General features: G+C 38.7%; 6 protein-coding genes, 1 long non-coding RNA gene and 1 other non-coding gene across 12 annotated transcripts; 5 read left to right on the top strand and 3 right to left on the bottom strand.

Moving 5' to 3' along the window:
- The first annotated feature begins 1875 nt into the window (after positions 1-1875).
- Positions 1876-31702, top strand: gns (glucosamine (N-acetyl)-6-sulfatase). The gene is made up of 14 exons (XM_003221260.4): positions 1876-2225; positions 7974-8033; positions 9898-10104; positions 11333-11398; positions 14062-14160; positions 15296-15463; positions 19176-19258; positions 20296-20414; positions 20735-20838; positions 21083-21184; positions 22204-22311; positions 22548-22658; positions 25808-25968; positions 27477-31702. The coding sequence occupies exons 1-14, from the start codon at positions 2037-2039 to the stop codon at positions 27550-27552; spliced, it is 1653 nt and encodes a 550-aa protein (XP_003221308.1). The 5' UTR covers positions 1876-2036; the 3' UTR covers positions 27553-31702.
- A 2415-nt stretch (positions 31703-34117) lies between these two features.
- On the bottom strand, positions 34118-107881 carry rassf3 (Ras association domain family member 3). 2 transcript variants are annotated; one of them, XM_062982555.1, is made up of 6 exons: positions 107746-107881; positions 91942-92066; positions 39995-40102; positions 38751-39000; positions 37466-37581; positions 34118-36949 (listed from the first exon to the last, which is right to left on the bottom strand). In XM_062982555.1, exons 1-6 carry the CDS (start codon positions 107864-107866, stop codon positions 36800-36802), a joined length of 870 nt encoding a protein of 289 aa, XP_062838625.1. In that variant the 5' UTR covers positions 107867-107881; the 3' UTR covers positions 34118-36799. The 2 variants fall into 2 exon arrangements, with proteins under 2 accessions (XP_062838625.1, XP_062838627.1); XM_062982557.1 differs by lacking the exons at positions 91942-92066; positions 107746-107881 and adding an exon at positions 63410-63696.
- An 8998-nt stretch (positions 107882-116879) lies between these two features.
- tbk1 (TANK binding kinase 1) lies at positions 116880-147624 on the bottom strand. Of its 3 annotated transcripts, none has more exons than XM_003221175.4 (21): positions 147486-147624; positions 140226-140344; positions 139449-139589; positions 137622-137751; positions 136589-136770; positions 135247-135407; positions 134807-134917; positions 132807-132986; positions 132192-132388; positions 130840-130898; positions 129973-130064; positions 129121-129222; positions 127304-127382; positions 126029-126150; positions 125866-125942; positions 125590-125629; positions 123919-124020; positions 123732-123828; positions 122408-122514; positions 121258-121329; positions 116880-119779 (listed from the first exon to the last, which is right to left on the bottom strand). In XM_003221175.4, exons 2-21 carry the CDS (start codon positions 140310-140312, stop codon positions 119728-119730), a joined length of 2190 nt encoding a protein of 729 aa, XP_003221223.1. In that variant the 5' UTR covers positions 140313-140344; positions 147486-147624; the 3' UTR covers positions 116880-119727. The 3 variants fall into 3 exon arrangements, with proteins under 3 accessions (XP_003221223.1, XP_008109286.1, XP_016849296.1); XM_008111079.3 differs by having other exon boundaries at positions 127313-127382; XM_016993807.2 differs by lacking the exon at positions 147486-147624 and adding an exon at positions 144540-144559.
- Positions 147625-147800: 176 nt separating this feature from the next.
- On the top strand, positions 147801-150705 carry LOC134299519 (uncharacterized). The gene is made up of 2 exons (XR_010006740.1): positions 147801-148002; positions 148844-150705. It is a non-coding gene; the product is annotated as an uncharacterized LOC134299519 (long non-coding RNA).
- A 691-nt stretch (positions 150706-151396) lies between these two features.
- Positions 151397-183134, bottom strand: xpot (exportin for tRNA). Of its 2 annotated transcripts, none has more exons than XM_008111080.3 (25): positions 182977-183134; positions 172673-172806; positions 171782-171864; positions 170376-170432; positions 169843-169912; positions 169458-169676; positions 168877-169061; positions 168390-168558; positions 166961-167197; positions 166784-166822; positions 165948-166010; positions 165539-165663; positions 163234-163375; positions 163012-163131; positions 162733-162827; positions 161958-162027; positions 161255-161493; positions 159580-159865; positions 158001-158190; positions 155832-155948; positions 155639-155754; positions 154759-154806; positions 153987-154058; positions 153001-153057; positions 151397-151881 (listed from the first exon to the last, which is right to left on the bottom strand). In XM_008111080.3, exons 2-25 carry the CDS (start codon positions 172730-172732, stop codon positions 151855-151857), a joined length of 2886 nt encoding a protein of 961 aa, XP_008109287.2. In that variant the 5' UTR covers positions 172733-172806; positions 182977-183134; the 3' UTR covers positions 151397-151854. The 2 variants fall into 2 exon arrangements, with proteins under 2 accessions (XP_008109287.2, XP_003221224.2); XM_003221176.4 differs by having other exon boundaries at positions 182888-183085.
- Positions 183135-183568: 434 nt separating this feature from the next.
- On the top strand, positions 183569-189754 carry rpl18a (ribosomal protein L18a). The gene is made up of 5 exons (XM_008111081.2): positions 183569-183713; positions 185558-185737; positions 186949-187078; positions 188601-188710; positions 189613-189754. The coding sequence occupies exons 1-5, from the start codon at positions 183696-183698 to the stop codon at positions 189703-189705; spliced, it is 531 nt and encodes a 176-aa protein (XP_008109288.1). The 5' UTR covers positions 183569-183695; the 3' UTR covers positions 189706-189754.
- Positions 188379-188508, top strand: LOC134299825 (small nucleolar RNA SNORA68). Its single transcript, XR_010007065.1, has one exon. It is a non-coding gene; the product is annotated as a small nucleolar RNA SNORA68 (small nucleolar RNA).
- Positions 189755-191887: 2133 nt separating the features above from the next.
- On the top strand, positions 191888-203181 carry kics2 (KICSTOR subunit 2). The gene is made up of 3 exons (XM_003221178.3): positions 191888-192270; positions 198034-198322; positions 201866-203181. The coding sequence occupies exons 1-3, from the start codon at positions 192036-192038 to the stop codon at positions 202680-202682; spliced, it is 1341 nt and encodes a 446-aa protein (XP_003221226.1). The 5' UTR covers positions 191888-192035; the 3' UTR covers positions 202683-203181.
- Positions 203182-219435: the final 16254 nt, after the last annotated feature.

The following is a 219435-nucleotide window of genomic DNA, read 5'->3' as shown; positions in this document are numbered from 1 at the left end:
CTTTGTAGCCAAGCACTTCATTTGTTGAAGCAAGTACATGTCCTAAAACAGCATGAACATGGGAGGGGGGTGTTTAGTGTATTTAAACTATTTTAATTTTTTCCCTCTCCTTAACAAAATATGTTTGTGTTAAGCTGTTTTTTGTTCATTGTCTTCATGGTGATCCCTATCATAGGTTTTCCTTGGCAAGATGTACACAGAAGGGTCGAAGGCTTTCATGGCCGGAATCACAGGGTTGTTGTGTGTTTTCCAGACTGTATGGCTATGTTCCAGAAGCATTCTCTCCTGACATTTTGCTCACATCTATGGCAGGCATCCTCAGAGGAATATGCCTCACAACCTCTGAGGATGCCTGCCATAGATGTGGGTGAAATGTCAGGAGAAAATGCTTCTAGAACATGGCCATAAAGCCCAGAAAACACACAACAACCCTACTCAGAAGGGGTTTGTTACTGCCTTCCTTTTAGGCTGTGAGAGTGTGACTCGCCCACATCCGATGAAGAATTTGAACCCTAATCTCCAAAAGTCTAAAGGCCCTTCAACACAGCCATATAACCCAGAATATCAAGAGAAATAATCCACAATATCTGTTTTGAAGTGGATTATCGGAGTCCACACTGCCATGTATTCCAGTTCAATATGGATTTTATACAGCTGTGTGGAAGGGGCCTAAGGGTGCATCTACATTGTGGAATGAATGCAATCTAATGGGAAAAGTAAAAATGAGAGAGGAACTGAGAGGAATAAATATTTCATGGCTCCACTGGACTCAATTGGAAAAATGGAATAAAAATTGGTGGGTCCAAAATAAAACCAGAAAACAAATAATGCAATTGGAGGAAATAATACTAAAGGGATTAAAAAGATAAATAACAAACAATTAAAAGAAACAACAAGTAAATACAGTAGAGTCTCGCTTATCCAACATAAACGGGCCGGCAGAATGTTGGATAAGCGAATATGTTGGATAATAAGGAGGGATTAAGGAAAAGCCTATTAAACATCAAATTAGATTATGATTTTACAAATTAAGCACCAAAACATCATGTTATACAACAAATTTGACAGAAAAAGTAGTTCAATATGCAGTAATGCTGTGTAGTAATTACTATATTTACGAATTTAGCACCAAAATATTTCAACATGCGTTGGATAATCCAGAACATTGGATAAGCGAGTGTTGGATAAGTGAGACTCTACCGTATATATAAAATATTAATTATGGATACAAGGGGAAGGCTAACATTAAGAGACTTATGGGAGGCTACAGTATTTAAAAAAAACTATAAAATCAGGACAGTAAATAAAGAACAAGATGCTGAAAGCGGGAATTCCAGGCATGCAACAATTAGGGCCAGCTAACACTTCCCAACAAAGGATTCCCCCAGGCAGGAAGCAGCCACGCTTTGAAGCTACAAAGCTTTGCAATGCTAATCACGGTGATTGATTGCAACATTCACACTTTCCTCCAACAGACAAGAGTTCTTTCCCCCACCCTGGACCTTCCACAGATATATAAACCCCACTTGCCTAGTTTCCAACAGACCTCACAACCTCTGAGGATGCCTGACATAGATGTGGGCGAAACGTCAGGAGAGAATGCTTCTGGAACATGGCCATACAGCCAGGAAAATGCACAACAACGCAGTGATTCCGGCTATGAAAGCCTTCGACAACACATTGAGACGAGTGATGTCAAACCGAGTTAGTTCTATAGTGTAGGTGCAGCCGCCAAGGGGCGCGCTTGGGAGTCATGGCGAAAGCAAAGCAGGGAGGGGAGGGCAGTTGCTGTGGGACAAAAGGGGGAGGAGCCTCTCGGAGGCAGTGGGCGGGGCGCGCAGCCCGATTCACGGTCATGTGACCCTGCCTCTAAACTTTGGCTCCTTAGCGAGAGGGCGGGGCTCGCGCTGCTCAGCGTCGCAGAGGAAAGAAAGCGGAGGGGGCGTGCGCGCATCCTTCTCTCGTGACGCGGGCGCGCGCTCTCCCTCAGGTGCTGGTCTCGTGCACTCCTGCTCTTTTCTTCCGAGGCTGGCAAGATGGGCCCTCAAGACGCCAAGGCCTCCTCCTTCTCTTCCTCTCCCTTTTCCCGGCCCCGGCTGCTGTTCCTCGCCTTCCTGGCCCTGGGAGCCATCTGCGAGGCGTCCTCCGTCAGAGCCCGCCAGGCCAGGAAGCCCAATGTGGTCCTCATCCTCACCGACGACCAGGACACCCAGCTGGGCGGAATGGTAATCTCGCCTTGAGGGGGAGGATGGAGGGAGAAAAATCGCTCTGCTACTGAGGGGGGGGGGGGGAGGATTTATAAGGCTCTGGCACCCTTTATGCTCAATTTACCTGTTCGAGGCCCCATCTACCCTGCCATATAATGCAGTTTGAAGCTGCGTTGTATGACAGTGCAGAGGAAGCCTGGGTTACCTGCCTCTTCTGGATCAACAAGCAGAACCAACAGTGTAATGCTGCAGCTAAAAGGGCCAATGCGATTCCAATCGTGCCTAGGTCTAGGGAAGTCATAGGCCCACTCTGTCCCGCCCAGACCTCAGTCAAACGGAACCTCCATAGAAAGGCAATCAAAATGATTAAAGGTTTGGAAACCAAGTCCCTGTGAGGAGTGGCTTAGGGAACTGGGTATGTTTAGTTTGGAGAAAAGAAGGCTGAGAGTGGGGACATGATAGCAATGTGTTGTCGAAGGCTTTCGTGGCCAGAATCACAAGGTTGCTGTGAGTTTTCCAGGCTGTATGGCCATATTCCAGAAGCATGCTCTCCTGACGTTTCGCTTATATCCATGGCAGGCATCCTCAGAGGTTGTGAGGTCTACTGGAAACTAGGCAAATGGGGTTTGTATATCTGTGGAAAGTCCAGGGTGGGAGAAAGAGCTCTTGTTTCTGAGGCAAGTGTGAGTGGTGCACTTGTTCACCTTGATTAGCATTGCAAAGCCTTGCAGCTTCAAAGCCTGGCTGCTTTCTGTCTTGGGGAATTTTTTGTTAAGAGGTGATTAGCTGGCCCTGATAGTTTCCTGTCTGCAATTCTCTTGTTTCTGGGTGGTGTTCTTTATTTAGAATCATAAAACCATAGAGTTGGAAGAGACTTCGTGGGCCATCCAGCCCAAACCCCTGCCAAGAAGCAGGAAAATGGCATTCAAAGCACCCCCGACAGGTGGCCATCCAGCCTCTGTTTGAAAGCCTCTAGAGAAGGAGCCTCCACCAAACTGTCCTAATTTACTGTCCTGATTTTAGAATTTTTTAAAATACTGGTAGACAGATTTTGATCACTTTCATAGTTTCTTCCTTTCCACCTGCTTGTGGATATCAATGGCTTCTCTGTGTAGCCTGACATGGTAATTGCTAGAACGGTCCAGTATTTATGTGTTCTCAAATAATATACTGTGTCCAGGTTGATTCATCAAGTGCTCTGTTATGGCTGATCTCTCTTGTTGAAGTAGTCTGCAGTGCCTTTCATGTTACTTGATTCGTATTTGGGCAGTGCTGCGTTTGGTGGTCCCTATGTAGACTTGTCCACAGCTGCATAGTATACGGTAGACTCCTGCAGAGGTGAGAGGATTCCTCTTGTCCTTTGCTGCACGTAGCATTTGTTGGATTTTCTTAGTGGGTGTGTAGATAGTTTGTAGGTTGTGTTTCTTCATCAGCTTCCCTATGTGGTCAGTGGTTCCCTTCTGGGTGGCTTGTTCTTGGCCTTGCAGCTCTTCTGATGTCTGTGGTGGAGTATCCTTTGGCCTTTAGAGCCCAATTTAGGTGTTTCCGTTCACCTTGGAGGGGGTGAGGTTTGCAGATTCTTTTTGCATGATCTGCCAGGGCTTTAATTGTGCTTCTATTTTGACTTGGGTGATAGTTGGAGTTTTTATGTAGGTGTCTATCAGTGTGTGTAGATTTTCTGTAAATTGTGTGGCCCAATTGTTGATTTAGTTTGCGGATGACTAGGACATATGGAAAAGGCAAATTTCTTTCATTTTCTTTTTCCATTGTGAATTGGATGTCTGGGTGAATGCTGTTGAGTTGGTCCAGGAACTTGTTTAGTTCTTCTTCTTCATGGCTCCAAATGGTGAAGGTGTCATCCACATATCGGAACCATATAGTAGGCATATTTGTTGCTGTTTCCAGGCCTTGTTTTTCAAAGTTTTCCATGTAGAAATTTGCTATGACCAGGTTGAGAGGGCTCCCCATGGATACTCCATCTTTCTGTTCATAAAAACATGATAGCAATGTTTATATAATTGAAAGGATGGCACATTGAGGAGAGTGCAGGCTTGTTTTCCTCTGCCCTGGATATGGAGAAATGGGTTCAAGCTGCAGAAAAATAGAGGAAGAACTTCCTGATAGTAAGAGCTGTTTGGCAGTAGAATATGCTGCCTTGGATGGTGGTGGAATCTCCTCTGGAAGTTTTAAGCAGATGCCAGATGACCATCTGTCGGGAGTGCTTTGATTGTACTTTTCCTGCACAGCAGTGGTTGGACTGGATGGCCCTTGGGGTCTCTTCCAGCTCTGTGATCCTACAACAGTTTACAATACAGCATATGCCATCAGTTAAAAGCAATATATAAGTTTAAAAGCACATATGAAATTAATACATATTAAAAAACAACCAGCATATAATTTAAATTCATAATTTAAAAAAATCATTTGGATTTAGTCAGCAGTCTTCAGAGCCAGGAGCCTAGCAGTCTGAACACACTGATCTGGACGCAAGTTCAATGCCAAGCTCCCCTTGGCTCTTGGCTGGGTGTAATTTGCAAGTGTTTCCATTCTCCATGCTGCAAAATAATCCCTTAGTTGGAAGGGAAATGAATAGACACCCCCTAAGACGATGTAACTCTATTTCTGCTTATCTAGTTTGGCACTGTTAGGTCTGTGGCTTCAGTGGATCCATGTCCTTTTCCACCACTGCCACTCCCCCCTACAACCCTGTTTGTCTTTAGGAGTTGCTGGAGCTTGGAAGGGTGATCCAGTTCTTCAGTGGGAATTACTCTCTGAAATCAGTGAAATGCATGTCGATTATCCCTTATCCAAAATGCTTGGGACCAGATTTTGGATATTTTTCCATATTTTGGAATACCTGTATTTGTATATACAGTAGAGTCTCACTTATCCAACGTTCTGGATTATCCAACGCATTTTTTTAGTCAATGTTTTCAATATATCATGATATTTTGGTGCTAAATTCGTAAATACAGTAATTACTACGTAGCATTACTGCATATTGAACTACTTTTTCTGTCAAATTTGTTGTATAACATGTTTTGGTGCTTAATTTGTAAAATCATAACCTAATTTGATGTTTAATAGGCTTCTCCTTAATCTCTCCTTATTATCCAATATATTTGCTTATCCAACGTTCTGCCGGCCCGTTTATGTTGCATAAGTGAGACTATACTGTATGTACATAATCAAGCTATCTTTGAGAGTTGGACCCAAGTCTAAACACAAAATCCATTTATGTTTTATGTACACCTCAAATACATGTTCTGAAGGTAATTTTATATTACACTTTAAAAGTCAATGTGCATTGAACCATCAAAAAGCAAATGTGTCACTGTCTCAGCCTCCCAAGTGGGCAATTTTGGTGCATTTCGGAATTCCAGATGAAGGATTCTCAACCTGTAGAACAAAATCCAACATCCACAAAAAGTTATACCATGATTGGCCTGCTGAACAAAAAGTACACCGTGCAGACTTTTGAAGGTCCAGTGGCCTATTCATCAGGCAAAAGTTATTACAAGTTATGCATGAAAAACGGTAATGATGGTAAAGTAGTCTTCAGAAGGGCAACATTCATATTTCAATGCACTTTGGTGATCTGGAGTATAGTACCTTCAATAAGGAGGATTGAAAAAAATGAAATGCACATACCTGCCATAATATGCAGGGGATAGTGATTGCTATATCCATGACACTCCACATGTAAAGAGTTCAGGTGATGATAGACTGTCGCTTATATGTTATGAAGTGAGTGGAATTGCTTACTTTCCTTTGAGAGACAACATGGATAGTTTGCCCATGGTTTTGACTGTCTTATATGCACAGGTCTTTCCTCTGAACCACATTAAGTTAATTCACATGCATTAAAAGTTGCATTATACATCTGTGTAGTGAACAGTTTGTTGGAGCTTTAAAATAACTACCTTTTTCCTTTAAGGGATTATTCTTTGCCAGTGTGATCTGTTCAACTTGACATTTGGTAAAATAGTGCAGGATGTGGGAATACTTTTGCTTGTTTGAAAAATATTGTAAGAGCATTTTTTTAAAATAGACTTTTGAACATACTCTCCCAAGGATAGTTGATTTTCGTCCAGCTGACTTTCTGTCAACCAAAGCTTCAAAAATTGCCATTTGAGAGGGTTTTTTCACCGGGTGTTTTTTAGTAGAGCTGCTATCAAGGGAGGGGGCTTTGTGTTATTGGAAATATCTGTTAGGGCCTCAGAATCGAACTTTTAAAATTAATAGATATTTTAATTTGTTACACAATTGATACTGTAGGTTTTCTTTGCAGAATTTACTGGTGGATGCATTTCATAGAATCATAGAATAGTAGAGTTGGAAGAGACCACATGGGCCATCCAGTCCAACCCCCTGCTAAGAAGCAGGAAATCGCATTCAAAGCACCCCCGACAGATGGCCATCCAGCCTCTGCTTAAAAGCCTCCAAAGAAGGAGCCTCTACCACGGCCCCGGGGAGAGAGTTCCACTGTCGAACAGCTCTCACAGTGAGGAAGTTCTTCCTGATGTTCAGGTGGAATCTCCTTTCCTGTAGTTTGAAGCCATTGTTCCGTGTCCTAGTCTGCAGGGCAGCAGAAAACAAGCTTGCTCCCTCCTCCCTATGACTTCCCTTCACGTATTTGTACATGGCTATCATGTCTCCTCTCAGCCTTCTCTTCTGCAGGCTAAACATGCCCAGCTCTTTAAGCCGCTCCTCATAGGGCTTGTTCTCCAGACCCTTAATCATTTTAGTCGCCCTCCTCTGGACGCTTTCCAGCTTGTCAACATCTCCCTTCAACTGTGGTGCCCAAAATTGGACACAGTATTCCAGGTGTGGTCTGACCAAGGCAGAATAGAGGGGGAGCATAACTTCCCTGGATCTAGACGCTATTCCCCTATTGATGCAGGCCAAAATCCCATTGGCTTTTTTAGCAGCCGCATCACATTGTTGGCTCATGTTTAACTTGTTGTCCACAAGGACTCCAAGGTCTTTTTCGCACACACTGCTGTCAAGCCAGGCGTCCCCCATTCTGTATCTTTGATTTCCATTTTTTCTGCCGAAGTGAAGTATCTTGCATTTGTCCCTGTTGAACTTCATTTTGTTAGTTTTGGCCCATCTCTCTAGTCTGTCAAGATCGTTTTGAATTCTGCTCCTGTCTTCTGGAGTGTTAGCTATCCCTCCAGAAGACAGGAGCAGAATTCAAAACGATCTTGACAGACTAGAGAGATTTTAAAAAGAGTACCCATTGTTAGGAACATGGCCCATTGAACTCAAACTTACTTCTGAAAAAAAACATAGACTATAAGGGTTATTTTAATTTGTTTATACATTTGAGTCCTAATAGTTGCTTGACATTAGTGAAATATTTGATTAACTGAATAAATCATGTCAGTTTAATATGGGAAGAGGATAACTGTGGCAATATATTAAATGACAGTGGCTCAATAATTGATTAACAGGGAATCTATTACATATGAGGTTGTTGATTTTTTTTAATGAAAAAAAATCTCCTTTTGAAATACAAGATGCAATGGTTTCTTAATTGTTAAACAAGAAAAAAAAAACAGAACGGAAAATTAGTCTAAGTTAAAGCAGTCTTTGTACATACTCAAAACCTGACCTGGAAAAATGTAGCAATATAATCCTACCTGTGTTGTCTGTAAAGCAGGGCATACCTCCTGGTATATGTAGGGCTGCAACCAAAAACACATTTTTCTAGAATTCTACTAGTGTCTCAGTAGCTCATCCTTATTTTTATTATTATTACAGACGCCACTGAAAAAGACCAATGCCCTAATTGCAGAGATGGGGATGACATTCTCAAATGCAGTAAGTACTAAATTAGATTTTTGACTATGTTTGATTTTGTAAAATATGTTACTGTTATCATAGCAAGTTGATTGTGTAGGTAGGGAGAAAGAATGGGAAAATTGCAGGAAGATCTCAGAAAGAATGGCAGATGAATATGCACATGATTTATTGAAGGCATAAAAGGAGCTGAGCAGAACTATTGCTTTGGCATTTCATTAGTTCTCCTTAAGACAGCAGTCAGATGGAAGTTTGGTTCTCATCAAGATACTGTTCTTATTTCTTCATTTTGAAACGGACATCATTTGGTAAATGGTTGGGAAATATGTAATTTAAGTGGTCAGGAAGTGAGTCTCTTTTCTATGAATAAGATATTTTCTCATAGATTAAGACATTTGCATGCTACATAGTAAAACCCCTGTAGTGTATTGTGCTGTCAAAACAGAGAAAGAATTGCTGAAACTGCCTCCTTTAGTACTGCTCTTTTATGTCCCTTATCTGTATGTGGAACAGAAAAGGTCCTGTTCTGTTTGTCAGATTGAAAATATTACACAGTCCTCTGTTAGCTACTGGTTGGAATTGGGTATTGCCGTAATAGGCTCTCTGTTTTTTTTCTGTTTGAAGGATTGCATGGAATTATCATTACTTAGATTATGGTAATCTTGTATGCATGTGATGCAGTGGTCAGTTATACTGTACACCAGGGGCAGGTAGAGTACGTGCATGGCAGCCTTTGCTCTTATACACCAATGGTAGGTTGCATTACCCAAAATTGGCTGAAAAGTCTTAGCAGTAGAGATTTCTGGTTTTCCCACTGTGTTATTTTTTATTTTTAAGTTTGAAGAGATATTTTCAAGCTGTGAATAGTTAAATCTGTGAACATAGACTATATTTAGAAGAAATGCCTCAAGATTTGATAGCGTGTTCAGAGACTTTGGGAGATCCAGACAACCGTGAAGGATAGAAAAAATTTCTGGATAACTTTTTGTGACCTGTTGGCCATATTTGGCCAACTCCTACTGTAGATGAACATTGAGTGAGAATTTGATCTTCATTCTGTGTATTGATCTGAGGTGTATGTTTGCTAGTTGCTGCTCCTGTGTGTTGATATAGGTGGACTGTGTGATGGGAATGGATTTTGTCTTGAAGATAATATTTTGTGGTAGTTTCTGCTGTTATTAGAGGAAGTATTTCACAGATTTCTATTTAACATTTTCCCATGATGTCTGTGAAGTCAGACAAGATGTGGCCTTATTTGCTATATTATTAAAAATCTACTCAAAATTGCAGGTAGGCTTGGAGCACAGTTCCATCAATATGCAAGCCTAGGCATAATCATCATGTAGAGGAGAATACTATGTCTTTCAGATATGTAATTCTGTCCTGGGAAATCCATTGCTTCCTTTTAAATATCATTTAATGGTTTTCCTTTTAAATGTTATTGAATACTTTAGTGACCCTTCAGCCTCACAATATATTTCTAAAATGCTATGATCTGTTGTACATTATTTATTTTGTGAATGTTTTGCATAGGAAGTTTTGCGCTTGTTTTATATGGTATGGTACATTGCAATTTTGAATGTTGAGCACTTTTATAAACGAAACAGAAAACTGTAATATAAATCCAAACTGTGTTCTTGTAGGTTAGCAAATACTGTAGTAATGTTTTTGCTTCAGCTTCCTCTTAGTAAACTGCCAACATTAGTAATTTTGTCCATTCTTATGTCAAGGTGACTGGAATAAGAATTTAAATTCCTTAAATCTTTTCAGTTCCAATTAATAGCTTGAATAGTCAGGAAAGTCAACAAGCTTATTGATTATGACAAGTATTGCTTACAATAAACTGGTTGTTTACTTTATGTGTTCTTTAACTCTCTTTTCCTAGTATGTGCCCAGTGCATTATGCTGTCCGAGCAGAGCCAGCATCTTGACAGGGAAGTATCCACATAATCACCATGTTGTCAATAACACTTTGGAGGGAAACTGTAGCAGCAAATCCTGGCAGAAGATTCAGGAACCATATACTTTTCCAGCTATTTTGAAGTCTGTATGTGGCTATCAGACATTCTTTGCTGGGAAGTATTTAAATGAGGTATATATAATTCTGCTCATTATTCTGTGCTGTGCTTTCCTGAATTTGTAAAATATGTTGCTGATTGTGAAAACATAACTGTAGATTGCAGGAAAAGAAAAGTGGTATTTATATGAAAAGGAGATTAAGATATAGTTGTTGTCATTAAAATTGTATAGATATAGTAAACCTGGTGTATTAAGTATGATAGATATTTGCATGTTTAAAGTTGTCAATTACTAGCTCTAAAAATCTCTTCCAATAATACAGTTGCACATGTAAGCACTATGCGGTGGCTGCTTCACATTAGCTACTGGAGAGTATTGCGAAAATAATCTTATGTCATGGGATTGTACATTCTTTGTACTTATACTTTTCAGTTACAAAGTTGCCATTACACAGCATGGTCTGTATAAGAAGAGTATTCATAACTTTTATATGGTGGTCCTTTTAGATTATGGTGACTTCTGTGGGGTTTGGGAGGACAGCATGTGGTTCAGCAGTGCAGAAGCTATACATGTTATATGGCATCAGCAGATTAATTACTTTGTTATCTAGTATAATTTAAAGCAAAGGAAAGACTAGATACATCCAACCATCTTGGTCCGTATGTATTTTAAATTGATTCCTTGACATGGCATTGTTATAGAAAAGAAAAAAGTATAGACATTATGAATAATCACATTCTTGCCACTTCTCTCAGCTAAAGATTGTGAACAAGCATATGTTGTTCTTATTGCTACCTTTTGGTAGTACAGTGAATGATAATTTTAACCTATGGAATTTAGTTGAATTTCCCTGCTGTTTTTGGCACTTTATACATCCAAAGTGCTTTCACTGTGTGTGGGCAGGTATCTAGAGAAGCGTGTTCTTGTTACAAACTAGGGGAAATTACTAAGCCGACTAGCTGCTTGAAGCATTATGTGGAATAGAAAAAAGAGCTGTTCTCAAAAAAGGAATGAATTCTGTAATGTGTAAAAGGGCAAGTTACGGAACCTATGAATTCGGGCATAGCTGAGGCATAATTTTCAAAATCCCAAAGACATAAATCATTTAATTCTGGATTATCCTTTTCAACTACTGTATATATGATATTTTCTGAACGAGCAAAACTTAAACTTTGAATTGGGTCTGGCTTTTGAGTTGGGTTGGATCCATTGGGCAATGGCTATCCATGGGTTAGACTGAACCTTTCCTACTTGGAAAACCATATTAGTGGCTGAGTTCATCTTGGATCATTTAATTTCAGTATGGAGCAGAAGATGCAGGAGGAATTGGCCATGTTCCTCCTGGGTGGAGTTTTTGGTATGCATTGGTAAGTGTCTGTTTAATAACTATATCTTGCTGTAATCCTTTTATTTAAAACCACAAAACTAAAATATGAATCAAATTGCTCTTGGTGGTTGACAATGGCCATTTAATGAGAATCATAGATAAGGCTCTCTGGACAATGAGAAATTATTAGATACTTTGAAAATAAGTGCTTTTGGAGAAGATGACTAGCTTTTTGAGAGCATTGTATGGAATAGAAAAAAACTGATATAACAAGGCTTCTTCCCTGTGTGTTCAAACTGTCAAGCAAGTTTTGGAAAAATACATATATTTTAGTATGGCATATTAGTGTCAGAGCCAGTGTAATGTAGTTGTTTGAGTGTTGAACTAGGACCTGTAAGAGCCTATGTGAAGAGTTCAACTCCCTGCTCAGTTGTGGAAGCACTCTGGGTGACCTTGGGCAAAGGCAAGCCACTGCTGAACAAGTAGGTTCATCTTAGGGCCTTAATTTGGATATAGCCAGAAGGAACACTTTTAAACAATACATTAGAGTCTCGCTTATCCAATATAAACGGTCCGGCAGAACTTTGGATAAGCGAAAATGTTGGATAATAAGGAGGGATTAAGGAAAAGCCTATTAAACATCAAATTATGTTATGATTTTACAAATTAAGTACAGTAGAGTCTCACTTATCCAAGCCTCGCTTATCCAAGCCTCTGGATAATCCAAGCCATTTTTGTAGTCAATGTTTTCAATATATCGTGATATTTTGGTGCTAAAGTCGTAAATACAGTAATTACAACATAACATTACTGCGTATTGAACTACTTTTTCCGTCAAATTTGTGGTATAACATGATGTTTTGGTGCTTAGTTTGTAAAATCATAACCTAATTTGATGTTTAATAGGCTTTTCCTTAATCCCTCCTTATTATCCAAGATATTCGCTTATCCAAGCTTCTGCTGGCCCGTTTAGCTTGGATAAGTGAGACTCTACTGTAACAAAAATCATGCTTTACAACAAATCAACAGAAAAAGCAGTTCAATACTTGGTAACGTTATGTAGCAAATACTGTATTTACAAATTTAGCACCAAAACATCGCAATGTATTGAAAACATTACTAAAATGCAGACTCTGTTGGATAATCCAGAATGTTGGATAAGTGAAGGTTGGATAAGTGAGACTCTACTTTATTTATTTACTTACTTACTTACTGCATTTATATACCGCTTTTCTCACCCCTGGGGGGACTCAAAGCGGTTTACAACATAATGGCAAAATGCCAACCACACATTAGAAAACATAATAGACTGATCACATCATAAACAATAATAATTAATAATTCTCTTGAAATGACTGGCTTAATCTTGAAGGAGCTGGGGGTGGCATGGGCTGGTCCATGAGGTCACAAAGAGTCGGAAGTGACTGAACAAATAAACAACAACATTAATAATTCTGTAGTTACCTTAGAATTTTATTTGTAGTGCTAAAAGTTGTTTACAGATTTGTGTTATGACATGTTGGTTAAACACTTGTGAGTTGGATCCAGATTTGCTGTGTTCGTGACAAAAGGATCCATCTATTCAGATAACTGAGCTGAATTCGGGGAACATTTTCACCAGCAGTAGCACTTGGCATGATTTTCTGCCTATTCCAGACGTTTAAAACAGATTTATGGGACTATAAGAGGAAGCAAGAACTGGCAAATTGCCCCCCTCAGTTATGCATTCATTATGATATCCAGTTCAGAGTTCCATTTTATTCACATCTGGGTCCAGTTCAATGTGAAATCATTAAGATTTCATGTAGATGCTGCTTGTGTGAATCATTTTTATTTCTGAAGAGCCTTAAAGGTGGTTTTCAGAATATGTTAATCTGATCCTTCTATGTAGCAAAATGATAGAAGAATAATTAATGTGATCTTCTGTGTAGCAAAATTGTAGAAGTTGCAATGTAGACATTCAGAGTGGTAGTTATTTATTTATTTATTTCCATCATTTCTATCCCGCCCTTCTCACCCAAAGGGACTCAGGGCAGCTTACAAAACTGGCAGAATTCGATGCCAATATACAACAATACAAAAGAATAAAACATAAGCAATTAAAAACAGATTTAAAATAATACAAAATACTTGAGCCATTCATCCACAAAACCTTGTACATAAACCTTAGTCCAGACCGAGTCGAAGCCAATGAAACTTATTCTTTGAACACTTGCTCGCATAGTCAGGTCTTCACTTTTTTTCTAAAACTCAAAAGGGATGGAGCCTGCCAGATATCGCTAGGGAGGGAGTTCCACAGTTAAAAGCTGATAGTTTGCACTGCAGTCCAAATATTGCATTTCCCACAAACTCACTAGGTAACTGCAGGGAGGCCTCTGTGTATAGCACAAGGATAATTAATTTGGATTTGTTAGGGGACTATCACAAAGATTTACTGATGGTCTATAAGTATTTGATGGCCTATAACTGTATCTTTTATTTATTTATTTGTATGCAAATAGCTTATGGTCTAAAAATAAACAACTAAAAACTATAACTGTTTATTATATATCCAATATTACCTATGGGTTATTACTGAGATGCTTTCTGTTTAAAATATATCATTTATAGGACCTAGTATGATTTTAAATTTGCTATACAGAGTAATATTTGTTGACAATAGCTTCACATACTCTTTCTAATACATATAGGGTTTTTTTGCAGGAAAAAAATTCAAAATATTACAATTACACACTTTCAGTAAATGGAAAACCACGAAGGCATGGTGGAAATTACAGTGTTGATTACCTGACGGATGTACTGGTAAGAATTTTTCAACAAGTATGTTGACCGAGATCTATTTTTGTTTGGCTCTAGACCTAGATTACAAATGTATTATGGTATAAGCCTTTGCAGTCTACAGTCTATAGATAACAACATGGTCTTGTACTGTCCTTTGCTCAGTTATAAGAGGACTAGAGGGGGAATTGAATGTGGTTTACATAGAAATGGAAGGGGGATGTAAGAGTGAACAGCTTAAAATGGCTTAAATCCAGTAGGTAATATGAACTATCCTAAGTGCCATTGAATCAGTGGTTTGGTATTAGCAAGTTGATTTTCATGTATTCGTTTGTTTATGTGAAAGAAGAGTTGCCAGAGTTGACATTAAGGAATATTAAATTCACATCATATATTAAAGTCAATAAGAGGTGAATACCTTTGCTTGGATTTAGCCCTGACACAATACTTATGCAATTCCCATTTGCTCTGCCTGGTGCTGAATTATATCTCAGTCCTTATTGTTAACTTTGAAAATAAGTTTTAAATAAGGAGCAATTATTATTACTCCACAGTGACTGTTAAAATGCATATCGTTACAAATGGTGGCAAGCACTAGACAGTTAATGTAATCTTAACGCAGCCTAATGATGTAACAAGCTGTGTTTTGGAAGAAAGACGTTATGAAATAACTATCATTTTTATTATGTATAAGTGCCATTTTTATTTTATTTTTAAAAAAACAGTTTAGGAGAGTTTAGATGCTGGGGTTGAAAGTAGGTTTGACATGCTTGTAGTGACCATTCCACTGCTTTGTGTTCTTGTCCTTGGTCCAAATTAAGATTGTTTATTGTTGGAAAAAATGACTGCTTATATTGGAATATAGTGGATCTTAAGTGTTTGAAGTAGTAATCGCAGATTGCTTTTCCTAGGCATCACACCTAAAGATTCTTAACTTAATTTGAGAATATAGCAATGCTTCCTAGTGCCACAGTTGTTTATTTATATTGAAAAGAAAATATAACAGGTAGGTACTGTCAAATAATTCAGCAGTTTAAATTATTAATGGCTATGTAACTTTAGAAATCTTTTTAGCAGCATCTAGCTCTTCTTACTTGGACAACTGTTCAACTGTTTGATAAACCATTATTTAGAGGTTTAAGCTAATCTTTGTTTTCAGGCCAACATGTCATTGGATTTTCTTGAGTATAAATCCAACTTTGAACCATTCTTTATGATGATAGCAACTCCAGCACCTCACTCACCTTGGGTAGCTGCACCCCAGTATAAGAAGAACTTTGCAAATATCAGTGCTCCAAGAAACAGTAATTTTAATATCCATGGAAAGGTAAATACTTTTGAACATTACAGATATATTGATTAGACATTGTTATATGCTCTTTGATTTTCTTCTGAAAAACCACAGAAATCTATAATGAGGCAAACACGCAAATATATATATATGGGTAGGAGGTTGCATGCCTGTAACAAATGAACTCAGATTCATAGAAGGCTTGTCATGGACTTGCTCAATGCATGATCTCCAATTAGAACATTCCCAGCAGATAGCTGTCTGAACTCTTTTTGAAGACATTGAGAGAAGGAGACCCCACACAACTTCTCTAGGTAATTGATTCCTTTATGGAACTTCTCTTACTGTCAAGAAGTTCTTTCTATTGGTCAATTAAAATCTACCACCACCCCTTCTCCCATAACTTAAAACCATTAGGCATGGTCCTACCCTCTGGGGCAGCAGAGAACAAATCCTCCTCTTTGTGTTAGCCCTTCAGACATTTAAAAAATGTAATCTGTCACCTTTCAGTCTTCCCTTCACCAGTCTGAACATGCTCAGCTGCTTCAATCCTTCCTCATATGTTTTGTTCTCCATACCTCGATTCATTCTTGTTGCCCTTCTTTCACTGCACTCAATCTTTATATCTTTTTTAAAATAAAGACCCCAGAACCGAATACGGTACTCCAAATCAGGCCTAGCCAGTGCAGCTGGACAATTTCTTCCCTTGATCTGAACTTGTTTTATCCAGAATTTTTTTATGCTTGTTGTTTTATCTTGTAATATATTGTATTTTCAAACTGTTTATGGGATATCAGCACCCTTTATTTATTTATTTATTTATTTCTATTCAGATTTGTTTTTGTTTCTGGTGCTTTCAGTTCTTTTACTTGTTCTGCATATGTGCTTTGTCCTCCTATAATTGGTTGTGTCTCCTTTGGGATTGGGATTGACACCTGTATGCTCAAATCTACAGGCGATGATTGTATAAAATCAATATATTGGCTTTATTTTTCTAACTTAAAACTGGAGACTCGACATCCTATACTTGCCTTTAATTTTAAAATAAAATTTTTAATGTTTTCTGGCTCTTTAATCTGCAATCCTACACACCCGTATGTGGAAAGATGTCCCAATGAACACATTTGGATAGCTTTTGAATCGACATGTATAGGATTGTATTATTAGTTAATCACAATAACTAGGTTTTTAGAACCTGATGTCAGATATTGGTGAGAAGACCGCAGGAGGAATATCTTAAAAAGTGTTTGTCCTTCCGTTGTTGTGAATAGAAGCATATCTTGGCTAGACAGAAATGTTTCACTGTATTGCAGAATGTATTGGGTCATTGTTGAGCAGGCACTGACGCACATTTCTTTTTGGAAAAAAATAGTCATTCATGGTGTTGCTCCAGATTAGATTGGAGCTATTTCTGCTGATTCTGGATGAAAATGAAGGCCATGGAATTCTCTACCTCTTGGAATGAGAATAATTTTGATTTCCACTGTTTCTAGTGTATTCTGTTTTTCTACTCTTTCCAGTTCAAGGTCTTGTTTTTGTAACCCTGAAAGTCTTGAACAGACTGATGTTTTCTCTTTCACCTTCTTGCAATCTGGTAATGTTTATATTTAGAGAAATCATTTTCCACAGAGTATTATGATCAAAGCTTTTAGAGGGGAAAGTTGTACTACTTGAGACTACTTCTAGGGAAAACCTAAGTACTGATAGCAGCAATAAAATGACCTACTGGTGAAAAACTGCTGCTCTGTTTTGTCTTAGTTCCTGACTGTTATGAAGGACACACTGTTATCCAGCCATTACATTTTATATGAGGTTCATAACATTAATTTATAGCATCAGCAGAGCTAAAGGAGAAAGCATTGAACTGTTGGAAAGTACACCCTACTGAATTCAGACGGATTTACCTCTGAGTAGACACCTATTAATTTTTGCTGTTTGTACATTATCTAAATTAAAATGATACTATTGATCAAAGCCTTTCATAGTCCATGCCAGGGGTCCCCAAACTTTTTAAACAGGGGGCCAATTCACGGTCCCTCAGACCGTTGGAGGGCCGAACTATAGTGTTTTTTTTAAACTATGAACAAATTCCTATGCACACTGCACATATCTTATTATGAAGTAAAAAAACAAACAAAAAGGGAACAAATACAGCCTCAATGTTAATCATCATCATCATCATCATCATCATCATCATCATCAAAATAATAAAGAGGGTTGGAAGAGACCCCTTGGGCCATCTAGTCCAAACCCCTTTTGCTTTTGTGCAACAAAACATAATCAAAGCACCCCTGACAGTCACTCAATAATAATAATAATAATAATAATGGGATCTGCACACATCATCCGAAAATACATGACACAGTCCTAGACACATGGGAAGTGTTCGACTTGTGATTTTGTGATACGAAATCCAACATATCTATCTTGTTTGCTGTGTCATAATATAATAATAATAATAATAATAATAATAATAATAATAATAATAATAATACATCACACAGTCCTAGACACTTGGGAAGTGTTCGACTTGTGATTTTGTGATACGAAATCCAACATATCTATCTTGTTTGCTGTGTCATACAATGATAGTAATAATGATAGTCGAGGAAGGAGTGCACGGCGGCAGCGGCGGGAAAGGAGCGCGCAGGGCGAGCGAGGAGGCAGGGAAGGTGAGTGGCTTTTTCTCCTCGCTCGCCCCGCGCACTCCTCCCTCGACAGCAGCGGCGGCGGGAAAGGAGTGCGCGGGGCGAGCAGGCAAGAAAGGCACTCGCCTTCCCTGCCTCCTCGCTCGCCCTGCGCGCTCCTTCTCCAGCGGCAGCAGCGGGAAAGGAGCGCACAGGGCGAGCGAGGAGGCAGGGAAGGTGAGTGGCTTTGTCTCCTCGCTCGCCCCGCGCACTCCTCCCTCGACAGCAGCGGCGGCGGGAAAGGAGTGCGCGGGGCGAGCGAGGCGAGAAAGGCACTCGCCTTCCCTGCCTCCTTGCTCGCCCTGCACACTCCTTCTTCAGCGGCAGCAGCGGGAAAGGAGCGCACAGGGCGAGCGAGGAGGCAGGGAAGGTGAGTGGCTTTGTCTCCTCGCTCGCCCCGCGCACTCCTCCCTCGACAGCAGCGGCGGCGGGAAAGGAGTGCGCGGGGCGAGCGAGGCGAGAAAGGCACTCGCCTTCCCTGCCTCCTTGCTCGCCCTGCGCACTCCTTCTTCAGCGGCAGCGGCGGGAAAGGAGAGCGCAGGGCGAGCGAGGAGGCAGGGAAGGTGAGTGGCTTTCTCTCCTCGCTCGCCCCGCGCACTCCTTCCTCGACAGCGGCGGCGGGAAAGGAGTGCGCGGGGCGAGCGAGGCGAGAAAGACACTCAACTTCCCTGCCTCCTCGCTCGCCCTGCATGCTCCTTCCTCGGCGGCAGTGGCAGCAGAAAAGGTGCACGTGGGGCGAGGGAGAAGGGAAAGGGCTTTTCCTCTTTCTCCTTGCCACACACACCTTAATTGGCAGAGGAGGAGGGAGCTACCGCCCCGCGGGCCGGATAAATAGCTCCGACGGGCCGCATGTGGCCCGCGGGCCGTAGTTTGGGGACCCCTGGTCCATGCTATGAGTCATACAATCCTATCTTGTTCTGTTTTACTGGAAAGTAATCTGAATAAAACAGTTTGACATGTTCCTTAGTCTGTTTCCTTTTAATGATCTTTATAATTTTTCCTCTTTGGCATGGGGGAAAGTGAGAGAGTGATCTTAAGCAGTGTTGTTGTGTGTTTTATAGGACAAACATTGGCTCATCAGGCAAGCAAAGACTCCAATGACTAACTCATCAATACAGTTTCTAGATGATGCTTTTAGGAAAAGGTAAGAAAGATAGAACTTTAAAAAAAAGAGTTTTTGCAAAACAAAGTATAAAAAATGTCCTCAAGTGCAAGCTTTTAATATGTCTTTGTGGATTGAGTAATGAAATAAACTGTAATTTAAACAGACATAAGATTCCATTTATGAAAACATACACCATTAATACTATGTAGCTAAAAGGTCAACCAAACAGCCATATGCTTTGCTTACCACCTGTATTCAAGAATGAATGATGTCTGCATTGCTGCCGAAAGGGATAAGCCAAATCCACAGTGTTGGTAGAATAATTAGGTTGTCCTGCAAATAGGTAGTGCAAATGACTCCTTTGGTGCTGATTACATTTCAGGACTGTAAAACTTGCAGACTAGAAAATGAAATAACTTTCATAACATTGCAAACATCAAAAACAGTAAGCTATCTTCACATATAACAAATAAATAAGAATCTAAGTGGGCTTCTCCTTTTCAAAGGAGCAACAAAATGTAACCATAATCTTCATACTGGGACTCAGTCTATTTTTTCCAAACAAATCAGAAACCTTGTTTTCGTTGGCTTATTAGATGAATGACAATCAAAACCTTAGGTGCTTCCTTGTTATCTATTCTCTGTTGGGGCAAACAAGCAGCAAGTGCAGCTTATTTCTTGCAAATAAGCCAAAATCCTTCAGTATTCTACCCCAGTCTTCCTTGTAAATGCAATTACTTTTAAACAAATAATGCTTTTGATACAACATGTTATTGGGCAGGAAGATCATAAATAACATTTTACATTCTAATAAGTCAGTATTACATTTAAACCTGTGTAATAATTATTTCAAAAACAATTGAGAGTTTATCCAAGTTCTGATCTCTTATATATTCCTATGTTTATATAGATAAGAATTTAGGGTAGAGCTGTGGTGGAAAAACTAAGTGGAGTTGTATTTCAGAGAGAAAAAATGGCCAAGCTTAAAAAATTAAACATAATGTTTATTTTGATATGTGATACATGTACAAATGCTGTCGGCTCTGTTCAGCTTGAGCAATCTTGTTCACATCTAGATGGCAGACGCTCCTTTCCGTGGATGATCTGATAGAAAAACTTCTGAAGAGGCTGGAATTTCATGGAGAATTGGATAATACATATATTTTTTACACATCAGATAATGGCTTTCATACAGGTAAATGGTCTAAAGTGTTTTGCATATATTTTTATGTAACAAGAATTTACATAGATATTTGGAAACATTTAAAAAAAAAATTAAGATTTCTATGCAAACAGATGGAATTAGTGCCTTGAAAATAATTTACTACCCAACTCTGCTGTCAAATTTATAAGATTTAAATTAAAACTAATAAAGGGAGACAATATTTTGGTGAGAAACAGGAGAGGTTGCATGTGACAAACTTTAAGAGGATAATGTACCAAATTATGTCTGCCCTAAGTGATGATGTTATCATATAAATTGTAAATGGTAGAATTTCTTCTTATATTTCTTAGGTCAGTTTTCTTTGCCTATTGACAAGAGACAGTTGTATGAGTTTGACATTAAAGTTCCATTGCTGGTTCGAGGACCAGGAGTCAAACCCAACCAGACAAACAAGGTATATTGACGCTTTTAAGCTGTGCATTACATGTTAAGATTTTACAGTATAATTTGGAGTAATCCACAGTAAGTGGAGAGTAGGAATTTCTTAGAAGACAAAGTGTGGGAGTATGTAGTGAGTGTGTGCGTGTCACAGAAGCAGTAGAAGACTATCATTGTAACTTGGTACTATAGATTGAACATGATTCTATTCCCTTTCATTTTAAATCGAAAACCCATATTTTGTGTTTTCTCCCTTCTAGATGCTTGTGGCAAACATTGATTTGGGCCCCACTATATTAGATATTGCAGGCTATGATCTGAATAAAACACAAATGGATGGCATGTCATTATTGCCATTGTTGGTAAGTATACATACGTTATGAATATTCAGGTGACTTTCTTTTGGAATTTGTTTTTACAGCCCCTTTTGTTGGTATTGGTTAGAGTAACCCTACATGCCCTAGTGATAAACCAAATATTTTTAGAATCTCTGTCGTTTGATCTCCAATTTAAAAAATCAAGTAGAATGTGATAGGGAACCCCTGTTCTTGAGAACCTGGGAAATTGCTGAATTTTTGGTGCAGATAGTTCTTTGACTTTTTTTTGTATCCAGAAAACTCTTTTTATTATACAATAAAACTGTTATATTAAGTTATGTTTGTCTTTATTAGTCTTCATTTACTTTTTATTGCTCTATTTCAACATTAATATCTAGTTAAGCTTATTTTGAATACTAACTCTCAAGCAAACAGAAATTGCATTTATCTGGCATCTAAGTTAAAATTATTATTGTTATGTGGATGGTACAAGTAGAATATAACATATCCACATTTCCTCATGAGGATGTTTAGAAAACATATGGGCAAATAGTCTGACATCTTATAAAGTGACTTCCTGTGTACTTTACCTGAGTAGAAGTTGTTTTTCTATTAAAACAGAATTGGGGAAACCTGAAGCTCTCAAGATGTATTGTGGCCTTTAATTCCTGAAATCCCTGACCATTAGCCATAATGATTTTGGATAGAGTTTTGACACCCAGCAACATCTGGAAGGTCACATGTAGCCTTTTTGTGAAAAAGATTATTGATGCAGTATGCCTCTGTTCCAGTCCTTGAAAGAGGAAAACATAAGAAAAGTATTTCATGTTAAATTCCGTGTGAGTTTTTAAAAAGCATAGGAAGGTGTTTGTTTTAGCATAGTGTTGTTGAGCACAAGGAATGGTGTACATATCTCCCTTGTTTTTCTTATTACAAGTTCAAGCTTAGATTCGACAACTATGATGGCTAGACAAACTTTTATCTAAGAAGTTTACATTCCACTTGGTTTATGAGCACACAAAAACACATCGCCCAAACATGTGTTAATGTTTGTTTACTTTCAGAGAGGAGATGCCAATGTGACTTGGAGATCAGATGTTTTAGTGGAGTATCAAGGAGAGGGACATAACAGTACTGATCCTACCTGTCCTGCTCTTGGGCCTGGTGTCACTGTAAGTAGTTTAATATACAGGAGTTTGGATCTCATGAGAGTGCGTGGAGAAAGATTAGATGTTGTAGTTTGAACATGGGATAGGATGAAAGAAAAGTGTTAAGGACTATAAAGGAAAGTTTGGACATGTTTTGTATTTGGACTGGGGCTAATGTAGACTGTTATTCCCTTCCAGTGTTCAACATTGTTTGTGTGTTGATGGAAACCAGTGTAATGTTCCTCTCTGTCCCCATCCAGCATTGTTTTCCAGATTGTGTTTGTGAAGATGCATATAACAACACATATGCCTGTGTAAGAACACTATCATCTTCATGGGATTTGCAGTACTGTGAATTTGATGATCGTGAGGTAATTTGCCTATAGATTTTTTATAGTACCACATTTAAATCAAATCTTGCATGTTATCTCCTCTTTCGTTTTATTGCAGTTATGTAGATATCAAGGCTTTAAAGAAAGAATGATTACTAACTTGTCAATAACAAGTTCTAAGAGTAAAAGTAAGAAAATATGAACTGGTTCTATAGGTTTTATGGGTTGTGTTGATAAAATGTAATACTAGCTGCAAATGGCCCAGCACTGCCCTTAGTCCTCTTATATGGACTCGGTTATTTCTGCCTTATGAACTTTTGTGAAATGTGGAAGTCCCAGCTTAGAAAATTTCTTCTCTCAACTTTCTCATTACAAACAATGGGTGGGCAATTGCAATGGGTCTAGGACCCATCTTTCTGCCTCTTGAGATCGTCCATGATTCACACAGACTGCCAAAACATAAAAAGGAAACTCCATGAGTTTACTTCTATATTTGTAAAAAGGATGAGTGCTTTTAATGGGCAAAATGAACCTGTAATTTTTTAAAATACTATTTACTACTCCTGAAAGGTTCTGAGAGAGGAATTCCCACTCTCTTTGTTTGATCAGTAAAATGAGACTATATAGAGGATCCAAAGGCCACAAAAACAGCTTTGTGAGGGTTGCATTATGATTTAGATGCAGTTATTTTCTGTATTGATTTCCCCTTATATTGATAGGAATTTTTGGTGCAGATTTTCAGCAGAGCAACCAGAGTTGCCACCCTAGTAGACTAGGACTAGAAATAGATATGTAGTTTTAGTATCATTTAGTTTTTACATGTATTGGCAACAAATACTTGGCAAAGAGTATCTCTTAAGGGAACTGCAATAGGCAGGTTTTGATTGTACTCCTAATGCATACAGTCACTTGTTGCAGACAAAATCAAGCCCAAAAGTATGGGAGACAAAATCAAAATGTATATCTTGTTGTAAAGTGTAGCTCACTTAGGACTATTTAATGAACTATTACCGGTTCGTTTGCAAATTGGAATAATTCTCGATTACTTGAATAATTCAAGTAACCGAGAAGACATTTCCACACACAGAGCCAAGACAATTGGCTTTAAGAGGATTTTATGACTTGCCTCTCTCTTTAGAAGCAAAACTAAAATCTCATTAGTAAGATGCTGGCTCTCTAACAACTTCCAGTTTGTTGTCAAAGGCTTTCATGCCCGGAATCACTGGGTTGCTGTGAGTTTTCCGGGCTGTATGCCCATGTTCTGGAACATGGCCATACAGTTAGAAAACTCACAGCAACCCAACCTCCAGTTTGTTCCATCGTGAGGATGATTTTCTATCCGTATGGTGAAACTGAGGACCTAAAAAGGGCAAAGTTGCTTATTTTATTCTTTTTCAGCTCTCTCTTTCTTGGTGGCCAAGGTGAATTTCAAAGAAGTGAATTTCAAAGAACTGTAATTTCTAGCATTCCTCATTCCTCTATTGGCACTGCTAACTAGGGCACTGGGATTTACAGCTTGTCTACATCTGTAGTACTGCGCGCGCACACCCCAATCTAGTCTGACAGAAGTAGGATTTTCCTATATCAGCTTACCAGCAGGTGCTCCTTTATCCCTCTGAAAATATTGCAGGGAGGCACAGGGCTAAGTTGTAAAACTCAGGTGAAAGCACATTCTGTGAATTGAATTCTTCTCTCAGGATGTTGCTATCTGATTTTCAGACACCATCTTCCAGAGTTACAGACAACCCCCTCATCCTCTGTGTAGTATTTTAAGAAAGGTGGAGGAGGGCACAGTCTACTTCCAGCGTCCCAATTGCACATGTCTAAATCTAATTTGAGTTCCAAATATTTTGTGGCTCTCTGAAGGGTCCAACATTGATCTATCAATGACCTCTGTAAGTCATGGTCTCTTCTGAAATATTCATATGTTTTATCTTGCTACTTTAGACAAAATATGCAACTGAAGATCTAGTCTGAAGTACCAAGAAAAAACATGTGATTATTTAAGACTAAATCTCCAGTTGTATGTTTATTCTATCATTTCTTGATTTCCTGGGGGGAAAACCCTCTTGAACACCGAAGTTCTTACCAATTTTATGCATACAGCTGACAGTTCATTAAGTAGGTGAAACCAGACCTCTGTTAGAACCGCTGAACTTATACGGTTGACTTGACTCAAACCTAGTAGTGTGGCTTAAGGTTGACCCAAACCATTGTCATTTTCTTTGTACTATACAGAGAGTAGTTTAAATAATTAAATCTGGTTATCAGCCTCGGAAATAATTGGGAAAGAATCTTGACACTACAACAGAAGTGGAAATCATTTAGCCCTCTAGATATCAAACTGCACCTCCCTGCATTCTTCACCATGGTTATGGAGCTCAGCTGTGCTTTTCCACCCTTATGCTAAAGGCCTTCCTAAAACTAAGCAACCTGCCTGAGTCTTATCATCTTCAGGGGAAGCCTTTCTCCCCATCAAATCACCATCCCAGGCTTGGCAAGTGAGGACACCAGAAAACCTTACTGGTGGCTGTTCCTAGGCTTTGGGAATCCTTCTTGAGGGAGAGCAGTTTGCCCCCTTTATTTCGTCTTTTCACAAGCAAACAAAGACCTTCTTATTTAAATAGGCTTTAGACCTGAGTTGGGCAGGGAGGAATGGTGTTTACAGTTTTAGGTATTAGGTATAACTTTAATATTTAAAAATATTAATAGTAATAAATAGTATTTTAATTGAATATATGTCTTAATTACTTTTAAAACTTTTGTGCTCCATATTGTTTATCTTATTATAAACTTCTTAGAGTCCCATGTGGGAAACAAATTTATCAGTGCATCAAATAAATAAACAGGTAAAAATCCAGCTAGTTCTTGGGAGACTTCTGAGAACACATACAAATTATTCTGAGTTATTAAGTTTTCAAAAGGATGAAGAATAAAATTATATAATGCCATGTCAGGACCATGGATAGTTCTCATAAAGTCATAGGCATCTCCCATGAAATCTAGTGCCCTGAAGTAACAGAACCAGGAGCTGTACTAAATTGATTTTTGTGTATGAAGAAATGTATATGATGTTTGTGAGTTGCTTCCCTCACATAGCAGAGAACAGTTCTAGTAGTTCTAGAAAATCTTCCATTTTGTCAGTGAAAACTAAATGTATCACTGGCGCTGCTTTTGATTTTCTCAAGGTGTTTGTTGAGGTTTATAACCTGACTGCCGATCCACATCAGATTACCAATATTGCAAAAACAATAGATCAAGAAATCTTAGAAAAGATGAACTATCGACTAATGATGTTGCAGTCCTGTTCGGGAACAACATGCCGAACTCCAGGAGTCTTTGATCACGGGTAAGCAATCATGCAGCTCTGACCTATTTTAGTTATTAGTTTATATTATTTTTGAATTGTTGACACATGTAGACTTTTTTCAATGTGCTTTCTACTGTAAATACTTTCAGGAAAGGTTAGCTGAAAATGCATTTTAATAAGCATTATAGCAAATTGGGAAAGTGTAATGAATATTTGCTTAAAAGACAATTACGCGGTAAATTCAAGACTCGATCTGAAGATAAATTAGCAGAAGGGAAAACTGGGAGGCTTACCATTTTCCATCCAATAGCTCAGGATACGTGTGTTTCACATCGCTCAGAATGGTTCCCACCTTTTTAGAGGGTACCGTAATTCACTGAGTCATCATTGTACTTTTTTTCTTCAGAAATAAAGGGGTGCAACCATTATGCGAAGAAAGAAAAGTGGTGTGGAGTCAATTGTGTCTGGGATTTTTCCTCTCTTATTTCCGAGGAGGCAGAAAGGAGAAGACAAAGCCCTAAACCCAGCCAACTCCACTTATATTTGTTTTTAAAAATTGTCTTACCTCCAAGGAAGAGGCTGGGTTTGGGATTCTCCAGTCTCCCTCCTGCGTCCATGGAGGTAAGGCAGTTTTTAAAAAGTAATAAAAACTGAGCCAACTGGATTTTCTCCCACCTGCCTCCTCAGATGTAAGAGAGGGAGAACCCCAGATCCAGCCTCTTCCTCAGAAGCAAGACAGTTTTTTAAAATAAATGTAAAGGGAGCTGGCTGAGTCTGGAAGATTCAGCTGGCTTACAGATAGGCAACAATTCAATGCCTTAAAAACAATATACAATTAAAATAAATTAAAATTAAGATCAACATTGAAACATATGTATGTATGTATGTATGTACATGTGTGGTTGGAGTTACACTTACAACTGTACCTATTCTGACTTATAAATAAATACAACTTAAGAACAAACCTACAGAACTTAGCTTGCTTATAAATTGGAGACTGCTTGTACCTGGGTTCTGAAAATAAGTAATTTAAGAAAATGTGTGGAAATAAAGGTTCTGTATCCTTTCTCAATTCTGGAACACCTGGGATCTCTAGAAAATACTGTAATTCACCAAATAATAGTCGCCACCACATAATAGTTGCACCACCCTTTTTGGCCTCCCTAATTGGCATTTTTCCTTTCTTCATGTGCATTAGAGCTGTCTGGGTCTAGGGCCTTCTCCCTCCTACCACTTCAGAGAGAGGATTTTTTAAAATCTTTTTTCTTTTAAAAAAATCCTCCCTCTGAGGTGAATTTTCTTTCCAAGGGGTAGATTTCTCTCACTTCCTGTTGTCAGGTGTTTGTAACTTGGGGACTGCCTGTATAATCTTTTTAAAAAGCAGTCTTAATATGTTAATATAGAAACACTTTAATATCGTGTGTTGTGTATGTACAATATATATAAATATATATATAATAGTACTGTATATATAATAATGCAGATGTGCTAAGAATGTATATGTAACCAGAGAATTTTTACTTAAATGTGTATTCCCTGCCCTACAGGTACAAATTCAACCCACACCTGATGTTCAGCAATCATGGAATTCAGACCCGCAGACTTTTTACCCGCTCATTATAGTGCTAACCTACTTGGTACATGTGTCTGTTTTTTCAAAGTGACTGCAAGAAGATCTGCCTAATCCACTCTGACTACATCTGAATGACTTGATCAGCTGGCTATGGGAGAAAATAACCTCTCAAGCTGGTTGCCACCTTGTGCAATACAAATCTGATTACCACGTTAGTCTCAAAAAGTTTCACCCTGACATGCAGTATTAATTTTTGACACGCATCGAATTCCCCGCTTGATGTAAATGAAAGACCGAGGCTTAGCTTCTTAAGAGCTTACTACATGGAGAGGTGGTCGTATGCTGGACCAGCTATCTAGGCAGAGGCTACAGACAGCCTTCTCCTAGTTACAGCCAGTACCTAATAAGCTTTTAAGAGGATTGGTTGCATTTGTATTCTGAATCTAGTATAATTAAGTTAACCAGGGAGGTTGCCATTCATTTTCTTCTCAGCTTTTCAGGGCTCAGCTGGAATCGCTGATTAGAACTCGTGTGCCTGTTACTGTCAGATGTTACATTGGTCTGTTACGTATATAATCAGCTGTAGCATTCACTTAAAAACCAAGTCAACCCCTAAAAGAGCATTTCCCTCCAAGATCAATGGTACATTAGCATCCATCATATTTTTCTACATTGCATAGAAGCTAACAGTTTTAAGTGTTACAGTTTGATTGAACAGTTTGTATTCTTAAAAGGAAGGTAATAGCAAACATCCTACTGTAGTATATTCCAGGAATGAGGTTCTATTGCCTCACCTCAGAAAGTTGGTTGAGGATTTAAAACAAGAAAAGCGAACAGGTCTCAGCCTGCATGAGGAACTCTTCATATCAAGAGTATGGGAAATCATTTCTTTGGTAGAGACTTGAAATTTGAAAAAGCAATTCATTCCTTTCCATTCTTGATTATCATATGCCTGTTTATGAATGTGATATTAGCATTGCATGGACCTTTAGACATTATCAGCATTTTAAAATCAGTATCCAGAAAATCTGGTTATTTATAATACTGCTTGATAGAAATGTGTTTGGATGCCAGGTCAGTCATCTCCTGGACGGGTATGTTTTTGTCACTTGTGCGATGGCTGTGTACAAGTAGTACACAACCAGCATAGAAGCTATTCTGCAGGTTGGGGACCATTTATTTTGTATACATATAAGCTGGTTTATCATTTAAACAGAATATATACACACAAGAATATCTGAGAACTCTTTCCTAATACAGGTTGTTGTTGTTTTTTACAGTTGTAGGCACTTAATGTGAGTCAAAAGAAGGAAGTATTAATTGACTTTATTTTCAGAATGATCTAATAATGCACGCTGTGCCTGTGAACTAGAGAAGGAAAGCTGAGGATGTATCAGTTGTGTAGGTTTCAACAGTCAGGCAAGAAATAAACTTTAGTTTTCAGTTGGACATAAGCACATGGAAGTAGGCTGCTGTTTCAAGCCAATGTATACATTTTGGTCTGTTTGACAGATCTCATTTGACTGCACCATTGGAGTATATATACGGGGCATGATTTATAGGAATGTGCTCACTGTCAACACTGCCTTGCAGCCTGAATTTTTTTTCTGCTATATAAAACTTTTCATATACGGAGCCATTTTAAGACAGATACAATATTGGTAACTGATTCTCCCAGTCATAATTTTGAGGTGAAATTCCATGGAAACCTAAATTGCCCACATACCACCCTTAATGTTTGTATTGGATTCTAAGGCTGCTTTTCAAAATATGTTTACCTAGATATGCAAAGTCATTACATCAGATGTTGCGTGTAATTCAAAGGAGCTTTTCCATTCAGAATACCTGCAAAGTATATGTTATCTGACTGATATAAATATTGAAAGGGAATTATACATGGAGCTTCCTTGTTTAATGTTATACTCAGATAAACGTACCAGTGTTTAAAATTTGAGGGGAAATGCCTGTGCAAATAGATGCGTGTCAAAAGAATTCCTCTTGAGCAAGTATCAGAATGGGCATTTGCAAATAATGTGAAAGTTTCTTCAGAAGGAGACCAACAATTTGGGAGGCTAGATACATGTTTCTCGGAAGATAATAACCACTAGTTGCTTAGGGATAAATGAACTTCTGCATTTTCTTTAGTCTGTCTCAGAAGGAAGTAATTGTTATTGTTGCTGTGTAACATTGACTAGGATTTGGTGCAAGTGAAAAGGTTCATCTTGCAAATTTACAGATTTGTTAAGACACCTTTGACAAAAGGTGTAAGACTATTTTTCCTCTTTGGAGACAGTCAATAGGACCAGGGAAGTGACAGGAGACGGTGAGGATGTGTGGTTTAAGATTTGTGAGCAAAAAAAATGCTTGAACAGGGCCTTACAGTGAATTCTGATCTTGTGCATGAAAGCACAGTATCTGCAGTCCCCTATTGATAAACATCTTTGCTAGTTTTACTCTTTTATTCAGATTTCTCAGACTTTCATTTTGTATTACAATTGCATCCCTTATGATTTACTGTTTACCCAAATAATTCATGTTCTTATAAAACTAAAAATGCATATCACTTCTACTATTCTTAGCTAGTTGAGTGTTTTTTGGGAAGGGGGCTTGATCTAGTCTTCAGGAAAAAGTAAGTTCTTTTCTTTTCTTTCTCCGTGTATCTTCCAGGGTAACTGCAAATAGGACCCTGAATAGTTTGGTAAGCCTAAGTAATGAGTGATCTAACTTCTGGTTATAGATGCAAGTGGTTCCACTCTTCCCCAAATAAGTCCATAGTATGCTGTGTTATGTGTAAACTCAAGAGAAGCATTTAAAGTTAACAAACAATGCTCCATGTCTTGTTTAAAAACATCCATCCTATAGAAAGCAATCATCCAAGTCAGCGCAAAATTGTTGACTTTTTCCATATCTGATTTAGTTTCTCTTAAATATTATTACAGCTGAAAGTCACTAATTCGTTTCTCACAAATAGCCAATGCACTTATGAACAAGGCAATGTTCAGTTCAGGGAAAGCCTAGAATTTGTAAGATGGAACTGAAGATTGCGCCGAAATACATGTCATGCTTTTCAATTTTGGTCTTAAAAGGACTTTTTACATTTTAAAACCAATTAACTTGTATCTTAGAATGGGTTGGTTAAAAATTAACTTTTAAATGTTGTTTCCAGAGAGAAAGACAAATGGATTTGGGTTTCATACTCCAATGAGACCCATCTCCAATCCGTGCTGCTGAACACTTAAACTACAATGGTCCTAATCACTTTTTTTGCAGAAACTAAGATTATAAATGGTCCTATCATATGTGCTCTAGTCGGCAAGATCTTTCATATCAGTAATTTACTTGCACTTTACCACAAAAGAGCTATCCAGTTATTGGATACCAACAGAGGCCTTACAGAGTATTAGTCTTAAAGAAAACATAGTTGTATTCACATATACATTATACACAAAGACTTGCTAGACAGTAACATGGCAACAAATCACGCCATGTCAAAATGGATAGGAATTAAAGTGTGTGACAGACAGGTGTGTACACAACTGCTCTCCACAATTGAGCAGCTGTAATGTAACAGAAGTAGCCCTGAGTTGACTTCAGTTCTAAATTTGATCTTGTTATCTGTTTGGTTTTGTCTTGTTTTGATAACCAGTAAATAAGTTTTATTAATTGAAGTGGAACATATATCTTAGTGAGTTTTTTTTAAGGGTCAAATGATGCTTAAATAATGCTTCCCTAGACTACATTAACATAAGATGTGTTTCCTATTTTTTAAAAGGCCCTTTCAATTGGTCAAAATGCAGATTCTTTTTTTTAAAAAACAGCAAAATTGTCTTGAAAGTCTACATATTTGATGAGGCACAGAGGAATAGATAGCTGTTGCACCTATTTGATGTAAGATTTTTAATGCTTCTGACAGGCACCTTACATTGGTATTTGCTTTTTCCATTTACTGTACAACAGAAAAAGAAATATCTAGTATAAGTATTGTTCCAATGCTGCCAGAAGCCATGAAACTTGTTGGTCGGTCTTCTTCAGTAGTAACTGTATTTCTGTTCCTGATGTGTTCTCTCAAATGCAGTATGACAAACTGTTCACATCTGTTTTCTAACTCATGAATCATAGTGTTTTGTTTAGGAAGTGCCCTTTGAAGAACCCTGTATTATTGCTGCACTTTTCAGTGATTAAAATTCTGTCTACAAGAAATATGGTGTGCTTGAGTATTAAAAACATTTGTTGGGATGGGAAACACATCTGAATAATTAAAATGCTATGTATTCTGGTAGGTTGCCAGTTGTTTGATAGGTAAGCATGGAAGAGAAACAATGGTAAGGGTTTGTGAAAACATGTCATATATGCACAATGCTCCAAAGTTCATATGGCTTTGTCACAAATGGCAGAACATCCAGACCACATCTTGATCAATGTTGAATCATGCAATACTTTTCAACTTCTTAAAAATGGCATAAATGAAAACAAGCTCCCCCACCTCCAGGCAATAATTCCATAGCCTGTGCAGCATAACAAAGCCCAAGTCCCATAAAGTCTGCTTGTTTTGATATTTTAACCTTTTAAAAATATGTTCACCCTAAAGATTTTTAGTAGCTGGCCTTGGAGCTTATCATTACTTGGATGCAATGATGGAAACTAATCAAAAGCCAAGTTTCAAGCAGAAAAATATATATCATTGGCCTTTCCATTCAGGAAGGAAAATATATGGATCATTGTTTCCGTTAGTATTTTAAGTTGTTGTGCAACATGGAAACATATTAAGAGTTTTCATTTTGCAGTACTTCTACAGATCCATCTATGTTTCCTCATCAAAATAAAAATGTCTCTTGTACATTAGCTACCTTTATGACATCAGTGACCTGTTCTTCAAGCTACTGTATTTACTTGAATCTAATGCTCACCTTTTTTGGCTAAATTTTCAAAATTAGGGTGCACATTAGATTTGCATAACTAATCTTAGTGTTGAGCCAAAACAAAAGGAGAAGCTGTTTCAGAGGCGGCTAGAGTTCCTATTTGAGGGATGTTACCTCTTGATTTTTAAAAAAAATTAATTGCCATGGCTCAATGCTATATGCAATCATGGGCTTTGTAGTTTTGTGAGTCACTAATATTCTTTGGAAACAAAAACTACATAATTTCATAACACTGAGTCAGGGAGTTAAGATAGATTCATTCTACAGTATAGATGCACCCCAAGGTTTTCCTTTCTATCGCCAGAAGATTTGGTATTCCAATACTTGTTTTTAAAGAAGACATTCTAAGTAGGCAGGCACTGTAATGGACAAATTACAAAAAGCACTCTTTCTGAAGCTACATATTACATTTGGCAGCAAATACTTTTTCGGGTTTCATGGTTTTGAAAACAGGTGCTCATTAGATTCTGTGGCACATTAGACTCGAGTAAATACAAGTATTACTCTTCCATTGGATTTCCCTCTATGAAACATCTTACCACGTCCTTAATGATAACATGGTTCCCATCTTTAAGTAGGTTAGATCAGGTGGGGCACAAAGGAAGATTTTCCATCTATTTTCTGTATCCCAGGAACTTTCAGGGGAATATTGAAGTGAAGGAGAGCCAAAAATGGGACTGGAATGTGTAGCTAAAAGCACTGCTACATTGCATGAAGGGTATGGGCAGTCTGGTTGCTAAATAAATCTCTTTGGGTTAGAATAAGTATTTGCATCTGGACTGTGGGAAAAGGAAATTGGTTGTTTCCTGGCTTAGCTATGGTTGTCCCATTTTTAAGTTCTTGAGAGGTACCAGAAAGACTTGTTTCAATTTAGAAAGGGGTTGCTTTGTTTTAGAAAGCTGAAGGTGCTCTAATCCACCACCCACTCCTCTTGACTTGTTCAGTGGGTATTGTTTAAACATTTTCCCTGTAAATACCCATTAGACATGTCAGTGCAAACAGATTTTGACTTCGGATGTAACCCCACTCATAGGAAATTGTCAAAATCGCAAATCTTTACATAATAATCCAGCAGATAAACTAAGATACCAAACTGTTGGATTTGCCCAGTGCTGTTATTAAGGCAACTTCGGAAACATAAACTTATTACCTCCTCTTTCAGAACATTTTGGAGACCATTTGTTCTTTTGTGTGAACTGACACTAAGAAATATTCCAGAATACTAATTGGTTGGACTTCTAGACATTAAGAGATGAGTGCCTCTGGATAGTCGAAGCTACATTATTTGAGAGAAAGTCTCATCCACTCAGTTTTGACATAGCCATTACATCTTTTTCCAGTTTCTATAACCATTTTCTTCATGACACTTTTGTCAAAACACAAAATCCCATCCCCACCTCATTTCCCAGTTCAAAGATCAAATCCCATATATAAGAAGGGAACACATACTGAACACCCAGTAATTGATCTGCACAATATATGCATGAATATTCATGTAATCAACGTGTGCATTTATCTTGGGAGGAACAGAAACTGAATTCCTGGCACTCAATCTGACCTGGAGACAGTGAATGCTGATAGATGAAACATCACATACTTGAAGGGGAAAGTGGACAGATTTTTGGATTGCTGCCGCAATCTGGGATTCAAAAATACAAGAAACTTAGCAAGTAACATAGCAATAGAAACAACCATACAAGTGTTAACTTCAGCTTTAATGATGGTAATAGGAACTTTTTAAGGGAATGAAAGCTTCCCATCCAAATATTTTCAAAATAATAAATAGTACACTTTCCCAAAAAGAAAAACAAACGTAGCTTCAGTATTCCCCATATTACCTTACTCGTACTTAATCTGGATGCTAACAAATAAAAGCTAAATTTCATAAGATCTTTGACAGATAAAGGATCTGACCTCAAAAGCAAATCACAATTAAATGTTACATTTTTTAAAAGCAACCATCAAACATTGGGTCACCAATGACCCATTATTTCAAAATGTAGCTTTACAAAACAGGTGTGTTAACCAGTGTGTGAAGTTTAAGAATGTTTGGACTCACACAAATTCTATTTTCCCACAAAGACTTCCAGCACATACAGAGACCAAAGTAAGATTTGGGAATAAAGAAACACAAAGTTCAAGTAAAAATGTAAAATTCACATACATGGCAATTGCCCTGACTAGATTCAGATACAGTATTTAAATCTAAACAGCAGAAACATGAAGTTCCAAATCTTATGTTTGTTATAACAGGACCTTAAGGTCCAGTTTAGAGTTTTAACTGTTCTCATGTGTAGTCCTAGGAGAATAAAAACCCAAGGTCTTTCACAGGTTGAGGTTGCCGATTTGGACAAAGGTTGTGTGTATGCAAGATAGGCAAGACAACAACACATGGCTGACAGTCTCTCTCTCTTAGCACCACCTCCAACAAGCAGCAGTGGTTTCTACTTCTACTTTCACTATGATGTGGCCACAGGATGTATCCCATAAGAATGAGAATATAGTACGGAAGTAGCACTTCCTTTAGAGAAAGGAAGGGAAAAAGTAGCAAGAATGCAACAACTGGCTGTGGTAACATAAATGAATGCATCACAGAGACAGCTTAAAAAGGGAAATAAGGGATGAATGCAGTCTTGCAGACTTTAAATTGAAAAGCATCCACTGACTCAGCTGAAAAGTTCCTTCATAATATTTTAAATATATCTTTCAATGGAACTGGTCAACTACATGAAAAGCATGCTCTTCATGCCACAAGATGCAGACCCTGGACATGGCTGTCACATAGTAAAAGTAATATTTGAACTGATCTAGAGATTTAACATAGTTTCTATGGGATTTTTAAAACTAATGTCATGCACACCACTAGACTCCCTGACTTTGATTATGTCTCCAATAAAATTAAGACACACAAAGTACTACAATATTATGTGAAAAACCAAACAAGATATGTCTGATTATTTGGTAACTAGTTCTACTTCTAATTTACTGTTAACACTTTACAATAAAAGAAGATTGTCTTGGCAAATCTGAATCAAGATTCCTCCTCAAAGATTAATGCAAGGGAGGTAAAGCAGCCAAATATTTAAATAAAGGCACTCTTCCTCAAGAGAACAATACATCTAATACCCACCAGGTGTCACCACATTGGCAGATATTTCTTAGAAATTTCTAAATTAATGCCCAAATAATTCAGGGGTTATGGTGGTTGCTAGATACGATTGTTGAAAGTGTGTCAATTAAAGTTATCCTAAGTCAGTAATTTCCCCCTGGATTGTTGCAAACATGAAACTAAAACCAAGTCTTGTTTATATATTGACATACAACATTTGTATTGCACACCCATTTCTTTGGTTTCATTTACCATATAGACATCTGATAAAATAGTACTAGAAAAAATAGTCAAATACAAAATCTTCCTCCTTCCATTATTTACCTTGCAGTTAGTAAAACCAGTGTAAAAAATCCAAGTCACCTTTTGAAACTTTTAAACAAACTAAAACCATAAATATCCTGTTTCATAGTAAAGAGGAAGCACTATAAGGTAATATAAACTTAAGAGAACATTGCTACTTAATTTTTTTAGTAGTGAAGGTTCGATCCAAAACTAGTTCAACTGCAGCTTTAAAGAACTGGTGAATTAAAAGATTTCTGGGTTCACTCTATAATGCTCAAGTTTTTACGCATACAAGCCCCAACTTACTGTATCAACAATATTATAAAGCACATTCAAGATTATCACCCACATGTAGCCTTTATGCAGCTCCGTTTCCTTTATATTAAAACCTATCTCAGTATCAGCACTGAATATATTAATTTCAGTAATCCCATAATATAAACGCTAAACCGTCCCTTCAATATTACTAATCAACGTTCGAGATCTCTTTTCCAAATCAGCATCCTTCTCTTCTCCATCTCTTACCTTCTTTCCAACTTTCTTTCTACCCTCTCTAGTTTAAACATCATCTACAAAGCATTTTGAACACATTCTTCATATAAAAATAATTTGTTTAGCAAAAGTACAGAGAAATAGTTGAAGAAAGGTAGTGCAAATCAACTTGGATATTAAATAGTACATTATTTCTAATTTAAAACTGAGCTTGGATTTATAATAAACTGACATTTACACATCCTTTGTTTTAAAAAACTAACAATCGGCATTAAAGCAAAGAACCTCTCCATTTCCTAATGTCTGTGAAAGGAGTTTTCACACAACCAGCTGGAATGAAGCACACATAACATATAAAGAATGTCACTTTACCAAGCCAACACATTGTAATCTGTTTTTAAAGAAACAGTCAATCTTGCTTTGGGCACTGGGTTTGGCATGCTACTTAATATTTGGTAATGCACTTTTTCCTGAGTGTTCTTTGGCTGCATTTTAACCTGGTTTCCAAACCCCACCAAGGGCGTCTTCAAGTTTGTTTCTGTATGCTGCATAGCGTCGTCTTAAGTTTTGCAACTGCTCATCTTCTTCCTTGTCCAGTATCCGTAAGAAATTCTGTAGCTCAGGAAGGCTAAAGGCTTCCCACTGCAAAAGAAAAGGAATTCAAATACAGACAGGTGAGAAAAGTACGCAGTCACCATTGGCAAGGGCAGAGTGGCAGTTCTTACTTCAGCCCGCCTTTTAAGCAAGCACAAAGAAAAGGTAATCTAATCTTCCAGTCAAAAGGATGGCATGGGTGCACTGACAACGATCTTCTGCTTCCAAAGCTATGGACACAGCTTTTTGTATAATTCTACTACTTTTACAAAGTGCTGCATGTGGCTCCTTGGGTCATATCTGTGCTTCCCAGGGTTCAAAAGGATTTCCCTAAAACCATCCTTGCCTCCCACATTCTCTCTATGGGTTGTGGGTGTAATTTTCATCACGTTTCTTCCCCCAAGACTGCTTTATGTGCACAAAATATTTTTTGAGAGAAAGTGGAACATGTCATTTCAAACAGCCTGGGCTCCCAAAATTGGGGCAAATATGCCCAAATTAAGAAGTTGGATCCAAGAAAACACTACCAACCTCCTTGATACCAGAAGCAGAGGTGCAACTTACCAAAACCTCTCCAGTTTCATGCTCACGCAGAACAAAACTCAGCATGTCTGTTCTTGGACCTGCCATCAAACGCAAGTAGAGAGGATGCTCTGTTTCTGAGAGCTTGCACATATAAACTGCAGAAATCATTGCAAAAAACAAAACAAAACAAAAACAAGTAAATACACTCATAGTATTTGTTCTGGACTAAGATTAATGTGCACTTTTGCTGGATTCTACCGTTGCATCTGCCCATTGTTTTCTTATTTAGACAAAATTGGAAAGCATAAATAGAGGCTTGCTGACAAGATTGTGGAAGAAAAGCGGAAATGGCTGCAAAAACAAGCATAAATTGTTTGTTCACGTATCTCACATAGGTGAGATACTTTGGGCTGGATCATAACTCTCTTAGAAATAAATTATGAACAGTGAAGACACAAATGACTGCTTTTCTAGGTGAGATCTAGCTATCCCTCCGAATTTGGTGTCATCTGCAAACTTGATAAGCATGATCCAAATCATTAATAAAGATGTTGAACAATACTGGGCTCAGGATCGAACCCTGCAGCACTCCACTAGTCACTTCTTTCCAGGATGAAGAGGAACCATATTCCCAAAATTCAGCTTGCAAATTCTCTTGTAGCAAAAGTATGTCCAAGATGAAGGTATCAGTAGGCTTGTTTGCAAAAATACCTCTCTTAAAAAAAACCTAAAGAAAAACTCTACAATATCCTAATGAGAGCAAAGCATGCTCAGGTGTTGAGGTAGGAACAGAATGGAATCTTGTGTCGGCAGCATCTCAGATTGCAATGTTTTGTTTCAGATCTTCCTTGTGAAACCTGCTGCCAAGTGCACAGGACAACAATCTGAAATCTCCAAGAAACGTGGTCCTGCTCAATTTGCATATTTACAGTGAGTTCCAAAGAATAACTACCTTTTTTTCTCTAAACAGATAAAACTTTGCACATGGGTTGTATTGCCTTATGTTTTAGATATGACACTTAACTTGTACAAGTGTTTATATAGTTGCATGCCAATGTTTCTAAACTGTTAGAGCTGCCATTTTGTGGGAACTAATTTTCTAAACTTGACCAGAAAACTATAACTACATACACTTCTTCTGTAATCACATAAAATCAGCACAATTTCCTCATTAAATTGAATCTTTCTCAAGATGCTCAAAGGGAAAAACATCACCCAAGTTAGGCTTGCAAAGGATAGGTATATTAAATAGGGCCTCTTTTTTCATCCATGTACCCTGCTCATGTCTTTAGCATTTCTCAAGTACTGACATAGAAGAGTATACCTTGATCTTCCTTGTGGCAACGTTTATAAAGAGCAAATTTGGCAGGGTTGTCAACCACCAGAAACTTTTTGAGCAAGGCCTCAATGACTTCACGAACAGTGTTAGTGCTGCTGATATGAAGAGTATTCATGTTGCCATTAGTTTCATTGTTGCTGTTTCGATGCTTTCCTGAATTTGTGTCCCGTACTGTGCTAAGTCTGCCAAGTTCCATCTGAACTTTGATGAAGCCAGTGTATATCCCACTGGAGTTCTGCAATGGAATCAAACACACAGCACATTATATCAAATTACATTCAATCATAAAACAGTGTTATACAAAATGGTGGTCCATGATCCATCAGCTTCTGATTCCTGGAGAATTCCTAGGAAAGCAAGGGAACACATGTAGACAATAGGAACAAATAAGGCACTAGTCCCCGGTGTCCCCTTAACTGCTAGATCTCATATCGTAGGAACCTCAGATCTAGATGGTTTATTTGCAGAATGTTTATTTACAGCTGAGTACAAGATAGTAAATAAGGTTTCCCTTAAAAGGAGATAGAAAACCATTATTCGGTATTTCACAAATGTCCTGCAATGATCACTCTTATCACTATAATCTGTTACCTGAGTTCGCTTACTTTCATCTTCACCATATCCCTTGCCTACTACCTTTTTGTTACATGTTTATTAGACAAGGACATCTCAAGATATTTGCTGAGAGGGATAAGCATTTTTTCTCAATGTGCCAGGAACTAATACAATATTTGTGTCCACTGACTACAACTGTTTCTTTCTCACTTGAAAACTCCAGGTAGCACCATCTGATGGCTCAAGGACCAACATCAGTCCATGGACCATCACTTTGAGTAGCAACGTAATAAGACTTCAAATGGATCTTGTAGCAACTCTGAGACTGAGAAAAAGGCATTGGTAGCATAAGTGTTCACTACATCAGATGTAATACATTATAGCTGAATCTACTATTGCGTAGTATTTGGCAGTGGGAGCTATTGGATCAAGAATGTGAATGAGAGGGACACCTCATCCAGAATGGTAAAGAGAACAGTCCCTGCCTTTTGATCCATGAGCTGACCATGATACTCAAGAATATTTGAAGTACAAATGCACTTGCGGTTAAGTTATAAACACTGATGGTACACTGTGTGGCATAAATGTATTCTCTAACTTCGTTGCAAGCGTAAATAAAGAGGCCTCTATGTGAATCCCTTGCAGTTACTTAAAATAATATACAAAAGTCTTACCAATGTCATCTTTAGCTTGTCCACAACATCTGAATTATACATTTGGACTTTTTCCTTGATTGCTTCTTTAGTGAGGTAATTGTGGGATTCTCTCTCTTTCTGGACATCCTAAATTAAAACAGGTTGAAAAATGTAAAGATACAGAAAAACCATACTGTATTACGAGATAATAACAAGATGTATTCTATAAACAGTAAGTACAATACAGTACAATCCCTGTTTCTATGGGGCATACATTTCAAAAACTCCTCCTCAATATCTGAAATCATGAATAGTAGTAAATCATATATCAAAACTGTGGGAAATTGTACTGTACAGAAAACTTGTCAAAAATGGAGAGGCATGTACAAGGATGCAATGTGAAAATATGTGTTCCAGTTTACATTCCACACTACAGACACTTACAGTGGAATCAACATTTACCTCAGGAAAGATACTGGGGGAGGAAAAGCAAGACATTCACTCTTTCCTACTTACATTTCCCTATCATCTGAAAAATATTACACTTTCTCTATACACATTAGTGTGTATTCACTAATCTACCTTGAAGGTTATAGTGTTAGATGACAACTCACCAGCAGGCTTTCAAATACAAAGTCAGTATAGTATTTGTCATGTCAAAGTTCAGGAAACCATGTTCAAATCCCTGCTTAGCTACTCCAGAGGACAGGATGAGAACTCAAAATGACATCAACAGATTAGAGAGATGGGCCAAAACTAACAAAATGAATTTCAACAAGGACAAATGTAAGATACTACACTTTGGCAGAAAAAAATGAAATACAAATATACAGGATGGATGATGTCTGGCTTGACAACACTGCATGTAAAAGAGATCTTGGGAGTCTTTGTGGATAACAATTTGAGCATGAGCCAACGGTGTGGTGAAGCAGCTAAAAAAGCCAATGGGATTTTGAGCTGCATCAAAAGGAGTGTAGTGTCCAGTGAAGGGCGATTAAATGAGAAGTGGCTTAAGGCACTGGGTCTCTTTAGCCTGCCAAAGAGAAGGTTGAGAGGAGACATGATAGCCAAGTATAAAGATATGAAAGGATGTCATAAGGAAGAGGGAGTCAGCTTGTTTTCTGCTGCCCTAGAGACTAGGACTCAGAGCAATGGGTTCAAATTACAGCAAAGGAGATTCCACCTGAACATTAGGAATAACTTCCTGACTGTAAGAGCTGTTCAACAGTGGAACTCTCTGCCTCAGTGTTGGAGGCTGCTTCCTTGAAGGCTTTTAAACAGAGGCTGGATGGCCATCTGTCAGGGGTGCTCTGATTGTGCTTTTCCTGCATAGCAGGGAGTTGGCCCATGTGGCCTCTTCCAACTTTATTATTCTATGACTCTATCCCTCTGAAGTCTTTAGAAGTACAAGGTACAAATAATCATTTTTAAAAGATGGCATGAAAAGAACGGACAAGGAACACAATTCCTTCTGTGACCTCATTTTAATATTTGGAAATAAAACTAATCTACAGTCTAGCCATCCTTAATATATCCACCAACAAAGAGCTGTCAATTGTATGAGGCAACATGCATATACTGTAGTACTTATTGGATTTTCCATAATGGGCCACAGATTTGGTGCAAAACTAAATTCATAGAATCATAGAATAGTAGAGTTGGAAGAGACCACATGGGCCATCTAGTCCAACCCCCTGCTAAGAAGCAGGAAATCGCATTCAAAGCACCCCCGACATATGGCCATCCAGCCTCTGCTTAAAAGCCTCCAAGGAAGGAGCCTCCACCACACTCTGAGGCAGAGAGTTCCACTGCTGAACAGCTTTCACAGTGAGGAAGTTCTTCCTGATGTTCAAGTGGAATCTCCTTTCCTGTAGTTTGAAGCCATTGTTCCGTGTCCTAGTCTGCAGGGCAGCAGAAAACAAGCTTGCTCCCTCTTCCCTATGACTTCCCTTCACGTATTTGTACATGGCTATCATATCTCCTCTCAGCCTTCTCTTCTGCAGGCTAAACATGCCCAGCTCTTTAAGCCGCTCCTCATAGGGCTTGTTCTCCAGACCCTTAATCATTTTAGTCGCCCTCCTCTGGACGCTTTCCAGTTTGTCAACATCTCCCTTGTCACTTCCCTTTACTTTTTGCTCCAAATAGTAGACTGACATTTTAACAGTGCATTGTAAATTCATTTGCTAAGCACTGGATATATTTGGAGGAAAGCCATTCTTTCTAGCCCACATTGAAAACTAACATTGTAAATACAATTTCTCCATTTGTACAAGCACCATATATAGTATCAAACTGTCTCAACTCTTAACATTAGTGAACTGAAACATCCATTTAATTGCCCTAACACTTAAATTATCCTCCCAGTCGCATGCAATTGAAGATGAAACTATTGAAAACATGACACACAGTGGTTGCTTCAATGAAATGGCTTTCATTTCTTCAAATTAGTTTTGAAGACATTAAGAGACTAGAATAAGAAGCACATATATCCTCAAAACCCTCACCAGTATAAGCATAGCCTGATCTGTTCATATCATTGGTAGCCTGTTGGCCTTGAAGTTATGGAAATAAAGCTAAGAGAACTTCTAAAAGCATATATCAATGCCCATGTTTACAGTCAACGGGACATACATGCATATAACCTGTCAGTAAACAAATGCTATTCATATAGGCCAGGGAAGACCATGCAAGGATCCTCTTTCTACTGTGAAAGTCTCTACCACAGAATATCAAAATATAAAGAGAACTAAAAATACAGCATAATTTATTTGTGTCTGACTCTGTGTGAGAGTGAATGAGAGAGACTTATATGTACTTGTGATACTAAAGTAACTGATCAAGTTTATCATGATCTCATACCAAAACTACCAGTTCTGCCATACCCTATAAGGCTTTGCTTTAACTGCTGGCATGCAACCCAGTTCTAAACAGAGCTAGTTGTTTAAAATCTTCAGGCTAAATTGGAAGAATAGCATTTAGACTCCTGGCACTTGGTTTACAGCAGGAACACCAAGGTTACACACATTTAAAACAAAACAGGAGAATACGGGTATATTGCTGGGAACAAAAGCTTTTCTAAATCATTTAAGCTAATTTGGAACTTAATATGCACATAAATAACTTCTATAACACACCTCTCTGATTAGTATTCTTTCACATGAATTCTACCCAAAATCTCTTTGGGATGGGATACAGAAGAGTAAATAAGTACAGGCAGTCCCCGAATTACAAATATCCAACTTACAAATTACTCACAGTTAAGAAGGGGGGCGAGATAATAGGAAGTGAGAGAAATCTACTCCTAGGAAAGGAAATTTCACTCCTGAAAGAGTTGTCATGGAGAAAAGGGGTGTCAACTGAAGCTTTATCCCCAATCCTTGTTTCCACAACAAACCAAACTTTTCAAACTCCCATAATGAATAGGGGCACAGACAGCAAAACAAACACCACAGGGGTGCTAATCCCCCATACACTATCCAATGCTTGTGTGTGTGTGTGTGTGTGTGTGTGTGGCTCGAGTGACACTTAAAACGTACCCATTCTGACTTACATACAAATTCAATTTAAGAACAAACCTACAGAACCTATCTTGTTCACAACTTGGAAACTGCTTGTATGGGTAAGTGGGGAAGAGTCTTTGAAATCTAGACATCACATCCGGGAGGCCACCTTTCCTCTAAGCTCAGAATGACACACAGTGGACCTATTCACATGATAAAGGGAAATCCGAAAGAGACTTGACGAAGACCAACTAATGAACTAAACTATCCTGGCTGAACACAATCTTTCACAAAGAAGGTATCCTCTTATACTTCCATGTCAAGAAAACATAATGGCTGTAGAACCATCCACTAGTAGTTGCTAAGAAGAACTGAGAACAAGAAGCTTGCATTGCAAGTAGACATTGCACAAAGTTGCAATTACAGTTGCCCTTCCACATTTCCCATTTTGACTTTTGTGAATTGATTACTTGTGGATTTGATTAAAAGTTATTGATAGGAATCTCTAGATCCTCCAACATTAGTCAACTTTCTTCAGTCATGCTGGGTTACCTTGAGATTTCTAGACAGGTGTTTTCTCAGGTAAAGATTTCTTTGTTCATGATTGTCCTCTTTCACAAAGCCCCTGTGTCCCTAACAAATGTGGAGGACTGACTGTGTTTTTTTAACTAAATACCATTCAGCTTCACCATTTAGGCTACAACTTGGATCACTGCTTATACTGAGAATGAAGTAGCTTCTCAGGAAAAAAAAAGTATTATATATAGCTCGGAGCCCCTGGTGGCTCAGCTGGTTAAACTGCTGAGCTGCTGAACTTGGTGACTGAAAGATCGACTATTCGAATACGGGGAGTGGGTGAGCTCCCGCTGTTAGCCCTAGCTTCTGCCAACCTAGCAGTTCAAAAACATGCAAATGTGAGTAGATCAATAGGTACTGCTTCAGCAGGAAGGTAACAGCGCACCATGCAGTCATGTTGGCCACATGACCTTGGAGGTGTCTACGGACAACGCCGGTTCTTCGGCTTAGAAATGGATATGAGCACCAACCCCCAGAGTTGGACACGATTAGACTTAATGTCAGCGGAAAACCTTTACTTATAGCTTGGTATGGAAGTATGGTTAGCATCTTTGCCTTACTATCTTTGCATCAGCATTGGTACTAATACAATATAGGCTAAAATACACTTTGTAAAGAAGTAAATTGAAAGGAGAATTGATGTGGCCAACAGAGAGAAGGATGTACTGAGACAGGAATAGCATGTATGGTAACCATGAAGACAGAGTAGACATGGCAAATTCTTCAAACTGTGTAACAGACAAAGGAAAGACCCCATATTAGAGAAGCAATCCCACAACACAAAAAGAGCTGAGTAAATTATTTTCTTTTCTTCCCTTACAGCATTTACCATGACCTAACAAAAAGTGATAGGAAAGGGGAAGCAGAAAAAGTAAGGGAACTGTAACACTTCTCTCCCAACGCTGCTTGGGTTTCTTGTTTAGGTTCCGAGAATTAAACATAAAGGGGACACAGAATGTACACTAGGCTTAGAATCAACACACTAAGCGAATCTTATACCATCTATGTGACTTAGTGAGCAACTTCTAAAACCCCTACACAGCCAGTACATGCTTCATGAGGAATGGGAAAAATCACCAAAACATTTGACTAAGTCCCCAGAGCCAGAGGTTAAATTATTACAGTAATGCTGGGACCTTTGGTAGAGATCAGTGCTTATGTCATCATTTTGGGTGTGAGGATGCAACCAGATGCCTCTGACATCTTGCCTGCTCATTATGAAGCATGGCCATGTGAGGGGGAGGGCGGGACTTCAAGGTACTGTTCAATACAATACTAAACTTCACAACATCCAAAAAAGGACAAAATATACCTGAAGGGAAACTTGTGAACGTCTCCTAAAGAGGTCTCCTATAAGTAGTAACAAACATTCCCTGAATTTGTTCATCTGCTTCAATAAATGACAAATAAGAGTTATGATTCTAAAGGACCACTACATGCCCTGTCAGTTAAAAGAAAGCTTAGCAGAGCATTCTATTTAGATACAAATCATTTTGTAGGTAAAAATTCACAATATGACATACCCTTCTGAAACTGAAGCTAACTATTACCGTTTGCAAAGGACCTTATACTTGATCCTATATTTCCTAGGTTTTTTCGATATGATCAGTATACTTCTGTACTTCATTTTTCAAGTGTACCCACTATGATGGAGTCTTCTCAACAGAATTCAAATCACCCACTTTCTCTCTCACACACACCACCAATAGCTATTCCCAAATCCGAGAAGGAGAACACTGTAGTCCACTCACAGATCTCAGATCACAATTCCCAAGTAAGACTGTCTTCCTCCTGACTCAACATTTTTTCAAACTGCTTTTATTATGACCAATCTTTACTGATTAGAATCCTCAAGTAAATACAAGAGGCATTCCTTTTCTGTGTATTTTGCTTAAAACTCTGCAGACAAAACTGAAAATATTTCTGGAAAATACAAGAGATCTGAATACTCTGTCCCTGCTCTAACTAGATTTACTGAACTGGCCAAAATGGAGGTAAGGAAACTGATCTTGAGTTTTAAAAACAGTGTGTGCCATCTTTCTAGGGTTCTGATCCACAAAAGGAGCCTCGTTTTATCTTTTCTGGCACCAACTACATGGTGGGAGGGTAACAGGTTGTATTAATTACTGAGCACAGAATATCTCTAAGGACTTTAAATGCTATCTACATACATTAGCAAGGAAACTGTCATACGTAAAGCTTAAAAAGAATCAACTGTTAAGGGGCAAGAAACTACATTTGACCTTTAAATGGAAAAGGATTTTCTAAAACTGCAGTGGAAGCAAAACAAAACCCACCTCACACACATGATACTGACTTTGGCAATAAACTCGCAAATCAGGTTGTAAATAAGCAAGTTATTTTATTAACCCCGGATAGAGGCCAAGAGGAAACACAGAGAGAGTGGCTTTGTTCTTAAGGGTACATGGGATAATGAGTGTTGATTCAGTAATTCAAGGTTCAAACACTTTCTTCTTTTTTAAACAGCAGTTTCCCTACTTGCATGCTCAGGAAATCAGTCACAAGGAAATGCTGCTGCTCCACCTTTCCTTCAAGTCAGTTAAGATTTCATAGTAGATCATTGTTACCAAGCTCACATCAAGATATGTCTTTTATCTATTGCGACGAGTGGAAAAAGTGATAGAAGTTTACAAAACATGTGAAATATAAACAGAGGATTCCAGTTCTTAAAAATAACCAGATCCCAGCAGTATTGTATATACGACTGATTCAAGTCAGTGTATTGTGGATTTTAAAAGGTTTATAAGATATGTCTTATGTCATTATTGTTCTGTGCTCCTTTTTGAAGTCATGAAGACTGTAAGTCAGCATTTTGCAAATAATTTTAAATGAGGTGTCAACAACCAATCTCTCCAATAGGCAGAAGTAGTATCTGGCTAGGTAAATGCAAAACCTCTACTTTAACATCACAATTTTCTGCTCACTTCAAAGGGAGCAGGCTGATGTGATTCAGAGACAAATAACATGGACAAGAAACTGATGTCGAGGCAGGATCTGCCTTTCTGGGAATGCATTAAAAATAAACTGCTCAACTGCAACTGCATACCATTTTAATGTTATTTATTTATTTTATTTATTTATTACAACATTTGTATCCCACCCTTCTCACCCGAAAGGGGACTCAGGGCGGCTTACAATAAAACACACGTATATAAAAATATAAAATACAATACAAATCAATTAAAATAGTTAATAATTACAGCAACATTCATAAAATACAATAATAAATAGCAGATAGGCGCAATCGGATCTATTACAATGGTAAGGATAGGGGCAAGCAAGAAACGTAAAAGACTTTTATTGGAAACAACATGAATTGGTGTGTACTGGTATGTAATCCTGAAATATAATAGTGTTTGAGTTAATTTTTTCCTTTAAAAAACAAGACAGTTGTTTCCAGGTACACTTGTACTAATGGGAACCACAGAGTTAGAATTTGAATCGGGGTGAAAATCATCAAGCCTCCAGATGGTTGCTGTTGGACCAACCCACTGGATTTCTCATCTATGCTAGCTAGGGTTGCTGGGATTTGGGTGGAACGGTTTGTAGTAATATTTTTAACACCCACATACAAGAGTCTGATTATACCTGATTAGTACAATCAATCTGGTTTCAGACCTGGTTACAGAACTGAAATAGCATTGGTTGCCTTGGTAGATGATCTACGAAGAGAGCTAGACTCGGGGAACCTGTCTCTGTTGGTTCTCCTGGGCCTCTCAGCAGCATTTGATACCATTGACCATGTCAATGTGTCAAAGATATGAATGTTTAAAGATCCGACTTTATGAAATAAGGAATGGAATTTGGACATGGCTTTTAACCTGTTTTAATCTTGTTTTTATTAATATTGTGTATCTTGTCATTATTGTTTTTATGTGATTTGCTTTTTGTCAAATGTTCTGTACTGTGTACTTGAATTGTTTAGCTTATTGCTGTATTTTAAGGCATTGAATGTTTGTCTTTTATGTTGTGAGCCAACCTGATAGGGCAGGATAGAAATAAAGTTTTACTAACTTACTTACTAGTACTGTACTGTCTACATTGACAAGATCCGAAGCAAATATCTTTCTCATAATTTGTACCATATTTTGACTAGAGATGTCCACAATTCAGCCTTCTGCATACAAGTTTCTACTCCATATTGTAGAAAAAAACTAATCTCTCCCATACCACATACAGTGTGTTTCCACATACAAGTCAAGACCATCAAATTGATTATTTCTGATACTCTTCAGGCTTTATTTTTCTACATACAGAAAAACTATTTCTGTGAATTTTATCAGTACTGAGATCTTTTATTTCTTTTGGGGACTATCCAAGTAATATTTATTTCTCCAGAATTTTATTGGGAACCTAGCCTGGGGACTTGCTTACTTCATTTGATGGCAAATACAGAGCCAGTATTTGCACTCATACAATAGCCTTGTCTTTTCTGTTTTGTCAACATGCAAATTCTCTTTATTTTCCGTTATTTCACTAATGTTGCTCTCTACCTGCGTCCTTCATACAAGTATTGCAGAATTGATATCTGACCTATCAATGAATCGCCTTCTACCAATATCACATTTTCCTACTCTTTGTCTTTTCATATTTATTTTGAAAATAAGTAAGGCAGGTTTCTTGGATTTCACAATTATCTATGTTCATATACCACTACTTTGTAATTTCAAATCTATCCTTTCTTCATTTTGAGCTCTTCACGCTTGACAGCAAAACACTGCAAGTTACATAACACATATGAAGACTCAGAATGTAAATTGGGGGCTCTACAAGGTAAGAATAGGACTATTCCACTTTTCCCTCAATTATTTTCCCTATAAAGCCACTACAGATGCAGGACGCACATGCTATCCCTCCTCATACCACCAAATAATGTCCTGGTTCATGCCAGTAGTACAAACATACAAGAATTTGTAAGTATATGAAGCCTCCCCATCTCATCCACCAAGAAGGAGGGTCCCATGGAGGTGTGAATAGGAAAAATCCTTCAAAGTCTAGGCAAGTGGATCTCAACCTGGGGTCCCCAAATGTTTTAGGCCTTAACTCCCAGAAATCCTAACAGCTAGTAAATTGGCTGGGATTTCTGGGAGTTGTAGGCCAAAAATATCTGGGACCCACAGGTTGAGAACCACTGGTCTAGACCTTGCCTCCCTGCAACTCAAAAGGTGATGAGATGAGCAAAAGTCAACAGAGGAAAAGAAAAGAAGATTTCCCAAATTGGCACATACATTCTTGTTTCATGCACATTAAATCTATGTAACAAAAAGGCTTTATAAGTTTCCTATAAAGAATAGCATGAAATAGTTCAAGAGAAATGATACTAACAAGTAAATAGAGCTTGAAACAAAGCTCTTAAACATGCTATATTATTGCTGTTACATATATCTTCATTTTGAAGATATAAATTGGTTTTCTCACTGAAAGCACTTTATATGACTGGTTGGTTGTTATTCATTTTATGTCTATAATTACCATAACATTTTATTGATGTGTATTTTAGGATTGATTGATTTTACTGTGGTATTGTTATGTATTTATGGTGTGAATTATGTTTCCCTTTGATATTTATGTACAGTATCTGTATTTTTTACACCATATGTATTGTTACATTATGAGTGCTTTGTAAGCTGCCCCGAGTCCCTTTTGGGAGATGGTGATGGAGTAGAAATAAAGTTTTTATTATTATTATTATTACTACTACTACCACTACTATTATTTGACCCCAATGTATGGCAGCTCAGAGTTGTGTCAATGCCAAATTGGCACGATTTCTTTACACAAGATTTGCCATTGCATTCCTTTTAGACTGAGAGAGTATGATATGCTAAAGTCACTTAGTGAGCTTCTATGGCAAACTCGTATCTCCCAAAGTTCCAATCTAACAACAATGCAATATACCACAATGACTCCCATTTTAAAACTGAGTGGGACAAAATTCATTTACTTACTGTACTTTTACCCTGCTCTATCTCAACCCCAAAGGGGGCTCAGAACGGCTTCCAGATTGGCAATAATTCAATGCCACAAAAAAACAACATACAAATACAATGTACACCATACATTGATATCAGCAAAAAAAAATAATCATAAAAATCATAGCATATCAGAGCATTAAAATAAACACTGGATCCGAAGTCATATTCCAGGATCTGTTGCAATCGTGTTACAATCACTTCATACTGCCTATTGCACTGTACTACTCTCCAAATGCTTGGTTTCACAGCCAGGTTTTTAGTTTCTTTCTAAAGGTCAGGAGGGAGAGAGCTGATCTAATTTCACTGGGAAAGGAGTTCCACAGCCGAGGGGCCACCACTGAGAAGGCCTTGTCCCTCGTCCCCACCAGCCACACCTGCCAAGGAAGTGGGACCGAGAGCAGGGCCTCCCCAGAAGATCTTAGTTTCCAAAATGCTTTTTGTACACAGCATTTGAAGCCTAAGACAAGAGATATTTACTAAAAAGGCCCCTAGGATTTTAGGGGGATTCTTTTCAATCATGGTTTGGTAGAAAAGACATTACTTCAGCTATAGGTGAACCTGCAAATCTGCAAACAGAGGTTTTACCACCACTTTTAGTAAGATATATAAGCATGTGAAGTTTTTCCTAGCATACAGATGCAGTGATAGAAAAAGCTTCACCTGCTACAATATCTTAGCTGTTTTGCAGCTGTTCAATGTGTCTATCAATAGTTTCATTAATCTTGATGGCACTTACGTCTCAAACTGTAACTGGAGCGCTAGGAATCTTTGCTAAAATCAGTTTCCTCTGTTTGAGGATTTATATGGGTGTCAGTGACACACTATTTTTTAAAGAAAGAATAGGGATGAAGAAAAAAGGCAGACGCTTACAGCAGGAAAAAGAAACAAGATGGGGCAAAGAAGATGCTAAGGAAATGTTGCATTGAAAGGTTGCAATGAACCCTTATGACAGATTAAATTCAACTAGCTGGCTGGTATTTTTATTAACTTATTGTGTAGGAATATAGTCAAACAAAAATAAAGCCTCTTTAGGCATTTTCTAGGTCTTCCAGTTCATTATTTCAATAGGCTTTACTATTATCTGCAGTTACACATATCCATACGAAGTCCAGGAACATATCCCCCATGGAAATGGGGATGATACTGTAAGGATATAAAAGCCTTTACACCAGTGATTCCCAACCTATGGGCCTCCAGGTGTTTGGACTTCAGCTCCCACAATTCCTAATAGCATGTAAGCTGGCTGGGATTTCTGGGAGTTGAAGTCCAAAATACCAGGAGGCGCAAAAGTTGCTAACCACTGCTTTACACATTCAACAGATCTTTGAACCTATAGTCTTTCTCCAAGTTCTGGAAAACATCATTAAAGAAGTGGTCTGCAAGGACTTAGAAAGGAATGCAGTCATCGCTAATAGTCAACACGGATTTATCAAAAACAAGTCATGCCAGACTAATCTGATCTCTTTTTTCGATAGTTACAAGTTGGGTAGTTGCAGGGAATGCTGTGGATGTAGCGTACGTGCCTTTCAGTAAGGCCTTTGGCAAGGTCCCCCATGATCAAGGGTCTGAAGAACAAGTCCTATGAGGAACAGCTGAAAGAACTGGGTATGTTTAGCCTGCAGAAGAGAAGGCTGAGAGGAAATATGATGGCCAAGGATAAATATGTGAGGGAAGTCACAGGGAGGAGGTAGAAAGCTTGTTTTCTGCTGCCCTGGAGACTAGGACGAGGAACAATGGCTTTAAACTACAGGAAAGGAGATTCCACCTGAACATTAGGAAGAACTTCTTCACTGTGAAAGCTGTTCAGCAGTGGAACTCTCTGCCTCAGAGTGTGGTGGAGGCTCCTTCTTTGCAGGCTTTTAAGCAGAGGCTGGATGGCCATGTCGGGGGTGCTTTGAATGTGATTTCCTGCTTCTGGGCAGGGGGTTGGACTGGATGGCCCTGAGTTCTCTTCCAACTCTAGGATCCTATGATTCTAAGTTTTCAAACGTTGACACAAATATTTTGATACAGTGTTGCCTTTTTCATGTACAAAACCAGGGTGCATGGCCCAGCAATACAAAGCAAGGTGTTAATCCAATACTAGTCACTAATATACTTAACCAGATAAAATGAGCCAATGCTAGTAACAAAACTTTTTTAGAATAAGTTTGTACATGTAGATGTCCTTTAGGATTTTTTTTCTGAAACAATCCAGGATATGATTACCTTGTATTCTGCCTTTATAACTGCAGGCTATTTGAGTTTTATATATAGAAAGGGAATTAAGCATGTTAAGCCAATCAGATCACACAACTGGCTGAACATCCTAATACTTGATTTTACCAGTGAGGGAAGCACTTGTTCTCACGGCAGCTCCTAGTGCAAGCAAAAGGACCCATCACCAATTCTACTTTCAACAGTGTACAGTCAAGTGACTCTTTGAAATCTAGAAGTACATATTGATTTGAAAGTCAGTTTTAAGATCTCAGCAGTTTAACATCCAGTGAAAATGAACGTGTCCTCAGCCAAAGAAGTTTGAGGAATATAGTACTTGCCTTACTATACAGAACAAATCTTCAAATTGCCTATACTTTGTTTGAAAATGTTAATGATACCAAAAAGGAGACTGAATAATAAATGGATAGGTGGATTGTTTCTTATGTCCCTAACAAACCACTCTAGGGGATTCATTTAGCAAGTGTTACCTCTCCAATGGGAATGCAGGAGCTTGTGAATAAACACCTAATTTCTATGTGACTTAAGGTGGACTTGTGGGATAATTCCATGCTCTGAAGAGTATCATCAAGTATTTTTTTTTTTTACATTTTAGTGCAGTTGAGAAACTGCAAGTCGCTTCTAGTGTGAGAGAATTGGCCGTCTACAAAGACATTGCCCAGGGGACGCCCGGATGTTTTACTATCCTGTGGGAGGCTTCTCTCATGTCCCCACATGGGAAGCTGGAGCTGACAGACAAGAGCTCACCCCGCTCCACGGATTCAAATTGCCAACCTTTCCATCAGCAGTCCTGCCAGCACAAGAGTTGTGCCACCAGTATGTTATCTTGTTTGTTATGAAACAATTTAGCTTTAGATTCATTACTCCCAATTATCAAAGCATGATTGACTGCTATGTACATGTAAATCTCACTGAGTTCAATGGGACTTATTTGCAGATAAGTATACAAGATTACAGCCTCACTCTATCTAAACAATTTCAGGAAGATGAAACATGGCACTTACAGAGAAATTAACACTTTTAAAAAGCCACTGGAAAGTATGTTTAAAGAAGAACCCTTAGTATGCCACTATTTTATTATCTGCAAGTAATAGTCATAAGACTGTTTAATAAAATTAATCACAATGTTTATCTAACATTATATTTTGTACAAAGTGCCATCCTGTCAAATATCTGAATGCATTTCTTACTTCTGTCCCACTGTTTTCTATTACTTTACTAGTTGGTTTTGTCAAGACTGTAGTCAATATTATTCACACAGGCCTTCTGCTGCACAGAAACATAGGAGCCAGTAGTGCCAACTCCACAAATATAAAATGGGCAGGGCAATGGAAGTAAAGTGCAAGCAGATGGGTGGAGTATTTGCTGCTTCCTCTGACCTCAATGTCAACATGCTCCTTGCACACAGACGGTACCAGGAACACGTAGTGAGTTAGGATTTGTATTTCTCTATGCAAAAGGCATAATCTGCTGTATTAAATTAAGAAGCATTGTTCATGCAATCATCCATAATGCAAATTTGTTTCTCGTCAACTCAAAAGGAAGAAGGGGTGGGGTAGAGGTAAATGACTCGCTCATTTTTCACCTGGTGACACAGAATGATTGTGCTGTATTTCAGCTAATGGTAGTCATGACTGCGGCCAAGTTAAAACTAACTACACAGGCCACTGCCAGGTTTTTTTTACAGACTTTGAATTCTTTTTAAAAAATTCTGGTGACCAGCTATGTGACTGGTTTGTTTGCCAACCACCAGACCTGTTGAATGTGGATCTCACATGTGAGACCAGCTGAACAACAGTGCAATTAAAAACTCGAGTCAAGCAACAAAAAGAAAGTGTGTGTGCTTTTGTAAGCAATTTTCCAATTTAATGAGAGAGACGCAGAGAAAGTACACTTTGCCCTGGTTCACAATTCAACAATGGAGGGAAACATTTTACGTGCTTCCTCACTATCCTCTTACACACAACATTTAAATAAACTTCCAATTCTTACGTTTAGTCTATTGAAAGAAAAACAATGGATTCAATCCAGTTTTTTTAATTTATTCAAATAGACATACATTTGTAAGTATTTATTGCATATAGTGCAATACTTGTCAGCTATTAGTGTTCCATAATCATTTCTCAGATAATATATTTTATTTAAGGGGTCACAATCTTCTATTTAAATAATGCATATAAAGTTATCATAGGCTCTAAATTAATATCCGTTTCCTCCTTGTCTACATTCTTATAGGTTCCCCTATGTACATTTTTAGATTAATTTTACATTGAGATGTTGGATCATTGGTTGCCATTCATCAACAAAGTTATCTAAAAGTTCTCCTCTTAAGAGTACAGTTAGTTTATCCATTATCAGGAAATCTGTAATGTATTTTTCCCATAGAGAGAGAAGGGGAGAGAGTCTACAGAGTATAAACAATAAATAGGGGTTTCCTGTAAACACTAAAGTAAATCTCATGTATTTCAGGTGACCCAATCATTGAACGTGGATTTAGTGTAAAGGTCTATTTGACAGTTGAAGATTAACACATTTATTACAGCATAGGTCTATGAAGGCTGATTAAATTACAAGAATGTCAGTCTCGGCAGGGGGTGGGTGTCTATTTAGAAAAAAAAATGTTGTGACAACCGAAGGAATCAATTGGGTTTGTGTTCTTATTCCCCTAGCCATCATGATCTGGAAGGATTATGCAAACAGGTTTGCCAAATTTACCCTGTGGATTCTGTGGAAGTACCTAAATGAAAAAGTCTGCCTGGGAAGAAAGAAACACATAAGAATAATGCTCATTCATGCAATGCCAACCAGTATGGTTACATGAGAACCATCTCTACGAATCACTGAGGGTACACCTACATTGTAGAATTAATACAGTTTGACACCACTTTAATTCCCAAGGCTCAAGGTATGAAATCATGGAAGTTGTAGTTTCACATAGCATTGAGTCATGGTAATTACAGTGATGTCAAACTGCACTAATTCTACAGTGCAGGTGCACTATGAGTAAGGAAATCAGAGGAAGTGTACCCCAATCGCTCTTAGTATAGCCCGGTAGGCTGTTAGGAATTGTGGGAGTTGAAGTCCAAAACACCTGGAGAGCCTAAATTTGCCCATGCCTGGTCTAAACCATGTTGGGTTACAGCTCCCAGTGTTCCCTGTCATTGGCTCTGCTGGTCTAGATTTTTTGGGATCTACAGTCCAACACAACTTATCCATGCTTCCAGGCATTTAGACTATAACAAAACTCCCAACCCTGTTCTAGAAACTGCCACTTCATTTCAACATATGTACTTAAAAACTTCTGAATTTCAGCCTAGTACTTCAGTAGATCCCAGCTCCCACATAGTCCATTTGTGCAAATGTTTTGGACCAACTTTAAGACACCTTCATAAATACAGTACAATCCCCTAATTCCACAAATTCAGTGTTTATTTCGGGTCTCCAAAGAAAAGTTTTAGAACATAGGCCAAGTCTAGCTTTAATTTGCAGCCAGGAGTTTAGGATAAGATGTCAGTATAGCTGATTTGTTCAGAATAATACATGTTAAAGGATAAATGCTTATGTATAAAGTTGAACTGTATTATTATTTTTGCTACTACCATTTCATATTTTATATTATTCAGTTATGTTATTGTTTTGAAGCATTTGCCCATACCAGAGCAAAATTTAAGTGAGGCGTCCAATAAAAGTAACCAAAATGCTCAAAAAACTGTAGGGTTATTTTTATCATGTCAGAAGTGACTTGAGAACATACTACAAGTTGCTTCTGGTGTGAGAGAATTGTCTACAGGGCTGTCTACAGAGATATTGCCCAGGGGACACCCGGATGCGTTACCATCCTGCTATGAAGCTTCTCTCATGTTCTCACAAGTTAGAATTGACAGACGGGAGCTCACCCCGTCTCGTGGATTCGAACCGGCAACCTTCTGGTCAGCAACTCAACCTTCAAGTCAGCAGTCCAGCTTCTAAAAAACTACAGTGAAGTACAGTAGAGTCTCACTTATCCAACGTTCTGGATTATCCAATGCATTTTTGTAGTCAATGTTTTCAATATATCGTGATATTTTGGTGCTAAATTCGTAAATACAGTAATTACTACTTAGCATTACCATGTACTGACCTACTTTTTCTGTCAAATTTATTGTATAACATGATGTTTTGGTGCTTAATTTGTAAAATCATAACCTAATTTGAAGTTTAATAGGCTTTTCCTTAATCCCTCCTTATTATCCAACATATTCACTTATCCAACATTCTGCCGGCCCGTTTATGTTGGATAAGTGAGACTCTACTGTAATACTAAACTAGTAATACTAAACATCTTATGTGGTGGAATCTCTCCATAACACGAGTTTCAGTGGTTTGAGACATGGTCCTCTTGTTCAGACACATCTAATGACAACTCCAAAGAAACATTAAAAATGACTGAGTCTGATTCTAGGACGAAGATATAACTAATGTTGGGCAAAGCTTTTCCTCTCTCTTCCTCTCACATTACACCAAGAGTTTGAAGTGGAAACATGTGGCATCACTTCTTCTTGTGCCATTATTCTGTGTCGCTAGTAACAAAATGTTCCCCTCACTGCTCAGACACTTTGTCCTCGCTTTTCAAATTACAACCTTGTTCCTCATAGTCCTTTGCCTTTCTTGTCTCTCATATAACACAGTCCCTGATCTTTGTCCTCAAGCTGCACCATTCACAGCTACTCAAAGAAACTGTTTTAATTGGCTACGGCTATCTTCCCTTGCCTTCCCAAATCTTAGATATGCCAAGAACTTCCTCTGGAGACATCAGCATGGAGCAACAACCTTTACCCCTTTCAGGTGAGTCCCCAAGCCTTTCTCCCTGCAAAACAATATTTAGATTGTAAATCTGGGGACAGGGACTATCAAACTATCTATGTGTTGGGTTGCTGTGAGTCTTCCGGGTTGGATGGCCATGTTCCAGAAGCATTATCTCCTGACGTTTCGCCCATATCTATGGCAGGCATCCTCAGAGGTTGTGAGGTCTGTTGGAAACTAGGCAAGTGGGATTTATATATCTGTGGAAAGTATTTATCTCTTTGTAAGATGGTTTGGCCCCCATTTAGTTCAAGAACAATGAATGAATAAATCAGCAAAGCCACAACTCACATGCCTATTGCTTCTTCCTGTGAAACCATTGCCATTGGGAATATCAGGCCCTCCAACAGTTGTTGTATCACAACACCCAGCAATCCTGGTAAGCACAGATAATGGTGGCTGGCAATGGGACTTGTAGTACAGCAACTCCTTTACTTCTCTTTCACAACATGTGAGTAAATGTTTGTAGCTTTATTTGCCTTCATCCCTTGCAATTCTGGTATCTCTTTTTATTTCTCCCACACACACACACACCTTGCTCTCCAGAAGCCGCAGTGGCGCAATGGATTAAACCCTTGTGTTGCCTGGACTGCTGGCTTGAAGGTTGGGTTGCAGGCCTGAAGGTTGCCGGTTTGAATCTGCGAGACAGGGTGGGCTCCCGTCTGTCAGTTTGCGGGGACATGAGAGAAGCCTCCCAGCAGGATGGTACCACATCCAGGCGTCCACTGGGCAACGTCTCTGTAGACAGCCAATTCTCTCACACCAGAAGGAACTTGCAGTATATTCTCAAATCGCTTCTGATATGATTAAAAAACCTTGCTCTCCTGCTGCCTTTCTCCTCTTGATCCAGATTGCTTGCACAACCTCTGTTATACTATTTCTCTGTGAAATGCTATAAACACTAGTGACGTGTACTATACAAGTGAAATAAAATGTATTGCTCATGCTCCTTATCTTTCCATTCCTGCCCACTTTTATCACCAGCTACATTTCATCATCAGTGCCAAGGAGTGGAGGCCAAACTGTGGGCTGTTGAGATCATGAGGAATGCTGAAACTTGTTGCCTACAAGCCATCTCCTAGCAACTACTACAATCCATGAACATTTAAAAACACACACGCAAGGAGCAGAAGATAATCTCTGTTTCTAACTACTGCTATCACCTTGAGCCTTTTCCCCCCACACATTTAAAACTATGTCGGTTCATGAGATCCTAATTTTTATTCTGCTATATTAAAGTTGGAACACTTTATCATTTAACTCAAAAGGTGCACCTATTCGATCTAACAAGACCACGTCCAGTTATACCTGGCTACAATTACTTTAGCTGTTTTAAGAAATTCACAACCCAATAGCAAAAAGTATACTAACAGTACAGACAAATATCCAGAGTTTCTATCATAATTGATTACTGACTTTTAAATGACTGTCTTACTAACAATTAACAGTTTTAGGGAAGAGGCATGGAGGTGTTGTTGAAGACTGTCACGGCCAGAATCACAGAGTAGCTGTGAATTTTCTGAAATGTATGTTTCAGAGGCATTCTCTCCTGACATTTCACTCACATCTATCAGAGCCAGCTAACACCTCCTAACAAAGGATTCCCCTAGGCAGGAAACAGCCAGGCCTTGAAGCTGCCAGGCCATTCAATGCTAATCAAGCTGGCCAATTACAACTTTCAAACTTGCCTCCAACAGGCAAGAGTTCTTTCTCCAACCCTAGACATCATTCCACAGATATATAAACCCCACTTGCCTAGTTTCCAAAAGACCTCACAACCTTTGAGGTTGACTGCCACAGATGTGGGCAAAACGTCAGGAGATAATGCTTCTGGAACATGGCCATACAGCCCGGAAAACTCACAGCAACCCAGGTAAGGAGGTGTTTGCATATAATGAAGTGCAATTTGAATGTTAACAGAGCCATATCAGAAGCAATTATCCACATAACAAGTATTACATTTTGCAGCCCTTAAACCCCAAGTGTGTCTACACTAGCAAGCAACATGTGTGTTTGATCTCTAGGATGCAACCATTCAATTCATGAAGCATGAGGTAAAATCCTTTTGAGAACAACATCAGTTAGCTGAAAGGCCTTGGAAGACAGAATATTGTCATGAGAGACACTATACGCATAAAATATTTACAATATCCTACAAAAACGGGGTAGAGCTACTTGTGCCATGCATGCATACATACATATATTGCTTTAGTGATAGCTATATGTGCAATTTCTACCTTCTAATAGTTTGACACTGCACACACCAAAGCCATGAAAACTTCTTTTGATAGGGAGAGGGAAAAATAAGGCATTGACTTCTTCTTGATAATTAAATAGCTGCCCTGTTGCGCCCTGAAGCAAGGCACTGCATGATAGGCAATCAGTTCCAATTATGTGCTTTCCCAGAAATCCCAAAGCGTGGAAGACCATGCGCTTTCAGGAGTAACACATGAGCAACCAAATTTAGACAACCATGTGTTGGTCCCAACTTGGGGAGGTGTCTTCCACCCAACAATCCAGAACCATGGATCCAAAACCTTTGGATAACTGTAAAAGTCCAAATAACTAAATGCTGTAAAGGCACCAGATTCTATCTTGGATGCCAAGCAAAGTCATCTCTGGTTAGTAATTAGATAGGAGACTACCAAGGAATACCAGGTGTTGTAGGATATACATGCATATTTGTGTGTATGTATGTATATGTATGCATGTATATGTGTGTGTGCGAAATATATACATATTTTCACTTTTATTATGTGTATAGAAGAGATATATATATATATATATCTTCTATACACATAATAAAAGTGAAAATATGTATATGTGTATGTGGCTAGGGTGCCCACTTCCACTGACAGGCTCCCGCTTCCACAAACAAATACAACTCACAGTGCTGAGGAGCCGCCAAAAGCACTCTCCAATGACATTTCAGGTTATAGCAAGCGCCGCAAACATGTACAAGAGCCCTGCCAATGTCCTCCCCAAACACTATGGCCCACCACCCAAGGAATGCTTTCATTTGGGTACCATTTCATCCTAGATTTTACGTGTTTCCTCCACCACAGGCAGTTATCCCAGTGTTCTTTACTCTCTCAATTGGTGTAGAATTTGCATGATCCCGCCCACTGCTTCTCCCTTAACCCTTTCCTACTCTTTTCAACTCTGTCTGCATAACAAACTGAGCAGAACTGAGCAGCAAGTAAACAGTTTTGGGGATTGACTCCACATGATGGAAGTTGCAGCTCACCCTGCATCATGTCAGAGCACTGTGATCCCCACTGACAATAGACCTGGACCACATTTGGCACACACAACGCCCATGACCAACGAAAAATACTGGAGGGATTTGGGTGGAAGTCACCTAGATTCAAAGCCGTTGGTAGGTACTGGGATTTATTGTTCATCTGCAATCAAAGAGCACTCTGAACCCCACCAACGATGGCTCTGGATCTAACTTAACACACAGAACCCTCATGACCAACAAAAAATACTGGAGGACTTTGGAAGGATTTATAGGTGTTGTAGTTTACCTACACCCAGAGCGCACTATGAAGCCAAACAATGATAGATCTGGACCAAACTTGGCATGCATACCCGATATGCCCAAATTTGAATGCTGGTGGGTTTTAAGAGGAAGTGGCCTGAACATTTTGGAGTTGTGGGTACTGGGATGTATAGTTCACCTACAATCAAAGAGCACTCTGGACTCCACCAATGATGGCCCTGGCCCTAACTTAGCACATAGAACCCCCATGACTGACAAAAATGCAGAAGGGCTTTAGGGGAAATTCACCTTGATTTATAGGAATTATAGGTCACCTACATCCAGAGAACACTGTGAACACAAAAACAACAATGGATCTGCGCCAAATTTGGCATGAATACCCAATATATCCAAATTTGAATACTGGTGGATTTGTGCAGTTCCAGGAAATTTGGGAGTTGTAGGTACTGGGATGTATAATTCACCTGCAATCAATGAGCACTCTAAACTCCACCAAAGATGGAATTGGATCAAACGTGGCACACAAAGCCCCCACGACCAGCAAAAAAATACTGGAGATCTTAGGGGAAAATTAGCCATGATTTGGGGGAGTTGTAGTTCACCTACATCCAGAGAGCACTGTGAAACCAAACACAGATGCATCTGGACCAAACTTGGCACACATAACCAACATGCCCAAATTTGAATACTGGTGGATTTGGGGTGGAATTGGACTTGACATTTGTTAGTTGTAGGTACTGGGATTTATAGTTCACCTGCAATCAAAGAGCACTTTCAACCCCAACGATGATGGAAACTGGACCTAACTTGGCACACAGAACCCGTGACAAACTGGACATACTGGAGGGAATTGAGGGGGACTGACCCGCCATGGTGGGAGTTGTAGTTCATCCTGCAACTGGAGAGCATACTGAACCCCACTGATGATGCATCTAGAGCAAATTTGCCCAACATGACAAACTTTAAGTACTGATAAGAGTTTCAGGGGGGTTAATCTGGCATGACGGGAGTTGTAGTTCACCCACAACCTAGATACCTAAGCTAGTATGTGTGTACATATATACATATATATCTTCTATGTACAGTAGAGTCTCACTTATCCAAGCTAAACGGGCTGGCAGAATGTCGGATAAGCGAATATGTTGGATAATAAGGAGGGATTAAGGAAAAGCCTATTAAACATCAAATTAGGTTATGATTTTACAAATTAAGCACCAAAACATCATGTTATACAACAAATTTGACAGAAAAAGTAGTTCAATATGCAGTAATGCTATGTAGTAATTACTGTATTTACGAATTTAGCACCAAAATATCACGATGTATTGAAAACATTGACTACAAAAATGTGTTGGATAATCCAGAATGTTGGATAAGCGAATGTTGGATAAGTGAGACTCCACTGTATTTATAAAGAGTTTCAGGGTGGTTAATCTGGCATGACGGGAGTTGTAGTTCAACCACAACCTAGGTACCCATGATGCATGTAGAGCACATTTGCCCAACATGACATACTTTTAAGAGTTTCAGGGTGGTTAATCTGGCATGACGGGAGTTGTAGTTCAACCACAACCTAGGTACCCATGATGCATGTAGAGCACATTTGCCCAACATGACATACTTTTAAGAGTTTCAGGGTGGTTAATCTGGCATGACGGGAGTTGTAGTTTACCCACAACCTAGGTATCCAAGATGCATCTAGAGCACATTTGCCCAAAATGACAAACTTTAAGTACTAATAAGAGTTTCAGGGGGGTTAATCTGGCATGATGGGAGTTGTAGTTCACCCACAACCTAGGTACCCAAGATGCATCCAGAGCACATTTGCCCAAAATGACAAACTTTAAGAGTTTCAGTGGGGTTAATCTGGCATGACGGGAGTTGTAGTTCACCCACAACCTAGGTACCCATGATGCATCTAGAGCACATTTGCCCAACATGACATACTTTATGAGTTTCAGGGGGGTTAATCTGGCATGACGGGAGTTGTAGTTCACCCACAACCTAGATACCCATGATGCATCTAGAGCACATTTGCCCAACATGACATACTTTATGAGTTTCAGGGGGGTTAATCTGGCATGACGGGAGTTGTAGTTCACCCACAACCTAGATACCCATGATGCATCTAGAGCACATTTGCCCAACATGACATACTTTATGAGTTTCAGGGGGGTTAATCTGGCATGACGGGAGTTGTAGTTCACCCACAACCTAGATACCCATGATGCATCTAGAGCACATTTGCCCAACATGACATACTTTAAGAGTTTCAGGGGAGTTAATCTGGCATGACTGGAGTTGTAGTTCATCCACAACCTTGTTACCCAAGCTAGTATGTGTGTATATATAGATTTATATCTTCCATGTATACAGTAAAAGTCATAATATGCATGTAGCCATCTATCCATGTTTGTATGTATTTTTCAGGCTGGCTTCCACATTCAGAGCGCCTTGGAGCTCCCACCAATAACAGATGTTGGCGGGAGTTGTAGTTTGCCCATATCCTTAAGCATTTTCTAATGGGACCATTCATTAAACACAAAAACAAACAATGATGTTGTGCCCTCCCCCTAATAACAAATTACCTAACCTATATCAGGAAAACAAAGAAGAAGTATGCAACTTTGAATGTGGGGACCACTTTGGAGACCCCCTTTTGGGGGCCGTTTCCATTGGCCCCATGCCTTCCCTGGGGTCCCGCGTTAACGCGGGACCCCAGGGAAGGCATGGGGCCAATGGAAACGGCCCCAAAAAGGGGGTCTCCAAAGTGGTCCCCCGTGAAACTGAACCCAAAGTCTCAACACAACTCACTCACCCGGGCGCAGGGCTTGGCTTTGCTCGGGGCGGCCCTGAAGAAGGAGGTGCGGGCGGTGAAGAAGAACTCCTCCGACTCGGACTCTTCCCAGCTGCTGTAGCCGCTGCTCATGCTGCTCGTCCCGGTCATGGAGGAGGAGGAGGAGGGCTCCCTTCCCGCCTCGGGCGCCACATGGAGAAGGGCAAGGCGGCAGAGTCCCTCCCCCGCTATCCGCCGCCGCAGCCCACGCCAAGGCCGGCCTTGCCTGGCTTAGCCTCTCTCGGCCGGCCCCTGAGTGACTGGCTCCGCCTCCCAGAGGAAGCCTGGGCCGGGCCCTCTCGCTCCGCCCACGCCGGGGAAATGAATCAATGCAAGGAAGACTGGAAGTTCTTGCAAAACTACAACTCCCAGGACTCCATAGCACTGAGCCATGGCGGTTCCAGGGCTGTTGAAGCTGTACTGATTCTGTGTTGCAGTTTTACAAGATCCTTAGCCCTCTCTGTAGATTTGGTGAAGCATTCTTCAGCAAGGAAGACTTGGAGACCTTGCAAAACTACAACTCCCAGGACTCCATAGCACTGAGCCATGGCAGTTCCAGGGCTGTTAAAGCTGTATTGATTCTGAGTTGCATTTTTACAAGGTCCTTAGCCTTCTCTGTGGTTTGGTGAAACGTTATTTAGCAAGAAAGACTAGAAACCTTGTAAAACTACAACTCCCGGGACTCCATAACACTGAGCCATGGTGGTTCCAGGGCTGTTGAAACTGTAATGATTCTGAGTTGCAGTTTTACAAGGTCCTTAGCCCTCTCTGTAGATTTGTTGAAGCATTCTTCAGCAAGGAAGACTTGGAGACCTTGCAAAACTACAACTCCCAGGACTCCATAGCATTGGGCCATGGCAGTTGTAGTCTGAACAGGTCCTTGGTCCTCTCTGTAGTTGTGGTGAAGCATTCTTTAGCAAGGAAGACGAGGCCTTGTAAAACTACAACTCCCAGGACTCCATAGCATTAAGCGATGGCAGTTCCAGGGCTGTTGAAACTTGGCAGCTAAAGTGGTGCCAAAACTGCATTAACTCTACAGTGTAGATGCACCCAGAGAAGGCTAAGGATCTTGAAAAACTACAACTCCCAGGACTCCATAGCGTTGGGCCATGGCAGTTGTAGTCTGACAAGGTCCTTGGTCCTCTCTGTAGTTCTGGTGAAGCATTCTTTAGCAAGGAGGACTTGGAGACCTTGTAAAGCTACAACTCCCAGGATGCCATAGCATTGGGCCATGGGAGTTGTAGTCTGAATAGGTCCTTGGTCCTCTCTGTAGTTTTGGTGAAGCATTCTTCAGCCAGGAAGACTTGGAGACCTTGCAAAACTACAACTCCCAGGACTCCATAGCATTGGGCCATGGCAGTTGTAGTCTGAACAGGTCCTTTGTCCTCTCTGTAGTTTTGGTGAAGCATTCTTCAGCAAGGAAGACTTTGAGACCTTGCAAAACTACAACTCTCAGGATGCCATAGCACTGAGCCATGGTGGTTCCAGGGCTGCTGAAGCAGTAATGATGCTGAGTTGCAGTTTTACAAGGTTCTAAGCCATCTATGTAGTTTTGGTGAAGTATTCTTTATCAAGGAAGACTAGAAGCCTTGTAAAACTACAACTCCCAGGACTCCATAGCATTGAGCCATGGCAGTTGTAGTTTGACAAGGTCGTTATCCTTCTCTGCGGGTTGGGGAGGCATTCTTTAGCAAGGAAAATTGGGAGACCTTGTAAAAACTACAACTCCCAGGACTCTATAGCATTGGACTGTGGCAGCTGTAGTCTGACAAGGTCCTTGTCCTCTGTAGTTCTGGTGAAGCATGCTTTAGCAAGGAAGTCTAGATGCCTTGTAAACTACAACTCCCAGGACTCCATAGCATTGAACCATGGCAGTTCCAGGGCTGTTGAAACTTGGCAGCTAAAGTGGTGCCAAAACTGCATTAACTCTACAGTGTAGATGCACCCAGAAAAGGCTAAGGATCTTGAAAAACTACAACTCCCAGGACTCCATAGCATTGAGCCATGGCAGTTGTAGTTTTACAAGGTCGTTAGCCTTCTCTGTCGTTTGGTGAAGCATTCTTTTGCAAGGAAGATTAGAGACCTTGTAAAACTACATCTCTCGGGACTCCATAGCATTGAGCCGTGGCAGTTGAAAGGCTGTTGGAACTCTACAGATTCTAAGTTGTAGTGGTTCTTGTAGCTTCTCTGGCAAACCACAACTCTCAGGATTCCATAGTGTCCAGCCTTGGCCGTTCAAGTTGGTATCAAAATGCATTCATTCTACAGTGTGTATGCAACCTTCACCTTCCATGCCTTGCGGTGTGCATCAGACTGTAGTAGAGTGAACACAGTTTGACACCACTTTAGCTGCCATGGCTCACTGCTAGATGGGATCCTGGGAGCTGTAGGTCTCTAAGGTCCTTACACTTCTCTGCTCAAGAGTGATGGTGCCTTGGCAAACTACAAATCTACAAATCTCAGGATCCCATAGCCCTGAGCCATTGCAGTTGACATTTAACTGTCATGGCTCAAGGTTATGGGTTCCTGAAAGTTGTAGTCTGGTAAAGCATTCTTTAGCACAGTGGTTCTCAACCCGTGTTCTGGCCTACAGCTCCCAGAAATCCCAGCCAGTTCACCAGCTGTTAGGATTTCTGGAAGTTGAAGGCCAAAACATCTGAGGACCCACAGTCTGAGAACCACTGCTTTAGCAGGAAATAGTACAGTCCTTGCAAAACTACAACTCCCAGGTTTCCATTGCATTGAGCCAAGGTAGTAGTGTCAAACTGCATTAATTCTACAGTGTGTGTAGACCTCTGATTTGAAACTATAGTCCTCCTGGTGATTTGGACTTCCGACTGTCAGCATGCCTTTGCCAATGATTTGGGGTTTCTGGGAGCTACAGTCCCAAATATCTTTAGTTGTATGTTTTTGATGTAGATATGTGATATATTTTTATATATATGTAAGGCATTGAATTTTGCCATTTATTATGTTGTAAAACGCTTTGAGTCCCCCCCAGGGGTGAGAAAAGCAGTATAGAAATGCAGATGATGATGATGATGATGATGATGATGATGATGATGATGATGATGATGACGACGACAAAAACAACAACAACAACAACAACAACAACAACAACATAATAATAATAATAATAATAATAATAATAATAATAATAATAATAAATAACAACCATTTGGGAATAAGTGATCTACACTGTAGAATAAATGCAGTTTGACACCGCTTCACCTGCCATAACTCAGTACTATGGAATCATCGGGGCTGTAGTTTTGCAAGGTCTTTAGCCTTCTCTGTCAAAGAGTGCCAGTTGTACCAAGCTACAACTACTGTGATTCCATAGTGAAAGTGGCAGTGAAAGTGGTGTCCAGCTATATTGATTTTACAGTGCAGACACACCTTTGGTTTCTCCAACCTCCTCCCAACTGGCGTATTTCTGTCTTGGGAACACCTTGTGCTGCTTGCTCCTCGCTAGCCAAAGGGTGAGCCCAGGGCCCTGGCTGAGCGATGATCTAACATCCGCCTCAAGCGAGGTCGGGCTTTTGCAATGTAAACAAAATAGGACACACAAAAAAAGCGCTGTAGGCGACAGGACGCAGGGCTTGGCAACGGTCCCCCATTGTAAAAGGCCGCTTCCAGAATAGCTCAGGCTCATGATACAACACAGCTTGCTTTCCGAAAGAGCTTTTCTTAAGGCTTATGAATCTCAGGTCTAGCAGAACAGAAGCACACCACAGACTTCCAACTCTTAACTCCACATAAAATGGAACATGGTGTGGGTCTATGTTGGAGAAATAATGCAGTTTGGCACCACTTTCACTGCCATGGCTCAGTGCTATGGAATCGTCTGAGTTATTGTTTTACAAGGTCTTCAGATTTCTCTGCCAAAGAGTTGGTGCCTCACCAATCTAAAAATAACGTCATTCCACAGGCAATTAAAGTGGTGCCAAACTGCTTTAACTGTACAGTGTAGCTGCACCCTGGCTGCCACAATTATAGTAGGAATTTTAAATTATTCTCCCAGGTTCGGGCTCATTGAAGCAGTGCATTCCATGTGCATAAATTTTCAAAAGATCACACTATGCATAATGTTTAATTTTAGTACAGTAGACACGCACTAATCCTGACATAGTGTGGCTAGAAAAGGGTATCATCCTGAAGATTTAAAAAAAGAAAACCTTTGGATAGCTTAATATTTTGCTCAATCCATGCTGATTGTGCAGTTTTTAATTATTAGGTTCATGCCAGTGGCATCTCTACAGGGGAGGATGGCATTAGGTGACGCCATAAGAAAGGATGATGCCAAAATGACTATTTACAAAAACATGCCTGTAGTGTTTAAGCAGAAATATATTACCGTATTTTTATTAAAAGCATCACTGTGGTTAAAAATAGTCATAAAACATTTTTATAAGTCCAGCCTCAGCTTGCATGCACCATATCAATATAGATACGAGGCTAAAACTCTGATGATTAATATTTTTTTAACCTTCTAATACATATGTGCTCTGGTCAAAGCTGCAATTAATACCTCATTACAATGATGCTTCAAACCAAATGGTTTCATCTGCAATTGCTTGCTACAAGCATTTCCTTGTTTTCACTTCTGTTTGAATTTTTTTTTTAATTTTTGGGATTTATCAATTTTTCTGGTATTTCAGATACAGAGTTGTGTTTTAGTCTGCTACATGGTATGGGACACACTAAGGGGCCGGGGTGGTGCAACAGGTTAAACCACTGAGCTGCTGAACTTGATGACCAGAAGGTTGGTGGTTCGAATGCCTGGGATGGGGTGAGCTCCTGCTGTTAGCCCCAGCTTCTGCCAATATAGCAGTTTGAAAGCCTTTAAAGGTGAGTAGATCAATAGGTACTGTGTTGTCGAAGGGTTTCATGGCCAGGATCACAGGGTTGTTGTATGTCTTTCGGGCTGTGTGGCCATGTTCCAGAACGTCAGGAGAGAATGCTTCTGGAACATGGCCACACAGCCCGAAAGACATACAACAACCCTCAATAGGTACTGTTTTGGCGGGAAGGTAAACGGCGCTCCATGCAGTCATGCCGGCCACATGACGTAGGAAGTGTCTACCAACAACACAGGCTCTTCAGCCTAGAAATGGAGATGAGCACCACCTCTCAGAGCCGGAAGGGGAAGTCTTTATCTTTATCTGTGTTTCGTTGTTTCTAGGCATTGAATGTTTGCCTTTGTGTTTGTGGATGCTGGAATCCGCCCTGAGTCCCCTCGGGGAAATAGGGCGGAATATAAATAAAGTATTATTATTATATTAGTATAAGGGGTGATGCACTAAAATTACTAATGAGAAAACATAATCAGAATATTGGGCCAGCAATATTGTGAAATAAGCAAACCTCTCTTCAAATGACACTAATTCAAAATAGCTAACGTTTCAGTGTAACTTTGTTATTGTGCGATTTTAAGACATTTCTGTCTCATGCCAAACATATCACACGGGTTTCTTGGCATGGTTTGATCAAAGTGGGGGTTGCCTTTGCCTTCCTCTGGATATGAGAGAATCTGACTTAGAGTGCAGCTACACTATAGAATCAATGCAGTTTGACACCACTTTAATTGCCATGGTGCAATTCTAGAAAAGCCTGGGAGTTATAGTTTGGTGACGTACCAGCACCCTTTGGCAAAGAAGGCTAAAGACCTTATAAAACTACAACTCTCATGATTCCATAGTATTGAGCCATGACCGTTAAAGTGTGTCAAACTGCATTCATTCCGCAGTGTAGCTGCACCCTTAGGCAAGGTCATCCAGTGGGTTTCCGTGGCTGAGCAGAGACCGAAACCCTGGTCTCCAGAGTCATAGTCCAATATTCAAACATACTACGGTATGTTGGCTCTTGTTCACTATGAAGCCATTCTAGGAGTTCACTGGAATATTTGCTTTCTGTGCTTCCTCCAGCCTCAGATAAGGAGCTTGCTTCCTGTAAGTTCCAAAGTACACTCTATATTTTGACAACAATTTAAAGAAATACCACTTAAAATATGTTTATAGCAAGACATTTTAACTAGAACCTTAAAAGTGACAGCAAAGCAGAGTAGGCATTTTTGAAATCTTGTTCAGAAACATTTTTTTAAAAAAAACAATTACAGTATGTTTTTAGACGAGTGAAACTGCAAAGAGAGTTTCAAAGTCGGCACTGACGAGAGTATTTACTTTGAACACCTGATTGAAGGTTGTCAAAATGAGGAGGTAGGCGACAGAACAAAACTAGTGGTTATGTGAGCATTATGATTGGCAATGCTTAAAACCATGCTAAGATCCTTGGAATTGCTTTCATGTAGGGTCTGTACTTACATTCACTAAAGCCTCTGGAAAAAATTCTTAATTACATCAACGCAGGAAGGGTTTGTCCTATGGAAGACATTGTTCTGTAGTAGCTCTTTGCCAAGTATCACAATACAAAGGATGTGAGCCTACATGTTCTCAGGCGATCTGCTGAACCAAGGTACTTCTGCGTGATAGCATTTTTTATTTTTTCATCCCACCAGAGATTTCAGACATTTTCTCTAGAATTGTGGGCTAGACAAATATGTAGAGTTCAGCCTGTTAGATGTAAACATTAATTGAACTTTGGATTACATTCTATTTGAGGCAAACACCATTTTTGCATTAGACAGCAAGCACAACAGAACTGTTTCTTGAATGTCTGCTACAAAAGCCAATCTGTAAGATCTTTAACAAGTCAACTCTAGACAAAATTAGATTACAAAAGAAGTAAAGCTCTTTTACTTCTGAAACCTATGGTGCTTTAGATATGCTACCACTTGTTTTCTGGGTTGTAAATATCTGTTCATTTGTTCTCTGATGATAGGAATCTCCTTTAGCCGACCAGGCAGGGAGGCATCTGTGAAATGCTAGACAGTTGCATGTCTTCCTTTCAGATCTCTAATGTGCCACACATGATTGACTATTAAAGCAAATTGTAAGCATAGTATTTCCAATTTCTGTGAATGGTTGTGAAAGTGGCAGAGTAAAGAAAACTGGCAGGAAAAAAAAATCCCATTCAAAGGATTGCCATATATTGAAGTCAGCTTGATGGCAAATGGCAACAATGGGCTGTTGTGAGTTTTCTGGACTGTATGGCCATGTTCCAGAACCATGTTCCAGAACATACAGCCCGGAAAACTCACAACAACCCAGTGATTCTGGCCATGAAATCCTCGACAACATAAATAACAATAATAATAAAGCTACGGTGCTTACCTGAGGATATAATTTAATTAAATTTAATTTTCAACTTCTGTCTTTTACAACTTGTTTTTTCCCCCGAAACATCATATTATCTCTGAGGCACTTGGTACTATACACTCATATATTTATTTATACTTTCCTACAATTTTTAAAGATAACTTTTACTTTGGCTTAGGGCCCTTTCACACAGCTGGATAAAATTCCACATTTTCTGCTTTGAACTGGGATATATAGCAGTGTAGGCCCAGATAACCCATTTCAAACCAAATATTGCAGAAATTTCTGCTTTGATATTCTGAGTTATATGGCTGTGTAGAAAGGCCCTGTCTACTTTTTTAAGGGTCTAAATCTTCAAAAATACACCCAGTAGCTTACCTTAATAACCTGATATGCCTTATAGTTAACTAATCAAGTTCTTTAGATGTTTAAAAAAATAAGCAGTGAAAGATTAGGTTTGTTGCTATGTGTAAAGTTAATAAGAAGCTTGTCAAAAGTGGAAATTTAAAACACTACCTTATGAAGCCTGTAGCACCCTGTATTTAGTCCTGGTGGAACACTTTGAATTGCAAATGTAGTAAGAGGTTTTATTTAATACTATAAAAGTTGGGAGGAAGGAAGCAGAAGGATAATTTTCTGTCTAGGAAAGATCACTAACCACAGCATCTGGTGTTCGAAGAAATGAATCAGCTGTCTTGGCAAGAGTACAAGATGTCTCCGAAAATTTCAGTGATACATGGAGCCAGTATGACAAATGAGCAATAACTATGATCTGTCATAACAGGAATTGGAGGCCCCTTCAACACAGCTTTATAAAATCCCACATTTCCTGCTTTGAACTGGGTTTTATGGCAGTGTGGATTCAGATAACCTAGTTCAATGCAGATATTGTGGATTATCTGCCATGATATTCTGGGTTATATGACTGTGTGGAAGGGCCTGGAGAGGTAGATCTACTGATAGCATAGCAGGTCTGACTCTCCAGTGTTTAGATATAGTACAAACATTATGACCTGCCCCTATCAATGTGCCAAATTATACTGCTGAAATTTAAAATCCTTGGGATTATGTTTGGGATACGATTTTTGGATGGAAGGACTATGAGCTCCCTTCCGTTCTCATACTTAAAGCAAATTCCTGGGCTCAGAATTTTTTGTTTTCAGTATATGCAAATGGGATCTGCAGCACAATAAGTCCTGTTCATGGCTGTCTGGCAATTCTGTTTTGGACTTGTGGCTGACTTCTTCCTCCTAAACATTATATTTTGTCACATCTTGCTAATATTTAATTATTAAACTGGATGGTAGTGGCTGCTTAAGGACCAAAGCATGAAGAATTAAGAATTTTAGAAAAATATATTGTGCCTTACAGACGTATTACACACATAGAGTAGGGTTTCATATTCCACAAACTGGAATTGGGATAGATTTCACTGACATTTGTTCTTACCTGGTGTATGCAGGATACTCAACACTAAATTTACAGAATATTTTTATGGTGGGATAAAAGTTACAATAAAGAAAAGCACTGTTTTGTTTCTTTATTTTCAACCCTTTTGCTGTCACACGCCTAAAGATGCTCGAGTACATCCTGCTCCCTGAAGTTACATAAATCACTGAATAAAGTACCATATGATCTCAGATTAAGTACTCATATTTCTCAAAGGCCACAGAGTTTGTTCGAAAGTATATTTCAACAAATAGCATCATGAAGTCCAAGAAGTTATCCAAACAATTCTAGAATAAAGCCATATAGAAGTTTAGTTATAAAATACCCAAACTAAGAATATCACCACTGAACACCACTAAAACTATTACAGTAGAGTCTCACTTATCCAACACTCACTTATCCAACATTCTGGATTATCCAACGCCTTTTTGTAGTCAATGTTTTCAATACATCGTGATATTTTGGTGCTAATTTTGTAAATACAGTAATTACTACATAGCATTATTTCGTATTGAACTACTTTTTCTGTCAAATTTGTTGTATAACATGATGTTTTGGTGCTTAATTTGTAAAATCATTACCTAATTTGATGTTTAATATGCTTTTATTTAATCCCTCCTTATTATCCAACATATTTGCTTATCCAATGTTCTGCCAGCCCATTTAGCTTGGCTAAGTGAGACTCTACTGTATTAGAAAATGGGGAAAAAATTCAATCAGATCTCTGCCTTAAGTGGACTATCCATCAAAACTCTGAGAGTCATTCCACACACAGTCATATAACCCAGAGCATCAAGGCAGAAAATCCCACAATATCTGCTTTGAACTAGGTTATCTAAGTCCACATTGCCACATATTCCAGTTCAAAGCAGATAATCTGAGATTTTATTCAGCTGTATGGAAGGGGCCTGAAAAACACCTTAGAATCAACCAAGAGGCCCATGATAACTCTTGATGGAATTAGAGAAATTCACAACTGACATGGGAGAAACTCACCACTGGAATTTATCACCTGGACATTTCACAAAGCTGGTCTTTATGTAAGAAAGGCAAGAAAATTATTGTTGAAACAAACCCATCTCAAACCCCTTTTGGGGTTTCCAAAAAGTCATGTGGAAGACTCATCAAATGTGGAAAAGGTTTCTTTAGTCCGATGAGACCAAAATGTTGTTCATCAGGTGGTAATAATGTCAGCAATGTATAAATACAATTGCGGGGCCATGGGTCAACACAGCTGCATGAACATAAAGATGGGCAATAATAAGAGTGCTTATCCCAATATGTTTCTGCTATTGGTCACTGCAAAACTGCTACACAATAGTGGCTTCGCGTAATAAAGTCCCTAGGCAATAAATATAGCAATGAAGACAACAGTTGTTGCAAACATTTGTAGTGCAGAAAAACATCAGTGCTACTAATAATATCATTTTGAACATGGCTTGAAATTTAAAGCTGATGCATTAAAAAAACATATGCAAGTCCAAACGAGTTCAATTGGTTCATGGATACTTCTTTTCTAGTATGTTTACTTAAGATTGCAGTGCTAAGGATTCATTTTATTGAAGTTAAATTCTGGCTTCTGCCCTGCTGGTCACATGAAAACCCTTTCCCATAAAAGGGAAAAAAACCTATCTGGCCACTATGATTACATAATGTGAGCAGAGTTCTGAAATTTCAAACACCTAAGGGAAACCAATGAAACTTGATACTTCTCTTTTCATCTTAAAGATAGGCTCTCTGCATGAGTCTCATTTGCTAAACTATTCACGGCAAGATAAATAGAGATTGCTCCCAATAATCCAAGTGAGAAACCAATGTTCTTAATGTTTGGAGGTTTCAAAGCTTCTTGGTGAATGATAGCAAAACATCGCAATGTGTACTATGAGCTTTAACTTTGAATGTTTAGGCTGAAGAGTGAACAGCATGGACTTTGATGTTTCCACCTTAACAAGTATCACCTTGTTAAAGGAGAAACAATATTTACTGAAAACTGGCTAAGGTGGACCCAATTGTTCAAAGGTAAATGCATATAACCTTATTTCAAAGCATCCCAGACATTCAGAGACCCCAAGAGTTTGAAAAGCATACGAGTTTTGAATAAACTGTGTAGAAGAGTTCTAGAAGCAAGTTAATCAGAAAACCAGAAGCTTCAGGAAAGTTAATATAGTGCCAAGAAGAGTGATGCTATCAATTTCTTTACTATCCTTTTAGCACTGCCCAAAGACACCCACAGAAATTAGCTTCTTTGTGTTCTTTGCCAATAGCCCAAGGATAAATTTCAAGCTTAAGAGGACTACTTTGTTTTCATGAGAACCATGAGATGTACATACACATGTGATTCCAAACATGGTAGCCGTTCCAGTTAAGCAAAGTAGAGAAGAACTGTATTGAACCAAAGGAGGCAATTCTCTCCCACCAAAATATTTTGCTGTCTCAGTCTGAAGAATAGGAAAAAGGAATATCTAGTCCATGGATCTAATACAAGCTACTAGAGTAGAGACCATATTATTTTTGTTGAGTACCTTCAAAACAGTTCCAAATTATGGTGAGACGATCACAGGGTTTTCTGGAGCAAAGAGTATATGATTTGCTCAAGACTACCAACTGGGTTTTCATGGCTCATCAGGTAATCAAACTCTAGTCTCCAGGATCATAGTCCCTCATTCACACTACTACACTATGCTGGCTTTCCATTAATTCCTTTTTTTCTCAAGGGCACTCCTTAGACTATATCACACACAGTAAAATCAGTGTTTCTACACATTTAAGAAACAGCCATTGACGGAGCCCTTCACACAACACAAGCTTGTACTGTGGGTTTCAGGTACTGTGACCTTCCATTAATTCCCTTTTTCTCAAGGGCACTCCTTGGACTTTATCACATACAGTAAAATCAGTGTTTCTACACATTTAAGAAACGGCTACCAATGGAGTCCTTCACACAACACAAGCTCGTACTATCGGTTTCAGGTACTGTGGCCTTCCATGAATTCCCTTTTTCTCAAGGGCACTCCTTGGACTTTATCACACACAGTAAAATCAGCGTTTCTACACATTTAAGAAACGGCTACCAATGGAGTCCCTCACACAACACAAGCTCGTACTGTGGGTTTCAGGTATTCTGGCTTTACATGAATTCCCTTTTTCTCAAGGGCACTCCTTGGACTTCATCACATGCAATAAAATCAGCGTTTCAACACATTTAAGAAATGGCTACTGACTGAGCCCTTCACGCAACACAAGCTTGTACTGTAGGTTTCAGGTATTTCGCAGTTTCTAAAGTATTTTTCCCCTGACGATTCTTAAGTCGATTGGCAATTGACTTCATTTTAAATTCCCCATGTAGAGATGGGTAAAAACATCAAATTTAACGTGTGATGAGAATTCCACATTGTTTGCTTGTAAACATAACAATTATGTCATTCTGGAGGGAGAAGCCGAGATAGGCAGTATAGATTTACTTCTTCTGCCATAATCATTTTAAGACTGAGGAGGACAGAACAATAATTTATATATTTTTGTTATCAATGTAAATTCAATAGAGTTACCATTTGAATTGAGAGGTATCTGTACTTATAAAGAGAAATTGTAATATAAAATAATATAGAAGAAATCCCATTTAATGATCTCACGTCAAAAAGTACTTCCACGAGAACAAACAGAGTATTTTTTTTCAGGTAGAAAAAATGGGGAGGAGACAGTGGGAGGAGAAATATGTCTCCCATGTGATGGAAAGGCAAATTGATAATTTGAAAAGAAAGCTGAATGAAGAAAAACTTGTGATGGGGGTAGGAAAACCATATATTTAATTTCCAAATGAGGAGATACGAAACTGAAGGGAAAAACAACAATCCCCAAAGCTTTACTTATTGCGTGTGATGAAGTCCCTTATAAAGAAGAAAAAAGAGGAAATCCATGTTGTTCCTTCTGGTCTCCAATTGGAGTGAGGAGTAACTTTTTGTCATGTTTTCAGCCAACACTTGCAGGAGCTACGTTTCAGATTCAGCTGGCTTTGGCTGATGGTGAATCACTTCTCTTTTTCGGTGTGATGAATCTCAAATCTCAAGTAACAACAACAGCTTTTATTGACAACAAAATCACAGCACAGACATGTATAGCAAAAGGAAGTCACAGATAAAAAAGAGAAACATGATTTAAAATTACTAATATAAAGAATTAGCAATTTGAGCAGTTTGAAAACATGCAAATGTGAGTAGATCAACAGGTACTGCTCCAGTAGCAAGATAATGGCACTCCATGCAGTCATGCCGGCCAGATGACCTAAGAGGCATATAAGGACAACGCCAGCTCTTTGGCTTAGAAATGGAGATGAGCACCACTTCCCAGGGTCCGACACAAATAAACTTAATGTTAAGTGGAACCGTTTACCTTTACTAATCTCAAGAATATAATTTGCAACCGTTTTGTACATCTCAAGTAGTGGTCCCAGTAATCTCAGTTTCTACTATTTGACTTGAGTGTTTTATTTTCCTAGACCAAAATGGGTAGTTTAACTGCTTGCTAGAACAAACCGATTTGAAAACCAATTTAAGAGCCAACATGCTATAATGGTTTAAGCATTGGAATACACCTTTGGAGATCAGGTTTCAATTCCCTGCTCTGTTTCTACTATTCTTGGCTTGTTTTTACCTATTTGAATCAGATTTTCTTTCCTTCCAAAAACTCATATTCCAATTAACTGCTAAACATGTAAACCAAAAACTAGCTCCTTTTGTTTGTTGGTTAAGGTAACCTCAATTTAGTTAACAAGAAACTTGTTTCTCTTCCTCCTAACCTCACTGGAATATGGAAGGGCATGAGTACAAACTTGATCCCTATTTAGAGTTATAGATGCTCATCCAAGTGGCACTAAGGACCTCATCACATTGATGAGGTCCCCCGTATCAATTCGCCAGGCTCCAAGACAAATTGGTTGGGCAGCGGGGCAATCCTGGTGCTCCACACCCTGCTCGACCGGCAGCAATGCTTCCTCAACACACATGGAGAAGCGTAACCACGTGGCTTCCATTGCGGTAGCCGTATTATTCCTGCCACCCCAGTTGAGCAACTGAACCCTGCAGGAAGTGAGTCTACTTCGTATGATGGGTGGCAAAGAGTTCCATTGCTCAATTGGGGCAGAAGAGTCCTAGAACACTAAAATTTTCTTGTGTGATGAGATCCCAAGTCATGGCTTATTCTTAAGTAAGAAGAAGGTGAATTAGTTATAGATTGTTTGAAAAAGAATATCTGAATAAAGTTTTATTTTTATGGAATAATTGTTTGGGTGTATACCTAAAAGACTAAACCAAAAGGGGGTCTATGGGGCCTCTTCTTTTTCCACTTTAGGAATATTACTTGAGAGATCTCCTGCACTATTTTCACCTAAGGTATCATAGCACTAGGGGCTGCGGTGGCACAGTGGGTGAAACCGTGGAACTTGCTGACCGAAAGGTCAGTAGTATGAATCCAAGGAGAGAGATGAGCTTCCATCAATAGCCCCAGCTTCTGCCAACGTAGCAGTTCGAAAACATGCAAATGTGAGTAGAACAATAGGTACCACTCAGACAGGAAGGTAATGGCGCTCCATGCAGTCATGCCGGCTACATGATCTTGGAGGCGTCTACAGACAATACCAGAATAAAATGGGGTCTACGACACCTCCAGTTTTCCCTCCTTTTCATCTCAAGAATGCTGCCTAAACCCAATCACACACACCACATTAAGATAAGAAATTAATGCAACTGAAAAAGAAATTACCAGTATTTTATTGTTTGGTTTACGTATATTTATCTGAAATCATAAGCGTATTTGAAACACAAATATTGCTAATAAAATGATATAATAAATACACAATTATGTAACGGAGCAATCCTATTTAGCTGCTTATAAAAAGGTAAGGCTATAGCCTACAATATTTAGACACATAGGCTAAGGAAATGAATCCTATTCACTAAATCAAGTTACACCTATTGATGGCTTAACTCCTAGTGACAGCAGCTGGCAATCTCAGATAAGCAGTGTCCTTCCTCCGCCATGAGAATCTGTCACAGCAATTGCTGGCTCTTCTATGTTGGCTGTCCTGATCTAGAAATAATTCGTACAATCATCTACCCATTGGGACCACTCATACATGTGTGAAATGCTCCTCAGCTTTCCACAGAGGTTGCCCTTTGACATTTGCTACATGAAAATGATACGGAAGGAAATGATCTGCAGTGAACTTTTTGCAATAAATAGCAATTGGCTTGAAAAATCTCATTCTATGTAAATTTGCTGACTAGCAGATGCACAGGACTTATGTAGGCAGCCAAAGGTTCCCAGCTGTATCAAAAGGAAATCATAATTCTATTTTAGATAGAAATCCGTTCTATCAAAATAATTCTACTTTTAAAATGCAATGAGCTTTTTTATTTTGTCATGAGAAATAATCCAAATTGTAACCCAACAGGAGGGCAATAGACTTTGAGTTTCCTAGAGCTTCTTTCAGTTAAATACTTATACCCTATAGGACACTGGTTCTCAACCTAGGGTCCCCAGATGTTTTTGGCCTTCAACTTCCAGAAAACTGGTACACTGGCTGGGATTTCTGGGAGTTGTAGGCCAAAAACATCTGGGGACCCCAGGTTGAGAACCACTGCTATAGGACAACAGTACTGGGGAATTTTACCAACTAGCCTGCCTTTGACTATCAACATAGTATTGGGCTTGGCTTGGTGCTGCTGACTTCTTTGCCGACGCTCAACTTTCGACTCTGTTCTTCCTAGGCTTTAGTGGGGACTTTTGTTTTCAGATTTTATTTTGTATTTATTTATTTTGTGGAGATTTCTCTCAATTTTTTTGCTGGCTTATTTTTATCACTGATGACTGAGCTTAGCGAAATATACCAGCACCTTTTAACTGATGAGTCTCCACAATAATTGTAATTGGTTTTCAATGTTTTTAATGCTTAGTATCTATTTATATCTTATTTCTGGACGTTATTATGCTGTGTGTGATTTTTGCCTTGTTTTTTATGTTAAAAGTGCTTTGATTTGTATTGTGTTATATTTATACACTGTGTATTTGCAATGTGGCTCTTTAGTGGCCAAACTGTAATCTGCTCTGAGTCCCCTTCGGGGTGAGAAGAGCGGGGTAGAAATATAGTAAATAAATAAATATGAAACAAAGCAATAAGAAAAGCAGGTCATGACAAAAAAGCACCCAAGCCATCCAATGTAGCAGTCTTTAACTGGAATTGCAGTTATATTGTGTTTAGTACAGGACAGATTTTGGGTTCTATTAAGGACTACAGTCCCCGAGTAGCGCAGTGGGTTAAACCGCTGAGCTGCTGAACTTGCTGACTGAAAGGTCGGCGGTTCAAATCTGGGGAGTGGGATTAGCTCCCGCTGTTAGCCTCAGCTTCTGCCAACCCAGCAGTTCAAAAACATGCAAACGTAAGTAGATCAATAGGTACCGCTCTGGCAGGAAGGTAACGGTGTTCCATGCAGTCATGCTGGCCACATGACCTTGGAGGAGTTTACGGACAACGCCAGCTCTTCAGCTTAGAAATGGAGATAAGCAACAAACCCCAGAGTCAGACATTTACGCCATAATGTTTTGTACGATAAAGCTGTTCTAGTTAAACTTTATTGCAGTATTAACTTAACAGAAAAAAGAATGCTTTCACTTTTGTTTTCTTTTTCTAATTGCAAACATCACTTTAAGAGACTGCCAACAATAAAAATAAAACTATAGCAACTATCACGCTTTGTGGTTTAAATATAGCAGCCCAACTGTGGAAGCTCAGCATGCTTTCAAATACCAAGAGAATTCCAGCCTTCAGTGCCCTATAAATGCAACCTGATTCCCAGCATCTGTCCTGAAACCAATAACTCAGCATGAAGATAGACCTATCTGAAAGTCAGGCCAGCAATGATTTCTGTGAAACAGGAGAATGCCGTACATTTTCTTGTGTAAGAAATACTTTGAACAGAGGAGTGGAGGTTTCATGTGGCCCTCCAGATATTGCTGGACTGCAGCTCACACCATTCCTCACCCTTGCCTAGACTGCCTAGTGTTGCTAGACATTGCAGACCGACAACATCCAAAGGGTTAAATTATTCCCACTCTTACTTTAATCTGTATGGATGATAATATAGATGCCAGCAAGATTTACTTTACACTATAAGTTCATCAAATCCGCTCTCAAGAGTCAGAAAAGCTCCAGAGCCCTTTCTGGGAAGCATGTGACACTGGAAATTTGAGGTTTTTTAAAGCCCCGCAGATACCGAGGGATGTCTGGCAAGCTTCACTAACCACGGATCTTGTGACATGACCTAAGGGTAATCAATAAAATTTATTATTACAGTAGAGGCTCACTTATCCAACATAAACAGGCTGGCAGAACACTGGATAAGCGAAAAATGTTGGATAATAAGGAGGGATTAAGGAAAAGCCTATTAAACATCAAATTACGTCATGATTTTACAAATTAAGCACCAAAACATCATGTTTTGCAACAAATTGACAGAAAAAGCAATTCAATACACAATAACGTTATGTAGTAATTACTGTATTTACGGGTATAGCAGCAAAACTTTGCAATGTATTGAAAAATGGACTATAAAAACATTGACTACTAAAAGGAAAACTGCGTTGGATAATACAGAATGTTGGATAAGCAAAGATTGGATAAGCGAGACTCTATTGTATTAATAACAATGGATGTTTCGAGTCAGGAATCAGGAATCTCACCAGGTTGAAGACAAAAGACAGAAGCGTTTATTCAATCTGTACAGAAGGAATGCTCGTACAGCAATGAGTGCTCAAAGGGTACAAGTACCACTCATAAGCAAAAAGCAGGCATTTTTATACATGAACATTTCATGCATTAACATTGCTATGTTTCGAAATTCACTCCTACCCTCCTGATTGGCCAGTGCCAAGAAGCCAGCCAGCATTTTCCAGGCCTCTGATTGGTTGAGAGGTGGGGTTTAGCCAGTGCTTATGCTGATTGGAGGAGGTAGCAATGACATGGCCGGGGATCCCCTCCCAGCTGGGCAGGGAAGTCCTGGGGCTCCCAATGAGCCAAAGAAGGTGATCCCGGGGCGGAGAGATCTCCAGGGGCTGTGTCAACCCCTGGGTGTGTAACAATAATAATAATAATAATAATAATATAATAACTTTATTTTTATACCCCGCCCCATCTCCCCGAAGGAACTCGGGGCGGCTTACATGGGGCCTGGCCCGATAAAACAAACAAACAATGGAATGGAGTTCGAAAAGATGATTGATAGGATGATATAGATACCAGATCCTGGATGAAAAGACGATGGCCGCTGGATCTCCAGACATCTTCCCATGCTGGGAAGACAAAGAAAGGATCCCAGAAATGTCTATTGGCGATGGGAGTGCAATCAAAATTTCTTCCTAAACTTTTGTCCCATGGATAGCTGAGATCCCCAAAAGGGACATTTCGGGTGGCAGGAGAATGGCCTCCCGCCAGCATGCAGGAAGATTCTTTGTTCCACAGATTATGTCACATCTCTGGTTCCCACACAGAGTGTGGAAAGAGTGTCTGGAATTGCTCAAGAGGTTATTACAGTTCATACGTTCATATAGATTTTGCCTTCAACTTCATATAGTTCAATAATAATAAAAATATAAAAGTTCAGTTGGTTAATACAGGTTTCTAGGTGGAGAGAAAGGTGAAGGGAGAGGGATCTCACTGTCGCTGAGTGTCAGCTGGGAAAGGTTATTTGCCTTTTTTGTTTTAATGCATTCATCTGCCTTGATATGCACATTTGCATAAGAAAAAAATAAAATAAATATAGAAAGATCCTTTGTATACTAGACGGTCTGGAAATGAAGGTAGATGATATAGTGTAGCAATTTGGGTTGCAACTTAGTTGGGAGAGAGAGTGGGGCCATGAGGCGATCTCCAGCAGAGCCCTGCGGACCGGCTCAGGTTGAACAGCGGAGCTGGAGTGTATGTATGTAGGGACAGTTGGGGGCTATGGAGCTGGGAGTGCTGCTGGTACCGAGAGGCTTGAGGGAGGCTGCAGGGATGATGGCCATTGTAGTTCATTTGACCCTTTGTCGTTGGGGAACCATGTCTTCCATGGGGGTAGAACTATGCATTTCTTTTATTAGGGGTGGTGGTTGTGTTCGATAACACATGGATACTGAAGAGAAGGAAGAATAAGAAATGTCATACATTGCTCATCAGGGGATGAATCTGTGCTTCAGTGTTTCGCAAACCTGATTGGGCAATACAACATACTCAGAAGCTATTTCTTGATTTAAATTGAACAATGTTGCTATCCAATATTTTTTTCAGAATTGTTAATGAGCTGCGGTGGTGCAATGGGTTAATCCCTTGTACTGGATGAACAACTGAACTGAAAGTTGGGTTGCTGATCTGAAAGTTTTCGGTTCAAATCTGCAAGACAGGGTGAGCTCCCATCTGTCAGCTCTAGCTTGCGGGGACATGAGAGAAACCTCTCATCTAACACATCCACTGGGCAACGTCTCTGTAGATAGCAAATTCTTTCATACCAGAAGCAACTTGCAGTATGTTCTCAAGTCGCTTCTGACATGATAAAACTTTAAAAAATCAGTATTGCTGAAGGATGTTCTCTTGAAAAACAAATGGGTCCTTTCATTCCAGCGTTAACTATTCCATATCCCCAAACTGCCCCATTTTGACAGAGATAGGCCCAATTTACCCTCTGTTCATGCACTTGTTCAGCTGTTTTTGAAAAAGCCTAGTTTCCTTATTTTCTTCCCACTGTTCCCCCCATTTCTGTCTTATTTCAATTGCTGCAAACTGAGTTCACAGGGCAAAAGTATAGCCCCATTCATTCAGCAAAGGGAGAAAACAGACTCTTGTTCCTCCCAATAAGCTCAAGGAAAAGTACACTGCTGTAGCCTCTCCTGGCTTGTGTCATTCAAAACTTTTGGCATCCTAATCACATGTTGATGTAGCTGTCCCAATTTTGATCTGTAAAATATTGGAGGGTACATATTGGAGGGTATGCTTAAAGTTAAGAAGAAAAATCAAACAACATTAGATTTCTGCACTGGAAACTAATGCCCCAGAATAAATGTCCCTACAATGATTCTTAAGGATGTGCCTTTCAGGGGGAAAAAATCACACATGTCCCTTTCATGTTGTAAGGAAACAATAAAGAGAAAGAACAGGAATCTATAAGTGAAGCTAAGTTGTTTTATATACATGTAATTCTGCATAGTACTAAGCAGAAAACACGTTTTCCATATGAAATTAACAGAAATAGTAAAAAATATTATAAATACAGCATATACTGCTGCATAATGATGGTACATATGTGCACTGTTGGAATTTGAGAAACTCAGTTGGAATGATGCTGGATTCGCACTGGAATTTCAGATAAGCCAGCAGAGCTGCTGTGCTCCAGGAATTTTGCCATCACTCGCTGCCTTAAAAAATGTCCTAAAAATGGCAGAATATGTGGTAGGAATGTGGAAGAATTGTGATCATGATGTTGATATACCTTATACAAAGATTATTTGTTCTTGAACAGGGCATCCACAAAAACCAGATAAACCCCCCTTCACTGAATTGTATAGATGTGTCACACACCATGCTACTACCTTTTTAATATATTGGTCCATATAATGTATGCATAATTATAACACTTCTAAAATTGCTGACATAGCCTTGATGACGCAGATTTGTTGTGTCAATGTATGACGCAACAAATCTGTCATCTTCAAGGTACCAGAAGCCCCTTTGTTGTGTTTGCGTCCACGGGCTAACACCGCTACCCATATGAAATACATTAACTGTTTACCTCTGTGTTTTAACAAGCAGCACATGTTATAATCAGAGGAAGGAAACTCTTCGGAGATTTGGAGGCTCTTAATTGTTTGAGTGCAGATGGTTTGAATCAAAGTAAATCAACAAAACTCAGGGTCAATGCCTGTAGCTTTAGAAGTTGGTTGGTTTGGCTTGCTTGCACTCCATTCTGGGAAAGCCTTTTTACCCACATTTTCATCCAATTAACTTTGAAGTTGTTTGCCACAAACACAGCAGGTAGAACACAGACCCTGAGATGCCAAAACTACTTTGAACTTCCACTTCAGCACTTCCAATATTTACATTTATGAAAAACTTTCTTCCTTCTTATCACACTGTTGAATCAACAGAGTCTAATCACTAGCTCCTTGCATTCCACCTATAAAAGGGCTGGGCTAAGAATAGCCCTCCTATCCTTAGAACCAGGTGTAGCTAATCCATTGTATTTGGTTGCTTCAGCTCAGAATTGCCACCTGGTGGAGAGGTTGCTAACCTGTAACTGTAGTTCTTTCAGGACACAAGTGGGTTATCTGTATCTGCACAGTGCGTTTTTAAGAAGCTTTTGGAGCTATTCTAGAGATGTTTTGGTGGTAGTGCCTAACCCGTATGTTTCTTGTCTAAACATAACAGCCAAAGGTACAAGGCAGACAGGGCATAATGAGGGAAGAGATACTTTGGTTGTTTAGTTCACTGCTTCCCTTAGCTCAATACTGGGGTCACGAACAAATTGGCAACATTAAACAGTTTCTGAATGCCACCTAGACATTGACGAAAATCTGTTAGCAACAACGTGCAGTGTTTACAGAGGATTCTGCAGAAAATGCTTCTGCTATTTTGTTATGTCATTGCAGATAATTGTATTTTATCTTGCTTATTTTGTATGATGTATGTATTTTATCCTGTGTTTGCCTGGGCTTGGCCCCATGTTAGTCGCCCTGAGTCCCTTCGAGGAGATGGAGGTGGGGTACAAAAATAAAGTTATTATTATTATTATTATTGACACAACGACATAGTCTGACACAGTAAACAAGATAGATATGCAGGATCTCCTATCACAAAATCACAAGCCGAACACTTCCCAAGTGTCTAGGACTGTGTGATGTATTTTTGGATGATGCGCGCAGATTCCAGTAGGGTGGCCTTTTGCAGTTGGCAGATCATAATTTTGTCAATGCCTATTGTTTCCAAATGCCGGCTGTGATCTTTTGGCACGGTACCCAATGTGCCAATCACCACTGGGACCACCTGTACTGGTTTTTTATTATTATTATTATTATTATTATTATTATTATTATTATTATTATTATGCTGTACTTCATAAAAAGGAAATTCAGTCTGTTAAGCAAGATGTAAAAATTTCTTGGTGGAAAAGGGTTGTGAGTAGAAAAATGTTTAGGGAGCCCTGTTGTAGTTCATGGATGATACTCAAAGATCTTCATGATCTTCATAATTCAAAGAGAGGGGAGTTTAGCCCCTGGTGGCACAGCAGATTAAACCGCTGAGTTGCTGAACTTGCTGACTGAAAGGTTGGCGGTTTGAATACGGGGAGTGGGGTGAGCTCCCGATGTTAGCCCCAGCCTCTGCCAACCTAGCAGTTTGAAAACATGCAAATGTGAGTAGATCAATAGATACTGCTCTGGCAGGAAGGTAACGGCGTTACATGCAGTCATGCCAGTCACATGACCTTGGAGGTGTCTACGGACAACGGCGACTTAGAAATGGAGATGAGTACCAACCTCCAGAGTTGGACACGACTAGACTTAATATCAAGAGGAAACCTTTACTTTTACCTTTGCTGACTTTCAGTGCAGGAACTCTCGCAGTTATTGCTCTTGATGACAATAAAGGTTACACACCTTTACCCAGAATGTGTGGGAGACTTAGAAATATTTCAGATTTTGAAAGACTTTAAAAAAATACTTATATTTACATTTGAATATGCATACATAATAAGATACCTTCAAAATGGAGCCCAAAACAAAACATGAAATTCATTTATGTTTCATATAACTTTTACTAATTTTATGCATGAAACAAAATTTGTGTACTGTGAACCATAAAAAAACAAAGGTGGGACTATCTCAGCCACCCAAGTGATAAATTCTAAGGATTTAGAGTATTTCAGATTTCCAGATGAGGGATACTCAAGAAGGATACTGATCAGCTGGAACATGTCCAACAGAAGAAGGGTGACAAAATGGAGAAAGATCTGGATGACACATCCTATGAGGAACATAATTTCCTCCCTTGGTTATTAATAAAAACAGTCGTTTCTAAACTTCGAATCAATACAAAGAACAAATGTCATGCCCGAAATTATTTACATTTCAGTTTTTGCAAGCTGTCAATAAGAATTTTAAAATATTTTATTTTATTGGAAGGTCACTCTAGGACAGAATTATTTAGTCTAGTTTTAACTTTATATCTTGTAGACTTTTAACAATATCTTTCTAATTCCTGTAAGCTACTTTGAGTCCTGATCTAGGAGAAACAAATAAAAGTACTGCAACAACAACCAAAATATAACAGTGTGAGTATATTTTAAGCAGATAAATGCTTGTGTAAAGAAAAAGAGCATCATCCATCTCATTATTAACTTTTTGTTCATCTAAGGTGGAACTAATGTCCAACACCTGTTGCAATGGGTCAATAAACATTTACAAACTTTTCCCAATGCATTTCAACAGCTGCTGGATAGCACAGTACCCAAATAATGACCTCAGAGTCCAGCAAAACATTTGATTTTACACTCATACGTTCATAATGAAATATTTCTTCAATAATATAAGAAGTTCCATCACATTTCTTTTGTTTTTAAAAGTCAGCTTGAAATTAGATTAAAGAGATACACCCAGGTCTATAGAGGGGACATAAGTCAGTTCCTGCTTTATTCTGCAAAATATCAAACACTTGGAATTTGATTGTATTAGATTAGCATTTATTTACAAGTACAAATGGTCATTCAGAAAACTTGTTCACATATTTGATGGCTTTACATATGGAAAGTACACTTGAGTTGTTTAAGGCACACATAAATATAGGGGTCCAACAAGTTCATGCAACATGCATAAAAAGACATATTCAAAAATTATCTCACATTGGTGTTTTAGGTCACTAAACTCAATAATGTCTGCAGGAGCTAAGTTTAACTGAGGTCTAAAGCTGTCCATCAACTGAAAAAAATCATTACTCTAGAGCAGTGGTTTTCAACCTGTGGGTCCCCAGATGTTTTGGCCCTCAACTCCCAGAAATCCTAACAGCTGGTAAACTGGCTGAGATTCCTGGGAGTTGTTGGCCAAAAACATCTAGGGACCCTAGGCAGAGAAACACTGGGCTAGAAGTTCATTGAGCATGTCAGCATTCCAAGTTCAAACATTTGTCCGTACCTATCTTTACATAAGTTGTATGCCATTCAAACATAAACATCTAGTTTTATACATTCACCATGATCAGCTCAAGGTAACTGAAATTTCTGGGAGTTGTAGGCCAAAACATCTGGGAACCCACAGGTTGAGAACCACTGCCTTAGAGGAAAGCAGTGGCAAACCTCCTCTGAATCTGGCCTATGATATGGTTATGGATGGTATGTCAGTCCACTGGAAAGCACAGAACAACAGCAACGTAATGGGTCAACATCCTTATTCTTGCCAAGGGAAGGTTCTTAAACTTTAATATAATACCGAGCAAACCAATTCCTGGATACTTTCTTGTGCCATTCCTCCCATTAGGAGGCATAACCATTACTTTTGCTCAGTTTCAATTATCTAATAAAACAACTACTGTAGTTTTAATTGCAGCTTCATGCCAGAGTACATGATAAAATGAAACTAGGATGTTTTTTAAAAGCTAGCATATTTCTAAAGAAGACACATGAACACAATCCCTTTGTAGCCAGTTTTACAAGTTTTAAAAAGAAACAATTGTTATATGGTATGCTGTATTACAGCACCCCAGCCCTGCCAAAACTCAAGTCCACAAGTCTCTTCACAGCTGTTAAATGGCTCTATTGAGAGCATGCATGCAATGTTAAGGCTTGAAGAGAGAGATTGCTTTCACTCATTATGGAATAAAGCCAAACCTACATGAAATGTATCATTTATGCATTGTGTATAGCTGGGAATCTTTACCATTTCAGTGGAGGGAATACCCAGTCATAAATAAAACTTTTGACTGGTAGCAGTGAGAAGTTTAGAATGTAAATACAATCTGAATTTAAATTAATCTGTTGGAGGACTGAAACACAGAACAGACAGTAATAAGGCAGTGAATTTAGGAGACAAGACAGATGAGTTGGCATAGATTATGGACATTTCCCCGACTTTCCATTTGGTCTTACTTCAGAGCCAAACTTTTGAGTGTGTGAATATCCTTCTTGGCATATAATAAATCTTGGCTGATAATAAATCAAGATAAGCATTTTTGCCCAAATTATTAGACTACAAACAAGTATAAGAAAGCCAATTGCAGGAATGTGCATGTTTGTGTCCACTCCTCTCAAATCAGACTTAACCAACATCATACTTCATCTTGTTCAGAAATTCTCATTGCCTCAGAGCAATGGTACTCAACCTGTGGGTCCCCGGGTGTTTTGGCCTACAACCCAGATATCCCAGCCAGTTTACCAGCTGCCAGGATTTCTGGGAGTTGCAGGCCAAAACATCCATGAACCCACAGGTTAAGAACCATTGCCTTAGAGTATGTGACAAAATCACCCAGAAAACAATTAATTGTTGGATCGCAAACCAGTTTCCAAATAGTTTTCTGGATTCTCAAACAGCATCAAAACAATCAAGCTTGAATTTTTTGATACATGCAATAAGGGTTCTCAGTTGACAGGGCTGGATCCTTTCCTCCAGACCTTCAGACAAAGAGGAAAAGATCCAAAGCAAATACACCTCTTTCAAGAGATTTTTTTCCCCATGGTATTACTTGCTGGCCCTTCCTGTTGCAGGCTGCTTAGGGGTGGCATCTCTAGAAGCCAGATCTGCCAACCTGTCATTTCCTCCTTTCCTTCCTCTTGTGAAGTCTCTTCAATCATGTCCTCCATTAGGACTCAGCAGGTGCAAGCAATGACTGCCAGGAAACTAAATATTTACTGAATATGCTTGTTACTGTTAATTTTCCCATATTTTGACCCAATATTCCTCACCTTTCCCTTAATAGTTGAAAAGACAATAAAGGTCCTTTTTCTGGTGTGAGTCATACAGGTTGCACCATTGTTAAAAGAACAGCAACATACAAATGTCTTCCTTTTCCAGTTCATTCCTTTCTCCTTTAATTCCTGCTTTCACTTCTCGCTATCTTTTTCTCCCCCAATCTCCAACTCAGTGGTTCCCAACCTTTTTTTTGACCAGGGACCACTTTGAACAGGGACCACTCTCCAACATTAGTACCAACTTTAGATTCAATTTGGTTATTTAGGGTGTTGATTCAGCCAGAAGAATTGGAAGTTGGAGAGAAATAATATGCAACATTGTCTAACTCAGGGGTTCTCAGACTTTTTCAGCCGATGAGCCCTTTTTGAAGCAAAAGTTTCTTGTGGAGCCCCAATAAATGTTTATATATTATATAATCTATCATCATATATCTATATATATAAAAACATGATGGAATCCTGGCACCGAGCAAAACAACAAAACTAAACACCCCCAACCTCGAAATTTCACAACACAATCCATCATCCACGCCTCGAGGTTGAAACCACAAAATATCATGTCACGAACCTCCACAGGGCCTAAAAAAAACCCAAAAACCAGAGCTATTCAGTGCAATTCCAATGGGCCACAGCAACGCATGGCAAGGCACAGCTAGTTATGTATATATATCAGTCATGGGCAAACTTTTGCTCACAGGGGCCACACTGCGTTTTAAGATTTGACAAATGGGCTGGGCTAGAAGCAGGTGAAAGAAAGAAAGAAAGAAAGAAAGAAAGAAAGAAAGAAAGAAAGAAAAACAGAAAGAACAATACAATATTTAAAATTAAGAACAATTTTAACCAACTTAAACAGTGGAGCCCCCGGTGGCGCAGTATATTAAAGCGCTGAGCTGCTGAACTTGCAGACTGAAAGGTTACCTAAACTTAACAGTATTTCAGTGGAAGACCCCAGGGGCCATCCAGTCAAACCCCTTATGCCATGCAGGAAAAGCACAAGCACCCCTGGCAGATAGCAATCCAGCCTCTGTAACAATAGTAGTAGGAATAATAATAATAATAATAATAATAATAATAATAATAATAATAATAATCACCATCTGCCAACTGCAAAAGGCCACCCTACTGGGATCTGCACACATCATCAGAAAATACATCACACAGTCCTAGACACTTGGGAAGTGTTCGACTTGTGGTTTTGCGAAACGAAATCCAGCATATCTATCTTGTTTGCTGTGCCATACAACGTTGTTGTGTTGATAATAATAATAATAATAATAATAATAATAATAATAATAATAATAATAATAGGAGGAGGAGGAGGAGGCAGGAAGCAACATGGCACCGTGGAGCCCCTGACTACTGGAGCCCCATTGAGTCATAACAGTTAAAATTATTCATTCTATAGTGTAGATGCACCCTTGGTATTTCAAAGCAGTTAAGTCTCATTAAGCTGGACAGGGCTTGTCTCTAACCAGATATACAGTAGAGTCTCACTTATCCAACATTCGCTTATCCAATGTTCTGGATTATCCAACACATTTTTGTAGTCAATGATTTCAATACATAGAGATATTTTGGTGCTAAATTTGTAAATACAGTCATTACTATGTAGCATTACTGCATATTGAACTACTTTTTCTGTCAAATTTGTTGTATAACATGATGTTTTGGTACTTAATTTGTAAAATCATAACCTAATTTGGTGTTTAATAGGCTTCTCCTTAATCTCTCCTTATAATTCAACATATTCGCTTATCCAATGTTCTGCCGGCCCGTTTATGTTGGATAAGTGAGACTCTACTGTACTTAAATAAAATTGCCTTGTTGTTCTCTATTGTCAATCATCATCCCATTCCAAAATATTGGTGATTATTAGTAGTATTAATATGATTAAGATTTTGGAGAAGATGGAGAATAGCATAATGAAAATTGCTTCATTTAACCAGTAAGAGGACCTGATAAAATTAAAATTAAAATTGTTCCATTTGAGATTGGGATTTCTCCTGTTCTTCCATCATTCACCCTTAATTTTGCTGTGCAATTACTATACAATTGTTGCAGTGTTTTGCAAAAAAAAATTCTCCTATGTTCAGTTTCTGAAACAATCTTAACAGAAATGTATGATTATCTTTATCAAAAGCTTTGTAAACAGAAAACAAAAACAAAACAAGGTTGTCCATTACCCCCAACTCTATATGTTAACACAGAGGCTGTACATAACTTTAAAGTAGATAGTGAAGACATTGATATTGTCAAATATTTCTTTATACCTTGGCTCAGTCATTAATTAATGTGAAGATTACAGTTACAAAATTTGAGGAAAGAGAGGACTTGAAAGAGCAGCTATGAAAAAATTAGACAAGATCCTCAAGTGTAAAGATATATCATTGAATCCGAAAGTCAGCATTAGCCATGTTATTGTAGCTCTAATTTATATGTACAGTTGTGAAAGTTGGACAATGAAGAAAGCTGACCGGAAGAGAAACAACTCATTTGAACTGTGGTGCTGAAGGAAAGTTCTAAAGATATTCTGGACTTCCAAAAGGACAAATCAATGGGTTTTAGGGCAAATCAATCTCGAACTCTCCATAGAAGCCAAAGTGACTTGACTCTTATACTGTGAACAAATTATGGACCTCACTATAGAAGATAATCAGGCTTAGTAAGATAAGAAAGGCAGTAGGAAAGACCACATTACAATTGGATAGACTCAGTCCTGAAAGCCACGGCTGGCAAGATTTCAACTGTTAATGTTAATGTCAGGGTGACCTGGAAGTCTCTCATTCATAGGGTTGCAATAAATCGAAGGTGACTTGATGACAGTTAACAACAACAACAACAACAGAAATAATATGATATGCAAGGATAAACTTACTACAGTCCCAACATCAGTGTCTGCTGAACTGTCATATCTAGAGCTGTAGTCCATCAGTTTTCCCTTCTGTTGACAGTCTAGATGTACCATGTCTTGACAGTAAGAATGACAATTGTATTTACAATCTGAAAGACACAAAATAGTTTATATAATGTTCACTATGTTGCTTTGAGTGCATATAAATGTCAAAGTCCCCTTCTGAATACGTATTAGCCTTGTCTCTGATTCCAGCCCAGTAACAAGGTCCAGTCAGATGTGTTAGATTGGCAGCAACAAATACAGAGGTGATAAAAGTCCAATCCCCTAGCATTATGACTATGCCAACACTCTGGATTCAAATCCTGAGAAGTCAGCATCCTTAGAGTCTGCACCCCTCCCGAAGAACTGGCCTTTGCACACTATAGATACACATCCTCATTTATGAGTATCTGTCTATGAGTGGGCAAAGGCCTTGGAAGGAGTTGCCAAAAAGGAGGAGTATTCAGCTCCAAGCTAGAGGCTAGCTCAGGCATGGGCTAACTTTTTTGCCCTGAGGCCACATTGCGGATCCAGCTAGAAGGGCCGGGCCAGGAGGGAGGGTGAAGTGGGCCCAGGAGGAGGCAGGGGTGAGGGGGGGGGGCTGGGGGGGGGGCTGGGGTGGAGCAGGGCCATGAGGAGTGGGGCTGGGAGTTGGTCATCCTCAGGCTGTCCTCCCAGCATAAGGACTGCTCACCCTATCCATCCGGAGCCCCCGGTGGAGTAGTGGATTTAAGCCTTGTAACTTGAAGGTTGGGTTGCTGACCTGAAGGCTGCCAGGTTCGAATCCCACCCCGGGAGAGCACGGATGAGCTCCCTCTATCAGCTCCAGCTCCATGCAGAGAAACCTCCCACAAGGATGGTAAAAACATCAAAAAAACATCCGGGCGTCCCCTGGGCAACGTCCTCACAGACAGCCAATTCTCTCACACCAGAAGTGACTTGCAGTTTCTCAAGTCACTCCTGACACGAAAAAAAACCCCCATCCATATGCTGGGAGACACATGGTGGCTGAGAGTGCTCTGGAGAGCTCTCAGCCGCCGCATGTCTTCCTGAAGCAGTCCTCCCGGCGCAGCTGATTAGTAGCCAGCTGCAATAAATCACTGCTGACCAAGAGGTCATGAGTTCGAAGCCCAGGTCAGGTTAAGCCCCCAACCATTAAATAGCCCAGCTTGCTGTTTACCTAAGCAGCCCAAAAAACAGTTGCATCTGTCAACTAGGAAATTTAGGTACACTTTATGCGGGAGGCTAATTTAACTAATTTACAACACCATAAAACTGCTAGCAGCACAGGAAAAGGAATGAGGAAGTACAGTACTCGGTGTCACTAGTGGATGGTGAAGCAACAGCTCCCCCTTTGACCAGAATCAAGCATACCCTTATGTTGGTTGTCTGATGGCACTGAATGTTTGCCATATGTATGTGCATTGTAATCTGCCCTGATTCCCCTTCGGAGTGAGAAGGGTGGAATACAAATACTGTAAATAAATAAATAAAGACAGGGCCACTTGCCCAAGACAAGCAGTAGTGGAGACCACCCCAAAGCCCACTTGGCTGTTGCTGAGGGGAGGGCTGAGGCAGACGTGGGCCAGACGTGAGACCCCAAAGAGCTGCATCCGGCCCTGAACAAATGAGCTGACCCAAGAGTTGTAAGACTTCAGTGTGGTCCTTGACTTACTGTAATTAGAACCATTTACTGGCTTTCAGCTTTCCACCATATTGCATGTGTTGGAAGTTTTCACTGGTTTTTGTGTCCCATGGGTTTATTATTTATTATAGCTTACTATTACTATCAAAAAGAGCCAGCATGGTGTAGTGGTTTGAGCACTGGACTACAACTATCACAGCTGAGATCAAGGTTTAAATCCCTGTATGGACATGGAAACACAATGGGTGATCTTAGGCAAGTCACACTCCCTCGGGAAAGTAAACACAACACCACTTCTGAACAAATCTTGCAAAAAAAAAAACCATGATAGGGTTGTCTTAAATAGTAATAAGCTGGTAAAAACTTGCCACACACAACAACATACTTTTCAAATGTCTATTCAACCTTGGGGATAGACATACTGGCATACTGGAAAAGTAGCATGGAGGTATTATCAGAGCTAAACCTTAAGATAAGCATCCAGGACTCCACTTAAGAGTGAGTAAATGGCTTATCAGTTCTGATACGTTTTAGAGACAATTTACTCACTCTAAGTGGAGTCCTAGGTACTCATTCTAAAGTTTGGCTCTGATATCACCTCCATTCCAGTATGAAAGTGATAAAGTATGAAGTTGGTAAAGTAATATACATTGTCACCTACATTTTTGGACAGTAGGACAAGCTGCCTTGAATGACACTTAACCTATGTTAGCCATTTGTCAGGCAAGTTTTAGATGTAGATTCTCTGCACAGGCAAGAATTGGGCTAGATGGCCCTTGAGGAGCCTTTCAATTTAACAATTCTGTGATTCCATTATTCTAAATGACTTCCAGTCAAAAGAAGTCTAGTATCTAAAATTGCCCACATGCACCATTGCAATAATTTCTATTTTCTAAAATAAAATTGTTATTAATAATATCTTTGAGTCTGCTCATTAAACAGGTAGCGTATTCCCCTACATCTGATGTTAACTTTCCCGAACTATGATATACATTCTAGATTATTATTATTTTTCTTTTGGTTTTCAGGGCGAAACTGAGGAGGGCTGATAGAGAGTAATCTTAAAAGGACAGTTAAAAGAAGAGATCTTAAAAAGTCGATTTTAGCTTTCAACGTCCCTTTTATCAGTTCCCTAATTTTTTTTTCAATCCAGAATTAGTAACATTGTGCTTCTTTTCCAAATGGGGGGGGAGTTAATTCAGGGTTAATTAAGAAACTTGGCTAAACCCCAGCAGTCAGATAATACCTTCTAAGATCTGCTTGCAGGATCTTAGCCCTAAGCAGTTTAGCAGATCAAATTTAGTAAAGCTATCTTAATTAACATGCAAATAAGCTTTTGAAAAAGCATGCAGATAGGAACTCATCTGGAAAGCTCAGTAGTCAAGGAAATTAATTTATTTATTTCCCACATTCTCACCCCAAAGGAGACTCAGGGCGACCTTACAACAGGCAACAATTCTATGCCAACAACATATAATTCCAAAAATAAACAATTACAATCAAAATCCAAATAATTTAAAACATCCGTTATTAAAACATCAATTAAAATAATCCAAATTTAACTTAATTAATAAAAAGAACCCCTAGTCTGGATTAAATCTGACACTACTTAAAACAAATGTAAAGTCAGAGACATTTTTTTCTGTAGGATGATACAAAAATATTAAATTTTAAATTGCACGATTCTGTTCCCACAAATAATTAGGAATTGTGTAGTGGTACGTAAGAAATAAGTGGATAGTTATGTGAATATATATATAGCCAATTGGTCCACCAACAAGTATAATGAATTGTATACTTACCATTCTAAAGGATTTTCTATTGCTACTGGCTAATGATCACACCAACATTTTATTTGTATATTAGCATTGCTTTACTTTTAGTAGTTCCAACTGTGCCTCAGAGCAACCTAATATATTCAGGCAAAGTTATTTCCTGGCTCCCATCATGCCAGGAAAAGCTTTGCCAACTAAATTCCTATGTGAAAATGCTGTTAAGGAATTGGAACAATGCAAGGAAGTACATTAAAAGTTTAAAAAAAAATCTTGTAAAAATTGATACACAAGAATTGATACACAAGTTCTCTGACAAGAAGTCACAAGAAGTCAAAATAATCATTAGCTTTTTATTAATATTTATTTACAGATATTGAAGCCATTTTAGCAATCTTCAAAAAGGTTATCATATAGTAAACTACTCTTCACAACAGTTAGACATGCTCCTCCAGAATAATTTTTCTTATTTCATAAATTCTTAAAATCGAAGGGACTGTGTAACGTAATAGAAAAAAGAAAAATATAGTATGTAGTGGACCATTAAGGCCTAAATCTAATTGTTAGTACATGTAGATCAACTTCTCTTGAGTCTCTCTATCATTCCCTCCAAGTGTCCGGTTTTAGGACTGGGAAAGTCCCAATTAGTACTCAGTAGTGTTGTGTGTGATATTTGTTTCATCTGTTTCATTTGTGTATTCATTTCGTACCATCCATTCAAATGCAGGAAATGAAAGACGCCATTTTTGGACGAAACAAAAGCCGATACGAAGGAGAAAGCTGCACAAATACCGTACTTTGCTTTCGTTTTCAAGCCATGTGGCATCCAGTCCTGCAAACTTGTTCCTAGTGCGTCAGAAGAGGAGGTGGGGAGGAGGTGATCCTTGGCCAATCGGAGGCCAAGGAAACAGTGACGCGGACTGGACAGAGGGGGTATATTAGGGGGGCACTGCCCCTAAAGCAGCCAATGCGGTCGCGTCCTGTGCTGCTGCTGGTGGGTACTGGTGGGTTGGTTGGCTTGCTGTCTCTCTCCACTTGGCTTGGCTTGCTGGTTGCCTTGCCTTTTGCCTTGCCTTGCTGTTTCCTTGCCTAGCTGGTGAGGGCACTGTGCACTGGATAAAGATTTGGGTTTTCTTTTTTGCCTTGCTGCTTGGCATATTTTTAAATTTTTTTTCTTTGAAGGGAAGGAGCTGGGAGTTTTGAAGTGGTAGGGGTGGATTTGGCTGAGCACATGTGAAGCTTTTCCTCTTTATTCTTTGTGTAAAACCCCCTTCTTCCTCCCCCCATTAGTTTCTTTTTTAAAAAAGAAATATTTTTCAAAGGAAATAAATTGTTGTTTAGAAATTAAACCTGTCTCTGTCCCTATAACTGACCCTTGGAAAAACTACTATTTTATTTCTCCCTATCTCTCTATATTGGGAACCCCGGTGGCGAAGTGTGTTAAAGCGCTGAGCTGCTGAACTTGCAGACCAAAAGGTCCCAGGTTCAAATCCTGGGAGTGGAGTGAGCGCCCGCAGTTGCTCCAGCTTCTGCCAACCTAGCAGTTCGAAAACATGCCAATGTGAGTAGATCAATAGGTACCGCTCTGGCGGGAAGATAATGGCGCTCCATGCAGTCATGCCAGCCACATGACCTTGGAGGTGTCTACGGACAACACCGGCTCTTCAGCTTAGAAATGGAGATGAGCACCAACCCCCAGAGTCAGACATGACTGGACTTAACGTCAGGGGAAACCTTTACCTTTACCTATCTCTCTATACCCTTGGCTTGGTCCTCCCACTCCTTTGGGCTGTATAGAAAACAAATACCACAGGATAGTCTTATTATTTGCTATAGATTACACATATTTTTGAAAGCAAAGACATTTTTGGGCTCCTGTCTCTATTCAAACCTTCAGTCTCCCTTAGGAGAACTATAATTATTTTTTCCCAATGGTCCGAAAATTTTTGGTTTTTTCGGAAGCAGAGATGAAAGCAAAAATGAGCCAAAACGAATGAAACTAAACAAAATGAACAGCGATTCCATACAAATGCACAACAGTAGTACTCAGCTGTCCAGCATTTTGGCTGCTTTTAAAATGACCCCATATTTCTTTTTTCCTCCCACTTTCCCCTTTTGTCCTTGCTGCAAACTGTGTTAAATGCAAAAGCAGCTTGTACTTAGCTAATAGTACAGAAGGGAAAGGAGAGGAAAGGGCGCTTTCTTGCTTTTCCCAACAGGTTCAGACGAAAGGAAACTGCTGCAGCCTTTTCTAGCTTTGTGGTTTTCCTCCTTAAAAATATGCTGTATTTCAAAAGAACCCCAGTTAATACAAGCAGTTTTGCAGAAACTCATAATTTTACTATAACCAACCTTATGAACAGAAAAACCCAATTCTTGCTAAAACACTATGTTTTCGACTGCAGTCAATACAGCTGCAGAAAATTGTTTATCTGTTGTTGCCTTGGCAAGCCTGAGTCAGAGCAGGCCTGGAAAGCGTTCTTTATAAATACTGTGATATAGATTGCTAAGAGACTCTTATTAGGCATCTCATTTATTTTGTATTTATGGATTTTGATTTTTCCGATTTGAGCTCCCTTGTGTCAATTAGTCAAATTAGAGAACTGGGTTTTGGTTAAAGAGTATTCCAAGACTATATTGCTAATTGTATTAAGAATATATATATATTCTCAGCATTAATTTCAATATGAGAATTTCTGAAATCATGTATGTAGCAGGCCCCTAATTTCCTCCCAGCAGAAATGAAATAACAGAAGGAGCAACCAAAATAGATTCACTTTAATAAACTAGTAAATGCTTTGTATCATACATTTTTACTGTATTTTTCATTGTGTTTATTGGCGGGAATGACAGCATACAAAATTTCACTTTTGGAGTAATTTATATCAGCCATACAAACCTCAGGCAGAGATTTGCCACGTAATATGTAAAGGGCACAGCGGGTTCAACCGCTGAGCTGCTGAACTTGCTGACCAAAAGGTTGGTGGTTCAAATCTGTGGAGAGGGGCGAGCTCCCACTGTTAGCCCCAGCTTCTCCCAAACTAACAATTTGAGAACATGCAAATGTGAGTAGATCAATAGATACCACTCCAACAATGACAACATTGTTCCATGCAGTCATGCTGGCCACATGATCTTGGAGGTGTCTACAGACAATTCTGGTTCTTTCACTTATAAATGGAGATGAGCATCAACCCCCAGAGTCAAACATGACTAGACTTAATGTCAGGGGGAAACCTTTACCTATGCTGGGAAAACAACATCAATCCAATCATATGCCTGTGATGAGAGATAGGAGACGAAAGATTCCTATATTTATTCATATATTTTGGGGGGAAGGACGACATTATTTGGAGATTTGTTTTAATCCAACAGAGGTTTTAAGACTTTCCTTCCATAATCTCATCTCAGTGTCCTCCCCCAAAGAAGCTCTTTGGAATGGGTAGTTGGATTCTAAGGGAAAATGCAGTGTTAATAACACAGATAAGAACCAGTGTGGTATAGTTGTTTGGGTGTTGGACTATGATACTGGGGACTAAGGTTCAAATCCCCACTTGGCCATGGAGAAATCCACTGGGTGATCTTGGACAAGTCACACTCTCTCAGCACCAAAAGAAAGTAAAATAAAACCTTCTCTGGACAAAGCTTGTTAAGAAAAACCTATGATAGGATGCCACCTTAGGCTCATTATAAATTCGAATAGACTTGAAGGTCTACATCATCATCATCATCATCATCATCATCAACAACAACAACAGCACAGATATTCTCTTATCCCAAATCCAATTTTGAAACCATATTTTGTCCATTTATATGTAGTTATTCTTCTTCCGAACATTCCTACAACATGCTGATTTGCACGGTATTAACAAATCAGAAATACTGACACACACACATACATAGTATAATACTCTGCTGAAATAAAATGTTGCATCCTGATAAAATAAAGAACTGTCTCAGGTACCAAGACGATGCCAAATGACAATTCCCAAGCTGATATCTTGATTTTAGAAGTACATTTGCAAATCAGATGAGAAAAATACATGAACATAATATATTACCTTTTAACTTAAGAAGTGAAATAAGAAACCCAAAACATAACTAGCAAACACAATTCTATGCTGGGACATATTTGACTTGTTTTAGAATCTAACATCCAGGAGAAGCAGGACAAACCACTTACATTCATTACCACTCCTGTTCTATCTTCAGGAATAGTGTGAACCTAGAGCTTTCACTTTGCTAAGTTGCCACCTACCTGTGATTTGTTTTTGCTTCATCCCAAGCTTGATTTTGCTTGATAATTTGTATATAGCCATTCCCATCACAGAGCATCTGCAAAGCTATACAGGCAAGCAGATCAGCAGATGTTGTTCAAGCAGACTCAGATAATTGAGCTGTGCCGGCACCAATAAAAGCAACCAGACCGCTGCTGCCCAGGAGCACACATTCTCATATTCTGCCAGTCCTATTTCCAACCTTCATAAACATTCATAATAAAATCCTGATTTGACTTGGCTAGTTTGGTTTTCAAATATATATGCATAATGGAGGGTAACTCTGAACATTAACAAAACAATTTTCAAAAACCTGTGTTGTCGAAGGCTTTCATGGCCAGAATCACTGGGTTGCTGTGGGTTTCCTGGGCTGTATGCCCATGTCCCAGAAGCATTCTCTCCTGATGTTTTCCCCAGATCTATGGTAGGCATCTTCAGAGGTTGTGAGATCTGTTGGAAACTAGGCCAGTGAGGTTTATATACCTGTGGAATGTCTAGGATGGGAGAAAGAACTCTTGACTGACTGAGGCAAGTGTGAATGTTGCAAAAGGATCCCCCAGGCAGGAAGCAGCCAGGCTTTGAAGCTGAAAGGCCATTCAATGATAATCAAGGTGGCGATGCAGGAACTAAAAAAGGCAATGGGATTTTGGCCTGTATAAATAGGAGTCTAGTGTCTAGATCCAGGGAAGTCATGCTACCCCTCTATTCTGACTTGGTTAGGCCACATCTGGAATACCGTGTCCAATTCTGGGCACCACAATTGAAGAGCGATGTGGGCAAGCTGAAATGTGTCCAGAGAAGTGCGACTAAAATGATCAAGGGCCTGGAGAACAAGCCCTATGAGGAGCGGCTTAAAGAGCTGGGAATGTTTAGCCTGCAGAAGAGAAGGCTGAGAGGAGACATGATAGCCATGTATAAATATGTGAGGGGAAGTCATAGGGAGGAGCGGGCAAGCTTGTTTTCTGCTGCCCTGCAGATTAGGACGCGGAACAATGGATTCAAATCACAGGAAATGAGATTCCACCTGAACATTAGGAAGAAGTTCCTCACTGTGAGAGCTGTTCATCAATGGAACTCTCTGCTCCAGACTGTAGTGGAGGCTCCTTTTTTGGAGGTTTTTAAACAGAGGCTGAATGGTGGTGCTTTGAATGTGATTTTCCTGCTTCTTGGCAGGGGGTTGGACTGAATGGCCCTCGAGGTCTTTTCCAACTCTATGATTCTATTAATCTATGATATCATATTGAAGAGGGAGCAAGCTTTTTTTCTGCTGCTCTGTGTACTAGGATATGGAGCAATGGAGTCAAACTACAGGTGAAGAGGTTCCACCTAAAAATTAGGAAGAACTTCCTGATGGTAAATTGCTGTTTGTCAGTGGAATTATTTATTTATTTACAGTATTTATATTCCGCCCTTCTCACCCTGAAGGGGACTCAGGGCAGATCACATTATATACATATAGGGCAAACATTCAATGCCCATAAACACATCGAACCGAGACAGAGACAGACAGACACAGAGGCAATTTAACTTTCTCCTGAGGGGATGTTCGATTCTGGCCACTGGGGGGGAGCAGCTGCTTCATCATCCACTCTGACAGCATTTCCTCATTCCAATGTCGTAAATTAGTTAAACTTGCCTCCCCACTTTTTTAAGTGGTACCTTATTTCCTACTTGATAGATTCAACTATCTTTCGGGTTGGTAGGTCAGCAACGAGCAGGGGCTATTTTTTATTTTTTAATTGACGGGTGGTCACCCCGCCATGGGCTGGCCTCGAAGTCATAACCTCATGGTCAGAGTGAATTATTGCAGCAGGCTGCTCACCAGCCTGCGCCACAGCCCGGCCCCTGGAATATGCTGCTTTGGAGCATGATGGAGTCTCCTTCTCTGGAGGTTTTCAAACAGAGTAAATTATAAATTATTTATATAGTACATAAATAAATAAATAAATCTCCGTAAATTCAAGGTCATTTCCCTCAAATCCCACCAGTACTTAAAGTTGGGCATGCTGGGTCTGTGTGCCACGTTTGGTCTAGATCCATCGTCAGTCGGGTTCACAGTGCTTTCTGGATGTGGGTGAACTACAACTCCCAAAATTCACAGTCAGTTCCCAACAAACCCCAACAGTTTTCTAAATTGGCCATCTTGGGTCTGCGTGCCAAGTCTGGTCCAGATCCATCATTGGTTGGGTTCAGAATGTTCTCTGGATGTAGATGAACTAAATCCTGGAATCCAGGGTTAATCCCTACCCTAAACCCCTCCAGTTGGTTATTTGGGGGGGGGGGGGGCGGGTTTGTCTGTGTGCCAGGTTTCGTTTAGATCCATTGTTGTTTGGGGTCACAATGCTCTCTGGATGCAAGTGAACTACAACTCCCAAAATTCACAGTTATTTTCCGCATGCCCCTCCAGTATTTTCTGTTTGTCATGGGGGATCTGTGTGCCAAGTTTGATCCAGATCTGTCATCAGTGGGGGTCACAGGGCTTTCTGAAAGTAGGAGCCAATAGGAAATCAGCCACAAACATACATACACTGTTGCCCACATACATAATCTTTTACATTTGGGAAGTATGTCCAGTTTCAAAAATCATATCCCACTGCCTGGGAGTAGCAACAGGTTGGGATGTTGCCGGAACAGAGATCCTCTTTGTCCTTTCATATTGTACTGTCTTTTGCAATAAGTAAATATTGAATCTGGTAAATTTCAGATTAGATTATGATAATGTATTGTGGAGCTGCCACTAAAGACTTCCTGGAAAGTCCTGTTAGTTCCAAATACAACTGTTATGCTGCAGTGTGCTCTAGAGAACACATCTCAATCATTTTAAGATCACTTTCTCTTGCCCTTATGTGCTTTTTTAAAAACTCTACTTAACTTGGGACAGAGATTTGTTCCACATACTTCCCATAATATCAGACATAATGTCAGAAGATCTATTCCAAACATCTCAACCCAACAAATTTTGCTGCCTGAGTTGAACAAGATGCACATCCAGGCCCCATCTACACTGTCATATAATGAAGTTTCAGAATGCATTTTAACAGCATTGAACTAGATTACCGTATATACTCGAGTATAAGCCAGGGTTTTCAGCCCTTTTTAGGGCTGAAAATGCCCCCCTGTCTTATGCTCGACTAAGGGTCCTGGTTGGCTTATATTTGGGTCGGCTTATATACGGTAATCAGAGTTGGACAGTCTTATCTTAAATTAAAGTTTTATGTAAATATTCAAAAAACATTTAACCTACTGATGCCTCAATGTAATTTTATTGGTATCTATTTTTATTTTTATTATTGAAATTTATCAGTAGCTGCTGCATTTTCTACTCTTGTCTTATAAGGTAAAGGTAAAGGTTTTCCCCTGACATTAAGTCTAGTCGTGTCCGACTCTGGGGGTTGGTGCTCATCTCCATTTCTAAGCTGAAGAGCCAGCATTGTCCGTAGACACCTCCAAGGTCATGTAGCCAGTATGACTGCATGGAGAGCCATTACCTACCTGCAGAAGCAGTACCTATTGATTTACTCACATTTGCATGTTTTCGCACTGCTAGGTTGGCAGAAGCTGGGGCTAACAGCAGGAGCTCACTCTGATCTCCGGATTCAAACTGCCAACCTTTTGGTCAGCAAGTTCAGCAGCTCAACGGTTTAACCTGCTGCGCCACCGGGGGCTCTCTCCCTTGTCTTACACTCGAGTCAATAAGTTTTCCCAGCTTTTTGTGGTAAAATTAGGTGCCTCGGCTTATATTCGGATCGGCTGACACTCGAGTATATATGGTATATGATTCTACACTGCCATATAATGCAGTTCAGTGCAATAAAACTGCATTCTGAAACTGCAGTGTAGATGGAGCCCCAGTTTCATGTGCCAACTGAATTGCCAATTTAATCTTTTTTTCAAAATTAGTTATGCCATCTTTTAATGGAAGACATTAAATCAGTTTAGAAGAGTGGACTGTTTTGTGTGGCACACAGTTGATGTTTGCAACACCATGCTGTTGCCTTTCGGCATTTTCCAATGGAACAACTCCCTCACTTTCCCCACATATAGTGCTGGCCTTGTCTTTATCTTTTAGTAGCAATAAGGAATGAGAAAGTAAAAGCAGTTGTCTAGTCATTTGTGGAAGTTTTTCTCTTCAGAGGGTTGCCTGGAATTCCTACTCAAGAGGAAAGAATAATTTATTTTAGCACTTTTTCAGAGTCTCATCTAAACCAATTCTATTGCATCATTAACAATTACTTTCCTTCTGCTTCAACCTGATTGTTTAATTTGGATGCAATACAGAACTTGCTATAGATACTTGTTTAGTTTTTTAAAATATTTGATTACAAACTGGCCTAAGTATTATACAAACAGAACAAGATAGATGATAAATAGATTAACAGACTGATTTTTTTAGATACTTCTGTTAAAACATTTATTAAAATCAGTTCAGTAGAGTCTCGCTTATCCAATCTTCACTTATCCAACATTCTGTATTATCCAACACAGTCTGCCTTTAGATAGTCAATGTTTTTGTGGTCAATGTTTTCAATACATTACAATGTTTTGGTGCTAAATTCGTAAATACAGTAATTACTAAATAACGTTACTGTGTATTGAACTGCTTTTTCTGTTGATTTGTTGTAAAACATGATGTTTTGGTGCTTAATTTGTAAAAACATAATGTAATTTGATGTTTAATTTCCTTAATCCCTCCTTATTATCCAACATTTTCACTTATCCAACGTTCTGCCAGCCCGTTTATGTTGGATAAGAGTCTCCACTGTAGTTTATAAACCAAAAGTTATTACACACATGTCAGGTTGTTATTTTTTCAGAAACTGAAGCAAGTTTGAAATCTTCATACCTCTAACATAGATTAACTATGCTACACATTTTCTTGCTGTTGTGTGCCTTCAAGTTATTTCCAATTTATGGTGATCCTATCATAGGGTTCCAACTACAGTAGTAAAACAACGCAGATTAGCACGATTGGTTTCCCTCTAGTGCTGAACATGCAACATTACAACAACAAAACCAAACCACTTCTTTAAGTTGTGTTGTTAACTGCAGTCCACTTTGATTTATGTTTCGTTTTTTTTTCTGTGTCAGGAGCAACTTGAGAAACTGCAAGGTGCTTCTGGTGTGAGAGAATCGGCCGTCTGCAAGGACGTTGCCCAGGGGACGCCTGGATGTTTTGATCATCCATGCTCTCCCTGGATTCAAACCGGCAACCTTCAGATCAACAACTCAACCTTCAGGTCAGCAGTTTTGCCGGCACAAGGGCTTAACCCACTGTGCCACCAGGGGTACCAGTCATACCATGATGTTGTTGCAGTGTTACTGCACTATTGTTATAGTGCAGACAAGACTTTTTTCTCCAACTCTGGGCATTCCACAGATATATAAACACCACTTGCCTAGTTTCCAACAGACCTCACAACCTCTGAGGATACCTGCTATAGATGTGGGCGAAACGTCAGGAGGGAATGCTTATGGAACATGGCCATACAGCCCAGAAAACTGACCATTGTTAGGAAGAAGAAAATGGCAGAGGTAAAATACCATCTTTTCTGAAATTATTTTTTGTGACACTGACATGGGAAGGGGACCCAGTGGCATATCTACAAGGGATGCAAGTTATTATATTATTATTATTATTATTATTATTATTATTATTATTATTATTATTATTATTATTGTGGGTTTGTCGAGAGAATGCAATTCTCTGAAGTTATACACTCTTGTCTTAATTATCCTGCACCACCTTTTTATATTCCATTGCCATAATAGACTTTCCTAATCTAGTGCCATCCAGGTATTTGGGCATTATCTATTTACAGTAATCCCCAACAAGCATTATTAATAACTCTTGTGACTGGAGACAATGGAAGTTACCATACAGTATAAAAAAAGAGTTTTCAAAGGTTTCTAAAATAGCCTGCAATGTGAAGAAAATGGAGCAAAAGGCTTCTCTCTCTCTCTCTCTCTTAAGACTTGAGGTCTCTCAGTCAAATAGAATGGAATTAAATTCAAGAAAAGAGGGCACCTCACCTAAAATTGTGTGGAAAGAAGCCCTAGTGGACTAGGACCATGACCCACTGATGGGTTTTAGTGCCTTCAGAGAGGTAAAAGTTGATTGACAATATTAATGACTAAGAATATCTCTTAAAGTCACTAACATTAAGAGAGGTTTAAGATAGAATTAGACACAATGAAGAGCAAGTCTGTCACATTGGGCTGGACTAGCACAGCGGGTTAAACTGCCAGCTATAGAAGATCCTGCCGACTGGAAGGTTGGCAGTTCAAGCCCAGGTCCGGGGTGAGCTCACACTGTCAGCCCAGCTTCTGTTCACCTGGCAGTTTGAAAGCAACAATGTAACTAGATAAACAGGTACTGCATTGACGGGGAGGTAAAAGGTGCCCTGAAAAACATGCTGGCAAAAATCCGACCAGGAAAGGATGACAGGCTCCTTGGCGTGGATTTTTTTTTTTTTCGTGTCAGGAGCAACCAGAGTTGCTTCTGGAGTGAGAGAATTGGCCGTCTGCAAGGACGTTGCCCAGGGGACGCCCGGATATTTTGATGTTTTTACCATCCTTGTGGGAGGCTTCTCTCATGTCCCCGCATGGAGCTGGAGCTGGTAGAGGGAGCTCATCCACGCTCTCCCTGGGTGGGATTCGAACCTGGCAGCTTTCAGGTCAGCGAACCCAACCTTCAAGTCACAAAGCTTTTGTCCCCTAGGCCACCGAAGGCTCCTGCCGTGGAAAATGAAACAACCGCACCTCCCCATGGCCAAGTCAAGCATAGCCGGATGCCAGACATAAAAAGAGGGAAACCTCTGTTTATGTGCTGTCTGTCTGTGTCAACTGTATAACGGCATTAAATATTTGCCATATATGTACCTGTAATTCACTTTAAGTCCCCTCGGGGAGATAGAGTGGAATATTAATAAAGTATATTATTATTATTATTATTATTATTATTATTATTATTATTATTATTATTATTATTGTATGACACAGCAAACAAGATAGATATGCTGGATTTCGTTTCAAAAAATCACAAGTCTAACACTTCCCAAGCATTTAGGACTGTGTGATGTATTTTCGGATGATGTGCGCAGATCCCAGTAGGGTGGCCTTTTGCAGTTGACAGATCGTAATTTTGTCAATGTCTATTGTTTCCAAATGCCGGCTGAGATCTTTTGGCACGGCACCCAGTGTGCCCATCACCACCGGGACCACCTGCACTGGTTTCTGCCAGAGTCTTTGAAATTATTATTATCACATTGATACCACTTTGAGTGCCATAGGTCCATCCTACCAAATATATAGTAACATGAAATTTAGAGTTCTCTGTCAAAGAGCTCTAGTGCCTCACCAAACAGCAGCATACTTCTAAAACATCCATATGATGCCGTCATAGTATCACTCTTTCAGAATACACCATTATAGCACAATTATACCTTAGGACTTGTAGTTTCGTAAAACATGAAATATCTCTGGCATACAATTCTAGGTACCAGTATCTGAAAACATAGACATCCTAGTATTTCATAAGATGGAGATGACTATTAAGTTGAATCAAACTGCCCTGACTGTCCAGCAAGAATGTTATCTAAATAGGGCAAAAATAGATCTATGGGCCCTTTCACACAGCCATATAACCCAGAATATCAAGGCAGGAAACCCTACAATATCTGCTTTGAACTGGATTATCTGAGTCCACACTGCCATATAGTGTGGCAGTTCAAAGTAGATATTGTGGGCTTTCCTGTCTCGATATTCTGGGTTATATGGCTGTGTGGAACGGTCCTAGATTTACAGTAAGATGTCTAAGTAGTTAACAGACACTAGCAGCAACAAAAGGATTTCCTCCCCAGACAAATTGGTTGTGCTGGTTTGTGTGGCCAACAGTTGGTATTCAGCTAAGTTCAGATCTAGTACTCAAGAGATACTGTCAGGCTCACATTCTTTAATTCTAGGTAAATGTCTTAGAATTAGGTATTTTAAAAGTAGGACCACTAACATATTTACACAGGAGAAAGAATTTAACTTCTATTAAAAATTAATACTTCATTATTCGGTTTCATCCCCGAGAAGAGAAACAACCTACCAGAAGATTTGCAGAGGAGCTTGATTTTTCTTCTTCGTGGGTTACCCAAAGCTTTGGGGAACCAATAAAAAAACTGAGCTATCCTTCTAATAGTCCTATTAATGTCATTTCTTATTGCCATTGTTAAAGGAAGGCTGTCTGCTACTCTTGAGGTAACCGAAGAGAAGTGCAGAAAGGAAAGGAAACGCCTCAAATATCAATGCACTGTTCAGATAGCTGGGAATAGACCCTCAGCCAGCCTGTCTCAAGACCACCTGTTGGTCCTAAATCCTCTTCTCCCCATTCAGTGATCCAGAGATCTCTATCTTTATATGCAACAATAGCACTAGATTATCAAGTATTTTAGTCATACAAGAGTAAGATTAAGTCCTCTGTATCTGCAAAATGCATACTCAATTCTAGGTCATGTTCTTTGTAGTATTTTCACAGGTTATAAACCAACAATGGAAACCTATGCCATGATATTCCATTTAGAAATAATTTTCTGGAATTAACAGAATTGGTAATATTATGGTTCTAATACTGTTGCTGATTAAAATGAGATGCTGATTAAAGGAAACTATAACAAAAAATTATCATGAACATACTTAGTGGTTTTTTATTGTAGGCTTTCTGCTAAATATTACTCAAACATTAGTCGTAAATCATAGTTCTAAACAGACTACTTTTGATGTGACTTGACTTAATAATGTAACTTTCAGGATCTCAATTTTCAATCTACAAAATGTACATGACATACTATTACATTTGGATAAAAGGGTTTTCAGAGAACTGAATAGACAGAACCGCGATGATCAAAAATATTTTGATTATGATTTCATCTAAAACACTCACATCTTCCTGTTTTCAGCCTATTTCTCTTAGTTATCTAATTCAGCTGACATTTTTTTGGATAAAAACAGACAAAACAGCACACTGAAGATGTTATGAAGCAAAGGCCATGGCTGCCAGAATTGTAGAAATGTTATTGAAAAGCTTGTATAACACAAGGCAGAGCATCAACTGTTCTGCAGATAGTCGTGTTCCACTCCTACAGACTTAAACATGTGAAATATTTAACCCAACACTTTCAGATATTTTTAACTTACTGTCTTTTCTTTCCACACTGAATAAGGATAGCTAATATTTCCTGGGTCAATGTGTCCCTAAAAACAAAGCAAACATTCCACTTGCATCAAATGTGTCACAGTTCTTTGGCCAGGGTCAGTTTAAGAATAGGAGAGATATATCCATCTTAAAGAGTGCTACCATGTTCCCCTGAAAATAAGACAGTGTATTATATTGATTTTTGCTCACAAAGATGTGCTAGGTCTTATTTTTGGGGGATGTCATTTTTCCATGAAGAAGAATTCACATTTATTATTGAACAAAAAAAAATAACATTTATACTGTATAGTAGTTGTCACCACAAACCAGCATAACCAATCAAACTGTGAACCCTATCAAGAATTTATTGTTACTACCATTATTTCCATGTATGGTACACATACATTTACTGATCCTGCATGCTCTGGCGTTCTGTTTGGCGGAGATGCTTCCAAACAAAAACTTAGCTAGGTCTTACGTTCAGGAGAGGCCTTATACTAAGCAATTCAGCAAAATCTCTACTAGGTCTTATTTTCAGGGGATGTCTTATTTTCAGGGAAACAGGGTATCCAATTTGCACAGGAAACGAAACACACATTTAGGCAGGATTCATTTGATTACAAAAGCTGGACCCCATTGATTCTGCCAGAATCTATGGTTTTCCCCTCCTTTCTTCCCATCACTCCAGAGTAATCTTTTAGAATACTACTAGCTGTGCCCGGCCACGCGTTGCTGTGGCAAAGTATGGTGGTATGGGAAATAAAGTATTGAGGAATAGGTGGTAGTTAAGGTAAAGGGTAAAGGTTTTCCCCTGACATTAAGTGCAGTCGTATCTGAGTCTGGGGGTTGGTGCTCATCTCCATTTCTAAGCCGAAGAGCCGGCGTTGTCCGTAGACTCCTCCAAGGTCATGTGGGATGACTCCATGGAGCGGCAGCAATTGGATAAAAACAAATTAGATAATCTGTGGAAGAGGCCTAAGAGAGGCCTAAGTCTGCCTGTCCCCTTGGCTGAGTTGGTTGCTAGGAGACCAAGTGGGCAGAGATTAGCCCTGTAACTGGCAGCAATTGGATAAAAACAATTATTCCTTTCCCTCTAATTAGGACTTTATTTTTCTTTTCTTTTTGTTGTATCAACCTAGAGGCGTAGATGATGGGTTGTGTTGCCAAATTTCGAGGTTGGGGGGCCTGTAGTTTTGTTGTTTTGTTGGTCGCCATGATGCCATCACTCATTTATATATATAGATTGTTTTTCCATGTCAGGAGCGACTTGAGAAACTGCAAGTTGCTTCTGGTGTGAGAGATCTGGCTGTCTGCAAGGACATTGCCTGGATGTTTTACATGGATGTTTTACCATCCTGTGGGAGGCTTCTCTCATGTCCCCGCATAGGAAGCTGGAGCTGACAGATGGGAACTCACCCCCATCCCAGGACTCAAACCGCCAACCTTTTGATCAGCAGTCCTGCCGGCACAAGGGTTTAACCCATTGCACCACCAAGGGCTCCTTTTAGGGTACTCAGAAAGGGGCTATATAAAGGAAAGGGAGGTGCTAGTTCTGTCAAAGTGAGTGGAATTGAGTTTAAAATATACAATTGGATTTTGTATCTCAATGGATGGCTAGGTTAGGATAGCAATAAACATTTAACTTTATGGCTCATTAAATCATCGATTAATTTATATTAAGGAAGCTCATGATTCAGTGCTAAGTTACATGGTTTATATCTGAAAGGTCCAGCTCAATCTTTGCCAGTTCCAGGTAAGGATACAAAAGGGATCTAAATGCAAACTTGGGGTACTGCTGCCAGTTGGTGTGAACAATACTGAAATAAATGGATCAATGGTGTGACTTGGGCTGGATCTACATTGCCATATAATGCAGTTTGGACCTGTATTTTATGGTTAGTGTAGACTTAAATAATGCATTATCTTTATTTAAAGAGTTCTGCCTTTTTAAAAACCTGTTATAGTTTGTGTTTTAAAAAATTAAACAATAGCTCTGCATTAATGCATTATCTTTATTTAAAGAGTTCCCACTTTTTGATATGTACTAAGCTATGCATTATTTAGCTACAAAGTATCAGTGCTGATGTAATTTCATTCAAAGAGAGCTTTTAGTGCTTTTTCATGACAGATAAAACAAAAGGAAGCCCTTTGTTGGAGGGCACGGTGTAATGTTTTTGAATTGTATTCTCTAATATTTGGCAATAAAAGCAAAATAAATAACATTTGAGAAACAAACTAGAAGTACAATTTAGCATACTTCAATGCAGAACATACAATGGTATTTTTACATTCCAGTGGTTAGTGTTTGAGAACAAAAGGAAATAAATTTTTTTAAAGGCAACATAACTTTTCAGAAATTATTGTTTTGAAAATTCCACTCCACATCCTTTTGTTTTGAATAGCACAAAGCATTCAACTTAAGAACAAACTAAGAATGAACAACTAGAAAAGCTTCCTCTGTTCTGACAAAATAAAACATGGGAGCTAGTTAACACCCGCAGCGGGATATTATATAAGATTTTAACCTATAACTGATTTTGCTTATCTGTGGTTATTCTAAAAGGTAATGTATTCTGAAAGTATGCTGGCACAAAAGGAACCTTGTCATAAAATTTTGTAGTACTGTATGTATCTGTTTATCTTCACAGCTGTTCCGTTTTATTCTTCTTTCTTTCTTCATCGTTTGCTAAGGATTCTCTATTCACTAAACATGCTCTGTCCCTTTTATTCCCCGCTCTCTAAATTGCATTGCATATTGCTTCGGTTTCACCCTTCTGCCCTTGGCAATTTTTTTTAAGTGGGTGGTTGAGGTGTCCAACGACATCAAAATCTATCCATTAGTCTCTATTTATTTGTTGTTGGCTGGCTTCAAGTTGATTCTGACTTATGGCAACCTTAAAAAAACTCAATAATAATAATAATAATAATAATAATAATAATAATAATAATAATAATAATAACAACAATAATGTTTATTTATACCCTACTTTTTCTCTCCACAATGCAGACTCAAAGCGGCTTACATTCAAAGCATTTCAATAAAATTTAAAATCCAAAAATAAACAAACATTACAATTCAATTGAACATCAATCCTATTAATTTAAAATTAACAGTTAAAATCCTTGAAACTAATAAAAAATCAGTTCATGGAGTGTTCTTGGTATGATCTTTTCAGAGAAAGTTTATCTTTGCCTCCCTCTGAGGCTGAGAGATTATGTCTTGCCTGAGGTCACCTGGTGCCATTTATCTCATTCATCTCGAAGGTTTACTTTAAACATTTCTGTTTAGTTGACTAAAATTATTATGTGCCATTTAAGAAATTACTGTATATACTCAAGTATAAGCCTAGTTTTTCAGCCCTTTTTTAGGACTGAAAAAAATCCTCCTCGGCTTATACTCGGGTGAGGGTCCTGGTGGGGTTATATTCAGGTCGGCTTATACTCAAGTATATATGGTATATTTATTATTTTTCTCTATTATTATCGGTATTGTTACATTTAATATTTTACTCTATTAATTATTATTATTACATTTATTATATTACTCTATTATTGTTGTTACTTTTACATTTATTTTACTCTATTTTTATTATTATTAACACATTTATTATTTTACTCTATTTATTATTACATTTATTATTTTACTGCATTTATTATTATTATTATTATTACATTTATTATTTCACTCTATTATTATTAAAAGGATACATATGCACATTTACATTGAAGATGAAAATAATGATTTAATCAGAGTTGAACGGTCATATCTTAAATTACAGTTTGATGTAAAAATTCAAAAACATTTAAACTACTGATGCCTCAATTAATGTAATTTTATTGGTATCTCGGCTTATACTGGAGTCAATGTTTTCCCAGTTTTTTTGTGGTAAAATTAGATGCCTCAGCTTATATTCGGAGCAGCTTATACTCGAGTATATATGGTAGTTGTAAAACTGGAAAGGTGACATTAAAACCAGTTCAGATCAGTACCAAGCAGAATTTATTTTGGCTCTTTTCCATAAAACCTGTTTAACAGACCACTAACTTTATCTCTTTTGCTCTTTTGGGAGAGAAAAGAAAGAAATGTCAAGCGTTTTCTTGGCAATTACATATAAACATTAAAGACTGGAATCAAAGTTTCCTCTCCCTCCCTCACAATCCATTATAACATGAAAACTGCTTTGTGCTTAAATTCAGAAACCTTTTCTACCTTATTTTTCCCCACCAATAATTATTTCAACAATAGTGGGCATGTCAACGAGGTTTTTTTCTGATTCATAACCAAAAATGTCTACCTGTACTTTTTTAATGATAGCTATCCTGTTCATTCTAATAGTCTATTTTACTTCATTGTTCCTGAACTCAAGTACTTATCTCAGTATTATAGAATCATGTTTAGATATGGTTGCCAGATCAAAAACAAATACCTATTGTGTTCTTGGAGTCTCCGATGTTTCAAATTAAAGGAACAAGCTAAATTATGTAAAGCATTTTGTACACTAGTTTAGAGCTACTAATACCTACTTACTGTAGCACCTTTCAGACTGAGGCTGGCTCTACACCAATGATTCCCTAAGTGGGCACTACCGCTCCCTGGTGGGCGCTGCAGTGATCGAGGGGGGCGGTGATGGCACCTATTAGGACATGGGGGCGTGGCCAGGGGAGGGGCAGGGCCTCTTCCCAAGTGCCGGAGATAGGGCTGAGCACCTGAGGCACCTGTTAGGACACAGGGGGCGGAGCTAGAGGAGTGGGTGTGGCTACTTCCCAAGAACCCGAGACAGGGCTGAGAATCTATACCTCTCCTGAGGCGCTTGTTGGGACACAGAGGGAAGGGGGCGGGGCCTCCTTCCAAGAGCCCGATACAGGGCTGAGCCTCTATACCTCTCCTGAGAGGCCTTTTAGGACTAAAGGGTGGGGCTAGGGGCGGGGCCTCTTCCCAGGAACCTCTGTATACCTTCTCTGAGGCACATGTTAGAACACGGGGCGGTGTATAGGGGTTCAGCCCCGTCAGGCACTTGGGAAGAGCCCCCCCCCTCCACTAGCCCGTCCCGTGTCCTGGCATGTGCCGCAGGACAGGGATAGAAGCTCAGCCCTGCCTCAGAGCTTGTAACTCCGCCCATCCCAGTCCTGGCTGCCCATTTGTGGCCCCGCCCACCTCCCCCTCTCCGCCCTGCATCTTGGACTAGGTGAGAGGCTCAGCCCTGCCCTCTTGAGCAGGAGCCACACCCACCCCTCTAAGCCACGTCCCCTTTCCAGGGGGTGCTGAGTAGTATTTTTTCTGGAAAGGGGGCGGCAGGCCAAATAAGTTTGGGAACCACTCCTCTACACTATAGAATTAATGGTTTGACTTCACTTTCACTGCTATGTATCAATGGTATGGAATCCTGGGAGTGGTGTCAAACTGCCTTAATTCCAGTGTAGATGCACCCTGAGAGAAATAAGTTGATTGGTAGCATAAACTTTTAGGACTGAGACGGCTGCTTTGTCTCAGTCACAAAGGGGCTTCAAGATCTGCTTGAATGCTGATATTCCAGACTAAAACAATTCTCTTTTAATCTTAATGTTTCTTTGTTGTGCAAATTAATACTCACCAATCTTTTAAGGTAACCTCTACCTGTTGTGGTTCAATCTGATGAAGATGAGGGCTTGGGGTTTCAGGGCCTGAGAAAATGCTGGGACCAGATGCAGTTTCAGGGCCTGAGAGAATGCTGGAACCAGATGCAGCCAACGAGGGCAAAAAGGAAGAGGTTTTTGAACAAGATGCTGTCTCTGAGACTCTGTGTGAAAGTAGAGATGTTTTGGTATCCAACAGCCAGGGAGGTTATCTTTCACCTACAAGCAGTCCTGATAACATTAACTCATCCGGGGGAACAGTTGACTTAGAAACAGATATGAGACTGCTTCTGAAGGGGGGAGAGATTCATGTGCAGAAAGAATTTATGAGAGAGACAGAAGCAGGCACCTCAAGGCCAGAAGAATATGTTCATGTTTTGCAGTCCTTAAAGCAGAGAGAGCTTGGGATTTTAGATCTAGCAACGTTGCTATCCATGTGAAGTACTCCAGTCTCATTCCTAGTTCGGGCCTTAGCTCAAAACCAAGATTCATGCTCATGTTTTGGCTCCTTGCTTCATGGAATATTTTGGGATTTATGTTCATGTTTTGCTCCTTGTTTTCTGGAATTGCCTTGGGATTCATGTTCACATTTTAAGCCATGTTTCCTGGATTTATCCTGCCTTTGGATTGTTTTCCTGTGTACAGTTTGACCTGGCTTTTTGCCTGTGAAATTTGCCTTCTTTATTAACTCTTCCTTCATGGTGTTTTCTCCTTTTTTACGTTTTCTTAATAAATTGTTTTAACAATCACAATTAGTTTCTTGGTGGGTGCCATGAGCAAGGTGAAAGCCCTCTGAGGTGCAACACTACCTGAGGAAGCCCTTATTGGATGACACTGTGAATCACCCACTCATTTGACTAATGTCCCGCGTTCTCCTATAGGTTCAGCTCAGACGACTAATATTTTTAAAACCATGTGCCAGGAAAAGTGGGAAAGGTGGCTACTGAGGAAAGGACAAAGACAGAGAGGAATACCCCTTAAAACAAAGGCAGGGAGTAGGTCTGCAACCTGTCTTGCTCAGCCTCATAGCATTGGCTGGCTGAGATATAATGGCAGAAGTCACATGTCCTTGCTGCAGCTGTAGATCTGACACGGTGCCCTGGTTGCCCTCGATGGGCCTCAAAGATGGTCCCAATATGGTGGAGACAGTGCAGTCCCTGGTGATGCTGGCTAAGCACCAGACACAACACTGTTGTCAACGTTTCGCCCTCCTTTTCCTTAGGTTCCTTAATGCACTGAGGCACAAAAAGCCTCCTGGCAAGGACAGGTCCATTCACACGGCTCCATGCAGGAAGAAAACCCATAATTGGTATGATAAAATAGCATCAGTGAGCACCTGCCACCTGAACAGAGCCCCATATTGGGGACTGCTTCCTTAGGTGCCTAGTAGAATGTCAGTCAAGCACTGAGAAATGAAGTTATTACAACCTATCAGCTTTCATTGGATTGCAACTCCCATACCACTAGGATTGGAGTCACCCTGTGTGTCACTCATAGTCACCCAGTGGGTTTCTATGGCTGAGTGGGGTGCTCTGTACCAACAATTTCCATCAGTGGTTTCACTAATGGCTGTGAATCATACTGGGGGACACCATCAGAAGGGCACACGCTACAACTCTTATAAATGATAATTTTGGTCCTGTGCTTCAACAAAACATGTTGGTGTAGTATTTCAGCACTTGGGTGTTATCTTGGCACTCCTTTTGGGCTTGAGGTTGGTACTTCCTTTTGAACTATCATTCCCAGAATTTCATTGGTGAACGATGCAATATTGCTTTTCTACTCAACCTAATGTTTAAAGATACTAGGCCTTTTTAGCTGCATGTATAACTAGCATGACTACAGTCACTCAAACCACATAGCTCACTTAATGGATTACTTCTTAGCCACATTTGTTGGGAACTGGGGAAGAGGGCTTTCTCTAGGTGTTAATTCCTAAGCTTTGTAATTTCCTTTCTAGATAATCTGAGATGGTCTTTATTGTATTGGCAAATGAAACATTTCTCTTCCAACACACTTCCTGGAATCAGCTGCAAGGACTTCAAATAGTATGCTGATTTGCTTTTCCTTTTCCTCTTCTCATGGGTTTATAATTAAATAGCTTTAATTATATAGAAACTATAAATGCATTTCAATGATATATTTTTACTTGTTTGCTAATGCTTTTAAATATGTTTGTTTTATTTTGTGTAAGCTACGTTGAGTCTCACTGGTATGAACCAGCCAGGATATAAATGCAACAAGAACTTAATTATAGTGGGGAAGAAATCATTGTGGTAGAAGCGTTATTTGCTATGGCTGAAGCAAACTTTGACAGCAGAATTCTATATACATATATGTTTACTCAGATGTCAGTCTCACTTTGTTAAATGAGGCATGCAGAGAGCTGTGGGACAATCTTAAAAGGGAGGTCAGACTAAATACGTAACATCACAAACGTTTAAATTTGTTTTATGTAAACCCTGCCCTTTTGCCAAAAAAGCCCCAAAGCATTAAACATGTTCTGAACACAAAGCAACATATTGAGAAATGCCTTAAAATACAATCAGGAACACAACAAAGGCACTGAGGTCAGTGAACACAAATACATCATTAAGAGATGACACAAGTTACTACAAGGCGTGTTCAATAGTAAAACTAAGAGCACTTTGGTGGTGGAAGTGGGATTTCTAACAGCACAAACTGCTGAACAAAAAGTTGATTAGTCAACAAACTCAAGATTGCAGTAAACAGCTACAGAATTTGCTAGAATAGTGCAGCACTTATTTGTGTAACCTTTATTTTTCCTCTTTTTAGATACATGAATGCGAAACTGCATTTATGTTAAGAGCCACTCTTTGTAGAAATGTTTAAAAATCAACCTAAAAATTAAGTAGGATAGGTATATTTGTATGAAGAAATATTTAATGCCTGCTTTTCTACATATAGTAAGTGGGTTGCCTTGTTTAAAATATTGTAATACTTTATCAAAACTGGATTTCCATTTTAAAAGTACGCTTCTACCTTAATATTTTCTAGACCAGTGTTACTAAGGCTACCTGATGCGGGGTTTTAGTAATCTTTCCTTCTAATGTACAAGTGGACTTGAATGATTTTTGTCCTCATTAACTCCTCCTCCACAGGCCCCTTCTATACTGCCATATAAAATTGAGATTATCTGCTTTGAACTGGATTATATGGCAGTGTAGAAGGGGATTTAATTAGAAACTTGCCATGAACCTCAAAACGCCAGCATTTTTGAGAAGCTCTGTTCCAAGAAATATGTTTTTGAACTATAATCATGCATATGATTTACGAAGCAAGATCACTTCATACTTTTTCCCAATAAGAAAGAATTAGAAATGTGGAAAGAGAATTTTTTTTGACCCTTCTGCCTTATCTGCGGTGCACTACAATAATTCCATGGATTTCATAGTTATGGCTGATTATTTCACTAAAAACATGAGCTTCCCCAAAATCAATGCTAAACACTCCATAAGAAGAAATCTTTTATGAATCACAGTATCAAGTGTGTTAGTAATTTACATTACACGTTGAGGCCAATTTCAATAGAAGGAAAATAAAATCCATTCCAATTCCCCCTTCAATTGTACTATTGTTAAACAAAAACAATTATGTAAAATAATGAATCTGTAAATAAAGCGTACAAAATGATTCCGTAAAATAAGTGCATTACAGAAATATAATCTCAACATTTCTAAGTAAGCATTTATATACAGTAAGGCAGCATGATTTCACAGGAATTACTACCTACAGTTGAGCCTTGCAAGGCAGGATTCTGTCCTCTCCCCTGTGCCCACATCCCTGCTGCTTCCAAGTGTCATTTATGGATTAGATTTAAGCAGCAATTATACATTAATAAGATTACAGATTGCCTGTGCTTTTTCAAATAGGTCAATTTTTGGAAACAATGAACAACTAGACAAAGAACTCTTGGTGCATTTCTGTTCTCTTGAGTAAATTAGAAAGAAAAAACCAAAAAAAGCAGAACCGATATTAATGTTCCAAAGAATTATTTGAGATTAAAGGGCCTCAGTTGGTTTTCTTTTGTTACATGCCAAAAGGAAAGCGACAGAAGATGTAACCCACTGAGAATTTGACCTATGCAAGCCTCCTGAAAGGAAATGGGAAATGAATGCCTCATCTGCCTTAAATTCTTCAAGGAAATCAGCTGTTCTCTCAGTACCAATTTGGAGTGAACTAGCTTAGAACTGCAGTCTTCAATAACATAGAATATAGTAAGTGCCACTGATATAAATAGGCCCAGTTCAGCTTGTTTTATTCCATAGGTATGTGTGAAGCTTTGGAAATATATACTAAGGGTTAGATGCCAGTTTGGTAGAGCAGACTCATGGCAATCAATGAGTTTAGTAGGTCTAAATCTGGACCCAATACTAAATGCCTAACAATCCCATCAACCCATCTTTATAAGTTTTTGTGTTCTTTTTGTTTAAGATGGACTATTTTTAAATTGCTTCAATTAAAAATGAAACAGTCTTCTACTTCGTTTAAACTCATGGAGGATGGAAATCAGTATATTAAATGGTCTGTACTAATCTTATTGTTTATAATGAATGTCTCAATAAAAGTAAATTTTACTGTAAAAAAACCCAGCAAGATTTTAACAAGATTTTCTGAATAATACTAAAGAAAACAATATTATATTTTTGCCCTGAAACTGTAGTTAGCAAATTGCTAGATTTATAGAAACAAAACTGGGCTAATTAGTTTTGGTAAAATAGACACAACCCAAACTGACATGATTAAAAAGTCAATAGTTTTCTTTACACTCAAGAGATTTCTTTCAAGAATTTGCAGAAGGTGATTATCACTTTTGGGCATATGAGCAACAGGCATCTGTTCACCTTTTAAGAAAGCAGGGACAACTGTGAATTATTGTAAGAGAAATATTGAGCATACAGGTGGCTTAAGGGGAAGCTTAATTGCCCTTTTAAAAGCAGCAAAGTCCAAGACCACAGTTTCTCCAGCAAATGTTCACAAGAAAACAAGGACAGCACTTTTGAAGTAAATGCATTGCAGCAGTGTGTTTACAATAATGTGCAGCCATAATAGTTTTTTTTACACACAGTTCTGATGTTACTTCAATGTTAAGAACACTTTTATATTACCAAAACAGAGAGGTCTTTTGTATTTACAATATATACATATTTACACACTTCTGCTAAATACGGAAAGAATATTCAAGGGCAGAATAAATATTCTTTCTGCTTATGAATGCCCCTTCTGTGCAAAGTCAACAATCTCCATCCTGGCAAAATGCAGTTAGATACAATCGACATTCCTTGGTCCACCATCCATAGTCAAAGCACCAAACCTAAAGGAGAAACAATCCAGTTTAGTCAGAGCATTTAATGGGAATATACTGTTAAAAAGTGAACTACAGTAGAGTCTCACTTATTCAACATAAACGGGCCGGCAGAACGTTGGATAAGCGAATATGTTGGATAATAAGGAGAGATTAAGGAGAAGCCTATTAAACATCAAAATAGGTTATGATTTTACAAGCACCAAAATATCATGTTATACAACAAATTTGACAGAAAAAGAAGTTCATTACACATTAATGCTATGTAGTAATTACTGTATTTACGAATTTAGCACCAAAATATCACAATGCATTGAAAACATTGACTACAAAAATGCGTTGGATAAACCAGAACGTTGGATAAGTGAGTGTTGGATAAGTGAGACTCTACTGTATGTGGTATTAATACTCAATTGTAATGGCAATTCTGTGCTATTCCTTATAATGGAGCAGGCAAATATTGAAAGTTAGTGAGCTGCACTTGCCCTCCACCAGAAGGGCCTTGAAGGCTGTAATTCTAAACACAATCCAGGGCTTTCAAGGGCGTATGTGTCAAACCCAAAGCCCGTGGGCTGAATCCGGCCTGCCATGTCATTTTATGCGGGCCTCCAGATGTTGGACTACAACTCCTGTATTCCTCATTAGACATCATGACTAGAGCCAATGGAAGTTGTGATAAAGTTAACAGTTTGTTGTGTGTAGTCAGGAAAGTGGGGTTTGAATTTAGAGACAGCCCAACAGCCCATGTGGTTTCCCCAACCTCAGAATCCCCAGTCTGCATGGCAGATCAAAAGTAATGGGAGTTGTTATTCAATAACACCTGGGGACCAAAACTGGGTAGAAACTAAAGAGCACCAACCAATATGTTAAAAAAGCATAATTGGCCCTCTATCTACAGATTCTCCCTCCTCATTCTGTTTAGCAAAGTGTCTCCTAAGCCTTTTGAAGGTGCAAGAAAATACAGTTGGTTGGAGACATGAAATCCTCATACCTCAGCGGAATATGATTGTACTAAGGGAAATTTGCTGCTACACAATTATGTATAAGAGTATGACACCTCGGTAGTAGACCTTTTAGAGGATTATTCCTTAAACTGTGAGCCTCAACCCCAAATGGGGCTCCCTTAGCTCCACACTGAGATTCCAAAAAATCTGGGATGGTTTCTGAACGCCACTTAATGACTGTTTTAGGAATTTACACAAATCTGTAGTGCAGTGTTTACAGTGAACTCTGCAGAAGGTGCTTCAACTGTACTTTATAAGATTGATTTTATATACCTATATATACCCGGGGTCACGTAACAATTTCTCATGTTAAGAGAGGTCCCAAGTGGAAAAGTTTAAGAAGCCCTGTATTAGAGCAGGGCACATGTCCCTTCAGATCACTACCCAAGCACAAAAGTCTCAAAAAAGGTGCACAGCCACATGTTTGCTGAAGGCTTCCAATACGCTGACTGTCGAATATGCTTGTCAAAATCCCCAATATACCTTTCTAAAAGATGATTATTTTCAGCTAACTCTTTCACAACACCCTCCATTTCTTCTTTCAGTTTCTTCATGCTGCAAGTGAAGAGAAAAAGAATGAGTTCATGCTACATTTTCAGTTGGAAAACTTTATGAAACTGGGTTGCTGTTGAGTTTTCTGGGCTGTATGGCCATGTTTCAGAAGCATTCTTTCCTGATGTTTCGCCTGCATCTATGGCAGGCATCCTCAGAGGTTGTGATGTCTCACAACCTCTAAGGATGCTGGAAAACTCACACCAATCCAGTGATTCTGGCCATGAAAGCCTTCAATAACACTTTATGAAACCATATCTCACCAAGAGTGGTTAACCTAATGAAAGTTCAAGAAACTCTGATTTCTAAAAAGAATCCCAAGCAAGAGAGCAAATCCTTAACAATTACTCAAAGTGAGTGACTCCAGTGACTTTCAATGATAAGCACTGATGCCAATGACAAGTCCACTAGAATAGCTGATGTGAGTTTAATAAATACTAATGTAGTACAGCTGAATGTGTTTTATGGAATCATGCAAGTTTGGTCTATCTTTATCTAGTTGAACTAAGAGGTTCAAATAAAGCTTCATATTGCCAAAAAGGTTATTTTCTAATCCTATGCAGGCAATTTAGAAATCATGATTTGCAAAGTGGAAGATGTGAATAGATTATCAAATGCATTCCTTTGTTGATTTGACTGGTTTTGACTTTTTGGCTGAAATGAGTCAAAATTTCCTTGCCTATGATAAGAATATGACACCAAAACCAATTTAACTTTCCTTTCTTATTTATTTATTTGTGTCATTTCTATCCCGCCTTTCTCACTCGAGGAGACTCAAGGCGGCTTACAGGTCTGGCAAAAATTCAATGCCAATAAAAACAACAATAATACAATACAGTAAAACATAAAGCAGTTAAAAAACAAGAACTGGATCTATTAGTTGATTTCAGGGTGCCAATTTTGTTTCTTACACTTATTGATGTGTTTCTGCAAGAAAAGCTACTAAAAGGTTATAAACTAAGTTGAACAGAATGTTTCCTCACCGTCAAAATAAATCTTAACAAAAAAGTTGACAAATTTCAGTTTAAATACATTCGAAATTATGTGAAATCACAAATGATTGACAATCATCTTGTCTTACCCGAGAGTCATTTCCACCAAAGTATTTGAACTTGGATACACTGGATTAACTGCATGTTTGATCCCACCAGAAGCTGCAAGCATCTTATGAGGCAAATTTTCTTGCAACTGCAATATATAAATATCAGCTTTAAAACCTAGGATACAGTGATTGTTGTATATCTAATACTGAAACACTAGCTTTAAGAGATAAGATTACACTCACTGTAAAATAACCCTGCATTTATTTATTGTATCAGAAGCAAACCGAGGGAATATTTGTAATGTATATAAAAAGACAAAGTTAAAAACTTGGCATTATACTAAATGTCCTTTGACCAGTAGCTGGCCACTTAGAGTGCCTTTGGTGTTGCTATAAGAATGTCCTCCATTGTTCATGTGGCAGGGCTCAGGTTGCACTGTAATAGGTGGTCTGTGGTTTGCTCTGCTGTTATTGCTGGCCCCTAAATTAAACTTTCAAAAATCCTTAACATTGCAGGGCTCTAGGGAATTAAGCTGCAGCTCCCATCCATTCCTCCTCGTCAGCAATGCAAGCTACGGACAGATTGGAATTACAGTCCATAAAACTTTGGAAGATGATCCTTTCTCCATTTGTAATCCATGACTAAACTCTCTAGATACAAGGATAATGGTAACATATAAAAACGTATGAACTTTTGATGGCTGATGTAATTAACAAAACAAATGTGTAAATTGTAATTCTTCACTCTTCAGTAGTGTTACTGGCAACTGATTTTCTTTTAATTCAGCCCTTCTCTTTCTCTCTTTTTTTCTGATGCATTTGGAAGATAAATAGAGAATAGTCCTGTGGCACTTTATAGACTTTTGGAGATTAAATACCATTTCATCAGATACATAAAATGTTATTCAGATTATCAGATATATACAGGTGAAACAGCAGACAGAGAGATCAAACTAAAGGCAGAGAAAACCAACTGGTGACAATTAAAGAGTTAAGATTGATCAGCTACTAAAATATTTCTGGATGACACAAACGTAAGCAGACTGGCACTAGGTAAGCCAGTTGATGCCTCATATGCATTTACAGTGTCACAGGACTCTCTGTTGTGTCAGCTGCAATAGGAAAGTCTCCATTTGCTATTTACTAGTTTGTGAGTCAGTTCCTATAATCCTATTTTTTCCCCTTGCAGTGCTGGAACTGCCTACACATATGACAAACACAATGGCACAGCAAGATATGTGAGACACAAACAACTTAAGCCAAATTTTAGGAAACTAGCTGGCCACAAATGTCTTCCAAGTAAACAATTCCTTTTTTGACTATCCTTTCTAAATACTGACATTGCATCATTGAGAAGTCTCACCTTGTCAACATAGTCCTGGTATTTAGAAACCTCTTTTTCAATATCGAAGCAGAGTTTTCGAAGCGTCATTAACTGTTTTCTTAAATGGTGCATCTTCCTGAAAAGGAATTACATCTATTTTGTAAACAATATTTTTCTCAGTAAGTATTCTTACTGCATTGTTGAACACATTACAAAAGGATCTTGCCTCGTCCAATCTTCTGCCTTATCCAAGAAAGCTTCGTATTTGCTGACACATTCTTCCTTGAACAGAGTCATGGCTTTTGTCGCATGGAGGAAAAGCTTCTGCCTATAGGACAGAAATAAGAACCAGTGCATTGACATATTACTTCTAGATAATTCATTTTGTCCACTAGCTTAAAGTTTAAAAGCATATGAAATAGGGATCTAACTATAAGGCAGGAGAGAGAAATGACAGCCCATAAATACACAGTAATATGTAGCCAAATTATACATTTTAATAACTTGTGTGATGTGTTTCTTTCACTGTTAAAGCATTTATATTAAAGTTCCTTCATTTTCAACTGCTTCGTCATGATAAGGCTGAACTGAGTAAGCATTAGTCCTTCTTAAACTTTTCCACTCATAACCCCTTTTGACCAAATGAATTTCTATGAAGCTCTGGGTATATTGGTATATAAAATAGGTACAGAAATCAAACATTTACTGATATAAATCAAGCATGCAAAACAGGCTTATTTTCCTTTTTATGAAGTACAGCTGAAGCCTCGTCTGCAGAGTTCGTGTAAATGTCAAACAGTCACTAGGTGCCGTTTAGAAACCTTTTATTGTTGCCTAATATTTTGGAACACCAACATTGAGTGGTGATCCCACTGGCATCAAGACTCATAGTTTAAGAAGCAGTGTTTTAGATTCCTCCTCCCAGACATCATTTTCTGTATTGGCAATGCTGATATTTGGAGAACACCAAACAAAGGAAGAATGTGCTCTCAAGAGTGATGAATCCAACTGTTTTAGAATGATCTTATACAGAATTCAAAGTCTTGACAGTTGCAAAATTTGGCCTTCAGCTGCTTTCTGAATCCCTACGCCCTGCGCCCCTATGGGTGAGAAGGACGGGGTAGAAATGATGTAAATAAAATAAATAAGCAAATAATAAAATCTTGAAATTATTTTTGTCACCCTTTTGTCTATCTGCAGATTATACAGAATATATGGTGGAAATGTCCTTCATGCTCCTTGTTTGGCAATGGATTTATATATGATATTTTAGATGAATAACATTTTCTGCACAGTGGAGTGTCCTACATGTTAGAAAATAAATCTTCAAAAGAATAAACTGCACACAAAACAGTCCACATGGAAGGGACAAAGAACAATGTGGCATGGCAAAGGCAAAGCAATTCACACACAATCACTAGTGGGCAATAATAAGCAACCTCTGCTCTGCCAGGCACGCATAAAGTTGTGAACTAGGTTATTCATTCCAGCAAACTCATATATTTATCCCCCACTCCATCCCTTCTTCATCACAGCAATTAGATGGACATGGAATTAGCTGCATTACTTCCAGTGCTGGCATTGCATTTAGGGTATCTTAGCATCTAGCAGAAATGGCCCTGCCCACAAGATACCCATGTGGTAACAGTAGTGTGACCTCTTATTTACACATGCACATAAACTCTGCCATTAGTATCCATGGAGAATTTGTTTTAAAATTAAAATGGTTATTCTTAGGTTTTTAAGTAAACAACAGTATGATTCACAAAAATGTTCTAAGAAATGCAACCAATTTTCACCTTATGTTTTCTGCTAGGGTCACAGAATATTTGAAACAAGGAAAAATCAGAACTGTGTATTATACAAAATAAAATGTCTATAGGCAAGAGGGACTTACTTGTCAAATTTATGAATTTGTTCTTCATTATAAAGCAGTCCTAAAAGAAAAAAACAACAACAAATTAAACTGGATAGTGAATTAATGGCTTTCTGTTGATTGTTTGGGTTATAATTACTTTTCCGAGTTATTTATTAAGTCATTTTTCTCTCCGCACTCTGTATAACATTCGCCTGCCAGTTTTCTTTTACTGAATGTAACACTCATCAATCCAAACATAGATTTAAAAATGGTAATTTGAAGCGTAACAAATAAAAATGACTGAAAGATACTTACTTCGTTCTGCTTTGTCTTTTTTGAATTGGTGATAAATATCTGTTATAGAACCCAGTAGCACTTGTAACCTTTCTGGGCTGAAAACAGAAAACAATTAAAGATATAAATACCAATAGAAGCTTTAACAGAAGACAAAAACAACCCAATGTGAAGCGTCACTTACTTTCTGTCTTTGGAATGTGTGCCTTCCTGATTGGTCCAGCTGTCAGAGAGCAGTCCACTAGGAGAGAGCTTGTTTTTGATTTCCTGAAGACTGGTTTCTATAGTCACCCTTGAACTAGAAAGCTTTAGAAATGAAACAAATCCAGTTTTACTCAACAAAAATGACAATGGCATATAAAATACGCAACTTGAAGAATGTTAATATCTGGAACACATCTTCCAAGAATTTCCAATTACGAAAAAAATCTGATTGTTGAAACTTCTGGAAGCACTCTTCTAGAAACCTTACAATAGCAGGGAGAAACTCAATTTCTCTCCATAACCATCAGGTTTCACCTTTAACATACTTTGATAATCCTTGACATAGGCAACAAAAGACAAAATTATAGCTAAGAATCTGTGATTACAGAATACAGTTTATATTCTGTAGTAAGTATAAAAACTGGTCTACATTACATAGAATGTGTGTGTGTGTGTGTGTGTATATATACTTTAATGTGTGAAAAATATTTTTCTTAGCTATGACTAGTAATGCTAAGTATCTCCATTTAATTTTCATGCAATGCTATTGGGATACACCTTTACTGTCAGCAAAACATCAGATTTGTATATTCCAAAGCAACAATTTTTATGATCAAATACCAAGACCACTGGAGGATAAAGACTGGAGAAACATGGAGAGAGAAAAAATTGCACAAAGGCAGTATACTGAAAATGTATTCTGAAACAAGAAAAAGATAATGGAAAATTACATTGGCAAAAGGTGTCAAGGGTGAGTTGAAGGGACTCTGATAGTGGCATGTATGTGAAGGTACTTATAAATGAAAACACATTTCTTACTAAGAAATATAAGGGAGTTAGAATTAGATAGCCTGCAGACAGATAAATCATCTAAAAATGAGAGTTATGCCAGACATAATTATGTGAAGAATGAAATTAGACACAACATAGTGAAGTTTTAAGAATAACCCATATCCCAGATTGCTCCCTACATTATATTGTTATTCTGTAGACATATTCTAATGATAAAGCACTTTTGCTATACATTTTATGCACACTTCTACAGATATGACAAGGATCTTTATTTTTATTTCACAATAGTACACTCTTTCTGCCATAAATACACTATATAAAAACATAGTGTGCGCATGAAGAGCTTTATTAAAATTTCTAATAACAGAATAGATTTTCTATTTCCTAAAAATGCTATGACCAATCAGAATTTAAAAGAAAAACCCTTATTTTGAATACCATGATGTAATATTAAGAGGTTTACCCGTAACACCTTTGAATGTATATCTGAAATTTCATCCACTTCTGATGGTGCCAAGTTGTTTTGTAGCATATTTTGATATCTGTTCAGGGGAAGCAAGAAAGAGACAAATAATGTCCTACATTCTTCTTTAATTATGTATTTTCTAAATATTGCCTTTGGGGATATTTTTGAATGAGAATGTACATATACATATCATTGAACACCACTATATTGAGAGAAAGGCACAATAGAAAAAAAATAAACAAGGAAGGGTAGCTCTATTTAAAATCCACAGATCAGAATGCCATTTCATGATTATCATTGCTAAATATTAGACATTCCTATTTAAGATATTCCCCTAACTCTGAATTTTACTTTGAATAATTAAGAATCACTCTGGATTCAACTGTGCATTTGTTATCAGTATGTTTGTGAACCCTGAAAGTGTGATTTGACTTTCCCTAAAACTACTTAAATCTAATTTGATAATACAAAATATGTGGATGCACACTCAAAGACCTTAGCAGCAGTTTTGTTGGAATCTTATTCTAACGATGGAACAGTTTAGGATAGCATATTATCATGTATTACTGACATGATTCTCCATGTGAACTGTTCTTCCCCATTTATAAAGGAGCCACAACAGACAGAGATCAAGAAAAGCAACTTGTTTTGTCTCCTTCTGGCATTTTGACGGGATTTGATCAAAATTGTGACAAAAAAGAAAATTTTCTTTGGTGCCATTTAGTATGTAGAAATATCATCTAGAAGAACTGCTTCAAGTCGACGGAGGTGCAATTGGTAGCACAATAATACAATTTGCTGTGTACATTGGACTGAAGAAGTTACAAAAAGCCCAACTAATGTGGTCAATAATATGAAGTCCAAAATATTCTGAAGGAAAAATGTGTTCATCTATACCATTTTGGATAGAGTCTTTGTTTTATTTAAAAACAGTGGAAAATATATGGTATCATCACAGCCCGAACTGCGACTGGCTAAACATCACCACAACATAGAGTAAGTAAAATCATGTAATAATCTTTTATTTTTCTGGAATAAAATCTAAATTGCTGTTTTCCAGTGATTATACTGGAAAACAGCAGCTATAAATGACATTTCCTATTTAGTGATATTATAAAAATATGAAAAAGGTTTATTAAACTGACAAAAACTGTTTTTTGCGGGACATCCTGTAGTACATCAGCTATAGTTTTTCAATGAATATCTCACAGTCTCAACCAATTCAACATAGTTTGTGGCAGCCAGAAAAACAAAGTTTCTGGAGTATGACAATTACAGAAGAGTTCCGGTTATTCGACACAAACGGGTGGGCCGAATGTCGGATAACTGAAACTGTTGGATAACAGGGAAGCCCTATTATCCCTCCCGGCAAGCCGGGTAATTGCTGGGAGGGAAAAATCTCCTCCCTCCCAGCAAGCATCTGGCTTGAAGAGGCCTGCTGCTGCCTAGAAAAACAGCTATTTTTCTAGGCAGCAATGCACAGGAGGCCTCTCCAAGCGCCAGGTGCTTGCCGGGAGGGAAAAGTCTGAGGTGCCGGGCACCCGCTGGGAGGGACAAGACACTGGCGCGTCGGATAATAAGGTGTGTCGGATAAGCGGAAGTCGGATAACCGGAACTCTACTGTACTTTCAAAGTACACAATTAAACAGGAAATAACACTTTTGAACCAGGAACATTTTTTTTCAAATTTTGTTACATAGAGTATTGAACATTCATTTAATTAACTTTAGCTAGCGAAAGATTTATTTTTAAAGATACAGCAATCACTCAGTCAAAAATAATTGACCTTTTCAGGGTAGAGACATTATACTCACATTTCTACAGCTTTTTCTATACTTCTGTTGCAAAATTCCAGTTTGAGAACAACCTCTGTTTTTTTGTGAAGCGTTTCAGTGTAATCTTCCTTGATAATTTCACTACAAAGCACACCAACAGAATGAGTGTACATTATTTTAAATACCTCTAATACACACTATATGCCTGCACTAACTAAAAATCTCTTGAAAAAATTGTTTTGTGAGAAAAGTGATATATGTGTAGCAATTAGACAAATCAATATTTATCTTTTACCAATAATGAACTTCTATGAAAAAGCACTAAGTACTAAATAAACTAAGGATGCAATCCAATTAATACATTGTATCATCCATTATATTTAGTAGGAATAAATATGGTCAGAGGAACACCAGAGGAACACCAGCATTATGTGCTTAGACTGAATTTAACAATATTGGTTCATACCCAGTTTTAGAAGACTATTTGAAATCAATGGCACTCAAGTTAGTTATGACACTGATGTATCTATTCCAAGCATGACTAAGTCTATATATAATCCATGTTCAACCGATAGCTTGGTTCACTGATTTCCTTTGATGTACAGGAAAATGCAGTGAACTACACTGACATTAGCCTAAATACAATTGTTTGGTTCAATGAGACACACTGAATTAACAGAATGAATACGTGTGGACATGCAGTTCAGCAATTGATTCCATGTGTTTATTTCAGTTGGGTAGAGTAAACAGATTTAGGCAATTGTGTAAAGTGATAAAACCCAATAACTACATAGGCCTACATATAGTTAGATATGGCATGCCCCAACATAGATCTCTTTCTAATTGATTGGTTATCTAGAACAAATATTGATAACAGAAACAAACACTTACATTAACCATCTGATCCCTTTTCGCATAAGTTCTTGATAAAGCAGTAAAGCACGGGCAACTCTACAAGCATAACATACAACCCCTGTCACTGTCTGAAAGATTAATAAAAAGCATCAGTGCCATTTACTAGATATTAAAAAGGACACAAATTGTAATTAAACTTTTATTAATAGAAGAGAAGCATTTTAGATGCATACAAGGAATGAAAAGATAGGTTGGTGGGAATACTGGCTAACAGTGTTTTGAGTCTCTTTAAGACAGAAGCAGCAGTATAATAATAATTGATAGACTGCATGTTAGAAAATCACATCCTTGTCACCAAGAGATAAAGAAAAATTTAAAAACAGTAGAGTTAATAAACTCTGGGTTGCAGTTTTATCATGGATGAGCCTGATTATCTGTCAGTTACAAAGAATCAGACATGCTTTACAATTTTTGCATTGCATTATTGGAACAAATAGTATCTATAATAGAAAACAAAGAACTCTCATAATAGAAATGAGCAGAAGACACTGGACTTTGGATCCAGTTCTTGATTAGAAAGAATTCTTGGGTGTTCTAGGTGTTAAACAAAGTTCACTTGCACTTTAAGATAAACTTCTGCTTGAATAAGAATTCTGAATTTTTACTGAGCTCCTCCTTCAAAAGTCCCTGGTCTATAGAATCATTAACCAAGTCTAATAATTAATTTCACATAGCATACAAATAGTTCAGGTGCTTATTATAACTCTATTCACTATTGAGAGAGAAACAACACTTAAAAAACTTTACTTAGGTAATTTTGTTCTATAATATCTGAATTTAATAGCATACATGTATTTTATTTCTGGGAATACGCCTTACATAGTATTATGATTAGATACTTACTTTAGCCATACTTGCATCACTATCCAAGTCGTAACGTTGGTGCACCTTAGGAAGGAGAACTGGAATAGAATTTTTAGAATTAAACATGAATAAAAATTAAAAATATACATATAAATTAAGTTTAATGCAACAAAATGTGCTCAACTCTTCCCATTAAAGAGCAAGAAACAGAGAAAAAGATAACATACAACTGAGAAAATCTCATAGAAAAACTGTTAGGAAAAACACTTCTTCAAAAAAAAATACTCAAAAAGTGCTATAGAAATTATAACAAAAATATTTTTAAAATCTGGTAGTGAAGCTGAAGTTGCTGTTCTTTGCTCTGTGCTCTATAAAGGAACAAAGAATGTATTTTGAAGAGGTTTCTACTGCAGGAAACTTGAAATAGAACCTTCTATTTGCCTCTTCAGCAGGGTCTACTCAGCTAAGATTGTAAAGCATTGGCGCCCAACCTTTGGTCCTTCCAGGTGTTTGGGACTCCAACCCCCAGAAGCCCTGGCTAGCTCATCCAAAGTTCAGAAATTCTGGGAGCTGAAGCCCAAAACACTTGGAGAGCCACAAGTTGGATACCACTGGTGTTAAGTATTGTGGCTTATATGTACATTCCTATAACTTCCCACTGAAAAGTCAAACCAATTGAGTTCAATGGTAGTTACTTCCAACATTCTGTACAGAGTACAGACTTGTAACTTTAAGTGCACAGCCATGTTTTAGCTTATTTATACACCTTAAGTGTATTCAATCAATCATTACTGTTGCACAAACTTTACTGAAAAGAATGGATGACTCACTGCGATGCTAATTATCTGCCTAAGAATTAAATATGAATATATTTCCCAATTCTAAAAAAGGGGGTTGGCTAATCAATACCTTCTATGAATTGTTCTACTTTCCAAATAATGTTTAGTTATGGAGATAATTCTTTATAAATAGAGTTCTGAGAAACTGCACTCATAGAAGAGTTTAATCATCTCAGAATGTAGACATCAAAAATGTCAATTGATATGTTCTCCCAGTTATAATTATGAAAATTCTGCTTGCTTCAATAGGACTTATAGTCACTATAATTGCAGCCAAAATAGCAGCTGTTACCATAATAAGTTAGAAACACTTTAGTCAGATGAGAAAGGTATTAATACTTAAATATGCTATTTTTTCTAAGAATCATATGTCAAATATTTAATATGACTTTAAAAAAATAATTACTATGCAGTTAGGTGAAATTAGCATTATATCGTGCCATTTGAAAATGTTAGAAACTATATATATATATATATATATATATATATATATATATATATATATATATATGAGAGAGAGAGATTTAAAAATAAGAAGTGGTCCCAACATACTTTCTTCATAGAGTAATCCAATGATGTCCATAGCCTCTCTGCTTACTACAATTATGGGATTGTCTTCAGTAGTTCTGGGAAATGCTTGCGCCAGTCTGCTAGGCTCTATTACTAAACGTCGGCCTTCATATATCAACTCTTGATTATTTGCAGGTATCATGGTCTGTTTGTAAACCAATTCGTGAAACATGACAGCACTATAAGGTAAGAGAGAAAATGTATAATAAATGATTCTTAATAAAATAAATATAAAGTGATAAAGATAAAAAGGCAGAATGTATGACAAAAGCTAGAGCATGGGTCCTACTTAAAATCCCTGTTCTAAGTACAGGCAGTCCACAAGTTACAAATGTCCGACTTACAAACGACTCATAATTAAGAATGGGGGTGAGACAACAGGAAGTGAGAGAATTCTGCCCCTCGGAAGGTAAATTTACTCCTGAAGGAGTTTTTCTGGGGAAAAGGTGTCTCATCTGAAGCTTTATCATCAATCCTTGTTTCCACAACAAGCCACATTTTTCAAAATCCAATTATCATAGAGACAGAAAGTGAGGTGAAATCTTCTGAATAGGAGCCCAGACAAAAAAATAAACACGGAACTGAAATAATACTCACTCATTATGCATGTGAATATAAATTTTGTGCAAGGTCATTTGTTGCAAAGAGAAGACATGGATGATTATTCGATGTAGTATATCACTAGATTCTGCAAAAAACTGATCAAATCCCCAGCATTTCTCTTGATCTGCTTCAAGAATATTTGCAAGGACAGGGGTAAGTAAGACCTGCAGTCCCCTAAAAATGACATGAACAAAATGTAAGGTTTATTTGAATGACTTACACCACTGCTTCTTCTCTCCAAGTCATGTGTTAAATAAACCACTTTTTATCTGTAATAGCACAAAAGATACTGAGGGTGCCTTCAATTAACACAGGTAGGATCTAATTGGGAATTCCACAGTGAGGGTATCTTTACCCATCCATATATTTCCCCACCACTTGCAACTTGATTAACCTGCATTTTTCACAATGGGAAAGTATCAATAATGCCTTCTCCTAGTAACTGAGTAGCCAATAGCAGAAACCAACCAGACATGGTCATTTTTGCAACATTATATATCACAATATTAGTGTAAACAATGCACCTTGCCCCCAGTAGCACTGTTGTGTGCCTTTAAATCATTTCCAACTTATGTTAACCCTAAGACAAACCTACCATAGGGTTTTCTTTGTAAGATTTGTGCTTCCTTTGAGGCTGAGAGAATGTGACTTCCTCAACATTATCCAATGGGTTTCCATGTTTGAGTGGGGATGCAAATTCTGATTTCCAGCCCAACACTCACAACCACTACATTACTATATGCTGGCTATTTGTACAACTATTATTGGGTTATTAATGGTTGGAGGGTTAGTCCTCTCTAACGACATTGAAGCAACTTCCTGTTCTCAACCATAATAATGTTATACATGAAAGCTAGGAGCAAATTATTCAAGGAAGGTTTTAATTCATGCTCAAGACATAACAGTACATGTAAGCACTTTCCTGCTCTGCTATTTTTTAATGCAAGTTCTTATTTCTGGGATCCCCAAAATGGTTCTTATGGAAACCTGAGGATATTTTCCTTGACATCTAATAGTCTTCCTCCCCATCCTAATAGTTTTAAAAAGTATTAAAACATATTTTAATGGTTTCTGATATTATATTAGTTTCCAAGAATGCCTTTAAGGAGCGGCTTAAAGAGCTGGGCATGTTTAGCCTGCAGAAGAGAAGGCTGAGAGGAGACATGATAGCCATGTACAAATATGTGAAGGGAAGTCATAGGGAGGAGGGAGCAAGCTTGTTTTCTGCTGCCCTGCAGACTAGGACACGGAACAATGGCTTCAAACTACAGGAAAGGAGATTCCACCTGAACATCAGGAAGAACTTCCTCACTGTGAGAGCTGTTCGACTGTGGAACTCTCTCCCCGGGGCCGTGGTGGAGGCTCCTTCCTTGGAGGCTTTTAAGCAGAGGCTGGATGGCCATCTGTCGGGGGTGCTTTGAATGCGATTTCCTGCTTCTTAGCAGGGGGTTGGACTAGATGGCCCATGTGGTCTCTTCCAACTCTACTATTCTATGATTCTATGATTCTAGGACAGTCATGAAACCCAAAGGCAGATAAAAAAAGCAATGGGAATCAGCAGCCCAGACCCAGATGTTGGCAGGGGGACAATGAGTGGAGAACAGCCTGAAAGGTTAAAGTTCCAAAATATAATATTTCTAGAAATTGGTAAGAAATAAGTTTTGTATTTTGGAAATAACCAGAAATGTTCAGGCAACTGCACTAGCATGAATTACAGATTGAACTTCACTTTAGACACATGAAATACATTATGCATAGCTTAGTTTGACATGAAAGCATGATGTCTGATATGTTAAAAACAGCTTATTTATAAGATAATTACAATTGTGTTTACTTTCATTTTTTACTATACTTAAGCACAAAATATTTATCATTAGAAAACAACAACAAATTAAGCTAAAACATTGTATCTCGTTAACCTCAACAAAGGAAAACAGAAAAAAACATTAGTATAAATGTCTTTAATCGCCTTATTAGATTTTGATGGCACATACTTAGAAAGGCTGCAGGAAACAGGCATTTCACGACTCCACTCAATAGGTCCATTTTCTGCTTTTTGTACTCCGGATATTGCACCAGAAGGTTTTCCAGTGATAATTTTGTACCTTTAATTGTAAAGATAAAATGTATAGTAATCTGAAAACACAAGGCTTTAATAACCATTTGTAATGTTAATTTGCATTTTCTTAAACTTTAACCAGGACACTGATCAGCAACTAATCGATTCAAGCACAAACACGCAACTGAGGTGGGTACAGGGCTCAATTTTCTGCAGCAAAAGAACAAGGAAATGCTAGTAAGGCAACATAGCCTTAGGTATTCAAACATGATTCAAAAAATAAAATTTATTTAGACTTTGTGTTAGTCCCTCAACCAGGTATTTTTATTTACTAGAACAATTTGTGGATGGACTACTTTCCTCAAAATTACCTACATTACTTCCTTATTTCTGCGAGGCCCTTCAAAGGGTCGGAATGGCAAACTTCCTGTCGCAGCATGGTAAAATGTCACCCCTATACTCCACAAATCGACCGTTGCACCGTATTTCTTTTGATGCTCTTTTCTCAGTACGGCTCGCTCATACATATCTGGATGCTAAAGAATGGGAGAAAGGGGGAAAGTAATGAAACGACAATGTACTGTATGCTATTTTCAATAAAGGATTTAGTAACTTTACAACCCACCAAAAACAGTGTTTAAGAACTGATGTCTTAACTCTTTACAAGTATGTTTTAGTGATAGAATACACTTTAAAACAGCTAAACAAGATCAAAACGGATCTCTTTGGTAGCAGCAGAAACTGCTGAATTTATATGCCCATTTTTTAAAAAACCCTCAATGCATTCATTCACAAAATAAGTTAAAGAATCCAATAATTTCACCACGGACTGAATAAACAGTCACAACACAACCAACAGCTATTTATATCTATCTGAATATTGAGATTCTCTTCAGCTGCCCTCTTAAATGAGGCAGATGTCTACCAGGAGGGGGGGCTTTTACAACAGGGTGTCCAAATTGTAATAGGATGCCTTCGTCAGAAGGTCTAGTGCAGCACACGTTTAACAGTAATTTCAGTAGAAGTTATGAATTTTTCCATTCTTCTGTCCCATTTAAAACAAATGCTGTGCATTTTAATCCAAAGGACAAAACATATGATGTTCCCTGCAACTTTTTGCACACGTTTAAAAACTCAGAGGTTGCAGCAAGAAGTGGAGAGCATCACATTTATGTTCACACTTTATTTTGGCCGTAGTTCTTATATGTTGTGAAGGGTTTTTCTTTAAAATGATGCTATACATTTTGCCTCTATTTTCCTGATGGTAAGGGCTGTTTAGCAGTGGAATATGCTGCCTCAAAAGCGGATGGAGTCTCCTTCCCTGGAGGTTTTTAGTAGAGAAGAGATTGCCATCTGTCAGGAGTGCTTTGATTGTGTTTCTGTATGACAGAGTTGGACTGGATGGCCCTTGTGGTATCTTCCAACTCTATGATTCTATTATTCCTTGCTATCGAAAATAATTTGCATGCTATATTTTTACAGTATTTCAGTGTGTGTGTGTGTAGTACATACTTTCTCCTCACACATATAGCACAAATTATTATTTTTAATAATAATAATAATAATAATTGATCTACTGGCCCAATTTATCATGTAAAGGTAATTATGGTCCTGACCAAGGAATTCACAGTTATAGTCCTGCTTCTTGCCAAATATTCATGGCAAACACCAACCACTGACCCAGAAGTGAGGCAGAAATAAAATTGTTGAGATTTACCAAATACTCTTCTGTGCCATAGAGGGAGACAAACTGTTCATCATCATCAAGCTCTCTAGCAGCTCCAAAATCTGTCAATTTATAAACAGATTGACCATCTTCCCCTATAACACGCATTATATTGCCTGGTTTGATGTCCCGATGCACAATTCCATTCTCCCGAAGATGGTTCATCCCAGCCACTTAAACATACAAGACAGAATGAAGATAAATATAAGTATATTTCAAATATTTGAAAAAATACCAGAGTGTCTTGTAAGAATGTTAAAATCATTTTCAAGTATTACATTTTTCATGAACAATTGCCAAGGAACAATAGACTACTGACTACAAAGTTAGAAGACAACTAGATACTAGTGCTGATTTTAATGGGTAACTTTGAATTTCCTGCTGTGCCAAAGAAGAGAAACATAATAATTTCTCTTAAATACTGTCTTAATAATGTGGTGCACTATGATGACCCAGTGCATGAACACAAGGGAAAATCTTCTAATATATTGTAACAGCAGTGACAGAGTCTTAAACTAGCCAAAAATAGACTGAAATTTGTTTTTGAAATTGCTGAATAAAAAGGAATATACAGATATACAAGGTTAATGTTCTCTTTAAGTGCTAAGCAGTTTGAATAGTAAACTGTCCACTGTGTATTGTGGCAAATTCAGCCTACATATCTTAATCTATTAAGAGAACTTATATTCACACAGAGATGTTTACTCTGGAAAACACTACAAACATCAGGCCTAACCAGGGAGATGTGCTTCTGAACATATAATTTAACACGCTGCCATAAACCTAGGGAAGTGGTATTCTTTTAGTATTAGGAGTCAGCCACTGCCTTGTGGTTTGGTGCATGTGCATACACTGCAGCCAGGATGGAATGACATAACACCACAGCTATTTTTCTGTATGACATAAACTTTATTCAATATAAAACAAGATCTAATTAGGATAATAAGGAATTGAAACCAATACTATAGCAAACTAGGTCAAACACAAAATATTAAACAATGTAATTAAAGTAATTCCTACCTACCGACATCTTTCAACACAATTAAGAATTCTGTTTCTGGTAACCCATAGGCGTTAGATGGCTCTTCTAAAACAGTATATAAACTGCCACATGGGCAAAATTCCATAACAAGGACTTTATGTCTAGATGTTGTCTAAGAAAAGCAAATCAAGATTAGCAAATTACACAAAGCAAGTTACAATGCCAAAATACAGCCAATCTGGGTTATCCACTATCAAAAGTTTTGTAGACTACTGATACAAATGTGCAAACTTTCTGAAACTGTTTATCTAAGTCACTTTCTAATAGATTTCAAAAACGGACTCAATCAACCTGGATAAAAATGCCAACGGATATTGAGGGCACATGTATAAGTATTCTGTTCTAAATGACAAAAATATACAGGAAAACTCGTAAAGATTTTGAAGTTAAAAATTATTTATTCTCCCTAAAGATGCAAGGCAGAAAACTGGAGACGATTCCTGCAGTTTTTATTAAATTTATTTCATTCGTTTTATTAACTTACTAAGCTATTTATACTCTACTTCTATCAAAGGTCTCAGGAAAGATTAAAATTTTAATAGTTGTGTAACTGAGGTAATTTTAGTAGGTATTGTTTAGTTAGGTAATAGAAGACCCCTGTTGGAGTACCATCTTCTGCACAATTCTTAAAGGTATGAGAACCCTCTTTGGTATTTACTTTGGCAACCTTACTTTTCTTTGTCAGCTGGTCACATGATTGTGGAGAATACTTAAATCAATGGCAGCTACTTTGAACAAAAAACTTCAATGAGAGATTCATCATGTGTTCCTTACTTAAAATGAGATCAGTTTTATTCACTGACAGTAATATACAACAGCCTTTTAAAATATATTTAAAAATGGCTATTTCATAACAATTTACATAACCAGAATAATATAGTTGACCAATTTAATGTCACGCTTGATTTTTGACTGAACACATCAGAAACAGAAAAGTCATACATTTGACTAGTTTAGTCATAACACTGCACACATTCTGGGAAATGCCCCAATTTGTAGGTCTATTTGTTTCCCTTTCCCCTAAGGCTTTCCTTTTCCCCTTTAAAGGGAGACAAGGCAGAAACAGAAAAAATGCAGCTTCTGGCCATGGCTCAATAGACGAGGGAAATGCCACTTTGCTCTGGGAACTATTTTTGGCATGGACACACACTTGATGTCATCCTAACCACAAAGGAGTTTGGTAAGTAGGAATCCATCAGGATCAGTGAAAAAAATGTACTCTCGGGAATTGATAATAGAAGCGTGGAATGGGTAGTAGAAATTCTAAATTGATGTAATGAAAACTAGCCTTTTGTCAGGCTTAATTACTTGCTTACTACACTGTCTGAATCCAGTCAAATTGTGGTTGATTTTAACTATAATCACTGAAAACAAGCCAACTTCAATACATGGCTCATGATTACATTAATTAAAGTCAAATTTAACCAACTTAGGTTTGAGCAACATGCATCCATTCTAAACACAAGAAGAGGTTTCCAAATGCTACAAAAGAGTACCTAAGTAAGAAAGAGGACCATGTGAGCCCAATATAAGGCTAGGCTTGTTCTCTTAACAGTAAACTAGGTATGGAAATTCTGCAGTACTCTAGATGTTGTTGCACTGCAGTTCCCAACCTATCTCAGCACTGATTATTCTGGTTAGGGATGCTGGAAACACAAATCAACAATATCTGTATTAACCCACCCAGTATTTATACAGATGCAAATATTATTATTTGAAGTTTTATCAGATAATTAAAAAGTATAATGATTGTGGTATGTAACATCATAAAGTAATGCTCAAATTACAAGCATGGGGGGTAATAATTACCTCCTCTTCTATGGCAAATAGTTTAACGATGTTCTTGTGATTCAGCTTCTTTAACACTTCAAACTCTCTCATCTGAACATCAACAGGCCGAAGGAAACTGAAATTATTAAATACTTTGACAGCATATAAGTCTCCAGTTTTCTGTAACACAAATATTGAGAATATTTTAAGAAATTTCATCCACTCAGCTTCAGATGGATAACTCTCATTCCGTTTGTTATTAATTTTCACTTATTGATTTGTACAAATAAATATGGGTGCAGTACAGCTAGGAATAAAACCCAACATTAATGGGACCTAACTTCTAAGTAAACATAGCTAAGATTCTCATGTAAAAATGAGGGATTTTGTTTTATAAAAGCTAACAACAGGCAGAATGACAGTGCATAATGCCACTACTTCATATAGGGTTGTTTGAAAAAGAAACTAAGTAAGTTCCATTTTCTAAAGCCTTCAAGGCTTTATTAACAGTAAATTGGAAATAATCAGTAATTTCAGTTATTTTCAACATTTAATGTAAAATTTATAGAACTTACAGTAAAACAAATCTTACTTCTAATCTTCCATGAAAAAAGCTGCTGAATTAGGCAACAGCTATAACAAAGCTCTCTTACAAGACCACATCTATATTTCCAAAAGTTTTTGATATTAATTCTGCATTAATTTCTTGAAATATGAGGAAAAATGATAATTTTACATGCATTGCAAGGGGGGTTATTTCAATGTCACTTAAAAGGCTTTTCACTGAACAGATAGCATTTCTGCCTCTGTACAAACCTTGTGTCTTCCACGGAAAACATTTGCAGTCGCTCCTTGGCCCAAGATGTCTGACAGGAGCCAGAGATAATTGGACGTACTCTGCATCTTTGCTCCCAATCAAGCAATTCTGGTTTGAGCTGGGGAGACAAAGATATTTGTACCAAATTGCCAAAATGATATAGCCCAAACTTTGTTCTGTTGTTATAACTATAGTAATTGGACTGAAGTGTTAGATTTTGCAGTGTGTGTTCATTCCTTTTTCAGAAACCACAAAGAATAACTCTAGCTTGAACTGATTATTAAAGCTGAGTTGCAGAAATGAGAAGCATTAATTTTATACATGACAAATTATAAAGACATAAACAAGATTATTGGAGTATAAAGATAGGAGCTTACTAAAACAAGGCCCTTTAAAAGTATGTAGAAAATCTTACAGTACATGTATAATCAAACAATGGTAACAGAAGACTGAATTCCATTCCAGAAGATGCGCTCCAAAAGTGAGTGTGGCCAAAAGCAAAAGTCTGCACCAAAAATCAACAGTTTATTTTAAAATCTTGCTGCCAATAACCAAGTCTTGAGAGAGGCCTTCCAGGCTGCTATACTGAGGGGGAATCCTGCATGAAGGGTACAAACGGCTACATGGCAGTGTCATAAGGGGGGATAATCATCAAGAGAAGTTCAAAAACCTAGGGCCCTTTCAGACTATGCAGTAATACCAATGATACCATCTGAACTGTCTTTTTTCCATCCAAAGGAATCTTGGGATTTGCAGTTTAGGCAGGTGTCAAACTGCATTATATGGGCAGTGTAGATGAGGCCTAAGAAAACCCTGTGAAATTAATAGGGCCACCATAAGTTAACAGATGACTTGAAGACACAAAAGTATACTACAATAATCTTGAGATAACCCATAAAAACAGGAATGCAAACTAGAGTACAGAGACTTTGAACTGGGTAACTAGGGTGATGTAGAGATTTAGACTGGTCCTTGAGAGATTCAGCTAACAAGGTCCTCCTGAAACCTGCAGTGTCATCTTCACATAATTATAACAAGAGCCTGTCTATATCTCCAATATTATACAATATAAAATCTGGAGGAAAACTGTAAGGACAAGATCCCTAATTTCAATATTTCAGTTTATCCTTGTGCTTCTAAGTAACACTCTACAGCAGTGGTTCTCAAACTGTGCTCCGTGGAGCCCTAAGGGCTCCCTGAAGCACAGACAGGGGATAACAAGCCCCTCTGCCACTGCCACTGTGGCCTGCAAGACCATCTAAATATGGTTGAAGGTTTGTCGAAACAACCATGTCTTCAGTTGTGTGGAAGGTTTGCAGAGTGGGGGCCAGCCTGATCTCCCTTGGGAGGGTTGATGTTGCTGCTGTTGTTGTTATTATTATTACAAGCAATGGGTGGCGATCTGTTGGGAGAGCTTTGATTGTGCCTTTTCCGCATGGCAGATGGGGGTTGGACTGGATGGCCCCTGGGAGCTTCCACTGAAATACTGTTACGTTTATGTTGATTAAAATTGTTCTTCATTTTAAATATTGTATCTTTCTTTGTTCATGTTTTTTTCTGTCAGTTCACACAAACATTCTCAATTCATCTGCCATTGGCCCGGCACATCTGTCAAATTTTAAAATGTAATGTGGTCCCTGTGTCCAAAAGTTTCTTGGGGCTACACGAGAAACTTTTCCTTCAAAAAGGGCTCCACGGCTCTAAGAATTTGAGAACCCCTGCTCTACAGAGTAGATTGCAATCAAATGCTGACAAATCCTGTTTTAATCACTAAATGGCAATATGTATCACTAATAGCCTTTATAAGATTAAGCAGTCCCACAAAAAGGGCTTGTTTGAGATTTGCAGGAAAAAATAAACATCAATATCCAGGTTTTAATTATGGCAGATTATACAGTACAGGTAGAAGACAGAGAAAAAACAATAAACTCATCAGCTTGGAAAACAATCTTATTACTAATTATGTGCTAAACTGTATTGATATAGCAGAGGTTCAGTTATTGCTCTTACAACACTGACAAACACTTTCCTAGTCAAACATTTCTTTCAAGTGATCCAAAGGGCATTGATATTTAGTTACATAGCCCATCCCACCTGGTTAGAAATCGCAGCACCAATTTCTTCTCTTCCCCAACTAAGCTAGTTTCCTGATGGACTGGTCTGAAACATGTTCATATCAATATGGGAAGAAGCCTAAAATCCCTAAAGGCACACAGTAGCCTGTCTCCTCTTGATGGCAGCAGGACCTGTCGTATCTATTAAGTATAGATCAATTGGGAGCGACCATCAATGTTTAGCATTTAGCATGTGTGTGTTAAGATTGCCCTTCACTTTCACTTTCCTTATCCAAAATGTTTATAATCAGTTAATATAAAGAACTCCCATAACCCGTGTCTGTTACCATCTCAGACCCAAATAGCAATTGAAAAAATACGAAGATTCTGTGGGCAGAGAATTGTACTTGTTTCGTAAACCAGTCCTAACTTTATCATTACATCTGACTTGTGGGGATGGCTGTGGACAGCATGGGTTGAGTTTGAAGATTAAACAGAGCAGTCTTGTGTCTTCTATCTGGAATCTATGGATAGAGGGTTTTCTTTTCTTGTGGCTTGTAAATGCGCCCACTACATGGATATTCAAGTATATAAAGATTCAAGTAAGTTCTTTTTTAATAGAAAATGAAAAAATGTGGGTAATATTTGGGTAAAATTGTAGAACTAGTCTCTGCCACAGGGGCAGAAAGAAGCAACAGGTAGAAGCAACGCTGCTGATATCTTTCTGAATCTTTTTTGGCCTACAGCTTTATATGCAATTCTGTTCTTATAAATATGTGTGCCTTGGCCCTACATCTAGCTATCTGCAGTAATAAAGTCTGCAGTGACAGAGGGTTTTCTTATATGACAGCAGTGACTGAGGCTGATATGGCTGCGATTTCAAATTGCATGAAATTAGGTGTTTGCTTATGATACACTTCCCATTTCAACAATTCTTCCATGAATGAGCAACTGCTAAAAAGGCTGCAAACTATCACTACTTAGTAAAAGGTGAGCATATTAGAGACTGGCTATATAACTAATTTGTCAAATTCTTCACAATTCACATATTGCTATTCGATATATATTCAGATGTAATCCAATTTGTTTCCCACAAGACTTGTAAACACTAATTTATTATAGTGGTTACAGCCACATTAATCACAAACTTTTCCCTGTATTATCTGAGGTTCCCTTTCATTGGTGATTTTTTAAACCACTGGAATGGCTAGGTACATTTCAATTAGCCTACAAATCTGGACTCGCTTTGGTCAAAGCCCATCAAGGATCAAAATAATCTATCTCACAAGGCCGCAGCAAAAAAAATATATAGGGAGGATGGGAGAAAGCTGCTTTGAGCCTGTATATAGAGTGATATTGTAAACATATATACATTCATAAATGTGGAAAAGACTGTGGCATCCCGTCTTCTATGATCACTTAATGATTTATATCATTGTTATTACTGTACAGAACATTATCTTAATGCAGCAGCTAGCCAAAGAACAGGAGCCATCACCAACAAGAGGAACACACAAATTAAGACACAAAAAATGAATTAAAAACACTAGGACTCATCTTGGCACAGGAGAATGAAGCAGAGAATATGAATATTACTCCAGGCCCCCTGGCTGTTATGGTCATCAAAGAATATAAGGCTATGGGCACATACAGCCACAGAACTATATAAAGCTGCTATATTTTTAGTTACTAGTCTAAAAAGAGAGAAAGATGGTAGGTGTGAAGGATTTCCTCAGCTCATAGTGTGCATACAGCAGAGCCTGAAAAATACCTTTTAAAACTACAACCTCCCAAATCCTTTAGCTATTGACAGGGTTCTGGGACTTACAGACATCCAGAATTAATTCTCCAAGCTTTGGCATAGGAATAAAACAAAGTAGCTCATCCCTCTTCTATCTGCCTTCTCACTATATATTCTGCCCTCTCCTTGACAACTAAGGCTACAAGGCACACAAGGGCCTACATGCAAATCGTCCAGTGTCTCAGAGCTAAACCCATCAATTATCTTCATAGCAAAATATTCTTTATTTGCACTCAAGCAATACAAAATTGCTGTTTCAGTTTGTGACCCACAATGGCTGCTTCCTGCATTCTAATTAAAATGTGTGTGTGTAAATGTCACAGGAAGTCCCCCATCCAAGTAGCAAGTATAGTTAACTGGTGAGTATCTGAATTGGAGACTATATCAATTAATAACAGCTGCTGAAAGCTATATTTCAGAATAAGGCACTGGCAAACACACTCCTAACTATTCCTTACCTGAGAAAACCTTGTGACAGCCATGGGGTCATCATTAAGTTAACAAGTGACCTGAAGGCACATAACACACAAAAACATCGTAACAACCCTGGGGTGGCTCATAAATGTAAGAAGGCAGAGACTTTGAACTGGATAACTAGACTGATGTAGAGATTGAGGCTGGTCCTTGAGAACATAAATCCCAACTTGGCCTAGTAGACTCTGAGTCTTCTTCATCAGGCTGTCCTGAGCATAAAGTGAGGAGAAGAGCCAAGTTCACTGCAATCTTGAGCTTGAGATATAGATAATTAATTATCCACATCTGAAGGAAGTCCAGGAGATATCTTTGAATGCCGAAAGGACAGAAGCTACAGGAAGCATGTAACAAAGAAGGGAGTGTTGGGGTGCATCCACAGCAGGCATGGGGAAACTTCAACCCTCCAGGCGTTTTGTACTTCAAAAATTCTAACAGCCAGTTGGTTGGGTTGCTGTGAGTTATTCCGGTCTGTATGGCCATGTTCTAGAAATATTCTCTTCCGACATTTCACCCACATCTATGGCAGGCATCCTCAGAGGTTGTGAGGTCTGGTGGAAACTAGGCAAGTGGGATTTACATATTTGTGGAAGGTTCAGGGTGGGAGAAATAACTCTTGTCTGTTGGAGGCAAGTGTGAATGTTGCAATTAATCACCTTGATTAGCACTGCACAGCCTTGCAGCTTCAATGCCTGGCTGATTCCTGCCGGGGGAATTCTTTGTTGGGAGGTGTTAGCTGGCCCTGATTGTTTCATGTCTAGAATTCCCCTGTTTTCAGAGTGTTTTGTTCATTTTCATGGTTTCCTCTTTTCTGTTGAAATTGTCCATATGCTTGTTTATTTCAATGGCTTCTCTGTGTAGTCTCACATGGTAGTTGCTAGAGTGGTCCAGCACTTCGGTGTTCTCAAATAATATGCTGTGTTCAGCTTGGTTCATCAAGTGCTCTGCTATGGCTGACTTCTCTGGTTGGATTAGTCTGCAGTGCCTTTCATGTTCCTTGATTTGTGTTTGGGCAATGCTGCATTTGGTGGTCTCTAAGTAAATAGGGACTTGTACACAGCTGCATGCTATACGGTAGAATCCTGCAGAAGTGAGAGGATCTACAGGCCAACAGATATTCCACCACAGACATCAGAAGAGCTGCAAGGCCAAGAACAAGCCAGGAGAGTAAAGACAAAGATCGCCCCAGAGGAAAAGTGTTCTTACCATACATCAAGGGAACCACTGACCGCAGAGGGAAGCTGATGAAGAAACACAACCTACAAACTATCCACAGACCCACTAAGAAAATCTAACAAATGCTATGTTCAGCAAAGGATAAAAGGGATCCTCTCTCCTCTGCGGAAGTCTACCGTATACCATGCAGCCGTGGACAAGCCTACATAGGGACCACAAACGGAACGCCCAAACATAGAATCATAGAATAGTAGAGTTGGAAGAGACCTCATGGGCCATCCAGTCCAACCCCCTGCCAAGAAGCAGGAAATCGCATTCAAAGCACCCCCGACAGATGGCCATCCAGCCTCTGCTTAAAAGCCTCAAGAAGGAGCCTCCACCACAGTTCGGGGGAGAGAGTTCCACTGCCGAACAGCCCTCACAGTGAGGAAATTCTTCCTGATGTTCAGGTGGAATCTCCTTTCCTGTAGTTTGAAGCCATTGTCCCGCGTCCTAGTCTGTAGGGCAGCAGAAAACAAGCTTGCTCCCTCCTCCCTATGACTTCCACTCACATATTAGTACATGGCTATCATGTCTCCTCTTAGCCTTCTCTTCTGCAGGCTAAGCATGCCCAGTTCTTTAAGCTGCTCCTCATAGGGCTTGTTCTCCAGACCCTTAATCATTTTAGTTGCCCTCCTCTGGATGCTTTCCAGCTTGTCAACATCTCCCTTCAACTGCGGTGCCCAGAATTGGACACGGTATTCCAGGTGTGGTCTGACCAAGGCAGAATAGAGAGGTAGCATGACTTCCCTGGATCTAGATGCTATACCCCTATTTATACAGGCCAGAATCCTGTTGGTTTTTTTAGCAGCCGCATCACATTGTAGGCTCATGTTTAACTTGTTGTCCAGGAGAGAAGTCAGCCATAGCAGAACACTTGATGAACCAACCTGGACACAGGGTATTTGTATTTGGGAACACAGAAATGCTGTCCCACTCTAACAACGATCATGTCAGACGACACAGAGAAGCCGTTGAAATCCATAAACGTGTGGACAATTTTGAAAATGAAAATGAACAAAATCTGGCTATCAGTATTTAAAAACTCTAAAATCCGGGCAGTAAATAAAGAACAACACTCTGAAAACAGAGGAATTACAGACATGAATCAATCAGAGGCAGCTAACACCTCCAAACAAAGGATTCCCCCAGGCAGGAATGAAGCTTGCAAGGCCATCAAGGTGATTAATTACAACATTCACACTGACCTCCAACAGACAAGAGTCCTTTCTCCCACAGATATATAAACCTCCTTTGCTTAGTTTTCCAATATACCTCACAACCTCTGAGGATGCCTGCCACAGATGAGAGCGAAACGTTAGGAGAGAACGGTTCAAGAACATGGCCATACAGGCCGGAAAATGCATAATAACCCAGCCGGTAGGCTGTCAGGAATTGTGGGAGTTGAAGTCCAAAACGCCTGGAGGGCCGAAGTATGCCCATGCCTGCAGTAGACCCTCCTCCTCGCTCTTTGGCCTGCCTTAGGGGGAACTTCCCTGAAGCAGCTGCCCCAGCTGAGGGGGAGGAGGAAAGCGGACTTTCTCCGCGTCAGGCCTAGCAGCCTGGCCCAAGCCCTTCCCTTCCCAGAGAAGAACGTCGTCACTCCCTCTCTGGGTGCCGAAAAACGAAACCAACTCCGGTCTCGGCCTCTTTCCTTCCTTCCCTCCATCCTTCCTTCCTCCCCCCCCCCCCCCCCCAGGGCCCAGGTTTCTCCTCACCGAAGGGCCGCCGCCGAAGCAACCTGCCAGATCCTTCTCGGCCCGCGGGGCCCTCTCGCCTTCGTCTCCCGGGCGCCTCCTCGCCTTCCCTCCCTCCCGGCCTGCCCTCGTCCTCTTCCGGCCTCCTGACGCGTCGGAGGCGGAGCGGCCTTCCTAAGCTCCCCGCCTTCAGAGGGCAGCCACACACTGTCTAATTAACGCGGGTTACCTCCACTTGAGGTAATACTCTGGCACCCTGAGAGTTGTGGTTTGCTGAGGCAGAAGTCCTCTCAGGCAGAGAAGGCGGAAGGCCTTGGCAAACTGCAGCTCCCCCGTAATTCCATAGCATTCAGGCAGGGCAGTTAGAGTGGCGCCAAACAGCAGAGTCATTGTGTTGTCGAAGGCTTTCGTGGCCGGAATCACTGGGTTACTGTGTTTTCCGGGCTGCATGGCCATGCTCCAGAACCATTCTCTCCTAACGTTTCGGCCATATCTATGGCAGGCATCCTCAGAGGTTGTGAGGAATGTTGAAAACTAGGTAAGTGGGGTTTACATATCTGGAAGGGCCAGGGTGGGAGAAAGAACTCTTGCCTGCCTGAGGCAAGTGTGAATGTTGCAATTGGCCACCTTGATTAGCATTAAATAGCCTTTCATCTTCAAGGTCTGAGTGCTTCTTCTCTGAGGGAATTTTTGTTGGGAGGTGTTAACAGGCCCTGATTGAAATGACAGAGATGCCATTGAAATCCACAAGCATGTGGACAACTTCAACAGAAAGGGAAATGAACAAAATCTGGCTACCTGTAGTTAAAAAAAACCACCTTTAAAATCAGGACAGTAAATAAAGAACACCGCTCAAAACACAGGAATTCCAGACATGAATCAATCAGACCGGGCTGTGGCGCAGGCTGGTTAGTAGCCAGCTGCAACAAACTCAAGAGGTCATGAGTTCGAGGCCCGCAGTGCCTGCGTCCGTCTCTGTCTCTGTTCAGTGTTATGGCATTGAATGTTTGCCTTATATGTGCAATATGATCTGCCCTGAGTCCCCTTCAGGGTGAGAAGGGCGGAATATAAATACTGCAAATAAATAAATAAATAAATATATCAGGCAGATGTGAATGTTGAAATTGGCCTGCTTCATTAGCATCAAATAGCCTGGAAGCTTCAAAGCCTGGGTGTTTCTTAACTTAATTTCCGTTAACAAAAGTAACAATTGGGCCACAGAGTTTACAGAAAACCTCCACACACGAATAGATACCTACATAGAAACGCCAATCATCAGCCTGGTCAAGAAAGAAGCACAATTAAAGCCCAGGCAGACTATGCAAAAAGAATCCCCAAACCTCCAAGGTGAACTGAACCATCTTAATTGGGCTCTACAGGATACTCCACCACAGACATCAAAGAGATGCAAAGCCAAGAACAACTCACGAGAGCAAAGACAAGATCCACCCAGAGGAAAAGTGTTCTTACCATACATCAAGGGAACCACTGACCGCATAGGGAAGCTGATGAAGAAACACAACCTACAAACTATCTACCGGCCCACTAAGAAAATCCTATAAATGCCACATTCAGCAAAGGACAAGAGGGATCCTCTCACCTCTGCAGGAGTTTCATGCAGCTGTGGACAAGTCTACATAAGAACCACCAAATGCAGCATTGCCCAAACACGAATCAAGGAACATGAAAGGCATTGCAGACTAATACAACCAGAGAAGTCAACCATAGCCGAGCACTTGATACACCAACCTTGACACAGCATATTATTTGAGAACACAGAAATGCTGAACCGCTCTAACAACCACCATGTCAGACTACACAGAGAAGCCATTGAAATCCACAAGCATGTGGACAATTTCAATAGAAATTGTCCCTGTGATCATTGGATATTGAAAACATTGGCATGTTATGCAAACGAGGATCGGTGATCAAGCTTCAGTGGAGATATATTTTCCCCATGATAACTCTTTCAGGAATGAATTTTCATTTCTAGAGGTAGATTTCTCTCATTTCCTTGTCTCACCTCCGTTCTCAACTAGGAGTTGAGTGTAACTCAGGCATTGCCTGTAATAGCCAACAGCAACTACTATTCAATGGCATTCCTTCTGGGCTTGGGGAAAGTTCATCTTTTTGGCCTGACACGCCCTGAATCCCAAACAGAGCAGCTTTGGATGTTCTAGGCCCCTTCCATACAGCTGTATAAAATCCACATTGAGCTGGATTATATAGCAGTGTGGGCTCAGATAACTCAGTTTAAGGCAGATATTGTGGATTATCTGCCTTGATATTCTGGGTTATATGGCTTTGTGGAAGGGCCTCTAGTCTGCAGCATGCGAAGTAAAGGGACCAAGGCCATATTTTCTGCAGGTACGCCTTCAAATTATGGCTGCATGGGAATTTCATAGTGTTTTCCTAGGCAGGGAATACTTGAGGTTGTTTTATGATTTGCTTTCTCTGAAATACAGCCTATAGCACCTGGTATTCATTGGTAGTCTCCTATCACAGTACCAGTCGAGTATCTCTTATTCAAAATACTGGGAACTAGAAATGTTCTGGATTTCATATTTTCACCCAGATTTTGGAATACCTGTATTTGCATATACAAACGCAATGTGATATTGTGGAGATGGGACCCAAGTTTATACACAATATTTTGAATTAGTTACATGCAGGAAGCCAAGTTTGTGTTTACAGAAGGACTATTCAGCAGCTATTCCAACTGTAGTTTGTTTGTTTTTTTGGTTGAAAACCTTAGTTTGTAGATATGGTCAAAAAAAAGGAGTGGAGGTGCCATAAGAAATCTGTTTCATGGAATCTTTCCTGGAAGTAGAGAAGAGATCCTGCATGAAGGTGACTTGCTCCTGGAAATCTGGAGGGGCAACTCCATTTCTCTTCCCTCTAAATGCAGATTTTAAAGTAGTAGAAGTATTCATTGACAAATGTTGGTTTTGTGTGTACTTAAATGAAACCCTTGTTGTAATCATACGCCTTCTAGAAATAATTACTGTCCAGAACATCAAATGCTTCATCAAGTATCGCATCACAAGAATCCTAGTGGTTTGGGAAATAATTACATACATAAAATAACAAGTATCTATAATTTATTATAATTTGTAAATGCATTTTCCTGTTGTCTCAGCCCCGTTTGTAACTATGAATTGTTTGTAAGTAGGATGTATGTAACTCAGGGACTGCCTGTAATGGTGAAACATTAAATGATGGACACATAAACAGAAGATAATGTGTGTGTGGATTTTATTTTGCTTCTGTGAATGTGATAAGAGGGAGTAAAGGTATACCATTTTTTTCAGTATAATACCTTGGAAATATAAAATGACATGTTTCCTACTACCCTTATTCTTAAGCATCACAAACTACTCAGAATAGTGACTTACATTTTTATCAGATTTATGATACAAGATCATACATTTGTCCTATATAATCTGGAGTTTGGTGGCCTAGATATAGTTTTAGTATTTTGGCAATGCAATGAGCTCTTTTCTGAGAACTGTAAGGACTGACTTCCTGCACAGTAGGGTCTTCTTTCTTAGCTCCCAGTTATTGCTGGCAGAATCTAGGAATATTGCTTAACTCAAAACTACCACTGCCAGATCAGGTTGTTTTGGTGGCAAGTATGGCCAACTAAAATTGTGAGCTGTGGTTGTTCTGGATGGGATAACCTTACCATACTCTGGCAAGTTCCTAATGAAGCTATTGCAATATATTGCTCTTGTAGGTTACCCTATTACGGGCAGAATAACGATACCAAGAAGGTGACCAATGAGTCAAGACAACTTCAAGATTTTATTGAATAAAATTTATTTTTATATAAAATGTAGAGCCAATCCTATTTTAACCAGACCCATTAGTAACTATCTTGTAGTATATACTTTAGTATTTAGAGTTATCAAAAGAAATTGCTATCTACAATATTGAGTTTGATTGTTTTATTTTGTATCACAGTACATGAACAAACGAGGTCCATTTCTAATATGCACATATTTTACTCAGTATTTAAAAATGTACACAATTTATACCATTGCTATGGGTTGGAAGGAGTTTATACATTGTATAATTTCAAGATTTAAAAAAGTGGATATTTCATTTTTGCTGTAATTACAGCATACAATTATCCTACGCAGGGTGTTCTGAGCAGGCAGGCAGGCCACCTATATTGTCTAAATGCCATACGTGCATCAACCAACATAAAATAGAGCAGTTAATTTGCACTTTTACAGGAAAAGGCTAATACACATATGGATTTAAGCACAGAGTAACATCTTCCAGAAGAAAAAGAAGTCAATCTGAATGGCACAGAAGTTAGCATTCATATAAATTAATATCTGGAGTTCCTGATTAAAGAAAACTGGGAAAGGTTCCTCTAGACTTCTTAGGGTTTTGCTCTCTGAAAGAATACCTGTTTAAAAATATATATATGTTAGAGCTGAAAACAAATATACAGTACCTCTAAGTGAAGGATAAAAACAGATAAAAAGAAAGTTTAACAATCAAAGTTGCGATTACTAGTAATACTATTAAGCATCTGTTCTCAAACAGTAACCTGACAAGGGAATTTCCAAAAGGCAGAGACAGATTTGTCCAATATTGACTCACCACAGGCAAGACCTGCTCACAAACTAGATAATAGGCTTAAAATGCTATCTGCCTTCTCACCGGTTTCAGCCATCCGAAGTAAATGAAGAAAATACTTGTATGTCTCTTTTAGGAATTAAATCTCCTTATACATGGAACTAAATTTATATTAAGTAGATATATATATATATATATATATATATATATGTGTGTGTGTGTGTGTGTGTGTGTGTGTATACAAACACACAACCCGTTTCAGCATTTTGATAATGCAATTTGAAACTGAAAGAACTCAAGTATTAACAATAAGTATCAGCTTAACCTAAGTGCAATTCCTTCAGAGTCACATTTTCAGTAAAAAAGTATAAATTATTCCAGCAGTATTTAAATTACAACCATACAGACTCACAAATATGTAACTTTTCTATAGGACTGTTGATTGTAGGAAATAAAAATAAAAAATGCATTTACTTGAATGGGGAACTGTCAGCCTTCTGTTTTGGCCTACAACTCCAGCAAGGCTAATGGTAATGACTGGGGGAGCTGAAGTCTCAAACAAGATTCAGATAATCCATTTATTTAAAGCAGTTTTTAATACTACAATACCGGCATGGCATACAACATGCAATCAAAGTTCTGAATATAAAAAATCATAAAAATAAAACATTGTGTGAAGGAACTCCATGTGAGTAAGAGAATGACTTAAATGGTGTTTGCTGACCTAAGGGAATGCTGATTTTGAGGAGCTGTCAGTCTTATCTTTTTTCCTCTGCAAAATAATCACCAGCCAATGCAACATCTGTGTTTTAAAATACTATTTTTGTTTGGATATCAGAAACTAAGAGACAATGTTTACTTTTAGGTGAAAATATCACCAACTACCTATATGATAGGTCTAGTTCCATTAGAATTTGGCAAAACCAGACATTTAAATTGAACCTACCTTTAAGTAGTTTTTGAAAACTTTAGCATCAGGCTGCTGAAGTGCTTGGCAGAACTCCTATGAAAAATAGAAACGTTTAACATTTGCTTATACCAAATATCAAATGAACATAAAATAGTATTTGGTCTTTAGTAACTGGATTTTTCTTCTTTCGAGATTGATTAGTTATGGAGAGACGAAGTGGCTGAAAATTATTTCTATTCTTGCAAATAATGGGACTTGATCTATGTGTGCAAAGAAGTGTCTGTGTCCTACTTTTACCATTGGTAACACTCTCACTTGTTGGGATCAGAGCTGGAAGAGTCCTGGAAGGGAACCCCAAACAGCTTGGTGCCTGAGGTAAAGGAAAATATGGTCTCCTCATTGTATGTGAACAGAAGGTAGCCCTCCACTGAGCCAGAAGGTAAAAGGCCTATGTTATTAATGGAGCAGCTGTGTAAGTATATCAGTATGTTGTGACAGTTCGGGCCTATCAGCATCTTCTAAAGCAGTTGCCTTTTTCTGCCTAATGATAACCCAGCCCTGGCAATATGTATTCTGGCTGGGTAACTGATCATTTATTTGAAAATGTGTGCACTAGTCCTAGTCAATAAGGATCTTCTAAATATGATTTTCCTCTCTCCCAGTACAGACCTGTTTACATACACTGTTCACCTAGCCATGTACATCATGTGCATGTACATAAGGTCCTGTAGACACAATTTTAAAAATGCTTTCAGCCATATTTAAGAAAGTTAGTTCCTCATTAATTGTATCAGTCATGTGCTGTTACTTCAACTGTTGGATGTACTGAGTTCTGCATCGTGACAATGTTTTTTAAAAAACATACTTGGATTGGCAAAATAAGCACCACTTCTTAAAATTGTGCCAGCTTCTGGATGACTGTAAGGTATATTTTGCTTTAAGATGGCAAATAGAATCACACTCAGGCAAACTTAAACTGCCCATCAAATCTTCCTGCTACATCAGCTCCAAAGATTACTCACCTGTATTATTTCAGGACCTACTTGCAGTGAAGGAAGATATTCTTGTTGAAGATACTGAATACATTCAAGGCCCTAGAAATAAAGGAAATAAATGCATTGTTTTGACCAGGAGAGAGTTCCAGAGGCAGGGGGAGGCTACTGAGAATGACCTCTGAGTGAAAGCATAGTATTGTGGTTTGAGTTCATGCTGGACTAGAATCCTTGTTCAGCCACAGGCATCTACTGGGTGACCTTTGGCAAGTCACACACTTCCTCATCCTTAGAGAGGGAATGATAAACTTCCTCTGAATAGATCTTACTGAAAAAGCCTTGTGAGAGGGTCACTGTGAGTTGGAGTGCACTTAAGGCCTAGAAACACTATAGATCCCTATATTACTAGTCTTGCAACTGTACAGGTTGGCTCTTACAACTCTGGCATACACTCTTTCTACCACAGTCTTTTATAATACTAAAAACCTTTATGACTTCTGCAGGGATGCAAAATAATTTTTAAAATGCATGTATCAAGTTTCCCAAAAAAGTCAGACCATGGCAAGTTGTCCTGAGTGCTTGATACTGTATTTTAAATACTGTATTTCTTCCATTCTAAGACACACTTTTTTCACCATTTTATCATCTATAAAAATTGGATGCATCTTAGAATTGCTGGGGCTTTTATGTGTGTCATACAGTATATTCCTTTGTTATATATTCCTGTTGGTGGTACTCAAATTAGCATGTCTTAGAATCAAAGAGATATGGCAACAATATCTGCTACTTTCGGAAGTCTCACCCTTTTGAGATGAATCGTTTTTAATGTCACCGCACACTCAGATAAAGCCTGTAAAAATGAAACAAAAAGACATCTGTTCAAACTTGTGTATCAGCACTGAAGTGGTATAAATTAGATACTACATGATTTTACAAGAGCAATATTTTTCCAGGAAAAATGTGACATCTCTGAGCAGAATCTTTTGGAAAGCAAAAAGAACTCCAAAGAAACAATGTTGCTTTTCCTGTCCTAAAGGACTTAACCCATTATTGAAGTGGCTCTTTATTTCCACCAAGAGGCAAATTTTTAGCCTAGATGGAACTTGAATTCAAGTTGGTGGATTACTGGATTCCTCTGTGGGTTTATAAGTACTTTCAAATGTGAAAGGTCTTTCTGGAATTTTGAGGCAACAGTCTGCAATGTAACAGTGAAATAATTTTGCCTCACTGCCAGCACTCTCTATACACTTTCACCTAACATGGATTTGATTGAGACCATCTACATCAGGCAGACTGAAATCAGTGTAAGGGCTGAATACTTCCACTAATTTGTGCTCTATTCAGGATGACACTAGATACATTAACTAAATATCTTACATAGCCCTGAGTACCCCAGATACACCTGAAATATAAAGGAAATTTAGTATAACTTAGTTTGTGGTTTTTTATACATTATAACTGTATTCTCAATTTGCTTCTGACACAATAAATGAATAAATCTGAAATACAGAAGTTATCCAGAGTAAGTAATGTCTGTTCTAGAAGAGGTCTGTAATATTCCTTTGAGCAGTCTACAGAAGGCTAGCTGACATCTTTTGGTCAACTAGATTAATTACCAAGAGTTCCCTTCTAGTTTATATATATATATCTTTAGGAATAACTTATGTGACACATTTACATACCAATACTGTCTGTGCATCTGCTAGGTCAAATGTTTGCTTTAAAGGTGCTAAGAAACAGGCAGGAACAATGTGTTTGTAGACAAAGTCAGCAAATCCCACAGGTCCATCTTTGCCTCCTAAAAAAGAAAACAAGAATATGCATGTGTTGTGTCTATATCAAACCTAAGCTGCCTGGAAACAAATGCAAACATACCCCAGAGTTCAACCAGTTTTGAAAGGATGATAAAACAGGTTTTCTGAGCAATAGGGTCAGGATAATCAACTGCTCCTTGGATGACTGTGATCAACACATGCTCCACATTCTCTGCACCTGGAAAGAGAAAAAGAAGTCCAGTTCAAACTCTTCTTTCTGTTACTTCTAATGTGGTGCCTCTGAGGCAACCAAATTCTTTGCCCTCTTGTTTGTTTGTTTGTTTCATGTTAAGGACTTGCATTGTAAGATGTAACTACAATGATGTTGCTCTGTCATTGTTACGTCTGAAAATGCCACCCCCAAAAGCCTATGTGGGGTGCATTAAGAATAAGCCACTGGAGAGAAGAGGTAGCTGGGGAGACTTCTTGGAGTCCTGCTACAACTGCTTCTCTCAATACCCTCTGTGACTAGAATTATGCTGTAGATCAGGGGTCCTCAAACTTTTTAAGCTGAGGGCCGGTCCACAATCCTTCAGACTGTTGAGGGGCCGAATTATCATTAGAAAAAAAATACAAACAAATTCCGATGCACACTGCACATGTCTTATTTGTAGTGCAAAAACAACAACAACAGCAACAACAAAAACAATGAAAGAACAATTAAAGAACAATACAATATTTAAAAATAAAAACAATTTTAACCAACATACATTTATCAGGATTTCAATGGGAAGTGTGGTCCTGCTTCTGGCCAATGAGATGGTCAAGTTAATTAGGATTGTTGTTGTTGTTGTTGTTGTGTGCCTTCAAGTCATTTCAGACTTTGGGCGAGCCTAAGTCTAAAATTTATTTATTTATTATTATGTATTTATTTACTGCATTTATTCACTACATTTGTATCACACCCTTCTCACCTCAAAGGGGACTCAGAGTGGCTTACAAATTATATGTACATACAATATATTATATTATTAGCATAGCACAATATTAGCATTATATATTACTATATTGAACTATACCACTATACTGTAATATTAGTAATATTATACATAATATAGAATATATAATTAATATTATTATATGGTATTATTATTAGTGTTATATTGTATTACATTATAATATTAATATCAATATTATATGTATATACAATATATTATATTATAAAACTGAGGGCGGGGGCCAGGTAAATGACTCTGGAGGGCCGCATCCGGCCCCCGGGCCTTAGTTTGGAGACCCTTGCTGTAGATGTTATTTCCCAGAACCCCAATCTGCAGTGCCTTGAAAATTCTTGGCTTGGGGTGCAGTTATGAGATACTAAATACAGCATGCAATATTGTAAGTACTGAACTATTCTTTAAAAACTGGGAAACTGGTATGTTTCAAAATGAAGTGACAGCCTCCAGCAGCATCTTTAAATTCAAGTATATTTCTTGGGCTGCAAAGACTGTCTTTGACAATGAAACTGATGGGAAAATACTTTGAATTAACTATCACAGTTAGCCTTCTTGGAAACTGATGTTTTGTGACTCATGCAACCTGTTAACAGCCTTTCTCCCCCTTAGGAGAAGGGTGCCCATAACACTTGCTCAATATTTCACGTATTCAGTTGTGAGTTGTTGTCTTATATGAAGCCCATGAAGTCATGGTCAATAATGAATTGTTCTAGCTTGTTGAGAGTAAAATGAAAAACATGTCAGAATTTTTTCTACTTAACTGTGTGTTACAAGCGCTCCTTTTTCCACAAGGAATACATGGAAAGTGTATTACAGCACAGCTGTAGAATATACACTTTATTTACCTAATCCATTCCAATAACCTTCTGTACATACTGATTTTAATTAACTGAACCAATAAATATTCTCTATGGTGACAAAGGCAATTTGTTTTTTTTTAAAAGACTAATCAAAGAGACTAATTAAGCATGTATACTAAAATCCAGCAATATCAACAGCTGTAATCACAAATGGATTTACTTCAGTCAAGTGACTTTTAAATTTAAGAGGAAAACCTGTAACTTGTAACATGTTTTCCTGGATTGTTTCTAGCCCAGTCATTGCTACATAATATCATGTATTTTGATCACCTGAAAACAATATTTTTAGACTAAAATTCTCAAAACCCCAGCCAGCATGGATCACAGTGTTATAGTAAAAAAAATATTTCCCAAACTCCCTTTTGCCTAGAACATAATACCAACGAGAAAATATTTTGATGACTAGCCATGCATTACCTTGATTGGCTATAACTTCACTCATTCCACTGCCAGTGACAGTCTGGAGAAAGGCAAAGTAACTCCTCCGCAACATTTGTTTCTCTAAAGCAGCAGACTGGTCATTTTCTTCAGCTGGGCTGTGAAGGACTTCGAAAATAGCACGTAGCAAGGGCATAAACACTTGTTGTAGGAAGGGGGAAACCTGAGTCTATTGAAATATGAAAAATATAAGACAAATGAGTAATTTTTACTATGAACAAGAAAAAAAATAAAGGAATCTATTTAGTATTTTTCATTAATCACGGTTTTGTATAGAAAGTTTACGAAGGTAAATTGCTAAACTATATCCTGGATCCAAATTTTGCTCTCAGAATTTTACAGAGCCTTCTTTTCCAGGTTTCTCCTCCTCCTTGCAGCCTTTTGCAACCTTTGGAAAAGTTGCTGTAGAAAGAATGCAGAAGCCAATAGACAGAGCCCAATGATGAACCAGCCAAAGTTGGATACCTCTACAAATTAAAAATTAGGTGTTTCATTTATGGGAAACATTCTTTTTATCCAATCCCATGTGAATAAATGCATAACACTTGGTACCTAGTTCAATACTTAGAGGGCTGTAAACCATACTTACAATGTTGTAACTTTAGGGAATTCACGTTTGCCACAAGTGATGATGGAACATGACCCTCAAAATCTCCCTTTTAAGGCAGGTAGGGCCATCATTGAAAGATTTCTGAGGCATTGCAAATCAAGGTGTTAGGAAATGATGTGCTCTTTGCTATGATGTACTGGCAAAAACAGTATCCCAATGGGCCTCTATAGCTAATATTTCAGATACATCCACCTAAACAGTGCTGCAACTCCCGTTTTTCCAGGACCATGATCAGCAGTACCTTGGAAATGCTGTGTGGAATGCTGTCTTGCTAAAGTGCTAACTTTTTGGTGGGGCTCATTTATATTTTTTTAATAAAATTAAAATCAATACCCTTTGGGTAAGTTAAAACAGCAACATTACCTTGTGTTTGAAAAGTGCTAAGGAACTGGTTTTACATGTTTTCCTTTCCAATCATGCAACTGTTTTACAAGCCATGTATTCTAATTACTCTATGTACTTATTGAACTGGTTCACAGGGATGTTCTCCCACGCTCCTTCCTCTGTCCTTGCCTTGTTTCAGGAAACCATAGTTTGCCATCAGAACTAAACAAGCAAAACACAATTTGCTCATAAAAGCCAGATATTGATGCCAACTGAGAGGCTAAGAGAAAGCTCTTTCTTCTGTTGTTATCTACCCAGCCTCAGCTGGTGGAAGTAAAAGTGCCTCCAATAATCATATTAGTACAGAACAAGATTACAATGCAATTTCTAATCCTTTAATTGAAGTGGAATATTACATTAATGACACTTCATTATACTATTCTGTTATGCTGTAATCACACTTAAGCTATTTTCAATCAGTATTATTTTTAATATGTTAGGTCATATAGTTGTTTTCATCATTTTTAGGGTAATAATTACTTTTTAATCTACGTCATTTTAACCTTAAGCCCCCCATGGGAAACAAGGTGTGGTATAAAAAGAAACCAATGGGCAAACAAATACCTTGAACTTAGCTGTGATTTGGTTTATGAGAGGAATGAATTCTTGAAGGTCTTTTGCTTCACAGTCCTTGAGCATATGTTCAGAGGCAGAAGGGATAAATGGGAGAACTTCCTCCTCTAAGCAAATAATCATTCGGTGAAGAAAGGTGCGGACGCCACCCCTAAGCACTTCTTTTTGCAAGGGGCAGCTGAGAGCCGGCAGAAATGTTTGTAAACAGTCCAGATACACTTCAGAGCACCCACATTGTTTAACTGTCTGCTTGTTGCTGAAAGCTTTGCTGGTACGGCTGTTGAAGAAGAAAAAGACACAACATCACATTAAGACTTTGGCCAATCCACAAAGAAAACAAATTCACAGGATGAGTCACACTGGAAGCTTAAACTAGGCTCCCTTCCCATCATTGTGTTTCTAAAAACATGGTCAAAGCAACACTCAGAACTCTCCAATGTTTAGCTGCCTGCAATACATTTTATGTAAAGGTCAAGGTGTCTAACCATATTTATGGCTTTACAACCATCATCAGCAAATGGCATCTGAGTTAAAACAACAACAGAAGCGGGGAAACATCCAATGAATACCAGTAAGAAAGAGATACTGAGTTTCAAAATGTAGAACATTGATTGTACTTCTTAGAAGGATCCAATATATTTCAGGCAGCTACATTATATTCTTCAGAAGCAATTAATAATGCATACATAGATAAAAAATCTGTTTCCAAATATCACAGTCACTTAACATTTAATAAAATTTGAAAAATGAATTGGTAACTATAGGGTTCAGAACAATGATTGTTTTTCTTAGAACAATAGATAAATTGAAGTTACCTTCAGAACAATATATTAATAACCCCATAGAAATTTTAGAGGTACAGTACAGTCTCACTTATCCAACCTTCGCCTATCCAACATTCTGTATTATCCAACACAATCTGCCTTTTAGTGGTCAATGTTTTGTAGTCAATGTTTTCAATACGTTGTGATGGTTTGGGGGTAAATTCATAAATACAGTAATTATTACATAACGTTACCATGTATTGAACTGCTTTTTCTATCAATTTGTTATAAAACATGATGTTTTGGTGCTTAATTTGTAAAATCATAACATAATTTGACATTTAATAGGCTTTTCCTTAATCCCTCTTTATTTAGCCAACATTTTCACTTATCCAACGTTCTGCCGGCCCGTTTATGTTGGATAAGTGAGACTCTACTGTACCTTAGAAATCCTTAGATTTCTGTAGGGTTGTTAATCTATTGTTCTGAAGGTGGCTTCAATGTAACATAATATATTATATTAACATATTTAATGTAATGTAATATAACACAGATCATTATAAGAACATATATTATTTGCAAATATTATTGGCTAATAAATATCTTGATTATCTTTAGAAACACTTTTCCTAGATTTACAGGTTGTAAGACCATGTTTCTACAGAGCTTTTTATTTGGTGACCTTCTTTTCTATAAATAGGATTCTTTTCATTAATGTTCTTCAACCACTAACTACATTCAGGTTTCACAAGTTTTATTTCAATAGCAAGAAAAGAATAGAGGCAGCCAAAGAGAAAAGAAAACAATAAACACTTGCCTAGCTTAGAAATAATTTATTGGCAGATGAATGTGCAGACCACAAACTATTTCTTTAAATACACCTTGACATACACTATTCCCACCTTGCAAAGCCAACAGCACGATTCAGACAATCAGCTAATGCCGCCTGTCTGTCCTCATCTGAGGCCATCATGAGTTTTTCTAGCAGCACTTTGAACTTCTCCATTAGAGGAGTCAAAAGATTTCTCATTAAAGCCTGCTTCCGTTCTGCAGAGTAGTCACTGTTCACTATTAATACTCCAGCAGTCTCATAAATGAACAACTGGTCGTCACTGGTTAAAAGGGCCTGGTAGCCATTTTCCTGAAACCAGAAAACAAAAGCAGAGCTTAACAGTTAGATGTCCTCTACTGGTACTTTGTTGCTGTATTTGCAAATTTGAGAGTAATCCATTATAACGAACAAAGCCACCTTCCTCCATCACAAAATTTCTGCACCTTACTACAAACTCTGAAGAAGTTTATATGACTTCTTTGAAAATGTTAGTTTTGACTATATATCTGCAGTGACATTATGAAAATGATAGCAACATTTTCAAAAATCCAGGAGCTACTTGAAAAATAATGAAAATTTAAGTCCACCCAGGTATAATTATTATGAAGGTACTTGTCATGTCTAAAGAGTGATTCAAGGCAAAGCAAACACTGCTATTTTAGAACTTAGATTCTTTGCAATATGTCTATCAGAGTTTGTAGAAGATCTACCATTGCTCAGGAAGCTTTTAATTTTTTAAAAAACCTGCAACTTTCTAGACAAAATATACTTACTGGTGGAGATAGTTCCAACAGATCCTGTATTCTGTTTAGTACATCTTCAGTAAAGGGATTCATTTGTTTACTGAAAGATGAGAGTGTAAAAAAATGTTACTGAAGCTTATATAGCACTGAAATGTGACTGTTGAACCTTTTTAAAAAGTGTAACATGAGTAAATTACCACATGGATGCTTTAATCCTATCTTGCATATAAAGGGCAGAGCATAAGAGCACAATCTAGCACTTGGGTGGACAAGGTGTTACTTTGGAGCTGCATTGTCCCAAGGGCCATTTGTGCAGTTTGCAGGACCCAACAGGGCTTTTAAAGTCATTTTTGTCCCAAAATCCTTGCCAGTTTTCTTGCACTGGACCAAGGGGAGATCTGGAAGTAAATTGGAAGTAAGGTTTAAGAGAGTTGGGGGAATTTTATGGTTGTTTTTGGTACTGGGAAGTGCAGCTCTTCAAGGTCCCTTGGGAGGCTGATAGCAGGCCCTCTTTCCTCCCACATGTGTCCAACCTTGAATTATTGGAACAGGCTGCTTATTCCATAGCCCCATACTAAGCATTAGTCTAATCTAAGAACATTTTTATTCAGAGAGGCGCCTGAACAAAAGATGAAAGAGATGAAAATGAACATCAGTTTCTGCTTAGATCAGAATTTTCTGCAGGGTCTTGCAAACCCTGCATTTGTGTGTGTGTGTGTATATATATATATATATGCTGAGTCTGTTATGCAATTTCATTTTGCTGAAAAAGCTAAGAAATCTTCCTCAGTTTCATGCAACTTACTTCAGCGATTTAACAAATCTGGAGAAAAGGTACGCTATTCTGCTTCGTACTTTTGGACTGGAATGGCGAAGACCTCTATGATCCAAGAACGCCATCTGCAATGAAGAACTGAAGAGCTGAATCATATTGGCAGACATTTGTAAATTAAAGAAGAGATGGCATATTTTTTTTCCAAATTCTTAACAAATAAAATAAAGAGGGAGGAGGGGAAGAAGCATAAACGGAGATAGCCAAGCACTATGTTTAAAAAAAGGAAAAAGGTATTCAGTATGAGCTTACTAAGACATTTGGAATGTGCTGGGGCTCAGTGGTGAAAAACTTCTCATATCGGACCACAGTCTCAAAGAATTCCAGAGTGACTGAAGTGTGCTGATAGGTACTAATACCTGATGTAACCAACTATGTGAAAAGGAGAAGAGAAAAGACAGTGCACCTTGATTAAACATTCATTTACTAAAGAAACAATTTTAGCAAATCATTTTCTAGTTTCCTCCTACTTACAGTCCGCATCATATCCTGCAGAGCATTAGCCTTTGTATCACCTGTGAAATGAGCGCCATGAGAGGCTGGAAGGGCCTCTGCCAACATATACAGAAGTCTTATTGCTACTTCTATTTCCATAAATGGCTTTGTTTGCCAATTCCTATAAAACAGAATAATGAACACATAAATGTATCTAAAATCTAGGTGTTATGGCAAATGACTACTTGGTACTGTACAGTATACATTTTTCTTGAATAAGCTTCAGTAACAGAATGCTAAATGTTAAGATTTTACACATATTACAGAGTTGTCACTACAATCTAAAGTGTGGAACTCCTTAACCTATTGACCTAGTACTCCTGACAAGGTGAATGATGCCACCATTTCAAGGTTCTAATGCATGACGACAAGAATAACAAGAATGGCAAAATATCCATCAATATATTTGTTGCCTTTCAAATTGTGTAAACTGTATTGGCTAAGTAGTTCAGAGATGGGTCTAACTACCGTATTTTTTGCTTTATAAGACGCACCTGATGATAAGACGCACCTAGTTTTCAGAGGAGGAAAATGGGGAAAAATAATTTGAACTAAAAGATGACCTAGAACATTTTAATAAAATAACTTAACAGTAAGGGAGAATTGGGCGATCTGGGCGATCGCCCAATTCTCCCTTAGTTCCTTGACGCAGGCGCAGATCGCCCGGGCGATCTGCGCCTGCGTCCAGGAACTAAGGGCAAAATGGGGCGATCTGTGCTGTGTGCGCACACGCCCCATTCTCCCTTCCTGGACGCGTCCGCAGAACGCCCTGGTGATCTGCGTCCAGGAAGGGAGAATGGCAATCTGCGGACGGCACAGATCGCCCCATTGATGGCAAGGCTGGGGTGAGTTACTTGAAGTGGGGACAAACTTAGTAGATGTGGGTGAAACGTCAGTATTTTAAAAACTCTAAAATCAGGACAGTAAATAAATAACACCACTCAGAAAACTGAGAAATTCCAGGCAGGAAACAATCACGGCCAGCTAACACCTCCCAACAAAGGATTACCACAGGGAAAAAGGAGGGAATGCTTCTGGAACATAGCCATACAGCCTGGAAAATTCACAGCAATCCAGCCTTTGACAACACAATAAATTTATCATCCTCCTCCTAGTTATGAAAAGATGGGTAATAAATGTATTGTTGTTGTTGTTGTTGTTGTTATTATTATTATTATTATTATTATTATTAGGCTAGATAAGGAGAGACAGGTAATACATTTATTATTATCACATTAAATAAGGATAAGGGGTATTACTATTATTAAACTAATAAATTTATTTATTTAATTATTAATAAATATAATTATTTATACGTTATATTATATAATATATTAATATAATATAATTAATATAAATAATTAATAAATAAATTAAGCTGCGGGAGGGAGGCAGAAGAAAGGAGATGAGGAAAGAAGGAAGGAAAGAAAGAGGAAAAGAAAGAAAGAAGGGACAAAGGAAGGAAGGAAGGGAGGGAGGAGTCCCTCAAGCCTGCAGGAAGGGCCCCTGCCTCTCACCTGGCCTTCGCCCCAGCCGAGGAGGAGGAGGAGGCAGAGGAGGGGGCTGCTGCTGCTGCTACCGCTTGCTGGCTTGGCTCCCCCGCCTCCCTCCTTCCTTGCCTTGGAGAGGACGGAGAAGCGCACCATGGTCCAGCGGCGCCATCCCGCCTTCGGGGCGGAAGGGGAAGGCGAAGGTGGCGGGGAAGCAGGCATTGTGGCCAGGTGGGGGCAGGCACCGGTCAGGCAGGAGCAGGCATCGCGGCCAGGCGAGCAGCCGGCAAGGCCGGCGAGAGGCCGCAGGCCTGGGAGGAGGAGGCGGGGGTGTGCAGGCCTGCAGCAAGAACAGGCCCCGCGGGCAGGAGGAATGGGAGCCCGAGGACCCTTTCCGTCCGCCCTCTGAGCCTCACGTGACACATTGGAGGCTTCCTTGCTCAAGCACACGCACAGGCCCATCGACGGCCAGGGCGATCTGCGGACGCGTCCAGGAAGGGAGAATGGGGCGATCTGTGCCGTCCGCGCGTGCGGATGGCACAGATCGCCCCATTCTCCCTTCCTGGACGCAGATTGCGTTTATAAGACGCACTGACTTTTTCCCTCTATTTTGGGGGGGGGGGGGAAAGTGCGTCGTATAAAACGAAAAATACGGTACTAATAAACAGCTGGTTGAGTTTAGAGGTAAACACTATATCCCATGCAAACCAGAAATCTGAACATGGATATACATATACAGAATTATTTGGATAAACTACTGAAACATTTCAAGAAAGACTAGTCATGAAACTTACTGCAGTGTAGTGTTAAAAACTCTGCATACAGAAACCAAAAGCAATTCAGGCGACACCTGTGCAAGTCGGTCCAACAACAGCTTTAGCTGTTTACGATACTCAACAAACATTGCTTCATCTTCCCCCTGTCAACATAGGTATTGAGATGAGTTACATTTACAGTGTTATGTATTTTTTGTATGATTTTTTTTTATATGGTGTAACTTTTATATCACAAAATGTTAAATACACGTATACTTCACTGCTTGGTAGTGAGGTCCAGTAATAAAACAGGCACTCTATTTCTATCCTATACATAATATTTAAGGTGCCATTTTTGTAATCTAAACTTTACCAAAAAAAACCCAGGCCATTTTTCCTATTATTAAAACAGGTATTTCGAAAAAGAATTCCAAGTATAATGTCTAACCTCATTTTCAAAGTTGTATTCTTCGTCATATGTTAACTTCTTCATAACAGCCAACATAATTGCCTATAAGTAAATTATTAAGTTATAAAAATGATTGAAATAGTAATATTGAGAAAGGAATGAATAGAACAACTTAATTGTATCATTGAAATAAACAATACGGATATGTGGTTGAGTATTCCACACATTAGCAAAGAATCAGTTCTTCTACATAAACTGTCGAAATAACAGAGATGCTCCAGAACTAATTTTAATATACAAAATTAATCGTTTGGTGAACATCACAGTAGCTGACTAGAGAAGATACAGCACTAAAATCGATGGATATTTGAACACGCTAGTCAAATAGTATAATCATAATGCATTGGTGGACAAAATCATCATCATCATTATCATCCAGAATTTGAAGGGTGAGCTTAAAGTCACAAATAACTTAATTTAATAACTTTTTGAAATTCATTTTTTCTTTATAGAAAAAGACAAAAACTTTTTGAAGATACAGCAGGAATTGTAGTAGCTGCTGGTGCTCTTTCTTTAAAAAGTGTCAAGACACCTTGCAAAAATTGAAATATATCAAAACTAAAAACATTATGTAACAACATATAAAGCAATAGGCAACATGCTTACATACATAAAATATAAAATTTAATCATGTACAAGATATTATACACCATCTATGCCTGCCAATTAATTTGTAAAAAGCAAAAATCACTTAAAAATATAGAACTGATGGTTCAGCATGACATCCAAATATACTGTATTGAAGCAGTCACTGGGAGAAGATGAGAGAAGAAATAAGCTGTCATTTAGCAAAAATACATTTTATTTATTCTTACCTCTACATTAGCCTTTTGCTGTTCTGAAAGCACAGAAAGCTGCAAAATAAGAACAAAGTATACTGTTGAAGAGTGCAAAACCATTTAAACATATCTCAAACACAAAACATTGCACGACAGAAGCTGTTGTGTGAAATCAGAAACTCAAAATCAACGGATCAAAGCAGTTCTGTTTACCTGTTTCAATATATGTAGATAATCATAACAAAAGCCAATAATATTAGAAGATATATCGTCATCCTCATGGATCAGAAGTTGCAACATGAGGACCACTTTTGCTTCAATAGCTTGGAGAGTATCTTGGGCGCTCTTAATATCACCGGTCTTAACAAGTTTAGTCCAACTTGTTATCAATGCCTGTCCCATTCCATTTATAAGTTTGGAGAACCTGGCTAGGAAGTCCACATCTTCCTCCTGTGAAGGATGTTAATGAGTTAGATAGTTAGGGTGAGGGACTTAAAGTTGTAGTTACAAATACAACAGAAACTGATTCACTCAAAGTTCAGACTATTCCACTGTAAAACAAAAGGTGCATAGATAACATCACAGTAAATTTTCACAGTAAATTATCACATTCAGTCCTCCCTTAACCTCCAGTTTCAATATGTGAGCATCTGCTCACATATATTGATTTCCTATCTCACCACTAGCACTGGGAAACACTGAGAAGTAAGTGGATCTGTGTATTCCACGGATATTTCAGGCACTAATAAGTGTGGCAGCGTAGAGTTGTGTGTAATCTAAACTGAGAACAAGAGAATTATAAGCCACAAACTCTGTTGACATTGTCATTTAAGCTACACTGACCTAACAGCTATACATTGGGCTGAGGGAGCAGTTTTAGTGTGACAAGTGGGAACATACAGGCCACAGTAGAAGCACCTGACTGTATGCATCCCATTCATGTTTCCTATCTAACTAGCACCACTGAAATCACTAAGCTTTTTACTCAAGCCAACACAGAACTGTATTATGAATCAAGACGAACCAGATACACAAAATTTGCTCCAGTTAGCAACCCCATCCTTTTTAAGTTCATCTTAAAATCGAAGTCTTACACATTTTTCAAGGCCAAGGTGCTGCTGAAGTGGATTTGCAAAAGCTAATGGAAATTGACTAGGAAGCAAGAAGGAAGTTTGAAAGTAGCGAGCTCACTCCTGATCTCTTTAGTGTAGTTAAGACAGCAGCACTGCTACATTTGTATGCGATTTCTCTGTCTCTGCCCAAAGCACTGAACTAGGAATATGCTGAGCAAGAAAGAGCACCTAAATTTGGCAAATCACCAATATCTATCAAACACTAACAAAGGACTAGGTTACAAGGGAAATGTGAATCTGCAGAACATTATGTGAATAAGATTTTGGGAACACAAAGAAACAAATCAAGTAGAAGAACAAACAGTTGTTGAGATTGTTAATACAATAAGGATACATAAAAAAGAGCCCTTTAAGAAAGGAACCATCCAAAGTAAGCTGTAAAAATGAGCTCCCAATACATTTTACTCAACAATATTGAGGGAAACGGCAGCCATTCCATTCGTATGACAACCTATATACACATTCAGTCTTCAAATAATATTTCTCACACTTTATAGGAGGCAACTAACCTGGTCAATACTGAAGAGGCCAGCAGACTGTAACACTTGACACAAGGTTTCTACTAGCTTTGTTTTATCAATTGGGTCCATGCCTTTATTTACAATTTCAAACAAGCAGTCACATGCTTCTTCCCGTAGTACTTCTATAGACATGTGACCAAGCAGCATGTTTATAAACCTTAAAAAATAAACAAAGATCTTATAGTTATTCAGTAGATGCAAACTGAAGCATAACTCCTTTCACTTTATCAACACGTATTTGTTCTTTATTTTTGTTTTGGTATAAAGCATAATATCCCCCAACTATAGATATTAAAAAAAAACTTGTTGTTTATTTTTGACATTCCAATAACAGGCAAAATACTATTGAGGAAATTTTGGACAGTCATTGTTAAATTGTCAAGAGAGCACAGACCACCCTAAAGTTGATGGCAACACACACTCATACTTTCATAAATGCATTCATAATTCAAAAACAAACTTAAAATGAAATTACCTTTCATTGGCAATCAGGCTCAAATCTATCCAAGAGACATATGCTCCAATGACTTCAAGGCACTGACACGTCAACTCTGAATTTGTATACTGATAAGTTTGTAATATTTGGTACCATGATTCCACCAAGCTTGGAATGCATTGTTCCCTCATAGAGTCTTTTAATAAGGTATTTCTTCGTGCCTCCTGTAAATATAATGAAAGATGCTAGTTTTAAAGTAAAAACTCTTGTGCTAGCTTGGGTACAAGAACAGTTCTGTGCAAGCAGAAAATGTGAAAGCAAACAAGATGGAAGAGCTAATCACTTCCACAATGCTACAAGATATCTGGATGATTGATGCTTGTTTTTCATGATGATCGTGCATTTCAAAGTGCAGAACTTAAAATGGTTATGAGTACAATGTGTATGGCATGCCACCAAAGTACTAACTTTTACATAGTTTAAAGAGTTAACAAGTCAACTTTGGGAATAATGCTCTGAACATTTTCCCAACTGTTTTCTTGAGCACCAAAAACAGTGACACCACTACAAGAATGCTAGATGGTGGCTTACGCACATCTGCTCTGCAAAAAGGAACTTACCTCTAATGTATGAACAACATCTCTATCTACTAATTCAGCATCAACCGCCATAAGAATCCTGAGATACAAGTCCACACCTCGGGGATTGAGGCCCACTACAGAGAGAACATCGAAGAAAAACTTGGGCCATTTTGTGAGATATTCAGTAACGAACAGCAAAGCAAAGACTTGTGCTGCTTTGTTCCGTATAAATGTCTTTTCCGACTGAGAGTGCAGCAGCTTTGAAAGAAGAATACAGAAGCATTTCAACAAAATCTTTCAAGGCATAACATATATAGTATATGTCATTACATGTGTATGTATATTGTGATTTAAGTTTTAAAAAAGGAATGTATTTAAACAGCTCATTCTTATAATGTTAATAACTTAGTTGTAAAAAACCCACCTGTGCTTGTAGCCAGGTTATGAGTGTTTCCCTAATTAATTGGTGTTGTACTTCTGTTAACTGAGAATACCTGCAAAGCACATATACAATAACTTTAATAATGCTTTAAGTAATTCAAAATATATTTGAGAAATACATTTTAATTTTACAGCAAAGCTTTGTTCCAGAACTAATGAAGAAAATTCCTATACAAAAGATTCCCTGCATCCTTTGAAGAGAGTGACTGAAAAATCTCAGATGATGTGCTAAGAAAGTACATAAGAATTACTATCTTCAGGGAAAATGGCCACTGGAACTAATGAAGTCTTATCACGCTTTCTGCAGGCCTTCAGTATCTGACCTACTTTTAAGAGAAATACCAAATTTTACAGTGCAATCGTTAAGCAAGTGACAGTAAAATATACGTCAAACAATTGTTAAGTGTAAACACATATGCCAAAATTTAAGTAGATTAACTTTCGTAACGAATGAGTCTAGGTATACTACATATTTCCCACCATGAAGAAGAATAAAATATATAAAGTTAAACTCACTTGTATTTAATTTGATGTTCCAGAACTTGAAAGCAGAAAAATTTGATGTGATCATCACTGCAACAAAGTAAAGAGTACAGTCAACATCCAGTGAAATAATGTGTTAAATAGGCAGTTAGGAGAAAGTTGTCCAGCTCAACAATGAATGCATGCTTGAGGGTGTACATTCCACTTGAGATCTCAGCACAAATATAATCAATCACAACATTTTATGACAAGGTACTTTCCCTATCTGATTTGTGGTCTATCACTTTTTTTATCGTGTCAGAAGTGACTTGAGAACATACTGCAAGTTGCTTCTGGTGTGAGAGAACTGGCCGTCTACAGAAACGTGGCCCAGGAGATGCCCAGATGTGTTACCATCCTGTTGGGAGGCTTCTCTCATGTCCCTGCAATCTACAGCTAACAAATGAGAGCTCTCCCCATCTCACAGATTTGAACTGGCAACCTTCAGGTCAGCAACCCAACTGGCACAAGCCTGGAGTTCTGCATGGGATGAAGTAAGAGCTACCGTGGTGTAGTGGACTAAGCATTGGGCTATGACTCTGGAGACCAGAGCTCGAATCTCCATTCAGCCCTGGAAATCCACTGAGTGACCTGGGCAAGTCACTCTCTCTCAACTGAAGCCGAAGGCAAACCTCCTCTAACAAATCTTATCAAGGAAACCGCATTATAAGTTTGGCTTAGGATCATATGTTAGGAAAAGCATGAATGCACACAACAATCACATTAACATTCAAAATTGGGCAGAAAGCTTAACCACTGAAAATTACTCCTCCTTCCAATCAGCATGAAATGTATTTACCAAACATGCTTGTCAGAAGAGAAGGAGGAGGATGTTAGTCAACCCAGTTTTTGCAGCTGATTTTTTGACTGAAACGTCTAGACTTAAACATGAGTATATAGGATACTTGTTAAGGATCACTGATTGTTGTAATTCCCATCTCCCATGTAATTCCCATCTTCCTATTAGGAAGGCCAGGATGAGGGAAAGAGGGAAGAGCCCCCCCAAAACTTGATGGGGAACCTTCATAGGCCCAAGATTCCCTTCCCTTGTAGAATCTTCGTAGGCCCAAGGTTCCCTTTCCTTGTAATGCGTTCCTTTAGAGAAGGGATAGGCAACTTTGGTGGTTCCAGAGACACACCCCACACACTTTTTCTAAACATATTTTATAAAAGGCTATTTTGGGCCCCATTTTAATTTTTTTAATGACAAAAGGGGTGTGAGCTACACGCTGCACAATTCCCTTATACCACATATGCAGCTTCAGAATAACTACAAAAGCTTGATTAAATATGTTTATCATTCAAGCCACAGATATTGAAGTTTACATTGTGAAAACTCCTGTTTAACGATGCTGGACATTCCCAGACTATATCATAGAGGTTTTTTGTTTTTTTTTTACCTGTAGATGCCTTGTGCTAAAGCTTCAGCACACAACTGCCAAGCATCTGGAGATACCTTCAGCTGTTCAAAGTAGGCCAATGCCTAAAAATATTTGTTAAAAAGCTTTAGTTTGTAAAAAATGTAGTTCAAAGGTATTGTTTACAGAAGAAAATTAAAATTGGGTACATAGGCTACTATGACTCTGAAGCAAGCATACACATGAGCAATTTTATTAAATGTTATGAAGACAGAGTTGTAAAATGAAGGGGAACACTGCACAAATCTGGTAAGAGGGGAAAATCTGGGGGAAATATAACTGCAGGAAACAAAAATTGCAGAAAGGTTGCACGAGAAGAGATCAGAGAAAGACAAGCAGGAGAAAATCATTAAATAGTGCCTAACAGCATAAATAGTGGAAAGCAGAGAAACTAAAGTGATTTAAAGGGATTAAAAATGGGGTCAAAACTCTGATTGCGGAGGAAAAAAGGAATAGGGTTGAGAAATAAAAGTTGACTGTGTTGAGCATTTTTCTGAAAAGTGGGAGAAAGTAAACTAGAAAGATGCTCTGTTGGCAAAACAGCAAGAAAACAGCTGATCCAGAATGTCTCAAGGCCAAGATAATGATTGATATGTTGCAAAGCAGGTCATGACAATTTTCTATAACAAGGTATAAAAGAAGTTGATAAAAAAATCTTACAGAAGTCTAAGAAACAGCACTGATTAACATAGGGGTCCCCAAACAAAAGCAGAACAGTTCTAAATGGACTTTACATACTTTGGGACTTGTCAAACTTTTCCCTCCCCAAATCATTTATTTTGCACCAAAAGCAAAGTCATGAAAATTATAGTATAGTATATATATATAGTATAGTATATACTATAGTATAGAAAAATTATAGTATAAACTTACCCTTTGCCTGAATTCTAAGTCAGCATTTGGATTTAATCCGAGCAGCGCTTGCTCATCCATTTCTCCTGCTATACTCCACCTTCCTTATTTTTAACAGGATTAGCCCATTCGCCCCCAGTAGAAGCTGCACACATCTGCAGTAGAGGGGAAATCGAGATAATTGTAAGAAGTAATGCCATCTAAAGCCACTCATTACCATTGTTTCTGCTAGTATGTAGGATATTGCCTAGTTTTATTTACACAAAATAAAACTGCAAAAAATGCTTAGTTTATCAATCTGGAATAATATGACGAAGAGTTGACATTCAATATATTTCAAATCGAGTAACAAATTTTCAAAGGAAAAATGATTAAGTGGTTAGAAAACAAGATATTTTAAGAAATGGCAATGAAATGAGGGAGGAAAAAGAGGACATTGAGAGAAGAAATCTACAGTAGAGTCTCACTTATCCAACACTCACTTATCCAACGTTCTGGATTATCCAACGCATTTTTGTAGTCAATGTTTTCAATACATCGTGATATTTTGGTGCTAAATTCATAAATACAGTAATTACTACATAGCATTAATGTGTAATGAACTACTTTTTCTGTCAAATTTGTTGTATAACATGATGTTTTGGTGCTTAATTTGTAAAATCATAACCTATTTTGATGTTTAATAGGCTTTTTCTTAATCTTTCCTTATTATCCAACATATTCACTTATCCAACATTCTGCCGGCCCGTTTATGTTGGATAAGTGAGACTCTACTGTATTTGCAGTGAAAAAATATGGCTACAACATGAAACACTGATGCAAGACATTACAGAGATGCTGGCAATCACAGTCATTGCCATTCTTATCACGGGCACTGGTTATGTTTGCTGGGGATGATGAATTCTGTATTCCAACCTTATGGAGGCAACAGGGAAAACTGGAGTAGACATCCTGGGCCAGACAGATAAACCATCTGATCAAGTATGAAGCAGCTTCTTGTCTTCTGAATAAAATAGCAGCTGTCAGCCCTAAATGGTTCTGGCCCATCTTACCTGTCTGAACGTATCTCCCCCTATGAGCCTTCTAGAAGGGGGAGGCCCTGCTCTCGGTCCCACCGGCCTCGCAGGTAAGGCTGGTGGGAACGAGGGACAGGACCTTCTCGGTGGTGGCTCCTCGGCTGTGGAACACCCTCCCCAGCAACATACGACAGATACCAACTCTCCTAGGCTTCAGGAAAGCCTTAAAGACATGGTTGTGCACGCAAGCTTTTAATGAATGAGAACATAGACTTTACATGACCTGTACAAAGATTTATTGAGGATTCTGGATGAATGGATTCTAATCTTGGACATGGTTAAAATTTTATATAATGTGATTTTATTTTGCAATGGTATCTGTTTTATATGAATTGTTGTTTTGTAGATTTTTTTATATGAATTGTTTTTACATTTTTTTTAGGCATTGAATTTTTGCCTATTTACTGTAAGCTGCTTTGAGTCTCCTCGAAGAGAAAGGCGGGGCAAAAGTGATGTAAATAAATAAATAAATAAATGTCCGTTTATTATTACTGTTTTCCTTCTTGATTTCAAGCTATCAAGTGAAGAGTCAAGCATTCTTTTCAATTTATGATGATGCATGGTATTCCATAGTACAAGAGATTCAATCGACAAGTTTGAGAATAGACTTAGCTTTCAGTCAGCAAACAACATGACAGCATTGGCAAGAGCTGAATCTACAACATGAGTACTTGTCCCAATATATTTTTCAGTATGAAAAATAAGGATATTTCTAAAATGATATTTAAAGTCATATATACTCTCACCCGTAACAGAATTAGGTCATGTAAACCCCCTAAGAAATTTGTATATTTTCTAAAATGAAGATGTTTTTAATAGCTGACAATTTTACTTTCCATGTTTCTTTTAATACGGATGGATTTAATGTTTCTATGGACCTCATAACATTTATAAGGTCCCATGGGATGATTCACCAGCCTCCATAGCGAATTGGCAAGACAGCTGGACAATTCAAGCGCCCCGTTTTGTCCACAGAATGCTTCCCCATCACACGTGGGGAAGCGTTGTTATGCAGCTTTCCCTCGTGCTGGCCCTGTTGTTCCTTTTGGAACTTAAGATGCCTCCTGTATTCTGGGTGCAGCATCCCAGGGTGCTTGTGCCACAGTTGTTGTACGGAGTCCCACCAGAAGTGACTGTGTATCATGTGTGATGGGTGACGTGGAGCTTCATACAAAAGCTGTGCTGCAAACATCCTATGACACTTGCAGCTACTCATGTGATGAAGTCCTTGCTGTGTTCCGGAGTTATTTTAAATCACTCTCTTGATAAAATATGTTTTTTAAAAAATTCTGAAATACTGTCCAGAAACTCAAGAGAAAACTGAAAGTACGGTTGTTTTAGTTGTTCTCTAGAAACTTGTTCCAGTCCAAGTCACTGAAGGTGTCAGTACTTTTAGTAGCCCTGGTTTCACTCGCACAAAATATTTTTTCTATTTATAATAAATGATAAGTTTGTGAGTGAATTCCCTGTGTATACACAGACCCAAGTTTAAAGAGTCCCTTTTATTCTGTGTCATTCTTGTTTTACCAGCTTCAACAGTAGGTAAGCCATTTATATTCATATTCTTGCAGATTGTAACCATGGTATAAAGTTACAGGACCTAGAAAAGCATATTATAATGTTTATTAGCTTTATTGCTTGCTTTTGTAGCCATGGCAAGTTTTATGGCAGCAGGTAAACCAGACAGCAGAGAAAATCTGGTCATGAAAAAAATAGACAAGAGAGGAAGGATCTATCTAAATCAAGGCAGGAATGACACCGAATTATTTGTGGCTTCTTGCTTGTGCTGGTTGCTATTGTGAATTTCATCCTATCAAAGGAACCAGTAGGAACAAAACACTGTAGAAGGTTTCCTCCACTCCTAGCCAAATTCCACATTATCAAGCTCAAGTTCTTCTGACTCATTATGTTCTACCTCCTGCTACTAACACAAATATTATTTTTCAAACATATAATTAAACATATATATATATATATATTTCAAACATATCTCTCTCTCTCTCTCTCTCTCTCTCTCTCAAACATATAATTAAAAAGAAAACAGGCAAGAACACATTGAATACAAAGATTGGTGTAGCTGATTTCATCAAATGTAGCTTGAAAACATTCACTTTTATAACTGTAGTGCACTCCACCTATTTAAACTAGATTAGACCACAAGAGGTTTGAATCACAGTAGCATCTGACTCACAGTAGTGACGCTAGGGAGCCTATAAGATGGCTACCATACTATTTCTTCACTAGCTTTTCTGTGCCATCTTTTAGCGCTAAAACACTACTAAGAAGAATTTGTTCAAGAAGTTAAAATATAAGATACAGCTGAAAATTCCACAATAAAAAACAGAAAATCCAACAAATAATTCATGCAATTTAAAACCAAGAGAGTACAAACATTAAGAGGTTGCTTTAAACAAAAAATAACAAAACAAATGGGCCTAAGCCATATATCTCAAATAAATGAGATTATCAGTACTATCATTGAAAAGGCTTGCAATATTATTAGGGACAATCTCAACAGTTTAAAAAAGAAAAGTAACAAGGTTTCCTGAACCAATATAATGCAATGCTAACAATAAAATCCCATATATACATGTCTATTCAGTGGTAAGCCCTACTGAATCCAGTGAGGCTTGCTCCTATAGAAGTAGGCATAAGTAGAAGCTGTCCTCAGAATAATAAGCAATTACAGTATATGGAAACTTTTCCCAACCTGGTTCATTCCAGATACATCATCCCTAGCCAGTGTGATAACTGGTCCTCCTAGTTATAGAGATGAGAGTCATAGTGCTGGGCACAGAAAGGTTTATATAATGGATCAAAGCATATGAAAGCAGGTAGGTACAAGCCTTATAATTATACTCTTTTACTTAGGAATGAACTATTCAGCAACAAAAACCTATGGCATGCCAACATCATGGGTATCTCCCAAAAGCTACCCAACATCCTAGTACTGTTGACCCTCTACATTTGTGTTCCGCTTTTGCAGATTTGATTAATACAATCTCTTTAAACATCTCTAGATTTTCCAGCACAACTATATTGTTGACTTAAGCCAAAAGCAGACCACAGCTGTGTGCTGGATTACCTGGAGAGAATACTTCTCTAGACACTGATGGGTCACCCAGTGACAGTCTATGGACTATGTTTACCATACAGCAGGTTTGGTCAATCTGTGGCCCATGGGCTGCAAGTAGCCCAGGACAACGTTGAATGTGGCCCAACACAAAATCGTAAACTTAGGGAAAACATTAATTTTTAATAACTTGCTTGCATATTTCTTAAGTGTAAACTTCACTGTCCACAACAGAATGGAATGGAATAATCAAAGTATGCAATGTCTACAAATATTGGAGTACTGTATTATAATTGCAAACAGTTCAGCCCGGCCATTTTAAAAGACACTCCAAATAGGGCAGCACATTAATTAGGATCATTACACAAGGGCTTTTTTTTTTTTTTTTGCTTATCTGTGGTGGAAAATATCATGGAAATTATGCAGTGATCTTTTTTTTCTTTTTGCTCATCAGTTATTGTTAGTATTAACATAATTTAATATGTTGGCCGAGGCAATGCTTCTTCCTTTTTGGCTTCCTCCAGGGAAGACAAAAGATTGGAAACCTGCGCCAGACTCATGCTGGTTAATCTAGATTCCTATAAAGCTGTTCTCTCAGGTTTAAGAAGTATTTTATTTGTGTAGTTTTTTCCACTTTTATAGGGGTTCTGTGCCCCTAACTGCAGTGAATATGGAAGGCTGACTGTATACTTTTGTTTATCTGCATTGCAAACAAAAGGATGTGGCATTATCAGATGGACCATTTTTTATACATGGTTTCGGTGGTTTGTCTATATCTTACCTTAAAAGACTGATGCAGCTTGCATTATTTGATAAATTGTTCATTTTTTCAGTTTATTTTTGCCTGCCCTGTTTTCTGAGTCATCCTTTTTAAAAAGAAATTATTTTTAGATTGGGGAGGCTTTTCAACGTTCCTCCAGAGCGTCACCATGCTCTGAAAAGCTTTAAAAATGCTCAGTCACTTGTTAATTACTCAGTTCAATTGGGTCAACTTCAGTGAGGCATACATGGTAAAGAAAGAAAAAGCAGAATTTAGGAAAGCCCCTTTGGGAGCTGGCTTGTGTTTTTAGGGAGTTATAGTCCAAAAAGAATTTTTCATTCGTGAAAGCAGGCAGAAAACACTGGAACACAGCTCATGGTCACAACCAGACGTTTATGAGTAAAAACCATAAAGCATGAATATGTTGTCCAAAAAAGGCTGGGTATTAATTAAATAAAGACACAAACGTATTACAATATACACTTTTCTAGACGTCTAGAAATTTTACTCAAAAATCAATCTAAAAAAACTGGATTGATTTATACACAGGTCAATGTGGATCCTAACCTTATATGAGAGATTGACTTCTACAAGAGCATATATAGTAGGTTAAAAGGTAGACACATAGAAAGAGAATAAATGCTTTTTATTCAGTATATCTTCCATATCATAGTTCTTGCATCTTGAATTTAAGAAGGCAATACAGTATAACCTCCTAATTGGCAGGTTCTATATCCATGGTTTTGATTATACACACTTGAAAGAATACCCCCCTGAAGAAGTATTTGTGGGCCTCTCAAGGTACTCCAGTGCTATTTTATGGTATATAGTAGAGTATTGCTTATCCAACATAAACAGGCTGGCAGAACGTTGGATAAGTGAAATGCTGGGTAATAAGGAGGGATTAAGGAAAAGTCTATTAAATGTCAAATTACATTATGATTTTACAAATTAAGCACCAAAACATCATGTTTTACAACAAATCAACAGAAAATGAAGTTCAAAACATGGTAATGTTATGTAGTAATTATTGTTTTTATGAATTTAGCACCAAAACATCACAATGTAATAAAAACACTGACAACAAAAACATTGACTACTAAAAATTGACTACAAATATAGAATTGCATAAAATGAACTTACAATAACAACATTGTTGGAAGTTAAATCTGTAAAAAAGTTCAGTTCTTGCTGCCTAGAGAAACAGCTGTGGACCTGGGCAGGAGGCAGACTGCGTTGCATAATCCAGAACTTTGGATAAGCGAGACTCTACTTGTACTTCCAGCCCAAGCATAGTCGAAATATAGGGTTTGCTATTATCCATGGTTTTAGGTATCCACAAGCAGGGGATTAGAATATTTACCTTGTGGATGCGGGGATTGTATCACTTTTAAAAGCACCAGGAGAACATATCCGTCTCCCAAAACGCTTCTCAACTGAGCTCAAAAGTAACTCCGTCTGAGCAACAAGAAAACAAATTCAAAACAGATAAAAATCTGAAAGTTGCAATTCACCACAGGATGAATTCAATGTTCTGTGACTTGAATTGGGATATCATTTTAAAATAAATAAATAAATGCAATAGTTGCTGAGCGTATTCAATGCCTGAATGTTTCTTATCAGTAACAGTTGGTCAACATAATTGCTGCTATCTGTTTAATTCATTTTACTCCCCTCACTATTTATAATCATTCACTCACATATCATGTGTGTTTAGACATCCCTCTAATGCAAGATGACAGTTCATTCATCTGATGAAACTGACTACAATTCATGGAAGCTTGTTACATAGGAAATCTGGCATTTTGTTCATCCCAATGAGAATCTACTGATGATGAATTTAGCCTCTAAATGTAAATCTTTCTGTGCTACAGGATTCACTAAGAATATGTAAGTCATGAGAATCATCAATAATTTAGATGTTATAGCTATTGGGGAGCAATAAGAGTGACAGGTTCTTAAGTACTCTAAATGTGCATGAAGATACAGTATATATTACAGTGATTCAACAAGTAGTAAAATGCTTGAAAAGTGTTGCTGATTGGCTATTATTCTAATGTACATATTTATTGCACATGATTTGCAGAGCAAGCCATCAATCTAAGACTAAATGAGGTACTTTTTTGGACTACAACTCCAAGCCTACCTTGCTATGCTGACTGGGAATTCTGGAATCTATGGTTCAAAAAAATAATTTCCCAAATTTTGCATCAAAACAGTATTTTTCAGTAGATGTTCTAATGCACAGGTGGCGAAGACCCAACACCAAAACCAGCTGTTGAAATTTAAGACCCAAATGAAGATCCATTTCTTCCGGCAGACCTATCAAGTCAGCTTTCAATCATGAATTTTGATTTACATTCTATTACTGCTATATGTTAAATTTGTACCTGTGTTTGGTGTATGTTTTTTTCTATTGGTGTGTTTTTATCTATGTATTTTATTGTATGTATTTAAGTTCATATGTTTTTTACTTTGTTGTACCCTACCTCGAACTATCAGGAGAGGCTGCTAATTAATAAAATGTATTATAATTATAATTATTACTCACTGATCATTCACGCAAGTTACTTGGGCACATCTATAAATATGGGAGAGCCAGCAAGATGTTGTGATTTGAGTGTTGGCTTATGACTTCAAAAACTGGAGTTGGAATACGTGCTCAGCTATGGAAACCCACTGGAATGACCAAGTTGCACTCTCTGAACCTCATAAAAAGGCAAAGGCAAACCTCTCTCTGAACAGATCTTAGCAAGAAAATCCTATGACAGGTACAGCTTAGGGACAGCGTAAACTGGAAAGGAAGAATGTGGGAATGCTGAGGCAACAAAAGAGTATCAGAGATACATATTCAAGGGAAGTTCCCTATTAGCTCAAAACTCAACCCAGGAAAGGGATCGAATCCTGCCTGATACAAAGAGCAACCAGCTACGCAAGTACAACAGGTTCACAGTCAAGAATGTGGGCAAGTTTCACTTTTCAACCATCCTGTTGTCATTTTTGCACCTGGCGTGATAAGGGCAGGGATTACTCCATACATCAGACATACACTCCTTTTCGCTGTATGCCAACCAAGTGGGAATGGAAGCAATGTCAAGAACTGATGCTGGGAGACACTTGATGCTTGTGACTGAAGGCAAGTAGTATCCCAGAGTTGAAGAGACCCCAAGGGCCATCCAGTCCAACCCCATTCTGCCAGATGGAAACAAGCAATCAAAACACCCCTGACAGATGGCCATCTTTCCTCTGTTTGAACACCTCCAGAGAAGGAGACTCAACTACAGTCTGAGGCAGCATATTCCACTGCCAAACAGTTCTTAACATCAGAATGTTCTTCCTAATAGATGGATTTTTTTTTTCTGTTGCTCTGTGTACTAGTCTCCAGAGCAGCAGAAAACAAACCTGCCACCTTATCATTGTACAGGTTGACCATCCTTTATCCAAAAATCCGAAATGCTCCAAAAGTCCAAATGTGGAATTCTGAGAGAGCCACCACTGCTTCTGATGGTGTCATGAGCAAAATTATTTACAAAATAATAATAATAATAATTTATTTAAAGCCTGCCCTATCTCCCCGAAGGGACTCAGGATAGCTTACAACAAAATAAAGCATGGTGGAAAACATTCCATGCCAAAAGTAACATATAAACAAATCATAAACAGACTCAATAAAAATGATAAAAGCAACTTAAATAAACAAGACACAACACAATCCACACAATAACAGCATATTCAATCCTTAAAATCTCTTTAAAATCTTACTAAAATTATTGGAGAATATGGTAAACAGCAGATTAAGAAAGGTAGATGTGCAGCAGCTAGGCAAGGGTGAATATAGGTGTTATTATTTAGTCCTCCTCCTTCAGGTTTCTGTAGAACTTTCCTCCAATCACATTAGAAACACATTGATTTCACTGTCAACTTTCTTTACTGTTGAGCTTCCATATCCATATATAGAAAATGGAAATACTATGGCATAGATTACCCTCCCTATGGTATTCAATCTTACTATGTGAGGATCTTATCTAATTCCTTCATAAGCTACCCATGACATCTGATGTCATTAATTTTTATTCAGCATTTTCTGAACACAAAAGTTGCAAACATTTAAAGAAAATATACAAAATAAAAAAGTTTATCAGAAGGCAAACAAATAGGATATGGAAAAGAAATACAGTAGAGTCTCACTTATCCAACACTCGCTTATCCAACGTTCTGGATTATCCAACACATTTTTGTAGTCAATGTTTTCAATATATCGTGATATTTTGGTGCTAAATTCATAAATACAGTAATTTCTACATAGCATTACTGCGTATTGAACTACTTTTTCTGCCAAATTTGTTGTCTAAAATGATGTTTTGGTGCTTCATTTGTAAAATCATAACCTAATTTGATGTTTAATAGGCTTTTCCTTAATGCCTCCTTATTATTCAACATATTCGCTTATCCAACATTCTGCCGGCCAGTTTATGTTGGATAAGTGAGACTCTACTGTACACAGAAATAGAAACGTGACTTTTAAATTTCTTTTCATATACACATTTTTTGTTTTTCTTTTCAGAGGAACATAAACTTATTCCATTCTCAATACTCCTCACTATGTATAGGCACACATACAGGAAAGGAGATTTCACCTGAACATTAGGAAAAACTCTTCAGCAGTGGAACTCTCTGCCCCAGAGTGTGGTGGAGGCTCCTTCTTTGGAGGTTTTTAAGCAGAGGCTGGATGGCCATCTGTCGGGGGTGCTTTGAATGCGATTTCCTGCTTCTTGGCAGGGGGTGGACTGGATGACCCATTGAGGTCTCTTCCAACTTTATGTTTTTATTATTCTATCCCTCAATACTTCTAAGGTGTGTCTACACCATGCATGGGCAAACTTCGGCCATACAGATTGTTTGGAAATTGTGGGAGTTGGGAGTCCAAAACACCTGGAGGGCCGAGGTTTATTCATGCCTGGTCTACACTGTGGAATTAATGCAGTTTTGACCCTAAATTAACTGCTGTGGCTCAATGCTTGGGAATCGAAGAGATTTGTATTTTGGTGGGGCCTCAATAGGAGGGAAGGCCATGTGAAACTACAACTCCTAGGATTCCATAGCATGGAGTCTTGACAGTGCAAGTGGGGTCAAGTTGCACCCATTCTACTACAGTGTATGCACCCAACTCAATATAGGTGGAGGGGGTGAGGAGTGACGTCACGGGGAAGGGGCGATTGGAATGACGTCACAGAGGATTAGGGCCCCTTTCTCGGCCTCCTGAGGCAAGCGAGGCCCCTCTCCTCCCCGGAGGAGCCACGTCAGAAACAGTCCCTTCCCTCCATTACCTTCCCTATTACTCCATCGGGGAGGAAAGGCCTCCGATTCCAAGGGACGGGCCCCCGACGCGCAGCTCGCCGCCCGGCAGGAAACTCACCCCAAGGCTCCTCAGGAGATGCCCTCTCCTTCGCTCGCTTTCCTACAGCACCGCCCGGGAAACTGCCACACTGCGCTCTAGACTACAACCCCCGGCATGCACAGCGGCAAACACCCTGCCCGGAAAGCACGGGATTGGCTGGCATAGAACGCCCCGAAACAGGTGCTTCGACTCCCGCCTATCAGGACAGAGAAATGCGTGCCCTGAGCCTGCCGGGAATTGTAGTCCTCTCGAGACCCGCCTGGATTTTTAAAGGCGAAGTGCACTCTATCCTCTCATTCGAAAAGTGACTTTAGACTTTAGTGATTTGTGTTGTTCTTCCGTGGGAGAGTTTCCCTATGAAACCCGGCAGCCTTCCTAATAGGAAGCTGTTTACTTCCATGGCTTCCCCTGAGCCGCGTGTCAACGCAGCGCACAGCTCACAAGTCATGGCTTCCCGAAAGTGTTGCTGGGAGGTGTAGTTTTGTGTCACGCCTCCTTAATAAAACGTTGGCACCACTTCCACTGGAGCTGTAGTTGTACTTTCTGCGAATGTGTCCAATAGGAACGTCACCTTTGAAGACAGATCTTTCCGTTACCCAATAGGAGACCTTTCCTGGAGAGCCAATCAGTGAGGCTGTTTTTCCCGACAAGGCGGGGCGCTGCGGCGGAGCTGGTGACGTGAGGAGGCTGCGCATGCGGCCCTTCCTTTTCGCGTCGGCCGCGAGAGAAGCAGCAGCATGAAGGCGTCCGGCACCGTAAGCGCCACTGGGCCCGAGCGGGTCTCGTTTGCGGGGTGGGAAGGGAGGCGCGTCATGGCGGAGAAGAAGGGAGAAGGAAATGGCGGCGCGATGGAGGAACGCCGTTCTCCCAGGGAACCTTCCCTGAAACCCACTCCTTCACCGCCACGAGCCAAGGCCCAATATGGCCGCCGTGAAGAAGCGCCATTGATATCTTGCGTGGAGCCGGCGCCTTGGCCGGAAGGAAGGCCTTCAGAAAAGGATTTTCTGAAGGATTTTGGCGCTATCAATGTTTCCATAGCATTGAGCCCATGACGGCTGAAGTGGTGTCAAACTGAGTTAATTCTAGAGTGTAGAGGCACCCTAAAATTGAAAATACGAGTTAGTAGGGTACATCTACAATTGTTTCTGCCATTGATCTGCATTAATTCTACAGTGTAAGTGCACCCATAGCCTTTGCACTTTCTGCTAAATATACACAAACATGGTTTCATGCACAAAGTTATTAAATATTGTGTATTTAAAAACCTTCAGGCTGGGTTGCTGGGAGTTTTCTAGGCTGTATGGCCATGTTCCAGAAGCATTCTCCTAACGTTTCGCAACTATGGCAGGTTGTGAGGTATATTGAAAACTAGGCAAATGAAGTTTATATATCTGTGAAAGATCCAGAGTGGGATTAAGAACTCTTGTCTGCTCGAGGCAAGTGTGAATGTTGCAATTTGCCACCTTGATTAGCATTGATTAGCCTTTCAGCTTCAAAGCCTGGCTGATTCCTGCCTGGGGGAATCCATTATTTGGGGATGTTAGCTGGACCTGATTGTTTCTTGTCCAGAATTCCCCTGTTTTCAGAGTGTTGTTCTTTATTTATTGTCCTGATTTTAGAGTTTTTTAATACTGGTAGCCAGATTTTGTTCATTTTCATGGTTTCCTCCTTTCTGTGTTGAAATCATCCACATGCTTGTAGATTTCAATGACTTCTCCATTCAGTGCATCTTGTTGAGACATTGACACCTGCCTCAAACAGACAAGAGTTCTTTCTCCCACCCAGAACATTCAACAGATATATAAACCCCACTTGCATAGTTTTCAACATACCTCACAACCTCTAAGGATGCCTGCCACAGATGCAGGCGAAACATCAGGAGAGAATGCTTCTGAATCATGGCATACAGTCCGGAAAACTCACAGTAACCCAGTGATTCCAACCATGAAAGCCTTTGACAACACAACCTTCAGGCTGTCTGTATAACGTATGTTTGTAGCATAAATAAATGTAATATTTAGATTTGGTCTCATCTCCCAAGATACCTCATTATGGATGTGAAAATATTCCAACATCTGAAATACTCTCCCTGTAAGTTTTTAGAGCTAATAAGCATTTAGGCCCATTGAAGCACTTGCTGATCCGTATATGCCAGTAACCATAATTACTTAAGCAAGATTCAGTGGATCTACTCTTCCTTGGATTTAGCAAGTGCATTTAGACCACACTGTTTAGCACATGCCATATTTCACATAGTCAGAGGATTTTTTTTCCTAGTTTGGAAATAGAGTGGTGCTCGGTTTTACTGATTCCTATTGATTGATTCCATGACAGTTGAGAGTAGAATCTTACAAAAACAGGTTCAAAACTGCATACATATTTATTGCTTAGTTTGTAACAGACTCATTCTTTAGCTATCTTCTAAATGAAAGGGTCTGTATTGTTCATTAGCCTCACTTCTGTTATAAGATCAGTGCAGACTTCCCTTCCAGGATTGAATCTACATGTTTGTAAACTGGGGAGATACATCTTGTAAGTGAAACTGTTTGAATTCCAAAAGTAGAATGGATTTTCTCATAATTTCTCTCTTTCTCTTTAGCTGAGGGAGTACAAAGTTGTTGGAAGATGCCTTCCCACTCCCAAGTGTCCAACACCACCTCTCTACCGCATGCGCATCTTTGCTCCTAATCATGTTGTTGCAAAGTCCCGTTTCTGGTATTTTGTTTCCCAGCTGAAGAAGATGAAGAAGTCTTCTGGAGAGATTGTGTACTGTGGGCAGGTATGTTTATGAGCAAATGAAAAATCTCAGATATTGGTAATAAGTCTGTTATTGTTGTTAAAGGAATTGATTGAATGCAGAGCCATCGATTTAGTGGATAAACATAGTCAAGTATAAATATTTGACCCATAGTTTGTTCATAATGTCTAAATCATGTAACTTAAGTTTCCAAAATAGTGGCTTCAGTCAAAGTGTTCTGTCAAAATCAAAGTAACATACTTTAGTGTGATATCTTGCCAGTATTCATTAGAGAAATGCTTTCTATTAAGGAGAAAACATGTATGTGTTTTGTTGCACCCGATCTTACATGAACTAGTTATATGCATATTATAAAAGTTTAGAAAATGAGGTGATATGTTTGTTAAATGTTCTTCATATATTCCAAATCAGAAAGTATTAAAACAGAAATGCCCTATTACATTCAGGAAAGAAATTAAATAGGATTGTCAAATCTTTGATTTTGGGATGGAGGCATTATGATCATTTATAAACTAAGCTTGATAATTAGATGGAAACCCCGTATTCTGAACAGTATATTCCCTGGAACACCCATGGGTAGCTCTAAAGCCATATGTCTGTTACTAATAATAGCTGACATGCGACTCTGAAATTTGGAAGGACAGAGGAAACTTTGAATCCATCTTCCTAGTATTGGCATGCTTAATTTTCTTTCCTTGCGGTGACTACAAAAGAAGGAAGGAAACTAAACAGATATAGAAATACAGGGTTTCCATAAAGCGCTATTCTTGCTGTAACAATATGGCAGTGCTTTTACACATATACACTCTTCCTTCACATGCATAGTTACATCAGGCTCAAAAATTCAGTAGGACTTCCGCAAAAAATATCCATTGGATTTCACTGTGAATGTGTTAATTAATAACAGCATCAAACTATTCATGTATATATTATGGGGAACGAGGTGTTTCAGTGAGCACTTAGAGAAATTAGACAGCACTGCAATAGTAATTAGTGCTGCGTGAGATGAAAAAAATGTTAATTCTATAATTCTGATGAGTAAAGTGATGAGGAAATAATACCAGATTTGTGTCAAAAAAGAAATTGTTATTCAGTTTTTGACTTAGATTTGTTCATAGTAATGAAAATCAGTTACATCTTTTATACTGGATTAAAATGTTACATGTTTTTTGTTTGGGCTAAAGTTTAATAGTTTCATCTGCCGCTATTCTGACAAATTGCTGTAATCTTAGGTTTTTGAGAAATCTCCACTGAGGGTGAAAAACTTTGGCATCTGGCTGCGATATGACTCTCGTAGTGGAACTCACAACATGTATAGAGAATACAGGGATTTGACAACAGCTGGAGCTGTTACACAGTGCTGTAAGTACAGAGCATTTGGGGTGCTGAGTTTCCTTTTGATACTCTAAAGAATTCAGAAAGAAGAATGCTCTTTGAAAAACTTTTGCTAGTTTGTGTTACGCACTAAATTTGTCCACAGGTTCACACTGTTTTTTAATGATATCCCACAATAGTCAGCTTTCAGTCTATGAATGAACCAAGTACGTATTAAAATCATATTAAATCCTGGTGAGCTCTGAATAACTTTTAAAATATTTCTGTTTGGCCGTTTCATAAACAAGTAGTCAACTGTGATTTGTGTTTAGTACTTTAGATCTATCAAGTAGATGAAAATATTTTAAATACAGGAACTTTGTAGATATGTTCATAAATACACTTCGGTAGTCTGAAGGATATCAGCCTTGATTGCTTTTTATAGATCAATATGTTGCAAACAATAAAGACTCTTTTGCACCCCATAGTATAAAGTGCATCTTCTGAGGAGTTGTGTATATATATATATATCAAGCTTGACACATATCGAACTGTTTGTAGACTATCTTTAAACTGTGAATTATGTAAACATGTATTCAAATAATTTTACTAATTTAATTTGAAAGAAAGGGGACACATTATGAAATTGCCAATCCTGTATTTGTTATTAAACACACAAGATACTGCTCGGGTTACAATCCTACACCCGTTATTATAGATAATTATGATTTAATTTTGCCCAGCTTACCCTTGAGCAGACATGCATGTGATTCAACTGTTAAGTATATATTCAGGCATAGAAAATCTTGGCCAAATTAATCTCTGTATTGGCTTTCATTTGTCTCTGATAAAAAGTATAAGGTACATGAGCGTGCTTTATGTTTACACTACAGTTTTTTTTCATTATATTGTTACTGTGTACCTTCAAGTTGCTTACAACTTATTGTCCCCCTAGGAAGACCATATCATGAAGTTATTTTGGCAAGATTTATTCAGAGGAGGTTTACCTTTGCATCTGAGAGAATGCGACTTGCCTAAGGTCACCCAGTCGGTCTCCTTTGCTGAGTAGGGGTTCAAACCCTAGTCTGGAGTGTTGTAGCCTACATAATTTTAAAAGTTATGTTACAAATAGTTGAAAACAACTTTATAATCAATCATACAGAGTAACTTTATATCCCGCCCCATCTCCCCATGGGGACTGAGGCCGGCTTACAACATAGAAGTCAACCATTCAGTGCCACAGAAAACAGTCTTTACATCAGCTCAGAATTTGGTTTACAGCTATTATTACCTACATGCACAGTTAAGATTGCTGAGGAGGCATAATTTAGCTATATTTAAAATACAAACTGCATACAAACCCAAAGAGCATTGTTTATAAATAAAATGTTCTTGTCATGTGTGCAGATATGAAATGTACCTTGTCGCCTTTCAAGAGCTGAAGTGTTTTTGAAAGTGAAATTGAAGGTCCTACAATTTGTTTGTTTGTTTGATACCAAATCTATTAAGTTACAAATTTCTTCCTGGTCCCTTTCATTAAAATAGTGTGCAACTTTTTGGTACCCTGCAGATCGCGATATGGGAGCCCGCCATAGGGCCCGTGCTCATTCGATTCAGATCATGAAGGTCGAAGAGATTGCTGCTAGCAAGTGCCGCAGACCAGCTGTCAAGCAGTTCCATGTAAGCATAGCAAATTTGTATGACCCTATTTTACAATCCCAGCCAAAGATTGTAGACCTAATCCCAGTGGTGAAAGAAGACCATAATCACAGTGTGCGCTATCCTTGATCTTACTAATACAAAAAAGTTGAATGTAAATAACTTTTAATATATATATAAAAGTATGAATTGCATATACTTGTATTTTAGCAGCACAATAATTTCTCAAAAAGGTCCCTCTTCTCTACTTTCATAACTAAGTTTAGTATATGTGTGTCTCACATAATTTGTTCTTTTAAAGGATTTGTAAATTCTTGCTCTCCTTAAGTCATCCTTCTCCCACTTGTTATCCTCCAAATTTCAGGTTGCTGTAAGGACTCTTATCTTTCAAACTCTGTGCTTTTCTCTGTTCATTGTGAAAAGATCTTAGGTGCTACTGCATTTCTCCTCCAAGCATGCTCAAGATACTGTACAGCTAGATTGGCTTTCTTTCATCTTTCTGTAACCTCTGATACAACCCTACAGAAGCACCGTGTCATCTTTAAGTAACTTGAAAATAAATTGACTTCCTTCTAAAGTAGTTCACAAATTCATAACAGGGTTTCTAAATTGCTAAAAAAAAAGTGGTTTTGTAGATTTTTGTACTTCTGAGAGGAATCTGCAAAGCACTTTATATTAATGGATACCTAAGTTATTTATTTTGCATTAGCAGCATTTGGGGACCTTTTAATACTAATATAGTTAATACAGGGAGGTACCTAATAAACATGCCTTCTCTTTGTGTTTTAAATATCAACACGCATAACTAGAAAAAAAAAACCTTGTGAATATTATGTTTTCAGTATTGATTTGTATTACAGTATGGGAAAAATAACTTGAACTAGTAACATATTGGAAACTAAAAATGTGTTCTCTTCCTACAGGATTCCAAAATTAAGTTCCCTCTGCCGCACAGAGTTCTGCGTTGCCAGCATAAGCCACGCTTCACCACCAAGAGACCAAACACTTTCTTCTAAATGCAAATGTAGTTTGTGTTCTCTGGGTTTCAATAAAGTTTCTCTTTGATGTCTGATTGTTTTTTATAATTGAGAAAAATGATAATCTGATCCTTGCCCCTCAAAAAACGTTACAGCAGAATTGCCATTTCTTGGGGCCCTGTTTTTTTCCATCTCAGCCTTATTTTCTGTTCATTTGTTCAGGATTTGGCAGTCAAAGCTGGAGTGTGTTTTGTTCTTTGAGCAGAACCCTGAATCTGGCACATAGACTAAGGCTTTCAACCATTCTTCCCTACATTTAGTTAAAGACCTTTGTAAAATCTAATGAGTAAATATGCAATTTAAGATTATTTGGGATAGAGAGGAATTACTGCTAAAATGACTCTGCAAGTATATGTAAGTTGTATTTATAGACCCAGGCCTATTTATTTATTTATTAGCAACATTTATAACCCGCTCTTCTCACCCCAAAGGGGACTCAGGCAGCTTACAAGTCATATGTACATGCAATATATTATATTATTTGTATGGCACAACATACACATTATATATTACTATATTGTACTATAACACTATATTGTAATAATAGTAATATTACATGTAATATAAATATACTATTATAATAGTGTATAATTATAATAATAGTGTGTATTATAGACCTAGATTGGCTTGTGTAGCTCCTAGCCTAAGAAATCCATGTGGAGCAACAAATGCCCCTTATCTACCCTCAAGTTAAAGTGCATGGCATTTAAAGCTAGCCAGGTTACCTATCATTTGAGGCAGGTAAGACCCTGGGAACCTTTTCTCCCTTGAAGGACAATAAAAATAAAATATGAATATCTAGTTGATGCATATCTTCCATCCTGAAACATTTCTGCTCTCATTATATCCCATGGCCTCTTACTGTCCTAGAGATCAACAAGTTTTTTTTCCCTTGATACTAGGATTAGCTTTCTCATCTACACTAGCAGGTATAACCAGTGCGAAGCATGATGGGAGTTACAATCCCATCTCCATGTAGACAGTCACAAATAGCTTTGGATAACGCAGAGAAGGGTTAATACTCTTGTTTTGCTGTCTGTTCAGAAGATTTCACATCACATTCTGTCCCTGTGATCATTGGATTTTGGAAAAAAATTGCATGTGGAAATAATTGGTGATAAAGCTTCAGTGATGACACCTTTCCCCCATAATAATTGTTTCAGGAGAGAATGTCCCTTCCAAGGGGTAGATTCCTCGCTTCCTGTTGTCGCACCCCTATTCTTAACTGAGTAATTTGTAAGTCAAATGTTTGTAACTTGGGAGACTGCCTGAATAGATTTTCCTAAAAAATAGCTGCAGCTAAAAGACCCAATTATGGATGGTAGTCCATAAAGCATCAGCTGCATGGTGTATTGCCGGAATTTCTGTGTGTTTGTGTACATACCGTAGGAGCAGTGCAGCATAGAAGATTAACCTTTAAGTTAAACCAGGTATGAGCAAACTGGCCCTCCAGGTATTTTATTTATTTATTTACAACATTTATACCCCACCCTTCTCACCCGAGGGGACTCGGGGCGGCTTACAAAAATTGGCAAAATTTAATGCCCAAATTACAATAATAAAAACAAAACAATATAAACATCTGTTAATATCATTGTTAAAACACATTATAAAAACCTTAAAAACGTATATATAATTAATTCCATTCATCCGAGATCCTCATGATTCATCCTTAAATCCAGGCCATGTCAACTTTGTCATTTACTCATCAAAAGCTTGGGCACATAACCATGTTTTCACGGCCCTTCTGAATCCCAGCAGTGTAGGAGCCTGTCGGATATCTCCAGGGAGGACGTTCCACAGTCGGGGAGCCACCACCGAGAAGGCCCTGTCCCTCGTTTTGGACTTCAACTCCCACCATTCCTGACAGGCTCAGGCCCCTTCCTGAGGCGGTTAGGATTTGTGGGAATTGAAGTTCAAAACACCTGAAAGGCCGAAGTTTGCCCATGACTGCTGTAGGATCAATGCAGTTTGACATCACTTTTAACATAAGTTCTTATTGAATCCTGACAGTTGTAGTTCGGCCAAGGCCCCAGCACCCTTGACCCGAGGAGGCTAATCCGTAACTGCGCCGGCCTATCACAAGGGCATAGGTCCCACCCCTTTTTCACCTCCCCTAGCGTAGTAGATCACGTGGTATGGGGAGCCCCGCCCACCGTCAGCTCCTGAAAATGGGCGGGGCTGCCGGAGTGTTGTTTACGGCCGCGGCGCCGCTCGGGGGTCACGTGGCTGCGCGTGCGTGTCCGTCGTTCCCGACCTTCCTGCCGTGAGGGAGGCGTGGTGGCGGTGTCGGTGGTGTTGAGGGGCGGATGGGGGAGCCGTTCCCGCTGGGGGCGCCGGTGCCGGTGGAGCAGGCCGTGCTGGAGACCTTTTTCTCGCACCTGGGCATCTTCTCTTACGACAAGGCGAAGGACAATGTGGAGAAGGAGCGCGAGGCCAGTAAGAGCGCCGGCAGCAGCTGGCTCTCACTCCTGGCCGCCTTGGCCCACCTGGCTGCCGCCGAGAAGGCCTACCACAGCATGACCTTCCTCGGGCAGAAGCTAGGTATAGAGAAACGGCGCGCTCTTTTAGTTCAGTACTCCTCAATGCAGTACTATACCACATACCACAGGCATGGGCAAACTTGGGCCCTCCAGGTGTTTTGGACTTCAACTCCCACTATTCCTAACAGCCTCAGGCCCTTTCCTTTTTCTCCTTAGCCGCATAAGCGTCTGAGGGGGAAAGGGAAGGGGCCTGAGGCTGTTAGGAATGGTGGGAGTTGAAGTCCAAAATACCTGGAGGGCCCAAGTTTGCCCGTGCCTATGCTACCACCTGACCCCTTCCCCCGAAATCTATGCACACCCAACCAAAAGGCAATATTTGACAGCTGAGGAAGCACACCTTGAGTCTCCCTTATCTCAAGGGCAAAAGTCTTCCAAATTTGGGAATACCTGTACATGATATTATTATTATTATTACTACCCTAGTCTCTCAATTAAGCAGGACCCATGAATGTTGAATAAATGTAAATTCTAGTTGCTATTTAAAATGGGCCTAACTCATTACATATTATTATTATTATTATTTATATTCCGCTTTTTCTCTTCATATGGAGATTCAAAGTGGCTCTCAACTAAGAGCATTGTAATATAACTTGAAATATACCGTATAAGAGTATTATAACAGTATTAATCATTGGGTTGCTGTGAGTTTTCTGGGCTGTATGGCCATGTTCCAGAAGCGTTCTCTACTAACGTTTCACCCACATCTATGGCAAGGGAGGTTTATATATCTGTGGAAGGTCCAGAGTGGGAGAAATAACTCTTGACTGTTGGAGAAAACAGAAAGGAGGAAACTATGAACATGAACAAAATCTGGATACCACTATTTAAAAAACTCTAAAATCAGGACAGTAAATAAAGAACACTCTGAAAGCAGGGGAATTCCAGACAGGAAACAATCAGGACCAGCTTAAACCTCCCAACAAAGGATTCCTCCAGGCAGGAATCAGCCAGGCATTGAAGCTGCAAGGGTTTGCAGTGCTCATTTAGTTGATTAATTGCAACATTCACACTTGCCTCCAAAGGACAAGAGTTCTTTCCCCTACCCTGGACCTTCTACAGATATATAAACCCCACTTGCCTACTTTCCAGCAGACCTCACACCTCTGAGGATTCTTGCCATAGATGTGGGTGAAACATCAGGAGAGAATGCTTCTGAAACATGTCCATACAGCCCAGGAGGAATCACAGCAACCCAGTGATTCCAGCCATGAAAGCCTTCAACAACACATTGTAATATAACTTAAAATAGACAATATACAAGTATTTAAATAGTATTAATCATCATTCAAAGCATATAAAATCACAGCAGCTCCTGGCGATCTTAAAAATCTTTAAAAGTCTGTCTCAATAAAAAGGTTTTAGCCTGCTGCTGGAAGGATAGTAGGGAGGCGGCCATTCTGGCTTCCCTGGGCAGGGAGTTCCAGAGTCAAGGAGCAGCCACCAAGAAGAAAGGCCCCCTCTCTCATTCCCAGCAGTTGAGCTTAGAAAGCAGAGGTTTCCCTTATCAGAGCCACTCATGGAGACAGTTTAGGATTTTGGAGTATTTTGGAATTACAGATAAAGTTGTACATCTTCGTTGAAGAATGATTATTGATTTAATCAGAATCACAGGTCATAGAATCATAGAATAGTAGAGTTGGAAGAGACCTCATGGGCCATCTAGTCCAACCCCCCGCTAAGAAGCAGGAACGACACTTTAATGTCAGGGATTCAAATTGTTGTCAGTGCACCGCTCACATTGTTGAAGCACAGAGTTGCAAATCTCGCTTAAAGTTTGTCTTTTAATGTTGGGATATTTCTCTTCTATTAGCCACTTTAATCCTATTTATTTATTTATTTCGTGTCAAAAGCATTGCATAACAAATACATTTAAAAATGATGAAAAAAAAAATAGAGGAAATCACAAACAACTAAATAGTTTTAGACCAGAAATGGGCAACAGCAACCGCATTGTCCGTAGCTTTAAACAACTCCTCCTCCGTGCATGAGGCAGGACATTGTGGGCAAGCATACATATGCGGAGTTGTTTGTTCTGCTCCACAGTCACACAAGGTGGAGGGTTCCTCCAGGTAGTGCCACCTTGCCAAGTTGTCTTTAGATCTGCCCACTCCGCTTCTGAGTCTGTTCAGGGACTTCCAAGTTGCCCATTCTTGGTTTGCCCCTGGAGGAAGACCCTCGTGGGGGGCCATCCAGTTAGAATTGCCAGGTTTAGCTGCCCAGAGGGACACCCTTGCTGCTGCTGGAGGAACATCAAGAGGAGTGGTGGTTCTCATGAAGCCCTTCCTTGATTTGAGTCTGGTGGGAGGAGGGTGATAGCCATGCAGTGGGTGGCTTTCACAATGTTTGACCTTTTTTCTCTCACCGTTAGCAGCAACTTCCCGTCGCACGTCAGGAGGGGCAATGCCAGCTAACTTGTAGAGTTAGGGTTAGGGTTAGGGTTCCTATTATGAATATTATTCCTATTATGAATACTGTATATACGTTTTTGGGAGAGAAAAAAAACAATTATAAGATGTTAAAGTTGTACAGGCAGTTCCCAAGTTGCGAACAAGATCCTGTAGGTTTGTTCTTAAGTTAATTTGTTTGTAAGTTGGAACAGGTACATTTTTTACATGTAACTCCATCCAAATCTATCTATCCTAAGCTTTAGATAGCATAGAGAGGCAATATCCCTAGCGTTTTTTGTTTTGCTGTCTGTGCCCTTTTAAGATTTTACCTCACTTTCTGTCCCTGTGATAATTGAATTTTGAAAAATGTGGCTTGTTGTGGCAACAAAGATTGGTCATACACAGTTAAGACATCTTTCCCCATGATAACTCTTTCAGGAGTGAATTTCCCTTCTTAGGGGTAGATTTCTCTCACTTTCTGTTATCTCACTTCCGTTCTTAACTAGGTGTTGTATGTAAGTCAGATGTTTATATACATCTGCCTGTATACATTTTTGGGGATACCTTGTATGTAGTAAAACCCTCAGATGACCAGCACTAGGTCTGCAAAGAGCCAGTACTTCAAGGGTTCAAGGCCATGCTACACACCCCTGGCTAATTTTGGGATCATTCTTATAACAGGAAAAGCATTGGGCCTCTAAGCATGTGCAGAGTGCCTTTCCCAGCATCTCTTCCTAAAATCAGCCTCACAAGGCAAACACATGCGCTTGGGATCATATGTTCGGAGGTTATGTTTCAAAGTTCTTGAGATTTAGTTGGCAGATGTCTTTTTAAGCAACATCTATTCTTTATAGGTTTCTGTCGTGTTATTCTTTTAAAAGGCTGCGGCAGCTCAAAGGTATATTTACTGACCAGAAGGACACGTTGCATAGAAATAAGGGGTTTCCACCTTCCGGAGGTTGATCTCTAGCATTCTGTTCTTTCATAATTCTTGCTGATATTCTGCTTCCTGTCTCTTCCCTGTGAAATCAAATCCTGGAAGAGTAGTTGCTCCTTACTTGATACAATATATTAAGTGTTCATTTTGAAATTAAGTTTAATGATGAAAATCGGTTTGACATGACAATATCCTATGGTTTTTAAATGAGGAATGAAAAGTGTTTTAGGAGAAATGGAACAGATGAGCAATCACTTTGCTTGCTTGAATGGCAATCTCAGGCTTGAGAAAGGCTTGGAAGTGAGAAGATAATGAATAATGGGCCTGTTGTGGCATATGATGAAATTCAAGTAGTCCAGGACACTGCTTCTTAAACTATGGGACCCAACCCCAAATAGGGCCCCCGGAGCTCAGTGTTAGCAACAGTAAAATGTTTCTAAATGCCACTGTTTACACAAATCTGTTAGCAACAACATTCAGTGTTTACAAGGGACTCTACAGAAAATACTTCAACTGTATTCCACAACCAGCCTGTTTAGCAAGCCTTCGAATGCTGTTTTTTATCATTAAAGGTTTGATTTTTATACCTATTTTATATACCTATATACAGTGTTCCCTCACTACTTCGCGGTTCACTTTTTGCGGAGTCGCTGTTTTGCGGTTTTTCAATAAACTCTAAAAGACTATTATAAATCATAAAAAATTACAATTTACAGCCTAAAGAAGGAAGGAGAAGCCAAAGAGAGAGAAAAGGAGCCCAAGCGGCAATGGGAGTAGAAGGAGGCGATTTATCAACACATGATTGGTTGATAAAGACTTGAAATAGTGTATAACTACTAAAATAATTTATAAATATTAAAATAAATATAGTGTCCCTAATTTGCGGATTTTCACTTATTGCGGGTGGTCCTGGAACCTAATCCCAGCGATAAATGAGGGAACACTGTATCCAGGATCACATAAAAATTTATCAGGTATAATAAGGGATCAGAAGTGGAAAAAATTTAAGAAGCCCTGGTGTAAGATGCTGACCAACTTTCAGTGGATTGAATTTTTTTAATGCAAATATGTGAAATTGTATTAAATGGAGTTCTGTGAAGAGTGGAGTTCAAAGTCTGTAGAATGTGTTCCTACCATTAATACTATTACGTTTTCTGGTTCTTGTAGTGCTCTTTCTTAGAGAACATGGTTGCAAGATGGCAGTTTCATCATTTTCATGATCATTTAATGTATACAAATTGTGGAGTAGGTAATTGGGGCTGTTTTTTGTCCCTAGGACCTGTTCAGAGCTAATAAAAATCCTCCCTCATTATACTAACCCAGAAGGTTTATGTTACATTTGAAAAATGAGGTTTTTAAGTATTCCAACTGTGAAATCTTTAGATTTGTATAGAAAGTAAATCGTTCTAGAGGAAGCAGTTCACCCTTCCCTTTTTGTCAGGGTCATACTTTGCTCACTGCTGCCCTTGAATGCTATAGAAAAATGTTATGTTTCTGTCTTGATTGGAGGCTCACAATCTTTAAAAGGGAATGTGAGAAAAAATGGAGAAATGAACCAAAGAGAGTAAAAGAACAACTAGATACAGGAAGGAAATCAAAATGAATATTTCTAAGAAAATACAAGAAAAAGATGAATTTTTATTAACTTTTTAAAAGCAAGGTAGAAAAAAGAGAAACAAGGAAGTGATTGGTTCTGTTCTAGACTTGTGATGTTTTCTGTAAGTGCATCAGTTTCAAAATAGGAACTCCTGTAAAGTGAGAAGTGCATCCTCTCCATTTATGATTACTTAATCCTATTGCATTCCCTTAATGGTCCTTGTCAATTCCCTGAGATATGATGGGCCTTACTGGGAGAAATATATGCTTATGCTTTCCTCATTTTAAATTATTTAAAATGTACTTGTTTGTGTGCTTTGATGGACTAATGAACAAGTCTTCGAAAGTATAAGGCTATTCTCTTTGGAATTTGATTTGCAATCAAGATGTTGGCATATGCATGACTGTACTGCTCACGTTTCAGTGCTCCTTTCGAAAGTTAAAGCGTCCCATGTTTTGCTTGGTGAAAAAGCACATTTAAATGTCTTGTGTTATTAATAGCAACACGAGTTATTAACATTTCATATTGGCATAATTTTTTCAAACTCCTAGGGACGAGGTTGCTTCTGGGTTACAGATATTCTTACTGGAAAAGCTGGAATTAATATTACGACCACTCTGAAAATGCAGTGTGAGGTGGGGTGAAGTGGAAGAAAGTTCTTGATGAAAAATTAATTTGGTACAAAAATAAATTTCTCTGCTAAAATGTAAGAACTATTATAGAATCTATTCTTTAAAAAACTTTTTTTCTGAATATGTAATTTATGATGAAGTGAGTTATTGTGTCAGTTTTCCATTCATTAGTATTTGACTAATACGTACTTTATCTTTAAAAAAATTACAGGTGGGCAATCGTTCTTCAGCCGAAAAGACTCCATACGTACCATATACACATCTTTACAAAATGAACTGAAGAAGGTGGTGACAACAGGTCGGAATGCATTGGGAGGAACAGCCCCCCACTTAGAAGAACTGCTTTCTCACCTGTCTGAACAGCTCTGTTTTTTTGTTCAGGCTCGAATGGAAATTGCTGACTTCTATGAAAAAATGTACAGCCTCAGTTCACAGAAATTTATCAACTCGGAAGAACTAGTAAGCATCTTGGAATCCATCCTTAGAAAATTTAGCTCAAGGTCAGTTTGTATATGTATTTTCCTGTCTTTTGAATTCTGGAGAAGTGCAAACCTGAATGGGATTTTTGCCTAGACAGTAATGTAATCCCGATTCTATGGAGTTCTTAGTTTGAACAGTTCCAGAATTTTTTGTAATGTGTGACTACGTCAGTATATTTCTTCATGCCTTCAAAAACAGCCTTAGCTAAGGTTAGTGTTTCTCCTCTAAATGAAAGTAATGGGCTGTATGAGGAATAACAAATTGAAACTGAATCCAGACAAGTCAGAAGTGTTTGCCATCAAGAGTCCTAATCTGGGGGTGGAGGTGTGTCAAGCAGCTTTGGATGGGGTTACAGTCCCCCTGAAAGATTGTATTCGCAGCTTGGGAGTACTCCTGGATCCGTCTCTCCAAATGTCAGCCAAGGTAGATGCAATGGTTAGGAGTGCTTTCTACCAACTTTGGTTGATACGCCAGTTGCGCTTCTTCCTAGAGTTGGAGAACCTGAAAGTGGTAGTGCAAGCACTGGTAACCTTGAGGTTGTACTTCTGCAATGAGCTTTACATTGGGCTACCTCTGTACCAAGTTCTTAAACTACACTTAGTTCAAAATATGGCAGCCTGACTTGTAACAGAAACATCTAGAAGTGAGCATAGTACCCCCATATTAAACTCACTCCAATGGTTGTTAATCAGTTTCTGGGCAAATTACAAAGTGTTAGATATGGACTTTAAAGCCTTATACGATTTGGGTCCAGGCTACCTACAGGTTCACCTCCCATAAAATCCGTCCTTTGGCAGATGCTTACTCCAACCAGACAGAATCTGACTGGCAACCATCACCCAGAGAACTTTTTCATTGGCCACTGTGGAATGACTGTAAGGTCTTTATTTGATTTTTAAAAATATATCTCTACCCAGTTAATTTTAAACTATGCATTTTAAATTTACATTTCATTATCATTAGCATTTTAATCTTTGTTTTGTGTTTTTAATACATGTATTTTATATTCATTTGTTTTATCTATGTATTTTAATTTTAATTAAATTGATTGGGATGGGGGACTACTTATCCATGCTGACACTGTCTCCTATAGCTCTACTCTCTTAGGTCCCAACTGTGCCATGAGTCCTCTTTATTTGATTTGAAAAACTGGGAAACTATCCTAAACCAGCTTTGTGATGATGTCAATTACTGCAGAAGGGAGGGTATGAGAAATTTCAAGGGCTATATCACCATTTTAATGTTTGATTTCTGTCCATAACGGATGTAGAGGGTCTTCTGAAGGGAGCAAGGCCTTATTGATTGGCTTAAATTCACCTAATGGGTTTCAAGACTCAGTAGGGTTGGAACCTGGATTTTCCTAAATCCCCACCCCATATTATGACCACTGCACCACACTAACTTTTGATGCAGTAGTTAGGTTCACTTTGAAATGGAAGATTTTGAAAATTCGGTCAAGCCAAGCTAGTGATACAGTAACTGAAGGAGAGTTTTCATTTCCTTTTAATGAAGTGTAATACTCATTATGATCCATGCCATTTCCTTTGGTTGTTTATCACTAGAAGATCAATCTAAAATGTGTGGACTGTGGAAATTGAGGTTGGTAATTGATGTGCCCAGAGCCAAAGGTAAAAAAAAAATAGAAAGATGTCACTTAGGAGAAATCTTTGGCAAATAAAAAAAAAGAAAATAATCCAATCAGATAATGTGCAAGACTTTACATGTTCCTAGAATCAAGGGTAGTTAGTACAGGCAGTTCCTAAGTTACAGACATCCAACTTACAAACAACTCATAGTTAAGAATAGGGGTGAGACAATAAGAAGTGAGGTGAAGGAGGCTGGTAAAGGAAGTTGGCAATAGGCTCCTTTGCCTCTGGTTTCCATCCACTGCATTGGAGCCCTTGGGCCAGCCTTTTTCACCAGAGACTTGGCTGCGGAGGTATGCAAGGGAAACTGAGCAATCTCCCTCCCTTCCTCCATAGTCAAATGGCTTGAGTTTCATTTAAAAATGTACCTGTTCTGACTGACAAACAAATTTGACTTTATAACAAACTTACATCATCTTCGTAACTTGGGGACTGCCTGTACTTGGCTGCTATTTATTTGATGATTGAGATGAGTTGAGCTTTATTTATCATATTTTATGCATGAGTAGAGCATACAGAGTGGCCTTATTGATCTTAAAATTATATTAGGAATAATGGTAAAATATTATTTTTGGTATTGACTGTAAAGCTGCATTATAGCAGTTTGTCTGTTTGCTTGTCTAAGTTGTTATAATGACTGATAACATTTCAGACATGATATTCTGTGGATGCACATTGTAGTATTAAACGTTCTTGCTTAAGACTGGGCAACTTCTGCCCCTTTAGTTGTTGTTGGTACTGTGGGTGTTCTCATTACCCATTACTGGGTATACCAGCTAAATGTTGGAAATACCAGTTCAACTACATCTTGATGACCATAAGTTGTTCATCCCTGACTAGACTGCATGTGTCAAACTCAAGGCCCCCTCAGGCCAAATTCTGCCCACCATGCCATTTTATGTGGCCCTCCGCATGCGAAATACTGTATCATCATTAGACATCATGACTAGAGCTGATGGGAGTTGTGATACGGTAACGTCAGATAAGCTGCAGTTTGTTCTGTTTAGTCAGGATAATAGGGTTTGAATTTAGATACAAGGCTTGTGGATATTATGTCTGATGTTAAAATGTCCTTTAAACCAGCTTCAGATCCGCAAGTGGTGTTTATTATTTATTTATTTATTTACAGTATTTATATTTCACCCTTCTCACCCCGAAGGGGACTCAGGGCGGATCATAATGCACATATACATGGCAAACATTCAGTGCCATTAGACAATACGACATATATAGACAGAGGCAATTTAACATTCCAGCTTCTGGCTTCATGAGGATATGCTCTATTCCGGCCACAGGGTGACCTGCCGCTTCACCATCCACTTGTGACACCGAGTCCTTGATGGAGCACTTCCTCATTCTTCCACACGCTGCTAGAAGTTTTTATGGCGTTGTAAATTAGTTAAATTAGCCTCCCCGCATAAGCCGTACCTAAATTTCCTACTTGATAGATGCAACTATCTTTCAGGCTGAATAGGTCAACAGTGAGCTAGACTATTAAATGATCGAGAGCTCATTCCGACCCGGGCTGGATTTGAACTCATGACCTCTCGGTCAGTAATGATTTATTGCAGCTGGCTACTAACTAGCTGCATCACAGGTGTTGGGTTGCAATACCCATTATCCCTGGTCAGCATTGGGATAATCAAAAGTGATGGGAATTGTCATTCAGTAATATCTAGGGACCCAAATTGGGCAAAAATTGAAGGGCACCAACCACTATGTAAAAAATATAGTTGGCCCTCTGTATCTACTGCTTTTCTGTCTATTGATTCATTGGCCTGAATCTGCAAAGAATACATTTGAAGGCAACCATAAGGCTGATGTGGTCCTCAGTGAAAATGGGTTTGACACCCCTCCCCTAACTAATTGCAGAAATAAGTTTCCTAATCACTGATGTCTGTTTTTTTTCTTATCTAGATTTCATCATCCAATCCTTTGTCCTCTTGAAAGCAGTTTCCAGTTAGAAGCCGATGTGCTTACTCATCTGTTGAAAGCTCAGGCGCAGATCTCTGAGTGGAAATTTCTCCCCTCCTTGGTTCATTTGCACAATGCTCACACAAAGCTGCAGACGTGGGGACAGATATTTGAGAAGCAACGAGAAACCAAAAAACACTTGTTTGGTGGACAATCCCAAAAAGCCGTACAGCCTCCCCACCTTTTCCTGTGGCTTATGAAGCTCAAGAATATCCTTCTTGCCAAATTTAGTTTTTACTTTTATGAGGCACTTAGTCGGCAAACAACGCCATCTGACATGAAAGCTTTGACTGCCAAAACTAACCCTGATTATTTTGGGAAAATCTCCAGCTTCATCAGGAAATATGATGCTGTTAATGTTTCTTTAATCTTCGATAACCGTGGGTCAGAAAGTTTCCAGGGACATGGCTACCATCATCCCAACTCCTACCGGGAGGCTCCTAAAGGTGTAGATCAGTATCCGGCAGTGGTATCTCTGCCCAACGACAGGCCTGTTATGCATTGGCCCAACGTCATTATGATTATGACAGACAAAGCATCTGACCTCAATGGTTTGGAAAAGGTAGTTCATTTTTATGATGACAAAGTACAAAGCACATACTTTTTGACTCGTCCTGAACCTCATTTTACTATTGTAGTAATTTTGGAATCCAAGAAGTCAGAGAGAGACTCTCATTTTATCTCTTTTCTCAATGAAATTTCATATTCCCTTAAGAACTCCAAAGCTTTTGCAAGCCTGAAGCCTGGATCCAAAGGATAAGAGTACTGAATGTATTCGGACTGCAAAGAAACAACAAGTGCTAAGCTTCCACAAGTATATGTTTGTGTATGTTGTCCTTAAAAAAAGAACAAAGCAGCTATTTTAATATTAAGTATTTAATGTTACAATATGAATATTTAATATTAAGGATTTTTGCTAATAAGCCGACCAATATAAAACTGAATGGGAGGGTAAAATGAAAAATACATAAATGTGCACTGAAATTATCAGGAGGGTATTTTGTTTAACTGCTGTATTGTTTTTTTAAAGTTTATGACACTTAGTTGTCCTTACCAGAATTGAATATATGCACTTTATCTTTTGCTGGTCATTCACCTCGCATCTGCTGAATGAAAACTTGGCTTGAAAGGAATATGGTGTGAGGATGTTTTTCCCCACAGGGCCTATTTCTTCTACTGTTAAAGTATTCGTCATTCATATTCACTGGAAAATATTGGAAGTTGGAAGGAAATAATTGCAATAAATTAAATGCACGATGGCTTGGTTGATTTGTTTATGGTTAGCTTGAAAATAATACTGAAATTTGGTCTGGAATTCTATGACCAGATTAGATCTTAGTCCCAAATACAGTTTTTTTGGACTTCTTACACTTTGTATATTATGTATTGAAGAACAGGATACAGGATAACAGGAGAACTGGGTTATTGAAATGAGGGTGAGAAATTACTGTTAGGAAAGGCATTAAGATCTGAATCTTAAATGTTACAAAACCTACGGTTTTTTGTTTCATCCAAAGTTATAGCAACCATTCAGGTGAAGCTCATGGTACTACTAAGCCATGTTTCAAAATTGGTTTAATAAGCCTGGCCTGTTCCAAAGCTCTTTTAACTATAGTTTCTTGCTTCATATAACATGAAACATTTCCTGATTGGTTTGCTACTCCATGAAATGAGTTTGTGTATCTAAAAGGTTCATTTATGGATCACAAAACTCAGATATGATTGTTCAGAAGTAACCGTTGCCAATATGTACTTTATTATCTTTTCATTGGTAGCCAAAGAATACTTCCACTGGATGAAACCAGCAGTCCATTTAATCAGGTGACCTTGTGTATTCCTTTAGCAGGATTTGAAGCATTTATGTCTTGTTCCTAAGATCTATTATAAACCTATCATGTTTAAAAACTATTGATAGACATAGTTCTCAGGGATATTTAATTCCCTTTGAAGGTGCCTAAGGTAGTGGTTCTTTGATTCCCTTTTGTCGGGATATTAAAATATCTCTTCCGTACACATTTATCCTTGCTTGATGTTATATTTATAAGACCAAGCTGAGAAATAGTCGCTTTGGTATCATTTGACATAAAGTATCAAAATACAGGTTGAGTATCCCTTATCTGGAATTTCAAATTTTTTCAGTCTGAAATTTTCTACCATGCTTTCTGATGGCCATTGCACATAAATTTTGTTTAATGTACAAAATTGTTAAACAATATAGTGTAAAATTACCTTCAGGCTATAGGTATATGAAATATGACTGAATGTCATGTTTAGACTTGGGTCCCATTTCCAAGGCATTTCATTATATACATGCATGAAAATACAGATATTGCAAAACATTTTTGGTCCCAGGCATGTTGGATACACAACCTGTACTTAGTTTACTACAAAAACCCCAAACTCTAATGTGTGGACTGTTTCATTTGTTTCTGTTTTATATTGTCAGCCATGTCAGTTTTCCAAAGAAATAGTTGAGCTAATTTTTTCTAAAGTGAAAAGTCTTTATGCACAACTATTTTTAAAGCTTGCTATGAATGAGTTTGGAGGTATTATGTGACCACAATGAGAATTCTAATGTACTGAGAATTGGAGTTTAATGAGCACATCTTTTACAGCAGGAAATTTCCTGACCACAATAGCTCCCCTATGGAATAAATAATGACTTTTCTTTAAGTGGGGCCACCAACCTCATGATAACCAAAACTTGTGACTTTTGCTTTGATGGGTCATGCATGGTTCACCAAAGAAATGACATGGGTCATGGCAAAATTTATATATCTATTGGGGAATGCATGTCCTTGATGTTTTGTTTCCTTACTTATGTAGCAAATAGTCCAAATGTGGGGATAATTTACAACTGTACAAATGACAATATCATAGAATTTCCTACACTGTAGGTCTAATTCCATATGGATTTTGCAATGAAATAATGATTCTCAGGGATAAAAAAGAGCTTTTCCTAGTGCTGAAGAACTAATGTAAGGTTGGCCAGAACAGTTAAACATTCATTTAATAGAATTTTCTTTTTAAAAAGTATTCAGATTAACCGGTAACACTGCTAATATGCGAGGTATTTATTTCTTGTGTCAGAAGTGAACCGAGGGTACAAATTGTAATGGCTTTGTAAACATAGAGATTTTCTTTAAGAAAGAAAAAAAACTGGGCATTAATACTAAATGTCTTTTGCCCAGTAGCTGGCCACTTAGAGTGCCTCTGGTGTTGCTATTAGAAGGTCCTCCATTGTGCATATAGCAGGGCTCAGAATGCATTGCGGTAGGTGGTCTGTGGTTTGCTCTTCTCCACAGTCGCATGTTGGGTACTCTACGTTGTAGCTCCATTTCTTAAGGTTGGCTCTGCATCTCATGGTGCCAGAGTGCAGTCTGTGCAGCGCCTTCCAAGTTTCCCAGTCTTCTGTGTGCCCAGGGGCACATAGTGATTTTTTAATTTTTCCTTCCTATTAAATAATTTTACAAAAAAAGGCAACACTTATCAGTTCCTTGTTACAAAACATGAATTGTTTTGTAAATGTGATAGTGATGGACCAGTAATCTGTTCAAGACAGATTTTGTACTCCCAAAGGTGCTTTGGGCTTGTTTCTTTAATGTTAAATTCCGCTATTAATATTGCACTATTACCTACCAGCAGGATATTAAAAGGTGGAAGCAATACACATAACAAGATTGGCAAGCCACGAAGATGTGCTCACACAGCCCTGACAACTCAAGCCTATGTATTATTTTTCTTGGAAAGGAGCAAACTAGAATTACAGTAAGACTCATAAAAACTTCAGTACAACTCCAATAAATGGACTGCTTATGGAGGTGGGACCTAGATTTCAAATTATATATTCACATGTTATAAGCCATTCTTCCTGCTAGAATGATTTACCGGCTGTTTTTCCTGTTTTTAGGATGTGTTATAACATGGCATTTGCCTGTTGAATCCACAGAAAGAAAGATTAGGAAGACAGAACATTTTTGTGGCAGTTTTATGGTTAAAATGTTGGGTTTTGTTGTAGCAAAATGGTATGATCATTGGATGTCACAGAATAGTTGTATGCATAAAATATTCTGAATGTTGAGTTGTAACAAAAATATGCAAGATTAAATAAGGTTGCAATCCATGTTAATAGGGTTGCAAACTTTATTAAAGGAAGCAAAGAGTTTCTAAGCAGTTTGCTCTTGAGAGGAGATGTTCAATTAATTGTTAGTTGTTAATGGTATCATCAAGATAGCAAATATTGTAGCCATACCCCTCTTCTCCAACACTGTGCTGATGCATTGTGTTGTTATCTCAAGTGTCTGCTCCTTCTGCCTAATGATAAGAGTGACTTTGTTCAAACAGACTGCGTTACACAACGTCAGTGGCAGAACCATTGCTTTGCCTGTATAATGTCACCAGTTCAATCTTTGACATTGTCAGTCAAAGAATCCCTGACAGCTATGCAGTGAAAGCCTTCTGGCCGAAGCTCGTGATCCCATGCTAGTTTGGATCATTGGTTTGATTGGTACAAGGCAGCTCCCTGTATCTCTATATAAAGCACTAGCATGCCCCATAATCACTTCAGTTGCTCAGAATAGCAACCTAAAAGCTTTTCACATTTCGAATTCCATAATCTTGTCACTATAGTTAAAGGTCTATCTTCAAGGCAGAGAGTATTAAAAGTAGGTTTTTTCCACTGGAAGTACTTGCAGCTCTTACATTTTTAATAGTATTCTTACATGCAGTGTTTTCTCCTTCTAAAAAAAGGATACAGCTATCCTCTAACTTTGAAACCAGAAAGTTCTAAAGGTTTGAGCAGCAGCATAAGTCACGGTATGTTTTAGGAACGACTGGTAAGCATACAATATTAATTGTAGAGTAGGTCCTTCAAAAGTTGACTATAGAACCACACTGGAAAACGTATGAATGCCTAGAGAAGTGTTCTCTCTAGGTCAGTGGTTCTCAACCAGGGGTCCCCAGATGTTTTTGGCCTACAACTCCCAGAAATCCCAGTTTACCAGCTGTTAGGATTTCTGGGAATTGAAGGCCAAAAACATCTGGGGATCCCAGGTTGAGAACGACTGCTCTAGGTCTTCCAATGTGATTCTGGTCAGTTTCTGGTGGAAGGTGACTATAGAGTAGTGTTGGAGGACCTAGAGATTTCCTGAGGGAACACATTGATCAAATCTGCAAATGTTAAATCCGCAAATGAAGGCTAACCGTAATTGCTCCCCCCTTTTCAACAAATAATTCAGCATATGTTTTCCTTGTCAATTCTTTCTAATTATCTCCACAATCCCATTTTAAGAGATTTCTATCCAGTGACACCCTTCATTTTCTCTCATTTGATTTTACATCCTTGTGTTCTTCCACTTCACTTGGCATTTGGCCTGAGAGAATCTCAAGTAACCTTGAGTCAAATGCAACACACTTTCCAAATCTGGATCAGAGTACAATTTCCTCTGATTTGGTTTCACAATTTGTCAGCTTTACTTAAAGATAAAACCACGCCAAGCAAGGGTTGCCTTTCTTTCTATATCTGATTATAGCCCTGAAAGCACTTCCTCTCTAAATAACTACATTTCACAGTAGAAGATTGAATAGGATGCTATGTTCTATAAATGCTCTATAAACATTAACAAATCTGAAAGGCTGGGTGGCATATGAATTGCTTTTGCTTAAATGCCTATGATTAAGTCAAAAGTAATTTGGAAGCCTACTCCGTGACAGAGTATTTCAATGGACCTGCTTCTCTTTGGAAACAGCTTGAGTGTCAGAACACTTCTAGCATCTAACATCTGATCCTCTCACTTTTCCCTTTCAAGAGATAATTCAGTTTTTTTTCTTTATGGAGCAATTCTAAGCACTTGACTTCAAGCCTTGAGATCTTGAACAATTTGAATCACACAACTTTTTGCACACCAAACACTAGTATAATTTCACTTCCTCTGACCCAAGTTCCCTTAACACCTTTGCTACTCTGATCACAGTTCTTTGAATGTCCTCGTTGTTGTGGTGGGCCTTCAAGTCATACCCAACTTACATTGGCTCTAAGACAAGCTATCCTGGGATTTTCTCGGCCTCATCACTTTTGAGGGATTACTTTGCAGAGGATTGCCATTACTTTCTCCTTAGATGGAGAAAGTGTGACTTGTTCAAGGTCACCCTAGTGGGTTTCCATGACTGACTGGGGATTCAGACCTTGGTCTCCAGGGTCATAGTCCAAAACCCAAACCACTAGCTCTGTGAACACCTTTGTAAATCAGTTTCACATATGTTTACTTGTTTCTTTCTTACATTTGTTTCTTTCTTCCAGCAAGCCCCAAGCAAGGTGTTTGGAGCACACACCATGCTCCAAACAACCCTGTGAGGAAGTATACCTGGCCTCGGTTCATTTGGTGAGATTCATAGCTCAGTGGGGACTTGGAAGTGAACCACTCAAGTTCCACTTCAGGTATCTACCTACCATAACAAACTCCAGTTTGAGTGTGTGTGGTGAGGAGACACAAATCTGTGCCCCTGTTGAGATTTCACCTCACTCTCTGTCCCTGTGATAATAGGATTGTGAAAAAAGTGGCTTGTGGAAACAAGGATTGGTGAAAATAACTTCAGTTGAGACACCTTTTCACCCCCATTCTTAACTATTAGTCGTTTGTAAGTTAGATGTTTGTAACACGGGAACAGCCTTTTTTTTACCATTGCCATGACATTTTTATTTTGTAATATGTGACTAAGTTTACTCCCTAAACAGTAAGAAAAGGGTTAAAGTTTTTGAATAGACTTGCAAAACACTTCAGTTCACAGATATAAAACTCAAATCTGTCCAAAATCACAAAAAGAAGTTATAGTGGAAGATCAGTACCCACACTTAATCAAAACTGAGTAAATAACTGAATTAATAAAATATCAAATTTGTTAAAGAACTGTGTGTGGTGCACCATTTTTACTGATTTTTATTTGAAGCCAATGCCACAAAATACATTAGGTAAAAGGTAAAGGTTTCCTCTGACGTTAAGTCCAGTCGTGTCCGACTCTGGGGGTTGGTGCTCATCTCCGTATCTAAGCCAAAGAGCCGGCGTTGTCCGTAGACACCTCCAAGGTCATGTGGCCGGCATGACTGCATGGAGCGCCGTTACCTTCCAGCCGGAGCAGTACCTATTGATCTACTCACATTGGCATGTTTTCGAACTGCTAGGTTGGCTTTCGGTCTGCAAGTTCAGCAGCTCAGCGCTTTAACACACTGAGCCATCAGAGGCTCGGTGTTAAAATATTGAGAAGTTTTTTCATCACAGTCCTCTATAATCTTATTAAGATTGAAACAGCAACAAGATAACTACAATAAAATCATTTTCCAAAAAATACCCAGAAAGAGTATCCCTTATCTAAAATGCTTGGGATGAGAAGTGTCCAGGATTTTGGTTCCCCCACCCCCAAGATATTTTTTAATGAATACATGTATAATAAGATATCTGGGAGACGGGACCTGAAGGTAATTTTATTTAATACGTTTTAATAATTGTGTGCATGAATCGAACTTTGTGGAGATTGAACCACCGGAAAGCAAAGGTCATTATCCCAACCAACCATGTAGACAATTCTGGATAAGGAATGCCAGCCTGTTTTGAGTAAATGTTTTGAGTCATATTACTTCTCTGGTGTAGCCTGAGGAAGAATGCATGCAGGATGAGAAAATATTTTCTTTGTCCTGACCTAGAGTATCACTCTAGTAGAAATCTGAGGCAATAGTCAATGAGAAGCTTTAAACCACAGGTGGGATCAATTCATGTCAGGAGCCTCATTAATCATCTCGCAGATGAGAGGGTCTGAAAGCCCACCTGCTAGATCCAAGAGAAAAACCAAGTCTAGTAAGCAGTTTGTTTGCCAGCTCGATTCAAGACACTGAATCATGCTTTCAGGAAACCCCAATGGAACAAGTAAGTCTTGAATCAAAGAAGATGTCCCCCTTTGTTTAGTAATCAGACTCAGGCTGGTTAGAATTGGATAGAGGAGAAGCCAGTGCAGTGTAATGGTTCGAGCACTGGATTACGACTCAAGACCCAGGCTTGCCTTAGAGTCACCATGAGTAGGAAACAACTTGAAGGAACACAACACCTTGGGGGGCGAAGTTTTCCCATGCCTGTTTAGAGGCACCCTTAGTATTCCTTGCCTCAGGAAATCCTCTAAAGTTAATGGGGTCAGCATCAAGCCCACAAGCTATTTAAAGGTGCATATGGACATCAAGTGTGGTCTATACACCGCTATGAGAGTACAGGATGATAAAAATGAAGGGGCATTTGTATCATATTCCTTATTAATGCCTTGTCTCTGGAAAGAAAACATTTCTTTATTTGAAGAATGACTTTTAATATTTATTGTTAGCACCTGTTTCTCTTAGTTTGGTTAAGGGCAGTGTTCCCAGTGCCAATTAAACTGGGACATTTCAAATTTTTAGGGAATGGCTAAACTGTTTCTAAATCTAATCATATCTATATCTCCCATAAACCTAAATTGATTAATGTGATTCAGGTGTTTCACAGAATTACCAGGCCCCAGTTCACATTTGCTCTACAAGGATTTCCTACTGTTCTGTTAGTGTCGTCCTTGAGGAGAAATGATTAATGGGAGTAATTCTGATAAATAGATACTCAGACAATAAAATCAAAGCAGGGTGACTGGTATCACTGATGTAGTGGTGCAGTTTGAAGTGCAGGGACTCATCTTGAGAACCCCTATCGCACATTTCCTCAAAAATGGAAAATGTTTTGTTGGCCAACTAATTATAGCTTTCATCTGTCACTCCCTACCTCCCTCTGTAGAAATGAATGATGATATATAAATGGCATATGGATGCAGTCCCACATAAAATATAAGATGCACTCTTCATGTTTTCTGTTGTTAATACACATTTTGAAGTTTTGTTGTTTTGAAATTTCATGTTGTGGAGAAGTCATAGATATTGTGTTTAATTTTTGTCTGTTGGAGTGTGTATTTGTGTTTTAGTTAACAGTAGCCATTTTGGAAACATGAGTAAAGCAGCGGACATTTTGTTTCATTTCACAGTGGTTGGGTTGCCATGGAGATGAAGCTGGTTAGCTCATGAGAGAGAAGTAGGCGGAGCCAAGGAAAGGAGAGCGGTTTTTTAAAAAGAAGAGAAGCCAGTTCAGTTGAGAGTTGGGAGTTGAGAGGGGAGAGTGTGTGGGAGAGAAGGAGAGGGTGTGTGTGTGCATGGCTGTAGGCTTGTTTAGTCAGAAAGTACTGAAAAGATAGGCCTGGCACAGAAGCCTTTAGTCAGGACAGACTAAAGGGAATCTAGTAAAATCTCTAGTGGGGAAAAATCTAGGGATCTGGAATTTGATCGGTATTGGATCAAATTATTAGTCTTATTGTAGTGGGGACATTGTCCACGAAGGAACTCGACTGTGGTTAGGGTTCGCTACAATTTGGTAACATCAGTAAGAAAGTGGAAGAAGATTTACACCAAAGTCTACGGTTATAGAGTTATTAAGCCACTTGTCTATTTAGAGTTATATAAGTTAATCAACCAAACCCCCAACTAAGCTCTGTACAAATAAATTTGTTGTTATTTGTTAACATCTGTCTCATCTCATTCCATTTGCGTCTGTGGAGCCAAGTTTCATCAGTATTAATTCAGAAAAACCTCACATTGGTGGCAGTTAATTGAATAAATCACACACACAGTATATAATTGGTGGCAGCGTATAGAGATTTAGTGTAACACTTAAGTTTAGTTTACATCTTTTCAAATTGGTGACAAGGGTGGGATCTGAAAGGATTCCCCTCTGTCTGACCCCTTTTCACATTGGTGGCAGCGGCGGGATTCGTGTAACATCCCTGATTTAGTGCCTTAAGATCGCTTATAGAAGAAAACCGTGAGGTAAAATTTGACAAAAATGGCCACTAGACGACAGAAAAAGGTTGCTGAAGAAGAAGGTGCATTTCAGGAAGAGAGTTCAGATTCTGAACAAACACCAGTGTCAGAAATGACTCTTAAATATAGACTGGAGATGAGAAAGTTACAAATGGAGGAAAGAGAAAAAGAAAAAGAAAGAGAATTGAGGAGAGAGTTGGAATTAAGAAGATTGGAGATTGAATTGGAAAAACAGAGGTTAACACTATCTCAACCACATATCAATACCCAGGAAGGGAATTCTAGAGCTGAGGCATCAGACATGATTCTGAAGAGATTCCCTAGGTATAATAAAGATGATGATGTGGAAAAGTTTTTAATTTCATTTGAAAGGTGCTGTAAGGATTTTGAAGTTAGTGAGGAGAAGTGGATGATTTATTTGAGACCTCAGATTAGCGGGAAACTTTTAGAGATCTATGGGGACATGTCTGAGGAGACCCATAGGGATTATAAATTATTCAAGCAACAGGTGCAGCAAAAACTCCAACTAACACCTGAGTTTTATAGATTAAAATTCAGAACACTGAAGAGAGAAAGAAATCAAAGTTTCGCTCAGGTGGCATCCAAGCAAGCACAATATTTTGACAGTTGGGTGCGAACATCTGAGGTAGATAATTATCAACAATTGAGGGAGTTAATGAAATTAGAACAATTATTTCAGCTGGTGCCCTCAGAATATCGTTGGCTAGTGCAGGATCGAAGACCAGCGACAGCAGGAGAAGCGGCTGTCATGGTAGATCAATTGATCACTCTGAAGGAAGGATTTAGGAAAGATGAAGGACCAAGTGATAAAAAGCAGTTTAAGCTGCCATATTATCATTCCCAAGTACGAACGCAGCAGGGGAGAGGGCCTGCAGGAGAAAACACCACCTGGAGGAGGCAGGAGGTAACAGGTCAAGTCAAACCTGAAGAGAAAATGAAGTGTTTTCAGTGTGGAAAGCTGGGACACTTAAGATATCAGTGTAACCTTTTTAAAAAGGACAAGACTTCTTTCTTTGTAAATAAAGTAGCAGTGGAAACCAAGGCAGAATTAGATACTAAGTCTAAAAGCAGCCCTGAAGTAGTGCCCAAAGAGAAACAATGTTTGTTTATTTTATCAAATAGACCATCCGAAGACTATTTAGAGTATATTTCTGTTGATAGTAAGAATATCCAGGGATGGAGGGATACTGGGTCGGATGTTTGCATCATACGTCCAGAAGCAGTACCTCAGAAATATCAACATCCTACCTCAGTAATTAATTTAAAAGGCTTAGGTCCTGTAATACCAACCCAGGTAGTTTCATTACCAATTGAATACAATGGTTGGAAAGGAATTTGGGACTTTGCCATCAGTTCAGATATACCTTATAAATGTTTAATCGGTAACGACCTGGCTAAGGAAGTTAAGAACTGGCAGAAGTTATGTGAGGAAGATGAAGATAACTTCGAAGGCCCTACTCAGGAAGCAATATGCTTGCCAATTCATCAGGATGTAGGAGAAGATCCAGAATCCAGTTCTATAATTACTGAGATTGTTAACAAGACAGAGGGAGTTAGAGAAATTCTGCAAGAACAAAAGGCAGATGAAACCTTAAAACCCTTGTTTAAACAAGCTGAGAATACACTAGAGTCAGCAGAAGAACAACCCTCTAGATTCATTACTAAAAATGGTGTGCTATATAGAGAGAGTAAAAGTCTAAAGACAGCAGGAGAGTCAGAGGTGCATACCCAAATTGTAGTGCCAGAGAAATTCAGAGAACAACTCATGAGGGTGGCACATGATAGCCCTCAGGGAGGCCATTTGGGTATCAGAAAAACAACTAAAAGAATTACAAAGAACTTTTATTGGCCTGGCATGTTCCAGAAAATAAAAGAATTTTGCCGGTCATGTGACACCTGCCAAAGACTGAGTACCGGGAGGGATAAGATCAAAGCTCCTCTAATCCCTATGCCTGTAATTGGAGAGCCATTTTACAGAGTGGGAATCGACATAGTTGGTCCTCTTTGTAAACCAAGCAAAAGGGGTTATAAGTACATACTAACTATGATCGACTATGCTACAAGATACCCAGAAGCAGTAGCTCTCACCAACATCGAGACCTCAACCATAGCTAATGCTTTGTTATCCATCTGGGGAAGAACTGGATATCCCAAAGAATTAATATCTGACTTAGGGACCCAGTTTACATCGAAACTTATGAAGAAACTACTTGAGTTATGCGGCATCAGGCATCTTACATCGACGGCCTACCACCCACAAACAAATGGGTTGGTCGAAAATCTAAATAAGACTCTAATTAAAATGATAAAGTCTTATAGCCAACAGAGACCGCATGATTGGGACATTAAGCTTCAACAACTATTATTTGCATACAGATCAGTCCCCCAGGATAGCACAGGCTACAGCCCTTTCGAACTGTTGTATGGAAGAAAGGCTCGAGGACCTTTAGATTTGGTTAAGGAGTACTGGGAGGCGAGCCCAGCAGCAGAGCCGGTTCCAGTGGCTGATTATCTACGAGATCTACAGTCAACAATGCAGTTAGCCAAGGACATCACACATGAGCATCTAACCGCAGCACAACAACGGCAGAAAGACTATTATGACGCAACATCTAAGGCGAGAAACTTCAACATTGGAGATGAGGTCCTGTTTTTGTCACCTAACAGAACCAACAAACTTCAAATGGATTGGTCAGGACCCTGGAGAGTCACCAGGAAGCACAATCAAGTGAACTATGACATCTATAATGAACAATTAAATGTCGAAAGGAGAGTCCATGTAAATATGTTGAAACCTTATGTTTGGAGATCGGCTAATGTGTATATAGTAGTGTCAGAAGATGAGTCCGGTCCCTTTACTTTTTGGGAAGGTGATCGAGAGCTATATAAAAATTTGGATCAAGTAGATATAAGTAAAGAGTTAACCCAATCTCAACGGGAGGAGATTGTGGGAGTTTTAAATAAATATAGTAAAATGTTTTCTGATTTACCAGGAAGGGTCCAAGGGGTACAGCATCAAATTAATACCAATGGTGCAGCTCCTATAGCTTCCCCTCCGTACCGAGTGACTGGGAATATCAATGAGTGTATCGAGAGGGAGGTGAAAGAGATGTTGGACCTGGGCATTATTGTGTCATCGAATAGTCCCTGGGCTTCACCTATTGTGCTGGTTCAGAAGCCAGATAAAACTATTAGGTTTTGTATAGATTATCGACTTCTGAACAAGGTGACCCAAACTGATACATATCCAATGCCACGATTGGACGACCTATTGGAAAGGATCGGGAGAGCTCAGTTTATCAGCAGTATAGACAATACTAAGGGATTCTGGCAAGTGCCCATGGCACCACAAGACCAGCCTAAGACAGCATTTCGTACGCAAGGTGGGCTTTACGAATTCTCAGTGTTACCTTTTGGACTAAAAAACAGCCCCGCAACATTTCAAAGATTGGTTGACAAGGTCCTTAGTGGCCTAGGAAACTTTTGTGTGGCCTACATGGATGATATAGGAATTTTTAGCAATTCGTGGGAGGATCACCTAAAGCATTTGGATATAGTATTGGGCAGATTAAAGGAAGCTGGCTTAACCATCAAAGCTTCCAAATGTAAATTGGGAAAAACCACCACAAAATATTTAGGGCATTTAGTAGGAGGAGGTTGTATTCGACCAGACTCTACTAAAGTGAAAGCTATTCACCAGTGGCCAGTGCCCAAAACGAAAAAACAGGTTAGATCATTCCTCGGATTGGCTGGATATTATCGAAAATTTATTCCCTCCTTTAGTAATCTGGCAGCCCCTTTATCGGACCTGACCAAAAAGAAGAACCCTAATAAAATAATCTGGACTCCAAATTGTCAAACATCCATGGATCGGTTGAAACAGGCCATTACATCAGATTCTGTCTTGAAAGCCCCAGATTTCGATGAACCCTTCATTTTGACTTGCGACGCGTCTGACATTGGGTTAGGAGCTGTCCTAAGTCAAATTGATAAGGAAGGTGAGGACAGACCTATTTTATTTTTAAGTAAGAAGTGGCATTCCCACGAATGCAGTATGTCCACCATTGAAAAGGAGTGTTACTCCATAATTTGGTCAATAAGGAAACTCAAACCTTATTTATGGGGAAGGAAATTCACCCTACAAACCGACCATGCACCATTGAAATGGTTGGATAATGTAAAAGTAACAAATAATAAACTGTTACGGTGGAGTTTGTCATTACAAGATTTCACATACGAAATCAAACATGTCACAGGTAAAAGAAATGTTGTTGCTGATGCACTGTCTAGAGTGTCTTGAAAAGTTAAAGGTTTTTTATTTATGGTTTATTCAATGTATTTAATCATAATAAGTTTGTGTTACAGTAATGTGTTTATATATATATATATTGGTATGCAATTTTTAAATTATTTTTGCCCATTCGGGGATTCTAAATGGCCAAAAATAATCTTCTTTGGGTGGAAGGTGTGGAGAAGTCATAGATATTGTGTTTAATTTTTGTCTGTTGGAGTGTGTATTTGTGTTTTAGTTAACAGTAGCCATTTTGGAAACATGAGTAAAGCAGCGGACATTTTGTTTCATTTCACAGTGGTTGGGTTGCCATGGAGATGAAGCTGGTTAGCTCATGAGAGAGAAGTAGGCGGAGCCAAGGAAAGGAGAGCGGTTTTTTAAAAAGAAGAGAAGCCAGTTCAGTTGAGAGTTGGGAGTTGAGAGGGGAGAGTGTGTGGGAGAGAAGGAGAGGGTGTGTGTGTGCATGGCTGTAGGCTTGTTTAGTCAGAAAGTACTGAAAAGATAGGCCTGGCACAGAAGCCTTTAGTCAGGACAGACTAAAGGGAATCTAGTAAAATCTCTAGTGGGGAAAAATCTAGGGATCTGGAATTTGATCGGTATTGGATCAAATTATTAGTCTTATTGTAGTGGGGACATTGTCCACGAAGGAACTCGACTGTGGTTAGGGTTCGCTACAATTTGGTAACATCAGTAAGAAAGTGGAAGAAGATTTACACCAAAGTCTACGGTTATAGAGTTATTAAGCCACTTGTCTATTTAGAGTTATATAAGTTAATCAACCAAACCCGCAACTAAGCTCTGTACAAATAAATTTGTTGTTATTTGTTAACATCTGTCTCATCTCATTCCATTTGCGTCTGTGGAGCCAAGTTTCATCAGTATTAATTCAGAAAAACCTCACATTGGTGGCAGTTAATTGAATAAATCACACACACAGTATATAATTGGTGGCAGCGTATAGAGATTTAGTGTAACACTTAAGTTTAGTTTACATCTTTTCAAATTGGTGACAAGGGTGGGATCTGAAAGGATTCCCCTCTGTCTGACCCCTTTTCACACATGTTATGATCATCTTAAGTATAACAAAGATCTCCTAATTTGGGTCCTCTCAAAAGCCCTAACAAGCATGGACAATGGTAAGAGATTCTGAGAGTTGGTTCAAAACATATGGAAGACCAGAGGTTAGGAATTATGCATGAGTTTTAATTTTGAAAGGATTCCTAGATGAGAACCAGTGAGAGCTATGGAAAGAGGGGCGGGTGGGGTGCGGAAAATAATCATGAAAATGAACAAGGATGGCTTTCATTTGGAAGTAATAAAATGTCTTCTGAGAAGTCATGAAATTTCCTTCTTTTGGAGCAAATGGTAGAAAGCTAGCAGTACAGTCTAACCGTGTAATGTTTCAGTCTTTTGTGGCACCATTTGACTAAGCATATCCCATGGCGATCTTTCCATAATGCACTGTTCAAATAAAGCTATAGCCTTAACTATTTGTCCATCAATAAACTGAGATCATATCAACTCCACCTTCGGATAAAAATATTTTGTGATGTACACAAAAATGTTCTATGATCAGAGCAAAAGCTAGAAATCAAAAATACGTAACATCTTAGTAATATAAAGAGTTTTCATTCATGGTTCATGACCTTACTGGATGTGGAATATAGAGAGTGAATGAGAGGTGGAAGATGAACAAGGTCTTGAATTTAGCACATGACCTGTTCTTGACATGGAAAAAAACCTTTTCTGACAGAGTGATTGACAGGTGCTGATAAGAAAAGCACTGATTTAGAAAACAATAAATACAGTGTGGACATAAAGTCAAAATCTCAGCAGAACATTTCATGTTTCAATTGGAATTGTATGTAAATTTTAAGTGTATAATATGTATATTTTATACATCATGAAGCCTGAGCCAAAACCTACCTGCAGTCTAAAATTGTACGTCTTATGAAACAACTTCAATACAGTCCCAAGATTTTCAAAATGACTTGTCCTCTCCTTAACTAATGAACCGTTGCTTTGGGGTTTGGTGACATTTTCCGGCATGCCACAATCTCTGGTGGACTGCCGGGGTCGACTGAGGCCATGCTGTCCCAAATTCACATTTTGGCAATATAGCTGTGTGCCCTCCTTCTGCCGCAATCTCCATTCCTTCAGCAGTGTGGATATGAAATATTTAACAGTGCTAAATTTTTGACATGGTGCTGAGTGCACTACTTGCTAGTGAAGGCCTGAGAATTTTTCATACAGCAGGGGAAAAGTCATCAATGTAATTTCCATGGTAGGAGGAGAATTTTTATTAATTACATTAACTATTTACAACTAAAACAGTGTGGTGATCTCACCTCAATGTGTGTGGTGACAGGGTCACTGCAAGATCAACAAGGATCGCAAATATGAACCCCCCCCCCACCACCACCACAACAGTGTAGACACATCCTCAGAGACAATGGCAGTGGAACTTTAGTTAGCTCTAAACATGGAGGCTTCTGGCTGTCGTTTACCAAGAAAACAATGAGGTGATCCAAAATGAAGCAAAAGATAGTGATGGAAGATGAAATTCCCATGTCAGAAAGCACTCAGTGCCTCTACTGTATTTAGTCTCTTTGATGGTGCACACAATGAGAGCCTGAGGCTCCTTCTACACTGCCATATAAAATCCAGATTATCTGTTTTTAACTGGATTATATAACGGTGTAGTCTCATATAAATCAATTCAAAGAGGATAATGTGGATTATCTGGTTTGATAATCTGGATTATATGGCAGTGTAGAAGGGGCCTGAGAGTCAGTATGCACCTGATTCTAAAGGCCAAGAGACAACAATAAAAAAATTTGAATGAGTGATACACACAACTTTTTATTATCTTGGCTTTTCGGTTCAAGTCTAAACAGAGCCCCGGGCTCTCACTTTTTATTCAGTTTAGTTATAATGTGAATACATTGTTGAAATCTGCAGTAAATGCAAAAAAGCTAGTGGTTCTTAAACAGTAGGTTCTCATCCAGGAAGGATGTTGTTGCACCTTTAGAGAGGATCCAGAAAGGAATAGGATTTTCAGAAATGGGAAATCCAGAAATGGAAAGGATGCTGATGGAGGAGGCACCACACTGGATTGCCATCTCCACCCAGTACATTCATTTGGCTCAGGAATTGTGGCTATTAGGTCTATTGCACCTCAAAAGTGATATCTAATTTGGGGAAGGCTTCTGGTGTGGGATAATTGGCCATCTACAGAGCCCCAATGGTGGAGTGTGTTAAAGCACTGAGCTGCTGAACTTGCAGACCGAAAGGTCCCAGGTTCAAATCCTGGAGCGGAGTGAGCGGCTT

This window comes from Anolis carolinensis, chromosome 5 (genome assembly GCF_035594765.1).
Source record: "Anolis carolinensis isolate JA03-04 chromosome 5, rAnoCar3.1.pri, whole genome shotgun sequence".
In the NCBI taxonomy this organism is placed as follows: domain Eukaryota; kingdom Metazoa; phylum Chordata; class Lepidosauria; order Squamata; family Dactyloidae; genus Anolis; species Anolis carolinensis.
This window is presented reverse-complemented; position numbering and strand designations above follow the sequence as displayed.

Coding starts and splice junctions, on each gene's coding strand:
- gns (XM_003221260.4), top strand. CDS start 2,037: ATGGGCCCTCAAGACGCCAAGGCCTCCTCCTTCTCTTCCTCTCCCTTT. Junction 8,034..9,897: donor GGATGACATTCTCAAATGCA/GTAAGTACTAAA, acceptor CTCTTTTCCTAG/TATGTGCCCAGTGCATTATG. Junction 22,659..25,807: donor GTGAATTTGATGATCGTGAG/GTAATTTGCCTA, acceptor GATTTTCTCAAG/GTGTTTGTTGAGGTTTATAA.
- rassf3 (XM_062982555.1), bottom strand. CDS start 107,866: ATGGCAATAAGAAATGACATTAATAGGACTATTAGAAGGATAGCTCAG. Junction 92,067..107,745: donor GCTCCTCTGCAAATCTTCTG/GTAGGTTGTTTC, acceptor TGTGTCTTTCAG/ATTGTAAATACAATTGTCAT. Junction 36,950..37,465: donor ATGAAACTGGAGAGGTTTTG/GTAAGTTGCACC, acceptor TTTCTTTTGCAG/TGGGAAGCCTTTAGCCTTCC.
- tbk1 (XM_003221175.4), bottom strand. CDS start 140,312: ATGCAGAGTACGTCCAATTATCTCTGGCTCCTGTCAGACATCTTGGGC. Junction 139,590..140,225: donor TTTTCCGTGGAAGACACAAG/GTTTGTACAGAG, acceptor TTTGTGTTACAG/AAAACTGGAGACTTATATGC. Junction 121,330..122,407: donor TTGGTGGAAATGACTCTCGG/GTAAGACAAGAT, acceptor CTTCACTTGCAG/CATGAAGAAACTGAAAGAAG.
- xpot (XM_008111080.3), bottom strand. CDS start 172,732: ATGGATGAGCAAGCGCTGCTCGGATTAAATCCAAATGCTGACTTAGAA. Junction 167,198..168,389: donor GCCTCTTCAGTATTGACCAG/GTTAGTTGCCTC, acceptor CATCCTTCACAG/GAGGAAGATGTGGACTTCCT. Junction 163,132..163,233: donor TGCAGGATATGATGCGGACT/GTAAGTAGGAGG, acceptor CTTTTCACATAG/TTGGTTACATCAGGTATTAG.
- rpl18a (XM_008111081.2), top strand. Junction 185,738..186,948: donor AGATTGTGTACTGTGGGCAG/GTATGTTTATGA, acceptor CTGTAATCTTAG/GTTTTTGAGAAATCTCCACT. Junction 187,079..188,600: donor TGGAGCTGTTACACAGTGCT/GTAAGTACAGAG, acceptor GGTACCCTGCAG/ATCGCGATATGGGAGCCCGC.
- kics2 (XM_003221178.3), top strand. CDS start 192,036: ATGGGGGAGCCGTTCCCGCTGGGGGCGCCGGTGCCGGTGGAGCAGGCC. Junction 192,271..198,033: donor CTTCCTCGGGCAGAAGCTAG/GTATAGAGAAAC, acceptor AAAAAATTACAG/GTGGGCAATCGTTCTTCAGC. Junction 198,323..201,865: donor CTTAGAAAATTTAGCTCAAG/GTCAGTTTGTAT, acceptor TTTCTTATCTAG/ATTTCATCATCCAATCCTTT.